This window comes from Ceratotherium simum, chromosome 22, assembly GCF_057802395.1.
Source record: "Ceratotherium simum simum isolate JZ-2026a chromosome 22, ASM5780239v1, whole genome shotgun sequence".
NCBI lineage: Eukaryota > Metazoa > Chordata > Mammalia > Perissodactyla > Rhinocerotidae > Ceratotherium > Ceratotherium simum.
Genome location: NC_141921.1, coordinates 14,324,036 through 14,610,210, shown reverse-complemented (window position 1 = coordinate 14,610,210; position 286,175 = coordinate 14,324,036). Strand labels below are relative to the sequence as shown.

At 46.9% G+C, this 286,175-nt stretch overlaps 2 protein-coding genes, 1 long non-coding RNA gene and 1 pseudogene across 6 annotated transcripts; 1 reads left to right on the top strand and 3 right to left on the bottom strand.

Annotated features, from left to right (window-relative positions):
* Positions 1 to 45,572: 45,572 nt before the first annotated feature.
* On the top strand, positions 45,573 to 266,157 carry RNF220 (ring finger protein 220). Of its 3 annotated transcripts, none has more exons than XM_014796427.2 (15): positions 45,573 to 45,710; positions 52,077 to 52,818; positions 230,359 to 230,491; positions 238,427 to 238,472; positions 241,916 to 242,017; positions 247,289 to 247,331; positions 250,428 to 250,471; positions 250,916 to 251,048; positions 259,178 to 259,274; positions 259,481 to 259,567; positions 259,706 to 259,761; positions 259,900 to 259,978; positions 264,088 to 264,196; positions 264,340 to 264,414; positions 265,153 to 266,157. In XM_014796427.2, exons 2-15 carry the CDS (start codon positions 52,194 to 52,196, stop codon positions 265,222 to 265,224), a joined length of 1,701 nt encoding a protein of 566 aa, XP_014651913.1. In that variant the 5' UTR covers positions 45,573 to 45,710; positions 52,077 to 52,193; the 3' UTR covers positions 265,225 to 266,157. The 3 variants fall into 3 exon arrangements, with proteins under 3 accessions (XP_014651913.1, XP_014651911.1, XP_087302191.1); XM_014796425.2 differs by having other exon boundaries at positions 250,428 to 250,549; XM_087446065.1 differs by lacking the exons at positions 45,573 to 45,710; positions 52,077 to 52,818; positions 230,359 to 230,491; positions 238,427 to 238,472; positions 241,916 to 242,017 and adding an exon at positions 246,983 to 247,154 and having other exon boundaries at positions 250,428 to 250,549.
* Positions 79,574 to 84,544, bottom strand: LOC106803781 (large ribosomal subunit protein eL31 pseudogene; annotated as a pseudogene).
* LOC147914068 (uncharacterized) lies at positions 229,849 to 233,391 on the bottom strand. The gene is made up of 4 exons (XR_015555763.1): positions 233,279 to 233,391; positions 232,820 to 232,873; positions 230,639 to 232,283; positions 229,849 to 230,187 (listed from the first exon to the last, which is right to left on the bottom strand). It is a non-coding gene; the product is annotated as an uncharacterized LOC147914068 (long non-coding RNA).
* Positions 266,158 to 267,696: 1,539 nt separating the features above from the next.
* On the bottom strand, positions 267,697 to 285,312 carry TMEM53 (transmembrane protein 53). Of its 2 annotated transcripts, none has more exons than XM_004441999.3 (3): positions 285,164 to 285,312; positions 274,113 to 274,234; positions 267,697 to 269,258 (listed from the first exon to the last, which is right to left on the bottom strand). In XM_004441999.3, exons 1-3 carry the CDS (start codon positions 285,222 to 285,224, stop codon positions 268,605 to 268,607), a joined length of 837 nt encoding a protein of 278 aa, XP_004442056.1. In that variant the 5' UTR covers positions 285,225 to 285,312; the 3' UTR covers positions 267,697 to 268,604. The 2 variants fall into 2 exon arrangements, with proteins under 2 accessions (XP_004442056.1, XP_087302192.1); XM_087446066.1 differs by lacking the exon at positions 285,164 to 285,312 and adding an exon at positions 276,947 to 277,832.
* Between the last annotated feature and the right edge of the window lie 863 nt (positions 285,313 to 286,175).

The following is a 286,175-nucleotide window of genomic DNA, read 5'->3' as shown; positions in this document are numbered from 1 at the left end:
GTTCAAGTGAATCTACTCTGCACCTACAGAATTTATTGCATTGTTTTGTAATTGTCGTCTCCCCCCAGGGCTGTAAACTCCTTTGAGGAAGGCATTATTTCCATATTGCTCATGCTGTATCAGTAATACCTAGCACAGTGGCAGGCATCAAGAAAGCATGCAGTAAATGTTTGTGGACAAATGAGGGAATAAACATCAGCAGGGACAGATGTCGCTTAAGCAAGGTCAGTAAAGTAGAGGCACATCTGCCTATCCCCCGATTCTTGGAGCTGGAATTGAGTCTTCCTCCTCCCATTAATGTCATCTAGAAATTAATCTCAGTTGTTCAGTCAGTCAACATATATTTATAATGCCTCTGCTAAGTGTCAGGCACTGTTTCTGTTGCTGAGGATTAATTGGTGAATAACATGTACAAAACCTATATCCTCAAGGAGCTTTTATACTTTGGAGGGGAAGGGGGAGGAGGAACAGACAATAAACAAGTAAATAAATAGATAAATAAAATTAGACAAATAAGAGGCCCCTAGATGGCCTCTCCTGTCTCTGGCTTGGTTATATCGTGAGTCTGGCCTGAGGATAGGGCACAGCCAACATTCTTTGCTGTAAGAATGAAGTAAACCTACACTATCTGGCTTTCTTTAGGGCCCAGCCCGAGTATCCTCCATGGAGCCTTCCATGTTCCCTTGACTTCCCCAGAATGTGCTCTTTCCTCATTGGTGCTCTAGACCTCAACTTTACAGCTTCCAGGATCTCACCAGACTGTAAGCTCTTTTTGGACGAAGACCAAGCAAAATACATTCAAATAATAGAACAATTTAAGAGCTCAGTATACTCTTCGTGCCTTACACTGCCACCTAGCCCACCATTTGGCTCCCTCAAGCCTCTGGCTCTTTTGTGATTCCCTCTGTTTTCTGGTTCCCTAGAAAACAGCCTGAGACAAAGCTTATGTGGTAGGACTTCATTGGGAAGGATAATCCCAGGACAGCAAGAGTGGGGGGCGGGGGGAAGGAAAGTGAGGCAGGGAAGGAGGCAAAGAAAATATAAAGTAGTATGTTATAAAGTTGACCAGAGCGTCAAAGAAAACACAGCTAGTTGCTCTGTCATACAGGCCATGTAGGACCATGACTTCTCAGGGAGAAGTGGAGGGTTGTGTTATCTTACCACCTCTGTAGTCACAGGGGGCACCAGATCCCATGCCCTAAAGCACAGTGGTTCATCTGAGACTAGAAATGGTGAGAGGAGTCATAGCCTCTGGTTTGGTCAAATTAGGCCCACTGAGTCTTACCACAGTGGGCATGTTGGAGGCTCTGTGAAAACCTAACCCTCTTCCCAGAGGAGGCTAAGACAACCAGATGTGTTTGTAAATAAAGTGATAGCAGTGGCAGCTGGGCTGTCCAAAAAACAAGTGGTCAAGCCCCAGGATGGGAGGTACAGATGGGGAAGTGAATTTTTGCAGGCAGATGAACTGAGTCCAACACACAGACACAGATATACCCTGGGCAACCTCCTGGCTGCCAGATTAAGTGACTGAGCTGAAGTGAACGCTGAGAGCAGGAACCTAAGAGAGGACCAAGTTGGTTATGCTGCTGCCTGTTAAACCACCAGGAAAAACAGCAAGATAGCCATCAAAGCTGCGACCTTAACCAGCAACCAAAGGGCAGAGAACCCAAGGACAGTGCATGGCAGCCCCCAAACCTGGCACAGCTGAGAGGACCCAGACTGGGTCTGAAACTGTCTTATGTGAGAGCTGGAAAAACTGCTTCTGCCATTCACTGTCCCTGTAAGCTACATAAGACAGCGTAGTGCAGTTACCAGGAGCGTGAGCTCTAGAGAGAGCCTGTTCAGAGGTGAGTCCTGGCTCCCTCTGTGACCTTAAGCAAGTCACATACCTCTCTGAGGCTCAATTTCTTCCTGTCTAGAGTGGAGATACTACTAGTACCTACTTGTTATTAGAATTAAATACAAACACGCTTAGTGCAATATCCAGCATAAAGAGTTCAGTAAATATTGGCTATTATTACTTTTATTCCCACCCTCTCCCCCACCCCTCCTTGCCCCCCACTCTACCCTCCACAGTCTTCTCTCTCCAGGAGCAGTTGGGGCTGGGCCTGGCCATGCCTTCTTCGCTCTGCTCTCCCCAGGGCTGTTCCCTATGAGCCTGAGCCATTCATCTCCCTGGTGACCTGAATCTGAACTAAGAGACGGATGTGGGGTGGCTGAGGCCAGGGTGGTAATGTGCTCCCTTATCTCCATGCCCCTCACTGGGGCCTAGTTAATTTACCCTTTGATTTTAATATAGATTTATTGAAAGTTTCAGTTATCAAAACAAACTACAGCAGCAAATTGGTGTTCTTTGCAGGCCTACAAGTGCCTATAAAGCTGCCATGCTGGGGGACGAATGGCGCTCTCCGGGAGGTCAGTCATGGCAACAGGAACTCCCTGGGGACACACACACTGCACTGTAATATTTTTCTTATTAGCCTTTTTCTTCTTGGCTATCTAAGCCTCCCCTTTAAATCGGAAATCAGATGGAGCCTCCTGCCCAGGGAGGCTCTCTTCCCCAAGCTGCTCCACTCACTGCCTTTTCTCTATCCTCTCTCTAGTCCTAGGCCCCCTGCCTCTAATCCTCTGACTTCTCCCTGCCTTGCCCTCTGTTCCAGAGAGAGTTGTGATTCACATGCCCCAAAGGTGTGCCTCACAGCCCTGTCCCAGCTGTGGAAGGTTGGCTTGGGCTATCCAGCCACTAGTCAGAGGCAAAGCATCCCTAGAAAAGATTGGGGCCCCAGGCCTCTTCCAGATCTGGTGCTCAGAAGGCAGGAAAAAGCAAAGTCTTTAAAACAAAAGGGTTGTTTTCAAAAAGGCAGACAATCCTGTCAGGATCTATGGAACTCACAGAGGCAAAAAGATGATAATCCTAGAGATTGGACAAGTTTTCCTTCCAGCCCAAGAATTGTCTGATTTTATTCTTATATCCCCACTGCCACTCCCAATATGGCCTCTCCTCTCAGTCCCAACTAGATTTTTGAGACGCTCCATTCTCTTGTCCTGGTCTGCCTCTCTAAGAACCAGCCTGGTTTCTTGCCTTCAGTGGCTCCCACAGCTGGAACCACTCACTGCCACCTCTAGGCTCTAGAATCAGTGCTGTCCCAGGGGAGGATCTCCATGACCTGGTAACCCTGAGGGCACCATCATCTCCTCTTCTGAGCCCGAGGTGCTGCTGGGTCACCTGTGCATGCCATATCTCAATTCCCAGTGTCCTCTCCTTGCTCTTAAAAATTCCCTGCCAGCAGCAGGGGCTACCACCCTTCCTCAGAACTCAGACTGTGACTGAGGGTCCTGATGACTATAGCTGTGTAGCTAGAGTGGTGGAAGGTGCTAAGGTTTGGATCCAGACAGTCTAGGAATTGAATGCTGGCTCTGACACTGACTCTGTGACTTGGAGAACCTCTTTGTGGTCTCATTGCACCTTGTGCTTATGTCTACTCTTGTCTAAGAACCACTCTGTAATAAAATGATTTGCCTTTGTATCACTCACCTACAATATTCTGAGATCCTCAAGGAAGAGGAATGTGTCTTAACCATCTTTATATTCCAAGTGCATATGTATGATGAATAAGTAAAGTCACCTTATCTGGGCCTGTTTCCTCCACTGTAAAAATGGAAGACAATATCTGCATAACCAGTACAGTGAAGAAAGTACCTGGGGGCCGGCCCCTGGCTTAGTGGTTAAGTGCGCACTCTACTGCTGGCGGCCCAGGTTCGGATCCCGGGCGCACACTGACGCACCGCTTGTCCAGCCATGCTGAGGCTGCGTCCCACATACAGCAACTAGAAGGATGTGGAACTATGACATACAACTATCTACTGGGGTCTTGGGGAGAAAAAGGGAAAAAAAGGAGGAGGATGGGCAATAGATGTTAGCTCAGAGCTGATCTTCCTCACAAAAAAAAAATAAAAGTACCTACCACAGTGCCCACCCAACATAAGGTAGGCTCAGTGAGTAAAGTTTCCTTCATTGGTTTTCCCTTGAGGTTGGTCATCAGCCACCAGCACTCCCACCTTTTGCCTGTTTCCATCTCAGCTTCAAGTTCAGCTCTCTCCTGTTGACTTCTGGAGTTTTCCCATCACTGGTGAGACAGCCCAGCATTCACCCAGGGCCCTTTGGAGTGATGCTGACTTCTCCTCTCCTCCAGGCCAGGCTCCCTCCATTTTTCCAAACCCATTCACGAACTGCTGCCTTCTGGTGGCTCTGTTTCTATTCCTTGGACTGCCTTGTAGTTTGTCTGCAGCGATGCAGGTGTTCCCTACCATCTCTACCAGCTGGCAGTACCAATGAGTTTACGTTAACATTAATACACCAGTCTTGGTAATTCTAGGCCCCCACCTGCTCCTATAGAAATACCAGTTTCCAGCAATGTCCCTTAAAAAAGCCTCAATTGTGCACATTGATCAATCCAAGCTACTATGCTCCACTGGCTTCTGTTGCTAAGTGCACCGTGGGTGCTGGCCTTGAATCCTCTGCTTAATGTGCTCAATTCTCATGGTACCATGACAATGTGAGAGCATGGCACTCTCTCACAGAGTAAAGAAAACTCCCTCTATCTTACATTGAGTTAGGGGGATGTGAAGTCCCACAGCAGGGTTGTTTGAGCTCTTAAGTGTTTCAAAGACAGCTCTTTCTACTTATTCAATCAGTCCTTTTTCTTCTCATTGTGCACACCTACTACCACCAGAATAGCCAAGATAGGATGAGTTGCTATAAGAGTCATACTGAACCGGAGCCATGATCCCTCTTCAGCCTTTAGTCCTATTGTGGAAACTGGCTCATGTGCCAGACTCCTCACTCCTCTATCATCAGGTCTCTCTCTGGAGTCCTGCTGGCCCTTCCAGCAATATGGTGCCCATTGGGTTGTCCACACCCTTACTCTAATCATGCTAGTATGTACCTAATCAAGTTATAGGCTTGGTTCACATTTATTTGTTTTTCTCCAAGAGGCTTTTCAGCCTTCCTGTAAAACAGTGGATTCAAATATATATTTAGGGAGTGTTGCCAAACTCCCTGCACTGGATGTAGCTGTGTATCAGCCCCAGCCCACTAGTACCCTCATTGCACTGCATATTTTCGCCAGGATTTAGTGAATAAACTTCTTTTACTGCCTGCCACCTTCCCCTGCCTTCCCAGATTAGTAGGGCCTTGTCCTCACACTGGACCCTTGTGGTTTCATAGCTCCTCCTTCCTGAGCTTGAGTTGACATTCAAGTCCTCTACACTTGGGCTCCAGCCTACGCCTCCAGCCTTATTTCCTACTAGTTAACTTCCCTTCTCTTCTAGGCCAAAGGGACTAATTATTACTCATCAAGGTGCTTTGCACTTTTCTGCCTCCAAGACTTTGCTGGTGGTGTTCTCTCAGCTAGGAGTGCCTTCCCCATTCCCATCTCTACCATTGAACTCCTGGAGAAATGTGCCCACTCCAGGAAGCATTTCCTGATCCCCAAGTGGCTGTTCCTCTCCCTCCTCTGAGCCCCCAAGCCCTATCTGCATGTCCTGCCCTGCACAGCATTCACTAATCCATGGGGCAAGGTCTTGCTCAGCATTCTTAATCTCTAGGCAGTGCCTGACCAGAGCTCCCAGGACCTGAGAATGCTGTTGGGCTTTTAGGAGGGCATCCAAAACCTTCAGGGGATCTCCTCCAGGAACTGAGCTGAGCTAAGAGCTTGAGCCCATCCTTCTCCAAGTGTATACTTTTTCAAGATTCAACAAACATTCTTTGAATACCTACTTTGTGCTAGGCTCCTTGAAAGCGCAGGAACATGCACAATAGACACAGTCCCTGCCCTCACAGAGCTTACACTCCAATGAGGGAGACACACTGGTAAAGAAGTAAGCGTCGCTCAGTGATAACTGGGATCATAGAGGCCACTTGCAATGAAGGTCTGAAGATGAGGTGTCTTTCACAGCTGGAAAGGTTCCCCAGAGCAAGTGACATTTAAGTCAAGTCTTAAAGGTTGAGTAGGAATTTCCCAGGCCAAGAAGGGGAGAAGAAAAGAGTGAAGAGGAGAGGTCATTGCAGGCAGAGAGAATAACATGAGCAAAGGCAGTAGGCAAAGAAACGGCCCATGTGTGGATGGGAAGAAACTCAGTGCTGTTGGAGCAGAAAGTGTGGAAAAGCAGGTGGTAAAAGAGGAGTTTGAAGAAGTAGGCAAGAGTTAACTCCTGTGTAGTGTTATAAGCCAGACTTCTGAATGTGTTGGGACTTGATCTTGAGAGTAACAGAGAGCCCCAAAGGGTTTAAAGCAGGGCGGTGACTTGGTCAGTTCTGTGCTAGAGCAGTGCGACTCAAACTTCAACGTGCATTCCAGTCACCTGGGGATCTTGGTAAAATGCACATTGTGATTATGTGGGTCTGGGAAAGGCCTCAGATTCTGCATTTCCAACAAGTTCCCTGGTGATGCTGCTGCTGCTGGTGCTTAGCTGCCTGGAGTAGCCAGGTTTTAGATGGTGCAATCTCTCCGGCGCACCTTCCTGCCTTTCCCGAATGCATCCACCCACGTCTTCAGGCACAGAGCATTTTTCTTTCCACTGAAAATGGTTCAGGGCTGCTGTGGCTCTTCACTTTTATTTAGCATCTGTATTTTAGAAGCTGTTTATTGAATATTTACTGCATGCCCAGCAAAGTGCAGGTGCAGGGGGTGGGGGGTTAAGGAGGAAGACAAAAAACAAGACATTTTCCTGCCCAAAGTGTTCAGCATCATCTGTGAAGTGGCGGCTTTCCCTGAGCTGTCCTCTGCCAGACCTGTCATAAACATGGTAAACGAGCCCTGTCTCAGCCATGCTCCCTGGGGCCCCACCGCCTATGCAGCCCCAGCCCGAGATGAGCCTGTTTATCCCTAACAGTTGTCTCTGACCTCTAAATCAATTCCCTATCTGACACAAAAAAACCTAGTCCTCCCCGACCCTCCTCCCAATTCCCCGCTATGTCAGTTTGTAAAACTGGAGGCAGCGTATGATGACAGTGGTTACCAGCAGGGGCTCCGAAGTCAGACCGCCTGGGTTCGTACGTAGCCCAGCTCCACTACTGACCAGCTGGGTGACCTTGAGCAAGTGGCTCAACTTCTCTAAGCTTCAGTTTTCTCATCTGTCATTGGGGGATAATAATTCTTCTTGTATCATGAGGCCGTGGTGAGTCAGATGTGACAATGCATATAAAGCACAGCCCCTGAAACATGCAGAGAACACCCAGTCACTGTTAGCTAGTGTTTTTGTAAATACGAAAACCTATGTGTATGGAAGCTTATCAAAGCCCTTTTGAAGCCTGTATAAGCGAAAGTCCCTATTGTCTCTTATCCAACTATGATGGCTTTTCCTGCTTGCATGGCCCCTCGCTGTGCCATGGAGACGACACAGAGAAGCCCTCCTGGATGAGGCAGCCTTTGGGGAGCACTTGTGGGGCAGGAGGGTTCAGCCTACCGAAGCTGAGGCTCCACGTTGGGGGGGGATGCTTTGTGGATCCCCTCCTACCTCAACCCCATCCCCACAGTGTCACCTCTGTTCAGGGTCACCCAGGCTGCCCCTCCTTCCGGCTGCAGGGAAAGAGGCAGCTTCAATCATTCATCTTAATGTCTCTATTAAGCAGGGTTATGACCAGGATGAGACAAGAAACAAGGTCTTTTAGTGTAAAAACACGGCTCCCAGGGCTTGGCCCCAGGGGACTCCTCCCTACCACTGCTGCTGCTCCCAGCTTCTGCTGCTGGAGGGCGGCAGAGGCTCCAGATCCCCCGGAATGATTCTTTGCTGAGTTCTCTCTCTCTCTCCCCTCCCTTCCCTTGATCCTTCTAAGGGCCTGCCAGAGCTCTCTTTTCCAAAGAGAAGAGCAATGACTTGGTATTTGGTGGTAGCTATGGGGGCCTCGAGGCTGTCTGTGTTAGGTCTGCACCCTGACTTGGGATCACTATTCTCATCACCACCTCATCACTCACCAGCAATGTGGAGGCAGCTACAGCCTTAGCTACTGGGCCTGGGGCATGATAGGGCCTCACCTGAAGTCTAGGCTCAGAGCCTAGGGGATAACAAGAGTATTCCTGATTATGGAAAGATTAAGGAGGATCCTAACAAGACAATACCACAAGGCCCCATCACTTGTATTAGAGAAGATTTAGGAGCCATTGGCAGAGTCAGCATATGCTCAGACCCAGGCCTAGGCTCTAGGGTGGTAGCTGTTGGCCCAAGGAGCCCAGAGCTTACTGACTCTTATCCACACCCATGCATGGGCAGAGGTTTGTGGGCAGCAGTAAGGCCAACCCCCTCACCTGGAGAGAAGGGCTGAGGCTCCTGGAGAACCAGAATCAAAAATCAACCCAGAACACATTTGGAAGGGCTCAAAGACCCACCCTTCAGAGGCATGGAAAGGGTCCCCAGATAATAACTGCTCCCACATGTTAGTAACGTCACCATTAGAACATGAGGACTTTAGCTACCTGGCATGAGAGGATAAGAAAGTGGAACACAAAGAGGTCAAGGTTCAGAAGGGAGAGACAGGTCACCTAGCACAGTTTGCTGACCACAGCCCTGCTAATTCTTGGAGCACTGGCTTCTGTTTCCCACTGTGCTGTTGCCTTCTCACTGGTCCCGATATTTCCCTCTGTATCAAGCCTTATCTTACACATGACCTTTCTACACGGGCTTCCCTGAGGTGGGCTGGTATGGAGGAAAACTCAAGCCGTGGAGCCAGGTAACACTGGGTTCACATCCTGGCTCTATGCCTTCTAAGCAAAGTGACCTTGGGCAAGTCATTGTTGCTCCCTGAGCTTCATTGTCATCTTTTGTTCCCAAAGGTCTTGAGTCAATGAGACAGCAAGTGTTCAGCTTAGTGTAGGACCTGGAACAGTGGAAGGAGAGAAGGGTTGGAGGAGAGAACTGAGAGTCTCAGACCTCTTCTGCATAGGAAGGAAGCTTCTATGCCTAGAACGCAGGGGGTGTTCCCTACTTTCCTCCCTGCAGGCTGTGGGCAAAGGGGCCCTGACCAAGGAGGGCTGCGAGAGCAGGGGGCTGTGGAGGGAATGCCAGAGCAGCCGAGGGCAGCACAAAGTCAGAGTGAGTTAGCACTGGTCCCAGAGGCTGCGTGAGCCAGGCAGGCTTTTACAGAGATATCCAGGGAACAAGAAATACCAGAAAGGAAGTTGCCCCATTAATAAATAAGAAGGCGGGAAATTAATGATGGTCTGAAAATGGCTGAGCTACTGAACTCGTTCTTTAAATCTGTCTTTAACAAGAAAAATAAAGAGAAGAGATTTGGCCAATGAGGAGGTAATGAAGACATTGTAGCAATAGCACCCGACAAAAACACACATTGGAGGGGGTGGGGGATGCGAAGTGATCATTCAATGGCCTTGACCCCCCCCAACCTGGCAGAAGAAGGGTACCAATGGGGTCGGGAGCGGACAGAGATCATTACAGGGCCTGGAAAGGGATAGCAAAGGAACTAGGATGGGGAGATTCCAATTTGGGCTTAATTGATGCTTCCCATGCACCTATTGTGAGCAAGGCAGGATGCTCCACCTTCTCCAACATTATCTCCTGTGAAGGCTGAAATCAAGGTGAGAATGAGAGGATAAAAGGGGAGACAGAATGAGGGTAGATGGAGGTGATGGAAAGGGGCCCAGAGAGAAGAGATCTCTAAGAGCAGGGATAAAGCAGAGGGACCCTGACTGGAACAGCAAAATGGCTAGGGTTATTTGGGGTGGTCCCTTCTAGGGAGTCTATGCTTATAAGTAGGAGAAGGGGACAGGAGATGAGTCATGGGAGGGGTGGAGAGAGAAGTCAAGAGGAGAGACCTGGGGCCTAAGGGAGAGAAAGCAAGGCACTGATACGGGGGAAGGAAAATTACAGATGGTATTTGTGTAGGGCTTAGAGATGGAGCCGGCAGGGAGGGTGGGAAGAAAAAGCGCCCTTCTGCTAAGTTGGGAAAAACCATACTGCTTGCCTGCTCTAGCGCTCCACTGAGGCCCAAGTGACCCACGCATCCAGTGAGCAGGATGGAAGCCTCGGTGACAGGTGGTATTAGGGTAGAGGGGTCACGGTTTGAGGCTAAGCAGAGGAACTTAGAGAAATAAGAGAAGAGTGAGCTAGAAAGATGAGGGTGAGAAAGAAGCCCCTGGCGCAGCCTTGCTACCCCAGGGTAAGCTACAGGGGGAGGAGTCCATATGCTGCTCTGTATAACCCACCACCCAGGGTCACTGGTACAGCAATATTCATCCCACCCGCTCTCTGTGAGGAGCTTGGGACAGGGTGGGTGCCTGTAAGGCTAGCAGGGTCACAGAGGAGATTTAAAGGAAGGCTCTTGGGAAGATCTAGGCAGGGAAGGAGGGGACAGTTTTGAGGAAGAAAGTCAGGGAGTGAGAACACAGGTCCACTCTAGCCCTTGCCTGCACCCCCTCTATGCACAAATGAACACGGTCCTATGGCTAGGAAGGGAGCCCTGTGCTCCACTAACCCTTCCCATCCTTTCCCAGGCCAGGGTCCACCCTCCCCTGCAGCCCCTGGGTGCAGCCGTTGCCCTAACCTCACTACCTAGGGAAGCCAAAGGCCACAGCCCCTCAGGGACAGAGGTAGTCCGGCCCAGGAAGCTCACCAGCTCCAGAGTTTGTCCCGAAATCTGGTTCCAGGATTCAATCCTAAGTGGCCAGGCTATAATAACACCGACACCGTCTGTGTGGGGCGTGGGGAGTACGGGCAATGAAACTGCAGGAGAAAGAGAGGGCAGTCAGTGATGAATAGGGGCAGCCAGAGCCTCGTTAGAGGGGGCTGTGCAGAGGACGGCCACTGCAGGGATGAGCCCTGGACCTGATTTATCATCTTCAGAGCTGATCTGAGCGAGAGGGGTTAAGTAGAGAGTTAATGAAATCCACAGATGCTGCTAAACGGGAAGAGCTGGGAGCATCAGGCTAGAGGGGATACCGGGAGGAGGCAGGCAGGCTGGCCACTGAAGAAAGAGTCATCCGGAGGGGAGAAAAGATAGACATATTCCAGTGGAGCGGAATCCTGTCCCAGTCCCTGAAATCCTGTTTTGGCCAGCCAGGGAGAAAGAGGTTAGACAGACAGCAGAGAGGCAGGGAGAACCCAGGTCCCATCCCAGGGACGTCCCCAGCCAAGTTTCACAGCTCCCTGCCCCAATCCCAGGGGGCTACAGCAAACACATACTGGGCGGCGCCTGAGCCCGTGAGACAAGGAGGTGAATCAGAGTGGGCCTCTGCCTTCTCTTCTCCCAGGCTGAGTGGCGAAACAAGTAACTACAGTTCGCTGTGATAAGTGCTGTTGAGCCACACAAAGGAGGGAGCAATTAATTCTGACAGGGGAGAGCAGGGAGGTCAGCATGACATTGAAGCAAGGCTTGAAAAATAAGGATTTACTGGGTGGAAAAGGGAAAAGAGGGGTTCTGGACAGAGGGAACAGCATGAGTCAAGGCCAGGAAAAGCACAAGGGAAGCCAAGGGCAAGGGAGCTGACCTGGCACAGCAGCCCACTCAGGGAAGGGAATGGGCAGAGGACACCAGCCCGAAGCCCCATGAGCTACACCACTGGGCTCAGCTGGGGGCCTTGGCGTTGGGTGAGGTCAGAGCCCAGGCCCAGGTCCTACAGTGGTCAGCATGCGCGGGACAGGCCAGAGGGCAGCAGAATCTTGGCCCGAAGAGGTGCTCTTGCATGCTGACTGCATGCTCTACCGCTAATCGTAGACCAGGACCTCCGTTATGGGGCTGACACAGGATTAAATAAAATCATCTGCATAGCTTTTGGCACTAGGCCTGGCACACAGTAAGTGCTTACTAAATATGTTATTATTATTTTGGTCGTTAATATTTCCAGGCTGAACGAAAAAAACTGGACCAGGAGTATGACTGCAGCTCCAAAATGTACCCTGGAGCGAGCAGACAAGTGGCTACTTAATAAGTAGAAACTTGAGCCCACGAGGCAGAAAGTAATCAATCAGTAGCTCTAATGATGAGGTGGGATGGGTGCTGCTGAGACATCAGGGACCGGAGATCCCTGAGAAGGGGAAGACTGACACATAGGCCATATCAAAAGGAACTTTGAGGACCAGACTGTCAACACCTCTGCCCAGACCCCACAGGGACAGCTCTTGGAAGCAGAGAAGGAGAGCAGTTTACATCTTAGGGCCAAAGAGCCAAGCCACCTTATGCTTCCTCCAGCCCTCAGAGCTGTCCTGGGCAGATGAGCACAGCCTTTCCTCCAGAGGCCCTCCCTTCTCTTCTCTTGTCCTGAGCAGCAACCCTCCCCTTGTAGGAGACCCTCCCTAAGGGAAGTGACAAGGGTAGAGTGGCAAGACATCTGATTCACTCCTTTTTATTCTATATTAACTAGGTGTTTAGTGAACATTTGTTGGATAAAGGACTGAATAAACTGGTAAAAAGCATGAAACTGTTCAGCATAGCACAGCACAGCCATAGCTAGAACAGTCCCCAGCATACCCCACACGCCCGCCAGAGACGCACATCCCTCTTTTCTTCTTCTATCTCATGGCTAATAGTGTGGCTATTTAAAGAATAGGCTTTGGAGTCAGACAGTCCTGGAATTCAGACTTGGCTCTGCTACTCACCGACTCTGCTCCTTAGGAAGTTACTTAATCTCCCTAAGTCTCAGTTTCCTCCTCTGTAAAATGGGTATAATAATACCTACCTCATAGGTTGTGTGGATTAAATTAATAATTCATAATAGTTCATTTAAAGAGCTTAGTACAGTGCCTGGCACACAGAAAGTGACTGTTATACAGATGGAGTAGGATTCAATAAAATTAAAATAGTAGAGAAAATTCAAACAGTAGTAGAGAAATCTTAATTCTCCCTTCACCTCCGCTTTGTGTCCCTTCAGAGCTTCTCTGGGGACCTGTTCTTTCCCTGCTGCTGCATGGTTTTTTAGGCAGATCCTATAACTTTATTCTTTAGTAAAAACTAGATTCTGAAACCCACAAGTCATGAGGTTGGGCAGGCCCAATAACAATCCATCCTGGGATGGAAGAGATACATGTGAGATTGAGCGTGAGCAGGACTGCAGGGCACAAGCAAACTGCAGAGCAGGTGTCACAGACTCTCGTGTCATCTACCGCTGGTACCCCAGTGCCTCTCCTCTGCTCACACCTAGCTTGCATGGAAGAATTCCTTATGACCAGGGAATAGGATGGAAAAGCCCTACCTTAGTTCCTGGATGGGTTGACTCAGTATGTGGGTACAAGCTGAAAATGGACAGTAGCTGCACTGAAAGATAGTGGTGAAGGAAAATCCTCCCAATAGGCAGAGCACTGGTCATCCACTTTGTGTGGAAAGAAAAGTGACTCAAGGACAGAATATATATGGACTCATGGGCAATGGCTAATGACTAGGCTTACTGGTCAGGGGCCTAGAAGGAGCAAGATTGGAAGATCACAGACAAGGAGGTAGTGGCCAGTGAATGGACATATGAGAATGGGCACAAAATGTGAAGATTTTTGTATCACATGTTAATGCTCACGAGAGAGTATCTACCATGGAAGTGGCACTAAACCATCAAGTAAACAAAATGGCATCAGCCAGCCTCTGTCTTTGACTACCCTGATGTCAGCACAATGAATGCATGGATAAAGTAGCTATGATGGCAGGGATGGACAGAAGTTATGCACTGGCCCAACAGCGGGGGCTCCTACTTAACAAGGCTGATCTAGCTACTGCCACTGTGGAATGTCCAACCTACCAGTAAGAGAGACCAATGTAAGTCCCCGGTATGATCACAAGCCGGCCCTGGTAGTCTAGTGGTTAAGATTTGGAGCTGTCACCACCACAGCCCGGGTTCGTTTCCTGGTCAGGGAACTACACCACCCAGCTGTAGGTTGTCATGCTGTGGCGGCTGTGTGGCTGTGATGCTGAAAGCTGTGCCACCGGGATTTCAAATACCGGCAGGGTCACCCGTGGTGGACAGTTTTCAGTGGAGCTTCCAGACTAGGACAGAAGGAACTGGCCATTTGCTTCTGAAAAAATTGACCATAAAAACCCTATGAATAGCAGTGGAGCATTGTCTGATGTAGCGCCAGAACGTAAGAGGATGGAGTAAAAAGACCAGGCAGGGTTCCGCTCTGCTGTACACAGGGTCACTAGGAGTCCAAAGGACTCCATGACACTAACAACAAATGGCACCGTCCATTGAGGAGCTCAATCGGTCAGTTGGTGGTAAGTTGACTATTTTGGGCCCTTTCCATTCTGGAAAGAGCAGAAATTCACTTTGACAGGAATAGACACATATTCCAGCTATGAGTTTGCCTTTCCTGTCTACAAGACTTTAGCCAGCACCAAATGAAGGCTTACAGAGTGTTTGATCCATCAACATAGGCTCCCATGTAACATCTACCATGTGAGACTAAGGGACGCACTTTACAGCAAAGGAGGTGCAAGAGCGGGCCCATAGCATGGGATCCATTGGTTGTTTCAAAGGCTCCAGCACCCAGAAGCTGCCAACCTGATGAGGCAATGGAATGCCTGTTGAAGGCATAGCTAAAACACCAGCTAGGAGATGATATTTTGTGAGAATGGGCACCGTCTTCTTGGATACTGGCTCTTAACTAGGGGCAGTTTTGCCCCCCGGAGGACATTGGAAATATCTGGAGATATTTTTTATTTTCATGACTGGGCGATGGGGTGGAGAGGGAGAGGTGGTGCTACCTAGCAGGTAGAAGCCAGGGGTGAGCATTCTACAATGCACTGAACAGCTCACACACACACACAAACACACACACACAAGTAAAGAATTATCCAGTCCAAATATTAATAGTGCCAAGATTGAGAAACTTTGTTCTGGGACACTGTATACATTTTAAATCAAAGACCTTTATATGGAGATGTGTCCCTAAGTAGGTCCAGAAACCAAGGGGTAGAAGCAGGAATGGCCCCACTTACCATTACTGCCAGGGATCCACTTGTGGAGTTTGTACAACTCTGGGTTCTGCAAATTTAAAGGAGCTGATTCCCAAGGGGGCAACACTTCTGTTAGGAGACACAGCAAGAGTCCATTGAACTATGTGCTATGGCCACTGCCTGGGTTCTTCAGGTTGTTCACGCCAAGGAACCAATAGGCCAGAAGAAAAGCCACCATATCTTGGCAAAGGTAATTGACTCTGATTATCAGGAGGCAATAGGGCTGCTGTTACACAACAGGGGCGCCCAGGTGATCCACTTGATACTTGGGCATCTACCAGTACTCTGTTCCCTATTTTGACGGTATAAGGACAAGTGCAACAACCCCAGCCTGAGAAGGGCATGGAGACCAGTCTGAGATCTGTCAGGGATGAGAGTCTGGGTCATGCCACCAGGTAAGCTACCAAGACCAACAGATGTGTTAGCTGAGAGTAAAAGGAATCTGGAATTGTGAGTAGGGGAGGAATATAACGGATATAAATTGTGACCCTGAGACAAATTGCAACAGTGGGGTCTGTAGTTCGTTCTACAAACGTTCCTCTTCTAAGTTTTCCCTAGAAAGAGATGCCCACTGAAATCCTGGAGGAGAAGCTCTCAGAACCTATATGAAGTGAATCCAAGTGGTAACCAGGGGGAGATTGCAGTGGATGCTAGGATCTGTTGCCTAGATCCCCTTTCAAGAATGAAGGACTTATTCCTCCAGTTGCCGGGAGTGCTGCTAGCAGATAGCCCTCCACTGTGAGCCTTGCTGGGGGATGGCCGCAGCTGAAGAAGTCTTCTTTGCCCAAGGTCCCACCTCCCTCCAGGGGCAATTCACATCAATGACTGATCAACACTGGGTTATAGAGATCCAGCCCATTGTCCCAATTCTGGACAACTTTGAAGAGCATCCCAGCTCCAGAGCTTCCTATAGGATTGGCTGAGGCCTTTATAGGGACTGCATCACAGCTCAACTTCTCCCTCTGCCTAATCCTCTTTCCTCTGTTGATGTTGATCCCAACTCCTTCCATTGGTGTTGATCCCAAGAGCACTCTCTAATAAATATCCTGCATGCTACTCTTTGTTTCAGAATCTGCTTTCTGGGGAACACAACCTGTGTCAGTCAATAAACAAAATAAGATCTCTATCCATGTTGAGCTTACATTCTAGTGGAGGATGCAGGCAAAAAATAGTAAACATAATAAATAAGTAAATCATGGAGTATGTTGGAAGATGATAAGTATGATAAGTTCTAAATAAAGAAAAGGTAGAGCAGAGTAAGGAGATCAGTAGTGCCTGGGTATAGGAGGTGGCAAACAGGATACAGTATTAAATCAGGTGTCAAGGTAGGCCTCATTGAGAAGATGAGATTTGAGCAAAGTTTAAAGGAGGTGAGAGAGTTGAACAGGTGGGTATCTGGAGACATTCCAGGTAAAGAGCAAAGACCCTAAGGCAGGAGCCAGTGTGTTTCAGGAGCGCCGGAGGCCAGAGGCCAGTGAGGGTAGAATAGAGTAAGCAAAAGGGGAACAGAGTGACAGGAATAGAAATTGGAGAGGTAATGTGGGGATAGGAGAGTCCGATTCTGTAGCACACTGTGGCCATTTTAAGGATGATGGCTTTTGCTTTAAGTAAAATGGACACTGTATTTTATTCATCTTCCTCCAGGAAGCCCTTCCTGACTCTCTGGCTAGATTAGGTGCCTCCTCTGTGCTCTCACAGCCTCCTGGGCTTCCCCCATGGTTGCATTTATTACACTCTATTGTAATTGCCTCGTTGTCTATCTGTGTTACTTAACCATGAGCTCCGCGAGGACATGCTGAGATTGTGTTGGTAATAGGGGATCATTGTAGGGATATAGATGGAAGTAAGGAAGTCAAGACATATAGCCACACAGTGAGACTTCACAGAGACCATAAAAACTTTGAGAACTGGAAGGTTGTTCAGGATACAGTGTAGTTCTAGAAATTAGGTGTTTTAATTGCTGCCTCTCAATTGGGCAATTGATCTCTATTCTTGTGTTTCACCATTATAGTCACTTAGTACTCTGTCCTTGCTTCTACAGTACCTAACACTTCCAACAAACATGAGTTTATATTTTCCAAGAAAAAGGATTGAATTGGTTTGGCCATACCCCAGTCAATAACTCTGTTGAGCAGAGCTTTCTTGCTGCGCCCCTTCATGGACTCCTGGCCAGCCAATAGATTGGCTGCCTTTGGGTCAAATGTCCATCCCCGATCCAGTTAGCTGTGGTCAGAGTAGTAAAGTAGTTTGATATAAAACATGGTCATCTATGCATAAGGAAGCACGCAGAGCAACCTTCTCCTGGCAAGGAGCTATAGATGTGGCAGTTATTCACTCTCAAGTACAGATTCCTTTCCAGTACAGCTTAGCACAGTGGCTGGCACATGGCAAACACTAATCAATCAATCAATCAATCAATCATTCTTCTATAAAGTCCACCAATCACCGCCCCCCCCCCCAACAAGGGCCCAGCACAGTGCCAGGCACAGAATAGACAACAATAATTATTTTGGAATGGAAGGCCAGTGTATCCAGACAGCACAGCACAGAAGGAAGCCATATAGAGTAGTGTTTTTTCATGTGGATTCTTGCCATAGACTCCTTGAGTTCAGATCCCAGTTCTGCCACCCAGCAATCATATGACTTTAAGCAAGCTACTTAACCTCTCTGAGACTTAGTTCTTACACCTGTAAAACAAAGCCACAAATGGCCCCCATGACATAGGAACATTGGGTGCATTAAATGAGACTGTACTTTTCTACAGTCCCTGGCACATGGTGATGCCTCAATAATAGTAGTGTTGTTCTTTTCCTTTATGAGACTCATGCTAATGGGAATGGAGCTCTGAGCTAAATAGTGGTCTGGAAGGCAAGAGTCATGTCCCAGCCTCAACTGAGTGAGGCAGGGTCCTGCCACACAGAGAGCTTCCTAAGCGCACACTGATTCTGAGACTGGCAGGGCTGTGGTCAACTGGCTGGATCCACTGTCTTCCCTGTGCCCCCACCCACCAGATTACAAGTAACCTGGAGTTTATGAGTCATCCAGGCAACTATTGCTGACTTTAGCAAAGAAAGCCACTATGAAGGGTATACCCCCAAAACCTTTCTGGGTCAGTAGTAAATATATTAGTTACTGGGTAAGCAGGCTGCTATACTCTCAATCTCCTTAAGTGACGGGTATCCAGCAGAGAGTAGGGGAGGGGAGAGAGAGAGAGATAGAAAGAAAGAGACAGACAGAGACAGAGACAGAGACAGAGAGAGGGCATTGACCATAGTCAAGCATTCTATAAATTATAACTCAATATCTAGCCAAGCCAATCTTAATATATCCAGCATGGAGAACCCTTCTGGTCACTACCTCCAGGCACACAGGGATCAATAACAAGGTCAAGATGGAGATAGCTGTCTGTGCATGTATATGAATGAAGACGAGTTTGAGACTGGGGGCTCATTCAGGGCAGGGCAAGGCCTAGCCATACACCCTCTTGAGCCTCACTCCAGGTTGGCATACAGACTGGGACTGAGAGCTGATTAAAGGTGAGGTTCTTCTTTGGAACCTACTTAAGCAGGAAGGGCTCTGCATGGAAGAGATTATGAGGTTTTGAGAAAAGAATGCGTAGTTGGGGTGTGTTGAAGAGGCAGAGGGGTAATAAGCAGGGGGAAGGAATACAGAGAGCAGAAGGAAGATGGAGTCACTGCTCCAAACTGGGCCCTCAGTAGACTGGGCAAGGAACAAGGAGAGCTCCCCTTTACACATGAGCACCATAGTGACCTGCGCTGTGGGCAGGAGCCTGAACAGCCTCCCTTCGGGGCTTTCTGGGGGAATATGGCCAGGCCTCTTGGTTCCCTCCAGGTGCTCCAACTGCTACAAAGGCTTCTGCTCCACTGGCCACCCAAGGAGCAACACACAGCAACGCCAACTCCCCTTTTACTGTGCATGGCACCTGGTAGCTTTGAGGTACACTTGTCAAAGGAGAAGTTTCTATTAGGAGACCAGTTTTCTCTTTTCCCCACCAATTCAGCTATGAATTTCCTTTGAGGAAATGGTGGTGCCCCAGGCACCACCAGGGGGCACTAGGGCCTCTAGGCACCAGGGGCCAAGGGAAAGGAAATCCTCTAAGCATGGAGGCCCCAGGTCCAGGTGCTGAGCTCCCTGCAGCAGCCCCCTCCAGCAGGACCTTGACACAGCAGGTCAGGAAGACTGTGGTGCTGGCTTATCTAACGAGAAATGAGAGGACTGGGCCAAAGAGCCCTATTTCTGTCCAGCCTTACACTACCTGCCATAAAATTAAATGATCACAATGAGTACATTAATTACCTGACACGAATGCTTTAGCATAACAAAATTATTAGCCATTCTAGATTTAGTGTTTGTACAGCACTTTGTATTTGCAAGGGCGTTGCAATAACTTACCCTGCCGAGGGTGCCTTTCGGGCCCTGAATGACATCCTAAAGGGTTTCTTCTGGCCAGCCAGCTGTCTGGCCTTGCCACAGCTGGTCCTCTGCCGTTCTTGCCTTAACTGACTGCTTTTCTTCTTCTCCAGCTGCCACCTGGCATCTCCCTCCTGGCAGCCCCCTCATCTGTTCACTGAATCCCTCCTACTTCAGAGAGCCATCAGACAGTTTATTATTCACTTGTACCCAGGTTACCTACCTGATCCTGCATTAGAGACAGTGCTCAAGGGAGGCAGCGCTGGGCAGGGCTGGCCTTGGTGTCCAGCAAATCTCTCTCCTGTGCTGGCTGTGGCTGCAAGTATGGATACGTGATGGGCTCTGCACATAGTAGGAACTCTGAGTTCGGGGCCTGATACTGCTCAGTCTCTACAGGAATTGACAGTGTGTCCTGTCATATCGTTTGCAGAGGGTTCACTTCATCCACACCAGAGCAAGCCCTGGGCCCTCATGGGGCATGGTGTTGAGGGGACTCCCCACTGTGCAGATTCATTTACAGACTGGATGGGATATCCCAGGAAACTTCACTAGTAAAACTTGTTGCAGTTGGCTTGGGTGTGAAATCTGCTTCCTGGGCAAAAAGATCAAAAGGCCCCTTGATGGATGTCTGTGTACCCAGCTCTCCTTGCTTGCTTTCATCTTCCTTCCAGAAAGTGGAGTAAACATTCAGCTAGTGAGCACTGCAGGTGTTCCCTTGAGGAGTGGAAAGGAACATCATTGAAAGCAGACAGGACCACCAATGAAGGTGTCCACAGGGATATCAAGGGTCTCCAGGAGGAGCAAAATGAAGGGCATTTGCAGTAGCAGTTCCAGAATTTCTACGTAGGAAAGTCTTTGGGGCAGCAGCAATTTGGCTGGAAGGCAGCTGGGGGACTTACCTTAAAGCTGCATTTGTACAGCTTGTGTGATACAGGTCAATAACCTGTCTTAATATGGTTTTAGTTAACCTTACAGAAGTTGAGAAAATATCCATTTTTTATATAAAGTTTATCTTTGTGCATAGTATAGTGGTTAAGAGTAGAACTCTAGAGCTGGATTGCTGGCGTTCAAATTCCAGCTTTACCTTTAACCAGCGGGGTGACCTCAGGCAAGGGCTTTTGCTTCTCTGTGATTCAGTTTCCTCATCTATAAAATGTAGAAAAGTATAGTATCTACCTCACAGACTTGCTGTGAGGATTAAATGAGTTAATCTATATGAACTATTTAGCATAGAGTAAATGCTCATTGAGGGTTAGCTGCTATTACTCCTTGGGAGGAGACTTGGAGAGCCTGGGGGTGCCTGTACCACCCAAATCAGGCATTTGGAAATAAATTTCTAAGTCATTCAAAGTGAAGGGGAGGTGAAGAGAGAGATTCAAGACATAGGCTAGGAGTGGTGTGTATGGTGGGGTGCTGAGGAGACTCCTGGTAAAGTCCAGAGAATTCGACCTCCAAAGGGGTCATGGAAAGCAAATGGCTGAGTTCCAGGTGATTGAAGACCCTCAGCCTTTTGGTGTGCATTAAATGGTGGGAGCTGCCTGACACCCCCTTTGACTGGACTAAATGTTACACCTAAGAGAAATGGGGAGAATGGTATTTTCTCTTGCCTTTCCAAGCACATTTTGGGGCACCTGTGGAAGGGGATGTGGAGTGGAGGAGTAGGAGGGAGGAAGGTGTGGGAGAGCTATGGAGGCAGGGTGGGTGGGTGGCAGGGCATCTGGTGTGGCTGGCGGCCCTACACCCCTGCCCTGCTTCTACTGTACGCTGCCCTATGGGCTAATCAGTGAGCCTCTGCCTCTGGGCTCTGGGCCTCCTAGAGACTCGAGGAGGATGGGGGAAGCAGTGACTACTCTAGGAGATGGGGACAACTGGGTTCCTGGCCCTGACCCACAGCAGTTAGAGTGGAGATGAGCCCGGGAGGCGAGGAAACCTGGGCCCTGGCTGGGTCCCAGAAAGCTCCAGGCCTTGGGGGGCTTTGGGCATCTCACCCCACATGTCTCTCTTCAGTGAAACAAGCAGCTCTGAGATCAGTCTCCTAAAGCCTCTTCCATCAACAAGCCCATTTAAGATTCTGTGGTCTAAGATTCTTGTGGTCGCGACCAGGAAAATGAGGGAGCAGAGCTGAGCTCTAGGGTTTTGCCATGACTCTTCTAGGCCCTGGAACCTTAAAATTGAGATGACCAGGCCAAGCCCCCATGCCTCCCCATGCTCCAGGTGCAGAGCAGGCTCACCCACCATGCAAGTGAACAGAAAGACGCAGATGTACATGTTTCTTCTTAGGAATAGCATTTTCAGGAAGACTCTGGATTAAGAATTAGAAAGCCAACTAGAAAACTTCTGACCTTGTTACTTGAGGCAATCCTCTAGTCTAGGGGTCTTCAAAGATGATTCCTCATGTCAGGAAGAAAATATTAGAACTACAATGTACATGTATACTTTTTTTTTTTTTTGAGGAAGATTGGCCCTGCACTAAATTCTGTTGCCAATCTTTCTCTTTCTTTCTTCTCCCCAAAGCCCCAGTACATAGTTGTGTGTCATAGTTGTAGAGTTGTAGCTCTTCTATGTGGGACACCGCCTCAGCACGGCTTGATGAGCGCTGAATAGGTCTGCGCCCAGAATCTGAACCTGCAAACCCCGGACTGCCAAAGTGGAATGCGCAAACTCAACCACTACACCACCAGGCTGGCCTTACGTATACTTTTTTTTTTTTTTTTGTGAGGAAGATCAGCCCTGAGCTAACATCCATGCCAATCCTCCTCTTTTTGCTGAGGAAGACCGGCCCTGAGCTAACATCTATTGCCGATCCTCCTCCCTTTTATTTCCTTTTTTCTCCCCAAAGCCCAGTAGATAGCCGTAGGTCATAGTTGCACATCCTTCTAGTTGCTGTATGTGGGACGCAGCCTCAGCATGGCTGGACAAGCGGTGCGTCGGTGCGTGCCTGGGATCCGAACCCAGGCCGCCAGTAGCGGAAAGCATGCACTTAACCGCCAAACCATGGGGCCGGCCCCCTACATATACTTTTAATGTAAAAAAAGAAAAAGAAACTGGGTTTTGCTGATATTTGACATACACACTGAGACAGGCACCCTCACTTGATAAGTCATTTGGTCACCTGTCACCTAGGGGACATGATGTATCCTGAGGAGAGGCGGGGTTGACAGTGGTGCTTATGACATATTGCAGTTAACATGTGCCCAGTTAAGGGATTTACTGATTATATTAACTAGTTTTAGCTAAACATCTTCACAGAATTGACAGATGGTTTATAAAGGTTCCTGGAAAGAAAACATGACTTTTAGATAATACCAAAAAATGCAAGCACAAGCAATCACTTCTACTCCAAGTAGGAGCTCTTAGTCAGCTTATCAGGTAAAAACAGTTATAAGCTAATCTGACAAGAAGTCAGCAAAAACTTTTTGAAATTATTAGGAAGAGTATTTGAAATATGGATTTACATACATGATAATGAATTCTGCCCTACGCATGTATTGTACCTTGAGAAATTAGCCAATGGCAGTAATTTAGAGATAAATATACGTGTATTACGGGAGTGTGTGCTTTTTTAGTGATAAGTATGCATGATCAAGAAATTTGGAGACCACTAGTTTAGCTTATCTGTTGCTCAGGTTTTGTCAAAAATAATTATTGTTTTTCAGAAAAATGATAAGATAAAACTTCACTTCTCTTAATGTGTGATGTTATTTAGTGTCTGGGCTATTAATTTCTATCTATGAAACCTTGTACAAGTATCTTAATACTCTCTGAACCTTGCTTTTCTTATCTGTAAATCTTTATAGCATTGTTATAAGGATTATATAAAAATGTATAAATGTCTGCCACATTGTGGGCCCTTGATAAATAGTTGATATTATTACAAAGAAAAATATTGCTAAGCCAAATTAAGCGGATTAATCAATTAATAGGATAAACAATGTTTTGGTACAACATTTTTTTAAAGTACCTGAAAGTTCCAATTTACTTTGGGCTAAGTGCTGAGGATACAGAGATGAATTTGGCGTAGACCTTGTAGTCTAGAATTTGGAGCTGGCCTTGTCTACATTACTTCAAGAGCTCCCGGACTAGTCTCCCTGCCTTTGTTGTCCCCACTGTTCCCTGGCTCCAGCTTCCACCTTCATGTGACTGAAAACTAGTCCTCCTCATCACTTTCATCACTTATTTCCGTGTCTAAAAACCTTCAATAACGCTCTTGTACTATACAATTCTCTATCTGCTATATACTGGTTTGTATTGTTCAGTAATTTTTCTTCAAGTTAGACTTCTCTTCCCAGATAAAACTGTTGTCGTTAGTGCTTAGAACTTACAAATAAGGAAAATAAGGTTGCCCTTCCTAGAATTTAACTTAATCAGCTGGTGATGAAAGGAACCCAATGTCTCCTAGGCCCTTGGGAACAGTTACTTGGCTAGTAATCAGTGGTATTAACACATGTAAGGAAAGAAAGCTTCAGTGTGGTCTGCAATGCAACTCGAAATAGAGGAAAGCCAGAGAGATGAACTTTAGCTGACTGCATCCAGCACTGTTCAGGGGAGAAAGATATTGGAAACAAGAGAACTTGAGCATTTCAATCATTAGCCTTCAGGGCTATTATTTCCTCTGGCCAGGAGAGGTCCTGCTCCATTGTGTATTGTACTTCTCAGTTAAGATACTCAGCATTCTTCTCATCTTTGATATCCTGGATGAAATATTCCCCTTTTTAAATTACTAGCTCTGGGGCCGACCCCGTGGCTTAGCGGTTAAGTGCGCCCGCTCTGCTACTGGCGGCTGGGGTTTGGATCCCAGGTGCGCACCGACGCACCGCTTGTCCGGCCATGCTGAGGCCGCGTCCCACATACAGCAACTAGAAGGATGTGCAACTATGACATACAACTATCTACTGGGGCTTGGGGAGAAAAAGGGAAAAAAAGGAGGAGGATTGGCAATAGATGTTAGCTCAGGGCTAATCTTCCTCACACACACACAAAAATTACTAGTTCTGGGAATACTGTCAGGGTACTGGTTTACTAATTCTGCTTCCCAGGTACCTACAGACTGAGATGAGGTGCCTCTGATAGGGTCTCAACATTCTGGTCAATGGAAAATTGTATCTCTATTGTTTATGTGAGTCTGATAATCAAAGTCTGCTAATCTTGGTTTATGCAAATCTGATAATTAAGTAAAGATCTAAGTGAAAAAGATGAAACTTATGGACCAGGAGAAAATATAGCAGAATATTTTTTGAATCTTGTGGTTGAAATTCTCCTTTTAAGTAAGACATAATATCTAGAAGCTGTAAAGGAAAAAATTAACGAAGTAAAACATTTGAACTCCTATACAAAAAAAACTCTTTAAACAAATTTGAAAGACAAATAGACTGCGATAGCATATTTGCAACATATATAATAAAAAAAAGGATTACTGGGGCCGGCCCTGTGGTGTAGTGGTTAAGTTCACGCGCTTTGCTTTGGTGGCCCTGGGTTCACAGCTTTGAATCCCAGGTGTGGACCTATGCACTGCTCATCAAGCCATGCTGTGATGGCATCCCACATACAAAAAATAGAGGAGGATGGGCGTGGATGTTAGCAAAAAATAGAGGAGGATGGGCGTGGATGTTAGCTCAGGGCCAATCTTCCTCAGCAGAAAGAAGAAGATTGGCAACAGATGTTAGCTCAGGGCAAATCTTCCTCACTGAAAAAAAAAAAAGAGAGAGAGATTACTATCTACAATATACGAAGAGAACCTAACAATGAATAAGGAAACAACAACCCAATAGAAAAATGGGCAAAGACTATGAATCAGGAAAGCCATAAAAAATATGTCCAATCTTAATATGTCTCACAAACATTTGGGAATGGTTCAAGTTCACTTTTAACTAAGGAAATGAAATTAAAATAGCAGTGATATACTCCTTCCATAAGATTGATATAATTTTAAAAAGATACATGAGAGGAGTATATCAGTGCTATTTAATTGAAAAAATTGATAGTGTCTTTAATACAATTGATGAGGGTGTGGGAAACATATTCTCAAATACTGTAAACAGATATATGTTGGTACAGCTTCTTTTGGAGGATCATGTGGAAGTATCTATCAAAATGTGCCTCTTGCTATTATGCTTGAAAGACAACTTGGCTAAGAATAAAATTCATGGATTGCATATTCTTCCCCTCAGAATCTTGAAGTCGTTGCTCCATTGTTTTTCTGATGTTGAGTGTTGCTTTAGTTCTTTTATCCCAACATTTTCATTCATCTGTTAGTTGGTTTGATTTCATCTTAAGATGTTTTTTTTCAGGAAGGGACCATATGTTCTTTATTCTACAAATTCTTGCTTGTTTGAGAATGTCTGTCTTTGGCTTTTTTACTTAAATGACAGCTTGACCAGATAATAATATTCTTGTGCTCACTTTATTTCTCTAGAAACTTTGGAGCCACTGAATGCTGCTGTGGAGAAGTCTGAGACCAGACTGATTCTTCCTTCTTTTAAGTGACCTGCTTTTTCTGCCTGGATGACTGAGGAATTACTTCTTCATCCTTAAAGCTGAATAACTTAATCAGGATATAGCTTGGTTTCAATTGTTCATTATCGGTTTTTCTTGGAACACAGTAGGTCTTTTTTTTTTTTTTGAGGAAGATTGGCCCTGAGCTAACATCTGTTGCCAGTCTTCCTCTTTTTCTCCCCAAAGCCCCAGTACGTAGTTGTATATCCTCGTTGTAGGTCCTTCTAGTTCTATGTGTAATGCTGCCTCAACGTGGCTTGATGAGCGGTGAGTAGGTCCACGCCCAGGATCTGAAATGGCAAACCCCAGGCCACTGAAGCGGAGTGCGCAAACTTAACTGCTACGCCAGTGGGCCGGCCCCCACAGTATGTCTTTTTAATGTGTAGATTCAATTCTCCATAGTTCTTCATATCAGGAAAAATTTCTCCTGTTATATATTAAAACACCTTTTCTTTTTAATTTATTGCATTCTTCGAGGACACCAATTTTCCTTTAGCTGTATCATCTTTATGTGTCTTCCATATTTTTTAAAATCCTCTCTCAAATTTTTTAGAACATGGACTTTTTTCTCTGATTCACTATAATTAAACCAAGTATCATTTTGTTCCTTGTTGTTTTACTTTATGTATAAGTTATGCAATAGGGTTGATTGATTCCCTAATTCATTTTCTCTGCTCTACAATCTTTTTCTTCTGTTTTATCATGTGGTCTTTGAGGTTTTCTTTTAATGCATGTTTTAAAAAAATTATTCTAAAGCATAAACAATTCACGGACAGTTTTCTTTTCCTCTGGTTATATTTTCCTCAACAGTGCATTCTTTATTTTTTGCATGCCATGTTCCTTTCTGTCTGTTTCTTGTTCTTTTCGGTTTGCTGTGTTATATTTACACATTTATCACACTTATGTTGTGGAAGACTTTCTTCATGATACCTAGCCAACCTTATTTAGTTCAAGGAGTGGGCATGTACACAAATAAGGCCAATCAGAGTTCCGAGACAATTGGTAAACGAATGCCTCTTGTTTCTTTTTTACATTTTATTGCCTTGGTTTAGAATCACCAGAAAAGTGTTTTATAAAATCCTGGGGTTAGCAGCCACAGCAGCTGAGCTTTCCTCACCCTCACCGTGTGTCCTCAGGCTACAGCTGTGCAGATAGTGCACTGTGGCCACCCTCAAACTGGAGCTCTTAGGGAAAAACAAACAAACCCCAGTTTTAGTGTCACCTCCTCAGAGGGGCTTCCTCTGACTATCCTTTCTAAGGGTATCCACTCTCTAGTTACTTTTCTTTCTTTTTTTTCCTGTGAGGAAGATCAGCCCTGAGCTAACATCCATGCCAATCTTCCTCTTTTTGCTGAGGAAGACTGGCCCTGGGCTAACATCCGTGCCCACGTTCCTCCACTTTATGTGGGACGCGGCCTCAGCATGGCCGGAGAAGCGGTGTGTTGGTGCGCGCCCGGGATCCGAACCCGGGCCACCAGCAGCGGGGCACGCGCACTTAACCGCTAAGCCACGGGGCCGGCTCCTCCAGTTACTTATTCAAGCAGCTGGTTTTATGTCTTCAAAGCGTTTGTCAGTATTTGAGAGTATCTTATTTATTTATTTATGAGTTTAATGCCTTTCTGATTCTTGGAATTTAAACTCCATGAGAGAAAGGAGCTTATCCCTCTTATAATTTCTGTATCCTCAGCATTAAAAACAGGGCCAAAGAAGACCACTGCTGTTTTGATAAATATTTATTTCCAGTTTTATAAATTATGCGGTGAACATTCAGAGCATACATCTTTTTGAACCATTTAAATAATCTCTTTAGAGTAAATTTCTGAAAGTGAGATTAGTATATCAAGAGGTACACACATTTTATATTATGTTACCCATTGCCAAACTGTTTATAGAAAGGTTGTGCAAATTTATACTCCCACCAAAAGTGTAGGTGAGTGCCCATTTTCCCTACTTTCAGTGAGTTTAATCAATCTTCCTAATCTTTGCCAATCTATAGGTACAATATAATAGCTCATTGTTTATTTGTATTTCCTTTAGGCTATTAGCCATTTTTAGTTCTTACTTTGTGAATTGTGTCTTCACACAGTTGACCTTTTTATATTGGGTTGTTAATATTTTCTCGTTGGTTTATAAGAGCTAGCTAGATATTTGTTATTATCTCTTTTTAATTAAGTATTATGAATATTTTCTCTTTTGGTTATTTGTCTTTCAGTCTTATTTATGGCCTTTCTTGCTATGCAGAATGTTTACATTTGTTTGTGGTTAATCTCTTCCCTTTATGGCTTTTGGCTTTGGGGACATATTTTGAAAGGCCTTCTTCACCTCCAAGATTTACAAATATTTACTCATGTTTTCTTCCAGTATTTTTATGGTTTCATTTTTTTTCCTATTGGGTCTAAGGAGTGAGGTAGGGATAGAGCTTTATTTTTTGTAAATGGCTTGCTAGCTATTCCAAAATCATTTACTGAATTATTCAACCTATTTCCACTGACTAGCATTTATTGACTATTTCTCATGTGCCAGACACTTACTAAGTCCTTTACATACGTAATCTAGTTTAATCCTTACATCAAGAGATGACAAAATCAGGTTTGCATTAAAAAACACACACACACAGTCTGTCTTCAATGTGGAAAATAGATTGGAGTGGGAAAGAATGATTACAAGGAAACCAGTTATTTAAGTGATCCAGGCAAGAAGCTCCTTTGAAGCTCTATGTTCTAGCACTTACAAGTCATGGCACATAGTAGATATTGAGTAAATGCTTGTTGAATGAAAAATGATAGTGACTTCGACCAGGGAGGTGGCAGCAAAGATGGAGAAAAGTGGACAAATTTTGAGAAATAGTTTGGAGATAGAATTAACAGGTCTTAGTGATGATTTAAATATGGGGAGATATGAGAGAGGGAGATGTCAAAGATGACTCAGATTTCTGGAAGGAATAGATTTAATGGGAAAGTGATGAGTTTACTTTTGAACATGCTGATTTGGAAGTATCTGGGAGATATCCATTTGAAGATGGCAGGTAAACAGTTAGATACATCCATCTGGAGCTTAAACAACAATTCTGAACTCAAGGTATGAATCTGAGGAGCATAAGCATACTGATAATAATTGAAGCCACGAGAAGAGTTGAGATTACTTAAGGAAAGGGTATTGAATGAAAAGAGAAGAGTTCCTGGGACAGATCCCTGAAGCACTCTGATATTTAAAGGCTTAGTAGCAGAGGAGGGAAGAGCCAGTAAAAATGTCTGTGACAGGCTGCCAGACAAGTAAGAGAAACTGGGCAAGTGTGGTGTCTTAGAAGACAAGGAAAGAGTGTATTCAAGGAGCGAGTTCAGGGTAATTGTAAGAGAGTGAATGAAATGATGGACCATGAACATCAGCTAAATAAATAGAGAGGTGAAGACAGGAAGAGGGAATAGAAAGAAAGTGAAGGGATCAATAATCTGATTTTCAAACAAAGGGAAGAACGATTGCAGTCAGGCTAGTTTAATAAATGAGCTGGAAAGATAGGTGATTGTGGTCAGAAAGTGGACTATTAGAATTAGTGATTTTAGAAATAAAGGAAGTGGAGGAGTTTCAGATGATGACAACAAGGTCCAGGGAGTGACTGTGGACGTAGGTGGTCAAGAAGCATTGTAGGAGGACTTGGGAAATTAGGAGGATCTTTCATGAGGACTCTGAAGTCCCTCAGGATGATAGCAGGACGTGTGGTACAAGAGAAGAGAGTAAGCTAAGTGCCAGTGTCTTCTGTGAATGATGAGCACACAGGAGGTAGGTAGATTACAATGACCAATCAGGGAGAGGGTAGCAGGGGTTTTTACAAAAGGCTGGGGAAGCAGTGGACTGTGAGTAGCACTAGGGGGTATCCTCATCTCTTGACACTACATAGGTCAGAGAATATGAGCAGACTTCACTGGAGGGAGCTGCAGGGAAAGTGGCATACAGAGATCCAGGTTTAGATAAGGAAAGAAATGGAAGGAACATTCAGGGAAGTGATTGAAGGCGTAGAGGAGTTGGAATTCCAGAGGGCAAATGCAAGATTTTGGCAGGGACAGAAGAAGGGGATTGGAGCAGGCATAAGGAAATATAGAACATTTTAGGAATGACAGTTTCATAGAGGACAAATTTGGGAAGGGAACAGGTACTTATATTTGGGGCTTTGACCTATGAAAATAGAACGAAACTTGACAAATTTAGTCACAACTGACCCTTGGAGAACAGTGGACACAGGGCTTAATAAAAATCATCTGTGTTATGGAAGATCCTGCAAATATTTATTTTCATGCAGGGGTATGATTAGTCACAGTAGATGCAGCAGAGGACAGCAGTGGGAGTAAAGAAGCTTGAAGTTCAAGGTCCTTTGAGGGGAGGGATGAACAGTGGTCCTAAGATTAGATTCTTAGGCACAGCATCCACTGGTGTCCTGTTCAACCAGGGGATGGAGGTCTTGGTGTTTGTAGTTTGGGGTGGGGTGTGTGGGAGGAGGGACTTAACAGTGGCCCAGGAATCGAGTCTAGATCTACAGGTGCAGACATAGTTTAGAACTTCCACTGGAGCACAATTTTTGTTTTCCCTCTCCAAGTATAGAAATGATGCCTAAACTATTAGTTCAAAATATTTTCACTTGCTTCTGCAGGCTCAAATTTTAAATGATTCAGGCCACTTCCCCCACATTTCATTATTATTTTAGCATATTATGTATTTGCTTAATTTTTAACTTACGTAATTGTTTTTGTTAAGTTAAATTTTCCAACATAAGAGAAATCATGGTTTCCAGTTGGTATAATGATAGAATTCAGAAGTCTTAACAAAACTTAAAGTTGTCACATTTGAGGAGGGAAAGTATAAAGCTTAGTTTTTAATTTGTTCTTTTCTTGCCAATGCCTTATAGAATCAATAGAAAATCCATTAGCAGAAGTAGGCCAGTATCATACACAGTGCACTTCCCTCACCACCCTCAGCTCCTTGTGACTTCTTGCTCCACCGAGCTTCTGAGATCCTTTTTGTCTCTAACACTTGGAGCTTTTTATGAATATATTCCATTATTCTCTCACTGTGGAGGCTCTTTGTTTTTTACCCAAGTATAGTCACTTCTAAGAAGCATATTTTTCCACATTTTAACAGCTCTGAAGTTGAGATGCTTCTTATAATCCAAACTGTCTTTGATTTAATGAAGTATAGTATTTTGTATCATTCCCCCAAACAACCTAATTCCTGGCACACAGTAAGCACTGAACAAATTTTGTTTATTGATTGACTAATATGTAAATTAAGAAGAGGCCATATAATTTGAATTATTTCTTAAGGACAAACTTCAACTTGACCTCCAGCTTTTCTTCATGCTTAAGGTTCCTACGTCTTTATTCAATAAAAGGTTAGAGTGTTACAGAAAAGAGGAAAGGAACAAGGAAAGTGTAATTATTTATCTGATTTTAAAATGATTTAAGATGGATTTAATATTTAAAAGGCATTCCTTAATAATATCTACCTGACTTTTCTGTAGAATTTGTCACCAAAAAAACTCCTGTAATATAGGTAGAAAAAAAAAATGACAATAAGAATAACAGAGGGGCTGGCCTCTTGGCATAGCTGTTAAGTTCGCACGCTCCGCTTTGGCCGCCTGGGGTTCGGGGGTTCGGCGGTTCGGATCCTGGACGCGGACCTACTCACTGCTCAACAAGCCATGCTGAGGCGGCGTCCCACATAGAGCAACTAGAAGGATGTACAACTACGACATACAACTATCTACGGGGGCTTTGGGGAGAAAAAAGGAAAAAAAGGCGGAAGATTGGCAACAGATGTTAGCTCAGGGCCAATCTTCCTCAAACAAACAAACAAAAAAGAATAACAGAGAAAGTATATGATTTACCTAAGTTCCACAACTAGTCAGTATCTTGGTTTCTGGTTTACATTACTTGTTCTTTTTACTGGGCTGTGTTGTCCCATGGAAATGCAGATGGACCAAAAGCATTCTTAAATGCAGCCTGTTTTTTAAAAGTGCTTCTTAAAACTGATTGCCTTGAAGTGAAATTCTAACTGCATATGTGTTGTCACATTCATCTCTTTCTAGTCTTCAAAAGAAAGGGAAAAGGGGAAAGGGAAAAGACGCAGGAGGGCTGAGGTGTAATTGCTTATTAGGCGTCGTTCAATGAGCGAGGCAGTAAAAAGTGAAACTACTATTATTGCATAGTAAAGAGCACCATATTTAGCTCTTGGGAAAGGTTGAAGGATATTTACTGCTAAAATGCAATTTTCACTCACTTTGAAGGCATCATCACAAAAGTCAACTCGTTTTCCAACTTAGAACCTTGAAGTCATTCTCATGAAATGTTTGTATTCCCTTGTCTTGCGTGGTTCCTTCTCTGCATGTTCCTCCATTGTGTCACTCCCATGCTTGGCTCCTATTCGACTTTTGGAGTAACTTTCACTTCTACACATAAATTTCAGGGCTGTCCTGAGGTGATCCTTCTCCTGCTTTTGCTCTCATTGCAAGGATATCTTATCTGACATCCATTTTCACCAAGATTAACTTCCTTTCGCCCCTAAATATTTGATTTTTGTCTACCTACAAGCTTGTTTTGAAGCCAGGTGTGTGCCGGTGTGGAAGTGTCTATTTTCCATTTCATGGAAGTTACTTCCCAGAATTACTTCTCTCTTGGGAAAACAAGGGTAGTTTACAATGAGGCTCATTACTCCAAAAAATAGTGGGCACTGATTTTATGAGTTACAGTGAAGGATGTTGATAGTAGCGGCTGCCTTCCGTTATGGAGAAGGATCATGTCAATGCCTGATGTCTCCTTTCCTCCTCAAAATGCTTGCAGGTTATCAAAGAAGAGACCTCTAGTGACTTCCAGATATTTCCCTTTTTGGCTTCTTTTTTCAGTTATTTATATTTAGTTAGTGATTTTTACTTTCTAGCTATGTTTTACTTTTTAGCTGTGTTTTAGCTAACTTTTTGAGCAGGTTACTTAATCTGAGCTTTGATTATTTTATCTGTAAAATATGGATGAATATGCCTACTTATCAGGGTTTTTGTGAGAATTAAGTGACATTGCTTATTTAAAAGTGGCTAGTTGTTTCGTTTCATAGTTAGCACTTCATAAAATGTTATTCAGTTTGGTACATTCCTTCACGATTTGCAACTTGAACTCCCTCTAACTTGCTGCCATGCTATTGTCCTAAATGTTCTTGCCCTTAACTTGCTCAACTTTTGCAAATTCATGTGGTCTTCTAGTAGGCTGACCTTATAATTTATTTGGACACTTTTGAGCCTGTAAGGGAGCAGGCACCATCAATTATTAGCTAGGACAAGAGGTGTAAACTGGGACCATCCTAGGCAAATTAGAATGTATCATGCCCATTAGCCCTCTCCTGGCTACAGCAGACTGCTTCCTAGCCTGGGAATTACCTTCATGTTGCCCTGTTAAGACTCTGTTGCTTTACTGACCTCCTCACTCAGTATAAATTCTCCCTTCTGTCACCACCACTATCAATACCTATGCTGAGAACTGCATAAATTTATTTTCTAAACCACCTTCCTCTACCAACTTCTCCATTTGTTAAAGGCTACACCACACTTCAGAGTTTATCTTTGACTTTCCATCTTCCTTCGGATCTCATATCCAGCCAGTTGGCAGAGTTTGTCCATTCACTTCTATAAACACTTCTTGGGCATTTACTTTGTTCCAGACACCAAGTGAAGTACAAGAGATAAAAAGATAAATAAGTTACAATCCTGATATACAAGAAGCTCACATTTTAGAAGGGGAGTTAAATGTGTAAATAAATAAACATTAAATAAATAATTGCAATACAGAGTGTTAAATGCAAAAATAGAGCTAATGTCTTTGGTATAGTGGTGATGTTAACATGGAAGTTATCAACTCTGCTTGGGTGGTTTGAGGAAGGCTTTGCAGAAATAAACATGAGTCAACCTGTAGCTTATTATATCAATTAATGAATGTTTTATTACCTATTATTTTATTTGCTAGACATTATGCAATGCACTAGGAATACGTTGATAAGCAAGACGGTAGGGCCCCTGTCCTCTTGGAGTTTATGGACTATTAGGGAAGGCAGACAGTGTAAAAGCGAGGAGTGTTAGAAAGGAGAAGAATGGGGCATCATGTGAATATGTAACAGGAGAACTAGCCGACTCTGCTTCCAAGTTGAGAACAGGTAAGCTGAAGCCTGAAAAGATGAATAGGAGTAGTTAGCTGAAGGGCAGAGATTGATAGAAGAGGGAAAGAGGGCAAGGTCTTGAGGAGGAGAAAGTAGGATATATTGAAACACTGAGTGAAGCTCAATATGGCTGAAGAGGAGAGAGATGTGGGGAAAGGGACATAGAATGAAGCTGGAATTGTAGGCAGCGGTCAAAACATATAAGACCTTGTAGAATATGTTAAGGATTTTGGACTTTATCCCAAGGTCAATGGGCAGCCATAATATAAGCTTTAAAGCAATATAGATGGAATTGCCCATTTTAAAAGGTGACTGTTGCAGTAGCTTAGACAAGAGATGGTGGTGTTAAAAACGGAGAAAAGTATGGTTTTAAAAAATATCTAGGCAGCATCATGACAAAATTAGTAATTGATTTTTTATCAGTGGTGAAGAAGGAATGGTCGAGGATGACACTCATAGCAGCCTGGACTGTTATTCATTGAGTTAAGGAACATCAGAGGAGAGCCAGGTTTGGGAATGAAGATGATGAGTCCAGGTTTGGATATGCTGAGTTTGAGGTGCCAGTGAAATATTCAGGTGGAGAGCTTATGTAGGCAGTTGGATACATGGCTCTGGAGCTATAGATTTGAGAGTTTTAGGTACATCAAAGTTAATAAAGCCATTTAAGTGAATGCATTTACTTTAGGAAAAAATCAAAATGGGAAGAGACGTGTGCATTAGAACATTCGATGGGCGCATAAAGGAAGATCTGTCAAAGATAGTCAAGAAGGAGCAGCTAGAATTAAGAAAACAATCCCATTTACAATTACATCAAGAAGAATTAAATACCCAGGAATAAATTTAACCAAGGAGGTGAAAGACCTATAACCTGAAAACTATAAGATATTGATGAAAGAAGTTGAAAATGACACAAATAAATGGAAAGATATACTGTGCTCGTGGATTGGAAGAATTAATATTGTTAAAATGTCCATACTACCCAAAGCAATCTACAGATTCAATGCAATCCTTATTAAAATACCAATGACATTCTTCACAGAACTAGAACGAATAACCCTAAAATTTGTATGGAATCACAAAGACTCTGAATAGCCAAAACAGTCTTGAGAAAGAAGGACAAAGCTGGAGGTTGCATGCTCCCTGATTTCAAGCTATACTACAAAGCTTTGTTAATCAAAACAGTTACGGTACCGGCACAAAAACAGACATATAGATCACTGGAACAGAATAGAGAGCCCAGAAATAAACCCATGCCTAAATGGTCAGTTAATCTATGACAAAAGAGGCAAGAATATAATGGAGAAAAGACAGTCTCTTCAATACATGGTGTTGGGAAAACTGAACAGATACATGCAGAAGAATAAAACTGGACCACTTTCCTATACCATATACAAAAATAAACTCAAACTCAAGTCTTAAATGTAAGACCTGAAACCATAAAACTTCTAGAAGAAAGCATAGATAGTAAACTCTTTGACATCAGTCTTAGCAATATTTTTTGGGTCTGTCTCTTTAGGCAAGGGCAACAAAAGCAAAAATAAACAAATGGGACTAATCAGACTAGAAAGATTTTGCACAGCAAAGGAAACCATCAACAAACTGAAAAGGCAACTTACTGAGTGAGAGAAGACATTTGCAAATGACATATCCAATAAGAGGTTACTATCCAAAATATCTAAAGAACTCCTACAACTCAATATCAAAAGAAACAAACAATTCGATTAAAAAATGGGCAGAGGACCTGAATAGACATTTTTCAAAAGAAGACATATAGATGGCCAACAGACACATGAAAAGATGTTCAACATCACTAATCATCAGAGAAATGCAAATCAAAGCCACAATGAGACATCATCTCACACCTGTTAGAATGGCTATCATCAAAAAGACAACAAATAACAAGTGTTGGCGAGGATGTGCAGAAAAGGGAACCCTCATGCACTGTTGGTGGGAATGTAAATTGGTGCAACCACTATGGAAAACAGTATGGAGGTTCCTCAAAAAATTAAAAATAGAACTACCATATGATCCGGCAATTCCACTTTTGGGTATTTATCCAAAGAAAGCAAAGTCACTAATTTGAAAAGATATATGCACCCCTATGTTCATTGCAGCATTATTTATAATAGCCAAGATATGGAAGCAACCTAAGTGTCCATCAGTAGATGAATGGATAAATAAAATGTGGTATATATATATATTTATATGTATATATACACAATGGAATATTACTCAGCCATTAAAAGAACGAGATTCTGCTATTTGCAACAACATGGATGTATCTAAAGGGTATTATGCTAAGTGAAATAAGACAGAGAAAGACAAATACCTTACAATTTCACTTATATGTGGAATCTAAAAAAAACAAAAACAAATGAACACACAAAACAAAACAGAAATAGACTCATAGATACAGTGAACAAATTGGTGGTTGCCAGAGGGGAGAGGGGTGGGGGGAAGGACAAAATAGGTGAAGAGGATTAAGAGGTACAAACTTCCAGTTATAAAATACATAAGTCACGGGGGTGTAAAATACAGCATAGGGAATATAGCCAATAATATTGTAATAACTGTATGATGTCAGATGGTTACTAGTCTTAGGGTGATCAATTCGTAATGTATATAAATGTCACATCACTCTGTTGTACACCTGAAACTTATGTCAACTATACTTCAATTAAAAAAAAAAAAGAAGGGGCAGCTAGAGCAGAAAGAAAATCAGAAACAATTCTGTTGTGATGTAACAGAAGTCGAAGGAATAAAGCATTTCAAAGAGGGAACGGTCAAGTAAAATGAGAAATAAAAATTGATAATCTTAAGGAGAGCAGTTTTTAAGGAATGGCAGGCACAAAATCCAGATTGATGGGGCTGATGAGTAAGTGGGAGGTGAGAAAATAGAGGCAGGGTTTGTAGGCAACACTTTCCATAGTCTAGCTGCGAAGGAGAGAGGGGAGAGACAGCGTGAGAGCTGGTGAAGGATGTGGATAAAGGACTAAGGAGGATTTTTTTTTTATGAGAGACACTGGAGCATGTGTAAATGCTGAATAGAAAAGAACCAGTAAAGAGGAAGCAGCTGGAAACAGGAAAGAGAGTATACTAGTGCAAAGGCCCCCAAAGAGGGCCAGAGCTCTAAAGCACAGGTGGAGGGTCCAGCCTTTAACGGGAGGGCCTCTTCTTTCCTCTCTGCAACAGGAGAGAACAAGGAAACAGAGATCCAGGTGCCAGAAGGAGGTGGGAAGTGAAGTAGTATCCACTTGAGGGCTTTTCATCTTTCAAAAATAGGTGCTCAATAAATATTTATTAAATCAGTGAATGAAGAAATGCAAGTAACACAAATCTGAAATTTGCACAGTTCCTTATTTTCCTCCAGAAGCGTTCTATTGTCTAGGAAAGCATGGGGATGATAGTGGAAGTGAGCGGGATTCAGAGTACTTTTAGGAAGGGATGTTTCAAAATTAAACAATAAGGATGCCAAAGTCTTGCTCCAAATGGAAATCAGCAGGGAAAAGGCTTCTACATTGGATGGAGTGAAAGCAAAAGGGCCAGCTATCTGTTCTACACAAGTCTGTTTTGTTGCATACTTTTTTTTTTTTTTTTTTTTTTTTGTGAGGAGATCAGCCCTGTGCTAACATCCGCCAATCCTCCTCTATTTTTGCTGAGGAAGACGGCCCTGGGCTAACATCTGTGCCCATCTTCCTCCACTTTATATGGGACGCCGCCACAGCATGGCTTGCCAAGCAGTGCGTCGGTGCGCGCCCGGGATCCGAACCAGCGAACCCCGGGCCGCCGCAGCGGAGCGCGCGCACTTAACCGCTTGCGCCACCGGGCCGGCCCCTGCATACTTTTTTTTAAATTAAAAAAGTTATTTTTCAATCCCTAGAAGTTTCAGGCCACAAACTTAGACTTTGAGAGGAAAGCATGGAACTATCACCTGTTGAGCACTTATTATTTGCCAAGATTGTGGTGAGTACCTTTCATTTAATCTTCATATCAACTTTATGAGGTAGGTGTAATTAAGACCATCTCCATTTTAAGGTTGTGGAAACTGAGCTTCAGAGAGTATAAATGTGACAAGGTCATTCAGCCAATAAGTGGATTCAAACCCAGGATTCAAACCCAGATCTGTCTTCAGTCATTTTTAACTGCAGTACTATATTTCATCTGAAATTTTACTGACTCTCACCATTGCGAATACTCTTCATGGTGCAATCATGAGTAAATTGTTCCCTGACATGCCATGGGCATTATTCTTGTGATAGTTTCCATTCTTCAATATTCAAATCTTATCTCCTTTAACGACCTATTTAAATCCAAACTTCTCCCAAAGTACTTTGGGACCCCTCGAACCCGATGGTCTCTTTGGCCGTTGAAATCCTACAACAGTTTGCCTGTGTTACTCATTTGATGAATTGTATCTGCATTATAATTGAGTTGGATATTATTTAACTTTTCTTTCGATTATGACTTAACACCACAAATCCACAAGCTTCTTAGAGGATAGGAAGTACATCTTATGTCTTTTTTTTTTGGACATCTTTTAAAACTCCTTCCTAATGCCTTGTCCATAGTATGCAGTCAGCAAATATTTGTTGCTAGATTGCTGGGTCAATCTCAGCATCAATATTGGTTGAGTGTCTCTGAGAGCTGTCTGCAACTACTTCAGAGAGTTTCTTTTTTTGTGTGTGAGGAGGACTAGCCCTGAGCTAACATCCGTTGCCTATCCTCCCCTTTTCTCTTGAGGAAGACTGGCCCTGGGCTAACATCCGCGCCCATCTTCCTCTACTTTATATGGGACGCCGCCACAGCATGGCTTAACAAGCGGTGTGTTGGTGCATGCCCGGGATCTGAACCTGCGAACCCCGGGCCGCAGCAGCAGAGCTCGTGCACTTAACTGCTGCGCCACCAGGCGGCCCCCCAGAAAGTTTCTTGTTGATGTCAATCTGAGAAATGGAGAATTTATTATTTCTGCTGTGGATTTATTTTTTTCTTTTTTGGTTATAAAACAGGTTCTCAAAAAGACTTGGTTTGTGTGCATTGGGGGGAGTTCATTTTTAAAGGGAGTGTGGAAAAGCAGACTTTTTATTTTGTAAAGGTTTTTTGAAGCTTACAATGTTCTCATTAAAAAAAGTCCAAACTGGTCAAACTTGAAGTTCCCCTCCTCCTTTCTCCTCCTTCAGAGCCTTTTTCTAAACCTACTTCCCTTAAAATGACTTTTATTGATTTTCACTCAATGAGAGTTATTCTTCAGAATGAGGATGGAGGGGTCAGAAAGAGAAATTTACCCTGTGTTACCTGTGGAATAGGTGTACCTCCGTATCCAGTCTTGCTTTATTTGTTCTGTTTCCTGTATCCAGAAACCTACACACTGGGGATCATTAGGTCCTCTGTGTCTTGGTCAAGCCTGAGTACAGTATACTAATAGATCAATTTATGTGTTCATTCATTCAGCAAACATTTATTGAGCAGGCATGTCCTAGGCATTGGAGATACTAAGATGAATAAGACGTAGTCGCTGCCCTCCATGACCTCCAGATGTACATGAAGGCACCAGCTTGGTGGGGGTTGGGGTCACGGAAGGCTTCTGGAACGAGGTAACTGAATATCCTCCGTTAGGGAATCCTAAGAGAATAAAGAGATCAGCCTTGTAAAATAAATATAAACATCTAATCAGATTAGCCAATTAGAAAGACATTTATTAAGAAAAGACTGTCTTTTACCTGTCTGTCCTATGTTTCTTTTGCAATTTTTCCCCTAATTTCTTTGTTTCCAGTCTTATCACTCTCTAGTCTACATTTAAAATGGCCTCCAAAGTTATTTTTCTAGACTCTGATCTGATCGTGTCATCCCTGTCTTGAGAATTTTTAATGGCTACTCATTCATTCATTCTACATAGTCATCAATCACCTACTGTGCTGATTCAGGCAAGGGTTAAGTGTTTGGGATGTAATGATGAGCAAACAATCCCTCCCTTCAAGAGGCTTGTAGTCTAGACCGAGAGACAGCCAAGTAAGCAGACAGTTTCAGTATATGTAGGTTAATACTAGCCTTGACAGAGTAAGCACATGATTGTCGGGGAGTATAGAGTAGCACCTGTCTTGTCTTGGGAAGTCAGATAGTGCTTCCTGAATCTTGTCCTCAGATTTAAATCAATTCAGTCCAACAGATACCAGTATCTATTGTGCTAAGTACTACGCAAAACAACTGCTTTTAAGCAGATCAAAGTCTAGTGGAGGAGCCTGAGTACTTAATGGATAATTGCAGCACAATGTGGTAAGTGGATAGATAAATACATAGGATGCTACGATAGCTGGGATTGAGGAGATGAGAGGACTGGTGGGCAGCACAGCTTCCTGGAAGAGACCATGCCTGAGCAGACTCTTGCAGTATGAATAGGAGTTAACTAGACATTGGAACATCCAGTTCCTTAACATGACAAACATTACCCTTCACAATCCCTTGATCTACTCTTCCAATGCACCCTTATATCTTCTATACCTTTGTTTTTCAAAATAGGAACAAGAACCCCTGAATTATTTAGTGTTACACATGGGATTGAGAAAGTGCTGGATAAATGTGCTGCGTCTTTCTGGAGCATCAGTTTTACCAGATGGTAAATAATTTAAAACATTGTTTTATATTAAAGCATAATATATTTGTGGAGTTGAAGGCAAAATTTCCATTGATTTTTTTCGAGATTAAAAAAGGGTACATAAATCCCAAGCTAGTGGCAAGTCCTTTCAGGCTTGCCCTTAGACACCACCATCCACCACCACCCTTTTCTTGCGGAAAAGTTTGAAATGCACTATCTGAATGTGCCAAGAACCTCCACGTCTCTGTGCCTTAGCATATGCTCTTCCCTCATCCTGGGGTGCTCGTCCCTTTGTCTCCCTAGGTAAACTCGACTTATCCTGCGAAGTCCAACTTGAGTGTCAGCCCACAATAGTCATTTTTAACAGAGTTTAAATGTCATCCCATGTAATGGTTACTTCTCCAACACTCGCTTGTGTCTCTGCCTCCTTTCCTGACAGCCCTGGGCAGGGTTAGCCCCTCCCTCTTTTGCGTTTCCGCTTCCTTTACTCAGAATTTCCGTTGCAGCGCTGCTCACAGGGTACAGCGCTGCTCACTGTTTCCTTATCCGTCTCTGCTGGTGGACTGTAAGCTTCTCTAGGGCAGGGACTATTGTTAAATTTATCTTTGTGTCCTTAGTGACTGGCACTTGGTAGACACTCCTTAAATGTTTGTTAAATGTTGAATTTATGGACCATTCCTTACTCTGCGTCATCTCGGCTCTTACATAAAGTAATATCTCCTTTACTTCTCATCTTCAGGGAATGAGGTGTTCCACCAAAGTATATCTTCCAGACAACTGCAATTTATTTCCCAAAGTATCAAAATCTGCTTTTGGTGGGAATTTATTTCTCTAAGTTGTTACACACTTGCTTGCTCTCGTAAGTAAGCCATACGGAGCATAACGTGTCCCTCGATGACTGAGCCCTGAAAGCATCAGGGTTATGCTGGTTTGGAATTCGTGACGTCCTCTGGGGCCACTGATGGGATCGGGCTTTTTGCCGCCACACCAAATAACTCCATTTTCTCCTGGTTTTTGAGTTTTTGTGCTCATTTCTTGTATTTTGGTCACCACTTCTCGCTGCCAGCGTGCTTGCTCTCCCAACACTGGCCTTTGCTCCTTTTATATGCTTTTTCATGGATATTAAAATTGCAAAACTAATATATGTTCACTGAAACACAAACAAACAGAAGCATTTGAAGTAAAAGTCAAAGTCCTCCCTTCCTTCCTGGCTCCCAACCCACTCACTCACCCACATCCACACTCCCACTCTCTAGGCATAACCATTGTTAGCAGTTTAATGTGCGTCCCCGCAGGCCATGTTCTGTCGATGTGTGTGTACACTCGTGTATATACAAATATCAAAGCACATTATGCAGACTGTGACATGACTTGCTTTTCTTCCCACTCAACAATACACAATAGGCATCCTTGCATGTCAGTACCTCCAAGTCTATCTCATTCTTTTTAATGGCTGCCCCTTTTTAATTTGACAATCTTAATCAGCTGTGAATGGGAAAGCCAAATAATCAAGCTTATTAGAATTGTACCTAAGAAAGAGTAAATCAGCTCTGAGTGAAGGCTTGAGGAACTCTCCTAGGAGTAAAATGTGTTAACTTTAGTGCACAGCCTTTGTAATGTTTGTTTTGGCCATTCTGGGACCCTTTTTGCTTATTTCCTGTTCATTGTGTTTTGGATAGCTGAGGTTGCTGGACACATGACCTGTGAATTAGTGAGGTATGACATATTCAGTTTTGCATTACATAATTTTGCTATGGTTTTGTGCATTTAATTGTTTCATTTAGATTGTCTTTATAGACAGTGATTCTTCTAATTCCTCAGTACTTGCATCATAGTGCAGACCATTGCATATGGTAGCAGTTAAAATTGTGTGGCTCGATGATTGATATGGGGCTTCTTATCTATATCATCTACTTGTAAGAATGTGCCCTGGATTGGTGGGAACTCTATACGTTGATCTGAGGAAGACTTTTACTACTAATGAACTTTTACAGACAGCATCTTGTCCTATAAATTAAAAAATCCTATTTAGGATTTATATAGGGTCTTCCTTCTGCTTTCATCTACCGTAGGAAGTGGCTCAATCCTGTCGATTTCCCCTTTTGGATCTCACTGTCATGTGTCTCCTCTTCTCCATTCCCTCTGCCCCAGTAGCTTGGCTCAGGCCTTACTATATCCCATCTGAATTTTCCATAATAGACTTCTTAATTGGTCTCTCTGCCTCCTGTCTAACCTCCACCCTGCTCACCCAGTTACTAATGCTCTTTTGAAAACAGAAATCCTATCACATCACACCCCTGAAAAATCTTCTAGTAGTTTCTCATCATCTATAGGATAAAGCCACTTTCCTTAGCTTGTATACATAGCCTTTTGTGATCTGCCCATCTTCTCCTGACTATGTCTTGCTACTCAATACCTCATACTTCAATTTCTAGGGAAATCAAATGGTTTGTAGTTCCTTCAACACACCACACAGAGAGTTCTCAATAAATGCTTGTTAAATGAATGAATGAAACACCTTATGTAGCTGGAGTGACCATTCAACCTGCTTGGCTCAGGATGGTCCCTGTTCACACCTGCCATCCCAGTGTAATTATCAGTAGTGCTCCTTTTCACTATGAAACCTGTCTCAGACCAGGAAATTCCATACATGGTCACCCTAATTATAGCAGTCATCAAATTGTGTTCTAATTCTAGTTTCCTCTACTAGATGGTGAGCTCTTTAGGGGCAGAAATTTTGTTTGTTCATTTTACTTTTAAATCTTCGTGTTATAAACCAATGTTACTGCAATAAACAAAAAATTAAAAAAAAAATCTTCATTTATTCATTCATCTAAGAGATTGACACAGCTAGATGCTGAAGAATAATGCTGGATAAAACAAACATGCTTCTTGCCTTCATGAAGCTTACAATCCAGCAGGAAAGAATAAGCTGGTGGGAAGAATAGTGCCTAATACAATAAATGCTGCTGTGTGAATGAATGACTACACGTGGATAAAGACTTAGAGGTTCCTAAATAGACAACCTGAATCCCATGAATTACAGAGACAGAAACAGTCATAAATATAGAACTCTAGGTTGATCAAATTAACCATTTACTTAAAGGGCTGCTAGCTAAAAATTTTAAATACAAACAATACATGTACACCTAAACATACATAATATTTATATGCTACCTTAACGTTAAATATAAGTAAAAAAGATCATGAAATTATAGCAAGAATGAGACTTTGGGGGCTCTGTGTTTTTTGTTTTTTGTTTTTTTTTTATAATTTTATTTATTTATTTTTTTCTCCCAAAGCCCCAGTAGATAGTTGCATGTCATGGCTGCACATCCTTCTAGTTGCTGTATGTGGGACGCAGCCTCAGCATGGCCAGAGAAGCGGTGCGTCTGTGTGCACCCGGGATCCGAACCCGGCCGCTAGCAGCAGAGCGCGCGCTCTTAACCGCTAAGCCACGAGGCCGTGGCTGGCCCAAGGGCTCTGTGTTTTTAGATGACAATTTGTAAACCCATGTGGTTCTTTGCAGGGTGGATTATCAGTATGTAATTCCCCTCCCCCTCCACTCCCCAGTCCATTTCTTTTCCAGATGAGAAATCTGTGGTTTTAGAACCTGGGCCACAAAAGAAAAGAATGACTTCTTAAGCCAGCATTAGATGTTTAGATTTTGGTTGGGCTTTGCTTTGAGACCTAGGACTACCTGCTTGTCCTAGACTTGTTAACCATGTTGCCATGGGCAAATTACAAAACCCTTTCAACCTCAGTTTCTTCTTCTATATATAAAATAGTGATAATATTATCTCCAGAATTAATCTAAGGATTAAATGAGATTATGTAAAGGCATTTAGTCCAGAAAACCAGCTCCTAGAAGGCACTCAGGGAATGTTAGGTCTCCATCCATTTCCCCTATTTATCTTTCTGTATGTGGTGTATTAAAGGATGACATAAAATGACTTCAAAAGAAATGACTGTAAATATAAATACCAATAATTTTTTTTTTTTTGGTGAGGAAGATTAGCCCTGAGCTAACATCTGTTGCCAATCCTCCTCTTTTTGCTGAGGAAGATTGGCCCTGGGCTAACATCTGTGCCCATCTTCCTCTACTTTATATGTGGGACACCGCCACCGCATGGCTTCATAAGCGTGCACCGGGAACTGAACCTACTAACCCTGGGTGCTGAAGTGGAGCACGCGAACTTAACCACTATGCCACCGTGCCTGCCCCGCAATAGAGTTTTTTCTTCTGAAATCTGCGTACTAAGCTAGGCCCTCTCCATTCCCTCTAAAAGTTACAGTTTTATTTATATTCATTTATTATCTTATTATTATGGGCAAAGACCCGGAGAAGCATTCCAGGAGCAAAGCAGTAGGTAAGATTTTTCTGGAAAAAGCAGAGTTGATGAGGGAGCGAGGATATGGGAGTCATTTAGCTGCAGTTGGTATCAGTCTTAAAGATTTACCCATTTACTCTCGGTCACTTTTGGTTCAAGGAAGGAAGAAGGAAACCAAACCATTCATTGAGATCTCTGTGGGAGGAGGGGGCATGTGAACAAAAGCAAGAGCTCTCTTCAGTTCCCACAATGTCTCTCGACCCCAAGACTTTCAAGCTCTTTGGCGAGGGCCAGCAGGTCTGTTCTCCAGGAGTGCCCTGGGTCTGGACTCCATTTCCCAGAGTCCCTTAGTGCCCTAATGTATTCAGTGCTCAGAGTGCCTGTATGTGTGTGAGTGTGAGAGAATGTGTGCGTGTGTGTGCGTGCGCCCGTGTGTGTGTCTCCGAGTCCCGGGGAGAGTGGAGGCTCATTCACTGATTAGAGCCAGCGCTGAGAGGCAGCACTGCTCCTTCTCTCACACCAACCGAGTCTCTTGATCTGTACATGCAATCCCAGGCAGCTCGCGAGCACAAACCCGGGGCCAGCCGCCTGCTGCCGCTGCCGCTGCCGCCGCCGCCGCCGCCGCCGCCTCCGCCGGCTCTGCGCGCCCGGGACTTTTCATGCACTGCACTCACCGCCTTCTTCCCTCCGTGTCCTGAAAAGTGCGACCGTTCTCCCCAGGAATTTCCACGGCAAGTATGGAGACCAGACAGGGGTGTGGATGTGTGCGGATACACAACAGGGGTGGGTGCGAGGGCCGCCGGGTTGCTCAGGAACCTGGCTAACTTTCCGGCTCCGTTTCCTAGGGATTCGGGCGCTCCCCCCCGACAGGGGCGGGGGCTGGGACCTGGACTGGCACGTCTCGGATCTTCGCGACGGTGCCTCCCCGCATCGGTGCCCTGCGCACTCCGTGCGCTGCCTCACTCAAACTTTCCGTCTTGAGTTTTCCTTAAGGTGTTTTATTTGGAGGGGGGGGGTGCGAGGAGGAGGGACCAGACGCGGGAATTGGACAAGTAGGGAGGGTGAGGGGACAGTCAGGGAAGGGAGGACTTCTTTTCTCCATCTTTTAATAAGCCCCGTTCTCACTTTGTTTGGGTCGATGGCGAGAATGCCCTCTCGCCGGGCTCCCCTGTGTGTCCCGCGGTGATTTCCGGCGGGGCCGGGACCCGGTCGTACTCAGCGGGGAGCCCGAGGCGGCGGGCGGGATGGGAAAGGGGCGATCCGAATGAGAAAGGACCCCGACCGCCCCCACACAACACGCGACCGGCCCGGTGGGGTACCCGAGGCGAGGCAGGGAGCCTTGGGCCCCCGGGTGCGCGGCTTACTCTTTCCCGGCCGGGGCGGGTGTGAAGGGCGTGGAGGGGGTGGGGGTGGGGTGAGGGGAGCCGCAGTGGGGAGGAAGGAGGCAGGTGCTGGCCCAGAGGTGGACTGAGATAAATGCAAACGGTAAACTCCCCGCTCCGCTCGGCTGGACCCGCCTGGCCTTAGAGCAGCCCGACCCATGGGGGGGTCTCCCGGGATTTTCGGGGTCGGGACTCTCTCAGCCGCTTCTACGGAGCCGGGTGGGAGGACCACCGTATAGACAGCGGCGAGTTCTTCTTTTTGTAGTTTTATTTTTATCTTAGACCTGCCTTAAACTGAGTAACAATTTCTCTTTCTCCGACTTGAGAACAAAACTTTTCAGCGAGCACGCCGGTCGCTGCAGTCCTGCCGCCCCCGGCGCCGCGCTCGTCAGCCCGGGCCGAGCGACCTTCTCTGCCCGGAGCCCGGCCCCGCTACCGCGCTCCCGAGCCTCCGGCCGCCCCCCCTCCCCAACCCCGGGCTTTTCAGGGCTTGGCCTGGGCGTTTCGCCTTTGTGCTTTGTTAGGGAAAAGCCTTTTCTTCCAGGGCACAACAAACTTGGGCGGAGAGTTTCCGTGTGGCCCCTCGGGCGAGGCCGCCCACCGTGGTGAGGCCATCGGAGGGGGATGCCCGGTCCGTCCTCGGCTCCAGGAACCCCTCCAAGAGCTCGAGGCCCGGGTGGACCCCGGCCGGCAAGGGCGCGCGGGAGCCCTGAGGTAGCAGGGGTTCGGGCTACCTGGAGGCAGAGGAAGCGCTCTCGCTTCCCGTTAAGAACGCGCTGCTTTCTCGGGCCCTGGCGCGGGCGGCTCCAGCGGAGGGCCAGGGCCAGGGCCCGGGCCCGAGCCGGGCGCGCATCGCACCGGGTGAGTGCATGGGGCGGGGCGCTCGGTGTGGGGCTCAGCCGGGCCGGGCCGGGCCGGGCTGTCCGGGGTCTCCGGCCTGCGGCCCCTCCCTGCCCCAGGAGCAGCTGAGAGGGAAGACTCGCGCTCCGTTCCCACGATGCCAACCAGCCACGTCCAGCCTCTCGCCTCCGCTCCAGACTCGGCTTGAGGGGCAAATGGGAAAGAAAGGAAAAATAAAGAGAAAAAAGGGCGGGCAGTGAGGAAGAGCGGGTCAGACTGTAGGGAGAAGAGCGGGCAGGGGAGCCTGGCCTCCTCCTCTGCCGGTCCTCGGGGGTTCTTCCCGCAAATAGAAAACGAGCCGAGGGGGGAAAGGCAGCAAGATCGTCGAGGAAAAGCGATGCGGGCGTCTTCCGTCCCCATCCCTCCTGGCCCTCGGAAACCCGGCAGAGGTGGCTTGCGTTGGCTGCGCTCCGGGGCGAGGTGGGGGAAGGCCGAGGACAGGGCGGCGCCGCGCCGCCGGTGACCGACGGGGCCCGGGCCGGGCGCGGAGCGAGCGGGGACACACACCTGTTCTGCGAGCCGCGTCGTGGGCGGCGGCGCGAGAGGCAGAACCCTCCCTCCCGCACCCCAGGCCCGCTATCTTGGATCGAGGAGGGCCCGGCCATCCCGCGCCGGCCCGCCTTTGCGGGAGAGCTGGAATCCAGGAGTCCGGTGGCGCGCGGCGGCGGGACCGGGGTGACCCGCGGGGCGGGGCTGTCCCGGGGCACGAGGTCCTTGGACTTTCTTTGATCGAAGGCAGCCTCCTCCGAGCCCCTGCCCCGCGGGCCCTGCCTGGCTGCGGACCAGGGCCCCTCGCACGTGTCCGTTCCTCCCTGGCCGGCGCCCCCGTTCCCCAAAGTTACAAGAGATTGTTTCGTGAGGAGGTTGTTGGGGCCGAAAGTATTCTTTGTGCAAAGGCAACCGAGAACTGGAGAGAGAGATCAGGCCAAGGATTGGTGGGCTCGGCTCTGCGTTGGCCCCAAGTTTACGTAGGTTTCGCCTTTTCCTCTGCCTCCTCCGTTTTCCCTAAAAGAGTTGGTTTTTCCCGGTTAAGACTCTTACCGGCTGAATTCCGCACCCGCTCGCTGAGCCGGCGGCCCCGCAGCCCCGCACTCGGACAGGCCGGGCTGTCTCAGATTCGTCCCCGTTGGCCAAGCCCGGCCTGGGTCGGGGTCCAAATCTGGGACCCATACCCGGCCAGGTCTGAACCGCGGGCGTTGGCCCCAGCCCTTGAACCGTGTTAGCCTTATGCTTCCGGAGCTCTTGCATACGGTGGTAAAAATTTCTCTTAGAGCGGTGTTTCCAAATACCCCCTGGGCATTTGGTGTGCGGGAATTCTCTTCAAGCGAAGAAGTTTGTGAACTTAAAAAAAAAATCTTTCCTGAATTCTTCACAACCCCCCACTCCCCCTGGCCCCATTTCCCATTGTTCTTTGCTTTTTAAGTTGCCTGTTAATTTTTTAAAAGTTTATTTATGCAAAGGAAAAATATCGTTTAATTTGTTCTATTATTTTAATTCCTGGCTTTTGGAAACGGTTCAAAGACCACAAAAATGTCACCTGTTGTAATAAGCAGAGGAGTGTTGTGTGTGCGTTTTAATTGCCAGCAGAGTCGTAGTTTGGTGGGCGTTCAGAGCTCGGGCTCCGGGAAAGAGGCTCTGCAGCTTTCTTTGTGGCAGTCGTTTGCAAGTGGGTTTGGCTCCCAGCAGCAGCAGCAACAGCAGCGCCGCTTCCTTCTACGCCGATCCCCGGCGCGGGTCAGGAAGCTCAGACCCCGGACAGGGATGGTCAGAGGCTGGGCTGGGAGGTTGCCCACTCTCTGGGACTTGCTCTCTGGCTTTCAGTTTTTCAATGCGAAAGTGGCTAGTTCGCGCCAGAGAGCGGGGAGCGCTGCGCATCAGCCCAGCCTCAGACATTTTCACGTTCCAAACGGCAGCTTCTTCGTTTCATTTGTCTTGGTTCTGGCATGTTTAACCACGCAATTAGTAATCTCACTAATTATTCAGTTAGCTGGCGTTTTGTAATCACTCTGAACCAGGGGCGAGTGTGTCATTTAACAAACTCTCACACATACAGACCTGACCCAAACCCATCACGTCAAGGATTTGAAATTTTAAAAACTCAATATTTGTTGGTCCCTCCGTCCAACCTCGCTGCCTGCCAGACAATTTATTTAGCTTCGTGGATTGATCCCTCCTCCTTGTTTAGTTAATTCAACAAAGACTTTTTGCAATCTGTTTGGAGTTTGTCTGATGCCGTGGAAAAGTAGCTGATGATTTATTTGGTTGCTTTTCGATTTCTGTCTTCAGCCCTTCTTTCTCCTCCTTTCAGCGGGGATGTCAGCTGTTATTACTTCCTATTGATCCCTTTGCAAAGTGAGAAGTGAACTAAAATTAATGTCAATTCCACTGCTCGGATCAATAGCTGGAGTTATTTTAATCTGGATTTGCACGAAGTGCTAAATTAAAAAAAATCAGCATAGAGGCAGAAAAGTAACAGTTACTTTCTCTTTGCCCCGTTCTTTACAGTCACCCAAAAGCTCCATCAAGCTGATTATCTTACAATCTATATTTTTTTAATTAAGAGGGTCAGTTAGTTTTCTTATTTTGGGTTCTGTGTTTAAACCCATGACATTTTGACATTGGGAGTGTATTAACTATAGATTTTCATAATGACTGTGGTCTGCTGAAGCCTCATCTATACAAGTTGTTAATGTGAAGAGGGGGTAAGAAAGAAAAGGGAAAAGAGAAAAAGCATTCCCCCTTTCCCCCACAGAGACCAATGCCCACACTGTGGAGTAAAAGATGTGGCTTGGAAAAATATTGTTGATTTATTTTCAGTATAATGAAGTTTCAGAGGAATAACCAGATTTGAATGATTCACCGTGTTCTGTTGGAGTGTCCCGTCCTGTCGCCAGATTACTAATTTATGAAACTCATTTAACGTAATGAGGTGGTCTAGGAAGTAAAAGTAGAAAGTGAATCCTCTGGGTAATGTTATTTTGAGGGGAAAACATTTCTCCCTGGCCCCCCGGTGTATTATGTTTGGTCTTTTTTCCAGCTTACTTCCTATAATATTGCTTGTTGGTAGACAAGCAGTTAGTTATTTCTGTTGCAAAGAGCTGCTTAGAACCCTTGGAACAGCCGTGGACCCACTTTCAGAGTGTCCATGTTGTGTGACCATTAATCTGATTTGAAAACAGCCAAGAACAGGATTCCCAGACTTGTCAGGCTAACTGGCTGTCCTTGGCAGATCATTCCCTGCACTGCTATAACTTGACAGGAAAGTTATTTAAAATTTGGAAGAGAGAAAAATCCGTTAATGTGAGATACATAATCTGGTAATTTAGCAATGATGTCTATAAGGAAAGATGCCAAATGAGGAAACAGTCTGATGATGTGCACTCATCTTCCCAATTCATAACCGTCATTGACACGTCTGCCACAGGATGGGAGAAGGAAGTACTCTCTTTGCGCTGCATTAAGCCAGGAGGATTCATCTACTGTTTAAGGTTTCTCTATTTGAGGGAGTATCAAAGATGCTCCATTATCTAGGTAGGTTTTTTTAAGGGAGGGAGTAAATTTTGTTTGAGACGTAACTCTCAATTTAAAGGATAAAATTTGTAGAATATGGTGATTTTTGGTTACACTTGGAGTTTCGTCGTTTCTATTTAGTGTATATTTTTGAAGCTAATGAGTCCTAGTATTCATCTTTCGTTATCCTGACTTGAGGTATAGTCCTTCTCCCACCCCCCACCCCCAGTCAGAATAAATTTTGAAACGGAATTACTGGCTATGAAAATGTACAACCTAAATTTAAAAGGGAAATTGAAAGAAGTCTCTCCGAACTCCAGTTTGTTCCAGGGGCCTTTATCAGACATCAACTCTGACTGGGCCAATGAGCAGAGCAAAATAAGTCAGAAATTTTGTTAACATTTTGCTCTAAATGTTAATGGCAAATTCGAGGCTGTTTACAAATCTATTTAACAGTGAGTACATTAGTAACTAAAATTACCAATCCGTTCTTTGCTGCCCCTGGAAGACAGACGCTTCTAGAGAACATATGCCAAAGGCACCCATTATGTTTTTAAATATTGTCAGAGACGCCAGGCATTTTATTGATGAAGGTTTTGTTCCTTCACAGAAGAGAGAGCCTGCATGATTAGAGAGGAGAGTGCATCAAAAATAATGCTACTGTTGTTTCTTCACATAGCACTTCTTTCTGTAAACAGTCTTAGATGATACATGAAGATGTGTTTATGTATGTGTCAATGTGTGTGATTTATCCATACGTACAATTTGTACCAACTAACATGTACAGATGTTCGTGGTCTAGATGTGCTTGATTTAGGGATTTTTCAGTATCAGGGCGTTGTTAGGGGAGATGAAGAAAGGATGTGTAAGTGGGGGGTCGCTTAGGTAGGACCTGGTCTCTGTTTGAACATCAGGCCTGCCATGAGTGGTGTATGCAAGTGGAAGCCCTTTAAAATATAGACCCCACCTAATCTACTGGATAACTTGGCTTTCCAAAGCTCATTTGCTCAGGGAATATTGTATTTGGAGGTTTTATGATTTTTTTTCCTTTGCTGGGCTCAGGCACATTTCACCCGGAACGTGTAGGGACCAAAGTCAGCTACCCGTACATCACAGTAAGTTGTCTATTGATTTTCCTGAATGAAAATGGTCTGATGCTGCTGCCCACTGGCTCCTAAAGCCTATGGTGTCTCTTGCTCGAGCATCTGTAAGCCAGAAGGATGGTGTTTCGATCACTTGGGGTTTCCCTTTTTTCTTCCTCCTGACCTCCCTCTCCTCTCTTTTTTTCTCTTTGCTGTTTTGCAGGTCTTAGAAGGGGATGATTCCCCAGTAATATTCCCTGCCCTGATCCCAGGTGCCGCTTGGCCTCCCTCCCGGGGAAGACTGCTTCTCGTGTGACACCGACCATAGAAAGACACTCCAATGGACTTACACCGGGCAGCCTTCAAGATGGAGAACTCGTCCTACCTCCCCAACCCGCTGGCATCCCCGGCACTGATGGTCCTGGCGTCCACGGCTGAGGCCAGCCGTGATGCTTCCATCCCTTGTCAACAGCCACGACCCTTTGGCGTACCTGTCTCAGTAGACAAGGATGTGCATATTCCCTTCACCAACGGTTCCTACACCTTTGCCTCTATGTACCATCGGCAAGGTGGGGTGCCAGGCACTTTTGCCAATCGTGATTTTCCCCCTTCTTTACTACACCTCCACCCTCAGTTCGCTCCCCCAAATCTAGATTGCACCCCAATCAGTATGCTGAATCATAGTGGAGTGGGGGCTTTCCGTCCCTTTGCTTCCGCTGAGGACCGGGAGAGTTATCAGTCAGCCTTTACGCCGGCCAAGCGACTTAAGAACTGCCATGACACAGAGTCTCCCCACTTGCGCTTCTCAGATGCAGATGGCAAGGAATATGACTTTGGGACACAGCTGCCATCTAGCTCCCCCGGTTCACTTAAGGTTGATGACACTGGGAAGAAGATTTTTGCCGTCTCTGGCCTCATTTCGGATCGGGAAACCTCATCTAGCCCAGAGGATCGGAATGACAGATGTAAGTACTTTGGTGCGAGCCCTCCCCAGCCCCCACCGAGCCCTGCCTTACAGTAGTGTAACAGGTCGGTGGCATTTTTCGTGCTCCTAGTAACGGGAAGGGCCAACTACTTCCCGTTCAATAGCTGTGGAGTGCTAACGTTTCCTTGTCTCTTGTCAACGAGGATTGATAGTTTTGGTAGGAAATGTGTTTCTGAAGGTAGCCACAGGCAAGTTGGCCTCTGCACCGCCTCTCTCCAGGGTGCCATTGGCTTATTCTCTGGGCACACTCTGGAGTGAAGAGGGGTGCCATATATGTAGTGGCATGAATGTCATTTCATTAGACAGTGTAGGTTCCTAGGGAATTTGGGGGCCTGAAGGAACTCCTCCAACCCTCTTCTCTGTGCTATCCCCATGATGTTTCTCTAATCCCGGCGTTATTTTTTAGCTTTTCCATTGTATCACATCCAGCGAACTCCACATGATTTTATTTTCACAACTCTCAGCCCCTGTCCACATCAGGCTATTTTTCAGAGAAGGACAAAGGTGTCGTCAATCACCATAAAACATTTCAAACAGCTGTGTTTTCCTTGCGATTGCAAGGCTAGAGAGCCGACTTCTCTTGGGATTTCCCAGGTTTGCTGGATGCTTATCCTGGGGCTCACTTTTAGGACCAGACACGGTTGACCTGTGTGACTGCTCCATATTTGATGTTCACAACTATTATTAATTTCTGCTTACAGAACAGCCTTCTCATGTTCTCCAAGTGCCTTCTTGGGCCCTGGCTAGACTCACTAATAGTTGGAACTAAACCTTTATGCGGAACTTGTAGACTGGGTGTGCTGAACTCTGCAATCTTCTCCTCTAATATAATCAGAAAATCATTGTGTTTTGAAGCTTTTGGGCTGTGGGTAGACAGAGCAGTTTTCTTCAAGCCTGGTGAGAATTTATGAACTGACGGTGTTTTTCCACCTAACCCTTTGTTCTAAAATTTGCTTCCTTTTATTTTCTTAAGAAAACTACATCCGAGGTTTGCTTTCCCCTCTTCTCTATTTTTTGTGCTCCTGTCCTCTCTATAACCACCAACACGAATGCCATTTTCTTCTCTTTTCTTTATGATGCCGAGGAGAGTAATAGAGACATTGCAGCTCTCTCCCCTGTCGGCACTGCTTCCTCAGGCTGTCTCCTTGAATTAGGCACTGTGTTAACTTTCCTGCGCTAAAAGGCATCTGCCTAAACCCAGCGTACCTTTTCAATAAAAGTCATCATAAAATCAACCTGCCTTGTAAATCCATCGCTCTTTGGTTTTGAAATATGTTGCGAGTGTGTCTTTTATGTCAGCGTCTGTAAGCTGGAGACCTCCCCACTTAAGGGAGAAGGCTGCTCTGTGACAGCACAGCTGCCCGTGTGGGCTCTCTCACTTGGCTTTGCCATCTCCCTTTCTGTACAGCTGACGTGTGTGTATGTTATGATCCTGCTTTTTGGATGTACCTGCAGAACATGGATTGGTGTTGTGTTGGTCTGTTTTATTTTAGTTTAGTTTAGTTTTCATTTGTCAGTGTGTAAGTGATCAGGGCTGGCTGTAATCTGACCTCTGGCTAAAACTGCCCTGGGTTAGAGTGTGACAGATCCTGCCCCCTTTTTCTCCAAATACAAGTTGAAAATGAATCCTCTCAAAATTAATATGCCACAAAGTAACATCTGGAGATCAAGATTCCTTTCTTCTCTCCTAACAAATTCAGCTTGTCTCCATTTTTCTGTCTTTTTAGCCCAAACCTGTCTCAGACCTGCAGAGCAGGAGGAAGCTTGTTAGTCAAGTCAGAACCCATAGATGTGGATCTCCATTCCCTTCCGAGTGTCAGAGCCATAACTCTTCTGTTTGCCTGGGTTGCATTGTGTGGTGGTGCCATCCCCTGTGGAGATGGATCCCTCATACAGGAATACGCCTGGGTGGAGAAAAATTAAATGAGTCTGTCTCCCAAAGTGAAATGGAATTCTGACCTTGAAATTAATGAGATTCTGATCAGAAGGGTGGGGAAACTTCTTCATTTGAAACTGTAGTGTTATATAAATTAGAGCCCTTTCCCCTTTTATTTGCTTAAAATATTCTCCCTTTAGAGAATACTTTGTTGTCTCTTTTTTCTCTTACACAAACATTAAACCTAAAGGCATGTCTGTGAGTGTAGGATGTTTGTACACCCACATTCTTATCTAGAATTGCATTTGTGACTAATCTTTAACAAGAAACAAAGGTGCAAAGTGAAGAGGAGACAGTTAGCCTGTGATAACCATGGATCTGTGCTCCTTTCTCCTTTCCTTTCCTTAGGTGGGGCAGCAGCCTTCACAGTGTGGTGCCAGGTAGCGTTTGTGCTTTTGACTTTGAGTTTTTGGAAGGCAGGAGAAACATTTTTCTGTAGGGAAGGGTTGAAGAGGCACTGTGACAAAGTCTGCAGCAGCTTTCTTGGCTCCTGTCATATACTGACGTGTGTCGGAATATTTATGGTCTGTTTTATGTAAATACATATTTAAGGGCCGTTAGAAGGCCTGATTATTCCCACTAGATGCCTTTCAGGTCCTCCCTACAGAACCGTTTTGAAATGAGTAATATTTCTCAGATAATCGAGTGACAGTATACAAGACTGCTTCCAATGAGAGAGCTTGAGGGGCAGATGGGGCAGTGAGGGGGGTGGGGAGACTAAAACAGAGAGGATAGGAAGTGTTCAAAGGGGCTAATAGGATCCAGAGGCTTTTGCCCAGATTGCCAAAATTAACCATGTATATTTTAGGTTTTTATTCTTAAAATGTAGAGTTAATTTCTGATAGGGTTGTCTCATTTTTCAGTTCTCTTCATATAAATAAAATATTTTTTTCATAAAATGTAAAAGAAAATGTTTTAATTATATACAACAGTAAAACTCTTAAATAACCATTTAGCTTTAGGGTTTTGTTTGGAGTGGGGGTGGGTGAGTATGGGTATGTGTGTGTCCCTTATTTAGTGCAGAAGTTTTATGACTGAGTTTTAGGTCAATGAAAAATCAGTTTTACAGTGGAAACACTGACAGTTTTTACTGTCGCAGCCACCCCCTGCTCACACACTGCATCCATATGCAGATATGTCCACATCTGAGAGCGTTTGAAAGAGGGGCCTGCAGACGTGGTGTAATGCACACATGTTCTTTCCTTAAATCTGGGTACTGATAGGCAGGATTGCTTTTGTGATTAAATATGCATTTTTGTAGAAAGAAATGTAGCTACTTGGGTAAAGTATTATCTCTTCTAGTCGATGATTCCGGTTTAATTGCCTGTTCATCTACCTGGCATCACAGGTGGTTCCTAAGGTAGGTGTTGGGCTCTATGGAAAAAAAGAAGCCTTTACTCGACAGGACTGACTTATTTGGAAAAAGGGAGAAGTGTTTTGTGAGAAGCTGTTCGTGGAGGATGCATAATTCCCCAGGAAGGGGACTGAGGTAACTCCTGTTTATTGTCACTCCCTGAACCCGTCTCCAAGGCTCCTTGTCCAGGGAAATGATGCTAAAATTTATGGACCAATTACAAATAGTCCACGTGTGTCTTACATATGGAGTGTCTACAGATATGTTTCCCCGGGCTTTTAAAATAAACATCTCCTCATTAAGGAAACTTTACCACAAAAGGGAAGATAAGTATTGTCTGCTGCCTTATGCTAAAATCTATACATTTATTACCTCCTTAGCATTCTGGCTCTGATCATATGCGTTTCCTGCTTGTTCTGTGGGCCACCCCTGTGCCCAGATTCCTGCCTGGGTGACACAGTCTTTGGCCAGCCCAAACTGGAGTTGGGTAGTGTGCATGCTCACCCGAGAGCTGAGAGAGACCACAGCTGCCCACGTGGAGGGATGACTGGCCCTGCCTTCTGGCTCACCTCAGGGATGGGCTCTGGGCACTGACCACAAGTGGCCCTCTTTCCTTGGCCCTTCTCTGTGGTGGGGCAGATTCCCAGGTAGGCAGGAAGCCAGGTTGCTCACAGCAGCTCCTGGATGTTCTGCTTTGCTCTCATCTTTGATATATTTGAAAAATCATTCTGAGTCCCCAAAGCCCTGAGTAGGAGATGGTATTTTGTAATTTGAGATGCGTCTTTATAAAGGAATGTATCATTGAAAACCCTATGTCCTAAGAATCAAATCAACTGAGCCCACATAGACCCAGGGCAGCCCAGAATGAGGAGGGCCAGCTACATCATGATGGGGGGAGGGGTTAGGAGGGACACTTCCCAAGGGTTCTGGGACTGGAGTGGGCAGGGACCCTAATCTGGGTTTTTATGAGAATTGCTCTTGCTGGGGAGAATGTTTGGGGCAGTTCTCAGGTCACCAGGCTGAACTCCTGGATTGTAGCTGCAGCAGATGACCACTGTGAAAGGGTTAGCAAATCGCCAGAGCGAGATGGGTCAGATTGTTTCCTCTGTACTGACTGTCCAGACCTAGCCTGATTTGGCTCAGCTGCTCCCCGGGTGCTCGGGGTGGGGGGTGGGGGTGGGGGGGCGAGAACTCCTGTGATGTGTGTGGTTGTTTCTGGTTGTTCACTCCCAACGCAGTCCTGGAGACTCCTTTTCATGTTGCTGGGTTTAATTGTCTTGTTGGGATAAAGAAATGTTTGCACAGCTAAAGTGGGGCCGGGCTGGACGGGAGCAGTCCCTGATGGCTGCAGAGCCATCTGGCCTGGTTTGGCTCGGCTCGGCGCGCCGCCCGCCCGCCCGGCGGCTGGGCTCGCTCCCGCGCCCGCTCTCGCTCTCTGCCTCCGTCCTCGCTCCACGCCGCGCCGCTCTGGTCGGCGGCTGCCTGCTCGCACGGCCAGAATGCCTAATCACCATGGTGAGAAAACGGACACCGCAGCCGTCCTCCCTCCGCGCCTCGCGCCCTCCCTCCCATCAATTGTCATGCAGAAGTGATCCGGGCTGCCGTTTCCTCGCGGCCGCCAGCCAGCCCCTCGCCGCTCCCGGCAGAAGGGTGGCTGGTAATTGATCGTTTGGGGGAGGGGGCGCGGAGAGGCGCGAGGCCGGGCCGGGGGAGGAAGGACCAGAGAGTGCGCACCGTTGGCTCACTTGAAAAGGACCCCTCAGCCTTCGCCACCGAGATGGCGTTCAAGTGGTTTCAGAAATGCCGGCGACCTCGCCGTCGCTCGGCCGGCCTTGGAGGCGGCGGGAGAACTCGGGCGCTGCCCCCGGGCCAGGGAGCCCCGCGCGGCCGCGGGGACCGAGCGCCCGCCTCGCCCCCCACCCGGCCCCGCCCCGCCCTCCACGTCCCGCGCCCCCAGGTCGCACTAAGAACCGAGCCCGGGTCGGTTTCCTGTACGTCGTCTGAGCCGCAGGGAGAGCGTGGGGACGGGGCGAGGGGTAGGGAGGAGTGTGACCCGGGAGGGGCACGCCCACGCGGATGTCGGGTGACGGGGGACCGGGCAGGTGGGCGGGTGGCGGAACGAGCGGGCGAGAGGGACACTGCGCGTGGAGGGGGCGTGGGGGCCGAGGCTGGGGGAGGCGGTGGTGGGAGGAGGGAGTAGGGCGGGCGCCAGGGCGCGTTGATGAGGGAGGATGGACGTGTGTCCACGCGCATCTGGATCTAGCATTTCCCTGGGCGCCCGAGGACTTTGAGGTTTCTCCTGTAGATTCGAAACGTTTTCCCCCTCCTGCAGTTCAAATCTGCAAAACGTTCCGGGGAATGTTTCCCAAGTCCGGGGGTTCGGGAATAGGCAGGGTGGCTGGTATTCGAGCGAGGCGAGTCGTGGTCGCCTCTGACGGTCTGAGGCTCGCAGCCAGCACAGCGGAGCTCGTCAAAGTCCGGGCAATTTCTGGAACTCTTCCCACGGGAAGTTTTCCGGGGCTGCCTTCCGGTCAGCGGCCCCAGGTTGATTATTTGGTAGCCCTTTTTGCTTTGAAAACAAAAAACACACATTGTATCCAAATAACAAAAGTTGCTCTCCCTCCCCACCCCCTTTCCTCATGAGGCAGGGAAGAGGAAACTGAAAAATAGAATTATATTTTTATATTGGTTTTTCTTATTTTTAACCCTTATTAGCTACATCCATCTGGTTAATAAATAGCACACGTTGAAATGTATTCTTTGTAAATACTCGGGATTGGGAATGACAGTACGTTTAATAGAGTTATATTTTTGTAATGGTTTTTCATATTTTTAACTTTTATTACGTCCCTCTGTTCAATTAGATATCAGAGCACATGTTGGAATGTAATCTTTATAAATTACTTGGGATTTGGAATGATGATACATTTTATTGTATAATCCACACGATTTTAACACCAAAATAGTAATACTTTTTGGATTTGAATATTCTCTTCCTACAGTTTAACAGCATTTCTCAGTGCCATTTTCCCCCATTAAAGAGAGATGAACTGCAGACTTAAAAATAACTTATTGCTGTATAGTAGCTAAAATGCCTTAAAATTTTTTTTAAAATACCATTTAAATCGTGGCATTTCTATTGGTCACATTTTAGTTTTAGTGTTAAAAACTTTTTTTTTTTGCATTGGTGCCAATCACATCGAAGGGTTCAGTATACGTTAGCTGAGTATTGAATACATTGATGGTGATGATTATAATCTAATTTTTACTTTACATTTTCATCAATTTGCCACTCTTCTGCATTGCACTGGATAGTATGTGCTATAAAACTGTGCTATCACGAAAGTGTAGAGGTTTGAGGAAAGAAAGGAAGAATTTATTTATGCCCTGACGTTTGATAATGACAAAGACATGTAGGGAGTTTTTCAAGACATATGTGCAATTACCTTTCTCAAATATAGACTTATTGTGTTGATTATTTTGGGTACTAAAAAGTCTTCCATGACTTAAAAAATAATATAAAATTTGCTTTTCTCTCCTAACTCTCTAGAAACCTAAGATTGGAATCTTCCCCTTCTCAGATGTTTTCCCACAGCATTATAATCCGCTGTCGTGGAGTCCACAAATACAGATCTGCTTTTGGTGTGTATTTGAGAAAAAAAGTTCCTACCTAGAGCCTAGTCAAAGCTGGGAACACACAAGCGATGTGGGGGTTTTGTAGACGCATATAACCATCTGGCAATTCAGACATTTGACCGTCAGTTTTCTCTGTGGAATGTGTCTGATTGAAGATGACCTAGAGGAAATGAAAGTTGTGTTTTGGGGGAGACATAGTGCCGCGTCCAGGACATTCTGTTCAGCAGACATGGAGCTTTAGGAACGTCGAGAGCCGCGTGTGTGAAGAAGGAACCTTTTGGTATAGTCTCATGAGAAATCAAGCCGAGTAAGCCTGAATGTGACTCACTAGACGAGGGTTGTCTTTTTCCACTGAAATTCATTTGCAGGCTGAGACTTATGGCTTTGCATCCATCTTAGAGCAGCAGACAGTCAGAAAGCTGTCGCGAGGGGGTGAGGGCCAGCCCTGGAGAGACCTTTGCTTCATTTTCAGGTATATGATTCCCATTTAGGTGCCAGCTAATCCTATATTACTCTCATTTGACCTTGCTTTTTGAGGTTTGATTTAAACCAAGTCAGAGTGGCCTAGCATAATAAATACCTGTTAGAGGAATAAATGCTGTATTTGCTTCTTTGAGCCTCAACTTGAAGGTGTTTCAGATCACAGGTGGGGGGCAATATCACATAGTAGTTATGAGTTCAGCATCTGGAGTAAAATTCTGACCCTTCAGCTTACTTTCTCTGTGACCCTGGGCAAACTACTTAACCTCTCTGGGCCTCAGTATTCTCACCTGTATAGTGGGAATTATACAACCTTAAAGGGTTGTTGTGAAAGACTGAATGAGATTAAATACACAGATAATGCTTAGAATAGTTCCTCACTCAAACTAAGTGTTAAATGCATAATGGCTATTACTATTTCAAGGACAGTCCAGTGGTATAGTCTTCATCGTTAGAAGCACTGATATAGCCAAACACAGGGTCATTAACAACTAGCGTGTGTGTAGGATCCTTTCACACACTCATGCTTTATGGCAATGTGGAAAGAGGGAGGGAGAAAGGCTCAGAGCCCTTTTCTGTGTTAGCCAGCTGCTTCACCTCCCTCCATTATTATCCACCCACCAGGATTAGCCCTGGTGTCCCTCTGACCTCTTTTCCCCCTTTGTTTTATTTAGAAGCAAGGCAATATTAGAGTTAAAGAAACTGAGTCTTTGGGTCAGAAAGGGACTTGGCTAGGGTTAGATGTCTGGGCAGTGGCCCAGGTCAGAGAATCCAAATCTCATCATCTTTTCTTATTCTGGAATTTTGTGTTGTCAGATATTGTTTGAAATAAAGGGGCCATTAGAATTTGTGTGTGATAGAGATTTGGGCTCTGTATAATGAGATCTGCTATAATGGTATTTGACTGGTATTAGAACTCAAAGTCCCAGAGTTTCTAGTATGTCCTTAGATTTTAAGTTACACGGGCACTTTTACCCTCTTGCCTGTGTGAGAGAAATCTGTGAACCTTCCCCCATCTGTGTGTGTCACGGTCCCCCAGCATGATGGATTGTCTCTGCTTGGGGGAGGCTTAGAACGGGGCTTGAAGGGGCCTTGTAGGTCAGGAGAGAAATACAGCGGCAGGACTGCTCTGGGGGGGGGCTGCTGGGGAGGGATTAGCTGGGGAAGGGGAGGGCATGTCTGGGTGGGGATGGGCCTCTTCCACAGTGTGTGTGTGCGTTCTCCTAGGAGTAAAAGAGGGCTGTCTGTTACCCCGAGCGCACAGATAAACTCAGTGTTTTTCTCTTTGTAGAAGGAAAGCCCCGTGGGGCTTGGGAGTACTCGAGAATGACCCTGCAGTCAGTGGGAAAGGTGGGGAGGAGGAGAATGGGAATAAAGACTGACCCTTTGCCTGAAGACTTTGGATTTGAGTCTGTTATTTAAATATAGTACCTCATATTTGAAAAGTCTTCTGTTCACATATGTGTGTGGCAGAAATAGCCATTGGAGGCCAAATGTCCGATACCTCAATCTCTATCAGTTCCTTCATGGCTCTGTTTAAGAGAAGGGGTTCAGGTCACTGTTAGGGGCGAAATGTCTCTGTAGATCATAGAGCACCCACTTCTCCTCTCTCCCTATCCCCAGTCCTTTCCACAGACAGCCACAAAGGTGCATGGGAGATGGGAAGAGAAATGCCGAACATGCTTAACTTTCAGTTTTTAAAGAAGGGGGGGAAGTCTGGGATTTAGGCCCAAATGCCAAAGTCATGGTTTCAAAGGAATTCTAGAAAAGGAAAGAGTTGGGTCTCAGAGGTAGAGAGAGGTAAAGACAGTAGCGCCTGCTAGGTAAGAAGTAGTCAGCAGGACTGCAGTGAGGGCCTAGGCTTTGGTTTCCTTCCTGAGCAGTAAAATTAAAAAAAAAAAAAAAAAAAAAAAATCCTTAGAACAACAAAAGTCTGGATGCATGGGCTTCCTTCCTGACAGGCCAACCTGGTGGGGCTTCATTCAGACCCAGCAGCAGTCAAGGCTGATTTACGGGTAAGAGATCCCAGACAGACAGACGTGTGGGCTTAACCCTTTCCTAACCATAGAGATGCCCCATTGCGCATGCTGCCCTCTTCTTCCAACCACCCGTCATGGTGTGGGTAGCTTTTTATTGTCATTTTTTCTTTACCCAAAGAGAGTACCTGCAGCTGAAGGACCTAATTACCCTCTTCATGAAAAAGCTGGGTCTGTGAGAAGTTGATGATTTGAAAGAGATCTTACCATCAAGTCTATGACAGAGCTGGAATGGTGGCTTATGGCTAGTATAACTCTCAGGCTCTTGGTGACATTATATTGACTTTGGAATGTTGTGTCCATCTTTGATCATGGGAGGTGCCTCCTGGAGTCTGTATGGGGGTGACCCCTTAGCCTCAGTTATAAAATACTGGTACTGCAGAAAGAATAGTACAGCTTCATCTTAGGTGTTTCTTAGGGACATTGTGGGTAAAACTGTGGCAGAGTACATGAGGCATGATTCAGTTTCCATCTTGATAGAGAGTATGATGCACTCGTTAATTCATTTAATCATTCAACCAGTATTTACTGAGTACCTGCATTGTTCCAGGCACCATGTTAGGTGCTGGGGATACAATGATGAGCAAGATAGATCATGGTCCCTGCCTTACTGGACCGATTGCAGGATGTTATGAAAAGTGCTATAAGAGGGGAAGTATAAAATGCCACGGAATCAGAAGCAGGAACACCTAATCTTGTCTATGAGTCAGGGATAGCTTTTTGGAGCGAGTGATCTTTAAGCTGATATCTGAAAAGCAAGAAGGAGTTACTTATTCAAAGGGGCTGGGTGTGGTGGTTTGCTTTTCTGGACAAAGTATAGCATCTGAGAATGGAAGAAAGAACTCCAGAGCTGCCAAGAATTGCTTACGATAAAGTAAGAATAGAATTTCTCTCTGCCAGGGCCTGAGACCTGACTTTGGATCTCTGTAGTACTTCATCTTAGGCCAGGCATTCTTGAGAATGTCCATTTGGTGCTTATATGGTTCCAAGGCCCCACATCATATAGGGTCTTGCTTTTAAATTCACTTTCTAAAGATAAGTCACTATAAAATACTTTCTGATGACATATGATATCTTAAGACCCGTGAGCACCTGGAACCATGCTTGGTATGGAGAAGACACTCAGGAAATATTTTTTGAATGAAGGAGGACCGTTACCCTGCTGATGTCCTCAGTTAAGGAGGAGCTGATCTTCCTTCTTAGTTGAGAAAGATCAAGTGCCCTGGTCTTTTTACTGAAGTTCATATTCAGCTCTATACTTTGCCCTGCACAGAGACTTGATAGGTCTCAAGACCTAGAGTACTCTCTGGCTGTTAAACTAAGCCACAGAGCACCCACGATTCTTGGCAGGATTTCTTGGCAAAGTTTCCTATGGGAGGTGCATTGCTCAGGCTTGACTTTCGGGAGGGAGGTTAGGCATGTAGTGCCAAGACTATTGAAGAAGGAAAAAAAGAAGGCGAAGCAAACCAGCCTGGTTGTTCCAGCCTGGCACACGTAGGCCTACTAAAAACAGTTCCCTCCGGCTGGGGCCTCATGCTCTGCCCTCTCTGTTGTGGTTTTCCTTCCCCTGGCCCCTTATCGTCATCATCGCTCTACATCCACAGCATTTCCTGAGCTCCTGTGTGTAGAGCACTGTGCTCAGTGCTGTTTGCGGGAGAGTCAAAGGAGTCAGAGACGATACTTCCTCTTCTCGAGGGGCCATGGTTAAGGTGAGTAGTTAGGATGTATATATGAAAAAGAAACGATAATATAAAATAACAGATAATAAAGGCTCTGGGAGTTCAGGAGAAGGAGTAATTTCTAAGGCTGTGTTTCTCAAAATATGATCTAAGGACTGCTTGCTTCCCATCACTTGTGATAGTGGTGGAGGAGGGGCAGGTTGGCAGTGGGGTGGAGAATGTATTTATAATACAGATTCCAGGGCCCACACCAGACCTCAGGGAATGTGGCCTGGAAATCTGTATATTTAGCAAGCAGGTGATTCCTGTGCTCCTTAAAGTTTGTGAATCACTCATCTAGGGTAAGAGTCTCAGATAGAAGCTTTCACAGAGGAGTTTGGCCTTGGAGGAGGCGAGTTAGGATTAGGAGAGTAGAGAGGAAGAGGCTGGGATTCCACTAAGGAGCCCAGGAATGATAAGAGTGAAGACACTTGGTCTGCTAACAGTACCTTCTTCTCAGTCTCCTGTCGTGGGAGGATCTGTCCAACTACCTCTAGTTCCCCCCTTGGCCTTTGCTCCTCCTCGGGCTGTTTCCCTTTTCCTTCCTTGTTGCTGATCAGCTGAGTGTATATGCTCAGACCACCCCTTTCTCGGTGCAGTATTGTGATCATGAGGTGGCCCAGCGGAGGGCTTCGCGGTGCTTAGCCAGATGTGAGGGAAGCCAGTGCACACTTTGTGCTCCTTGGGCTCCGGCCAGCTTGTCTTTTCACTGCTATTATACTGCCCAGAAGGGGCTGCCAGCCTCCTCTCTCTTCTTCCCCAGCCTGTAAGCTTTCTTCTTATGCTAAAATGCTCGTTTGTAAAGATGTAAGGGTTGGAGGGTTAGAGGAATCTCTCTGTGGCAGAATTAGTCACCCACACCTGCAGACTGGCTCTCTGCTTCAATATTTAACCCTTCTGAGGACAGCTGCCAGAGGGTGGAGGTTAAATGAACCATGAAGAGGGGTGTGGTCCGAGTTCAGGTGGCTTCAGACGCTAGAGGATGCTCTCATCAGCTTTGCTGCCGGACTTGGGGGTGGTGTCCTTTTCCCAACATACTCCCCTTTTGTAAACACTCATCACATTGTGTTGTCATTATTTGCCTAATTATCCCTCCTCCATGGGCCTGTATCTGTCTCCTTGTGTGACTCCAGGTCACCTTCTCCTCAGGTAGCACGTGGTTTAATAAATATTTGTTGTGAGAATAAGTGAACCCAGGATCGCTATTTCCTCTGCCAAGCTGTGCTGAGCAATGCCAGCTGGCTCTACCCACTTTGACATAGTCTGAAGGACCACACAGGGTCCACCACAGGGGTGGGCACCTCCTGGCACATTTACAAGTAGGAAGTGATGACTAGAAATAGAGGCGTTGGGAACAGCTCAGTGGTAGGGCAGGAGCACAGAGCCAGACTCTCTGGCTTGTCATTCACTAGCTGTGTAACTTTGGGTAAGTCACTTCGTTTCTCTGAGCCCCAGCAACTCATATATAAAATGGGAGACGGTGAATAGTCCTTGCCCTGCCTTACAGGGTTGTTGAACAGAAAAGATAACACAGATGTGTTTTATAATCTAAAAATAACCATATAAATGCCCCCCCACACACCATAGATAATACACACACACACACACACACACACACACTATATATATATATCTATCCCCTTCCAAGAACTTCTGTCTAAAGAGCAGAAAGGCCTTAGGAGACTCACGTAGTTTATGAAATACCTGAGTGTTCAACCTAGAGGGAGCCCTCCCACATGCCGTTTCATCCTTGGAGTTGGGCTCTAGAAGAGTCTGCATTCCCTGACACTGGCTGCAGCATTATTTTCCCAGGTGGTTTGGGACAAAAGTTTTGTAGACTTTTGTGGATGTAAGTTGGCAGGCCACTTTCTGTACAGATCTGTGATATCTCAGCTGAAATTTTATTTTGCCAGATTCCCACTGAAAGGAATTTACCCTCTGCCTTTCTTCTCTGCAAAGTTCAGAGCGCCTTTATTTTTCAGTTTCCAGGGCCAGTGACTCTATTCCTGCTCTGTGGAGGGAAGTGTCTTGGCTCCAAGGCATAATGCCTCAGCCTAAGGAAAGATACGCAGAATCAAGATGAAGAGGGCTTTCTGCCCCAGAGACATTTCCTCGGCTGCAAGAATAGCCAGGCTCGACAGGCGGGCATGACAAGATGAAGAGGGCCATGTCCGACTTGGAAGGATTTGGAAGGGCTTGCCCTTAGGCGAGATCTTTAGATGGCAGAGCTAGACCAGGAGGATTGGAAACAGCAAGCATTTGAGAAAGCCTTTACTTGTGCGGTAAACTTCATTGTGTGATTATTTAATAGACCATTAACAAGCAGATTCATTAACAAGATCTTAATTAACAAGTTCCAGGGTTATTCCTCCAACTTCCCAGGGGAACTGTTCTCCTCTTGTTTAGTCCCCGAGACTTCCTATCCTCCTTAAACTAACAGCACCAGATGCATTTAAATTCAGCCTTTTTATTGCAAGTGAAACGACTGTGGGCAAAGGCAGGAGCTGAGCTACCACCTTCTGAGCGCTTTCTGTGTGTCAGGCGCTGTTCTGAGTGCTTTACAGGTAGTCGTTTATTTAATCCTCATAAAATTCCTACAAGATAAGTATTGTTATTATCTCCATTTTACAGCTGAGGAAACTGAGGCACAGAGTGTTTAAGCAATGTGCCCATGGCCACAAAAGCCAGAAATAGCAGAGATGTGATTCACACCCAGGTAATCTGGCTCCAGAATCAAGGGGAAGGAGGAAAACCCCACAGGAGAGAGGATATGGGTCAGATTCAGGAGACAATAAGAATAAGAATAAGACTATCTGCTCACTGTGTGCCTGACCCTGATCTCAGCACCTCACGTGTGTGTGTCAGGCTGCGTCCATACTCGGAGAAACTGTGGGAGTCTTTTGTAGTCAGGCAGCCCTTAGGCATCATCTGTTTTGGCCTACTCACAAGCCTTTGTCACCCTACCTACACTGTAAATTTCTTGAGATAGGGACTGTGTCTTATTCAGCTCTGTTCCCAGTACCCAATGCATTGCCTGGAACTCACTAGTTATGGGGAAAAAAAAAAAAAAACCAGTTTGTGAAACGTCCCTCTTGATGGGAGGGGGAAGGTGGTGTAGCACCTGCTAACTGCTACTGCTCTTCCTGGTGAGGTGCCTGCCTTCGGGATGCTCAGCACGTTATGGATATAGCAGTTCAAGAAGAGCTAACTCTGGGCCGGCCCCGTGGCTTAGCGGTTAAGTGCGTGTGCTCCGCTACTAGCTGCCCTGGGTTCGGATCCCGGGCGCACACCAACGAACCGCTTCTCCGGCCATGCTGAGGCCGCGTCCCACATATAGCAACTAGAAGGATGTGCAACTATGACATACAACTATCTCCTGGGGCTTTGGGGGAAAAAAGGAGGATTGGCAATAGATGTTAGCTCAGAGCCAGTCTTCCTCAGCAAAAAAAGAGGAGGATTAGCATGGATGTTAGCTCAGGGCTGATCTTCCTCACAAAAAAAAAAAAAAGAAGAGCTAACTCTGTGAGACAGGATAGATGCTTCTGGTCTTTCTATGCCTCAGTTTCCTCAGGGTCAAGTGGGACAAACACTAGTACCAATCTCCTAGGGTTGTTATAAGGATTAAGTGAGTTGTGTCAAATACAAATAAAATCCTAAGAACAGTGTGTGGCACAAAGTGAGCCTTCAATACGTGTTAGCTATAATCCCCATTACCAGGGCTTGGGCACAGATTTGAAGTCTCTTGAACCAGGCTCTTCCCCCAGCCCACTCTCGATTATGTCACAGGAACAGTGACTCCGGCGAGCCCTGATCTCTTATGAGTTTGTGCTGTTTGTGACAGGTCTTTCTATAGCCAAAAAAATTCCCAGTTGATGTAAAGGAGCTGACACCTATAATGTCTTTGCCTCTTGGCTCCAGTTCAGGGGGCCCTGGAATAAGGACGACTGGAGCTCCTCTGAGGGTCCCCCTTTTTAACTACCCTCAAAGGCAAAGAGTGGCAGTAACTGGAATTCCACACGATACTCCTACCTGGGGAAGGACAGTGAGCCATCAGGACTTTATTTGGGGATAAAGAGCTTGGTTAGGCTTGTTCTGGGCCTCTGCCTTGCCAGCCACTCAGACAACAAGCCTGTGGACTACTTACTCTTTGCCAGCTATGTTGGGGAGAGGATAACGAAGTGGCAGAATGCCAGAATCATCGGGAAACTTGAGCTAGGAAGGAACTGTTGCATGTTGCTTTATTTTTCTTATTTCTAATTTTTTTTGTATTTTCTGATTACTTACATGTGTTTCTCCCTTTATCCTAAGAAAAAAATTACTTTTTCCCTATTCAGATTCTCCTCCTGTTTGTACATTCTATACATACTCTTCTCAATCTCAACTTGAAGACTTACAAGAGTGCGGGTTTTCACTGGCTGCTTTTGCTCCCCCTCCAGTATCCACCCCGTGCCCCATCATCTTTAGTTAACGATAGATGCTCATAAACCTCCAAACTGGCCTCTCTCTTCCCAATAGCATCCTTAGGTTCTTTCTAAGTAGCTTGGCCATAATATCACTTTCTTTAGCAGCATTCTAACTTCTAAGAAGCTTAATAGGCAAGGAGATTGTGGGGTCTTTGACTTCTCTGAGCCTCAGCCCTAAGTGGTTTATTCTATTAAGCTGATTCTTGGTGGTGGATAGAGCTTTGCTGGATAAGAAGTTGGGGGTGGGGCTGGGGGGTTGCAGTTAGAGGAACAGGATACTTTCACTCCCTCTTCCCACCACTCCCACCCTCCAACCCATTCCTGCCCTAGGATTCTGTTTTTAGAGCTCCAGAATGGAGGGAGTGGTGCTGGAGCTAAAGAACTTTTCTTAGAGAACTTAAGAAGTTGGCTTGTTTTTGTCGGAGCTGCGCTTTGCTCCTCACCTCTGCCCTTCCTGCCCCTTTGTTCCTGCTCTTCAATCAGTCACTTTAAGGTTTTTCCTTTCTGTCCTTCCACCCCTAGTTTTGCCTCCACTCCAATTCTAGCTACAAAAAAAAAAGGAGTAATGAATAAAAATTATGAACTATTGATTCAAAGAGAGGAAATCCAGGTGTAGAATGTAGAAAAAAAATAACAGATTCAATTCTAATAAAGGAAACAAGGCAGAGTTCTTCTCCATGGTTTTTTCTTTAGCGTTATGCCACGATGAATTTATTCCTTCTGGAATTTTGACCCAGATTAAAGATTTTCAGGTTTCCCTATTAGCATTCTCTCTTGGTTCAGGAGGGCCAGCAGGTTGGGACAGCAGAGGAAGAGTGTCTGGTTTTTACTGAATCGTGTTGAGCTGCAGAGAAACTATAAGAGAAGTCTGTGAGCAGGAAAAATGAGATGGTTGGAGAAGTAAGGGAAGGGAGTCAAGAGTGTGAGTGTGGGAAAAAAGAAGTACAGGGCAATCTTTGCAGAGAAGGCAGGAAGAAAACCAAAAGGGACCAGAAAGCTAAAAGGAAGGGAAGAAAACTTGAAGATGGAGGCGGGAAGCCAACGGAAATTTGAAGCATTTCAAGGAATTATGGATAATTTGTTTGATGACATACTCATTGTTGATGAAGGTATGGGGCGACAGAGCCCTGTACACATGGTTGGTGGGAGCGTCAAGTGGTATGGTTTCTTTGGAGGGTAATTTGGCAGTATCTATCTATGAAAATTTTAAATGCAAATATCCTTTGATGGGATTCAACTATAGGGATTTTTCCTACATATATTTGATCAAGAACATAAAGATGTATGTACTTTATGGTGTTGTTAGTAATTTGAAAAAACAGAAGCAACCTAAAAGTACATTGATAGGGAATTGGTAAAATGAATTATGATATATATTCTATTCTATATAATAGAATACTATGTAGTGGTTTTATTTTATTTTATTTTATTTTTTTTTTAGATTTTTTATTTATTTATTTTTTCCCCCCAAAGCCCCAGTAGATAGCTGTGTGTCATAGCTGCACATCCTTCTAGTTGCTGTATGTGGGACGCGGCCTCAGCATGGCCGGAGAAGCAGCGCGTCGGTGCGCGCCCGGGATCCGAACCCGGGTCGCCAGCAGTGGAGCGCGCTCACTCAACCACCAAGCCACGGGGCCGGCCCTATGTAGTGGTTTTAAATGAGTTAGAGCCATATGTGCTTACGTGGAAAACAAGGTACAGAGAAGCATACGACCACTTTGTATAGAAAAGAAGATATATGCGTATATATCTTTATATATGCATATAAAACTTCTGGAGGGTTACAAAAGAAATTGTTAAGGTAGAGTCCTTTGGGGAGTATGACTAGTATGGAAAGTAGGAGTGATACTTTTTATTTTATGTTCTTCTGCAGTATTTGAAGAGTTAACATGTGCATGTACTATTTTTATAATTTAAAAAATCCATGGGGCCGGCCCCGTGGCTTAGCGGTTAAGTGCGCGCGCTCGGCTGCTGGTGGCCCGGGTTCGGGTCCCGGGCGCGCACCGACGCACCGCTTCTCCGGCCGTGCTGGGGCTGCGTCCCACATGCAGCGGCTGGAAGGATGTGCAGCTATGACATACAACTATCAACTGGGGCTTAGGGGGAAAAAAATAAATAAATAAAATTAAAAAAAAAATCCAGTTTATTATTTTGAAAAGATTGTTTGGAGGTGCTGGAACAGGAAAAGGACATAACGTAAAAACTAAGGAAATCTGAATAAAGTATAGACTTTAGTTGATAATAGGGTATCAATATTGGTTCATTAGTTATGACAAATGCACCATACTAGTAGATGTTAATAACAGGGAGTGAGGAATATGGGAATTCTCTGTACTATCCTTGCAATTTTTCTGTAAATCTAAAACTATCCTAAAATAATATTTTACAAAATATTTTAAAAATAATTTGGAAGACTATATTATGGGAAAGGGCCATAACCTCGCATTTAAAGATTGAGTCTTGGAGAGATGAACTGATAGAATTGAATGATTCCTCTAGGTCTAGAACCAATTACTAGTTGGTTCTGTTTCTTCAAAATGCCAAGTGGGATGGGATATATAGTCACAATTGCTGGGAAAGTGTTTGATTTTTTTGTTTGTTTCTTTATAAAGTTAGTGTTCCTCTGAATTAGTTTGTAAAAAGGTTAACTAATGGTTATTTCAATTTCACTATCCAAAAAATACAGACCGGTCTGGGAGCTATATAGTGAAGGGAGTTTAAAAATGAAAGAGACTTAAAGGTAGTCAAATTCTTGCTACTTTCTTCAAGTGAGCAAGATGGGGTGGACAGAGAGCAGATGTGAGGGGTAAGTGGAATCCCATTTAACCAGCTCTGTTTGTGGCCATTTCTATGAGACTTTTCCCTCCAGTTAGCACTACCACCAAATAGGAGCAGGCCAGAAGACTTCATCCCTACCATCCTCTCAGTGGGATCTCTTTCCTCCTCGTGCACTGTCAGGGCTGGTGGTGACCATTGGCTGAGTTCTTTGCAGCATTAGGGCCTAGAGAACACAGACCTGCAGTTGGTTCAATATGGTATGTGCTGATCTATCTTTCTGCCTCTGATAGTAAGAAATGGTTAAGAACAAATATAAGAAATTTTCCCTTTGAATTATATATGCTCCAGGCAGAGGAAGGCAGACTTGGTTTTACCTTCCCATCTCTAGGCCCTGTTCCCTATTGGCCCTGGCACTCAGTTCAGAAGAGAGATCTCTGCAGTATTGGATACAACTGAGGACTTCATCCTTCTTGGAATTCCCCCTCCTTTGGCTTCTGGGACATTATACTCCCATTGTTTTTCTCCTGCTGCTGCTTCTTTGTGCCCATAATACCCTGTGTTTCCCCGTATCACAGCACTTAAAATTTTTTTATTGTGATAGAGAGTGAGGTGTGTGTTGGTAAGAGGAGCAAGGTGCTATGTTACTCTGTAGAGGAATTTTAAAACAATCAACTAAAAATTGCTCTATTTTTTAATACCATCATGTGCTGGCAAATTTAAACAATGTCAGTTATAAAATATTTATTCTCAAAAATACCTTTTTTTTTCTTTTTTTAAATAGTGTGACTTCTTTTTTTTTTATAATTTTATTTATTTATTTATTTTTCCCCCAAAGCCCCAGTAGATAGTTGTATGTCATAGCTGTGCATCCTTCTAGTTGCTGTATGTGGGACGCGGCCCCAGCATGGCCGGAGAAGCAGTCTGTCGGTGTGCGCCCGGGATCTGAACCCAGGCCGCCAGCAGCAGAGCGCGTGCACTTAACCGCTAAGCCACGGGGCCGGCCCTCAAAAATATCTGTTGTTGGTCTAAGTTCTAATAAATTGTTATGGTTACTCTTGAGTTTTAATATTGTATATCTAAGTTTCAAGTTAGCACATTTATTATTATTTATTCTTGAATAAACATTGTATTCTGTAAGGAAGGATTGGGACAACTTCCAGTTACACTGTGGACTGACGTCTGCAGACTCTATTCACTTCTCGAGTAAGTGCCCAGCAGTTCAGAAGCACTTGAGCTCACTTAGGCTGCAGTTTTTATCTCCAGCTCCTGTGATATCGCATATTCCTGCTTGTGAACAGTAGATTCAAAATAATGAGAACACATTAATTGTAAAGGTGAAGAAACAACTTGAGTTGAGTTATTGAGTTATTTCAATTCTGCCATTCTGTGTGACCACTTGGAATTCTTATTTGTGTTTAAATTTTGAAACACTGAAACAAACTGTGAACTTCGGGGTGTGACATTTTTGTTTGATATGTGCAAATTTTAGTTCATCTAGTAAATTGTTTACTAAATTAGAGTATCTTTAAAAATAAAACATTCTTTTTAAATTGTTAATCACTTATGTTAAAACTAAAGAATTAATCAAGAAAATAATTATTATGACTGATTATGATATGATTATTTACTTGTCAGAAAAAAAATGATCCACTGTGTCAAATATGCCTGGTACGCCCCTAGAGATGATGTTTGCATTGAAATATGAATGAGGAGTGGGTGACAACCATGTAAGGGTTTGGGAGAACGGTGTCTTGGCACATTTGAGGAGCAAAGAGAAGGTCTGAGGTTGGGATGGTGTGAATTTAGGGAATGTGGCAGTGGGTGAAATGGAGAGAGGCCAGACCCCTGTGAATCTTTTAAACCAGAGAGTTTGGATTTTGTTCTAGGTGCAACAGGAAGCCACAGAGTGTTTTCAACAGGGAGAAGTACTATGTTGCAATTTATAATTTGAAATGATTACTCTGGCTGCTGCATGGATAAGAGATTGAAGTAAGGAGAGAGTTAGTAAAAGAAGACCATTGTAAAAAGGCCATTGCAGAAGTCACAGTGAGAGATGAGGAAGGAATAGTGTCATGTACTTTTTGAAATATCCACAATGCCTTTCCCATAGTAGATAATAAATACTAAATAAATACATTTATAAAATACTAAGTGCCTAAAAAAAAACCCCAAACTGCAGTAGAGCAGCTGCTGAACAACATGGTGTTGATGATCTTGGAGTTCAACAGATTGGGCTTTAGCTGCAGCTCTTGTGCTTATTAGCTGTGCTGCTTTGGGGAAGGTGGCTTAAACTCTCTGAGCCTCGGTCTCCTTGTCTTCAAAATGGGAATGAGCTGATGCACTTTTTTGTTTTATTGAACAAATTAAATGAGATACTGTGTTTCTAGCATGGTGCCTGATCCACCGGAGCCACTCGATAAATGGTGACTGTTTCAGTCAGCAGGACATGAGATAGTGGTCCGTGAAGCTTTGATGTGGTTACACCCATGGGGAACAGGCATCCGGTGTTCCCTAGGATGTCAGGAACATTTTGGACCTTTTCACGATTGAGATTCTGTCTCCTGAATCCAAACTTTTGCTGGCCTTTGAGTAAGTGGATTTTTGACTCTAAAAAAGAGGAAATATAAGAAGAGAGCTTTGGAAAGAGAAAGAGTTCGAGTATTCTCTCTCAGCTCAGTTCTTCCTCCTGATTTTAGAAGGAGTAAAACCTCCTGTGTCTTAGTTTCCAAGTTGAACAGTGAAGTCCTAAGGCATATGTTTCCTTCACATACAAAGTAGCTACTCCCCGAAGCAAGTTTCCAGGTTTTCTCTGCAAAAGCTCCACGGGGCACAGGGAGCTCTATCTAGTCTCTGTTCCTAGTTAAATGCCTTGATTAAGGATGCGATCATAGCTGTTCGGCTCTGTAAATCGTTTGACCCTCACCTAGAGCAGTCCCGGCCTCTGGGGCCCCAACAATGACCATTCTGAATCTGTGACGACGGGGTGGAGCTGGAGACAGCTTTTATTTTTCAGTGGGGAAATAGCTCCTTCTTTGGAGGTGATATATTTTTCTGTTTCTTAAGGTTTTCTTGCCAAGATGTGTATGTGTGTGTGAGTGAAAGAGAGAGAATAAAAAGAAAGAGGAAAAAAGGCCCAACAGTGTACAAAAACTGTTGGCACAAAGGCCAGGGGAGGGCCTTGCAGGGGAAGACAAGGAAGTGATTTGCCCAGTTTAAATCCCACTTGAACTGTGTGGTTTCTGAGTCCTGAACCTTTTGAGGTTCAAGTTGAGTGCACTTTCGACAATACGTGATTTTCTGGTTCGCATCAAAAAGGCTTTAAAAGACTTCGAAATCTTTTCCTTGGGACATCAAACAGTCCTCAACAAAGCGGGGTGCTGATGAGATGCGTGCAAATGACCAGATTAAATTCTCCCGTGAGGATTAGCTTCTCCTTAAGAAGCAGGCAAAGTTGGGAACACGGGAGACGTGGCTATGCCAAAACATCCTCACACCGGGGACCCCGGAGTGCCCTGGCGCCTGGTTACGCGTTTATCCGCAGTACCTCCCTGGCCTCGAGGCTGACCTTATTTCTTACAAAGATCACACAGCAGCACCCAGGGAATTAGAAACTGAAAACAAACTCTTCTGTATTCTCTATCTTGCCTAAGGCAACACTGATGTCCCCCAATAAAAGGTGTAAATTAACTTAGGAAAGATAGGTCATTCCTTTGAAAAATTGTCAGTTGTCTTGGTGTCTTAGAGCAGAATTTTGCTTATTGAACCAGCCTCAATCTTTAGAGAAATAAGGACTTAAATGCCCACTGCCTTGTGGTAAATGGACTAGCTGACTTTGGGATGTGTGTAGTTAACCAACCAATGCAGTAGAATTTCTGTTACCGGGTGAGCAGCTGAAGCTCAAGTCAGCTGGGTGGGTTGACTGCATGAGCACAGTTTCTGAGCTGAGCAACTAAAATATTAATGATTAACTTTAAGGAGGAGCAACTCTGAGGCCACTCTCCTGAAGAAACCATAATTAGCAATTGAAATATATTTAAAAAACTGTTCCAACCAGCAGCTTCTAAATAAGTAATTGTCATTGCTGATTGAACTCGTTTTATTTCTCTGTGTTTTTTTCTTATCTTTCTTTCCCCCTGCATAACTTACAACCCTGTAAATGCTCAGTAGCTGTTAATATGATTCTGTCAATACGTTTACCATGGTGACTTGGGCTGTATTTGGCGAGCATTTGAAGAAATCAGTCACTGGTTGGAGGGAGGAAAGACAAGCTGTCGATATCCAGGGAGAAATGCTAATAACCCTGGTGACAAATCGTCCTCTGGATTCTCCAAGGGTTAAGAAAAAGCACCTCTTAGACATGGGAACTCAGGGCTAAGTGGCAGTGACTTGTTAGGAAGCGCAGACATTAGCTGTCAGGGACCTGCAATGTCCTTTTCATTGTCTTACTTTGCACCTCTCAAAGCCACAGATGAGTTTGGGAGACAAATGGGCCTGGATTTGGATCCTGATTCCCCTGCTTTTTAACTGCGTGAGCTTGAGCAACCGCCAAACCTTCCATTTCTCGTCTGGGAGTTAGAGACTGTAATACCTAGCCTCATAAGGGCGTGGGAAAGGCCTTACACAAAGGCATTATTCCCTGCTTCTCAAACTCTTCTGGGAAGATACACAAATGATAGAAGAAAATAAACTTCTGGCCCCAGCACTCTAATGGTATATAGAAAGTATAACATATTTGGGAGTCTTGTATTATATTAAATTTTTTGGATTTTGCATTCTGCGTTTAATTTATCAAAATAAGGTTTAAATATGCTTATCATTAAGTAAAATTGGTGCTCTGTACGATTCATTAATTCATCACATATTTATTGAATGCCTACTATGTGCGAGGCAATTCATCAGGGATACAGCGGTGAATAAGATAGGTAGGGTCTGGGCTCCCAGTGAGCTTACAGCTGCATCAGCCAGGAAACCTAGAATTGGATATTTCTCAGGTCCCTTATGACCCATTTGAGGGAACACCAAACCCTAGACCAGAGAATCCTGGGGAGGACCTCCCACTGGCTTTCTGCCATGATTTTAATTGGAAAAAGACAGTGAAACATCTACATAGAAAGAACCATTAATATTTTGGCATATATCCTTCCAGATTCTTTTTTATGAGTAGATAGATAAGTTGACAAGTAGTTTTATGTAAGTAGGATCGTACTAACATGCTGGCCTGTGCCTTTCTTTTTCCCTTATTCCCTTGCTCCATGTCAATACATATAGATCTATATCACCACTCTTAATAACTACTTAGTATTCCATTGCAGGAATGTATCATATTTTATTTAACCAATCTGTGGTTGTCTAATTAGGTTGTTTCCAGCTTTTCAGTATTATAAACAACACTGCAGAGAACATCTTTGTAAATTTGTGGTTGTCAAGTGTCTCATCATTTTCTTAGGATATATTCCTAAAAGTAGAATTGTTGGATAAAAAGTATACATATTTAAATTTTTATGCTTATTGCCAGATTACCTATTTCTTTATGCTCTATGAACACATTATGATAAAACTTTTTAATCTTTGCCAATTTAATAGGCAAAAGCTGGTGTTTTGTTTATTTAATCTGCATTTCTTTAGTTACTAGTGAAGTTAAACATTTTTTAATGTTTACTGAGGTTAGTTTATCTTCTTTTTTGAATTGCCTATTTATGTCCTTTATCCATGGGTGTCCATCTTTCTCTTATTGATGTTAAGAGCTCCTTTTATAAGAAGGATATTAATCCTTTTTTATCTATAATATATTGTACATTTTTCCCCCTAGTTTATCTTTTCTTGATATATTAAGATGGCAGGGTTTTGTTATTGTTTATTTTACATACAGAATTTTTAAATTTTTAATGAGGCATTTTATTGTTCCTTTCCTTTTTAATTCCTGACTTTTGGCTTATCCTCAGAGAGGTGTAAGGCCACTCCTAATCAATCCTCAAAGCTATTTAAATGTACAGTAATTATCCCAAAGATAACAGTCCCCAACTTGGAAAAAGACTAAACCCAAGCTCCTGTGGATGTCCACTCAAAGGGAAGATAAGAGGCAGCCAGACCTGAGGGAGGAAGTCCATAGGGCTCCAAAGTAACCAATGAAGTTTACAACCTAATGGAAAAATACAGGCAGACAGTAATTGAAATAAAATGTGATGAGTAATGTCATAGGAGAAATGTACAGGACGCTATGGATGGTAACAAAGGGGAAACCTAACTGAGTCCAGGGTCTCAGAATATGCATCCTGGAAGAATAGATGTTCAAGTTGAGATTTTTAAGACTGAGTAGATGTTAGCTAGGTGAGGGGTGGGGAGATACATTTCGTGCAGGAAAATGGCAAATCCAAAGACCTACAGTCTAGAACTGTAAGTTGTGGTAGGCACTAGCCAAATGGGGCTATTTAAATTTAAGTTAATTAAAATTAAATAAGATTAAAATTTTATTTCCTCAGTCCCACTAGCTATAATTCAAGTGCTGACTACTCACATGTGACTGGTGGCTATTATAGTGGACAGCTCAGGTATGGAAGTTTTTTATCATTGCAGAAAGTTCTGTTGGACAGTTTCTCTGTAGAAAGAGCTTCATGTATTTAGGGAACTGAAAAGGGTTCGCTCCAGCAGGTACATAATGTGCAAGAGGGGAGCAGTGAAAGACGAAGAGGACATAGCAAAGAATGGAGGGACGTAGTCAAAGCTGACCCTGATATTGGGGCTGATGTTCTTAGCCTGTTACAGAGGATGCGGAGGGGAAACAGGGAAATCAACTTAAAATTTATTATACAACAACTCTTCAAGTAGGTATTATCTTCATTTTATAAATAATGCAGCCAAGACACAGAGAATTGAAGACATTTGACCAACACACAGCTAGTTAGCGGCAGAGCTGGGATTCAAAGCCAGACCTGTCTGGTGCCAAAAAACTGTGCTCTTTCCCTGTATGACTGCAACAGATGGCAGGAATTTCTACCGAATGATCTCTTCAATCAGGATGGAAAGGATTCTGACTTAGAATAGACTCCTTCTCAACTTGGTACTTCTTCTGTTGAGGGAGTATTAATTATGGCTGAGCTTAGGACCCAGCCTGGAAGTAAAAGAGAGAGTTTAGAGGCAGACCTTTCTTTGGAGCCTTAGGCCTCCTGTTCCCTGAATCGCAAAGAGAAACTCCTTCAGTTGCCGTAGAGAGCTTGCCATTAGCCAATTCAAGGGGGAGCTCTACCCAGGGGCTGACCCTCAGAACCAGGACTGCGTTGCCAGGGAGAGCAGCTGGCTTGAAGGACCCCATGTGAAACCTGTCAGGGGCACTCTTAGGTCTCAGACTATCTGACTTGATTCATCCCCTGACCTAGAACCTATTGTGGTGGCCACTTTGGAAAGAAAGAGTGCTGATCCCCAGTTACAGGGGGAAGTCCTTGCCCTAGTGCAATCCCATCTTGTCCGGCAGTTGAGAGAAGAGTATGTCAGGCCATGCCTGCCCTAGCCCTAAGCATCCATAGGGACTGAGGCTTTTAATTTGCTGTCACAGCTCCAGGCATTTTCTAAACCTGTGAAAGTCATGCCTGGAAGGGTGTTAAAGAGAACATTACCATCAGAATATGAATTCTGGATTAGTCTGTTTCCCTAAGTCCAATATCCAGTATTTTCTAGGGAGAATATGGTACCTTCACATTCTCTGAGCTGGTATGAATGAATGAAGGGAATGATAAAATGTGTGATTATCCAGAACAGGAATAATGAAGGATGCATATCAGAGGAAGTATAAGAGATACAGTCAAGGTGATAGATAAAAGTATTAGCCTTGGAGATGAGCAGAAATTCTAAGAAGAATGAAAGAAGAGAAATTTTTTAATTGATGGGGAGGAAGATGCTAGTGGCCTCTACCTTTAAAGTAGGAAGCAAGATACTTTGTGGAGGAAATGATGGATCTGGAAACTTTGTATGTGGAGAAGGTTTGTGATCTCCATTGAGCATAGTACAGAGAATACTAAAGACATGACAATAAGAGGAGTGAGCAGCATTTCATCATCCATTCATTCATTCATTCCACAAATTTATTGAGTACCTACTATATGCTATGAACCATTAGGTCATAAGAATCCCATGTAATCAAGACCCAGCTTCCTCCTTCAAGCAGCTTACAGTTGTGAAGAACACATATTTGTAAACAGCCAAATACATTACATTGAGGTAAGTATTTTAAGATGGATAAGTACATGATGTAGTTCACAGGAGTAGCACCCAAGCTAGAATTAGGCCAGGGAATCCTTTTTTTTCCCCTTCAGTTTTATAACTTTATTTGGCAATCAGCCTTTAGTTCTCACTCACATTGACTATCTGTGATGTTTGAAAGTGGTAACGGGTACATAGGTAACTGATGTGTAGAGCTTGTTTGGTGAATCTTCATCCTCATTACGTTTTCTGGACAACCATACATGAATGGATGCAGTCTGGGACATTGCTTATTCCTTTGGCCTAAACAGCTTTGTTGAGCCCAGTGTCAGTGCACACATCTGGAGTTCCTATCTCCTTCATGGCAAATTTCCGCATCTCTTTGAGTGCCCAAGGGGCACACTTCTTGAAGCCCACTGCATGAATGGGCATGTAAGTGTTGATAGTGTATTCTCTGGTCACTACCTCATTGATGGCAGAATGGTCCTCTTCTTCTTGCCACCCTTCTTGGTGGGAGCCCTTCTGCCAGACCCAGGTTGGAAAACAGGGAATCCTTAAAATACTGTCATTATATTAATGGAACCCAAAATTATAACTCCAAACATGACCTTGTCCTCCAAGCTGCACACTGGTATACACGGTTGGATGTCTAAAAGACATTTCAAGCATAATGTCTAAAAAAGAGTCTAAAAGAGAGCCCTTGATTCTCCTTCCCTCTTTAAAAACAAACGCAATTAAAAATAATCTCACTTCTTCACTAGTTTTTTCCATCTCAGGTAATGGCATCACCATTTACCCAGTTGCTTTGGCCAAAAAGTTAGGAATCATCCCTGTTTCCTCTCTCACCCTCACACCCAAGTACCCTCTTACTCTACTCTTGTGCCCAGGGAAAGTGAGACATCTCAAATTGGTGGTGGTTCAAATCACATTGAATTATTTAACAATTTTAAGACCTAGATTTATTATGATTCAGACCAAATATCTCTGCTGCTGAGCCTTATGCAGGTATATCTAGCTGCCTTCTAGACATTTGGACTTGGATGTTGTAAAGGCACTTCCAACTCCATAAGACCAAAAATGAACTTACTACCTTCTCCCACCAAACCCACTTCTCCCCCTGTATTATCTATTTTGATTTATCACGCTGATAGGTACTCAAACTAGACACTTAGGACCCCTCCAACACCTCACGCTTCATAGCTAATTACTTTCCATGGCCTAACAATTCTACTTATTAAATACCTCCCTCTGTCCTTCTTCTTTCTCCCTAGTTCATGCTCGCATGATATCTTACCAAACTATGCCAATAGGCTTTCAACATCCTCTGGCTGTAGTGTTATCTCTCTTCCAATTCATTCCATACACTGCTGGTAAGGATCTCTCTAAGAAGCAAACCTGTTCATATCCTTCTCCTACCTAATACTCGTTATTCCTGTCACAAGATATCCAAGACTTTTCAGCCTCCCTTTCCAGGCTCTTTTCTCACCATTCTCCTTCTCTTAGCTTCTATCTCAGTCAGACTAAATTAATTGCCATTTCCCTTGTTATGCTTTGTTCTCTCATACTTTTGTGAATTTGGACATACTGTTTTCCCTTACATAGAATTCTCTTTTTCCTGTATTGGCCAGGCAAATTCCAACCAATCCTTTATGTTTCAACTCACATATATCTCCTATGTGGAGCCTTTTCTTATTTTTTATTTTCAACAAAAATAGTTTTTCATTTATAAAGGTACACAAAACATATGTGTACAGTAAACAAATAATTATATGGTGAACACTCGTGAAACCACACACAGCTCAAGAAACAGAACATTTCCAGCATCCTAGAAGCAAGTCCCTTGTACACTTCTCCTTGATCACAGTCCATCCCTCTCTTACTTGGGTAATCAATATCTTGACTTTTCTGACCATTATTTTCCTACTTTTCTTTATAATTTTATCACCTATGTATGCATCTCTAAACAATATAGTTTAGTTTAGCATTTTTGGATATTTATATGGGTAAAATTATGTTTTCTGTACTGTTTGTGTCTTGCTGCTTCTGTTCATCCCTAAGTTTGTAAGATTCATCCATATTATTGCATGTAGCTAGAGTTCATTCATTTTTATTGCTGTGTAATTGTCCACTGTATGAATACACCCTGATTCATATATCTATTCTAATGGCGATACATATTTAGGTTATTTCCAAATTTTGGTTCTTATGAAAAATGCTACCATAGACATTTTAAAATATGTATGCTAGTGTACAGGGCATGAGTTTCTTTAGGGTAGAGATCCGGGAGTAGTATTGCCAGGTCCCAGGGTAAGTGGTTCTTCAACATGATTGGCTAAATTGTTTTCCAAATAGCTTCTACCAATTTGTTCTACTGGCCGCAGTGTATGAGAATTTTTGTTGCTTCACATTCTCACCAACACTTGGTATTTAGTTTTCCAGCTTTGAGGATATCCAATGAATTCTCAGCTGTATATTTTATATTTCCCTGGTTACTGATAAGGTAGAACACCTTTTCATATGTTTACAGCCATTGAATTTTCTCTTTTGTGAGGTATCTGTTTAGGGTTTGCTCATTTTTCTATTGGGTTGTCTCTTCCCTGATTTCTTCAAGTAGGCTTAGTATTTCTCCTTCTATTCAACCATTGCTCATTTTTTTTTTTTTTTGAGGAAGATTGGGCCTGAGTTAACATCTGCCACTCCTCCTCTTTTTGCTGAGGAAGACTGGCCCTGGGCTAACATCCATGCCCATCTTCCTCCACTTTATATGGGATGCCGCCACAGCATGGCCTGACAAGCGGTGCATCGGTGCGCGCCTGGGATCCGAACCGGCGAACCCCGGGCTGCAGCGGAGCATGCGCACTTAACCGCTTGCACCACCGGGCCGGCCCCAACAACTAGGTTTCTAATATCTGCTATTAATCTATTCTATATGATCTAACTGATCTCCTTATCTCTAAACTCAAGCCCTTTTATTCCATCTTCTTCATAGCTACCAGAGTTGTGTTTCTAAGACAAACCCTCTCCTTATAATTCCCAAGCCTAGAACCCTTCAGTGGCTCCCATGACCTCCTAAACAACACAGCATGTAAGGCCCTTCATCATCTGCCCTCTGCCTAATAGTCCTCAGCTCTTGCTGGAACCTCTCAGTCCCCTCCTTCCTCTTTATTTCTTGCTGGAACCTCTCAGTCCCCTCCTTCCTCTGTATTTACTGTAACCTCCATCTCTACCAACCTGCTAGCAGTTCTTTGAACAATAAAACTGTTTTATACCTGCCTTTGCCAAAGTTACCCTGTTTCTTCTCTTTGCCCTTAATTTGGAGAAAACCTACTTGTATTTTTTAAACTCAATTCACAGTTCACTTCCTCGGTGAAACCTTTCCAACTCTCCTTCTCATCCCTCATTAACCTCTCCATCTTTTGTGCTTCTACTAAACATGCTATTATTATTTCTAGCAGGGCACCTGTTTACTCTATTGTGTGTATTGGTTAATATATCTGCCTCTCCCATCAGGCTGTACATAAGCCCTCTGAAGGCTTGGGAAGCCCCTTGAAGGTAGGGAAATTTCTTATTCCTCTCTTTATTCTCAGGGCCTAGCACAGTGTCTGGCACAGAGCAGGCAGTGGTAAAGGGAAGAAATTGTTATTAATGTTATTACTATTATTGTCAGTACATGTCTGTTTTCCTTATTAGATTGTGAATTCCTTGAGGGCCTGGTACTTGTCTAATGAATGAATAACTTATGAAAACTTCCAAAAACAACAATTGCTTTAAAGCAGTATTTAGAGTAGGAATATAGAAGCCATGTGTATTAAATTTGCGGAGAAAGAAAACTGATTTACATCCATCTTATGAGGATGAAATGTTAGGCTCAAACTAATTCAAGGCAAAATTTTATAAGAACAAATGTAAAAGTTTATGCTTGGGTTAAAAATTTAAGCTGTAAAAGTAAAAGTGAGAAAAGCCTAACTTGTCAGTTCATGTGGTAAAGGAGCTCAAATCTGTTACCTGATGTTGTCCTTCACTGAAAAAATTAAGTTTTTGCAGTAGATTGTAATTTGTACGTGAGTGTGACTGCAAAGATGAAAATCTAAGGATCACAGTGCTAGGAGATTATCCTTTGGTTAGTACCTGTGCTTGCTATCTGAAGAGCTTGTCACTGTTACACTGAAATCTTGTATATGGTCCAGCCGAGACTTTCTTTGCTCAAGAAGAGTGCCTGTTCCTTGGAGTAACCATTCTGAAACTGTTTTCAACTCGTTACAATGGATGAAGTTCACATGCATGGTACTCTGTCATAGACAGACTTGCAGTGAAGTATAACTTCTGGTCCACTACCTCCGCCTCCTCCTCTTTGTCTCCCCGTCAAGAAAGCATATCATAATGGAAGTGAGCAATAGTGACATTATTTATTATAGTGCTAACCTTGATCTGCTCCAAGCTATATTTTCTAAAAACTCAATTGTTTCTCTAAACTTCAACACTTTAATTATTGGTGGTAAGAAATTACTATATTCCTCACAATTGACATCTTGGTTGAGAACCAAGATATGTACAGTGGTATATTTGTAGAAAGGAGAGAGATTTTGGAGTTGCACCAATTGTGATCCATACTGCAGTTCAGTTACTGCCGTGTGATCCTGAGCTAGTTGCTTAATGTCTCTGACTTTCATCTGAAAAATGGGCTACTATATAAATTGCTGTCAGGACTATAAATAATTATGTAAAACACCCAGAAGAGTGCCTACCTCCTAAATATCTTTCAAATCTGTATATAGGCGCCAGCCCAGTGACATAGCGGTTAAGTTCGCACACTGTGTTTTGGCAGTCTGGGGTTTGCGGGTTCAGATCCCAGGCTGGGACCTACGCACAGCTTATCAAGCCATGCTGTGGCAGGCGTCCCACGTATAAAGTAGAGGAAGATGGGCACAGATGTTAGCCCAGGGCCAATCTTCCTCAGCAAAAAAAGGAGGATCGGCAATGGATGTTAGCTCAGGGCTAATCTTCCTCATCAAAACAAAGAGAAAAATCTGTAAACGTATCTCTCCCTGCCCCCCCCACTCCGGCTGCACCCCTGTTTTAAGCCACTAACAGCTATGTTCTGGCTTACTGCATCCGCCTTCTAACTGGTCTTTTACCCCCAGTCTTGTTGCCCTGTTTTGTTCAGAGCAAAGGATCTTCTGAAAGGCTGACTTGAACCCTTAACAGGTGTGTCCCTGGTATGGAGACGGATATGTAGCTGCCATTTATTGAGTACCTATCACGTGATGGGGGCTGGTTTAGCGTTTTATGCATTATCTCATTTAATCCTCACAGTAAGCCTGTGAAGTAGGTATCATTATTCACCATTTAAAAACTGGAGGTTGGAGAGATTGAGTGACTTGCCCACGGCCATTCTGCTAGGAAGTGAGGCGCTCTGTGTGTGTCCAGGTTTATCTTGTTGCAAAGTCTATGCTCTGTTCCTGTATTGTGCTGCCTCTGCATCAGGTTATCAGAGCCTGGTGCTGTTAAACATCCTAATCCTATCACTAACTCCCTGATTCTGGGGTTACCGTACCATCTCCTAATAATTTGACTTTGCACGTCACTTGGCTGCAGGGAGATGATGGTAGATGCAAATATCTGGTTGTATATTAATAAACTGACGCTCTGGTTTTATACTTTAGTTTTTTATGACTTAGTGAACATGCATAAGCCCCCCGGGTTCTCTCAACTCTGACAGGATTGAGTTTCTGAACTAGCAAGGCTGAGGGCCAGATTCTAGACTTTGATAAATTTGCCAAGAAAAATACCACCTGGTCAGAGTCTTCTGGCAGCCAGCCTGCTGCTTCAAGCTACAACTTTCTGATGCCTACAATTAACCTTGATGACATTGATGAAAAATCTTTTATTTGGTTTGAAAACTGACTGCTTTTATGGACTTTTAGATAGTAACAGAGATGAAGACTCTGTCTACACTTGGTTTCCTAAGACTTAGGCTATCCTTTGTGAATGGCTGGTCATTTCTTAATATTTCCTCAAGTATTCAATCAACAAACATGTTATGAGCCTTATAGCAAGGGGAATACAAAGACGTTTAGTATTTTAAAATACTTACAGTGTAATTGGGAGCATTAGACATGAAAAAAGAAACGACCAACTATTAAAAATACCAGATCACAGTACTTTCACATACTAAGCATTCTATGAATCCAATGTGTTTGAAGAGAACGTTTGATATAATATGTGCCTGGAGCTTATTTTGGAGCTGAATAAATACTTGTTGAATGATTATTGAATGTTGATCTCCCAGATACCACTCTCTCATAGTCGATTTCCAGTCCATATCTCAGCTCTGACCTCTCTAAGAAGCTGCAGACTTATGATTTCCGGCTACTCACTGGATAGCTCCACCTCAATGAGTGACGCATCGGCATCTCAGTCACAACGTATCAAAATTGATTTTATTAACTTTCCATTTTGGAAACCTCAGGGTTAAGGGTGTGGAGTCTGGGATGTTGGTTTGAATCGCAGCTCCTGTACTTAATGGCTGAATCACCTTGGGAAAGTCTCTTAACTCTTTTTTCCTTGTGTGAGAGAATAGAAGGTTGTTCTTAGGATGAGATAATGGAGGCAACGCATTGAACAGAGTACTTTCACATAGTAATCATTAAATGTTAGCTATTGTCATAATTTCCCCCAAACATCCTATTTTCCTTATTTGGTAATTATGCCATTATCTGCTCCAACCCTCTCCTTCACCCTGTTTCATCTAATTAGTTACCAAAAACTGTGTTCTTCCTTTTTATTATCTTTCAGATTATGATTCATTCAACATACACTTATTCAACATCTGCTGAATCCTAACACGTTGCTAGGCACCGAAGACACAGAGATGAATAGTTACCAGTCTCTGTGTTTATGGAGGCCGTTACATACACAGTTGCATCCTTCCTATGGTCCACATGATGGAAATGCACAAAGTGTGTTAAAAAGAGCCTGGAAGAGATTCCCCTTCCTCCTTTCAAAACCAATGCCCTTGCTTAAGCCTGCATCACCTTTTACTATAGATATTGCAGGAGGTTTTTTTTCTTCTTCTTTTTATTGAATTTGAAAATGTAAGGTAAAACAAAAATACATGCTCATTGTAAAAAAAGAATAAATTACAGAATAATTACAAACTAAAAGTCTCTTTTACTCCACTTCTTTAATCTTGCTCCCCATCGCAAAGGTAAATACTATTTACAGTTTAGTATGTACCCTTCCAGACCTTTTCCTATTTATACATGTGTACATTTATGTACATAAAAATATAGTTTTTTACACAAATGGGATCATACCATGAACATACTTCTTGCTTTTTTCACTTAATATATCTTTAAAATTTTTCCTTGTCAATACATAATAAAAGTACATTATTCTTTTGACCTCTAAATGCTATTCCATATTTTGTAACTATCATAATTTATTTAGTTATTTCCCTAGTGAAAACCTTTTAGTTGCTTTTCTAGTTTTTGACTATTAGGAGCAATGCTGCAGTGAACTTTTTGCACATATGTTTTTATGGACATATGCAATTATTTTTGCAAGTAAGTTTCTAGTAGTGGGAGTGCTGGGTTAAAAGATGTCAGAATTTAAATTTTTGTTAGAGTGTACTCAATTACCTTCCATAAAGACTGTATCCATTTACACTCCCATCCAACAGTGAATGAGAATGCTCATTTCCTCACATCTCACCAACACTGGATATCATCAGTCCTTCAATTTTTGCAAATCTAATGAGTACAAAAAAGCTACATTAATCTTTTATAGATTTGTATTTCTGTGGTTACCAGTAAATTTGAGCATGCTTTAATATATTTATTGATCATTTGTATTTCTCCTGTGAATTCCCTGTCTGTATTATTTGCCTATTTCTCTGTTAGATTGTTGTCTTTTTCTTATTGATTTGAAGGCTTTCATCATTACATTATGGTATTAATTCTGTCTCTGTTATATATGTTACAAATATTTTTTCCGGAGTCTATTGCTTGTCTTTATTTACATTGTCTTACATCATACAAAAGGTTTTCTTATGTAGTAAAATCTGTCAGTCTTTTCTATTATGGCTTCTGGGGTTTGTGTTTTGCTTAGAAGGCTATTCCTACTCCCAGAAGATTCTATATATATATATTTTTTTTTCTTTCAACATTTTCATAGTTTTATTGTCCAAGTTATATCTTTAATACCATTAAAATTAATTTTTATCAATAGTGTGAATTAGGATTATAACTAGTTTCTTTCCTAAGATGATTTCCAGTTGTCCCAACACGATTAATTAAACAGTCTACCTTTTTCCTACTGATTTAAAATGCCAGATTGTACATGGGTCTCCTTCTGGATTCCATTCTGCTCCCTTGATTTTTTTGGTCCATTTTTGTGCCAACACCTTGCTGTTTCAATTATGGTAGCATTATAGGATGTTTTTATACTGTATGGGACCCAAAATTGCATATTCTACCATTTATTATCTTTCTTTTTTCTTTGTCACATTGTTTTTCTTTCTCATAATTTTCTTGACTGCTTTTGTACATTTCCTCTCCCAGGTGAACTTTAGAATAAATTTGCCCTGTTCCATAAAATATCCTATCAGTATTTTGATTGGAATTTCATTAAATTTCTAGTTTAATTTGAGTCTCATCCAAGAACTTGATGTATTGTTTATTTATTTTTGTCTTGTCTTAATGTCTTCCAATAAAGTTTACAGTTTCTTCATATAAATCTTGGACACATTGATGAGTTCAGTCACATGTATGTTACAATTTGCTTGCTATTATAAACAAGATATTTTCCATTACATTTTTCTATTTGCTTATATTGGTGTATAGGAAAAGGAATGATTATTGGTGATCTTTTATCAAGCTTTTACTAAAATCTAATATTAGTTTTGAATTTTTACAGTTAATTCTTAGATTTTCTAGGTTGAGAATTAAATCACTTGTAAATTGTGACAGTTTTATGTTTGCTTATGTAATACTTCCATTTCTTTTTCTTGTCTTATTGCACCAGCTAGTACCTCCAGTGCCATGTTTAGTAGTTGCAGTGATAGCAATGAAAGCAAGCATCTTTGTCTTGTTCCTGACTTTAGTGGGAATAGTCTATGCCCTTTATCAAATTAAAGAAATTTTCTTCTATTACTAAGAGTTTTTAAATTTTCATTTTTTAAATTTGTTTGCTTGCTTTCTTCTTAAAATCAAGAATGGACATTAAAACATATCACTTTGTCGAGTATCTTTTTGTGTGGCTATCATGAAGTTTTTCTTCTTTAATCTGTTAACGTAATGGATTGTGTTAATAGATTTCCTAATGTATAACCATCCCTTACACTTCTGGATAAAGCTTATCTAATTGTGAAAATTGCTCTTAAACAGTTTAGTTTAAGATATTTGCATTGATGTTCTTAAGTAAGCTGATAGTTTTCTTCTTTGTCTGTCTTTCATGTTGGAGTAATATTAGTTTAACACAATGGTTCTCAAACTTTTTGGTCTCAGGATCCATGTGCAAATCTTTAAGAGTGCAATCTTAAAAATTATTGAGAATCCTCAAAGAACTTTTTGTTTATGGGGGTTTCTTGTCAATTTTAGACATTAAAATGGACAAAATTTTAAAACATAAGAATGTATAAGCACACATTTCATTAATTGCCAGAGCAATGACATCATCACATGGCATTCCATTAGTCTCTAGAAAACTCCACCATACACTTGTCTGAAAGAATGAGAGTGAAAAAGTCAAAACATCCTAGTATTGTTATCAAAATGGTTTTGACTTTATGGACTCCCAGAAAGGGCCCCAGGGATCTTCAAGCATCCCTAGACCACACTTTGAGAATTGCTGGTCTAGCAGAATGAGTTGTAAGTTTTCCATTTTTTTCTGTACTAATATAAATAACGTAGAAATTATTTATGTTGTGAAGGTTAAACTCATCTGTAAAGTATTTGGAACTGACAGTTTGGGGAATAGTATATCTTTGCCTACTCTTTCAATTTCCCCCATGGTTATTGGCCTACTCAGGTTTTATATCTCTTCTTGAGTCAATTTGTACATTTATATTTACCTAGAAAATCATGCAATTTCATGTAGATTTTAATTTTTTAAGTATAAAGTTATGCTTAAATTATAATTTTCAGATTTTCATGTCAAAAATTAAATCTCCTTTTCATTTTCAATATTTTTTACCTGTGTGTTTTCTCTTTTATTCTCATTTGGCTTTGCTAAAGATTTATCTGTTTTATTGCTGTGTGTTAGTGTGTTTTAAAGAACAAGTTTTTTGTATGATTAATCAAGTTTATTGTTTTTTGTTTGTCTCTGCATCTATATTAATTCCTTTCTTTTATTTTCATGGGTTTATTTTTTTAAGTTGGATTTATTGAGCTATAATTTTGCATATAGAAAAAGTCACCCTTTATAGTGTATAGTTCTATGAGTTTTGACAAATGCATACAATCCTGTAACCACCAGCACAATCAGGATATAGAGGAGTTCTACCATCCTTGGGAATTCCCTCATTCCGCTTTGTAGTCAGCCTTTCCTTTGATCCTCAGTTCCTGCCATCTTGTTTCCTGTTTCATAGTTTATTCCTTTTTATTACTGAGTAGTATTCCATTATATGGACATACCACAGTTTGTTTAACCATTCACCAGTTGAAGGATATTTGAGTTGTTTCCAGTTTAGGGTGATTATGAATAAAGCCACTATAAACATTTGTGAATGGGTTTCTGTGTGAACATAAGCTTTCATTTTTCTTGAGTAAATACCTAGGAGTGGAATTTCTAGGTCATATGGTTAGTGTATGTTTGACTTTATAAGAAATTGCCAAATCGTTTTCCTATCATTCTCTGTTTACTGGATTTCTATTTGTTTTGTTCTTTCCTTTGCTTCTGTCAAATCTCTTTTTGTAGAATATGAGTTTGGTCCCCTCATGTGGATTCATCTTACCAAGGGCATAGGGCACACCACAGTGCCTCAAGCATAAAATGCCAGGGAGGACACCTCAGTGACAAGACTTGGGAAGAGGTTGAGCAAGATGATATTAAGTTTTCCAAAATGAGACCCCCATGGGAGTCATAGGAGGGAGAGGAAGAAAAGGAAAGACAGAAAGAGAGAGCAAAAGAAGGGGAAGAAAGAAATGAAAACAAAATGATACATAAAAGGGGAGTGGGGAGTGCTACCCTATAATAGTGTAATGTACCGTTATGATGTCATGGCGGCCTATAGAGACCCCTGGCCTTGAAGGCAATAGGGTAGGGGAGGTGATCCAGGAACCATTAATGCAGATCCTGAAACCCTATGGTTCCAAGGTTCAATTTGAGTAGAGAAGTAAGCCATTGTGTGCTTTGGAAAAAGGGAATGATCGGATCCCGGTGATTGTTGTGATAGGATTGGGGTTTGGGAAAAGGAGGGAGGCTGGAGATGGGGCCAGCAGTGAGGCTGCTGTAAGAGTCTGGGGGCTCATGATGCTATCAAAGGAAAGAGAAATTTGTGGGATGGAAAATGTGGTAGGTATTCAATGAATGCTTTTTTAATTAATTAATTAAAGAGCATGATATTTTAAGTTGGTTGCAAGAAATAGAGGTTTGTCAGAACTGCAAATGAATGAACTGGAGATGGTGAAAACAATGTGGAAAGATGAATAAGTTGAGAGGCAAAAAGAATCCTGAAAACTAATTTAAAGTTCTGGGGTAAGGGGAGGAGTTGGCAATGGACACAGAGAATTAGCCAATCAGAAAGCTGTGAATATAACACCAACTTTTTGGAATAAACAAGGAAACCTAGTAAAGATCAAGGATGAGTTCTGAGTTCTCTAGCTCCAGCACTTGCCATCTGTCCCTGGTTGACACTTAAGCGAGCTTGTCTAGGGACACCCTGAGGCCAGACAGCCCAGTGATGAGCAAGGAGTGTTACTGAGGGGGTTTAAGCTTTGGGGTGGGGGTGGGGGTAGATTAAATGACCCTGAAGAACCTTTTTAGCCTTGGGATCTTCTGATTCTAGTGAAAATATTGCTCAAGTGTCATGTTCCCAGAATAAGAATAAAGAAACTCTTGATTTGGAGAAAGGCCCTAAGACCTCAGTGGGAAAGAATAAGTAAAGGCTATTGGGTAATCCAGGCCAAGACAATTACCGTTAGTCTCTGGAGGTGTTTCGTTTAGGAGAGAATGAAGCTCCTTTGCACTGCAGAATTTGTTGTCCAATGCTCCTATAATGAGGTACAGTTACTACATGTTGTAGGAGAAGGAAAAAACCAGGTGGCAGGACAAATGTCTTCTCGCTCAGATTGTATGATCTTTATTCACAGCTTTAACATTGCATTAAGTAGGACTTTGGTTCCCCCTTTACAAGAAAGATCCTTTACCTCTCAGACCACTGGAAAGCCCGTGGAGCTGAGATTCTACATAAGAAAATAATTACAGTGTAGTGTGAGAAATAGCATAATAAAGTTGTACTATTTAAGTTATGTGAAATTAAGAACCTATAAGTGCTGGCTGCTGTTTTAGGCACTGGGGATACAGCAGTGAACAAAACAGACCATGGTCCTGCCCTGAGGAAGCTGCCTTAATTTTGGTGGGAGCATGTGGGAGAAAGCATTGACTCCGCGGGGGACCGAGACAGCCTTAAGAGAGGAGTGACACTTGCCGCACTTCCAACCTGTTCTCCACATGGCAGCCAGGATTTTTTAAAATCACAAACCTGGAAACATTATTCCCTTGCTTAGGCTCACCAGTGGCTTCTCTTTGCTTCTCTGAGGAAGATCCAAGTCATATCAGCATGGCCTGTAGCGCCCCGCGGAATATGGCCCGTCTTCCTCTCCAGCCTCATCCCCCTCCGTCTCCTTCATGCTCTGCGATCCTGCCACCCTGGCCTTCTTTCAGTTTCTCAAACATGTCACCCCTCCTTCTGCCTCAGGGTCTTGGCACCTGCTATTCCCTTGATCTGGAACACACGTCCTCCCACCCCATCTCTGCCCCTACCCACCCTGGCCTCCAGCCCACTTTGCCAGTTAATCCCACTTTTCAGACCCCAGCTCTAAAGTTAATTCCTCAGAGTTTTCCCGACCATTTCCCTTTTCGTGCAAACCACATGTACCTTCATAACAACCTGTGCCTTCCCTATTTTCCCCCTTTCTCTTCTCCTCTCCTCCTTCCCTCCAATATTAAACAAATGAACACAAAAGTAAATAGCAAATGGTACATTGTGATAAATGCTTTGAAGGAAAAGAACAGCTTATAACATTTCAATAAGGATATATAATTATATATTATGTGTATTAGTTCATTATTCAAACAAATAGATGTCCAGAATTATTTGTTGAATAAATGAATGAAGAATAATTATGAGTAAGATCTCTCCAATCGGAGGAGGTAGTAACGAGAATTCCAGGCAAAGAAAATGACACATGCAAAGACACAGAAACATGAATGGGCGTGAAGTAATTGGCAAATGACTAGGAATGTGAGTAAGTGGACTGGCTGAAAATGAGACTGTAAAGGTAAGCAGGATCCTGTTTGTAACTTTGGATTTTTTCTCAGTTGGGATGGGGGGAAGGTGATGGAAATCAAAGGTTTTAAGCAGCAGAGTGTTATATTCAGGTCTGTGTTTTAGAAAGATAACTGAGTCTTCACCTATTCCTAGTCCATCTCCGAAATTTTAAATTCTAAAACAGAGAAGTCCTGCTCATTCAGCATGGCTACTAGGTTGATTAATCAAAATCAGTTAAGTGGGAAGTCATAAAAAGTGCCACATATATATTTTCAAAATTTTATTCTAATTTAGAACAAATAAATACACAACTACTTGTTAATCTTCGGGTGGAGGGTCAAGGCCGTTCTGGAAGCGTAGAGTCCTTGAGAGAGCGCACCTATATTGAACTGTCTGTGGACTTCAGCTTCAGCTCCTTTAAAGTAGAACAAGAAACTTAAATATTTTTGTAAAATAACCTTAGTGCAGACTCCATTATTATGATTTTTTCAGGTTTTTTTACATGATAGCGTAATGGTTCAGAGCACAATCTCTCAAGTCAGGCTGCCTGGGTTCAAATCCTGCCCGCACCACTTCCTAACTCGGGCAAGATGCTCAGCTTCTTTGTGCCTCAGTTTCCTTAATACCCACTGCAGAGAGTTATTGTGAGATCAAATAGATATTTTCTATAAAGACTTACTGTAGTGCCTGACATAGTAAACATTCAATGGATGCTATTTTCCAGTTGTCTCACCCACTCCCAATTCAACAACATTTTAAAAAGAGATTGACCTTTATTGAGACTTTCCAAGGCATTTGGTTTAGTGTCCTTAGAAACAATAATCTTCTTTCTTTTTGTACCATTGGTTTACATAATATTTAATTAAATTATGTAAATACAGTAACTACTGCCATTGGCATAAACAAATTTTGGAACACTTACAGTGACTTACACTCAACTGGCAGAAGTAGATGTGGGCATGCCAGAGAGTAACCTGTGAGCCAGGAGCATTCAGGATGCTGTGGCCATTAACTAGTGTGTGTTACAGTGGAAATGGAAAGTTCTAGTGAACTCAGTAGGTCAGTAAAGAAGAAGTCAGTTAAGAGAGCGTCTACTCTTGGATGACAACCTCTATCCTTCCAGCATCCTCTCTCCCTTGCTCCTATCATAGCTGTGTTTTAATCTCATCAACTTCCTAGACTCAGGCCAGACCTTTAATCTTCCTAAGCACCAAAAAAGCAAATGCTACCCTATGGAATTTAAAATAAAAACAAGACTGGGCCAGCCTGGTGGCGCAAGTGGTTAAGTGTGCGCTCCACTGCAGCAGCCTGGAGTTCGCCAGTTCGGATCCTGGGCGCACACTGACACACTGCTCATCGGGCAATGCTGTGGCGGCGTCCCATATAAAGTGGAGGAAGATGGGCATGGATGTTAGCCCAGGGCCAGTCTTTCTCAGCAAAAAGAGGAGGATTGGCAGATGTTAGCTCAGGGCCAATCTTCCTCACAAAAAAATAAATAAGTAAAAAATAAAAACAAGATTAACTTGTAAAATAAGTGTAAGGAAGTCCAAAAAAGTTCTGACTTTTCCCATGGTGATTATTTCAGTGCTTTTTTTTTTTTTTAATTTGAAATTCTTTCCCCCAAAATGTTGTAGGAGTTCCCTTTGCCTTGCTGGTACTCTGAGAATGTGTTTATCTATTGGGTAACCCAGCCCTGCCTTTTACTCTTCCATTTTTTCCCCCAAACTCCCAGCCTCCTCTTGGAATCACTTCCCTCCCTATTGAGCCTAGATTCCATGATCCATCGCTTTTAACTGCTCTCTTGCCAGTATCTTCTACCTCACTTCCTTACATACTTGTCCTTACACACAAGCCATCCAGTAACCCCCTAAACATTGGATATATTGAATTTGAGGTGACTTTGCAGCTTCCAGGTAGAAATGTCAATAAGCAGTTGAACATAAAAGTCTAGAACCCAGGGGGCCGGCCCTGTGACCTAGTGGTTAAGTTCGGCACACTCTGCTTTGGCAGTCCGGGTTTGGTTCCCGGGCATGGACTTACACCGCTTATCAGCAGCCATGCTGTGGTGGCAATCCACGTACAAAATAGAGGAAGATTGGCGCAGATGTTAGCTCAGGGTGCATCTTCCTCAGCAAAATAAATAAATTAAAATTAAAATTTTAAAAAGGCCTGGAACCCTTTAGAGAGTAAAAGTAGATAAAGAGATTTGGAAATCAACAAATAAGTGGGATTTGACCCCATGCAATAGGTCACGTTACCAAAAAAGGGCGTGTCAAGTGGGGTCTCAGACATGAGAACTGAGAACTCTGGGGAATATCACTCTGTAAGGGGCAGATGGAGCAGGAGCTGCCAATGAAAGAGGGGATCTCCACATGCGGGGAAGCCTGAATCCAAGGAAAGGGGGCTTCAAGAGGGAGTGGTTACCAGTATCAAATGTAACAAAGAGGTGAGGTAAGACTAGACAGTGCCTGACACCTAGTAGGTACTCAATGCATATTTGTTAACTGACTAATTAATTAGGACTGAAATAATTAGGATGTCATTGGTGATCTTGGTGCTAAGTGGGAGTGTCCCTAGAAGCAAAGCCTGAGACAAGGATTAGTTTATTTGGAAGATGAAGGAACACTGGAAGGTTAGAGAGAGTGAAACAGGGCTGGGGAGTAGCTAATAAAGGATGAGTTATCAAACCAGCAACCACTGTGGGCAATTAGAACTTAATCCCAGTGGGAAAGCTCTGGAAGTCAGTGCAGAACACTCAGCTCATAGTTACCCCTCTCAAGGGATGAGGGAGCTGGGGTATTTATATACCAGCTCCTGCAGGTCATTGGTCAAGGGCTGCTCTTAAGGGGCATTAATTCACTGATATTTGTAGCCTGCTGCTTGGGCAGCAAAGCAGACCCTGCTTGCACAAGAAAGCAAATGAATGCAGGTACTGGTAGTGGAAGTCTGGTGTGCACTCAAGTAATAAGGGCAGGAATATGGACAGGGCAGCAATAGCATCTGTAACTCTTGGTATCTGCAGTTTCAGTGGTAGAAGCTAGACTTCTGTGGATTGGTAGTAAATTGGAGGTGAGAAGTGGAGATAATGAGTGTAGATAACTATTTCAAGATGCTTGGCTGAAAAAAGAAGATAAAATATATGTCGATAGGCTGACTCTGTGGGGGGTAGGAAAGAAGGGCAGGATATAATGGGAGATGAGAACCTCCTGGTGATGGTCACTGAGGAAATTCACAACGTTTTCCCATTATTACTTAGGGCGAGAAGAAGTTAGCTGCACTAATTGCTTCCCACTTCAGGGTCCTTCTTCAGCTTCTTCGGACCAGCATCCAGGGTTTCCTCTGCTGGGCTTTGGGACAGGGGGTCCCCCCGCTGAAGAAGCCCTGCTGAGCTAGCCTTTTCCAGCCTCAAGGTCCCAGCGATTCTAAGCCTGAAGAGCCAGAGGAATAGACTGACTGGACGTGCCGAGCTGATTGGGGCAGCTGTGGAGCCAAGTGGCCAGACTCTGAGCCCAAGGAGAACCACTTCAGAGGAGAGCTGCTCCTGAGAGGTCTTCCCCTAAGCAGCTCCTTGCTTTCCTGGCCTTCCCTCCTGCCAGTAAATTGCAATAATCGGTTTGGTTGGGGGATAACAGGCATACATAACATCGAAAGAAACATTCTTGTGACATTCATCTAAAGTATGGCTCTTTATTTAATTGATGTCTATCTCTTAGCTAAAGCATAAGCTCATGAGGGCAGAGACTGTATTCATTTTAGCTCCATCGTATCTCAAGCACCTGGCACATGGTCAGTGTTAATACATATTTGCTTAATGGGGAAAAAACAAGTAATGCTGTCTATTGGTGGTGCCCAGACCAAGAAAAAGCTGAGATTTTTATCCTCCCAAAAGTGGATTTTCTATGAAGCCAATGAAATTTAAACTTAAGGGCCCCTTACTTGCATGGACTCCTTCAAGACCCTGGGAGGGGCCTTAGCAATATTTTTACATGGTCACATTTTTAAAATTTGCAAAAATAAAATACTTTAATCAAAGTTGAATAAGACCACTGTTTCCACTGTAACTTCACACTTCCCTTCCTGTGGAATGGCTTTGGAGTGGCTGTGGGTATTTTGGGGACCTGGTTAAGGGGAAGTTGAGTTGGGAATATATTTATTTGGGTTTGGTGGGATCTATTTATGTGGTTTGCAGTCTCTTCTGTGCAGAGTTAACTTAGTACTGGCTGTCCTGGTGTAGAAATGGCTCTCAGGAGTACTGCTACTGCCCCTATGCTAACTCACTGGGTATCAAGACATGAAGGTGTGTGACCAGAGCTTGTAGAGGACATGAATGTGCCCCATTGTGCCCTGCAATGGAAGAGAAACAAGGCTTACAATGTATGGATCCAGAAACTAGTCATCACATATGTTCAATTGTAAGTAGAAATTTTGGCTCTTATTGATACCTGGTCAAGACAGAACCTCTCACCTATCGGGAATGTACTTCTTAATGCAGTACATACAATGATAAATGTATCACATATTTTTTTTTCTTTTTTTAAATGGGAATCAATCACATGAGATAGAGTTTATTAAAATTCCTCTGTTTATAGGGCATCAATGATACCAATAATGAGTGCATTCTTATGTGAAGTCATATATTTTACACATCTCCAAAATATTGACATAGCCAAAGATAACGTAAAACTCCTAATATGCCACTATAACTAGGACATCAATAATAAACAGGTAAAAGAGTGTCAATCAAGTCCAAGAGTATTCAGGAAAATTTGAAATGCCCTAAAATCTTACAACTCCCACATGAAAGAAACTTGATAGATGTTTCCCCAAATTTCACAATAATACTAAAAAAGTTACATAACAATACTAATAGGGAGTTTTGAAGCTGAAAGAAACTTCTCTAAATTATCAATAAAGAAAGTTTGATCAATGATGGTAGAAGAAAGACTGAATTATATTTCTATTTTCTTTATAGAAAATGATACTTAAAAATTATTCATATGAAGAGTCAATCAAAGAGTCTACAGCTTAAAAATTGTAGGAAATATAAACTTTGTGGTGTATCAGACAATTAATTTAAAAATGTTATTAAATTTTTGTGATGTTTATGGTTTTCCTCAACTTTTAAAATTTTGTAATTTGTTGTGCTATTATTTGTCATTCTAAATAAATACTCACTTTTGAACCTAATTTTGTATTTGTAATTTTGTTTCTTTTTTTTTAAGAGGCCCTCAAAGTTGTGTATGCCAAGCTCCAGATGCCACAAAACATGGATCTGCCCCTATACCCTCCTGTATTTTCCTGGCTTTAGGTGGTTTTGGATGGAAAGCAGTACCATATTTGAGCCCCAGTTATAGATGATTGGTGTCTGACTAGTTTCCATGTAGACATTTTAGGTGGCTCCTGACCTTCTGTTTTGGTTTATAGAATAAATTGAATTTCTAGAATTAACCAGGAGCTGAGGACCACTCCCTTCTGATTCACTCACAGAGCCTGAGTTTTAATCTTACTGAGCCTCTTAATTCTAGGGTCTCTCTGAGCTCAGGCCTCAGGGACAGATTCCTTCTTCCTTTGCCATTTGGCTGGCTCTAGAATGGAGGCAGAGTTGAAGAGAAGATGGGGAAGAGGGCCACGTGCATGCAGAATTCTAATGTAATGACTATTTTGGGAAGTGCCTCCTAATTGGTCCCAGTTGGTATATCTTGCTAAGAAATCCAGCAGAAATGAGAAAGAAGAAGGCGTTATGATGACCAGTTGAAGGAAGTGGGGATATTTAGCCTAGAGAAGAGATATCTCTGTTGGAGACCTGTATTAGCAGCTCTTGCCAGGACAACATTGTATAACAAACCTACTCAAAACACAGTGCTGTAAGGTAGTGAGTATTGAATATACAGATATATGGATTAGCTGAGGTTTAACTGATCTAGGCTGGGCTCAGCCGGGCTTGGCTCCAAGCTGTGGGTTAGGTCCAGGTCTGCTCCATATGTCTTTTTTCTTCCTTGAACCGGCAGCTACCAGAGGTATGTTCTTCTTGTGGTGACAGGCAGGAGCCCAATGACCAAGGCCAGCTTTGCAAGCACGTTTCAAGCCTCTGCTTGCATGATGTCTGCTAACATTCCATTGGATGAAGCACGTGAATAACCAAGCCCAAATTCAAGGGTTGGAAAATCATTCCACCCTGCTTTGAGGACAAAGCAAGCAATGTGGGCAAGGCAGCATCAGTGGGGCAGGGAAGATGGAGGCGGAGGAGTGGAGGGAGTGAATTTTTTCTGAACAATCATCTAATTGAGCTGTCATATCAAAGAAAGAGCAGATTTCCTCACCTCTTAGTCCTCAACCCACTACAGTCTATCCTCATTTCCTACTTTTACCAGAATCACTGTCTTACTTATTTTGCCTCGTTATATCTAGAATCTGACTCTTCTTTATTCTCACTGAATTGCTTGCCTAGATTGCTGCTACAGCCTGCTAACTGCTCTCCTTGTCTCTGGTCTTGTCCTTTCCCAATTCATCATCCACTGAACAGCCAGCTATTATCAGTATCTCATCAGCATCAGCATCATCATTATTGTTATCTATTTTGCATCACACTTACTGGTTTATGTGCCTCGCTCCTTCATTATGCTGAGAGCTTCTGGATGGCAAGAACTATGTTTTATTTATCTTTGAATCTCCAGCATCCTGCTCTGGGCCTGACACATAGTAAAACTTCCATAGTGAATATGGAAAGAAGGAAGATGAGATTTCAATTTAAGTCTGAATGACCTTAAAGCCTAAACTCTTTCTATTCGACCATAATTTAGCCTTAGTTACAGATGTGTTGCAGATAAAAATAAGGATAAAGCTCAAACCCTCCCACTGCTAAACCAGTGGAAAAGCAGGCTACTAGATCTAGATTAACTAAAGATTCTTTCTCCCATGATCACAATAATCCTTCCTAATCCTAATTCTTCAAAAATGGAAAGATCTAGAAGCCATAAAAATTTTTAAATGGCCATAAGCACTTTAAATATATGAAAAGATGCTCAACTTCACTCTTAGAGAAATGCATATACCATTTTTTACCTATCATGTTGAGAGAGATCAAAAAAGGTTTTAACATTGTACAGGTGAAGGGTGTGGAAAAAGACATGCACATATATTGCTGATGGGAGTGTGAATTGGTTCAACCTCTATAGAGGGCGATTTGACAGTATCTATCAGCTCTTAATGTACTGATATGGGAAGGTCTCCAATATATCCTGTGTTGTGAGTGAAAAGGCAAGATGCAGAACACGGAATACACTGTTACCTTTTGTGTGTGCTGGGGGAAGAAAAACAGATATACATATGTGGAGTTATTCCTCAGGAGAGCTCTGGAAAGATATATAAGAAACCGCTAATAGCATTTGCCTTTGGGAGGGGAGTTGAGCTGGAGAACAAGGATGAGAGGAAGATTTCTTTGTCATTGTGTATTCTTTTGTGTCTTTTAAGTTTTGTTCCACATAGGATAGAATTGTTTAGATGACAGAAACAATATCAGAAGTTCAACAAACTGGAAAACATATTTGCAACTTAATATGGCAAGGGGCTAATTTCCTTAATCTACAGAGTTTATAAATCAGTTAAATTAAGACAGAGGGAGAAGTAGGTCAGGGATGTAAGCACTAGTTTTAGAAAGAACTAGAAATGGCCTATAATTATATGAAAAAGATGTTTAATTCATACATTATTAAAGAAAAGAAAAGAAAAATCAGAAGAAATGCTTCAGAGAAGAATTTTTTTTTTTTTTTGAGGAAGATCAGCTCTGAGCTAACATCTGCCAATCCTCCTCCTTTTGCTGAGGAAGACTGGCCCTGGGCTAACATCCATGCCCATCTTCCTCCACTTTATACGGGATGCCGCCACAGCATGGCCTGACAAGCGGTGAGGCGGTGAGCGCCCGGGAACCGGCGAACCCCAGGCCGCCGCAGCGGAGCACGCGCACTTAACCGGTGCTTGCGCCACCGGGCCGGCCCCTCAGAGAAGAGAAGAATTAAGTTCTGTTAGTAGGTGTGTTTAAGTAGAGACTGACTGATATTAAGGTTTTTGTTGAGGGGTTTCTTTCAAGCATCTGACAAAGGAAAGATTTCTAGCATCTGAAGGAAGTAATTCTTTCCAATTTTTAGGGTCTTTAATTCCTTATGGTACCCAATGGAGGGGTGTTGACACGGCCTAGGGAAAGAAAGGGAAGGAAAATAATGAAAGTTCACCTAGAAAGCACAAAATCTCAGAAATGGAAGGGATCTTGGAGCTCATCTTTCAGACCTCCCACCTAATACCTCATCTCTTGGGACACAGTCCCAGATTTGCCACTTAATAACATTGAGCAAGTTTTATTATTATTATCATTCATTCATTCAATAAATATTTACTGAGTTCCTTCTATGTGTCAGGCATAGCCCCTGTCCTCATGGAGACAGACATTAATCAAATATTTATTCAAACAAATGTAAAATTGCAACCATGGCAGGCTATGAAAGGCTAAGGGTATGATACGACCCAGACAGGGATTTTAGGAAAGTCGAGCTGATTAGGATGAATAAGAGTTTAACCAGGAAATAAGGAGAGGTAAAACATGCTAGGCAGAGCATGTGCAAAGACCCTATCAGGAGGGCTCATGACAAGGCCTAGGATAGGAAAACTGGAAATGGTGATGAACCTGTGGTATGAGATGAGGCTGAGGAGATAGGAGTCTGACATTACGGAGTTCAGTCATAGCCCTAAGAGCAATGGAAAGCCGTCAGAGGGTTTGGGGATGGAGAGGAAGGGGACCAGTGCCTTGATCAGATTCACATTTTGAGACTGGTGATCTGGCTACAGAGTAGAGAATGGTTTGGAGGGAGGCAAGAGCAGATGTGCACAGGTGAGTTAGGAAGCAGATGTAATAGATGAGAGAAGATGGTTGCTTAGATTTGAGTGTTGGAGGTAGTCAGGACAAATGTGAAAGAGGTTTAGGAAGTAAAATTGACAAGATTTGATGATGGATTAGGTCTGAAGAGTGACAGATTGGAAGAAATATGTCAATAATATTTCTTAACTGGATAGACGATGGTACCATTCACCAGCCCAGAAAACAATGGAAGAGAACTAACTTTAGGAGGAACTATCCGAGTTCAGTTTAGAAATTGCCGAATACGAGATGCTTTTAAGAGGACACATCAGTCAGTTAGTAACATTTATTTATGGCGTATCTGCTATGCAGCTGGCAGCAGAATATACAGGTTTGTTTATTTGTAATGAAGGGGGAAATAAAGGATAAACACGATTCCCCCTTCTTTGAGGCCCTTGGTCTTCCACTATTCTATTGTCTATTCCTTCTTACCTCTGTCATTTATCTGTTTCTGACTCTCTCCACTCCTTCTCATTTGTTGGATGAAATGATCCAGTACCTTACATCTGTAGTTTCTTGGCCTATAAAATTTCTAAAGACCTTTATCACCACTCCACTTCACTGTCTGGTCCCATGGCCATACCATGAACCTTATCACTCAGAACTCATCAACCTTAAACTTCTCTCACTTTCTAACTACACCCTCTTATCCTTCCAGTGCTCCTATTTTTTTCCTCCGTGTCATGCATCCTCCTCTGTTTACTATCCTTTTCTTTCCTTCCAATTGTTTCCAAACCTCCTTATCGTAGCCCAACACATAGCAGATGTTCAATAAATGTTTGTTGAGAGAATGATTTTCTCCCCCGCCTTACCTCCCATCATTCTCCACCCTTTGTATTCTAGTGTCAACCTCCATCACTGCACCTTTATGCCAATAAGGCTTCCTAACTGCCAAATCCAATGGACACTTGTCAGCCTTTGTTTTACCTCACCTCTCCTCAGTGTTGCTGACATTGTTGCCTCCTTTTCAAACTCTATATTTCCTTGAACTCTGCATTTCTGCCTCTCTGACTTTTTCTTTGTCTCTTTTGAGGGGTCCCAACTCTCAAGGATTGTCTTCAGTCTTCTTCACTTCTCCTCTACACATTTTCCCTAAAGAATCCTATCTACTCTCTATGTTTAGATGAGTGTTATGTTAATCCCAAGATATCTATGTCCATATTAGAACTGTCTACCAAACTCCAAAAATGTGTCTTCAACTGCCTACTGGATATTCCCACCAGGCACCTAGTATGTAATAGTTAAATATTGGTTTAATGAATGAGGCACCTATAAGATCCTGTAAGCACCTCATAGTTATCATGTCTAGGAAAGAACTTATCCTTTCCTTCTAATCCACTCCTCTTCCTTTTATGTTCCCTATTCTGGTTAATGGTGGCATTGCCCATCGAGTCATCCACCTCACATTAAAAACCAAGATTTGATTATTTTTACCCCTAAATATGTTTAAATCTGCATCTTCCTCTCTGTCCCTGCTGCTACTGTCCTATTCAGGCCCTCATCAGATCTTTACTGGTTTCCTTTCTCACTCTTATCATAGCTCACCTAGATTATTCCAGTGTTTTTTGTGTATGTGTGTGTGAGGAAGATCAGCCCTGAGCTAACATCCATGCTAATCCTCCTCTTTTTGCTGAGGAAGACCGGCTCTGAGCTAACATCTATTGCCAATCCTCCTCGTTTTTCCCCCACAAAGCCCCAGTAGATAGTTGTATGTCATAGTTGCATATCCTTCTAGTTGCTGTATGTGGGACGCAGCCTCAGCATGGCCGGAGAAGCGGTGCATCGGTGTGCGCCCGGGATCCGAACCCCGGGCCGCCAGTAGTGGACTTAACCACTAAGCCATGGGGCCGGCCCTCCAATGGTTTTTTAAACTAGTCTCTCTGGCCTTGATCTTGCTCCTCTCCAGTATTTTTTTTTAATTGAGATAAAATTCACATAGCATAAAGTTCATCATTTAAATCATTTTGAAGTATACAACTCAGTGGTTTTTAGTATATTCACAGCATTGTATAACCGTCACCACTATTTAATTCCAGAACATTTCTATCACTCCAAAAAGAAATCCTGTACTTCCCAACTTCCCCCTCCCCCATCTCTTGGCAACCACTAATCTACTTTCTGTCTTTATGGATTTGCCTATTCTGGATATTGCACATAAATGGAATCATATAACATGTGGCCTTTTGTGTCTGGTTGCTTTCACTTAGCATTGTTTTTTTGAGGTTCATCTACATTGTAGCATATATCAGTACTTCGTTCCTTTTTGTGGCTGAATAATATTCCATCATGTGGATATATCACATATTGCTTATCCATTCATCAGTTGGTGAACATTTGGATTATTCCCACTTTATGGCTATTATGAATAATGCTGCTATGAACAGTAGCGTACAGGTTTTTGTGTGGACATATATTTTCAGTTCTCTTGGGTATATACCTAGGAGTGGAAGTGCTGGGTCATGTGGTAATTCTGTGTTTAACATTTTGAGGAACTGCCAAACAATTTTCCGTAGTGGCTGCACCATTTGCAGCCACCACTCCCATGAGCCGTATATGAGAATTCCAATTTCTCCACATCCTGGCCAACACTTGCTATTTTCTGTTTTTGTTTTTGTTTTAATAGCCATCCTAGTGGATGTGAAATGGTATGTCCTTGTGGTTTTGATTTGCATTTCTCTAATGACTAATGATGTTGAGCATCTTTTCATTTGTGTATCTTCTTTGGATACAGATTGCTTTATAAAAAGCAATCTCATCATATTCCTTCAGTACTCAAAATTAGATTCTCTATTGCCTAAATAATAAAATTAAAATTTCTTAGTGGGGCATACAAGGTCGTTCTGGATCTGGCCTCAGACTTTCTGTTCAACTTCTTCTGTTACTCTCCTCCTCACACATTATGTTTTAGCCATATTGAACTAAGGAGAGGCACGGGGGATTTTACTTTTGTCTCTTTTTTGTCAACCCAGTCTCTAACAAAGAGGATGCTCAACCACAGTTAAGGAAGAGAGTCCTCTGACCAGTGGAGTGATGGAGTGGGATCAGCATACCTGTAGATCTCTGCTGGTTTTTCCTTTGTGACTCTTATTCAGCTTGCCTTGCTTCTTGGCAGCACTCACTTTGCCCTGACTAGGCCACATAAGTCCTGGACAAGACTATATTCATGTCTCTAGACCTTACTGGAAGGTTCTAGCATTTAGGTCTTCCTGGGCTGTGAGGTGTGTGTTTCCTCGTGTCCCTCCACTTTCTTGAGACTGTACAACCCAGGAGGAGGCAGGTGGGCAGAGGAATAGCTGGCGGTTTGTTCTGTAGGCCCCTTCCCTCTCTTGTCTTGACTGCAAAGGCCTGGAAAGTCAGCTTCTATTGTGATTAAGTTATAATTTAAGGCAGCAAACATGTGCTCTGCTGGCGGCTATAAAGATTCAAATCATAAAGTTTTACAGTGGAACGGTTTCTGTAAAAGCATCGTTAGGAAGTGGGAACCATGCCTTTAATTCTTATGACATATGGGACTGCCTGGTTTGTTTTGGTTTCAGTGGAGTTTAGTAGGATGATGGTCTGACTAATTAAAGTCAGACCTTCTTCCTCGCCACAGTGCTGTGCCCTGTCAGAGGACAATGTAGAAAGGTGGAAATTTTCTCTCCACTTCGGTTCCTAGCTCAGCTTATTAAGGACAAGGAACTCTTAGAAATGAAGAGTAACCCTTTAATAGCTTAATATTTTAAAATCTCCTCCAACCTTTTAGGCTTCATTCCTTGAGGAGTCCATGTCTTCCGCTGTACCCTACTGGCCAAGGGGCAAACCTAGACAATGAATGAAGCCTAACTGGGAGATGATTGCCTTCAGGGGTTCAGCTGAGGAGAGAGGTGGGCCCTGTAACCAGGTCAAGGGTAGAAACAAAGAGAATAATATAGTAGCTCTCTTAACCAACTTCTACTTAACTTACTTGCCAGGTTAACCAGCACTCTCTATGCCCTGTGGGAGACATACCAACTGATGCCTACAACACGCTCTCAGCTGATGGCTCCTCTTGATTATACAGGATGGCCTCTCACTGCTCCTCCCACCAGCTGACACGTGTACTCACTAAGACTCAGCTGTGCTTGTTCCTAAACCTGTTTATGCCCGTGGTAGTTGTTATTGTAATTGCCTAATTTCATTGACTACTTTGTAAACTCAACAATATAAAATTGGAAAGAGAGGTGTTCTTGTTGTTGTTTTATGAAAGCCAAGTCAAAAACTAAAGTGAGTTTTTAAAATAATTGCTATTGAAAGAGGCGTGAATAAGACTGAGGAAAGACATTACAATAATCTAAGAGTCTGCACTCTAATTTTTTTAAGTTCTTGTTCCACTATAAAACACTAAAACCAAGAATTGTAGACAATGTATTATGAATGTGATTTATGCAGGAAAGATCTGGAAACCCAGTCAGCAGACACATGCCTTGGCCTTACATCAAAAAATTGGAGAATGAATCTACATTTATGTAGTTTAAGTTAAAATAAAATATTCAAAGTATATATCTTTTTAAAATGATATTCTGCTTTACAGGACTTTTTGGATAATCAACCAGTGCACTGGATGAGAGGGTTTCTCTGTAATAGGATTTATCATTTATTGGTGCCATTATTGAGTGTGTTAAATCTTTACAGAGGAAGGCATTACTGTCCCCATTTTACAAGGGAAGAAACTGAGGCTGAGAGTGGTTAAATTTGTCCTAGTCCACACAGAGCAGTGACCATCCCAGGACTGTAGACCCAAGAAGAAGAAAACGAAAACCTAATGTGGAATACATGAGCAAATGGAACAAGGGAAGAGGTGTGGTGTTTGATTAAAAAGGTAATAATAAGCAGGACCTGATAGGCTGCTGGGAATATAAATTAGTATCATCACTTTGGAAAAACATAGCATTATCTTCATTTACTTAATCAATAACTATTGAGACACCTACTCTGTGCCAAGCACTGTTCTAGATTTTAGGGAAATGGCAATGAACAAATAGACAAAAATCTCTGATCTCATACATTATAGCTTATATTCTTATAGAGCTGCACATGTATGTCTCCTACACCTTAGCAGTTTCATCCCTAGGTATATTCCCTAGAGAAACTCTAGCTCATTTACTCCGAGAGATGTGATTACAAGAATATGCGCTGCAGAACTGTTTGTAATAGCAACAAAACAAAGCCTGCAAATAACCCATATGTCCACTAACAAGAGAGTGGATAAACAGATTGTGGTATATTCGTATAATTGAATGCTATAAAGGGCGAAAATGAAAGCACTATAACCCTATGAATCCATACAGGGAACTCTTAGAAATATAATGTTGAGTAAAAAAAAAAAAAAAAACAGTTGCAGAATACATACAGTGTGATACACTTTTATAAAGTTCCAAAACAAGCAATATATTGCTTAAGGACATACATCTTTGGTAAACCATAGAGAAAAGTAAGGTCTGAGGGGGAAGAAAGTCTTGAATGTAGTTATGTGGGTGAGATGGGGAGGTAGGAAGATGGGATCCAGACGGCACACATAACTGTTAGTGGTTATGTTCTGTTTCTTAAGTTGGATGGTGGTTCATTTTATTATTATGCTTCATATCTTCATATGATGTCTTCATATCATATAACTCATATGATGTTTAATAAAATTTTAATGCCTTGAAGAAGGAAAAGAAAGTAGAAAAGTATAGAGATTCAAGTCAAATATCTTGACTTGGAGAAGTTTGGAGTTAGAAAAGCCAGAAAGGCAGACCTCCAGAAACAATCTGCTTAGCTTGGTAGCTTGTACCAGGATCAAGGCCATGGGTTTTTTTCCACCTCTCCCTTAGGGGAGGGTCTCCACGTTCTGGAACTCCTCTTTTTTTCACAGTGGGTGGTCTATGGCTTCAGAAACGTTGCAGAGACTGACATTGGTACCTTGCAGCAGGGGCAGCAAATGCTACAGGGAGGAAGCTAGAGGTAGCTGGGGGAAGTGTACGTTCGAGTCACTAGGCTGTAGGCTTGGAGCCATAAGGCTGAAGATATCCTTGGGCTTCAGTTTTCTGCCATGGCCTTGAACCCAGCTCCTTGTGTCTGCATGTGTTTTTGTGGGTATGCTTATGTTTTTGGAGTGGATAGAACACACCAACCAAACTTTGTGAAAAAATTTGCTCTGGCCTTAGCAGAAACAGCAGATGGCCTGACCTGCATCTTTGACTTCGAGTCATAATATTTGTCCAGCAGCAATCAGACATAGTGTAAGCAAGGAGCACATCAGTTGTGTATTCTGGCTAGTTTGGTTGGTTTAGTTACCAAGAAAGCAACCTAATTCCTCAGGAAGCACAGCACATTAGGAAGGGAACAAAATAGTTGTTGTTAAAAATAAGAAGAAGATTGGGTCCAGCCCCATAGCGTAGCGGTTAAGCGCGCGCGCTCTGCTGCTGGCATCCCGGGTTCGGACCCCGGGCGTGCACCAACGCACCGCTTGTCAGGCCATGCTGTGTTGGCGTCCCACATAAAGTGGAGGAACATTGGCACGGATGTTAGCCCAGGGCCAGTCTTCCTCAGCAAGAAAAGAGGAGGATTGGCATGGATGTTAGCTCAGGGCTGATCTTCCTCACAAAAAAAAAAAAAAAGAAGAAGAAAAAGATTGGAAATAAATTGAGTTTAGAATTTTCTAAAACTGCTTTCTGGATAGCCCAAAGAGTATTCCAAGTGTTTCCCAACATATCTGGGTTCGTTCATTCACTTTAAAAATTCCTTTATTCAACAAATATTTACTGATAACCTACTATGCACCAACCTTAATCCTAAACTTTGAGAATGCACTAGTGAATAAATAGATATGGTCCCTCCCCTTATAAGGTTTATAGTCCACTGGGGAAAACAAACAAATAAACAAGTAAACATAAATATTTATTGTTACAAATGTGGATGAGTGCTATGAAATAAATGGCACAACAATATAGAATAAGTGGGTGATCTACTAAGGGTGATCTCTGAAGAAATGTATTTAAATAAAGGTCTGAAGTTAAGACTTGCATTGAGCAAGGGTGTGTTCAAAAGGAAGGGACAGGTTATTTTAGCAGCCTGGAGGCAGGAAAGTGCTTGTTGCATTTGAAGAATGAGAAAGAACCAGTGGCACCAGTGGTTTGAAGAATGAGAAAGAACCAGATAACTATTGCTGTAAAATAAACGACAAAAATCTCAATTGCATACAACAGTAGCACTTATTTCTCATGCATCTGTAAGTCTCCTGATCTAGGTTCAGCTTCAGCTTGGTCAGGCATCTCTGCTCCTTGCAATAAGTTGAGCTCTAGTCTGATCCATGAATGTTCATTCTGCAGTTTGGGCTGAAGAGACAGCAGCTACCTGGGGAGAACCCTTCTTCTCAAGAGGCTCAACCACACAAGCACATTTCAAGCCCATGCTTGGATCATATTTGACCCACTGTACCAGTAGCCAAAACAATCACATAATTGAGCCAAAAGTCAAGGATCAGGGAAGAAAAGTCCTCCATGGAGGTAGCAGGGGAGTAAAGATTTTTGGACAATAATCTGATCTGTCACAGTCCACCTCTTGTTCATGAATATTTACATTCCTCTCACTTGCAAAATATACTCACGCACAATCCCAAGACTCTCCTAAATTTTATTTAAATCATGGCAACTAGCTTAAAGTCCAGGATCTTGTAATCTCTATATTGGGCTTAAATATGGTTTCTCTTGATCTGAAGATCTAAGAACCAAAAAATAAAATAAACCATTACTCCCCCCTCCCACTTAATATACAGTGGTGGAATAGGTACAGAGAACAGCAATAAATTATTCCGTTCAAAAAAGAGAAGAACTAGTTGCACATGGAAATCACTGGTCCATAGCAGTTCTGAAATTCTACTGGGCAAAGGTTGACAGGTCCCACCATCCTGGGCGTTGAGAATATTCTCTGATTAGGCTCTGGTTCTGCTTCCTGGGAGTGGATCTCCAGTCCAGTGTTCTCGATGGCTCTTTGTTCTGTCCTCCTGAAGTCCGTCCTTTTCCATTATCCTTGGACACTTCTGAAGAGGGCATTAAATAAATGCTTTTTGGTGAGTGAGCAGCTTTTTCCACCTACTGCCTGCCTGTAGAAATTTGGTGACTCAGAGATCTTTTTACAGTTGAACAGTCTTAGTCTCTTTTTGTTGGAGCTGGCAGTACTTTTCCCAATACAACTCTCTCACAAGCTTTGTGGGTTTTCTATATATTTGATACTAGTCAACTCTAAGTGCCACAAGCTGTGCCCACAATTTTTACAAGACGTGATCTATCTGGACTTAATTATTGATACTCTGGTCGTGTCAGGCTGCTGTAGAACCAAGCTTATAAGCTTTCTAGGAGAAAGCTTTTCCAGCTGAATTAGCCTACTAGATGCCACCTTATTTCCCTCAGAGCTTAATGAAGACCCTTGGTTTTGACTTCACCTTGGAACTATCTTCTGGCAGCACCCTGAATTTGATCTTTAGCCCCAGGATGGATCTTTTTTTGTTTCCCCCTGAGGAAATTGGCGGTGTGCTAACATCTGTTGCCAATCTTCCTGTTTTTTTTTTCTTTTTTCTTCCCAGAGCCCCAGTACATAGTTGTGTATCACAGTTGTCGAGTTGTAGCTCTTCTACATGGGATGCCACCTCAGCATGGCTTGATGAGCAGTGAGTAGGTCCACGCCCAGGATCCAAACCGGTGAACCCCGGGCCGCTGAGGCGGACCGCACGAACTTAACTGCTGTGCCACCTGGCCGGCCCCACCCAGGGTGGATCTTAATTGGAAAATCTTTTACTGGAGAGGCTGGAGATGAGAAAGTTTAATTTTTCAACCTAGTAAGTTCTGAGTTCTCTATATTCCCACTGAATTCTGCTTGCAAACTAGCCAGCTCTTTTCTGAGTTTCTGTCTTTCTTATTAGTGCCTCATCAAATGTAGCTAAAAGCAACCAGCTCATGACTTCAATATTTTGCCATAATATCTCCTCCTCCAACTCTACTAGTTCATTAGATACATTTTCTGCCTTCAAGATTATTATTTAGCCAAATGTTTACCACTACATAGTACAAGTTGCTGTTTTTCTAGTCTTCTATATCAGCTTCCTTGCTGTCCACTGCTTTGTTCCAAAGCCAATGTCATATATTTTAGATGTTTTGTTGTTTTTGTTATAACAGCCACTCAATAATTAAACCGATTGGAAAAGATGAAATCACCAAAGAAAATAATGTAAAAAGGAGAAAATAAAAAGGCACAGATCCAACCCCTGGAGAATGCTAACATTTAAAGATTTAGCAGATGGAAAGAAGAAAGGAGTCTGAGGAGTGGACAGAGAAATGGTAAAACCAAGGAGCAGAAGGGGAGTGTTTAAGAAAGAGCAGATGGTGAGCTATGTCACTGCTACTGAGAGATCAAGTAAAGAGACGTGTCTATAGGACTAGGCAATATGGAGCGCAGTTGGCAACCTTGAGAGCCATTTTAGTGGAGTGACAGGCAAATTCAAATGGACATGAATTGAAGAATTAATGGGAGGTGAGAAAAGGTATACAGCAGATGTAGACAACACTTTGGAGATTCTTGGCTACAAAGAAGAGTGTAAAAATATGATGGACGTGGGGTTAATTGAGGGATTTTTTTTGATAGAGGACACTAGTACGTATGTGTATGCTGATGGAAATGATCCAGACAAAGAAAAAGACTGATCATGCAAGAAAGAGAGATGATGATTAATGAAGCAGTTTTTAGAAGGCAAGAGGGGATGGGATCCAGAGCACATGTGGAGGACAAGACCTTATTAGGAAGAGGGTCATTGTCTCAGTTGTAACAAGAGGGAACAAGGAGAAGATGGGTGTTAATTCAGAGATAAGAAACCAAAACAATGACAGCAAACATTTCCTGGGTGCCTATTATTTGTCAAGCATTGTGCCAAGTGTTTTGCATGCAATACTTTAGTCCTGTGAACTTTGTTTTGTTTCATCCCCATTTTACAGATAAAAAAACAGAGGCTTTAAGAGGTTAATTAATTTTCCTAAGATTTCTCAACTTCTAAGTAGCAGAGCTGGGATTTGGGCCCAGTCTGACCCTGAACCCACACTTTTAACTTCTATTCCAAACTGACTTAATTCATTTTTCCATAGAAAAATAATATTTTAAAAAGAGATAAAAACCAAGCGGGCAATTCAAGCCAGAGCAGAACTGGTCTAGTCTGGATCTCTGTAGGTTCCCTTCTCAAGTGGGCAGGAGGGATGGGGAGAGACTGCTGCAGGGGAGACGTTTGACAGAAGGAGGGAGAGCAAGCTAATGCTAATACCGATCTATTCCCCTTGTATATACTGCATATTTTTCAAAGCATTTTTGCATTCCTTCTCTCAGTGAGTAATGAATAGCTTAAATGGAGCTAGAAGTCTTTCTGTACGAAGAAAAGGAGCTGTTTTCAGATAGCCACGAGGTACTTAAGTACTAGGGGATCTGAAATGGAATTCTTCACATTTCACATTGCTAGCCCTTGGCATAGCCTATGGCTAATTCAAGCATAGTGTTAATATGTATCTTTAAGAGGATGAGTTCCATCTCCTTGTGGGTCAGTTAGCTCTGCTCTTCCCTGCTCAATGCCAGAAGCCCTGCTTTCAAATACTGCTCTTGAGCAGAAAGAAGGCTGAATGGAGGTATGTGGAGGAACTATCTCCAGTTTTACAGCACTACTTTCGAAAGCATCGCAATGTATAGAGTAAGGAGACGGAGGAGTACCATGCCTGTATCAGGAAATATACTCCTCATATTAACATGTACAATGCTTTGTGCCAATTCATTTAGCAGCTAGTGAGTAGTACTGGGTTCCAGGCCCTCAGCTGGCTGAAGTGGTATAGAGATGAATGAGGCTCTTCTCCTGACCTTGAAGAACTCCCAAGCTAGTGGGCAAGCAGATTACCCTGAAAAGATGTTCGATGAAGGTATGTCCAAGACGCTGTGAGAACAGGCAGTGCCAGGGTAGACAAGAAACCAGATCAGAGAAGGCCAGAGAGTATAAGCAGTGGTGCAACTTGATCTGAGTAGAGATTGTGATTTATAGTTTGCCTTCATACACATGTTTATTACTCTGTTTGAATCAGATTTTCATGGACTTCCCCCTTATTATCTTTTCTCCTTTGAGCCTTGCAAAGCCTATAGAATGAAACTTGTCAGGTAGGTGAGGGACCAAGGAATCCCCAAAGCTGTGAACTCGCTTTCCAGGTCAAGATTGTGGGCCCACAGCTGGCCTTAGCTGTCCTAAGCCCCTTATCCTATACAAGCACTGAAATGTCTCCAAAATCTGCTTTCCCGGCCTTGGACTCCAGGTTCTGCATCCTTCCTTGCTGTTCACAAGCTGTAGAGCCTCCTGAGGAAGGGGCCGGGTCATCTTAATTTCAGGGTTTATTAGTCAGGGTAGGGCAATTACTACATCAAGTAAACTCTGTTTAGAAGGCACCTTCACTGTGGTGATTTTGGAACTCAGGTTCGTCAACCCCTAGGGTTCAGAATCCTCTGCTGAGTGTTCTAGTTGGTATATGAGAAAAGAAAGAGAGCATGGAGGAACAAGTAGGAGATTTTTATTGGCCCGGGGAAATGGCATTCCTCACCATCACCATCACCTCCACCTACAATCCAATGACCAGAATACATATCTAACTGTAAGGGAAGCTGGGAAAGGCAGTCTAGCTGTGTGCCCAAGAAGAAGAGGAAATAGTTTTCAGTGGGCACACAGTGGAATCTGCTGCATAGTGAGTAGAACTGATGAGAGAGCAGACTATTGAGCTCTGATGACGATGGCGACAATAACACGACCCTCCAGCATCCATGTCTGGAGACCTAGCATATTCTACTTCAGGTTTTAGGTGGGAGGGCTGGGAGAGGCACCATCCACCCCGTTAATGAAAGAAGCCCATGCATGAGGGGATGAGTGAGAACTGCTTTGATAGGATGGGAGCTGACTCATGTGGTCTGAAAGAGGGTTCTCTGCTGGGCTCTCTGAATGATGCCGTAACCGAGTCAATCTGATTGTCTCTCTTCAGACTTTTTTAACCAGAGTAAGCATGAATGCCCTAAGACATCACTTCAATATAATGAATTAACTTCTCTGCATCTAGAATGTACCATCTAGATGTACTAATTGTACCATTTTTGGGAGAACTAAGAAAATAGTTAATCAAGTAATTTTTCTGTCTCGGTGGTTCAGTTGAGAAACACTGCCTGAGGAGACACAAACATTTTATATTTGAGGCAAATGCTCTGGGCTATTTCCCCCACCCCCCAATCTCCTGCCCCCTGAAAGGAAGCAAACTGATGTCACGAGAAATTCCTTTCTAATAATAAAAACAAATGGGAGTCTCAGGGGATTGTTCTGACGGAGAGACAGTGATCGTTTAAGAATGAGAAAATGGTGACTCCTGCTCAGAGTTCTGGTTAAGTATCAGGTGGAATTTTTCCGATATCATTTTGAGTCAAGAGAGGCAGTGAAATCACTTTAGTAAAATCTTCGAGTGGGAAAAACGTAAAGAAAACAAAATCCAACTACAGCTGCTTTTCCCCAGGAAAGGCGTTAGTCAGGCAGCCGCTAGAGCCAGCCGCCTCTCGAGAGCCTGTTTCCAGTGTCACTACGGTGGCTCTCCATGCACTGGGTTTTAATTCCAGCCTCTAATCTCAGTTGCTTCTGTGATAAATTAATTGTAATGATAGAGGCCCCAGTTACGAGGTCTGCGCCGTTTGCTTGTAATGTGAGCGACAGGTTTAGGGCCTGCTTTATTTAAGATGCTGGGGTAATTACATGGGAGTTAGCATATGCAGGCAGAGATATGATTCATTCTTCCAGCCACAAGCATGACACAGCTGTTTGCGGGATAAAATAGGGGAACCGTGTTGTTACAAAATGTTCCCCTTATTATACCTCATTAAAAACAAGGCTGTGATAAGTCAGGACTGGCAATGAAGAAAATCTATTGCCCCTCTGTAAAGCCTGATAGGAGTGGGCTCAGAGCTGTGTTCTGTCATTTTATTTTTTTTTTATTTTTATTTTTTTATTTTTTTGCCCTTTCTCTGACTCTCTTCTTCCTGTTATTCAGCCACTCACTGAATACTTGGGGAAGGAACAGTCTCCCAGACCCTCTCCCTTTCTTCTTATGAAATAGGGTCAGCCTTTCCCTTTCTTAGATAAAGCTGAGAATTTTCAGAAAGAGAGAGCATTCACTCAGAACAAAGGAAAGGAGGTCTTTTTGGTGACCTGTCCCAATTTTGTCCTTATCACCTTCAACAGGAGCAGAGGGGCTGAGAGAGCGCCCAGAGCAGAGAACTCAGAGGCTCCAGCAGGGAGCAGAGCTTCAAAGTCAGAGAAAATCATAGACAAGAGACAGAGGCTCATTCTTTTCAAGAGACAGACATATGCTGTCTTCCTCTATCATCTTGCTTTTTAAAAATAACTTTAAAAATTGAAATGAATTTTGGCCTCATTTTCCTCCTCCTCTTTCTCTCTGCAAGGGAACTAGTGAGAGTTTAAACCAACCTGCAGATTAACATTGAACTATAGACCCAGGGCCAAATAAATTAGGCTGTTTTTTAATCAAAATGGATGATTAAGAAAGATAGGAGCCACGATGTAGAGAATGTTCTTTAGGCAGGAGCTACTCAAGGCCATTCCAGCAGAGCTGTTCCATGAGACATACATGCGTCTGTTCCACAGTGAGGCCCACTGGGGAAGCAATAGACCTTAGTGGTTAAAAACATGGGCTGGGAAGCTAGACTGCATAGGTTCAAATCTTAGCTCCATCACCTCCTAGCTGTGTGACCTTGGGGAAGTTGAGTCAATATCTCCATGCTTCAGTCTCCCTAATCTATAAAATGAAACCAGCAATAATATTCCCTACCTCTAGGGTTGTTTTAAGGAATAAGTGAGATAATCCATGTAAAGAGCTTAGAACAATGCCTGGCAAACAGCAAGTACTCAAAAGTGTTAACTAATGTTATAAGTAACAGAGTCAACAGTAGCAAACTGCTATGAGCCAGGCTGTGCGTTAGATTTGAAAGGACAGTTTTTTTTAAATTGTGGTTGTTGCAACAGAAGTAAGGACTATAACCTGATTTGTGACCCTGCTCCAGAGTATGGGTTTGGGGACAAAGTCTCAAATTTTAGGTTGGAGATAGTTGTTTGAGTTATAAACCAAGGATCTACTCATCTTGGTAATAGGGATGTCTTACAGTAGTGGCCTTCAGACTTTTTTCACTGTGATCTACAGTAAGAAATATGTTTTGCAATGTGACTCAGCACACATCCGCCAACTGAAACAAAAGTTTCACAAAGATAGTACTTATCCTTGCTTTATGCAATACACACTGCCATTTTCTATCTTAGCTCTTTCTACTGTATTTCATTAAAAAGTGCTGATCATCACTTTTAAGTTGATATCACCTTCTACTAATGGATCACACTTTGCAAGTGATGGCCACTTGGTTAGTTCTCAGTAAGTGCTTGTTGAATTGAATTGAAGTATTCTGGAGCAGGGGGTAGAATGTGGAAAGGACAGAGACAGGAGTGCATGGCATGTTCAGGGTATAGCAAGTTTTAAAATACTGCTGGAGTGATAAAAGTTGATGCTGAAGAGGTAGGCAAGGGGCGAGATAATATGAAATCTCATATATAAAACAAGTAAGTAGGATGAGCAGAGCATTAGATCCTAAGAGAAGAGATAATGTACATTTATAGATAGCTATACTATGAACTAGAAGGTGGTAAACACCATAAGAATTCTGAGAAGTTGTTGTGGGAGTTCAGAGGAAGATGAAATGGCTTTCATTTTGGAGTTCCTGATATTCCTCGGGATTCTGTTCTACACGTTGTTCATTCATTCATTTATTCAATGAATATTTATTGAGTTCCCACTATGTGCCAGGCACTCTCCATTGGCTGTCATCCATCTCCCTGGTTTCAACTACATGAGAATGACTTGGATTTTCAGCTGCCTGTTGGGCATTTTCCAGCATGAAAAAGCAGAAGTCTTTTTTTCTCAAAATCCCAGTTAAAGTCCTAGTGCATCCTTTTGGTTTGACTTGTGCCCATTCCTGAACCACTCACTGTGGCCACAGCAACATAATGCTCTAATTTTCTTATGCCTGGGTCACATCCATTACCCTGGAATGAGTGGCAGGATTTGTTTCACCAGAATCTCATGGACTGAAGATGAGGGAAAAGGTGGTCTTGAATACCACATTTTGCTTCATAACTCTAAGTCTGTATACGTATTATTTCCACTGCCTGGGAAATGGTCTTTCATCATCATTTTTTTTTGTAAGGAAGATCAGCCCTGAGCTAACATCCGTTGCCAATCCTCCTCTTTTTGCTGAGGAAGACTGGCCCTGGGCTAACATCTGTGCCCATCTTCCTCCACTTTATGTGGGAGGCCGCCACAGCATGGCCTGACAAGTGGTGCATCAGTGCGCGCCCAGGATCTGAACCTGGGCCGCCAGCAGCGGAGCACGCGCACTTAACCGCTACGCCATGGGGCTGGCCCCTCTTTCATCATTTTGCCTAACTAATGAGTTACTATTTGTCCTTAGAAACCCTGCTCAGTAATTATCTCCATTGTGAAATCTACTCTGCTAGACAGAGCTAATTACTTTCTTTTCTATATTCTTTTGTACTTTAAACATAAGTCTGTCATTGAAAGTATCAACCTATATTATAATTGTCTGTTTCAGGGTCATCTCTCCCACTGTACTGTGAATTACTTCAGTGCAGGAACTGTCTTAAATATTTTTGTATTTCAAGCACTCAGCTTGAACACAGTAGGTACTCAAAAAATGTTTATTAAACTAAACTGTTCTTCATAAGACTAGTTGGGCAGCAAAATGTAATATCAACTAGAAAGGGAAATACTGGATATGTTTCTTAGGGACAGTTTAAGATAAAAACAAGAGATCAAAGAAGAAATAAAAAGGGAAATTGAAAATTGAGATGAATGAAAATGATAATACACTATACCAAAAACTTATGGGATACAGCTAAAGCAGTGCTCTGAGGGAAATTTATAGCTATAAACATCCATATTTAAAAAAGCAATATCTCAAATCAATAACCCAAACTTCCAACTTAAGAAACTAGAAAAAAGAAAAGCAAACTAAAACTCAAAGCAAGCAGAAGGAAGGAAATATAATAAAGACTAAAGAAAAAATAAATGAAATATGGAATGGAGAAAATCAACAAAACCAAAAGTTGGTTCTTTGGAAAGATCAACAAATGGGCAAACCTTTAGCTAGAGGGAAGAAGAAAAAAAGAAAGAAGACTCAAATTACCAAAATCAGGAATGAAAGAGGAGACATCACTACCAGCCTTACAGAAATAAAAAAGCATTATACAGGAATACTATAAACAACTGAATGCCAAAAAAATTAGATAACTTAGATAAAATGGAAAAAATTCTAGAAAAATACAAACTACCAAAACTGACTGAAGAAGAAAGAAAATATGAATAGACCTATAATAGGTAAAGAAATTGAATTAGTAATTTTGAAACTTCCCACAAAGAAAAGACCAAGCCCAGATGGCTTCACTGGAATTCTACCAAACTTTTAAAGAACCATTAATACCAATCCTTCACAAACTCTTCCAAAACACAGAAGAGGAGGGAACCCTTCCCAAAGCATTCTGTGAGGCCAGTATTACTCTGATACCAAAACCAGGCAAATACATCATAAGAAAATAAAACTATAGATCCCTTATGAATAATGCGCAAAAATCCGCAATAAAATTCTAGCCAACCAAATCCAGCAACATCTAAAAAGGATTATGCATCATTACCAAATGGAATTTACCCCAGGAATGCAAATTTAGTTTAACATATGAAATAAATCAATGTAATACACCATATCAATAGAGTACAGAACAAAAGCCATAGATTGTCTCAATAGATACAAAAAAAAAAAAAGCATTTGACAAAATTAGGCAGCCCTTTATGACAAAAACACTCAACAAACTAGGAATAGAAGAGAACTTCCTCAGTGGTGAAAGACTGGATGCTTTCCCCCTAAGATCAGGAACAAGAGGTCCACTCTCACCACTTCTGTTCAACATTGTACTGGAGGTTCTAGCCAGAGCCATTAGGCAAGAAAATGAAATAAAAGGCATTCAGATTGGCAAGAAAGAAGTAAACTCAATAATAAAAAGAATAACCCAGTTTTAAAATGGGCAAAGGGTTTGAATAGATATTTCCCTAAAGAAGATATAGGAAGGCTTAAAAAACACTTGAAAAGATGCTCAACATCATTAGTCAACAGGAAATGCAAATCAAAACCACAATGAGATTCTACTCGCACCCACAAGGATAACTGTAATCAAAACGTCAGGTAATAACAAGTATTGGTGAGGATGTGGAGAAACTGGAACACTTATACACTCCTGGTGGGAATGTAAAATGGTGCAACCACTTTGGAAAACAGTTTGGCAGTTCCCCAAAAAGTTACATAGAGTTACCATTTGACCTAGCAATTCTACTCCTAGATATATACCCAAGAGAACTGAAAACATATCTCCACACAAAAACTTATACACTAATATTCATAGAAGGATTATTCATAATAGCCAGAAGGTGAAAACAACCCAAATATCCATCAACTAATGAATGGATAAACAAAATGTGATTTATCCATACAATGGAATATTATTCAGCCATAAAAAGGAATGAAGTACCAAACACTTAAAGAAGAATTAATTGCAATCCTTCCCAAACTCTTCAAAAGAATTGAAGAGGAGGGAACACTCTCAAACTCCTTTTACCAGGCCAGCATTACCCTTATACCAAAGCCATGGTAATAAGGACACTACAAGGAAAGAAAATGACATATCAGTATCCCTGATGAATATAGATGCAAAATTCTCAACAAAATATTAGCAAATTGAATTCAAGAGCACATTAAAAGGATCATGCACCATAATCAAGTGCGATTTATCCCTAGGGTGCAAAGATGGTTCAACATAAGCAAATCAACAAATGTGATACACTACATTAATAGAATGAAAGATAAAAATCATATGATTATCTCAATAGATGCAGAAAAAGCATTTGACAAAATACAACACCATTTCATGATAAAAACTCTTGACAAATTGGGTGTAGAAGGAACTTACCTCAACATGGGAAAGGCCGTATATGACAAATCCACAGTTAACATCATACTCAACAGTGAAAGGTTAAAGCTTTTCCTCTAAGATTAGGAATAAGACAATGGTGTCCATTCTCACCACTCCTATGTTACATAGTACTGGAAGTCCTAGGCTTAGCAGTTAGGCAAGAAAAAGAAATAAAAGGCATCCAAATCAGAAAGGAAGAAGTAAAATTGTCTTGTTTGCAGATGACATGATCTTACATATAGAAAATCCTAAAGACTCCACCAAAAAATCATTAGAACTAATCAACAAATTCAATAAAGTTGCAGGATACAAAATCAACATACAGAAATCAGTTGCATTTCTATACAATAACAATGAAATATCTGAAAAAGAAATAAAACAATCCCATTCACAATAACATCAAAAACAATAAAATACTTAGGAATAAATTTAACCAAGGAGATGAAAGACCTGTACACTGAAAACTATAAGACTGATGAAAGAAACTGAAGAAGACACAAATAAATGGAAAAATATCTCATGTTCATGGATCAGAAGAATTAATGTTGTTAAAATGTCCATACTACTCAAAACTGTCTATAGAGTCAATGCAATCCCTATCAAAATTCCAACGGCATTTTTCACAGAAATAGGAAAAACAATCCTAAAATTTGTATGAAACCACAAAAGACCCCAAATAGACAAAGCATTCCTGAGAAAGAAGAATGAAGCTGGAGGCATCACACTGCCTAATTTCAAACTATACTACTATGCTATAGTAATCAAAACATATGGTACTGGCATAAAAATAGACACAGAGCAATGGGACAGAATTGAGAGCCCAGAAATAAACCCTTGCAAATGCAGTCAACTAATATTTAACAAAGGAGCCAAGAATATTTAATGGAGAAATATAGTCCCTTCAATAAATGGTGCTGGGAAAACTGGATAATCACATGCAGAAGAATGAAACTGGACCCCTATCTTACACCACTCACGAAAATTAACTCTAAATGGATTAAAGGCTTAAACATAAGATCTGAAACCATAAAATTCTCAGAAGAAAACTTAGAGAAAATGTTCCTTGACATTGGTCTTGGCAACAATTTTTTGGATATGACACCAAAAGCACAAGCAACAAAAGCAAAAAGAAATAAATAGGTCTACATCAAACTAAAAATTTTCTGCAAAGCAAAAGAAACAATCAACAAAATGAAAAGGCCACCTACTGAATGGGAGAAAATATTTGCAAATCGTATACTGGAGAAGGGGTTAATATCCAAAATATATAAGGAACTCATACAACTCAATAGCAAAAAACCCCCAAACAATCCAATTAAAAAATGAGCGGAGGGACTGAATAGACATTTTTCCAAAAAAGACATACAAATGGCCACTAAGTATGTGAAAAGGTGCTCAACATCAGTAATTATCAGTGAAATACAAATCAAAACTACAATGGGATATCACCTCACACCTGTTAGAAAGACTATCATCACAAAGACCTGAGATAACAAGTGTTAATGAGGACATGGAGAAAAGGGAACCCTTATGCACTGTTCGTGGGAATGTAAATTGGTGCAGCGACTATGGAAAACAGTATGGAAGTTTCTCAAAAAATTAAACATAGAACTACCATATGATCCAGCAATTCTACTTCTGGGTATGTATGCAAACGAAATGAAATCAGAATCTCGAAGAGATATCTGCACTCCTATTTTCATTGCAGCATTATTCACAATAGCCAAGACATGGAAACAACCTAATTGTCCATCAACGGATGAATGGATAAAGAAAATGTGGTATGTATATATATAATGCAATATTATTCAGCCATAAAAAAGAAGGATATCCTGCCATTTGTGACAACACAACACGGATGGACCTTGAGAGTGTTATGCTAAGTGAAACAAGTCAGATAGAGAAAGACAAATACTATATGATATCACTTATATGTGGAATCTAAAAAAAACCAAACTCATAGAAACAGAGAGTAGAATGGTGGTTGCCAGGGGCTGGTGGGTGGGAGAAGTGGAGAGATGTTCATCAAAGGGTATAAACTTCCAGTTATAAGATGAATAAGTTCTGGGGAATCTCATGTACAATGTGGTGATTATAGTTAACACCATATTATATACTTGAAAGTTGCTAAGAGAATAGACCTTGAATGTTTTCACTACAAAAAAAGAAATGGTAATTATGTGAGGTGATGGAAGTGTTAACTAACCCTACTGTGGTAATCATTTTGCAATATATGTGTATCAAATCAACACATTGTACACCTTAAATTTACACAATTTTAGATGTTAATTATGTCAATAAAGCTGAAAAAAAAAAACAGGAATGAAGTACGAATATATGCTATAACACGGATGAACCTTGAATACATCATGCTAAGTAAAAGAAACCAGACACAAAAGGCCATATATTCTTTGATTCTATTTGTATGAAATGTTCAGAATAGGCAAATCTATAGAGACAGAAAGTAGATTAGTAGTTGCCTAGGGCTGAGGGGAATAGGAGGATAGGGAGGGGTGACGAAAATGTTCTAAAATTCATTGTGGTGGTGATGGCTGCACAACTCTCTGACTATACCAAAACCACTGAATTTTACACTTTAAATCGGTCTATTGTATGGTACGTAAATTATATCTCAATAAAGATATATCAAAAAAAAGAAAAGAAATCATGAGAACTTGAACTGGAACAGTAATAGTGAGGATGGAGAAGAAGGGGTAAAATAAAGAGAGATTACAGAGCTAGAGAACCTACTGGACTTAGCTAAAATTTTGATTTATGGACAAGTGAGAAGAAGAATCAATTCATGATAAAATTTCTAAGTTAGGTGCCTGAGAGTAATGGGTAACACCGTTAACAGAAACAGGAAATACAAAGTAAGAAAATTAGGTATGCGTGGCAAGATAAATATTTTCAGACTTCCACAGTGCTTGGTACCAAGCAGGTGATAATTAAATATCTAATTAATTCAACAGTGCTAGGCACTAAGGATACAACAAGATGATGTCAAAGATTGCCTTCAAAGAACGTATACTCTAATGGGAATACAGACAACTTAAAAAGTAGTTACAATAAAGTGTGTTGAGGGTTTTGATGGGGCCAGTACAAGTTGCTTTGGTAGCATGTAGTTAGTGGGAGAACCTAGCCTGGCCTGGAGAGCGAGGGAGACCTAAATGGTGAGTAGGTGTTAGCTAGGCAAGGGGCAACTGGAGTAGGAAGAGATTTCGGTAGAAGGAGGACAATGAGCTTTCTAAGCAGAATAAACTTTGCATATATTGGCCCAAAGGTGAGAGGGGAACAGAAAGTAGACCAGGATGGCTAGAGCTCCAGGAAGGCAGAGGTCCGTTTTGTTCACTGCTGCATCCCAGCTTTTAGAATAGTGTCTGGTGCGTAGTAAGTACTCAATACATGTTTACTGAATGAATGAATGAAACAGAGGCAAGAGATGATGCTGGACAGGTAGGCAAGGGCCGGTCAGGTGGGGCTTTTATAAGCCTTCTTAAGGAGCACAGACTGAATCCTAAAGACAGTGAGAAGCCAGTGAAGAGTTTTAAGTCGGGCAGAAACACAACGGATTTGTATTTTAGAAGGAGCAGTGTGGCTGTTGAGTGGAGAGGAAAGAGTAGCTCCAGGACAGATTGGATGACGGGGTGAAAGGAGGGACCATCCACTGAGATGGTAGGACAAACCGATGTGAAGGGGAGAGAGAATGAATTCAGCTTTTGACACATTGGATGTAGGTGCCTGTGGGAAATCCTGGTGAGGTTGGGGATACGGGCGGTTTTATCTGGGTGGGACGCGGAAGAGGGGTCTGGGCTGGTGATGGAGTCACTAACGTTTATGTGATAACTAAAGCTGTGGAGGTAAATGAGATATTCCCGGGAGAGGGACGTAGAGGCATGAGAATGAATGAGTGAATGAATGAATGAAATGCAAAATCCTGCTCTGAATAGCTTTGGCTAGAAACCTACAGGATTAGGAATGCTGTGGAAAGAAGGGAAAGCTTAAATTAATGAACCACTGCTCCCTCCCAGCCCCAGGCTGCAGAGCGGGGGGGAAGGGAAGGAAGCTGTGTGCCCTGGAGCAGGCAAGGGTGACTTGCCACATCAGCAGCTCCTGCTTTTCACCCTTGCCCTTTGCCACCTGGCCGGTAGCATGGCTTTCTAGTCCAGTGTGGTGCTGCTGTGTGATAGATTTTGTGATGTGGGCCGATCGTCCAGAGACAAGCTCTTATTCTAGCTTTTCCCTTCCCTCCAACAATGAAACAGCCTCCTCTGTGCACCTAGCAACTTGCTAAAATTAAAACTTAATCAAGCATATTCACTTGAGGATGCTGAATAATTTTGCAGCCCGCCCCAGAGAGCAGGGAACTGCTGGGGCAGACAGTTACAGTGTGGGAGCTTTCTTGTGGTCCCTCTCCAAACTCCCGATGGACAGAAAGACAGAGTTGCCTGCCCCCTGCCCACCTGCCTATTGCCTCAAAGGTGAAGAATCGTGGCCTGTAAAGTCTCCTCTGCAACACTGGCCCGAGAATGGGACAGGACCTCCGGGATAATTTCTTCTCTGGCCAGTTCTGCCCTTTCCCTGGATGCAGAGCAAGGGTTACACTAGTGTCACTTTTCAAATAAATTCTGAGTCTTAGAGCCTAGACTTCCTGAGGCATCTCTAGAGGTTCCTTTAAAACAATGCTGTTTTGACAGACATATTTGATGTGTCTGTCTCATCCTTTCCAATTGTGTCCACCTTATCCACAGTCCAGATACTTTCTTAAGGGTCTTGGTTCTGGGCATGTATGTATATGACAATTCCTCGCCACCACCACCAGTATTCCACCCTATGCTTAGAGACCAAGCTCCTCCTCTATAAAATCACCTGCCCTTTATGCCCTTGGACCCTTTTCCACCTGTGTAGGATAATCTCCAAGAATCTTGAGTGAACACCAGGTCTCAGAGTGTGATCAGACGCTAGTGTATGGCACTTCCTCTCATCCACCTGTGCATGATAATCCCTCATCACCCCATCACTACCATATAATAAGCCTTCTCTTTGACCTTAGTGTTGTTTTATTGTATGAGATAATCTCTCCAATCAAGTCTTCCTGCATAAAGGCCAAACTTCATGAACGTAGGATCACCCCTACTCCGTTTCTCCAGTGCATAATAATCACCCCCTTCCCCCAAGCTCAACAGTTCCCCTCGTTCCTGGCTTCATCTACTATCCACATTTATTGAGCACATGTTAACTGCTCTCAAGACCCGTTTTCTCATGTCGCCCTTCCTTCTGCTAGAAGTTGCCTCCTAAACTCTTAGGATGAATCTTTCTCCAAAGCTAATGATGTCCCTTCTCATCTGAACTCCCGAGGCATCTGGACTGGACCCGGAGGCCAAAATGCCTGATACGTGAAAAGCTGCTTGTGCTTCCACAAAAACAGAAACCAGCTGGGAAAAAGGTGGCCTGGCCAAGGAGTTTGCTGGCTGGAAGCAATGGATCAGCAGTGGCCTGGCCCTCACTTTGCTCTGATATTGGCTGCTTCCCTAGACGTGGGCATGCCAGAAAAAAGCCAACATTTACTATGGAGTGTATTTGGTGGATGGTGAACATCCCTATTTCTTTCATTTATAGATCTGTCCTCCCAAACTACATTTCTTGTGGGTTCCCAGAAGAGAAAAACGCATTGGCAGGTGTGTAGTGACCACCCCAGAGGTCCACATTTCCTGATAATACCATCGTACTTCAGCTCTAGTACACACAAGCCTCACCACCAAGTTCTGCCCCAGGTCTATCAGGACCAATGTCATCATGCTCTCTGTTTACTTCACTCACCACAAAAGCTCCCTGACTCCCAGGAAGCCTTCATCACCTGGACTGTCACTCCTTAGGGCTCTGTATATCCCATAGTCTAGTGGTTCTCAACCTTGCCTGCATATTGGAATCACCGGACAAACTTTTAAAAATACCAATATCCTTAAGGTTCCCCTTGCTGACAGATTATGATTTCACTGATTCTGGAGTGCAGCCTCGGCACGCAGATTTTTAAAGCTCTCTTGGTGATGTTGTGCAGCCAAGGTTGAGAACCACTGCCCTAATCTGACCCCACTCTCACCCCTCCTAAACTCCCATGATCCATTAAATCCACTAGTAATTCTCAAACTTGAACCTCATCAAATCATCCAGGAGGGCTGGATTGCTGAGCCCTCCTACCAGAGTTTCTGACCTGTAGGTCTAGAGTGCAGCCCAAAGATTTGCATTTCTAACAAGTTCCCAAGTGTTGCTGGTGCTGCTGGTCCAAGGACCCCACTTTGAGAACCATTTCCAAATTCCTGCTCTCTTGGTTCTTTGACTTTCTCTCCTCCAGTTATGTTGTCCTCCACCCTATCTCAGTCAGGAACTCCAAAGTTCATCCCCGAAACCTTGTCATTACCAATAATTGTACCCCTTCGTAATATCCATATTAAGCATCCTTTCCCCCAGCGACCAATTCACTCCTTGTAGTGCCCCAATTCCAACCTCAGTGGGACGACACTCCACTGATCCCACCAGTTTTTCAATGTCCCTCACCCCATCATGCCCTAACTTCTCTCCTAACCTAGCTTAGATTCCATGGCCCACTATTATTTTTGTTCCCTTGCATGCTCTCTCAACCAATTCCCTTACCCCTCTTTCTTTCATTATACTCTCCTAGCAAAACTCCAATCCTAGTTAAGTCCACCTCTTGCCTTCTCTCTGCTTAATTCTTGCTTCTCATTTAATTGAGAAAATGGAGCCATCAGACGATAACTTCTGCCTGCTCCCACCATCTCATGTACCAACCCATTTGTGTCTGTACGCTCTTCAGCTTTCTCTTCTGTTGCTGTGGGTGACTTGTCATGCTCCTCCTCTAGAAGAGAACCCCTCCACTTATGCTCTGGATCTCAGTCCCTCTCATTTCATTAAGGACATTGTCAGCAATCATCTCCCCTGCATCTCATCATCAGATTTTCTCTCTCTACTGGATCATTCCTGTCAACATACAAACATATGATAATATTTACCACCTTTTAAAAAACCTTCCATTGGTCCCATTCCCCTTTATGTCTATACTTGTCACCCTTCTCTCCTTTTGTTCTCATTTGAACCTTCTCTAGTCAGGTTTTTCCCCATCCTTCCTTTGAAATGGCTTTGTCAAGATCACTAGTGACTTCCCCTATTGCCAAATTCAATGGCCAATCCTCAGTCCACATCATACTTAACCTATCATTCCCTCCTCCCAGACTTTCTTCACTTGGGTTCTGGGTCACTGCTCTCTCTTTGTTCTTCTACCTCATGGCTTGCTCCTCTTTCGCTGGTTCCTCCTCCTCTCTCTGACCTCTAAACTTTGGAGTACCCTTGGACTTAGTTCACAGATTTCTTCTCTTTTCTATCTACACTCCCATCCTAGGTATTCTCATGCAGTCTCATGGCTTTAATACCAGTTATATGCTGGTGACTCCCAGATTTATATCTCTAGCCCCAACCTCTCCCTTGAACTTCAAATTGAACTTCACATACCCAATTGCTTACTGGACATCTCCAGTAGGATGTCTAATATGCAGCTCAAATTTATAACCCAGAACTGAACTCCTAATTCTTCTAACTGCACAGGCCCAAATAGTTATCCCCTTTATCTCTGCCCTATCAGTAAATGGCTACTTCAGTCTTCCATCTGGATCAGGCCCCAAACCTTGAAGTCATCCTTAATTCCTTTCTCTCACCTTCCATACAACCTATCAGCAAATCCTGTTGGCTCTTCCATCAGGATATATCCAAAATCTGACCGCTTCTCTCCATCTCTACCGCAGTACCCTGGTCCACGCCACCATCATCTCTCACCTAGATAATTGCAACAGTGTCCTAAAGTCTCCCCACTTCAACCCTTGCCATGGGACCTTTTATAACATAAATCAAGTTCTGCGATGCCCCTGGCTTCCCTCTCATTCAGAGTAAATCCAAACCCCTTATCAAGATTTAAGAGACCCGACGTTATCTGGCCTCCCTGCTCCTCTCTGATGTCGTGCTGTACGGTCTTCCCTTTGATCTCTCTGCTTCAGCCTTTCTGTTCCTTAATCAAGAATTTAAGGCCTTTACTCTTGCTGTGCCCTCAGGCTGGAATCTCCTCTCCCAGACACCCCCTCCCTGTGGATCTCTGTCTAGAGTCTGACTGTATCAGGAGGCCTTCATGACATGCCTACCATCACCCTGCCGTATAACATAATCCCCACCTGCCACCCCTTTTCTTGGTTTATTTTTCTATATAGACTTATCCTTGAAATATTATACATTGATACAATGATTTGTTGACTGTCCGTCTCTCCCACTAGAATGTAAGCTCTGTGAGGAGAGACTTATGTTGTTCACTGCTGTGTCCCCAGTGAGCATATGGTAGGTGCTCAATAAATACTTGTTGAATTAATTAATTAATTGCACATTGTTTAGGTCTTTCCTCCCCAGTGGCTGCAGTCCTTCGGGGAGGTGTCCCCAGGCTGCCTATCTCCATTCTCTAATAGCCTCCTGGCCACCACCTGGGCCCCATCCCCTCCCCAGAGCCTGCCAGACCATTCTAATTGCTCCTGCTGCAAAGGGAGGGAGTTGGTCTCTAAAAAGAGAGGAGGGAGGGAGGAGCTCCATCTGGTGTCCAGGCAATTAAGAGAGCAAGCTTGAGTCGGCTGTTCTAGGTCCACCCTCGAGTCCATCGTGAGGCTAGGGAGCCATGGGGCCAGGCCCCTTTTCAGCCTAGACTTGCTCTTGGCTCTTTTCCTCTGCTGTCGGAGGGTGGGCCTTGAGCCCCCATAGACACCCCAACTTCTCTTGGTTTGGCCAGCTAAGCTGGGCCCAGCATTAGGCCTCCAAGCTGCAGAAGGCAGTGGGGGTGGGGGTGGCTGGGAGACAATGGAGAGCCCAGAGCCAGCTCTCCTTTTCCACCAGCCTGAAATGATACAATGATACAAAGGGAGAGTCTTGTGCTTGGGGGAAGGGGGGTGGGAGAGCCCTTTGTCCCGTTATTTTATGCATTGCTTGGGGGTGAGGGGTTGGAAGGTTGGGGGTGAGGGGTTGGAAGGTTGGGGGTGGTAAGCGGCTGTCAATATGGGGAGGAGTAGAGAGTGGTGCAGAGGCCCTGGAAAGTTTTTGAATTTCAATCAGATTGGCTTTGAAAGAGTTTGGCTTTTGTTGAAAGAGAGAAAGGTTAACGCTAAAGTTGAGGGGGAGGGGGTGGGTTCTGAAGATAGAGTCCTGTTTGCCGGCCAGTCAGCTGTGGGACCCCCAGGCTGGCAGAAAGGCTGGGATGGGAGAGCAGAGAAGTAGCCGGGGTCCCGTCTCCCTTCACAGGACCAGACTGAGGATTGCCCGTCAGAGAAGCATCAGGGTTATTGGGAATGAGCAGTACCAGGCAGAGCAGGGCAACTTCTTTCTTCCTTTTTACGAGTCTTACAGAGCTTTTGACTTTTTAAGCCAGCAAAGAATGAAGTTCCCTCCCTCTCTGCCCCCTCTTCCCGTCCCACCCAATTACGGCTGCACATTTGCCTGGACTGACTCTGTGACAAGTGCAGGCTTAGGTTTGTGGGGAGAGGAGGCAAGGGTGGCTTCAGACCTCCTGGTGGTCAGGAATCAGCTGTGTCCCTGCTCTTGGCCTCTACCAGCCCTCCTCTGCACCCTAACTCCTCCAACAATCAAACATAAAAACGTGGAGCTGTTGTAGTCTTTGAAACAGGAGAAAAAGAGAAAGGATCAAGGGAGCTAGCCGTGAACCAGCCAGAGATCTGCAATTCTAAGTCAGGGTGTGGGGACCTGGCATGCCTCAGCTCAGCACCACTGACATTATAAATATGCAAAGTCCTTGGGTCTGTCTCTTCCCCAAATTTGTGACAGATACGCCCTACCACACACACACACCCCCCACACACTTTATAAGGCTCCTGACTAAGGCTGAAGCATGATCTGGTGTTCTGGAAATCCTTGTGGAGAAATCTGCTGGGGTGGTCCGTTCTCCAAATGGTACCATGTTCTCAGCTCCATGGGCTGAGAACCTGCCGGTGATGCCCCCAGACTAATCCCTGAACCCCAGCCTGAAAATATTTGAGAGAAAAAGGGTCTGAGGAAGAGAGAAAGAGAATTGGTCAATGGGATTATTCTTATTTTTACACTTAATAAACATCTACACAGTGTTAGGCCTTGTCCCCATGGAGCAAATATTTGTTCATCAAATATCGATTAAGCATTTCTTGTGTTAAACATTGTGCCAGGCCTCAGAGGGAGAGGAGACACAGACGGAGTAATAACTGTCCCTCCCCTCAAGGAGCTCATAGTCTAGAATAGAAAAACAAACCACACACAAATAATTATAATCAAATGAGATAATAATAATGTCACCACACCACATAATACATTGTAACATCAATCACATCTAATTTCATTTGACAAGAGAATACTACAGAAATATGTGTGAATTATTTTTTTAAGAATACATTCACATTTTTGTCTTTAATTTTGGTACATTTGAAGTCTTTACAAAGGGAAAGCATTACAGAGGTGAAAACTTGCCCCACCAAGCAAGAAGAGGCTTGGACTCCAAATCAAGGCTAAGGCCAAAAAGAAGAGTGTGTCTATCTTATCTAATTTGGGCACACAAATTAATGTGCTAGAAGATGTCTATAACCGTGCTGCCCTTCATCCAATGCCACCCTGAAAGTATTTTTCTGATTTTGTTCTCCACCCGGTTTGCAGCCAAAAATAATCCCAGACCCCCCACCCCCAAACCCCCGCCACCACCTCCACCAGGAGGTCTTGCAGTTCATCTTTCAGGGCCAGATCTGACGTGAAGAGAGGGCTCTGGGAAAGTTAACCAGAGGAAGATTTCTAGTCCAGTGTTCACAAAGCCTGGGCCCTGGACCAGCAGCATCAGCATCACCTGGAAATTTAGACATGCAAATACTCAGGCCCCACCCCAGACCTATTGAACCAGAAACTCTGGGGTAGGCCCAGCAATTTGTGTTTTAACAAGCTCTCCAGCTGATTCTGATGCTCCCTGAAGTTCTAAGCATGCTGATCACATTGCTACTCTTGGTTAGATAATCCTGATGCTCTTCAAAAATAACTTGATCTGGATAGAAGCCAAGCCAGTGGGCCAATCCAGCCCAGCACCTGTCTTTTGGTTAGTTCGTGGGCTCATCTGCCCAAGGGGGTGAACACAAATGGCTGACACACAGAAGCTTTAAGGACCACGTTATCCTGGAAACCTGGGGTCCAGACCCTTCTGATCCCCCCTGGCCTCCTGTGCTCACATTCAGAGAATAGGGCCTGGCAGAGGAAGGAGAGGCTGATGGAAGTACAAAGTGACCATGCAGTATGGCTGGTCCCTTTGAGAGTCCTCTCAGGAATCCAGGCTTGTAATAACACATAATGCAGTTTGATTCTCTAGGGTTTCTGGATGGGCGTGAATTATGAAGGCTTGGTTAAAGGGAGAGAGCAAAGCCCTCTCTTCCAAATTTGATTTTTCAGATGGTATCTGATACCTCAGGGACAAGGCTCAAGAGAGCCTGGCACCTGTATCTCCTTGGTATTGGTATCTTTCTTGGCATATATTGACAGTTTCTTTTTGGAAAAGTCCCTTTGCCAAAGCCATGTAGCCATTTCCATCTCGAGAAGTTGGCATCTATCCTTTTTTCAAATTTGTCTCTGCAGCCTCTCTTACCCCCTCCCAATTTTCCCTTTCACCTTGAACTAGGAGCTTCAGTGTCCTCAGGTTCATTTCAGATTGCCGGAATCAAATGACTACTTTTGATCTATAAAAGTGAGGCTCAGAATTCCTTTCAGAGGGAAAGAAAAATCAGCATGAAGTAGATATTAAGTGCCAAGCACTGTGCTCCCTGCTTTACATAATTCATTTCGTTTATCCTCATAGCAACCCCATAAACTATTTGTTATTTCCTCCTTTTATTAATAAAGAAACTGGAGTTTGGAGAGTTTGTCACTTGTGCAGATTTGCATAGCTTTTAAGTAGCAGCAGGATAGGAACCCAGATCTGACTGACTTCAGAGGGCATGTCCCTCATCTTTACCACACCTTCTCAGGAGAGTTCCTCTAGGTCCTGGCTCCCTCCCAGGCAACACCAAGGAAACAGGACTCTGGCCAAGTCCATGGGCTGTGTCGGTCCTGGCTGGATTCCCTCTTGGTTAGGCTCAGGGTCAGGCCCCACCTAATTTCTGTCTTTCCCTTCTCCTGGCTGGCTGGGCTCTGTGCCCTCTTGGCTCCGCATGGGCTCCCCAGGGGAGAGGGCAGAGTGAAGCCTGGACAGGTTGCTGTGGATGTCCCTTCCCATCCAGTGTTAACCCCTGCGGCTGGCCCACAGCAGGGAAGCCCTCTCGCCTAGCTCTGCACAGACTGCTCGCCTGCCTGAGTTTGCATTATTTATTTAATGTCTTGTACCGTAAATAATGGTAACTTTATGGTTATTAGGAACGGGTTAAGGTACGTGCGGCTAGCACCAGGCTGCCTTCAAAAGGAACAGTCCTGGCATAAAATGTTGCGATAATTGCTTTACTGCTGAGTGTTGGTCTTTATTTTGTGTCTGATTTGTCCCTTAAGCCAGCGTAACATTCTCCCCACGGCAGGAGAATGCAGAGAGCAAATTGAAGGGCTGAGCATGAACAATGCGACATGGCGCACTGCTGGGTTTTTCTTTTTTCCTCTTTCTTCGTTTCTCCCTTGACCTCCCTCCAATCCTCTGCGCTCCCCCTCCCCCCATGCCCTGCCCAGTCTCTGCCCTACTCTGGTTGGTAGCCTGATCTCCCCCACACTTGACACCTCAGGAAGGTATCCCATCTTACCCCCTTATTTTGAAAATGAGGTTAACAGAGCACTCCTGTTCTTTACCTCTTCTCTGGGCAGCAAACAAGATAAAACAAAAGAATAAACACAAACAAGGAGCCTTCCTTTGCCTGGACCCAGTACCAAGCAATGCCCAGCCATCCCAGCCCAGAGGTTTTTGTCCCTTCATTTCCTACAAGTAGGCTAGGTCCTGGCACCAGCTAGGACACTAATCTCCTTAGGATTCACCTTACCAACGTGACAGCACCCCCAGCACTGCGGTGGTCAGAGGGGGCCGGGTATGCAGGAGGACTGGGTCTGCCAGAACTTCTTGATAGTGGGACAGGGAAATGGCCTCCAGTGCCCACTGGGACTCTTTGTCTCCTCTTTATGCTATCATACCAAGGCAGGAAGACTGCTGGCACTGCCTGCCATGTGTCCTACCCATATTTCCCTGGTCTGCGGAGGCAGGCTGTCATCACAGGCTGTGGAATGGAGCAGAGGGCAGGGTGCTTTCTGCTTTCCCAGAGATGGGTACTCCTGGACTCATCCGTTTGCTCCAAGGGTCCTCTCTCAGCCTCTGGCAATGTCCCAGTAGGCCCCTGCCCCCTCTGTGAGAGAGCAGCCCACAACCACCGGAAAGGGCACTCTGGCTTACCTTTGGCCTCTTTGACACAAAGGGAGTTTGGCAGAGGGGAGGACACTGAAGTAGGAGTCTGGAGCCCTGGGCTCTTGTCTTAGTTTTCCCACCGACTTGCCAAGTGTTGGTAAACTTGTGGAAATGGAAGTCCCTTGGAATCCTTCCATCTTGGTTTCATCTGTAAAGTGAAAGCAAAAATACCTGCCTTCTGCGATGATTATGAAGATCAAAAAGAGATAATGGGTGAATACAAAGTCTAGAACCACATGTAGTAGGTTTGTCATGAGGCTCAGGTATCCCCTCATGTTCTCCAGCCGAACGCAAGCGGCAATTCTGGATAAAGAAGAGAAGGGGGTGGGGTGGGAGAGAGTTGGTGTGGTTCAAAGAGCAGGGTGGTGGGTAGCAGAGCTCCCCTGGCCCCCATGGCTCTCCTTGGAGAAGGAAATCGCTGCTGCTCTTCTCCACATAGAGGGACATCAAGGCAGACCACAGGCTGTGCCCTGACTTAGTGGGACACCATCCAGCTAGCAGCCGGGTCTCCTCGTCCTCCAGCCCCATCCCTGCTCCCTTTTTGGCTCTCTTGCCTCCTGCTCCTTTTCTTCTCCCTCTAGGGTTTCTCCTTCTTGGTTACAGCAGAGGGGACAACACAGTCCAAGCATGTTGACAGCCAGTGGCTTTAAGCTCTAGGAGGCTGAGGGGATCGGTACTTCTCTCCACTCACCCCACCTCTCCAGAGCCTGGTAACTCATCAATAGCGGAAATGTGAACAAAGTGGAGAACCTGGGATGAAAGGAGAAATGCTGTAGTGATTGGGGTGGGTGGGGGGCAGGGGGCAGGGGGGATGGCTTTAATTAGGGCTTCTTGGCCTCTTTAGTCCTAGGGCTGGTTGGGGTAATCCAGTTAGAGTCCTAGCCTTTCATCTCAGCTGGCTGGCCTCTCTGGGGCCCTGTCAGAGCCTTTAGGGGCAACAAGTAGCGGGCAGGCTCCGAGTGGGGTGGGGGTGGGTAGGCACTCATTTCCAGCTGGGCCCAGAGGGGGGTGCGGAATGAGGCCCAAGCAGCACCGCAGTTGGTGGTGGGCAGTGAAGTGGCCGGTGCGGGCGGCTTGGGCGCTGGGCGGCTGTCTCCTGACACCAGAAACTCTCTTTATGAAAGGATCAAGTCGGGAGCATTGTTCTCCGGGCCAGGGAACCAAGGGCTCAGAATGCTCTTTTGTGTGGAGGTGCCCCCCACACACACACTCCCCCTTCTTTCTTCTCCCTTTGAGCCACTGCTGGCTGTGCCTCTGCCCCCATGCTTGGGGGGTGGGGGGAGCGATGGAGTGGTGGAGATGGGCCCGGGACAGACAGTCCTGGGGGAGCCATCTGTGCTGGGGTAGGATCCACTGGAGCTGAAAAATTAAACAGTATTTTCAATTAACTTTTCCTCTCTTGTGTGGGGGTGGGCGTGAGGGGGGTGGTGGAGCAGGCTGGTTGAATTTAACCTTTGAAAAGCTGCTGTGGAGACGAGGGGGAGGGAATGACCTTTCTTCCTGAGGCAGGCTTGGGCGGGGGTAGGGAGCAGTGGGATTGTTTCCTCAGACCAGGCAGGGGACCCTCTCTTCTGGTAAATGTTCCAGAAGCTCTTGGTGTCCTTGGCCCGAGGGCCACCCTGTGTAGATGGGGTTTGCGCATGCATCCTCAGAGTGCACACCCTGAGGAGAGATGGGGCGAGCTGCACAGAGTCCGCAGGTGGAGTGAAGACTCGCTTCTGCGCAATAAGAGCCTTTTTACCCCTTATTAACCCCCCTTAAAGGCTATCCCCGTTTCTCCACACATCTTCCCTTCTCTTCCTCAAGAAGTCCTGCTTTTCAGTTTCAGCTCTTGGGATGGGTGCCCCAGAACATGGAAGAACACTTGTGAAAGGGATTCTGCTTCTGGTGGTCTTAGACCTAGAGGTGCTCAAAGGCCTTTCCAACCCTGTTCCGTTGGCAATGTAGAATATAACATGGCCGGAAATCTGAATCCAGGAGTCCGGGTGGTACCCTTCTCACATCCCTGATGCTGCGTGGCCCATGGCCTTCTCCATCTTCCTGGGATCTGGGAGCAAATTTTCCTCAAGCTTCGCTGGTCTCTTCCTCACTCCAGGCCACAAAGCAACTACAGGGTCTTCACCTCTTCCTGAGTCCCCAGTGGTGAAGACTTCTCTCACCATAATGACTATTCATACCTGAAGAACGCTCTGTAGTTTTCAAAGGATTCATGTGAGTCTTCTCTTAATCTGTGGGGATAGATGGATAGGATTAATCCCTTTTTTATAATAAGGAAACTGAGACTCAAGAGAGGTTAATTTTGAAAAATGGGGCATCCCTAGGATGGCACATCAGCATCACCGAGGGGCCTCTTTCAGATTGCCCCTCCCTACCCAAAGATCCCAAATTCTTACCTCTCCTACCCCTACCTCCACTCCAGAGTAGAATTTTTGACTGAAATTGTATCTTTTGCATTTTCCTTTAGCTAAGTACAGAGTCCCATTTATAGGTGAGAAAATCAGGAAGGCCACTCGAGTTAGCTAAGGCAAAAGAGGGAATAAATCCAGTGGTTTCATTTGATTTTTCAGCCCTGGTTTTCATCAAAGCAGCAGGGGAGGATGATATTGGAAAATAGACGTGGAAATGAATTGTCCCTCAACTCTTCTAGGGCACAGTGGAGCATGATCCTCCTTCCCACGCCTGTTCTTTGTCTTGTGTTTCATGCTCAGTTAACAACACTGCTCTCCAGCCTCAGCTCGAGGCTCTTCCCATCCCTACCTATGCTCAGTCAAACTGCTTTTCTTTGAGGTTCATCAAATGCACAAGCTTTCCTTTGCATATATTTCACCATCTAACTCTTACCCATCCTTCCTGTCTGCATGAATTTTACTGCTCAAAGAAGCCTTTTCTGTCCTCCCAGTGTAAATTTTGTCCTCCGGTTATGCTTTCTCATAGCACTGTGTACCTTCTCAATACAATATATCATGCTTTGTAGGTCTCCACTGAGTTGGCAAGGATTTAATGTCCCTCCTCCACTAGACCTTAGGCACTGTGAGAGCAGGTATCCTGCCATTTTGTCCACTACTCTATCCCCAGTGCTCGTGGTAGGCACTCAGAGACTTAATACATGTTAATGAATGAATGAAAGAAAGGAGAAGGGGAAAGGTAGCAACTCACAGAGAAAATAAGCAGAATGAAAACCAAGTTTTCCCTGAGGTAGAGGTGAGGACTGACTATCGCCGTGAGATCTTTTTTTTTTAAAGATTTTATTTATTTATTTTTTCCCCCCAAAGCCCCAGTAGATTGTTGTATGTCATAGCTGCACATCCTTCTAGTTGCTGTATGTGGGACGCGGCCTCAGCATGGTCAGAGAAGCGGTGCGTCGGTGTGTGCCCGGGATCCGAACCCAGGCTGCCAGCAGCGGAGCACGTGCACTTAACCACTAAGCCACGGGGCCGGCCCTGGAAAATTTCTTAGAACTCCATAATGGAAGCCAGTAGGCTGAACGGTGCAGAGAACACTTTCAGGGGGGGCCATGGGAGAGAACAGGGATGACGGCTGAGGTGTATCAGGTGAGGCACGGAAAGCAGGCAGCCAACTGCAGTTTTTCCCCTATATTTCAAAGATAGCAGTCCATTTTTGGAGCCTGGAGGAAGAAAAGACTAGAACAAGAATACTAAAAACTACAGCCAGTTCTGATGAAGAATCAGAGAAAAGAAAAGGCTTTGCCTGCTAGAATAGCTTTGGGTGAGGTCTAGTTTTCTGCAAAATAAAGGGACTGGCTTGAGGAGCCAGCAAAGGATAGATCCTGGGGCCTGTGGGCAAGAGGATGCACCAGAGGAAATGGAGAGAAACTTGAACGAGTGAAGGGTTAAAGGGAACAAACATGTTCAGCAATATATTGAGGGTGAGGTGAAGGAAGGTGGGAGAAAGACCTGTGAGCATATAGACTGCTAATAAATGAAGAGAAGTAGGAGATGCATCTTACCTCCTACAGGGCAGAGATGCTTAGCTCATTTTTTAGATCAATCTTTAAGAAGAAAAATGACAAAAAGGAATTTGGATAATTAGGAAGTAAATGCAGACTGTGCAAAAATCATCACTGACAGAAAGCAGGTAGGAGAATACTCAGAAAATGTAAAGGTTTCACAAATCAGCAAGCCAGGATGACATCCATCATGAGGTATTAAGGCTAGTGTTCTGGGAACATGCTAAGCGAGGAGCTGATGGAACCACTTATAATTATGTCTGGAAAATCATAGAAAGCAAAAGGGGCCATCAGGAGCCTGGGGGAATGAAACGGATGTGACTCCTATCTTCTCAAAAATAGTACAACAGTCCTAAAAAATGTTCATCTAGTCCGTTTGCAGCTGGATACAATGAAAGGGGGGAAAAAATCTGTCATCTTCAAGAGAAAAATAGAGTTGAGAGCTCTGTATGTGTGTGTGTGTGTGTGCGCGCGCGCCTAAAGGCCAAGCCACACCAAACTGAGTAACACTAAGTGATCAAATTGGAAACAGAAAAACAGATGTGTTGTAATGGGTGTGCCACAAGTGGCTGTTGTTAAAACAGGTTCAGGTTCTCGCCAGTGGTGTAGATGTGTAAATGAAAACTGCACAGAAAAGAAAAATCAGTGGGAGGGACTCCATTCAGGGAGCGGGATACTCGCCCAATGAACAGATCCTGAGCCTAGTTAACGAGGTCTCATTTCGGATTGGGAGAAAAACGAGTGACTGAAGAAGCTGATAGGTAGGTGTGGCTGAGGAATAACACGGGAACCTGAAGAAGTCATGATGTGAGCACCTATTTATGTGTGTGTGGCAGGGACAGGTTGGAACCAATGAATATGTTTTGGGGGAGGCCTCCCCCTGCTCTTCCAAGAGAGCCATAGGAAGGCCCTGGAAGCTGCCTTGTTTTGGGGGCTGCGTGCACAAAATTTGGGTGTGGAGCTCTTGGGCCTAGAAGGGAGGTGACACTCTGGAGTGGTTTCAAAAAGAGTGGGAAGGCCCCTAAGGAGGCTGGCTGAGAGGGAGTGGCTTCTCATGGTAATGATCCTAACTGACTCCACAGCCCCAGCGCCCTGCACGCTTTTACAAGGTTAAAGCAACAGCTTGAACCTGTATGGGGTGAGCATTTGTTTCCTTTCCAGATTGCCAGCTAATGAGGAAAGATTAAAGGAGCTAAATCTGTTTAGCTTGGCTAAGTGACGACTGAGGCGGCGGGAGTAGAGAGGCATGCTGGGCCTGCCCAGCCAAGCTGAGGGGTGTGATAACTGTCTGCAGATTTTAGAAAGGTGTAACTCCACCGCAGGAAGAGCGGCCGACTCAGGCGGTGCAAGGGGCCTCAGCCTCCATCAGTGGGAGGAAACCAAAGGAGGGCTTCCCAGCAGTGAGCTGGACACCCGTGGAGTAGTCAGTCTACTGGAGGAGAAGAGAGCAAGGGTTGGGAGCATCTCAGCTGAGCTAAGGGAGGGACCCAGCCAACCCACCTTCCTAGCAGGCACTGTCCCAACCAACCAGCTTTCATTTTGCCTTCTGCTCACAGGGTCTTCAGCGTTCCTGAAGGCCTTCTCTGGCCCATTGCCCCCACCACAGCCAGTGCCTTCATGGGTTTGGAGTCCAAAAAGATTACCCCAACTTTTGGTCTGTGATGTTCTCAGTAGCTGGTTTGGCAATTCATAGCCAGGCTGCTCTTTGATAATGTCTGCAGATGTAGTCTTCCAAAGGTGTGGATCGGAACCTGTGAGAAGAGCTCCTCTAGGAGCAGAAAGAACTTCTCCAAAAAGAGGGAACAAGTAGCAAGGCCCAGGGTCTGGTGTCCAAAGGGTCCCCACGCTTGGACCCTTGGGAGAGCTGGGCTGCTTCTCATCATGCTTCCTGTTGGCAATCTCATGGTTAACCACTTAAACAATCTTTCTTTCTCCTCTTTTCTCTCTCCCCCTCTCTCTCTTTCTCTCTCTTCTTTTCAGAGTTGACAGGGGCCAAATAAAGGCCCTTTTAAAAAAAACACACAAAACAATTTTGTTCCTTCTGAAAGTGATGGAGTGAAAGTGAGTGCAGATTATAGGCCTGTGAGGCGAGGGCCTTCCTGACGGGGAAAGGCGGTGACATGATGGGAACCTAATGGCAATAATTGGCCCTGGCTTTGACAGGGCCCATATCACAGCTCAGGAAAAGAGAGATGTTTAAAGTAAAAATTTACACAAAATTATATGTTTTCGGGGTGAAAAAGACTGTTTGGATTTCATTTTTTTCCTTCTTCTTCTTCCGCCTGGGGCATGTTTCATGGGTCTTCCTTTGCTGGGTGTGTGTGTGTACGTGTGTACACATGTATGCCCACATGGCCATGCATCTGTCCCTCCAGGTATATGTGCATTTTATACCTGCATTGTCAATGCCTTCTATTTTCTCCTTTGCTCAAATGGAGGCATTAGTCTGCTTTGGAAGTTTCTCTTTCAGAAGTAGGAAGAGCCTAAGAGAAGGAAGAAAGGACCATTCGAGTAATATATTAGACCACCCTTCACAATTTCGCCATAGCAGTGCCTGTTCAGACTCAATATATAGTCGGCTAGCATCTTGTATTTATCCTTGTAGCACTTAGTCCTACATATTAATGGGTGATAGATTGGGTAATTATATTTGTTCAGTGTCTGACTCCCACTCCAGACTGTGAGCACTTTGAGAGCAGGCCTCTGTTTATCTTGCTGCATGCCATAGTCCCAGCCTAGCACAGAGCCGAGCACATGGCAGGCTTTCAGTGTTTGTTACATGGGTGGCCCAGAATAAAGGAATTATGTCGAGACAGTAGCTGTATTGGAAGACCATACCTTCCTGAATGTAAAATGCTGACAAATCAGACTTTTGTCTTGGGTACTAGAATCTTCAGATAATTGATTCTTCATTGCTTATTGGAAATGTGGCCTGACAGGAAGACTTCAGAGGTGGCAGTGAAACTAGACTATTAGATGTTCATCCCTCGGTCAGGATGGTTAAGATTTCTCCATTGTGAACTGTACTCGAAGCTCTACAGCCAAACTCCAATCAACTCATTAATGCTAATGACCCTTTCCAGTGTAGACCGGTCTAGCTGGGGCCTGCAAGATGTACTGCAGCTCTCTGTCTTACCTGGGATTTAGGCACAATGTATGCGCTAAGCTGAGAACTAGTCAGCTATCAGTCCAGCTTTTAGATTTTTTAAAAAGATATACTCTTTGACTAACACAATAACAAGATGCATGAATGAAACTAAATGGAATATTTTATTCACGTGAGCTCAAGGTGAAGTACCAGAATCACAGAATCTCAGATGGGGAGTTGCTTAGAGGTTCATCCTGTACCAGTTACATGCATAACCTCTACAATAACCTCTCAAGCTCCAGTTGCAAAAACTGGCATGTTTGGCAAGAGTCAAGAAATGAAGAGACTAGGAACTGGGCTGGGCAAGAGCCTGTCCTTGGGAATGGGTCAGTCATGCGGGGGACAAACAGAGTTAGAAAGGGAAGACCTTGCATGGACTGTGCCAGGGAGTTGCTGTGGAGGTGGGACTCACTTCTGTAAAGAGAGTCCAGGAGGAATAGTGTAGAATGGGGATGTATAGGGCCTGGCAACAGGGACCAGGCAACATTCCATGTCCATTTTACCACTTACTTTTCCATTTTACCTCAATGTTTGAAGAAAATTTCAGCCTAGGCAAACCAGGAGTTTCCAAGACCACCATGGGAATCCAGAACACTGGAGGGACATTACTGGGGGTGGGAGAAGGGCAGCAGTGTCTAGAATCAAATGGAACTGATGCTTCTAGAGCTGTGGCAGTCACTGAGATCAACTGATGGTGAGTCAATCCAATTCAGTGGATGGGTCTCAAATAATAGAGGGTGTGGCCCGTGTGCTCAGTACTGAATTAGGTACAGTAATAGCAGGTGACATTATAAATGACTCATAGGATTGACGTGCTCCGGGAGTAGAGAAGATAAAGTGATCAGTTATGGTCAGAGTACAGGTTCTTAAAGAAAAAGTGAGGCATTGGGGTTTTAGAACCAGTTATTTGTACCAAAATTTATGGAATGCCTACTCTATTCCAGGCATCATGTTTGGTCAAAGCCCTTCAGGCCTACTATTTAATTTGAGTCACTTCCCTATTATTTTCCCTTCATATGCTAAACTGAGATTGTGAGTAAAGAAAAAAATGGCTGGCCTTCCATCCAGGAAGATCACAAATTATGAGAAGGCTCTCTTGGCAACCTCAGAGTTCTCCAAGAGTCTAGGGGAACAGCTACAGCTTACAGAATTTTCCTCCTTTGGCATTTAGCACAGAGACGGTAACCTTCTCCTCCTATATTACCTCTGTGTAGGAATATTAAAATTGTAAATTACACGCATTTTCCTAAAATACAGTCCTTTCACTGGGATCTAGAATAACAACTCAGCTGCAGGTGCCTCTGGGTACCACTTGGCTTGCCAGTCAATGCAGCACGTTGATCTGAAGACGAGATGCTAAAACCTTCCGGTCTGACTCCCTTGGACGTGATCTTAGCTGTTACACCACACCCTCCTACAAGGATACCAAAGGAGCTGTGGGTGGGGTTTGCTTTCTTTACTCATCTAAACTTTTTGCTCAAAAGTATGGAATCTGGGCCGGCCCCATGGCTTAGTGGTTAAGTGCACGCGCTCCGCTGCTGGTGGCCCAGGTTCGGATCCCGGGCACGCACCGACGCACCGACGCACCGACGCACCGCTTCTCCGGCCATGCTGAGGCCGCGTCCCACATACAGCAACTAGAAGGCTGTGCAGCTATGACATACAACTATCTACTGGTGCTTTGGGGGAAAATAAATAAAAATTTATTTTAAAAAACTGTTTTAAAAGTATGGAATCTCAGCGCCTTGAAGGTCTGACATTTTTTATTTTATTTATTTATTTATTTATTTATTTATTTATTTATTTATTTATTTATTTATTTATGTGAGGAAGATCAGCCCTGAGCTAACATCCATGCCAATCCTCCTCTTTTTTTGCTGAGGAAGACTGGCCCTGGACTAACATCCGTGCCCATCTTCCTCCACTTCATATGGGACGCCGCCACAGCATGGCCTGACAAGCGGTGCATTGGTGCTCGCCCAGGATCTGAACCGGAGAACCCCGGGCTGCCATAGCGGAGTGCGCGCACTCAACCGCTTGCACCACCGGGCCGGCCCCCTGACATTTTTAAATAGACTGCCTAGTCTAAGTTAAAAGCTGGAGATATAGAGGTAGAAAAAACAGTTCCTGATTAAAAGAATTCTTAGTCCACTGAGGAGACAGCCCAGCCAAAGAGATCATTTCAATATACTGTAAGTGCTAAGATAGATGTATGAGCAAGTTGCAGCACCACCTAGAAGAAGCAAGCACCTAAATCAGCTAGAGACCTCAGGGAAGGCTTCACCGAGTTGGCAAAGCTTGAAATGATTCTTTAGGGAGGAATAGAAGTTTGCTAACAGAAGTGAAAATGTAAAGGGAAGAGTGTTCCAAGCAGAAGGAATAGCATAATTGTTGAAAGCGTGAATTTTAAGTCAACTAATCCTGGCCCTTTGTTCCTTAGCAGTTTCTAAGAAGTTCACTCTCCTCATTTCTGTGACAATTGTGTGCAGTGCATAGGGATAGTGAGAAAGGGAAGGGGCTTGAAGAGCCACTAAGAGAAAGAAAGATGGGAATAAAATAGAGGGAAGGAGGAAGAGAAAGGAAAGGAAACCAATATTTATTGTGTGCCTATTATGGGTCATGTGGTTTTACATGATCTCATTTCATCTTACTGTTCCCATTTTATAAATTAAGAAAACGTGGTTCAGAGAGACGAACGAATTCCTTCACCCTCCCTTCACTTGCAGTCGTCTCCCGTCCTCCATTCCCGCTCTACCTCTACCTCAGACCTCGGATGCTGTTCACCACCACCACGTGCATCCCTAACAGACGCTCTGACTCAGCTGTCCAAAATGCTGCTGATAGTTGCCCCCACCAAACCCACTCCTTCTCACTCTTCCCGTGGCACCTCCCCATCCACTTGCTCAAACCAGAAACCCAGGAATCATTCTTTGACCTTCCCTCTTCCTCAGCCCATGTTTGATGCGTCACTCAGTCCCGACCCTTGTGTCTCTGCGTTTCCCAAATGCCTCCACTGCTACCACCCTCAGTCAGGCCATCCCCACCCATCATCACCCGTCATGGCTGGAATAGTCTTATTTGACTTCCCTCTTCCATTCTTGTCACTTCTCAATCCAGCCTCTCTACCTGGCAACCCAGGAATCTTTTTAAGATGCGTGGCGCCTAGAGTCAAGCCCATATTTGCACCATGTCTGCCCTGACCCTCCCCTCCCCTCAGGGTCTTTGCATCCCGCCCAGCTCACTGTCCCCACCCCTTCGCGTGGTTGGGAGCTTCTCATCCTTCAGATCTTGGCTTTACCATTTCCTCAGAGAACTCTTCCCAGTCTAATAAAGATTTCCCCTATTTTTCTATTTATTTTGTCTTTAAGTGTTTATGATAAACTGTAGTGATATATTTATTTGTGTGTTTGTTTAATGTCTGTCTCCTCCACTGAACATAAGCTCTGAGGACAGCACTGTCTCTTTTGTTCACCACTGAATCATCCACACCTTGCACAGCACAGAGCATAGAGTAGGCTTTCAATGTGTTATAGTTTAGAATATTATATATTTTTGGTCAAAAAGAAATATCAGATGAAACTGGTTCAGGATAAAGAACTTAGATTTAAACCCACCTCTTCCTGATGCCAAAGCCCATGCACTTTCCTCTTCGTCCTGCTGCCTTTCTACGGGTGAGACCCAGCACAGGCAGCCAGGTGGCCTGCGGTCTTCCTGGAGCTTGTTTCAGAGGCGGGATAGAGAGCCTTCAGAAACTTCATCCTGATTGGATGGTGAACTCTGTGAAGGTAAGGACCATGTCCTCACTGTTTAGTAAAGTGCCTGGCACAGGGTAGGTGCTCAATAAATGATGAATGAATGGACAGATAATCCATGAGAAACCCTCATACGAGCCAATGGGCAGAGGTACCATTTACTGAGGTGAAGAGGGGAGAGGAGGAGCAGATTTACTGGTGGGTGGGGAGGAGTGGGGAGAAATGATGAGTTTAGTTTTGGAATGACATGCAGAGGAAGGCACAGTCGTCAATAAGTATGTGTTTCAGGAACAATGAAAAGTTTATTTATTCACTTATTTAATCATTCATTTAATCCGCACTTTATTAAAAGCTTAGGATATGTCAAGCACTATGCTAGGTGCTGAACGCTCGACAATAAATCAGATAAAGGCAAGTGAGTGCAATACAGGAGAAAACAGGTATTAAAATGCAGTGATTAGTACACCCCTAATGCTGTGGGATTTCAGAAGTGGAGGCAGAAAGACTTCCTGGAGAAAGGAACACCTTGATCACATCCCGAAGAATGGAGGAAGTAGGTGCCAGCTTGACTAAAAGCCAGAGAAAGGGTGTTCCAAGCAGAGGAAGTAGCATGTGCAAAAGGCCAGCGGTAAAAGAAGAGCATTCAAAGAACTATAAATGGTTCAGTGGGTGGAAATCGTGCTGTTGGGAGCAGGGTGCTCCAGGGTGCTCCATCCCTCCTCTCTCTCTCTCCATTTAGCAAGAATAAATAGAGCTGAAAGTCTAGCACAGATGTTAGTAAGTCACTGTGGCTCACAATAATATGTGTGAGGGGCAAGGGAGGAGAGAGAAAGCGGGGTGGGAATCACAACATTGGACCAAATTGATAAGAGCCTTGTTTGCCATAATAGAGAGCATGATTTCTAGGGGCAATTGGTAACCATTGAAAGTTCTAATTGGGAAGGGTAGTGGTGGTGGCATATGACGAAATCACGTATGTTAGAAAGACAACTCATGGCTAGTGTGAAAAATGGGTTTGCAGAGACATGACCAGAAGCTACCATATTTTCTGTCAAGAAGACGTTCTTCAGATTGAAAAAAATGGAATGGTAAGAAAATACTGAAATCCAAGATAATGTGTGTGTGTGTGTGTGTGTGTGTGTGTGTGTTCATAAGAAGCTATCTACGTGAATCCCAATTCTGACCTCCATGAGTCAACTGAACTGCTTGCCCTTTGCCTCCATGTCCTGTGCTGTGTCTGTGCCCGGACACATTTTGCCTCCTCTACTTGAAATGTCCTCCCTGACTCTTGTCCATCTTACATGAAACTTTAGGTCCCAGTTCAAGCCTTCTCTACCCCTCTGTTTCCAGACAGATTTAACGGTTCCGTTCTCTGGGCTAGAGTATCACTTTGGACAGAACAACTGCTTTAGAACTACTGTTTTTCTCATCTGTCTCCCAAACCACATTATAAGCTCCTCAAGGGCTAAGACTATGCAAGTTTCTGTGTATCCCCAACATCAGGTATTGTTCGTGGTAAACAGTAGGTACTCTATAAATATTAGATGGATTGAAACTTATTGGAATACTAATAAACTGGGATGATCTAATAATGTGAATTTTAATAAATGTAAGTTCCTGCACTTGGGTCCAAAACTTCAGCTGCACCAATGCAGGATGGGAAAGCAAGATCACTCATTCAGCAAACATCTATTGACTATCAAGTACATGCCAGGTACTGTGCCTGACACTGGACATAAATCAGGCAACAAGGGAGACGCATTCTTTGCCCTCATGGAGTTTATAGTCAACTGGGATGACAGATTTTAAACAAGTAATAAATGTAAATGAAATGCTATAGAGAAGAATATGGAGTGCTGTGGAGAGCTCACCTGGTCTGGAGGGTGAAGGAAGACTCTCTGAGGAAGTAATACACAAGCTGCCTGGGAGACTGCTGGAGTTTCCTAGGCAAAGTCAAGGGTTGGGGGGCCTGGGGGTGGGAGATGTGGTTCTCAGCAGATCTCAGCCCCATTGTTACTTCCTCAGGTAAGCCTTCCCTGACTCTCCTGACAAGGTCACATCTCCTAGGGCAACATGAATCGCTCTTGCAGAACTTAGGTCTGTTGCAGATTCACGCTGATATTTGTCATGACTTGATGAATGCCCATCACCCCACTAGACTGTGTGTACAGTGAGGAGACCTGTCTCTTTTTGCTCACCAGTGTGTTCCCAGGGCCTGGTACAGCACCTGGCATATGCAGCAAAGGTAGGCTCTCAACTGATGTTTACTGAATGAATGAATGAATGAATGAATTAGTGAGTAGTGAAGGAGTGAATGAGGAGGTGGGCATTCCAGGCCAACAGGGACAAGCACCAAAGACCAAAGTGTCTGGGAACACAATGAGAAGGAGACTCTGTGTCTGAGGAAATCTGAGGGTTTGGTTGACTGTCACTATGACAGTCATACGAAAGGACACAATCAGGTGGCTGCAAACTGAGACTTCATTACGAAAAATTTTCTCTCTACTCTGCCCTGGCTAGATGAAACCTAGGGTATTGTTTTCTTTCCTGGGGGCCACACTTTGGAAAGGACTGTGACAAATACTTGCAAAACGTTTCCATGTGGGAGGCTCCATCACATGAGGGAAAGATCATGGGTTTCCTGACTCAAACAGACCTGAATTTGAATTCCAGCTCTGCCACTTGCTAGCTGAATTGGACGAATCACTTAACTTCTGAGCCTGTTTTCCTGTCTATAAAATAGAAATAATAATATCCACAGTTCTAAAAGCTAAATAAAATGACATGTAAAGTGCCTAACACAGTGCCTGGCACACGTAGGCACCCGTGAATGTGAGCCCCACATCTATTAGAAGAAAAAGAATGCTGAGCTGTTTGAGTTAAGGAAGGCTTCTTGAAGGGGCAAGATTTGAGCTGGTCACTTAAGGACCGGGGGATTCTATTTTATTGAAGAAAAAAAAGAGACCCTAGTTGAGGGAGTGGGTGATATCTGAGCATAGCACTGTGCTGGGCCCTGTGCATAGAGAGAGAAGCAAGTAGAGCCCAGTCCGAGCTCCAGCCAAGAATTTCTCTCCTGGGCAGGGACCTTCTCTCCCTGATCTCACCTTCCCAACAAGAATGTGATGCTCAGGAACCACCTCTGACTAGTGTGCCTATTTTGGAAAGTAGGGAACCTACACCCTGGTTCAGGATTTGCTCACAAACTTAGGCAACCTCTGAGAGCCTGCTGTCTTTCAGCTTATGTAGGACACGTACTCCACTAATGGAGGTTTGAGCAAGCAGGGGTGTGTGTGCGCATGTGTGTGCATGCATGTGCACACGTTTAAGCATGCAGCAAAGCCAAAACAAAGTATGCTACACACACTGGCCTTGGAGCTTGGCAGTAACAACCAACAGCAGGCCATCCAGAGGGTAGCTTTGGGTATGGAAGGACTAGTAAGGGAGAGAGGAGGCGAGTGATGGGAAAGAACATATGTTCAAAAATAAACACTGCCTCCTGCTAAATGGTCTAGAAAGCATCTGTAAGAGGGGCTCAGGGCTGTGGGGTTTCTGAGGATGGTTAGTGCGGGAATGTTTTGTCTGTCGAGTTGGGTTGGGGACTTCCACATCCTGCCCCACTGCCACATCTGGGGAAGTCATCTGTGCTGGGCTGATGGCTCCCTGAGCACTCCTGTTTTAATGGCTCGTGGTGCCGCAAGAAGTGGCCCTGTAATGGCCATTCCAGGCCACACTGGGGAAGGGTTTGGGGCAGGCCCCAGGCAGCCTGTTTGCTTTTCTCCCATCCCAGGCCATCCACCACCTTGCAGCCCCTCTGCCTAGGTGAGCTGGCCTGCATCCTGGTTGGGAGCCTCAGACTGCCTGCGGGGGCGACCGTGGGACTAGCGGACTTGGGCATTCAAAGTGGTCAAAGGACTTGGTCCTACTCTTCTGGACTGCCATCCCCTTGATAAGGCACTAGCTCCTATGTCCATCATGGTTTTCTATCTTCTTTTGATGCAGCTCTGTCTCATCTCTTTGCAAAAAAGAGAGGTTCAGAGTTATGGGGTCACTTCCAAGACCAAGTGGTGCAGAAAGGGCAGGCACAGCACCTTCTGAAAGAGCTGCTTCTCCCTGTGAAGCGTGGTAGTGAGGGAGAGAGATGGAAGCGGCAAAGCAGAGAGATGTGCTGAAGGGACTCCGAGGGCCCCTGCCTCTGCTATCCCCCAAGGTCTAAGGGGACCCACTAGTAAATTCTGCCCTAATGCTCCAGTGAGGCCCATCCTAGAGAGAGTCCCTCGGGCTGAGACAGATCACTGCAGGTGCAGACAAACCTGCTCACCAGTGAACTCTGGGGTGGGGTATTTTAATGGCATGGTCTCCTGGCTTTGCTGACAGCCCTGAAGAATTACCTGGAGGACCCAAGAGGAGCACTGCCTGTAGAGATTCCTGCAGGTTGCAAGGATTGAATAACGGGCCATGGCTTCAGCCAGTGTGAGACCCCCGCCCCCCACTTGGGTGCCCCCGTGGCAGCCTGGCTGGAATGAGGGCCCACAAGTGCACGGGGAGAAGCTGGAGGGGGCAGAGGAGAGGGGAGGGCTCGTAAAGCTGCAGGTGTGAGATGTTGTTATTTAGTCTAGAGCCTGGTATGTGACAGCCTGGGCCCTCTCTGCTGTGACTGCCGCCACTGCCTCTGCTGGCCAGATAATTAGTCCATTACGACTCTCCCACCTCGGGTAGGTGGGGGCAGGGTGAGAGCCCACCCTCAGACTCCTTGTAATTCAACTTCCTGTGTTTTATGGAAGCAGGCTGTTGGGGGCAGAGAGTGAAAGGGCTCCCTAGGTTTGGCCAGCCCCTTGCTCAGCTCCCAGCCACCACCTCCCTCCTTCCACCCAAACCCTGTTGCTGTGGCGACCAAATGTTATTTCCCGGCCTCACGTTCAAACTAATTTGTAAAAGTTTTTTGTCTCTTACCTGCCTAAAGAATGAATATGAGACGGGTCTATCTCTTGCCGAGTCTTGCTCTGCCTGTCTCTCTTCTGCATCTCTCCTCTGTCTCTCTCTATTTTTATTACACGCTTATCGCCTTTTTCCCTCCTGCTTTTGAAATTGATTTCCTTTCCTTTCTCCCCCTATTCAGGACCTAAACGCTGAATGTTCGATATTTCATTTGAGACCGCTAATCGCATTACTGCCCTTGACGTTTTACAGATATCATATTATGGGCGCAAATTTGGCAAATTATTAGCGCTGTAATGTATAGCTTGTCAGAGGTATTTAAGACGCTAAGAGCCCAAGGCTTATCGGGGTTAGCAGAGAGCTCTCGTTGAGCTTTTGAAATGCAGAGAGCCAGTTATAAAACACACTGTGACTCTCTCTTCAGCTGGTGAAAAAAAGGAAAAGAGAAAAAGAGAAAGAAAAAGAAAAAAAATGTCACCCGTCTATCAGAGGCTTCCAGGGCTGATAACAAGCAAAATTCTTCTCTGTGGGTTTCACTGGAAATGTGAGAAGCTTTTAAAACATTTCTCAAGCTGTCTGGAAAAGAAAAAAAATCTTTATTGAAAAGATGTAGCAATCTTTTTTACTGTGGCCTATTTATCTCTGGGGAAAAAGCTGTAACAAGAAGATCCCCTACCGGCCATCAGCTGTGTCAGGGCCTGCCTGGCTTTGGTGGCAGGACTTTGGTGTGCCCGGCTTGCTGAGAGAGAGTGGGGCCACCTTTGGCAAAAAGGGGAAAGGCTGTTGGCTCTAGTGCATTCCTCTGGAAGAGGCAGCCTGAGCACAACACCCAGCCCAGTGCTCAGGGCTCATCAGACACATCTCGTCAAATCCTTTTTGAGTGAATGGATGATTGAACCAACCAACAAACAAAATAACGGGAGCCTTGAAGACACTGCCCCATTTTCGCTGGCTTAACTGTGCCCGGGACCTGCTGATCCCCCTGGTTTGTGAGCAGTGACACCTCTGTGTCCACATGAGTGTTCTTGCACTCTCCCACCATCGTCCCTGCTCTCTGAGGCTGTGCCATCCTCTCTACCTTCTTGTCACTGTCATCTGCTGATGACATCTCCCCTCTATTCAGTGTGAACTGTGGCCCCTGGCTCAGTATCTCCCTACTCACCTCTATTCCTGCCGTCATCCTGGGAATTTCAACACCCGCGTGGACACTCCAAATCCTGGAAATCTCTACTCCAGTCTCCTTCATTCCAGCAGCAGAAGTCTATAGGAACATGGCCCCACTCTCTGTCTGACCATCTCCCAGAATTTTTTCACCTCAGAAATCATGAACTCAAAAATCCCACTTTCTAACCAGAACCTTCTATCCTTATATCTGTTCTATCTCCTCACTCCCAGTGACTCTGTTTTTTGACCTTATTTAGACCTTCAATCCTTAGGCCATTCCTAATTTAACAAGCCCATCATTCCCCTCCTAGCTTCACTTCCCTTCTTACCCAGGCTTGACCCTTTGATCAATCTCTTTAAAGAATTTCTTGGGTCACTGCCTTTACTCCTTAGCCTTTCTGTCCCACCTGTCTGCTTATCTCAGATCCAAATCCATATAAGCAGTTGCTCTCTCCTCTATCTCTGGCCTGCGATGCTTGACTGAGAAAATCACATAGCCGGTCTGCCTGGTATCCACTTTAGACGGGACGTGAATGCTTCTCACCAGTCCTTTGGCTGGTCCCATAATCAATTCTCTTTTCCATTTCCCACAGCAGTTGTTTTAAGCCTTTCCGTCTCTCAAAAAATTTTCTTCCTTGCCTCTGTTTACCTCATTCTTCATAGATGACTTCATTTCCTGGTTTACAGAGAGAATAGAGGCCAACAGGCTCAACTTTCTCCCCTTGGCACCTAGCTTACCCTTGGCCCCAGCAGTAGCCTTCACTGCTTTCCATCCTGACCCCGTGCTAATCCTTCCACCTGCACTCTGGTGCCCATCACTCTTGCTTCTTGAGACATTGCACCTCCATCTCTTCTCTTGTATTCCCTCCACCTTCAAACACCCTCACACGGCCCCTGTAAACCTTCTTTTAATATTACCTTCCAAGCACGTTACTGCCCCATCTTCCCCTTTCTCTTTACTGATAAACTTGTTCAAAAGCAGTCTTACTCGATAGTAAGACTTATCTCCACTTCCCCATCTCCAATTCACTCAGCCCGTTGCAGACTATGTTCTATGTTGCTACTTGACTGATATTTTGATCACCTCTTCCTTCTTCAAATTCTCTTTTTCCTTAGCTTCTCCAACTCATTCTTGTCTACTCCTCATTCTCATTCCCTAGTTCTCCTCCTTTCCATGCCCCCTCTGTATGGTTGCTGCCCAGAGTACCATGCTTTGCTTCTTCTCTTCTTACTTACACATCTGCCCTGGGGGAGCTCACCCAGGTCTGTGGTGTCATTTGCCATCTAAATAGTGATGACTCCCATGTCTACGAGTTCAGCCTCAACCTCTCTCCTGAGCTTCATGCCCATATTCCACCTGCCAACTCACTGTCTCCCCTTGATCCTTGCAGAGCACCTCGGACTCATTGTGTTCAAACTGATGTCATATTTTTTCAAGCCTGCAACTTAAGTGATCCATAAGCACCATCCAACCAAACATACAAACAGAAACCTGGTTCAAACTAGATTATTCCCTCTTTATCTGCCCTTTATCTGTCTTCTTTTACCTAAAAAGAAAAAAAAATCTTACGAGGTGGGGAAGGAGTGAGTCCCTTGCCTTGTACCTCATATCAAAATAAATTCCAGATGAATTAAAAAGTTAAATGCAAAGGATAGAGCCATAGCTAGATCTGTGTCAGATATGAATATGTATCTAGTTAGGGAAGGAACTTCTTAGCATAAACATAGTGGAAGAAGTCACCAAAATATTTAAATTTCTATACAACAACAACTAAAGTCCCACCATAAACAAAAATAAAAGACAAATGCCAAGATAACACCTGAGAAACAAAGATTTGCAATAAACATAGCAGAACATTTGATATCTTTAATATGTAAAGAGCTCTTACAAATCAATAAAAGCACTAATAGTTCAATATAAAATGAACTAAGGCACCAAAACCCAGTACAAATAAGAAATATGAAAATCTCCAAATTAATACAGCTAATATAAATTAAATAAATGATATGACATTTTGCCTATACAAACTTGTACTTAAAATTATAAAGTTCAGCGCTAATAAGGGTGGAGTTAGACAAGCATTCTTATATACTATTACTAAAAACCTATATTTGTGTAGCCTTTCTGGGAGCAATTTTGTAATGTGTAGCAAAAGCTTTAAAATATTCATGTTCTTTATTTTAGTACTTCCCATTCTGAAATCTATTCTAAGAAAATAATTGGAAATGTGGTCAAAGATTTATGTAGAAGGATAATCATTTCAGTATTATTCATAGCAGGGAAAAATCTGAAAACAACCGTAATGTTCAATAACAACGGAATGGTTACATAAATTATAGTACAATCGTATGATGGACTATTGTGCAGCCATTAAAAAATCATATTTTTGAGGACTATTTCAGCAGAGATCATAAAATAATGTTAAATTAAAAATATGCGTAAAAAATAAAAGGAATTACACCAACATATTACAGTGGGTGGTGGATAATAGTCACTTAGTTTCCTTCTTTAGAGTTCTCTTGATTTTCTAAATTATCTACAATGGGTATATACTACGTTTATAATCAGAAAAAAATATTATTAAAAAAATTCTGGTTATCTAGTCACCAATCACCCTCCAGTGCTTACGCTTCCACTGTCTATAGCTCCTTCCTCCTCAAGCCTTTCTTACAACCCCTGGCAGTGACCATTTTAAAACACAGGTGTGACTGTGTCCCTCTTCTCAGATTCCTCCCATGCTTCCTATAACCCTCAAGGTCGATTCCAGCTCCTCAGTGAGTTGCACCTAGTGCTTCACACTCCAGCCCCAACCTAGTTCTTCAGTCGCACTTCCCGTATACCTCATCTTCTCCTGAGCATACCAGCTTTTGCACGATTCCATGGCTTTGCACATCTCGTCCCTTCTACATGCTGTACTCTCCCTTCCCTTTTCCATCTAGTAAGAGTATTTCTTCACACCTCAGCTCAAGAGCTCTCCGTGTTCTTCCAAGCGCTTAGTTATTCTCTCTGTTGTGCACCCAAAGCGTTTTGCCAGACCTGCATCATAGCAGCTAACCCCATGAGACTGTAAGAGCTCAGAGGCCAAAGTCTTTTCCTTATGGTTGCTTATTTTCTCAGCTCCTAGCACAATGTCTGGCATGTGGAAGATGTTTAATGAACATTGGACGAGTGATTACAGTAAGGATCTCTGACTCTGCCCTGCCCCTTTGGTGACAGAGACCAGGAGGGAGAGAGCCCCTCTAGCCATGACATTTCAGGGTAAGAAGAGCTCTTAAAGATGATCTGGTCCCAACTTCCATGTTTGAATTCCCTCTATTAGGACCAATTATCATCATCCAATCTTTACTTGAATACCTTTTATGAAGGGGAGCTCATTACTTTTCAAAGCAGTCCTTATTTGGACATCTCTGATGGTTCGAAAACACTTTTCTTAAAATGAACCCAAATCTTATAATGAGCCTAAATTAGCTTTAACTTTCCCCCACTGTTCTTGGTTTTCCTCACGGAGACATACAAGAATCAAGTCCCTCTGCCCTTATCGGCCCTTTATAAGGCTCTCTTTTACAAACTGATGATTCCCCCTTTCTTTCCATGGTGCTAAGTCTCCCGCCCTCCCTCAAAGTACTGTTTCCTCCCCTCCAAAGTCAGTACACGTTATCTCTACCTCAGTTATTATTTGCACTGCTGATGATTCATAATAGTGCTTTACAGATGGGAAAGCTCTATGGTTTACCACAGCCTTCACAGGTATGATTATTTTGGGCTCTCAAAGAATGGTGCCCAGACCTGCCCTACCCAGGGCAGAGCAAGGCGAGCCTGTCATGGCATTGTGACTGTAGCTGAATATCATCTTAGCTGCTGATGCATATCAAGCTTGTTATCAACGAAAACCCCAAAATCTTTCACTATTGAGTCATGTCTCTTTCATCTTGTTCTTACACTGTTGGGTTTTTAGATCCAAATTCAGACCTTTACACTTATTGTTATTACTATTATTATGTTCTACTATTTATTGAGTCTCTACTATATACCAGGGGTAGACTCTTCAGATAAATGCATATATGGGTATGTTTTATCAAATATTTTATTCCTTATTAAAATTATAGATGGGTATTATTATTTCCATTTTACAGGTAGGAAAACTGAAGCTAAGAAAGGTAAGCAATTTTCCCAAGGTTGAATAGTTTATAAGAGCCAGAATTGTTTTCTAACTTCAAAGCCTATGTTCTTTTCTTTTTAAAATTACAACAATGTGCCTTTCAGTGGGGAAGAAGGAATAGGCTTCTTGGAATTCCTTCTTGGAAGAAGGAATATGACTCGAGTGCTTGTTGTGACTGACACAGTGTTAGAAGCACTGCATCACTTATCTCAGTTAGCCCCCACGACAACCCTGTGAAAGGCATCAGTAGCCTACTTGCTGTCCATTTAAGTCTCCTGCAATGGGAACAGCCCAAAGCAGAGGGGGCCACTGAAGCTTTCTGTTGATCAGCCCCTGAAGATCCACCAACCACATGGGAAGAAGAAGGAGCTCCAGTGTCCCTGGGGAATGGGAGCGGGGGCCTGTCCAGCTCGGTAGGACTGAGCCACACTGGAGCTGTCCCTGTACTTGCACTTTTAAGGACTAAACTCAAAGGAACGAGAGAGTAGATGACAATAAAGTAGAGGGCTTTCAATGTCACAGAAACTGGGGTTTGCCGCTTCTTTCTGGTTTCGGCGGGGATTGCTTGGCTTTGAGTGCCTAATGTGTGCTGAAGTAGTAGTTGTTGCCTGGATAGTAAACGAAAGTCCACTGAAGGCTCTGGTTAGGTGTACAGTCATGTGTTGCTTAATGATGGGGCTATGTCCTGAGAAATGCGTCGTTAGGTGGTTTCGTCATTGTGCAAAAATCATAGAGTGTACTTACACAAACCTGGGTGGTATAGCCTACTACACACCTAAGCCATATGGTACTAACCTTACGGGACCACTGTCACATATGTGGTCCGTTGTCGATCGAAACATTGTTATGTGGCACATGACTGTATTGGTATGAGTTTAAAGTTTCACTGCAAGTTAGTTCTCTCAAACTGTGCAATGAGCAAAAACACGTATTAAGTGCTTGGTCTGGGCCAGGCTCTCTACCAGGTGCTGGGACTGCAAAGAATAAGACACCTGCCCTGAAGACGTTCAAAAGCTACTGATTGACACTGAGGCAGAGGTAGGCACAGGCACCTAGACCAGACTAGGGGTAGAGTGTCAGAAAAGGCTTCCACAGGAAATAATGCCTGACCCAAGTTATGAAGAGTTGGCAATGGAAAAAGTGGATGGGCATTCCAGGCAGAGGGATCAGAACAAGCAAAAGCAGAGAGGTACAAGACGGCATCCTTTGTTAGGGGGAACTAGACCCAATTCAGCATTGCAGGGGCATTGGGTGAGGGGCAGAGCACAGATGAGGCTGAAGAGGGAGGTGGGTACCAGTTCACGGAAGATCTTATAGGCTCTGCTGAAGAGCTTGAACTGCATTCTTTAGTCAATTCACATAACAATTGCAACTAAATCCCAAACACTATGTATTCGCTGTTGGACTCTGCCAGAGCACTGGTATTTAGTCTGGTTTAGAGACATGAATTCCCGTTTGGATCACCATTTTCTCCTTAGATTTGGGGATTATCAAGTATCAGAATGAGGTGGTCATTCCTTTATCATCATTCCCATCATCATCATCATGATTATCATCATAATAACCAAACAGTAAAACTTGGAATGGCATACAGGAGAGAATTGTGATCCTCCATTTCATCAACCCAAAGTCTGTGATACATCAAAGCATACTTCTGGCACTAGAAAATAGCCAAATGGTCACTTCTCTAGCCATTTGTAGTCTGATTCGGACAGACATTTAAAGGGTGTAGAGAATTAAGCAACAAAGAACATATCTAGAACAGCAAGTTGTGACATATTATTAAGCTCTTCAAGTGGAGATGTCATTCAAAGGGGGAAAGGTGAGCTATTGAGTTGTCCAGATTGTATGTGACTAGAGGATATTTACAGCATCCCTTCTTGTTAGGAGTAAAGCTTTCTGGCTTCATGGGGGTGGTGGTGGTATAAAGGGAATAGCTTCATTCCATTTCCTTCCTTCCATGTGGGCGGGGTTTCTGATATGCCCTTCCTTCAGGAGGCTCCTGATTCTGAGAAATGTATGGAGCTCCTACTGGTATTGCCTTGCCTTGTTTACCATTAGGTTTCTTTGGAAGGAGCCCAGAGTCCTAGGACAGATGTGTTCAAAGTTTGAATTTAATTTGTGAATTACCAACCCACTACTGATCACTAACGGAAGTATGGCTATTTAGGGTACATCCCCAGCCTTTGAAGTTAACATCCATTTCCTGATACCCACATGCATCCTCTGGTATACCAAGACAGCACAGAGCAAGAACTGACTCACTGTCCTGCCACAGCTCCTGGGGAACTACTAAAGTTGATGTCCCCTTACAGGTCCGGGAGGGTGTATGGGGTCTAGTTAAGGCTTCTGGACAGAGAGCTCGCTTTTAAGATTTGGCTTCTTTGACCCTGTGGCCCATTCCTGGCAGTGAGGCTGTCGGGCGCTGGCTCTGTGCTGTGGGTATCGGCAGTTCAAAAGAGATCTTACTAGGAGAATATGGTGAGAACTCTGCAAGTTCTTCTTGAGCTGGGGAGGAGGGAGAAGGAGTGAAGTCTGACAGAGCCCTGAAGCCTCTTCCTGCTTCATTACTAAATAATGGGCTCTTAAAATCTAACATAGAAGAACTGAGAAGGGAGCCTTCTGTTTCCCATCTCAGCACTGTGATGAGCCTTTCCTGTGTTTGCTGGTGATGATGGAGTAGAGCAACCTTAAGAGATGTGGCTTGGGCCCAGTAGACTGGCCAGAAAAGTTGGGGCCTTCCTCACTTATTCTCAGTTTCTCCGGGGGGCACTGAATGGGGGGCCGGGTTGTACCTTGAGGGCACAGAAGCAGAAAGGAACTTTTTGCAAGAGCCACTGATCTCCAGAACATCTTCCCAGAACAAGGATGCCTTCACTCAACTCATTCAATAAGCACTCTTGGGATAAGGCAGTGGGGGTGAAGTGTTGCTTTGAGCTGGGTTTCTTGAGCAGCCACTCTGAAAGTTTGGAGGGCAAGTGGCACAGATTTAGAAGATCTCATTAAACGGCCCGTGGGATTGATACAGGCCTCTATGCTTGGAGGTTCTGGGCTGTCCAAAGGGCTGCAGACCCTGTGTCTCCTCGTGCCGGAACCGTAGGCCTGCAGCCTTCCTCAGCTCTCACTGTCCTTGTGTTCCTCCTGAGCTGTGGAGATGGGGAAGGATGGGATCTCATTGCTTCGCTCTAGTGAAATGGCGCATCGGTAAGTGCTACTTAAGAAAACACATGGTCTGCCCCTCGAAAAGGCCCCCCTCTGCTGCTGCCGCCACCAACACCTTTCTTTATTCCGCCCAAACCTCACCAAGGGGAATTCGAAACAACTGTGGTGATAAATCCGCCTGCAGATAATTGGCAAGAAAACAACACTTGTGCAGTATATAACGTTTTATGGTTGTTTCATGTACTTTATTATAATACTAATGAGCAGTTATATATCAGGAGCTAACTGCACGCCGGATTAGCTTGTTAGCATGATATGAAATGGCAGAGCAAACAGTCCAGGCCCCTCGCTCCCTGCATGCCTCCCCCACCTTCCCTCCCTACCCCTTGGTCCCATTTGCACTCAGTAATTAGTATGCAAATTAGGCCCCGGGACCACACAAGTTCTAGTATATTACAAGGGCTTTATTATGCTCTTGTGACTACATGATGGAAACGGCCCATGACAGTGTTTATCTCACTACCTTGGTCTTGCCTTCTCCTTTCTCTCTCTCTCTTTCTCTACCCTTTGCACAGACACACACATACATATACACACACACACACCTTCCTTAGCATGGTCTACAACCAACCTCTTCCTGAATCAGACCTCCAAACTTGATAGAGGTTTAACTGGGTCTTTCTGCCTCTATTTGAATATATCCAGTAATGGGAAGCTTGCTCCTTCTGGAAGCCATAGTTCCATTCCAATTGCCATAACTGAAAGAAAATTCTTCTTTTTTCTGTGGTTGTTAATGTGTGTGTGTGTGTGTGTCACAGACCCCTTTAAGAATTTGTTGAAAGTCATGGACTGCATACATATTCACATGTACACAATATTTATATTCAGTTTTAGGAATCCTAAAACTCAAGCACAGACTGGGATCCATAGACTTTTTACCGCATAGTGACCCAAAATTTGCCTTTATTTAATTCTCACCCTGGGATTAAAGTTCTGCCCTTTGAATCTCTTCAGAGGAAATCTGTTCTCTTTACTCTATGATAAACTGGCAAATATTCAAGAATTCCTATCGCATTTCTCAAATTATTCTTTCCCCAGCTTCCCCAACCAATGATCTAAAGTCATGGTTTCAAGACACCTTTCCATCCTGACCAAATCTGCCCTAGTCGTCAATGTCCCTTGAACAGTATGAAGAGCCCAAATGAGACCAGAATGTTCCCACTGTGCTTGTGGTGTGACCAGCCCTCCTTTGTGCCATACACTGTACCTCTGCTAATGCGGCCAAAGTCTTTGGAAGTCTTTTGGCAAACATAAGTTCACCCAGAACTTCCGGTCTTCTTCTCATGAATTCTTCTCAAGACATAACTCCTCCAACGTACACTCTCAGAATTTATATTTTTTTAGCCTACATGTAGAACACTTACGTTTTTCTGTTAAATTTCACTTGGGTTCCAACTCATGGAAGCGCTTTTTGAATCCTGATTCTGTGCTGCATCTTCTTGGCTGTCCCTAGCCTTATTTCACTGTAAATTTGTTAGCCATATGCTTTCTGGCTTAAAGTTGTTGATAAAAATACTGAAGAGGGCAAAGGACAAAATCCTGTCGTATGTCACTGGAGACTTCTTTTTCAAACACTGATCAATATTCTTTGGGTATAGTTACCCAGCGAGCACTGATCTACCTAACTCCCTCTCTTCTGTGTCTTATCTCTCATCTTCTCTTTTCTGTCTGATTTACCCTATAAACATTTTTTAAACCCTCCTTCTTCCTTTAAACCCTTCCTCCTTCCTCCTCCTTCCTTGGTCCTGTATTTCTCCTGAAGCCACCCCTATTTTTCTCAATCCCTTCTCAGCTACATTTCTTAAAAGCCTGGTCTACACTTTCTCACTTCCCATCCAGAAGTGAACTGGCTGGTCTGGCTTCTGCCCTCACCACTCCAATTAAACGGCTCACACAGAGATCAGGAACAACCTCTGAATTGCCAAATCCTGTGGACACTTTTCTGTCTCTGTCTTATTTAATACCACTTTTGCATTTGGCACCAAAAATCATTGCCCTGTTCTTGAAAAGCTGTATTCCCATGACTTGCCAAAGATCTCCTAGCTCTTTTCTAACCCTGAGCATTCCCTCAGTTTCCCTGTGTGGCTCCGGGGCTTGCGCCTGCCCCTAGGTCCCCCAGCTTCCACCTAGAGTTCTGTCTTCCCTGTTCCTTTTATTTGTTCATTTGTTTGTTTGCTTATTCAAAATAAGTACCACTGAGCAATTCCATGTGCTGTGCACTGTACTGGATGGTAAGATACAAAGATTCAGGTGGCACAGTCCCTCCCTTCAAGGAGCTCAGGCTAATAGTCATGACACAGTGCGATGAGTGTTTGAAGGGAGGAGAGGTATGAAAAAGATCTTATAGGAGCCAAGAGGAGTGAGTGAGCCAACCTGGAGAGAGTGGAAATGATTTCACAGAAAGGGGAATACTAAAATCAGTCTTAAAGGATGAGTAGGGGTTTATTTACTAAGCTCTCCTAAAAATCTCTCATTTCTGAATCCACCACCTTATCATTTGTCATCTGAATCACTGCAACACTCTTCCAAAATTTTCTGATTCCGTCTCACTCCTTGCTCCCTTCAACACGCACCCCTCCCCCATCTATTATCCACACTGATCATGCAGAAGAGTCTAAAATACAAATCTGATGCTTTGTAAAATACTTTATTGACTCCCTTTGCCTATAGGATAAACTCCACACTCTTCAGCATGGTGTATGCAATCTTTCTTACGAATCTTGTTTCTGTTTAGCTGCCAGTTCTCTTTGGGGGCTTTTTGCTTGGCAAGTGGTCTTCCCCACTGTGATAGGATCCACCACAGTTGGCCATAAGAAATCCAGCCTATAAAAGGCATTCTCCCACATTGGCTTCAGTTGAACTTGAAAGAATACTCCCCCTACCCACTCAAGATCAAAGACTACACCTGCAGACCTCCCAAGGCTACCTCTGGGCTGCCTTCCTCTCCCACTGCCCGCATTGCTTTCCCAGTCTGCAGCAAAGACCCACAGTATAGGCGGACAGAAGAGAGAGCAGGGCGGTTGCTGCCCAAAGGAGAGAGATCAGAAAGGAAGAATCTGTAAAGCATGAGCACAGAATAATGGGCTTCATGAATACTTAGCATAAGGAAGAGAGGAAAAAAATCTGTGTAGCAGGCAGTTTTTGTAAAGCGTTGAACTGTACCACACATCACCCCCTGACAGGCCCTGATGTTAGCTCCTGGAATGGATCACAAGAGACTCATTAGAAAAAACAAATATTATCGCACGCTGAAATGATTTATGGAGAAAAATGAAAAATTTTGTGTTGTTGCGTCCCCTCTCACTCACTCCCCCTTGCCTCTGCCTTCTTATGGGGAAGTTATTTATGGCTCCAGACCCTTAACAAGAGAACAGCAAAGCTCTGAGCTGATCACTCCTGCAAACTGCCTACATTTGATTTTTATTAGTGACTTAAAGCTTCCTTTTTTTTCTTTATTGTCCTGGGTGAACCAAAATGCATTTTAATGCCCGCTATTCAGGCCAGATAAGAAATGCGTATATGCCCCCCACACAAACCAGCCACTGCAATGTCTCTGTTGAGAACAGAGGGTGATGCAGAAGTGGGGAAGGAGAAAGACCAAACCCTTTGAGAGGGCAAGCCAGGTGCCATGAATAGGGGCACTTAACACATCTCCCCCTTGTGTGTGGCCGCTAGGTACAACAAATCGGGTTTCCTTGTTGAGGCAGAGACTAAACCAAGTGAGTTTCAGACAAGGAAAGGAGACAGTAATTAACATTTATTATGGTGTTTGCTATACCCCGGGCATTATTCTAGGCGTCTTCACTTAGATTATTTCACTTAATCTTCCTAACAACTGGGAGTTAGGTATCCTCTGCTCATTTTACGGAACAGGAAACTGAAGCTCAGAAAAGTCAAGTAACTTATGCAAACTCACATAGCTGGTAATCGACTGCGCTGGGATTCAAATCCAGGTCTGTCTCACACCATTGTCTGGATTTTTTCCTCTGTACACATCGTCTCCTAGATTGAATCATGATGTCTCTAGACTTATGACTTTTGAGCACTAATTAGAAGGTTCTTCAGAGACATTTCATAGTTCCATCTTCTGCCCATCAAAGAAGCTTCCCCTTTTCTGTCCTGGACAGGTGATCACCAAGCTCCTGCTGGAAAGTGATGTTTTTCAAGGGAGCCCAGGGCACTGTGGAACAGTTCTAGATAGTCCCAAGTGCTTCTCACACTGAACAGTGATCTCAGCATCTCCAGTTTGGTCAGATGCTTTCCCATTCTAGTCACCTCGCTCTGGAACATAGCAACTGTTAGCATCCCTCTTACCATGCATCTCCCAGATAGGAGTAATTTTACAAAATGAAACATCGAGAAATTCCTCTTGAGAAAAATTTTAGCTTTTGAAGTCCCTGGATGGAAGGTGGTCCTTGCTTCCCTTGCTGTGGCAACCAGGACCCACGTTACAGGCAAGTCTGGGCTTGACCTAACTAACCCTGGTCTGCCATTTCTGCCTGATCTCCATGATCTTTGACCTCTGTCTCTGCACTCTGGACCTCTAGTTCCTATAGTCTCTCTAGCTGCTTCTCATATAAATGATGGCAGCACTGGGCCAAGAACAGAGTGGGTACCAATGCAGACCCCCATGGTCCCTTGAGCAACACTACAGTAACCATCATTTTTCCTTTTTCTAGTTATTTCCACTCTGATTCAGCAAACAGTGAGCTCCGCCTGTGAAGCAGACAGTTAACAAAGATGCACAAGAAATCTCGGTGGGCAGGAGCTGACCAAATCTTTCATGTGTGTCCAGGTGGCACTAGTCCAAGGTTGAGGCCTCACTGAGGACACAGTCGGGGGTGGGCTACAAACTGAGCCTGGGTGACTAGCCTTGGAAAATGCCCTGCCAATGCCTCTGTACTTTAGATTGTCCCGAGGGCTGGGGAGGATGTTGGGAGTAGAGGAGTTGTCACCAGGAAGTAGGGAACCACTGCAGATATGGCCGGGGTGGGCAATCCCAGCTAATCCTACTCTGTGCTCTGCCCCGACAGCTTGTCCCGGGGTAGCTGGGGTCCCAGAAAGAGAAGATGGTGTTATTGACAACATGGGGCAGGGAGCCTCAGATGAAAGGCCATGGGGGCTGCACTTCAGTGTGATCGGTAACTCACTCTGACATCTGAACAGAAGGAAGGGCCGAAGACTAAAGAGCAGCCTATCCCCTACCCCCCACCTCTCATTTAATCCCCAGGAGAACCAGGAACACGGCCTGCGGCATTGCTAGCTGTTCCTCCTGAGCACGGTTCTCCTCCAAACTGGGCTGGGCCAAAGAAGCCTGGAGAAGGGAGCAAGGGAGTGCTAGAGAAAGTAGGGGTACCCTGATTGGCCTGGAGTCTGGAGGGTCTGAGCCTCCTCGCCCTGCCCCAGCCCCTCCCAGGCCTGCTCTGGGCCAGCCGCACTGGGCCTCATTCCTGGAGGGCCCCGTCTCTCAGCAGCGTTGCTAGGTGCGGTGAGGCGGGGTGCCTGCCACCCGCTGGCCAAGGCTCTGCCTGGAGACCACTGGGGAGGCTGGGAAGAAGGAGCTGCATTATTTGGTTGATCCCTCCCTCCCTCCCCCAGCCTCAGCACAGTGAGCTTTCCGGAGGGATGGTTATGAGCCAGCCCATCCCCAGGCCTTCGTCTTTGTGCAGAGACCTCCCCGTCAGACCCCCCACCTTTGCTCACTACCCCCTCCCCCTTCCCTCCGGTTCAGCTGAGCCAGAGTTAAGCCCGGGGTTAATGCCCAGTGACACCTGCAGGTTGGCTAGTGTTGTTGACAAGGGGGTAGGGGGAGGGGAGGGGTGATGGGGGAGATCGTTGGTGGCTTTATTATGGAGAACTCAGCAGGCCTGGGGCCTTCTATTGTCCAAGTGGCAAATAAATAAATAGGAGAAAGTAAGTCTTCCCCATGGCTTACCGACGGGAGGTTAACAGCTGGACATGACATGACAAATTGGGCATTTTTCTTTGGGGACTGATCCTTACTGCAGCTAGCAGGGAGAATGAGAGAGCGAGGGAGGGGGAGCTGAGAGGGAGAGAGAAAGCAAGCCAGAGCACAGACTGAGCTAGTCACCGAAGTCAACGCTGGAGCTGCCTGGGCATGGACATGGGTGCGTGACTGGGCTGTGCAGGGAACATGACATCGTATTTTGGACATTTGGAAAAAAAAAACAAGCGTTTTGCATGACTTACTCAGAGTAAATCCCAGAGCCCCGGAAGCTGGGTATCTGACTGTGGGGGGAGATACCAGGATCCTCTCCTTGGACCCCCTCCCGCCTCCTGCCAAATGGAAAACCAAAAGGTCAACATTGGCTCCGATCCTCAAAGATCTCCTCCCTCCAGATGGGTGGGATTACTAGGCAGTTTCCAGTGGTGGAGCAAGCAGCCTCTCTCGAGCCTGAGACTGGAGACGGGGCTCTCGAAAGTGTGCCCCGTTGGCTGGAACTGGCCCAGCTGGGTAGCAGAGCATCCCACTTGCATCTGTAGCTGGGGTCAGGGAACAGCAGCTCTCACCTGGCCCCATCCCACCGCCTTTCTCTTCCCCAGGGAGTGCCCAGCAGGCGGTCTAGAGACCCAGGCGATAACCTCTCCCAAACAATCTCAGTTGCCCACTATAAATGGGGGTGGGGGGGCGGGCAGCAGGACAGAGAAGGAGCAGATGGAGAATGCTTGATCTCTGCCAGGGCCCCAGAACCATCCAAGCTGACGGCTCTCCATCACCTTTTTCTGAGGCAGCAGAGTGTAGTGGTTAATGGCTCGTGCTCTTGAGTCAGGCAGACCTGGGATCCCATCCTGTTCCTCTTCTTCTTGGCCCTGTGATCTTGGCATGTTATTTAACCTCTCTAAGCCTCAGTTTCCTTATAGGTAAAATGGAGATAATACTAGTACCTTCCTCACAGGCCAATGTGAGGTTTAAATGAGCTAATGCATGAAGTGCTGAGTGCAGAGTCTGGCATGTGATAAATCTTTTATAAATGGTACTTAGTATTGCTCTGAGCTAGCCAACCTTTTTCTCCCTTTTGCCCTGTGTTTTAAGATTGATGAGGGGGGCTCTGTGGAACTATCCTCTGAAGTGGAAGGGGAGTGCATGTCCAGTTCACGTTCACAGAAGTTAGATCTCCACTATCTCCAGAGGCTGGGCACAGATTAGCCTGGAGCCTTCATACAACCTTGCCTGAAGAATCACCCCCTTCCCCTCATCCTTCCAAAAGTCACGTTTCTAGCAGTGAGTCACAAGGAGAATCCTTGCTTGCACTGATTCTGCTCCATACCCGCTCCATGAAGGGAAGCCTTGCCAACATTCCAAGGACATTTAGAGGGAAGAGAGGATTCCTGACTTTCAGGAGGGTTTGTGGTTTGTTTTTCTGAAAGGCAAACTCTCCGTTCTCTCTCTAGGACCAGAGGAAAACCACAGGAAAGTGGTGAGAGAAGCTGAAGTAATTAATTCATTCAGGAAATACTTACTGAACACTTACCCAGTGTCAAGCGCTGCTCTAGACACTGGGAATAGAGCCACGAACAATGAAGGCGAAAAGCCTGCCCTCGTGAAGCTTACATTCCAGTCTCTAAGAGAGCACCTCAGTGTTGGGACACCTCAGAGTTTCCTCACCCCTCACATGGGCTTTTCAGTGTGGCCTTGGCCTATTGTGATCTTTGATGGTCTTCCTGTTGGATTCAGATCAGGCCCGCACAGGAAAGCCAATCACCAAGGGAGCCTGGGAGATGAGCAGGACATGAGAGAAGAGCTGATGGAACATCTGGTGCCTTTGGTGGGAGGGAGGGCAGTTTCTGATGATTCACAGAAGCTTTGTTGAAGGGAGGTTTGAGAGGAGGAGGAGAAACAGGAAGAAGGAAGCTAGCACGTATTGCGTGCTTATTCCATGCAGAACCACAGGCATTTTACATACATTGTCCAATTTCATCCTCACAAGCACTCTGCAAGGCATTTAATAACTATTCTCCCCATACAGACAAGGATGCTGAGATTCAGAGGTGTATGTGACTTACCCAAGATCCATAGCTGGTAAATGACAAGAACTGGACTTGAATCCAGAGCCTTTGTTCTTTCCTCTGCCCCCTAATGCACCATATTGGTTTGCTGGAGAAAGACTGGCAGAGAGTCCGAAGGCAACACGTGTGGAGGAGGCAGAGGCTGGGAGACCTGGCCAGAGTATAGAAGTATTAAAATGCATAGGAGAGGAGAAATCTAGGTGGGCCTAAAGAGTGGATGAGACCTCTGAGCCTCCCTAAAACAGCATGCTGTGACCTCCTCATCAGAAAACCTTTCCAAGTTATAGTCCTTGTCCTCACCCCTACCATGGCACATCTTTCTGCACTAGGTGAGGGCAATCTGAACCAAAGAAGGGGAGAGGGACTAGTTCTCTGAAGATCATTGCCAGACCACAGAACCAAAGGGGGGAAGGGTTATAGAAAGGAGATTTGAAAGCCAGAGGGCCTTCACACGTGACAAAGATAGTGAGCACACATGACGGCTCACCTGCACCACCAGAAGTGCATCTCAGGCAGGCTGTGAGAGGAACAGGGGAGCTTACTCTCAGCCTTGGTTCTTCTGACCCCTCAACCTTGTCACAGCCAGAACCAAAGGCTGCATCCCGTGTCCTCCTCCCCAAGCTGAGCCTTGGCTCAGTGGCCCAGGCCCAGACTATGAGTTCCCACAGCCAGGACGTCTACCCGGAGAATCACTTGCACTGCAAGGATCTGAGAGCAGGAGCCAGACAGGAGCTTTCATCTTCCAGGAAGTCCCTTCCCCCAGCCCCCTGCTACTCACTCCCCTATATAATATTCCACGTTAGAGCTCATAAATGCTGCTGCGGGTCCCCAGCCTGATTGAATTTGGAAGCCGTTGTTTACAGACGTCTGGCTGTACAGGGGGATTTATTGAATTTTCCATGAAATGTTGCTCCCCTAATGCTGTAAAAGGCAAGCAGCCCACATCAGAGAAGCCCTGCGTTACAGGATCATGTTACCCCAAGATGGAGTGCTTGCCTCAGAATCGTTGACGCACCCAGCTCTGGCTATGAGCAGGGAGGAGGGGCATCAGGGATCACTCCTGACCCCTCACTGGCACCCCAAAGCTGGAACTCCTAAGGCAGCCTCTGCTCCTTCATTACCCTCGGCCCACTTCCAGTCAGTCTCAAAGCCCTGGAGTCTCCATCTCAACATCTCTCTCAAATCCACACTCCTCACCCCACCTGATCCTGCCGGGTTCACACGACTGCACTGTGGCTAGCCTCCCAGTCTCCCCACTGCAGTCCTTCCTCACCTGTGCTAATCCCGACACTGGACCACCTCATGCAGATGACACATAATAGGTGTTCAATAAATGTTTGTTTTAGAAAGGAAGAGAAGGAGTCAGGGCAGAGAGAAGGCAGGAAAGAATCAGGGTGTTCATGTGCGTCACAGGTTGAAGAGAGTCCATCCTCAAGGGTCACCAGCACACTGGCCCTGGGGGCCTATGAACACAAGAGGCCCCAGGACAAGAGGAGGGCATCGGCAATAGCCGTGTGAGACAGCTGAAAGAGGTGTGTCCTTGTGTGTATCACAAAAATGCAACTGGACCAGGTTTTCCCCGTTTAAAAAATCACATAAACCCTCATCACTGCTTGAGCTTCTGTCCCCTTCACTGCCTCACTGCTCAAAGGTTTATTTATATTTAACCACCTCCACTTCTCACCACTGGTTCATTTCTACCATCATCCCTACATCCCTACCTCTTTATTGAATCTGTTTTCTTTCTTTCTTTTTTTTTTTTGTGAGGAAGATCAGTCCTGAGCTAACATCTGTCACCAATCCTCCTCTTTTTGCTGAGGAAGACTGGCCCTGGGCTTACATCCATGTCTATCTCCCTCTACTTTATATGGGACGCCGCAACAGCATGGCCTGACAAGCGGTGCGTGGGTGCACGCCCGGGATCCGAACCTGCGAACCGTGGGCCGCCACAGTGGAGCGCGCGCATTTAACAGCTACACCACCGGGCCGGCCCCCTGAATCTGTTTCCTTGAAGGTCATTAATCTGAACCCTCAGGTCCATCTTAGTCCTCACCCTTCTCAGCATCTCTTCAGCTAAGCTGCTGGCCACCTTGTAGAAACCCTCTTCTCTCTCTGGTACCATGCTCCTGGTTCTCCTTGCAGACAGCTCCTTCTCTGGCTTTTTGCCCTCCTCCCACCCTAAATAAAAGTAGGTGTTCTCCAGTGTTCTGTCTTTGACCCTCTTCTCTCAGTGTACACTTTAATCTGATGATCTCATCCGTTCCTGCTGCTGCAGCCATCGTCTTTATTTAGAGGACTCTTGAATATAAAGCTCCAAATCTGACCTCTTGCTGCTCTGATCCCATTTCTCCAACTGCCTGGTGAATATCTTCAGTGCTGTGTCCCGTAGACATGACAAAATCGAATCCATCATCTAGCCCTCAGCCCCATCATAATTCACCTTCAGTGGTCCTTGTTGCTGTTGATGACATTAGCATCCTTTCAGTTCCCCAGTCATGAAATCTTGGAGTGATCTTTGGTATAGATGCTCTAGACCCACATACCCACTGCATACTGAATATCCTCCACCAGGGCCAAGCCTCAATCTTAACACAGCCATTATTACACCTCGACACACATATACCTACACACACCACTTGTTCTCCTTCCTTTCTTTCTTTCTCAGCGTGAACAGCACTTCTCTCCTCCTGGGCACCTAAGCCAGAAACCTAGGCATCCTCACTCTCTTCTATCTTGGCCTCACATCCCCCATGTCCCATCAGTCACCAAATCCTATGGATCCCTTATCATCCCTTATATATGCGCCCTTATCTCCAGCCCCTGCTACTGACTTAGTTCAGGTCCTCAATATGTCTCACTTGTGATATCTAAAAATCCTCCTGACTGATGTTCACCATCCAGTCTTTCTCTCTACCATCCATCCTCCACCCTGCTGTGAGCATGATCTCAACAAAATGCCACTCTAATACCTGCCTAAAACCCTCCAATGGCCCCTCATTGCCCCCAGGATAATATCCAAACTCTCTAACGCCTCCAACATTTACACACACTCTTCCCTTTAGCTGGCATGTTCTCGTCCACCCAAGATCCCCACCCTGACCCCTTCATTCACCTCTATTTGGTACACTTCCGATCATCCTTTAAGATCCAGCTCAGAGGTCCTCTCCTCTGGGAAGTCTTCCCCTGCCCCTCCGGGCATAAATGAGCCCTTCTTTCCACTAAGCCCGTTGTTCATGCCACTATCAGAACAGACATGATGTAGCCTTGTAATGCTTCGTACACATGGCCATCTTCCCCAGCTAGGCGGTGTCTTATCTGTTTCACGAGCCCCAGCACCTAGCATGGTGCCTTACGTCTAGGAGGCTGTCTGTGAATGGTTGCTAAACGCAGGTCAAATTTAAGTAAAGGAGGCACAGCATACCAAGGACACTTCATCTACAGTGGGAGTTTTCTCTCTCCACCTTTTCTGCCTTTCTCAAAAAGGGCAGATTCTAAGAGTGATAATCTTTTTTTTGCATCACATGGTTCCTAGACCGATCCTGGTGTGTCCAGTGGTAGGAGGTGTTCACCAGCCATGGGTTCCTGAAGTCTTGGACTCCCTCTCTCTCCCTCAGCCTTGACCAGCCTGAACTGTTGTCCTCCCAAGTCCTGCCTCCCCAATCTAGCAACCCCTTCCCCTTCCTCTCTCTGCCTCTTAGCTGGGGGACTCCTGGCCTCTCCCATGCGCCCCCCTCCAGTGTGACTGAGGGCTTCAGAGGGAAAACAATGATCCTCCAGAGACAGCATGTGTTCACCACATTAGGAAAACACGCCAAGCTGCAGGGGCCAGCCTGAGGAAGGGAGTCATCGGCCAGGGAAAGGAGAGTCCCCACACCAGCCTCTTAGCTCGCAGACAGACCCACTCTCACCGAGTGGCGGGTGGGCAGTGGCTCTGGAGAGAAGTAGCAGGATGTTGTTTTCTCAGATTTAATTGGTTTATTTATCCTGTGCCTGGGCTCCATCTGTCCAAACTCCAAAAAGAGAAGCAGCAAGGACTCCAAGCCACCATAGGAGCCCTGTCCTCAGCCTGCAGCTCTGCAGGGACCTGGAGCCAGCTGAGAGGTTTGCTCCCCTGTAGGGTGAAAGCTGGGAGATCCTCAGACCCTAAGGCTCAATTGTCCAGAGAGATAGAAAGAGCAAATCGAGGGCCAGCCCAGTGGCTTAGTGGTTAAGTGCACGTGCTCTGCTTCGGTGACCCAGGGTTGGCAGGTTCAGATCCTGGGCGCGGACCTACGCAGCACTTATTAAGCCGTGCTGTGGTGGCGTCCCATATATAAAGTAGAGGAAGATGGGCACAGATGTTAGCCCAGGGCCAAATCTTCCTCAACAAAAAGAGGAGGATTGGCAACAGATGTTAGCTCAGGGCTGATCTTCCTAAAAAAAGAAAGAGCAAATCCAACAAGAAGGAGCGTCAGTGCAGTCCCGAGCCCTCCTGACTGCTGACTGGTGTCCCTCCACAGTCCTCTTGGCAAGGCCAGGAGCTCTAAGGTTTTGGAGAGGTAGCCCAAGGCTGCTCCAGAGAAGAAACCTGGTGGGCCCAGGTCTGGCCTTTCCTACTGCAGCCAAGTGAGGCAGGCTTAAGGATGGGGCAGGTGGAGATATTTGGGGTTAGGGAGACATCCCCCAGAGGGAGCCTACTATGTGCCAGTCTTGATGCACATCGGCTGGGAAAGCCACCGGGTGCCGGGCAGCTGCCCTTGGTTTCACGGCATTCTGGACAGCGTTCAGTTCCCTGAACTCAGGGCAGAGCTCCTCCCCTGGGTGCACAGGGAGAATCTGAGGGCTTGTCATCAATGATGAGCTGAGGGGAAGAAGAAAAAATGGGGAGATCAAGAGAGCCAGAGATTCCGAGTAGATGCAGAAAGGTTGCTTTTCCACCCTTAGGAGTAGGCACCTTGCTAGAGAGCAAAATTGTGCCTGCTTGGGCCTTGCCCCAGATTCGAGTTCCACTGTGTCCCAGTCCCAAGGTTAAGCCTCAGGAGCTGAACTGAAGTATATCACAGCTCAGCTATGAATGAACGTTCCGGCCAAGCCTTCTAGTCCTGAGCCTGAGTGGCTTCAGCGGCAACTCAGCAGAGAAGCTCAGGGAGTCCTTGGGCCTATCCTACTACCTGTGATGCCTCCCCCGGTCATGTCATCCCCACTTTCCACCCCTGAATGTCTGCGTTCTCCTAGTGTCACATGGCGAACTGGAGCCGTGGTTCCCAGAACCATGGGGACTCTGAGGCAGGCCCAGACGCATCATTCAGGCTGTTCATGGAACATGGGATATCCACTAGCACCTCCAGCTCAGCAGAGCGGAAGCTAAAGGCGTTGTCTTCCCCTAGCCAACCCCCCCGCCCCCCAAATAGGCCCCCTCTCCTCTCCTCTGTGTTTCTGGAAGTAGCACCAAAGTTTACTGTCATCTTCAATTCTTGTCTTTATTTATCTAAAAATATCTAATCAGACCTAAGTCTTATCCATTCTTTCCTATATCCTTTCCCTTCCCACAACCACCCCCAATGGGTAAAAAAACCAACATGATCCCACCTCCCAGAGATAACCACTATTAACCCTTTGTTTTTGTGTGTGTGTGTGTAAGGAAGATCAGCCCTGAGCTAACATCCATGCCAATCCTCCTCTTTTTGCTGAGGAAGACCGGCCCTAAGCTAACATCTATTGCCAATCCTCCTCCTTTCTTTCCTTTTTTCTCCCCAAAGCCCCAGTAGATAGTTGTATGTCATAGTTGCACATCCTTCTAGTTGCTGTATGTGGGACGTGGCCTCAGCATGGCCGGACAAGTGGTGCGTCGGTGTGCGCCTGGGGCCCGAACCGGGGCTGCCAGTAGCAGAGCGCACACACTTAACCCATAAGCCACGGGGCCAGCCCCTCACTATTAACCATTTGATATTGTATTTCTTTTTTCAGTGAAGAATTGAAAAAGCACAGACCTTAGAATCAGGAATATCTGAATTTGAATCCTGGCTCTACGACTTAAAAACTGTATGCCTTTGAGCCTCAGTTTCCTCATCTGTAAAATGGGCTATCATAGTATGTACTTCATAAGATAGTGAGGATTAAATGAAATATTATAAGGAAAGTGCTTAACACAATGCCTGACATGTAGTAAGGCTCAAGAAATGTTAGCTACGGATTTACAGAAAAATTACAAAGACAGTACAGACAGTTCCTGTCTACCCCTCCCCCAGCTTCCCCTAATGTTAACATCTTAGATCACCATAACACCAAAACTGAGAAATTAACATTGGTACCATGTTATTATTTAACTAAACTGTTAAAGTACTATTAACTAAACTACAGACTGTACAGATGTCCCTCAGTATCCGTGGGGGATTGGTTCCAGTACGCCTGGGGTACCAAAATCTGCGGATGCTCAAGTCCCTTATATAAAATGGCATAGTGTTTGCATATAACCTATGCACATTCTCTCTTATACTTTAAATCATCTCTAGATTGCTTATAATAGCTAATACAGTGTAAATGCTATGTAAATAGTTGTTATACTGTGTTGTTTAGGGAATAATGACGAGGAAAAAAAGTCTGTCCTGTTCGGTACAAACTGGATCCGCGGATGCAGAGTCCGCGGATATGGAGCCCCGAACAGGATTTCCCGTTTTTCCACTGAAGTCCATTTTCCGTTCCAGGATTCAGTCCCAGATACTACATTCCATTTGTATCATGATTTTTCTACTTATGATTATATCGTGAGCATTTTCTAATTCCATTAAATATGCTTCCAAAACTCTTTTTCCAGTGATGTTAAAATATTTCATTGTTTAGTGTATTTTAATATATTTCAGTATTCTCCCTTAGATAGTTTCTTCTTTCTTTCTTTTTTTGCTATTATTAATAACACACTGATGAGTATTTTTGAACATACATATTTTTGAGAATTTCTGATAATTCCCTTAGGTTACATTCCTAGAAATCAAATGCTATGAACTTTTAAAAAGTTGTTGATACATATTGATAGATCGCTTTCCAGAAAGGTTATACCAATTCACAATCTCATCAGCAGTGAATGATTATACCCTTTTTCTTAAACCATTATCCACATTATCAGTTTTTAAATCTTTGCTAATTTGATTAGCAAAAGAAAAAAAACCCAAACAACAAACAGAAAGCCACTTTGTGCATTATTGTAGCAACCTCCTCATTGGTGATTGGTCTCCTACCTCCAATTCACCTTGCCTCATCACCAGGTTACATATCCTAAGGTTACAGTTTCACCATGTTCCTTCCCTGCTCAGAATCCTCAGTCCTGCTCCCCGACTTGCCTCCTGCATAAACTAGAGCTCCTCAGGCTGACATTCCACAAACTAAGCCTTATGTTGTATCTCCTCCTGACGTGCACCTCCATCTTCTCTCCTGTGGGAGATGGACGGGAGCCACTCCCTCCAAGGGCCTGACCCAGAGTTGGAACTGGTTTGATGTGGGCCAATGAAAGCCATTGCGCTCCAGTGCCTGGGAGGTATTATCAAAGGACAGCCTATTGAAACAGGAAGTATGGAGGCTGCTTGACAGCTCTGATAAACCTGATCCAAGATGATCTCAGGGTGCTAGAAGGGAGCTCAGTAGCAGGCTCAGGACTTGTGAATGTGGAAACTCCAGATCCCTGTAACTGGCTTCCTTTAGGCTGTCCTAGACATGCCCATCTCAACATCTCCTCAAGAATGGAAATGAAACTCCTCCTCTCTGACCTCCTGCCAGACCTGCTCCTCCCCCTCTTCTTTTGCTTCCCATCTCCCCAGTCACCTAGGTTGGAAATAGGAGCAGTCCTTGACTCCTGGGTCTTCCTCACTCTCCCCAACATCTCACACTCACCACCCCACATTCCGTCAAGTCTCACTGTCGCTGTCCACGCTGCTGTTCCAGCCTCTGATGTGGCTCCCTGCTCTCTTGCCTCTTCCAACCCATGCACCACCCTGCAGCCAGTTACTCCAATACAGACCCGGCCATATCGCTTCCCTGCTGAAAAACCACCAGTGGCTCCCCGTTGCTCTCAGAACAAAGTCTAACCTCCTTAATACCTCTAGAAGGCTGTAGGATCTGGTCCCTACCACTTTTCCAGTCTAATCTCTCTCCATTCTCCCCCTTGATCCGCAAACTCCAGCCATACTGAGTTACTTTCTGTTTTCCAAGGCACTGAGTTCCAACTCCTAGTCTTTGCACATGCTGTTCTCTCCTCCTCCCTACTTCTCCCTCCCCTTCTCCCCAACCCCCTACTGTAGTCAACTCCGAGATTTCTTTCAGATCTTAGCTTAGACTCACTTCCTCTGGGAAGCCTTCTCTACCCCACCCCCCAAGATTAGGATAGGTGCCACTTTTGTGTGTCTGCACATCACCCCATACTCACCCCTCTAATAAGGTTATCTTATTATAATTGCCTGATTACTCATCTGTCTCTCCAACAAAATTGTGTGCTCGGTGAGACCAGGATTATATTTTGTTCACTGTTTGTTGTATCCACGGTGCCTAGCATAGTATCTAGAACATGGTAAGTGCTCCACAAATATTTGCTGAATATAAGAAGGAATGAATTAATGCTCCAAGCCATACAGCTCCCCAGTTCTGACATTATCTGTGTTTCAATTTAACTTCTTTTTAGCCATTGTACTCTCTGCAAAGCTGTAGGAATGAACATCTAAGTAGAGCTATGAGAAGCTGCCCAGGCCGAGGGCATGGAATTAAATTTCTGTTTGGTTTCTCTACAGTCTGCCCATCAACTCAGGAGGAGAGGCACTTATTAATATAGCCCATGGTAGACAAAGTACGATGGGACCAAAGAGAACTTGTTAAAACAAATATATGTCCAGATAGTGTCATATCTCTGAGGATGCCTGCTGTACTAGCCAAGGTTCTAACAAGAAACAGAGGTCCACAAATGGAGTAACTGAGGAAGGTTTGTGAAGGGACTATTTGCAAAGAGAAGGGCAAGCATAGCAGGGAAGCTGTTACTACCCCCAGGCCTGAGGGAGCACGTTCCAGCTCCCAGAAAGAGCTGTGGCTATGACTGTGCTTAGGAGCTATGACCTCCAGTAGAGGCAGAAGGAGCCGGGATAATATTTATCACAACTGCTTCACTCCTCCTGTCCTCCAGTGTCCTCCATGTGTCGAACCCAATAGGAATCCTGAAAGCGAGAGAGCTTGGTTGAGGCAGTCCATAGAAATCAGCGTCTGGAGCACAGAACAGGATGGAGAAGGGTGGTGTGTGGAATGCAGGGGCAAACAGGTATCTAGCCAGCCCCTGCCCCTGAGAATGGAGGCAGAACGGAGATGGGGAGGGCTGGGTCTCCTTGTCCACTCAGGTTTCACCCAGCACAAAGAGCAAGAGCCTCTGAAGAGGAAAAGCCTAGAATTTGGGGCCCTGCTAGCCAGGTGGGCACTGAGGAGAGACGTGGGCCAAAAATCTAGGAACTCATTGCTGCGTAGAGAGTGACCTTCTCACCTGCCCTTACTCCTCTGTTACCTCTCTCCTCAAGCATAGCGCCAGGTCCCAAGCTAAGACTGAGTAGGAATCCTGGCAGGTGTCTCAAATTACATTTCCTGATCTAGTCAAACTCAACAAAGCTCCCTGTTTTCAAGAATGGAGAGCCTGCCAATAGCTTCTTCAGTGTGCTTGGAGTGAAGGCCTCCAATGTTAGACCCAAGAATCGGAAATAGTTGGGCTGAGGGCAGGGGGCATTGATCTGGTGCTTGGAACCAGCTGACAAGAGAATGGAGAGACAGAAAGATCTATCTGAGGCAAACCTGTGGGCCAGGGGACCCAATGCCCCATAACGGAGCAGCTCCTTTCTTGCAGCCAGGTGGGGAGCCAGTCTAGGTCCCAGCTGGAATTTCATAGCAACAGGTAGAAGGCACTGGCCTTCCTAGCTCACCCTCCCCACCCACCTCTTCACTGTTTCGGTGTTTTCCTCTTTATCTCCACTGCTTCCATTGTGCTAGCTCAGACCTGTCTCCATCGTTTCCCCTAGATTTCTACAATAGCTCCTTAACTAGTCTCCCTGCCAACAGTTCTGATTCCTTAATTCCTCCTCCACACTGTTTCGAGAGTGGTGTTTCTAAACTGCAAATCCAACATGTCTCACTCCTTCCTTAGCTCGTTTCAATGGCTCCTTTTTGCCTATAAGACCAAGTCCAGACTCCTTTGTACAGCGTTCAAAGCCCTTATGATCTGCCCCGCCTACCCCCACTAGTCTCAGCCCCTGTGGCTCCTCTACGTATCCCCCGAATTCCAGCTATACTGAAGTACTTCCTTGGCAAATACCAATTTATTTTTACCTCTGTGACTGCACATACCCTGCCCTCTGCCTAGAATGCCCTCTGCCCTTCATCCACCAATTGAACTCCCACTCATCTTCCAAGACCCAGTTCAAGTGACACATCCTCCTTAAAGCCTTCCTTGATGTTGCTGATCATTCTGTCCTTTGTGCCTCTACCTAGAACTTATTTCTGTCACCACACCATTTTCTTTGTGTATGTGTGTGTGTGTGAGGAAGATCAGCCCTGAGCTAACATCTGCCAATCATCCTCTTTTTTTTTTTTTTTTTGCTGAGGAAGACTGGCCCTGAGCTAACATCCGTGCCCATCTTCCTCCACTTTATATAGGATGCCGCCACAGCATGGCTTGACCAGCAGTGCGTTGGTACATGCCTGGGATCCAAACCCGGGCCGCCAGCAGCAGAGTGCACACACTTAACCACTACGCCACGGGGCCGGCCCCGCCACACCATTTTCTAATGATCTGTCCACATGTTTTTCTCCCCTGCCAGACTATGAGCTTCTCAAAGACACATACTTTATTCCCTCAGATCTAGCACAGTGCCTGGCACGTAAAACATGCTCAATTAATAGCCAGTTAGTGATGACCTGAAGGAACAAATGACTCCCTCCTCAATCTAAGCTGCGCCCTTTTTAATGCAGCTCCCTCAGACTGGCTGGACCTATTTAGGATATCTCCTTCCCTCTCTTATCTCTTCCTGGCTGCTCCTCAGGTCATTTTTAACCGAAGTTCCCCTCTGCGCAAATGTTGCTGGACAGGGAGGGAGTACCCAGGGAGCTCACAGCGTGACTGAACTGAATGTCCCTTGCCCACTGAGAACCCCAGGAGGCCAGAAAAGGCAAAGACAATCCCTGTGCTAATGGGGAACCATGAGGCCTCATTCTGCATCTCTCTAGGAGCTGAGCTGAAGGAGCTTCTTTCTGCTCGGCTCTGAAATGTACCAGTTATTCAGAGTCTGAAATTTGAGAGCTACCGGAAGCCCTGTCTGCTCCTTTCCAGCTCAGGGGCTCATTGTCATAGGATCGTGAGGGTCTTGCCTTAAGAATTGTCACTCTGCTTCTACTCTCCATAGGGTGGCCTAGATATTTCTTTGCTCTTCACCTGACACTACTCTATTCTCTTCCACGTGTCTCTCCTCTCTTCCTTTCCACTCCCCGCCATCACTGTACTATTATTTGTACCTAGACATGTCCTTTATTTTTCCAACCCCAAATCTTGGGACTGACTTGTCATTCCCTCTCTCTGGGATACCCTTATTTCCTTCTCCACGAAATCTGTTGTGATCCCTATTCCAAGCCTTACAGAATCTCTCCCTTCTGTGAGTGCCCATAGTCTCCTGCAGTTTTCTTACAGCACTCCTTATGTCCACCCTGTGTTGACAGTGTTCTTTCTAATCCTCTTAGAAAACTGTAAGCTTCCGGATGGAAACTGTTCAGGTTTACATCCCACACAATGCTTTGTCATAGTAGGCACCGCATGAATATTTATTGCGTTGAGTTGAAATACCTTGAAAACCAGGATCATCCATATTCATTCGTTCATTCAATGAACTAACCCTGATTAAGGGACATACATGACTCTGTCTTTCATAAATTTGTCCAAATACTTTTTAATTCATTCATGTTTTCTGGTAGACCCACCACTTGGGATAATGAATTTCTTAAGTTTATTGGCCACTGTGTAAAATAGCAATCACCTTTGTTCATCCCAAATGTGCTCAGGTTTCAAAGCAAAGCCACTCTGCTGAGGGTTTCAGGATTTGTGAATAAGTCTCTAGTCACCTTCTGTACACCATTTGTGATTTCCTGCACGTCCCCCAGCAGCCTTCACATTGGCAGACTTGGGCGTGAGTCATTCAGCTTTCCCACTAAGGAGGTTTCGCACTCCCGGGTCTTCTCCAGGACAGGACAGAACAGCACGGTGGAGTCCCGCAGGTAGGACTGCTCCAGCTGGACACCTTAAGGCATGTGTTCTCCATCTTTCATATCTTATTCACAGTTCTCTTAGTCTTTTGGCCAACAGCCTCTGGGAATTGTCTAAATGAAGAAGGATTTCTAGGTCCTTTGCCAGAACTGTGGCTGACCATGCAGAGTTGAACACTGGAGAGGGGGTTTTGATGTGTTTATCACAAAAGGCATTGCCTCGCACTTGCCCACAGTTAATTGAGTCTGTACCCTTTTGCCCTGAAGTCTTCCTGCCAACTAGATCCAGAAGGATCCTGGAAAACAGCATCCCCTGGCCCATCCCCTGCCACACATACATCCACACTCCAGGAGTCATACTTTTGGCTGGATGCCTGGGGCTCTTTTCTGGGAGAGTCCTTGCACCGTGTGAAATAGCAATCTCTTCCATTTCTCTCTGTCTAATCAAACACAAAATATATAAGACTTTGTCTAAGCCTCCGAGGACCTCCTCATAGGCTTGGGGGGAAAAATAGACACACACGATAGCACTCTTAGTAGCATCTACTGCTTATGGAGCGTGTCCTGCATGCCAGGTCCTTTGTATACATTCTTTATAATGAGGATCAAGTTTAATCCATACAACAGCCTGGCAAGGTGGGTATTTTAACCCCATTTTCAGATGAAGACGCCAAGGCACAGAGAGGTAAAATAACTTCCCCAAGGGCCAGCCCCGTGGCTTAGCGGTTAAGTGCACGCGCTCCGCTACTGGCGGCCTGGGTTCGGATCCCGGGCGCGCACCAACACACCGCTTCTCCGGCCATGCTGAGGCCCTGTCCCACATACAGCAACTAGAAGGATGTGCGGCTATGACATACAGCTATCTACCGGGGCTTTGGGGGAAAAAAAAATGAGGAGGATTGGCAATAGATGTTAGCTCAGAGCCGGTCTTCCTCAGCAAAAAGAGGAGGATTAGCATGGATGTTAGCTCAGGGCTGATCTTCCTCACAAAAAATAAATAAATAAATAACTTCCCCAAGATCACATGGCTAATAAGTTCACAGCTAGAATTTGTTCCTAGGTTTGTTTTATTCCAAAGTCTGTGTCCTTCGCTACATCACATGGTCTCAACACATAACAATTACATGACATGTCATCGCCCTGGTGAAAGTGATCAGTCATTGGACTCTTCTGGTCTCTCCCAAGTTATCTGTCACCTGTCTCAAGCTAATCTTCTCAGACCTTAGCTTAAACCTCGTTTCCCAAGGGAAGCTTCCCCGCGGCCCCCATTATTCATTCCCAAAACACCCGTGCCTGTCCCTCGCAGCTGAATTTAGGCAATTGTTTGTTTTATGTTTTCCTTTCCTATTGAAAAGCAAGCCCATGAGGGCAGAGCCTATGACATTTTGATCACTGTTTTGTCCCTAGCACTGAGCACAGAGCATAGCATATAGTAGACGTTCATTAAACTTACCTTTCTCAGAATATCTCCCTCATGGAGCTTCGCCGGGTTTCCACCCCTCCCCTCCTCCCCGGCTCACAGCAGGACACCCCAGGCCAGCCCTCCCCTGCAGCCTCCACTCGCCTCTAGAACTTCCTTCAGTGGTGATGCTCCCACATCCCCTAGCCTCAGTCCTCAGCCTGCCCACCTCTGGGCTCTCTGGAAGTTTTATTCGTACTTCCGTGCTATTCTGTGGAAGCAGGGTATCCCCCCCGCCCCAGCAGGGCAGGGTGCTGACAGGAGCAGCCAATAGCCAGGATACCAGGTTTCCCTTTGCTAAGCTTTTTCCTGGGAATGATTTAAGGCCCCGAACAGATAAGTGAAGAGCAAACCCGCAATGAAGTCAGCACTCTGCTTATTAAGTGGAAAAAGCTGTGCTCGGCTTATTGAAATGTTCATTAGACAGATATATAGAGATGAGCAGGAGGAAGGGAGGGCAGCAACAGCACAGGAGCAGACCGAGCTCAAGCAGGCGAGGCAGGGGGCGTCTCAGGGGAGACCTCGGTCCAGCCCAGAAGGAACAGGAGTGGGGGCTGGAGCAGGTGGGGGTGCCTGTGAGGAAGAGAGTCGCAGCTCTGACTCACGGGAAGGAGAGTAGAAGGAGGGAGCTGTGCCAGCTGAAGCTGCTGTCAGTGTGGGGCAGAGGGTGGAGGGGACTTGGCCCTTGGGGGTCAAGGCATCTTGGCCCACTTTTGAGAATGCTCACTTCTCTGTATCAAATGTCGCTCCCTTTGCCCTGGGCACTTCATTTCTGAAGAGCGCTGATCCTAGTCATCGGCCTACTGCAAAGGCAAGAGGGCGGCCTGTGCTTTGTCAGGAAGAATGAACAGGCACAGAGAAGCGTGCTGAAGCTGCCCCAGGACGGCACCTCTGAGGGACTTCTCTCTGGCAGAGCCCCCACTCCCCTGCCTACAGCTCCATCAGCCCTGAGCTCCCTCCAGGAAGGGCTATTCCTGGGGTGGGGGCTGAGGCTTGCTGGACCGGGTAGCCCCAGAGAGCTCAGAGCTCTGGAGTGGGGTGGCCTTAAAAAGGCTGTAGCATCACCTCCTGAGACACGGTGAGAACTCGTGGTGAGCAGGAACGCGTCTGATCACTCTGTGTCCCGGGACTAGCACACAGCCTGACCCAAAAAAGAGCTTCTTATGTATAAGATTGAGTTGGTGGCTGGCTGAGTGAGTGAACATCCTGCACCCGCCCTCCCACCCCACGCTTTCAGATACTGGAAGGGGGAAGAATCATGATGTGACTTGAGGAGCAGACACTGTTTCCAAACAGAAAAAGCACCCTCAAGATTTTCCACTATCTTCAGATTTCATTCTTGTCTTCATCAGTTTGGCTCCTGGAGAGTAGTGGTGATGGTGACCAAATTGATAAGAAAAAGGACACTGACAGGAAGCATATCAGAACAGAATAATAAAAATCATATCTTTAGAGTTTCAGGGCGTTTTCACACACATAATCTCATTTAATCCTCATTCACTTGTTCGGCAAATAACTGTTGAACCTGTTACCTGCTCGGCACTGTCCAAGCACTGGGGTCACTGCTGTCAATGAGACCCTCGCTGTCACTACCCTCGTGTAGCGTATGGCCTCATGGAGAGCAAACTTCATAACAATTCTGCACTATTTCTTTCGTTCCACAGACAATGATGCCAAGCCAGACTCCTGGGGATGGAGAAATGAATCCTGCCCTAGAGAAGTGTACAGTCTAGGAAGCACATGGACAAGGAAACAGATAATTATCAGTGTGATAGATGCATTGCAAGGTTAGGAAAGCCTTCCTGAAGATGTTTGAGCTTTGTCCTTAAAAAAGAGCATATGTTTACCAAGCATTCAGAAAGAAGGAATTTCTAGGCAGACAGAACATGGATTTGAGGGGAAATTCAAGTCATTCAGCCATGGAGGGAAATAGTGGGAAATGGTGTTATAAGAACGAGGCGGGGCCCAAATCCCGAAGGAATTTCCATGCTATGTCAAGGAGTTAGACCCATTCTGAGGGCGACTGGAGGTCACTAAAGAGGAAAGACCATTTGGGCAGCAGTGGAGGAAGTGGTCTAGAGGGGCCAACCAAATGTAGGGCCCATGTGGGGGCCGTCTTCGTGGGCTAAGTGAGAGATGGTACCATCTGACCAGGGCAGTGGCACTCAGAAGGAGGGGCCGGAATGGATCAGATGGCTCAGAGGCCTGCTAGAGGTGAGGAATGAAGGAGGTGTTTTGTTTCCATTTCACAAGGGAGGAGAGCGCACAGCAGTGCCCCATCCAGGTGGACCCAGAGCAGTGTGGGGAGTCGAGGGTGCCGCAGGAAGCTGGGGCTGTTCCAACCCACATGGCAGTCCCTGCCTCTGACGCTGAGGCAGCTGACACCTGCTCCCAGGCCTTGATGACTCCATTTGCCACCTCCCTCCCTCTGCCTCGCTGACTTTGGAGGTGATTAGTAATAAAACTTTAACAAGCATCCATAGGTGCGTCTCCCTGTCACTTTTATGAGGCCATTTCCTGAGCAAAGATATAGGAGCGCCTTCAGCCTCTCCTAGCCATGTCGTTGCCGCCACTGTTTTAGTCTCTGCCACAGCCTCAGCAGGTTCCTGGCAACCGCAGGGGCTAAGAGGGGGTGCCTATAGGAGACTGGAACATGCTTAGCTCTAGGAAGCCCAAAAAAGCCAGGCGCAGTCTCCCTTTTTGCCCCAAGGGTTCTTCCTAAGGACTGGAAATTGTTGCTGGAAAGCCTGAGGCCATTATAAATGAATAGGGGCCTCAATTCTCCTACCTTCTCTTCCTCCACCCCACATGTCCCCTTCCAGGCTTGTCCTAGAGTTTCACTTTCTTGATTCACTCCATCAATATGTATTTATCCAATGCCACCACAGAAGGATGCCAGGGATCCAGTCAAGAATCATACTTGCTCCCTGCCCTTGGGCAGCTGGTGACCTGATTGGAGCTGGGAATGACAGACACCTACCAAGTAACCAGCATCCATGGTGATCACAGTTCTCATAGGCACAATGAAGTGCTGTGGGAGGAATGCAGAGAACAGAGCACTTCATGAGGCCAAGCTGTGGGGAGAAGCTGGGGAATATTTCACCGAGAAGCGGGCGGTGGGCCTGGACCTGGCTGGATAAGAAGGACTTTGTGAGCTGAGACAGAGGCAAAGCAGCCTCTTCTTTCCTGGCAAGGTCCTAAGTCCGCAAGGGCAAGGCCAGGCTGGGCTCCTCCGAGCTGAGCCTGCTCGAACTGGGCTGAGCTGAGGCTGAGCAGGGCCACAGGGCTGTGGGGCCCCGGCTGCAGGAGGTGGCTGAAGTGGCACAGTGACTGGAGAAGGGGGCTCTACCCAACATAGCTGAGGACTGGAGGGCTGCAGGGCTTTCCTCCCCGTCCCTGAGGGTGCCTGTCCCACGGCCATCCAAGGACGTGGGGCCAGGTGACCAGGAGGACGGGAAGCTTCTGCATTTGACGTGATTGACTCCTCCCTCATCCTTGAAATTCCCCGTCACTGGGTTCTGTGACCCTGTTGTTTCCTGTAGTAGGACATAGTGCAAAGATGCCTTCGAGTTGGACAGACGTGGTTTCAAATCTTAGCTCCTGAATTTGAATCCCCTAATAACACCTGAGGCAAGTTAGGCTCCCTGAACCTGTGTCTCCATCTGTGAAATAGAAACAGAGCACCCACTTCAAAAGGCTGTCGTGAGGTTCAGATGAGATGACAACTGTCAGGCGCCCAGGGCAGCGCTGCCAGAACGCTGACTTCTGGGTTTCCCTTCTCCGCCACCACCTTTCCCCGCCTCTCTGCCTGTCCCTTCAGTCTTGTGCCTGCGTTCCTTTTCTTCCACAAGCCTCTCTCTGTTCCCCAGGGCTGGTGTGCCCTGAATCTGCATCTTCTCCTCCTATCTCCCTCCTGAGTTGGGGACCCACATTTCTAGGTGCCCACTAGATTCAGTTCAATTCAACATTTATTAGGTACCTGTCCTGTGAGAACTCTACTGGCCCCTGTGGGTTCAGAGCTGGTCCCTGCCCTCGAGGACTTATAATCCTGCAGAGTTTTACCCAATGGCCTCACTGTCTTCTGTGAGAAGTCATCAGCTAAGAGTGGTGGGAGTAGGGGAGGAAGAGGGGGCCAGAGAGCGTTAACAGTTAAAAAATAGCTGTGAGAGAAATAGTTCTCAAACTTCCTCTCCCTTCCACCCTTGTTATTGCTCTCTCTGTTCAGATCACTGTCATTTCTCTCACAGTAGCCTTCTAACTCAGTGGTTATTAGCTGGACGTTGGAATCCCCCAATGGGATAGGGCTTTTTACAAAAATCTGATGCTTGGATCTCCCCAGAGATTCCGATTTAATTGATGTCGGTGTGGCCTGGGCATCAGCATTTTTAAAGCTCCCCAGTTAATTCTCTTGTGCAGCCAATGTTGAGAACCACTATTCTGTTTTTCTGCCTCTGTTCTCATCCCCACTAATCTGTTCTCCACGCCTCGTGTGGTCAGGGTGATCCTTATAAAACACAAGTCTGGTCAGGCTGTTCCCTTGCTTACCTGCCTTTCGATTTTAAGTTCCTCCAGAACAGGGACTATCTGTAAATCAGCTCTGTATCCCCAGTCCCTCACCTAGGGCCCTCTGTAGAGAGTGCTCAGTCAGCACTCAGTGAATGAATGAGTGAATGAACTAATGAATTAGTAATCAACAAACTGACAAATAGCTGTTGGATCTGTGCCTAGGAATATGCTGGTGAATTGTAGCAGTTTACCACTGAGCCAAGAGAATAAGGCCAGTGTGGTACAGATCTGGAAGCCTGGGGAGAAAGCCAAGCAGGAGGGAGGGTGGGCGGGAGGCAGGTCAGAAAGGCAGAGTTTCCTGAGAGGTGAATTATCAGAGGGACCACCATGGGTCGGGCAAGCACCTCAGCCAGGGAGTAATGGAGTTAGGGAGGAAGGCCCAGGCAGAGCCAGAGAGAGCGATGGGAGCAGCTTAATCTGCCCCCAGGAAGTGCAGGCTGGGGACAAGCAGGCAGGAGGCAGCAGGCCATTCCTCAGCAGCTAATGCCCCCAGCCTAACACAATTACCCCTTACTTCTCCCTCAGCCCAGGCAAGGGGGAGGTTGCATGGAGGGCAAGCATGCCCCGCAGCTGGGGAGGGTGGGGGACATGGCTAGAAATCCAATCAGGAGTTCCACTTCAGTATTAGCCTGAGCTACCCATTTTAGCTAGAGGGGCTGGCAAAGAGTCTGGGTTAGGACTGGGACAGAGATGCTGCTGGGAGATCTGTGAAGGCCCCTATTCCCTGCCTCTTCCTGGGCGCCAATGAGACTTGATCCAGAGACTCTCATCCCCACCATGTGACCCAGTCCACCTGGCCAGCAGCCTTACCTGTTCTCTGAAGCCAGTATGCCACCTCGGGCTGGCCCCCACTGCTGCTCCTCACTCCCCACCTCACAGCCTCTCACCCTCCCTCTCTGCTCCACATTGATATAAATGGAGGCTTCGGCTGCCTTTAAATAGTCCGATCTATCAGAGGGGCACACGCTGCCCATAAATCTGCCGGGGCTGATGGCTCTCTAAGTGGACTGATAGGAGCTATTTCCGGCAAGGTGTTCAGTTACTGTGCCCCTCCTCTCCCTCCCCCCAGCTTGCCCTTCCCCAGGGGCAGGGACCCTTTTTGTCATCTGGTAATTGGCATTTTTTCACTTGCACTTGGTCCTACAGAGGGAGTGCAGCGCCCAGCCTGGCCCCTAACTAGATTAGCATTGGCTTTCAGAGAAGGCCTCTCTGGAGTCGACCTTCCCGTTCAAGAGATCAAGATCGAGCTGTTGGTTCAACAAGGAAGGGGGCCGAGGAGGGAGGAGGGTGCCCAGGGGAACCAACACTAAGTGTGTGTTGGGGGGTGAAGTCCCAGCCCCTCTCTGGCTAAGCCTGCCTGTTTCCAAGTCCCCAGCCTATGGGGCATGGAACCGACCAGAAGATAGGCTCTGGAGTTGGGAGTCTCCATCCTGACTGTCAGACTCATCTCCCCCTCCCCTTCTGGGCTAGCCTTGAGCTTTCCTTGTCTAGAAATGACCTCATATTGAATAGAGGGTGAGGTCTCTCCAGCTGAGCGGTATGGATTTGAGACAGAAGCTGGAGAAGCCCCAGGGCTGGCTGTTATACAGTAGGGGGTCTGTGCAGGAGCACATACATTACCCTAATTTGGAGGGCAACTGCTAATGGATAGATTTCCCTGAGGGAGGAAAAAAAGACCTCTGGAGCTCTGCCCAGCCTTCTGGCCCCAGGGCCCTGCTTGGAGAGACATAGAGATGCCCTTGGAGGTCACTGCAGTGACCTCTGGTCAAGAGGTCACTGTGGCCACTCAGAGAACATCGCTAACCTAGCTCTATTTCCCATCCTATCCTCCTATTGTTTTGCGAGGGCAGAAAGCCGAGCCAGCCTGGCTATGTAGGCCCAGGCCTTTGGTAAGAACTCCTAGAATATTCCTGCTAAGACTCTTGCGTCTAAAGAGGAGGAAAGACCAGACATGGTGAAGGCACGGAAGAGCTACTGGGGAATTATCCTGGAGTGGTCCATAAGGCACTTGTCAGGCTTCTCTCCTGAAATCTGGGTCCTCCGGAATGGGGTCCAGGGGGTGGGTCAGTGTTCCTCATCAGGGTGCAAGAGGTGGGATGTTCCTGCTATGGACTCTGGTTAGGCAACCAGGAAGAATCCAAACAGAAGTCTGGAAGAGGGTTATTTTGAACAAAACAAGATTTGCATGTTGCCATGACTCCATTTCTGACCAGCTGTTGGGGATGAGGACATAGCAAGGAGGTGAGGGGAAGAGCACGTGGTGAGATTCCCGGCTGTGTGGGATCCTGGGCCAGGGACACGAGTCAGCTGTATAGCCCCCAGCCACAGTCTTAGACTTGAAGGGGACCTTTTCTCCTGCTCCAGAGAAGGGCCAAGCTCTCATAGCAGTGACAGACTGAGCTCTGTGAATGACATCAAGAACGCCCAATATGGCGGTTGCTAAGGTCATCGATAGCACTTCTCACCTGATCTTTCAGGAGACTTGGAGAGAGCCTATCCTTTCTGGATTTGTGGGGGTGGAGGAGGGCCGGGGGCGTGTGGCAATAGCCTTTGTTTAGGAGCAATCCAGAGAGATTCTGAGTGGCCCCCAAGACCCCAAGGGGAGCCTCCCAGAGCATAATGTTGCTCTACCTCCCTCGCTCCCTTCATTCATTTGCTCATTCAGTGTACTCTTGCTGTCATCAACTGTGTAACCTGCCTTGTGCTGGTGACTGATGGCAGGGAAATTAACCAGGCCCAGTTCTTGCCCCCAAGGAGCTCAAGTCTAGTAGGGAGAAACAGATTTGTAAAGAGATGATGAAATCCAGTGTGCGAGGCACTGTGCAAGCCCAGAGGTACCTGGCTAAAACCAGCCTGAAGAGCCAACCTCTCACCCTGCAGACCCACCTGGACTCCTGGACATTCCCACTTGTTTGACCCTCACACTCTTCAGATTCAACTTGTCCCAAATTGAACTTGTCATCTTGTCCCCAAGTCTGCTCCCGCTCAGTGTCCCTAACTCAGGGAATGGTACCACAGTGAACTGGCACTGAGTTACCACAGCCAAAATTCCGGTTCACCTTAGATTCCCTCTTCACCCTCCACCTCCACATCCAACTAGTGATCCATCAGAGTGTCCCTTTTAACCATGTAGGTAACACCATGCCACTCCTCTGCTGAAAATCCTCCAGTGACCATTCCTCTCACTTAGGGTAACACCCTTCCTGTGGCCACAAGGTCCTGCAGGATCTCCCTCTCCCGCCCTTACTCTGCTCCAGCCACACTGGCCACCTGGCAGTTCCTCAGACATTCCAATAATAAACAGGCACATATTAATTACATGTATTATTTCACATAGGCATTTGTATACCTGTCCTTGTCTTTCCCACCTGTGATGTGAGAACACTGAATTTATCTTAATTCTTGTTGGATAAATTCATCTTTGTAATCCTGGTGCCCAGCACAGTGCCTGGCACATGATAGATGTTTGTTTAATGTCTGCTGAGTAAATGAAAGGGCAAATGCCAAATGGGATATCTTGAATGGAGAAAGACCCTGTAGAAATGCAATAGTCTAACCCTCTGCACAATTTGGAAGGTGTTTCTCTGCGGCCTTTGCACTCCTGGAGCTCTGTCCAGACCTATGACCATCCTAGATGGACAGAAGTCAAGGCCATGTGACTAAGACTGATGAGCAATGCACCCACTACTTGTAGGTGCTCCACCATTTGAGCTGGGTCTTGACAATGAGGAGGATGCCCAGGCTGGGAACCAGTGAGGACAGAGTTGTAGAGGCAGGAGAGGAGAGGCATGGAGGCTGCCCACCTGCAGAGGTATGTGGAAGGTGCCTTGGGCTGAGTCCCATCTCTCCCGAAGACACACTGTGTGGCTTAGAATAACTCATCCCCCATCTTCGCCCTTTTTTCCTCTCATTTATGGAGTGGGATGAGGGGATCAGATGGAAAGATTTCTGATGGCCGTTCCTTCTTCAATATTCTAGGATGCTACAAAAACAGTTTGGGTCCAGACTGACTGGGTCTGGAGGCTCAGTGGAGAGGCCTTGTTTTGGTCTTGTTGGCAGAACAGTTTCTAGGCAGAAAAGTTTGGCTTCAGAACTTGATCTGTTTCAGGACTAGAGGCACAACTTCCTCCGTGCACTCCAAACAGACCTTGAGGTTTTTGGAATATTGAAGAACAAAGACTATACTTGCGGGCGGTCTGGGGTGTGTGGAGCTAAAGAGAGGTGACCGTGGCAAAGGCGTCATCTCCCCAAGGGAGACTTTGGAAGGGGGCTTTGTCTGTTTTGAGACTAGACTCTCTCCCCACCCCACTCTCCCCAAAAATTATTATAAAGAATTATTGCCATTAGTACGTCTTTCCTACTGAAAGGAGAAAATCGCCTCATTCATAATTTATACCCTCAATTACTATTAATAAAGAAATATTTCAGCAGAAAATCGCCTGGGAAAATTACACGTAACATTGCATTAACATTCTATTTGAACATTTTCATCACATTTGTTATAGAGTTAATAAGAGGGATACGGTCCCCTGACTTCTTCATGAAATTATGGGCTGACGATGATAGTTTAATCTTTTAGACTTTATATAATATATTCACTTTACTAATTGAGCTATCCAAGGAGCAGTTAGAGATGTTCTTAAACGTGGAGACAGAGGAATCAGGGCCATGACTTTGCTGCCAGAGGCACCGCCTGTCAGCGTGGGGCTGTGGGTGAAGGCTACCGACTTAGGCACTGGATAGCCTAGACTCCACCCTGGCAGAGCCCAGGATCTTTGCACTACCTCCAGAGGCAGCAGCTGCCCAGGACTGGTGGGAAGGTGTGGGGGCTGCTGAGAGGAACAGAGAAAAAGAGAGAAGGGAGGCCATGGGGAGAGGAGAGGAGAGAGAAACAGAGATGGAAGGGGCATTCCTTTCTAGACCATTCTTTCAATAGTCATTTACTTAGATGCCTTCTGCCTTCGTTGTCCTGGGCCCCAGGGAGAGCTCAGACCCATGATGGTTTGTGGGATGGCACTTGGTGGTGGTTCTAGATACCAGGAGTTCCTGGAAGGTCTGGCACCCTCGGGATAATCCAGTGAAGGCCCCTAGAGACGTGCTAGGTGCTGGGGAAGGTGGTGCCCCTAAGGGCCATCCTAGCACAAAGGAAGGAGTTGTGTTTTGTTTTTTTTCCAGATCTTAACAGAAATGAGGGGTGTATATTTTGGGTAATGAGGAGGAGAGCTGAGCCAAGTTAAGATAATCATTTGTAACTGCTTTAGTCAATAAGCTTTTCCATCCATTGTCTCAATGAACACCAGCAGAGCTGGGAGGCAGACCGAGCGAGAGGTACAATTCCCGCTTCTGACTCAGCTCAAATGTCACCTCCACGGGGGCTTTTCTTACACATCCCATCCAGCACTACCCCTTTCCTTCTCACTTTCTGTGACAGTACCCTGATTGATTTTTTTCCATAACATTTATCACTTCTTAAAATTGCTTGTTTTTTCTCCTACCAGAATTTAAGCTGTCTGTCCCATTCAATGTTGAACGCCCAGCACCTAGAACAGGTCCTGCATACAGTAGGCTCTCCATACATGTTTGTTGGATGAATGGAAGTGAAGTATAGAATGGTCAGATAATGTACCTGAGACCACATAGTTATATCAGAGCAGAGACTAAAACTGAAGTCTCCTCCTTTCTAATTCACCTAGGATTCTTAGCACCTCTTTTTGTCTTACTTACCCGATGTGTCAGGCAGTGGGAGGGTGTTCAGACTACTCACCACCTTCACTGCTTATATAGTAATGCAGGCCACTGGCATCTCACCTGTACCGCCACAATAGTCTCCCTGCTTTCTTTCTTGCCCTCCTACAATCTGTTCTGCACACAGCAGCCAGAGTCATCCTTTACAACATAAATCACATTATATGAATCCCCTGCTCCAAATTTTCCCAGGCCTTCCTATCACACATAGAATAAAATCCAGTGTCCTTATCCTTACAGGACCCCATGGTCTGGCCCCTGGCTTTCTCTTCACCCCCATTTCCTGCCACTTTCCCATATGCTCCCTCCACTCCAGCCACATCAGCCTTGCTGCTCCTTAATACACCAAGTACATTCCCCATCAGGGTCTTTGAACTTGTTTCCTCTGCCTGAAACACTCTTCCCACAGATTCCCATGATTCTCTTCCTCACTGCTTTCAGACATTTGCTCGGATGTCACCTCTTCAGAGGTGTCTTCCCTGACCTCCTACCGTGACTCTCAGCATCTCCTTACCCTGCTTTATTTCTCTTCATCGCACTTGACCCTTTCTGAACTCCTATTGTATTTTTATTTGTTGGTTGTCTACCTCCACCAGGAAAAGGTAAGTTCCGTGCTCACTGGTATATTTCCAGCACCTGGAACAGTACCTGGAACATGGTAAGTGCTCAATAAATTTATTGAATGAATGAGTGAATTCTTGTTCCACTTTTCTTTGCACACACTCTGGTCTGGGTGATCTCATCCACTCCTGTGTAAATGCTGTTCCAATATGCCAATGGCTTCCAAATCTTAATTTCAATCCAAATCAATCTCCTGAGCTTCCAACTCACTTTCCAACCACCTACTGGACATCTCTCCATAAAGACATCTAAAGCGTAATACATCCAAAATTGAACATATTGTTTTTCTCCCTCCTTTAGTTCTCATTTCATTAAATGGCACCACAATCTCAGATATCCAATCCAAAACTTGGGATCATTTTTGACTCCTCCTTCTTTCTCACTCCATCCATTCCATTTCCAAATTCTGTTACTCTTACTCTTAAATAGCTCTCAGATCTATTCACTTCTCTCCATCTCCAAGGCTCCTAGCCTAATCCAGGCCACCGTCATCATCTCTGCCCTGAATTACTGCATCAGCCTCCAGCTGGTCTCCCTGCCTCCAGTCTCCTTTCCCTCCAATCCATCCTCTAGACATGTTTTATGTTTTATCTAAAACATAAATCTTGGAGTCAGAGATAATGTCTAGGCTTCTAGCTTGAGGAATTAGATGATAATGACTCCTATCACATTAAATGGAAGAGGAGGTAGTCTGGGGACATGTGACATTTGACCGCCTGTGTGGCATTTTTTAGCTTGGCTGTCTCCTCCCACTAGGTGGCAGAGGTCGTCTCATTCATCTTTGTATCCTCTGTGTCCTCGGCACCCAGCACAGTGCATGGCACAGAGCAGCAGCTCATGAATGTTTACTACATGTGATTGTCACCCTGAAATCATTAGGGAAGGGACTCTTTTTTAAATCCGTGCCTCAAGGGCACCCCAGCACTGCTATTATAATATTTATCATATTGTGCTATAATTCCTGTTTATTTGTCTGATTCCTCACTACACGATGAGCCCTTCTTTCTCAGCTAAATCATCGCACAAAGTGTGTGCTCAGTGATGTCTGTTAACTAAACGGCAGACTGAATCTCTCCCTGGTACATTGCAATATCCTATTTGCTGGTCGTTCTACTCCTCCTGACCAGCTGGCCTCCGCAGCAGCAAAGCCAGCCATTCTGCCTGGCTGATCTCTGGCCCAGCCACTTCTCAGTTCTCTTGATATCTGTGACTTACTGCCTCGGGGTAACTTTTGATTTCTACCAACAGCTACTGCCACTAAGGATACGCGTCCTTCTCACCTCTCTTCTCTACAGTGCCAAGTAACCATTGCTGTCTAAGAGAAATGTTTGTCTGTAGAATTTTGCTCTGTTGCTCTGCTTGGGGAGAGATGCTCATGAGGAGTGATGACGGAGAGTTCCCCAAGTAAACAATAAAGAAGTAAAGGGGCACATATGTATGGTGACAGATAAAAACTAGACTATTAGTGGTGAACATGACACAGTCTATACAGAAGCTGAAATATAATAATGTACACCTAAAATTTACACAATGTTATAAACCAATATGACCTCAATAAAATAATTTAAAAAGAAAAACAATAAAGGGAAGGGTCCTCCAGGTGGAAATCACATTGGATGAAATGGACGAGGACATAGAGGCTCGAAAGAGGAGTTCTCTAGGACATCATGGAAGAAAGCATGTAGGAGAACCACATCAAAGGAAACTGAACAGAAAGACAGGCACCAGAACACAGGTTGTGGGGGAGCTTATAATATAATATGATATAATAAATTATATAATTCTTAAATTATTATAACAGTAATAATAGCTATTATTAATTGAATGCCTAAAATGCCCAGGTAGTGTGCCAAGTGCTTTCCATGCATGATCTCATCTACCCTTCACTAGAATTTTATGAGTTAGGTGCTGAGGCATTTGAACTTCGTCTTGTTTATCTTGAGGGCATGGGAATCCATTGACGGCTTCGAAGGAGGAGAGTTGCATGGTCAGATTTGTCTAGGGCCTGCACATGGAGTGCGGCATACAATAAAGGCAGATGTCAGGATCAGGACAACCGTGAGGTCATTACTGAGCTACCAGTCCATGGGGCCACCAGGCCAGAGAGAAGAGAAGGGACCAGAATCCATGGAAGGAAGTTAAGGTGGCCATCATGGGAAGCAGACCTGAATCAGGACAGAGGCCTGAACTAGGATCAGGAGCAAGTTTGGGAGATCAGGAGGAGTTCATACTGGATAGTTTGAGTTTAAAGAGTTTACATCCACTGAAGTTGGATATAAGAGGCTGATACTCCCAAAACAGCTCAAGGGTAAAGATAAAAATTTAGAATCAACAGAATATAGATGGCAGTTGATTCCATGGGAACGTATCCCCATTCGGGACAAAGAACTGGGCTTACTAGGCCCTTCCTCAGCTAACCCTTGCTTACCTCTCGGGAATCATCTCTCAGTGCCGCGCAGAGTTGTTCTCCCCTCCGGCCATTCTGTAATCCTTGGATTTCCCCGGCTGGACCATGCTTTTCCACCTGCAGGCCATTTCCTGGGCTCTCCCCTCTGCTTAGAACTACCTCTTCCCTATCCACTTTCACTTGCCTAACTCCTACTTGTCCTCCAGATCGTATTTAAAAATCAAGCTTTAAATTGCTTGCCATTGAGAAGGTTGATGCTCTAAGTCCAGGAGAACATATGTTTATCCTGTGCTTCCTACACCATCTCACGCCCCTTCATGCTCCAGTTTAAGATTGGGTAGCATAGACAAAAGTCTGCCAAGGCTTCACATGATTCCTCAATAAATGTACTTAGAGAAGCCAGATCTAGACAATTTACTGGCCCCAAGAGCCTAAGTCCTGGCCCTTCAGTACTATTTTGGGAGGACAAGTGAATAAGAGAGATCATCCAGGTCCACCTGCCCTGGCACCGCCATTAGGTGCCAAGTTCCTTCTTCCTTCATTTAATAAGCACATTGTTCACTGTATCTTAGATGCTATTGCCTCGGAGGAGCCTTCCCTGCCCTCCAGGCCAGGGGAGCTGCCTCCTCTGTGCGCATCCCTGTCCTATCATTGCTCTCACTGTGTTTTTATTACCTGTCTCTCCCACTGGTCTGGGAGCTTCTTAATAAATACTTGTTTAATAAATGAAATAATTGGCTCCCTCTGTGTGTCATGCTCCATGATGGGCCCTGGGGCCACCAAGTTGACTAGGACAAGGGCCCCGACAATCTAGGGGCTCTGATCCTCTTCCCTGGAGACCAGCTGTTTCACTTCAATAAATTACCATAAATCACTTCATCCTAGTAACAAATGCTTTTCACGTCTTTGCATACACATAATTTCCCTTGATCCTCACAGCAGTTTGAGGGGGGTGGTAGATAAGGCAGAGATTAGTTCTCAGACTTAGCTACCAGGAGGAATGGGAGGAGAAAGGGGCTGCCATCTTTGTTGTCACAAGTTCACCACTTGAAAGAACAGAGATGGAGGCCATGGGATTCCAGCAGTTCTCCTTTCTGGGGGATCATAAGGGTAGAATTTTGGCTGTGGGAGCAAGTCTGACTCCATTTTCACTCCATCTTGAGGCCAGAGCCTTCCGTGGCCCTTGGGCATATAGGATCCCCCCAGCCCTATTGCTTCTCAGCCTGAGACTGAGATTGAGGAGCTCTGGGCTGGGAGAGGCCACTGGCTGGGCTCTGACTTGAGCTCCCAGCCCAGCCAGGACAGGATGGGCCCCAGTGTAAACCGGATTCGCCTTGTAAACAGCTGAGCAGCTGGCCTCCATCTTGGCAGGGGAGCCCCAGCAACAACCCAGCAGGACAGCCCCAGCCCAGCAGGGCATTGTCCAAAGAAAAAGGAGGGAAAAAAGCTGAGTAAACAAAAAGGGCCAGCCAGTTTTTTAGTCTGTGACTTGTTATTTCAGCCGGATAGTTGCTGTGCTGAGTGCCAGGCTGGGTTGGGCTGGGCCAGGCTAGCTTGGTAGAACTGGGCCAAGCTAAAGTCTCAGTAATCTTCCTTACCTCATATCTCTCCTCTCCCCTCGCCTCAACTCACTCTGCCTTCTCGACTCTAGGCTCACTTCTGGGAAAGGGGCCAAAGATGGGGACAGGCTCCAGGAGCTGATGGGAGGGTAAGGAATTGGGTATTTGCCAACGTTCTGTGCATACATGGAGGTGTATCCAAGGTACTGTGAGAACATCAAGCAGAGATCCAAATAGTCAAGACAGCTTGAACAACATTGTCTCAGACACCCCCACTCTGGCTCTGCAAGGCGAGGTCACTCTAACCTTGCAATGATCTTGATCCCAAAGTTCCATTTGGAACCCTAGGACTGTCATTCCTATGTGGCTTCACATCCCAGTCATCCCCAGTCACTGCCCAAGTACAAGCCCCTGCAGCCTTCTCCCCAGTATTTTCATCTCCAAACTACTGTGCCCTCCCTCCCCTTACCCACTGCCACCTCCGCTCCCAGCTTTTCCCCTCTGCCACAAATAAATTCCCCTACAATCTCAGCTTCTTTACTTAATATTCCCTCTACTTCCCAACGTAACTGAAATTCAACTCTCTGCAAAGGCCTCTGCTTCATCTACAGCTCTCTTCAGCAGAGGCCACTCATTCTCCCAAGATCCCAGCTGTGTTCTCTTCTCTGCACCACTTCAGGCTGTCGCTAGTCTACTCCCATATAAAGAGAGAACCCCTTTTCCCTCCAAGCTCTTGACATTTGGTTAGACCATTCATCCCTTTCTATCTTTGTCATCTACCAGCTTCTTTGTTGTTCTCCAACATGCATACCTGTCAGTCTTCTCTACCCCATTTCCTTCCCTCATCTTAGGGGGTATCAGGACCCATGAAATGATGAGCCATCCAGTTTCTCAGTTCTCGTGCCCTGACCACCTCAACTTCAGTGGCCTTTACCACCGCTTTGTTTGTCCATGCCTGGTCCCATGTCATTTATTCATTTAACATGTATTTATTAAGCACCTACTCTGTTCTCAGCACTGGAGATAGATTGGTGAACCAAACCCTGTTATCAAAGAGCTTTTGCTTTAGAGGTGGGAAACAGACAATGAAAAAATATAAGATAATTAAGAGAGTGATCGGTGCTATGAAGGAAGTTAACAGCCTGATAAGATAGAGAGTGGTGGGAGGGACTACTTTCTATAGGATGATCAGAGTAAGGACCCTCCACATTACGTTTGAGCTGAGAACTGATCGATGAAATGGAGTCAGACGTGCAAGGAAGGGTCCTAAGAAAGGAAAGAATTGAGGGTGATCAAGGACCTGACACAGAGACCAGAGTAGCTAGAATGTAGTAAGAGGAAAGTAGTACAAGAAGTCAGAGAGGCAGGAAAGGGCCAGAAGATGTAGGGCCTTACAGCCTATGGCAAGAAGGTTGGATGTATCCTAAGTACAATGGGAAGCTATTTAAAGGTTTTCAAGTCATTAGATAAAACTCCATTACCTCTGAAAATGGCACTCCAGCATCCTGTGCTTTCCTCTTTCTCACACACATACCCCGACTCCAGTTCCCACCTACCTCCCACCAGAGGGGCAAAGACAGCCTCCATCAGGTTTTACCCCTGTGTCCCTGGCACCTGACTGGTTTCCAGTAAATCTTGTTTGCATGAGGGAATGAATAATCAAATAAATTAATAGACAGCTGAACACCTCCTCTTTGACCTCATCAAGACCTCCAGCACCCAATTCTAACATTTTCTCCCAGGGATAAGTCAGCACACCCTGCTCGCTTCTTTCTTCACCCAGACTCAATCCCTAAATTGTTTTCTCACCACTAATCCTCAAGTCCTCTGCAGCTGTCCTACAATACTACTTAGCAAAGCCCAAACTCTGCATCATTGCTATGGTCTACCTCTACTCCCATAGCTGAAGGCTGCTGAACAAAATCACACAGCTCTGCAGACCTGTCCCCCAAATCGTCTGTGTCTCAGTGTTGGCCCTCTTCTATCCCTCCATCACTCTCGCTTCCTACTTTATCTAGAAAACTGGGACACATGACATCCCTCAACTTTGAGCCTCTTCCCTTCAACTCCGTTTAAACCCTTCGTCCCCTCTTCTCTCTTTCCCAGAGGCCTCCCTCCTCTTGTTCAGGACCAAGCTTCTCTGCCTGCATACAAGTCCCCCATGGCCTGATCTCTACCTTGCCCTCTGCATCTCTCTTCATTCTCTGTCTTTTCCTTTAACACCAAACTATGCTGTACCCAATAGCCAACACAGCTAACATTTGTTGAGACCTTATCAGGTACCTGTCTCTGTTCTAAGCACTTTACATATGTTAACTCATTTCATCATCACCATGATCCATACTACAACATTACTCTATTCTCTAATATACTATACTATACACACTATGCTATAATTCTCCCCATTTTACAGAGGAAGAAACTGAGGCACAGAGAGCTTAAGTAATTTACCACACAGCTAGTGAATGGTAGAGTTAGGGTTCAAATCTTGGCAGTCTGACTACAGAGCTCATGCTTTTTGCTCTGCTGTTTCTCCGCTGAAAGCACATTTTGCCTCCACTTTTTTGCCTAATTTCTACTTATCCATAAAGCCTGAGCTCAAGAATCATTCACTCCAGGGTACATTTCCTTACCACTCTTCCCCAGGCTCCCTCCCAGCCCCCCAGCCCTACTGCTACCAATGTCTAGGATGTAGAAGATGCCTGATAAAAATTTTTAAACAGCATTATTGAGATATAATTCACATACCATACAATTTAAAGTGTATAAATTTAATGTGTGTGGGTTTTTTGAGTATATTCACAGGGCTGTGCAACCATCACCATAATCTAATTTTAGAACATTTGTCCCTCCTAAAAGAAACCCCATTAACAGTCAATCCCCCTCTTCCCCCTCCCCAGCCCCAAGCAACACTAAACTACTGTCTCTATAAATCTGCCTGTTCATATCAATGGAATTCTACAATATGTGTTTTTTTGTGGCTGGCTTCTTTCATGTAGCCTGTTTTCAAGGTTTATTCATGCTGTAACGTGTCAGTACCTCCTTCCTTTTTATGACCCAATAATATTCCATTGTGTGGATATATCACATTTTATTTATCTTTTCATCAGTTGAAGGGCATTTGGATTGTATCTTCTTTTTGCCCATGATGAATAATGCTGCTATGAACATTCACATACACATTTTTGTGTGGAAATATGTTTTCCATTCTCTTGGATATATGCCTAGGAGTGGAATTGCTGAGTCATACGGTAATTCTATATTTAATACTTTTAGGAACTGCCAAACTGTTTTCTAAAGTAGTTGCACCATTTTACATTCTCACCAGCAAATAATGAGGGTTCCAGTTTCTCTACATCCTCATCAACACTTGTTATTGTCTTTTCAATTATAGCCTTCCTAGTGGGTATAAAGTGTTCTGACAAATGTTTTTTAAGCTAAATATTAATCCAGGGCTTCTCAAAGAAGATTGACATTGGAAATAGGTCTTGAAGGGTGAGAATGAATTTATTGGGTGAAGAAGGAGGACCTGAGACAGCCGGCTGCCACGCAAGAGGGTACGTTTTCTCTCTGCTGGCTCTGAACTACAGAGGTTCACAAAGGGCCTAGCACCATGTTGAGGAGATCTGCAGAAGACACAATTCTGGGAAGAAAAATGACTGAATCAGAATATCAGATGATCTTTATTGGCTCAAATAATGAGTAGAATCTTCCAGCCAGATGAAATGCAACTGGGATAAATATTTTAATTTGAGTACATGCAGAGGGAAGGGAGACAAAGCTAGAGAAGCTCTGGGGAATTTTTGATAGTAAATTCAGAAGAATCCAGCAAGTGCTATGGCTACCCTCAAGTATCTGGTATCATTTGGATCTCATGATAATTGAGGGGACAGGTAGTTCTGCTCCACTTCGCCCTGGTCAGACCAACCTGGAGGCTTATGTCCAACGTGGGAGAATGGGCACAAATCAGCAACTCCAGTCAACCCCACAGAACACAGAGTTTGATGGTTTGCCAAGAATGACACGTTCCTGTTATTTAGCATCCATGACCTTCACAACTGTCCTGGGAGTGGGATAATAATAATAGCTAATATTTATTGAATGGTTACTGTGTGCCCAACATTCTTTGTTCTAAGTGTTTTACAGGTATAAAGTCACGTAATCCTTGTAACTGAGGTAGGTAAATTATCTGCATATTTCAAATGAAGAAAGAGGCATGGAGGGTTAAATAACTTGGGCAAGGTCACACAATCAGTGAGCTGTTAGACCAAGCTTGAAACCCAGAGTACTGAAGAGTCTGAGCAAGCCAAAGATATGGAGGCTTTATGGAAATCAGCACTAGCTGCTTTGGCAGAAAGTACAAGGTTGGATCTTAATCTCTCCCTAGACTTGGGGACACTTGAGTTCTGGTGCTGTGGGGTCTGCGAAGGGAGTGGCTTCATCACTGAGACAAGCAGCCTTTTACACGTGGGCTTGTTTGTTTGAGTACGAAGGGCAAGCATGGGGACAAACTGCACGCTTGAAGCTATTTACTAGGACTTTGCAGCAGTTAGTTCTGGGCACTCGCTGGGACAAGCAGCTATTTGTGGATATTGTTTACTCTTTCAGCCCTTCTCCTCATCCTATGAACTCGGATGACCTCCTCTGCTTGGGTAGGTCTCCATTGAGGTCCTGGCCTGTCCTTGCTTAGACCACATCCTGAGGAAGCTGTTCCGATGAGGAAGTTGTTCCTTCATCTAGTATTATGATAAAGAATCTCAAAAAGGTGAAGTAACTCAACTTCATATCGCCATTAAATAGTGAGGCTGGGATTTTGAGCCCTGCGTTCTGACTCTGGATGCTTGCTTTTTCCCCTTTATCATACAGACTTCCTTTTTCCATCATGACAATAGAAAATGGGCATGACGTTCTCAGTGGAACAGAACTGGAGTGCCTATGAGTCATGATACTGGAAGTTGGGTCATATTGGGAATCATCGAATGGACTAGAAATGCTTGACAGAGAAAAGAAGACTCCAGAGGACATTATTAGTGTTTTCAGATTCCCCAAAGGCTATTGTGTGAGACAGAGATCATATCTTTTCTGTCTGAGCCCAAGGGGTTAAACACAGACCAGTGGGTGGAACTTGCAGGGAAATAGATGTTAGCTCAAGCTGTGTGTAAACTCTCTAAACAGCCAAAGCTCTCCAGAGCAAAAATGCTGCCTGGGGATATCTGGAGCCTCGTGGCTCTGGAGGTGTTAGGCAGGTCACCTGTCAGGAATATTGTGGAGCTAGGGTGGACCATAAGACCTCTTAAGGCTTTAAACCGAATAATCAGGGGTTCTTGGCTTTAAGTCCAGCCTCTCCTGGCCTTCAGAGCTCTGGAAGCCTCTGACCGCCACACTTGCCACCCAGCCTGCTCTCTCCGGTTGTGTGTCCTTCCTTCCTGAAGTGTCCTCTGGCTTCTCTAGAAGACTGAGGAGAGGAGAACAGTATGCCTGGGGCCTGTGTCTAGAAGGGCCCCAACTTTCTGGATGATTGCCCCTCCAGGTCTTGCTTTTCCTCTGATGTTGGGTAGAACTTCCTTGACCTGGAAGTGGAGCCAAGGCCAGGCTCAGAGCCAGGGTCTGGGCCAGGGGAACTTAATGGGAGAAAGGCTTATCCCTGCTCAAGAGTTAAGGTCTAGGGCCAAACCCTGGCTGAGAGAGGGAGTGGCCTGAAGGACTGCTTGTCTGGTACTGAGGAGAGAAGGCTCATTTGATGACATCTTCATTAGGATTTTCCTCTCGTCATACAGACTCTGCACCACACTCACACACATATATAACTATTGGAAAAACGATTTTAATACCCATGGCACATTGTCCTTGTGTGATATAAAATCCAATGACATGTGGCATTTGGAAAAGGTCACTTCTCCCATCAGGATTCATTAGCCTGTTTCAGCCTCTACGCCTGCAGGACAGCTCCCAGCTGCCTGTCCCCTGCAGTGGGGCCAGCTGGACAGGTAGAGCCCACAGGGACCCTCCCCGGAGAGCAAAGGACTCCCCAGGGTCCTAGTCAGGGAATCCTTGCTTCGGCCAAGATCTTTCCCACACACGCCTGAGGAGTAGGGAGGCGGGGTCTCCAGACAAAATGAAGCCTCCAGCCAGGCAACCATGGCTTTCAGGTCTGGAGTGCATGGGAAGGGGAAAGACAGAACCAAAACCTCAGTGTTTTCCTAAGAGTATCATCTTTTGGGCAGAGGGAAGGAGATTTGAGGGACTTTGGAGAGAGAGCTGAGGTACAGAGTGGATGCTATGAAGAGGTAAAGGATGTGGGAGAAGAAAGAGGCCTTGGAGGCGACAGTGGGCAGGATCCTGGGCCTTCTTTTGGGGAACCTGGATAGAACCTGGGATCTCCTAGTATTTTATTCATTCCTCTTTGGCAAAGCTGAGGCCCAAGCCTGGTCTTCTTATTCTACTCTTGTAGTCTTTACACTCTTGGATTTCATGTCTAGGTATGAAGCAGCTGTGCCCACTAGTCAGGTACATGGGAACGGGCATTATCTGTCAGTGCTGCGTTAGTGTGGCCAAGGGATAAGCCAGCCAGCACCAGCCTCCATGCCTCCTCCACTTCCTGTATGCGACCTGTGCTGATCCTGGGGCTGCATGAAACACCCAGCACTCACCTTGGGAGGCAATTTCCTTACCAACTAAATGGGAGCTGCCTGATCCCTGGGCTCTTGGTTTGTTTGTTGGGAGTTACCAATAGATCCCAGAGGAACTCTAGTTTCAGAGTAGAAGAATGAGGACAGTCCGAGTAAGAGAGATGACTTTGAAAACACTACAACTGGGGGTCAGCGAGTTAGGATGAGGGGAACAGGGAAGAGATCCTCCCTGAGGAAAAGCCTGAGAAACCAGCACCCCAGCACAAGCAGAGAGGGCCCTGGATCCTGAACTGCAGCGTCGGTCCACCTTCTGATGTATCTGTTCTTGCACTCCAGTGTTCAGAGGATGGGAGAAGGAGGGGCCTCCAGCAAGAAGACTAAGAAGGAGCGTCCAGTGAAGCAAGAAGAAAACAGGAGGGTGTGTTGTAATGGCAGCCAAGTAAAATAAGTGTTCAAGGAGGAAGTGATCTGTGCTCAAGTTGCTGCTGCTGAATAAGAAGCAAGTTACTGAGACTTCACCATTGGAGCTGGCAGACTGGACGTCACTAACAATCCTAGCAAGAGCACTTTCTAGAGAGGATGGGAGGGAAGGAAGAGAAAATGATGAATACTATATTGACATCTCTTTTGAAGAGTTTTGCTCCCAGGAGGAGATAGTATACAATTATACAAAGATTCATTTACTTATCTGAGAAACATTTATTGAGGCCCTAAACCCTGTGAGGTTTTGTACTAGGCACTAGATACCCAGAAGTAAGCAGCACAGCCCTTGACCTTGGCAGCCCTGAAAAGTAATCCGTGAATGAATGAGATGAAGCCTCAGTTCTCCCACTGACGATTTTAGCTTCATTTTCCTGTGTGAATAGAGATACTAGAAATGCCTGCTCTCTCTGTTTACGGAACTCAGCACATCCCAGATTTTCTAAACTGCCCCAATTCCAAATGTTTTGACCTGTTGTTGCACCAGGTGGTCACACTGGGTTCTAATTTTTTATTTAGAAAATGTGATCATTATGGGATTGTTGTGAGAATCAAAAGAATTAATCACATGAAAGTGTCATGTGACCTGCCAAGTGCCGTATCAGTAGAAGGCGATGTTCAGAGTGGCTTAGAGCAGAGATGCGGGCTGAGCCCCTCCTTTCTCTGTGCTTCCGGAGTAACTTGTACGTTCCTCCTTCCCAGCACTGGTCTCCCTTTATTTTTAATGTGTTTTAGGTGTATGCCTCTCACACCAAATTGCGTCTGACGCAAGGCCTGGCATACAGGGTAATTTCTTAATAAAGATTTATTGGATTTCTCGGGCCAGCCCCCTGGCTTAGTGGTTAAGTGCACGCACTCCGCTACTGGTGGCCCAGGTTCGGATCCCAGGCGCACACCGACACATCGCTTCTCCGGCCGTGCTGGCCGCATCCCACATACAGCAACTAGAAGGATGTGCAACTATGACATACAACTATCTACTGGGGCTTTGGGGGACAGAAAAAAGGAGGAGGATTGGCAATAGATGTTAGCTTAGGGCCGGTCTTCCTCAGCACAAAGAGGAGGATTAGCATGGATGTTAGCTCAGGGCTGATCTTCCTCACAAAAAAAATATATATATATTATTGGATTTCTGAATGAATGGCGAAATGGTGAAGGACATAAAGAAGTAAACAGCAAATGACAACGTAAGACTGAATGAAATGATAATGACTACAGCTAACATTTATTGAGGACTAATGCTAATTTCTTTACATGCCTTACCTCACATCATTTTCACCGCTATACTATGAGGTAGATGGTATCATCCTTCTCTTACAGATGAGGCTCAGAGAGGTTAAGTGACTGGACCGAGACACAAAGGGCCTCAGGGCCCCAGCTCACTGCAGCCCACCAGAGAGTTACAGAAAGGCCCTCGGATTGTCCCTCCTTTGGTCCACTCAATTCAGACAGTTGGCCATGAACCCACCACGTAAATCTCCCCTCCTTCACCCGGGTGGGCCAAGCTAGGCTAGTCTAACCCTAAGCAGCTGCTAGGGAAGGAGCTGCCCAGAGCTTCATTCCTCTTTTACAGCCCTTGTCAAATTCCAAAACAAGTCATAAATTCATTAACCTCGAATGGATTAAGCTGTACAGCTTACTTAGCACCATAAACAAGATCATTGGGATGTTGATTTTCCCCTTTTATTGCTTCACTCAAGGAAAGCCTAGCTGGCTCCAGCTCTGGAAATAGGGGTTGGCTCCCTGGTCAGGGTGTAGGATGCTGGGGAAATCCTAGCTGGCTGCCCTTTAGTAGCTGCTGGTACCAGCAAGCCTGGGGCTTGGGGCTCAGATATTTGTAGCCTCAGAGTTGCCCACCCCACCCCTGTCCCGTCCCTAGCTTGTCTTGGGACAGCCAGATGTAGTCATTTCTAATCCAGCCACCTGAGCCCCTCTTTCTGGAGCTAGCACTAGGCATCCTGGGGAAAAGCAGAGGAACGAAGCTTGAACGCCTACCCTCCAGGTCACCCGGCTCTCCTGGCAAAGATGGTATTAAGGTAGTATCTCCCTTCTCCTGATTAACCCATCTCCCTCTCCAACAGATGAATGTCCCTCATGGGCAGGAATTATTCCCTCTCCTGGTACTTGGGAACCCATTTCCTCATGTCCTCTATGAGGCCTGGCACCAGCAGTGGTGCTCTCTCCTGGAGCTCCAAGGCTCTTCCATAAACTAAAAAGAAACACACAGTAGTCATTATCCAGACCCTGTACCCCTCTGGCTCCTCGCTTCAAGTTCTTGAATGGGTCGTCCACACTTGACACCATCTATCCTCCTTCCCTCCCATTCCTTCCTTACACCGCTGCAGCTTCACCTGTGGCCCCATCGCTCCCTTGACCCTGCTTTTGCCAAGGTCAGCAACTACTCAATCTATCAAAGCCAATAGGGGGCCGGCCCCGTGGCTTGGCGGTTAAGCGCGCACGCTCTGCTACTGGTAGCCCGGGTTTGGATCCCGGGAGCGCACCGACACACCGCTTGTCCAGCCATGCTGAGGCAGCATCCCACATACAGCAACTAGAAGGATGTGCAGCTATGACATACAACTATCTACTGGGGCTTTGGGGGAAAAAAAGGAGGAGGACTGGCAATAAATGTTAGCTCAGGGCCAGTCTTCCTCAGCAAAGACGAGGAAGATTGGCATGGATCTTAGCTCAGGGCTGATCTTCCTCACAAAAAAAAAAAAACCCAGTAGGTACATTTTAGTCATTTATTTGTACTCTTTTACTCAACAGATATTTAATGGGTTCCTAGATACTAGTTGACACAATAGTAAGCAAAACAGAACAAAACTGAGACCCTGAGAGGGTCATAAGCACAGACTGCCAATCTGCCTGGGTTCATCTCTTGGCTCTGCCACTCACTAAGCTGTGTGACCTTGGGCAAGTTCCTTAACGTCTCTGCATCTGGTTGTCCAATCTCTAAAATGGAACAATCATAGTGTTGTGAAGATGGTTGTGACGATGAAGTGAATTATAAAGGTAAGGCTGTTAGGTCAGTGTGTGGCACATAGCAAGTCCCCTGTCCACGCTCACTTCAAGTAACTCGCCTAATATCACAGAGCTCGCAAGTGGTGAGGCCAGGCTGTGGACCCAAATCTACCTGATTCCAGAGCCCTCACTCTCAGTGGCATCATGCTATCTCCTTGTTCTTCCTGCCTCCCACCGCCACCCCCACTGCTCTTGGCTATTTGGGCTTTGCACATGGTAGTTACCTGGAAAATATTTGCTCAATGCATTAATTTAGTCCGTGGCTCTGTGTTTGGGGAAGCTAGTTGACCAGAACAATAGTTATTTAATGATAGAAATGAGGTGGAGGGGGGCCGCCCAGTGGCACAGCGGTTAAGTGCGTGCACTCTGCTGCGGCGGCCTAGGCGTTCTCAGGTTTGGATCCCGGGTGCGCACCGAGGCACCGCTTGTCAACCCATGCTGTGGCAGCGTCCCACATAAAGTAAAGGAAGATGGGCACAGGTGTTAGCCCAGGGCCAGTCTACCTCGGCAAAAAGAGGAGGATTGGCAACAGAAGTTAGCTCAGGGCTAATCTTCCTCACAAAAAAAAAAGAAAGAAAGAAATGAGGTGGAGGAAAGGGAGCCATTTTGAAGAGAACATTATTATTTACAATTTCCGCATGTTTCACTTGGGAGGAGAGTAGAGCATCCAAATGGAAATGTCCTTTGGGCAGGTGACAGTCAGGATGGCAGGTCAGGAGTGACGTCAAATTGGAGGCAGTTTTGGGAATCATGCAGAAAGGGGAAGTTGACATCCTAGAGGGGAAGATCAGTTCTTCAGGAGCAAGAGCACAGGAGTGAGCCTTGAGTCAGGGGAACTGGGAAGAGGAGACAAGATCCTGGCATCAGGTGACCTGGAGAGGAGGGAGGGACAGGGAGAGGTAGACAGCCGTATGAGATGGCAGAGCAGGAGCACTGAGGAAAAGCCGCAGATGCCGTGAGAAGGAGGCCCCTTATTCCAGGGGGCAGACTAGAAGACAGAAGAAAATTAGGAGGGTGGTATAGGAATCAGCGAGGTCAAGGGAAGGGCTAGCCATTGTAAGAGAAGTTACACAGGAGAAGGAACTAATCTAGGGGCAGAGACGCCAGAGGGGGAGGAACAGCCGTGAGGGTGAATCCCTGCCGAGGATGGAGGGAACCGGCTGGCTCTAAAGGACTGTCGGCACTGGTTTTGGAGAAAAGGCAGAAATTCTGAGACGTGGTAAGATGGAAGGAACCAAGTTGAGGCAAATGATATTTGAGCTGAACATGTTCTTCTCAGAAACAGAATAAGAACGGCAACAATAATGACAATCGTAATAATAAAAACAGTTTATTGAATAGCTCACCTTGGGAGGTACAAATATCAGATCTTTTCCCCTTGGTCTTTACCTGCTATACCTTGGCAAATACTCTTTCTTGGATGGGTAATTGATCCCCTAACGACATGGGCAAATTCCCCTCAATTCCCAATTACTTCTGTTTTCTAAAAGTTTGTGCAGTTTGAATTCCAATCTCATGTCTGGTTTAAGGTGTTCCTCTCCTGGTTTTATCCCTGCTCCTCTCTATCACTTTGGGGGGTGGGGAGCAGGTCTGCCTCTGGAACTTTCCCTCTCCCTCTGAACCATTCTCCAGCTCCTCTGATGGGGAAGAGGGAAAGGGATGGGATGGCCCACTAACCCCCAGGCTGCCACAGCGCAGGCTGTCCAGTGCAGTTACTATTTCCCTGGCCAACAGTAGGGGCATGGGGTTCTCTGTAGAGCTGGTTCTCTCTTGTAGGGCACGTGTGCTCAAAAAACTTCACCTGCCTGAACCTTAGTTTGCTTCCTCTTCTATAAAATGAGAAACACTGATTTCGCCCCTACAGGATCAGCATTAAGGATTAGACAAATGCTTGTACAGCACCTTACACCCAGTACTGGCTCCACAAATGGAACTCCCATGACCGATGCGGGAGCAGGACAGCTCCTGGGCATGAATGTGCATTTGTGTCTCTGTCAAGATGTGTGTATAGGTACCTGTGTGTGCAAGAGAGAATTATGTGTGGGCTAGGAATGGGGCACCCTTGTGAGTCAGCTATTGTGTGTGTCATTGCCTACAGCTGACCCCAGGGCTGTAAATCCTGCCTCTATGCCCGCCGGAGTGAACACTTTATAGCCCAAGGTCAGGCCCATGAATCATAAGTGGGGCTGGCAGGAAGCAATCAGACTGGGCTGGGTGGGGCCAGGCCCGGGGTGGAGGGGGTGGGCTGGGCTGGAGGAGTTCCCAGGATTAGGACCACTTGGAGAGGAGCCCTGGGCATGTCCTGCAACCCCAGGTCTCCAGGAGCCTGCTGTTCTCAGCAGGGTGGCAGTTTCCCTGGAGCCTCCCCTGGCAGGCGGCCCTTCTCTGCTGACAGCACCACTCACACCAGGGCTGGGAGCCATGGGCCTGCCCTCCCAGGAAAGGCCTCTCCTGTGGTCTGGGCGCCAGCACTGCCCTTGGCTGAGCTGCACTTGAGGTCTTGGAGGATGTGGGTCCTGAGCACAGGGCTCTCAGCCTGGTGGATGTGGAGTGCCCGGCCCTTGGAGCCAGATGCTTTTATTTCTTCTTTTCCTTTCCAATCTGTCTTGGGGAAAGTGGCCCCAATAAGGCAGCCCTTTCACTCTGAAACCTTTTTATGACTCCAGCCATAATTAACTCGAGTAATAAAATTTTTCAAATCCAAATAGATATAATTAACATTTAATGCCCCTGGTTGGTGCTGGTGGCTGGACCCATTAAGAGTGCAGTATTGATTGAGAAGGTGAGCCAGCTGGGCCTGCTGCTGGACCAGGGGGCAGAGGTGGCTGGAGCCTAGGGCTGCCTATGGGCTGGGCCCCAGCCCAGGTGTGAGGAGGGTGGCAGATGGCCAATCCCTGCCCCTGCCTAGGGTACCAGGGTGTGCAGAGTACCAGGGCTGGGTGGACTCCCTCTGCCATCCGTCTCCAATGGCTCTCCCACCTTCAAGACCCTGTGATCTCAGGCCTCCCTTACCACCATGCACTTCTACACCAGCCCTCACGCTGCCCTTCCTGTGCCTGAGGCCACCTCCTCTTCCAGAATTCATCAGGTTTCCAGAGGACAAGGCCATGCCTTCTCCCTGAGGAGACCCCTAGCTTCAGCATGGCCCTTCCCACTATTTCTCCTTTCTGACTCACCTGCCTGGTTGCTGCGTGCTTCAGATTGAACTCCCAACTCTCAGCTGGTCGGATAAGAAGCCTTACCTGACTCCCCAACATGACTTGCACCTCCCTACCTCTAGCTGAACTTCACAGCCTCCAGGAAGCTGGGGAGTGGTACGGTGTGGGGAGCATTCATTTGAATCCCAGCCCCTCCATTTCCCTGCTGTGTGACCTTAGGCAAGTCACCAAGCCTCTCTGAGCCCCAATGTGCTCAGCTGTAAAATAGAGACAACAAGAATGTCCACCTCCTCAAGGTGGAGTAAGGTGAAGCTTAATCTCACTTACGCTTCCCAAGAGTCCCAGGTGATGGGAATTACTGTCTCCATTTTTACTTGTAACAAAACAGGCTTAAGGAAGGCAAAACCCTCATCCCTGTGTCTTTTACTTCTCTGTCTCTCCCAATAGTTAAATTTAACATGTGTTTATAAACAATACCTAGGCTGGGAACTACAAAGAACAAGATCATTCTAAGCCCAGGCCCCTGCACTCAGGGAGCTCCTGCTCTGGAGCGGGTGCGGTGCAGCAAAAGGGGTGCACACGATCCATCAGCTGGTTGAGCCAAGGCTGCGTGGAGAGGCCTGCAGGCTGTGAGCCCTGGTGCACGTTCAGATGCGAAGTGCTATAGCAGAAACGGGTGAGGGTCTTGGGCCCAAGGCAAAGCCGGATACGAGGACAGAGTTACTGCTGGGGATGCACAGGGCACACTGGGGCTGATATGTGTGGCTCTGTGACCGTGCGGGTGCTGGTCCTCAGAGAATGCATTTTCTGTGGTAAGCCTTGAGCTGGGGAGCAGGCATCTGGTGCCAGGATTCATAGGTGTGGTTTATGACATCCCAGCTCATCCACTGCGCATGTTGGGAAGGCCAGCCTCCTGGGCGATCACCCGCACGAGGCCCTGCTGGGCAAGGAGAGTCTAGGTAGGGGCTGAATTCCTTCCTGTCCATTTTTGCTCCTACTTGTCCCTCTGCTCCCAGGCTTTTAGTCCTCTGCTTTCCATGAAGCTCAGTACTGCTTATCCTTCAAGGGCCTTCCTCTCAGTGGCACCTTCTCAGCCTTTAGGAGCCCCATTCTTCCTCGGAGCTCTCCCAGCCCAAAGGGGCCTTCCGCTGGGGCCCTGAATACTTCCTGCTTTGGGCCAGGTTTTGCATTGAACTTGAACTTGAGTGAATCTTTGCTTTCTCCACTGCCCCCTCCTGAGTGTTTACTCCTGGCAGGCGCACAGCTGTTCCCAGCACCATCTCTGTTCTTTGAGCCCAGCCTCTCTCCCAGCTGCTTACTCAGGAGCTGATGGGGATTGGATGCTGCTAATACCAGAGCTAGCGAATAGGAAAGCTGGGGTGGGCATTAGCTCACCCTCCATCGTTCATTCATTTGATATCACTCACTGTGCCAGGCCCTCTTGAGAAAATAGACAAGTAAAGTGTGATGACAGTGTGACAGGTAAGGCTTGGGGGCTATGGGGACACATAGTCTAGCCTAAAGTTTCAAATAATACTGCTTCCTAGAAGAGTTCACCTTAAAGCTGAGATCTGAAAGGAGGTTTTCCAGGTAGAGGGAACAATCAATGTAGAGGCCCAAAGGTGAGAGAAAATGGCCCATCTGAGAAACTAAAAGAATTCGGTGTGACCAGAGCAATGGTGTGCACGGGGAGAAGTGGGAAGGCACAAGGCTGGCCTGGTAAGCAGTGGTCCACACGTGACGCCCCAGCCGGCCCTGCTAAGGAAGCCAGGCCCCTTCAAGTCCCAGCTGCGTTATGTGCTGCCGTGGTCTTCGGGTATCTTACCTGACTCCTCTGAGTCTCGGTTCCCTCGTCAGTAAAATGCGGATGATAATCCCAGCCACCTCTCCCATGCACAAGGAGCAAACTGCTGTGCCAGGGCCTGGCTTATCAGGGTGTGGTTATAGACACGGCCAAGACGTGTCCTGCAAAGGACTATTCTAGTCACAAGCCTCAATTCCCTGTCTAAAGATTGGGGGGGTCAATAACATGGTCTGTAAATCCTCCCAGCTCTGAATGCCAAGGCCATGTTATTCCCTGGCTCACAAAGCACCCTGGGCTCCAAATGCCTACAGAGCGAAGGCCCAGGGGAGCCCCCACCAACCTCTATTGCCCAGACCCCATTCCTCCCTTCATCCTCCTTCTACTCTAGCCACACTCGCCAGCCCTGCTGAGCTGTCTCTCTGCCTTTGTCTTGGTGGTTGCTCCACTATTCCTCCTCTTGCCATCCTACACTCCAGACTTCCTGCACACCCTCCTCCAGGAGGCCCTCTCCTCCTCTGAGCCCCAACCTCATTCTCCTTCTCACTTCAGCCTCACAGTGGTATCTTCTGTGCCCAGTCTGTGCGCTTCTGAGCCTGGGCCTCACTTCTCTCCACACCCCACAGTACTGGCCCCCAAACTGTGAGGGTGCTCCAGGACTAAGTTTGGAACTGCTCAGGATAAAAATGAAAAAGAGAGAAAGAGACAGACAGACCAAGGGACAGATGGAGAGAGGGCAGAGGGCAGACTTTCCCTTGAGCAGACCCAGCCTGAGCTGTGGTAGACTTCACCGGGATTCCTTCCCCCAGCCCCCTCTGGAATTTGAACTGAGAACTAGGACAAGGGAGCCTGGGCTGGTGACTTTCAGCTAGGGGGTGCTGGTGGTGGCAGGGCTTAGAGGCCCATGGTGCAGCTGGTAACAGGCTGTGCCTGGCCAGGCCTCCCAGCTGCCCCTGTCTCAGGCCCTCTTTGCACATAACCTTCAGCCCAACCCCCCATGCAGCTGCCTTCCTCATGACACTGGTCTGTGTTGTCCTGATGACCACTCTGCCTGGGGGACAGCCAGGCCTGTACAGAAGGAGGAACTCTAAAGCCTGTGGGCAAAGCCTCCCCAAGGCTCCCAGGTTGTCAGCCTGGTCCCCCTGCACTCCCAGGCCCACAGCTGCTCCCTGATTTCCCCAGAAGGCCAGGAAGGCATGCTGAGACCTACTCTGTGCAAATCTCTGTGCTTCAGCCTATGTACACTCATCTCATTCATTTGTTCAAGCAACCTGGGAGGCCGGTATTATTCTCCTCAGTCTCTAGGTATGAGGAAATGAAGACTCAGAGTAAGGCACTTGCCCAGAAGAAACATGGCTAGTAATGCTAAAGTGGGTTTCAAGACCAGGTCTGTCTGACTCCAGAACTCATGTTCCACCCTCGCAGGCTCCTTCCTAAATCCTGCTCCCTACCTTCAGCCCAGCCCTGGCCGTGGGATTCTGCCAATGACTGAGCCACCAGGGCAGAATGCAGGGAGTGCGGGTGGAGGGGTATACCAATGTGGGAAGAAAGGAGAAGGACGCAAGCTTGAGGGGAGAGGGAAACATTTCTGTTGGGGGATTGGGTCCAGAGCTGCCATGGTAAGTGTCTCCTCCAGCTGTCTCTCCGGGTCATGGAAGCCCAGGAGGCAGCCACAGAACAGACCCAGTAGCAGAGCCTACTGAGTCTCCTCCCCACACGTGGACCCCACAGGTTCCCACAATTCAACAATGGGAGGCAAGGCCCCCCTGCCTTTTCCCTCCCATGCCCTAGACCCAGCAAGGCGCTGGGGACCAGTGGACCGACTGTCCTGCCCAGTCAATCTTTGCTTCCTGATACGGATTACTTTGGCCAGATGTTTTCAGTGTAGTAGACAGAACACAGCATTGGCCCATAGAAGCCAAAAGTTTCCTTTTAAAACTTACTAGCAGCAGACTTCAGACAAGTGCTTTACCTTTCCCTATCTAAGGTGCTAAATATCCCAAGATATTAATAATAATAATAATAGCAAATACTTGACATAAAGGGCCTATATGTGCCAGGCACTATTTGAATGATTTTGTGCAAAAACCTGGGAAGTAGGTAATTTTATTCTTTCCATTTTACAGATGAGAAAATTGAGGCACAGAGAAGTTAAGTAACTTTTCCAAGGTATTCAAAAGGATCTTTTAATTTAAATGGTTGATGAGAAAGTGATTTGTAAAACTATAGAGATATTTTGTAAATGTGGACATGCTTTATAAAGGCAGAGGTAGTTTTCCTAAATAGAGCTATTTATAAACGGGGGGTGGGGGCTTCTTAAAGGCAGAAGTGTTTGGCACGTGCAGGAGTATTTTTTATGACACAACACCTCACAGTGTGAGAGAGGGTTTTTCTCTGTTTGGACCCATCTCCTGTACTCCAGACTTGGGGAGTAGGTCACAGTGCATAGCCAAATTGCTCCTATTTAGAATAGCATTCGTACTTAAAAATCACAAATGTCAGACTTGTCAGGGGTAAACTTTTACAGTCCAGCTCATATAACCCATCACCCCCACTCCTGCAAGAATCAGCTTCTGTAGTGCCCAGGAGGGCCAGACAGTGGACAGGGCTGGGAAAGAGGAGGTCCCCTTAGAGAAACCTTGATTTAGAAAGAAAAGTCGTGGAGGGTGCTTTGCCTGCAGACACACATGCACACATTCCACTTTACCTCCCACACTCACACACGCATACCCATAAACAGAGATACACGTATCCTCCCTTTCTACCTGCAATCAGGGCTGGGCTGATGCACACACTTCCTCCCTGCCTTCCCCACATCCCAGGAAATAGAGCCCTTAGGACAGAGGAGAACATGGGGCAAGGACAAGAGGCCCGTGTTCCCGACAGAAGGAGCTTTCCAGGAAGCGTGTGGGAATGCCTATTCTCAACGTGCCTGCCAAATGGCTTTTCCCCTCTGCCTGGGCTCCATTACTGAGGCCTGGACTCACTTGATGAGGCATATGTCCCAGATCCCACTGCCCCACTGTCATGGCTCAGGCTGGTATTGAGAAGAAAGTATGGCAGGGGACCAGGAAGGTTATGAGAGACACTAAGGGGGCATCCCTGTCCCCTTGGGATGGGACTCAAGCAAGGGATGTCCTTGCCCCATGTTCTTCTCTGTCCTAAGGGCTCCATTTCCTGGGAGAAATGGACTTAAGGGGGCACAAGAGTTGGGCTGAGTTTGGTATTGGGATATAGCTCTGAGGGTGGGAACTGGGGTTAATTTGGGGAATTAGGACTGAATTTGGGTTTAGATTTAAGTTCAGGATTTAAGCTAGGAGGTAGGGCTGGGTTGGCTCGGAGGACTGGGGTTAGGTTTTGCTTCAGAGCTTCCCTAAAAACTGCCTGCTTCATGCTGGTCTAGCTGAGCCTGTCTCCAAAAAGAGGGGATTCCTAATAGTTACCCATGGCCTCTGGTCTGGGAGCTTTATTGAGGAAATAGGAGTGAGGGTGAGGATTGGCTTTGGAAGGGATCAGAGTCAGTGTCCCGCCCACTAGGGAGCCGGCTAGGTTAGGACCTTGCTACTCAAAGGGTGGTCCACAGAGCAGCAGCATCGGCTGCCCCTCGGAGCTCTAGAAATGCGCAGTCTTGGGATCGGCTCCAGAGCTACCCAATCATAGTCTACATTTTAACACGAACCCTGAAGGGTTCCGCCTTACACTGAAAGTTTGAGAAGCACTGGGGAAGCTTTCCTGGCAGGAAGGCCTGAGGTGGGGGCAGGGGAGGCCAAGGGGCACCAGGCACCTGGGCCTGCTCCAGGGCCCCCTGCCTGACACCCCCTCCCAGTGCTGGAGCCACAGCGACACCTACTGGCCATGGGCACCTAGGCCACCCCCTCCAGGACATCTGGACCCTCTGGTCCTGCCCTGCCTGGCCTCCACTCCGAAGCTGGCCTTCCTGAGTTCTGGAGATCTGGCTTCACCAGCGAGGCTGGAGCAGGTGTAGGAGGGGCCAGGGCCTCAGGGCGGGTCAGGGCCGCGTGCAGGCTGGGGCTCCAGGGCCTCGATATGAAGAAGGCAGGATAGGTAAGCAGATGTCCTGTCAGGTCACATCCCTAGCCCGGAGTTCTCTCCACACCCAGCAGCACACAGCACATGGTTTTCTGCCCTCTTCACTTAAGCCTCAGCCAGAATGGACAGGGTACAGCTTCCTGTCCCAACCAGCATCCAGCTGATGCCCCAGGTGGAAGGTGGGATTTGAACCTGTCTAAATGACTCTTCCTGGAAGTGGACTTTTAGGAACTACAACTGAAAAGCAACTCGGGGAAGGGGAGCAGCTAAGACATTTCTGGTCCAGAGCAGTGGTTGCTGGTGACTCCCATGACAGAATTCTAAGTCCAAAGGGGAGACTGAAGCCAAACAGCAGAAAGTAAGACGATGGGGAAGGAAGCCAACCCACCTCCAAGGCAGGGCTCAGCTGACTTGCCCCAGGGAAACTGGCTGGTCCAGAGGGCCCCCTGGACTCCAGGCTGCTGGCCCAAGGCCACCAGGGAAGAGAGGAGTGCCTCTTTCCGGCAGCTGTAATCCCCCTCCCATCATTCCCAGATCCCAGTTATTGCTGGACCCCCTCTAGTCTGCTCTCAGCTATGAGAAGGCGTTTACCTGAGAACTAAATGACTGTGATTGCCCACCAGTGTCTGCCATTAGTGGTGATTAGTTAAAACATCAGAGTCTAAACAGTCAATTGGTTCTAATAATTAATACTATGGCTCAGCTGTGATTGAAAGAGGGCGAGAGAGAGCTGTAAGGGAGATGGAAAAAGAAGAGAGAAAGGGAGACGGGATTGGCAGAGGGGCCTAGCTCTCTAGCTACCATTTCATGACCCACATGCCAGCTGCACCTAGCTCCTAACACTGTGTGCTCAGTGGGCATTTTAATAACTTACACCACTGAGTTATCAGCACCACCCTGTTGGTCTCCATTTTAGAGGTAAGAAAAAGGAGGCATAGAAAGGAAAAGCTGGTAGATGCTCAGGACAGTTTGGTGAATGAATGGATAAATTACCCAAAACTGAAATTCAAACCCAGGTTAGCCTGACTTCAAAAACTTTGGGGACAAAATGAGTGTGGATGGGAGAATTTGCAGAAACAGAAAACGCACACCCACTCTTCTCTCTTGCACCATCTCCTTATATACACACTCCATGTCACACACATATTCTCTCTCTGTCTCTCTCTCTCTCCCTCTCTCTCTCTCACACACAAACCTCCATCGTACACCTCTCCCTCCCCTTTCCCCTCTCACCGTGTGCCGTTCTCTCCCATCTGCACCTTTCTCTCCCACTCTCTTCACACACAGTACCTCTCTGTCATACACCCCTTTCTCTCAGTCCCCATCTACACACCCACTCTCTCACACACACACACAAATCTCCGACGGCTCCCTTCCACCTGCCCTTCTCCCTCTCCCCTGCTCACACATACAGCCCTCTCTCTGTCTCTCATACAGCCTCTCCCTCACACTAGTAGATTCACACATTCTCTCTCTCTCTCTCAACCACTCTATTTTAGTTCTCTCCCACACACTTCTTTCTTTCTCACACGCTTGTTCGTACCTTTCTCTCACATACACGCCTCCTCTTTTTCAGGCCCTTGTCTGTCTTCTTCAGCACTGTATCTCCAGTTCTTAGAACATCACTTGGCCGGTACATAGTAAGCACTCAGAGTGTGGGAAATGAAATAAACATAGCCATACCTCTCTGCATCCTTCACACGCACACACACCGCTCTCTCGTACACACAGGCGTACACTTGGGACCTTATCCTAGACCGGCCCCTGTCCTGCACTCCTGCTTCCTTGCCCCTCCAGTAGTCAGGCCCCAGCCAGCTCTAGCTGGGCTGTCTCTGGCTAGGTTTGCTAATCTTTGAAGTGTCCCCAGATCTGGAAGTGCTGCAGGGACTTCCCTGCCCGGCAATGTGGCGGGGGCTCTAGCCCAGACTCCTTAGTTATCCTAGAGCGGGCTCAGCCACTCCCCACCCCCTCCCCAGGTCACACACAGCAGCAGAGCGGCCAGCGCACAGGATGGCTGTGTGTGCATTGCTATTAATCACCCCTCCTGGTCCGCTAACGAGGCTAATGCGGTAAGTGACAATAGCCCATCTTGGTTCCTGATTTAGGGGCTCAGGACGGAAGCTGGGCTCCTGGGAGTGAAGACGTGAATTCTCCACGACACTAAACCTTCAAATAAATCTCCTCCAGTCAGAGGAGCCCAGGGCACTAAATCCCACGCGCCGGTAATTGAAACCCTTAGAGCTTTCTGGGGTAGGGAAATTGCTGAGAGAGAGAGAGAGAGCAACCCAGAGGTTCCGGGTGGGGTGGTGGGCCAGCATAGAGGCCCACAGAGGGCTCTGTGATGGAGGAGGCTGCCGGGGAATCTCTGTGAGCACGTGGGTATCTATCTGTCCTGGTGGGTGTGTCTGTTTGTCGATGCTTCTAGGAATGGGATTTTACTGTCTGATTGTGTTCACTGCCTACCCCCTTCCCAGCAGGTCTATGAACACTTGGCATTTTTCTGGGACAGCAGTTATGGAGCTTCTGTGGTTTGAGAGTCTCTAACTTTTGAAATCCTTGGGGCCTCTGCCTCTCACTGACTGTGAAGCTAGGCTTCCTTTAAGCAAAAGGAATTTTCAACATTACCTCGATTGCGTTCCTACTCCCAGTCCCACCTCTCTCACCCACAACACCTCCGCCACCCACCCACCCCCATCTTCCCATTCTCTTTCCAGACATTCTCCTGCAGTCCCTTCGAGTCCTCCTCCTAGTAACTCCGCCACTGAATCATTCAATAGTCACTGATACCCACTCTGTGTCAGACCCTGTGTCAAGTCCTGAGTGTACCAGGATCAATCAGATAACTTCCCTGCCCTCAAGGAGCTCAGAGTCTACCAGGAGAGACAGAAGGTAAACAAATAATTGCAATATTATGTGATGTGTGCAATAATAGAGGTATAGACGTGTAAGAAACATAGCATGAAAAAGAGAGTAATTAACTGTCAGGGAAGGCTTCAAAGAGGAAACATTGTCTGAGTTTGGTCGTAGGAGTTACAAGCTGCCCATGGGGAGATGGATGGCGTGGGCATTATTGGCCGTGAGAATAATACACGAACAACCAGGTCTTATGCAGCGGTAGCACAAGGCATTGCTGGAGGGGATACGAGAGTGGAGAGGGGCTGTATGATAGGGAGTTCAGAATTTATGCTGTGGGCTTTGGGAGCCAAGGAAGGGTCTTAAGTAGCTGAATGATGGGATCCGATTTGTGTTTTAGGAAGATCCTTCCAGCTGTGGAGATAGCAATGGATTAGAGGGGAGAGAGATGTGTTAGGAGACAATAGTAAAGACTGGAGATGATGACGCCTGAACTAGGGCAGTGGAGAAAGGAAGATGGTTCTGAGGGTATTTAGGAGGTAAAAACAGCCAAAATGTTCATTTACTGGATATAGGGGCCTGAGTAAAGAGTAAGAGTCCAGATTGCCGATTTAGGGAAGTCTGTGGATGGCGGTGCCATTCACTGAAATAGAAAAAGCAGTGGAGGGCAGGCCTAGAGGAAGATAAGTCCTGTTTCAGGTACCTTGAGCTTGAAGAGCCTGTGGGACATCCAAGTAGAGAATCTGGTACACAGCCATACATATGGGTCAGGATTGGAGGTACAAATTGAAGAGACGAAACTGGAATAAAGATCCCATATAGAGCGTGCAGAGAGAGGAGTGGATGACGACAAGGATAATAGCCAACATCAGAGGGTGTAGAGTGGTTAAGACCATGGGTTCTGGTGTTGCACTGCCTGGGTTGAAAGACCAGAATCACCACTTACCGGTAACCATGGGAAAGTTACAGAACTTCTCTATGCCTCTGTTTCCTCCTTTATAAAATGGGGATAAAATAGTACAGTGGTTGGCACAAAATAAGCATTTGATCAATGTTATCACTTCCCTTCCTCCTCATCTATTCAACTCCTACTTATCCATCACATCTCAGCTTGTGTCTCGTCCCTAGGGAAGCCTTTCTGGATTACTCTGAGCAGGGCAAAGCTCCATTTTATGGACTCCCATAGCACTGTTCACCTCTCTTGAGCACAACTGCAATTTTACAATTGTTTGTATAATTATTTTATTGCATCTGTTTCCTCACTACTTTCTAAGCTCCACAAGGACAGAGATTTCGTTGTATCCTTAGTCCTTTGTGTAGTGCCTAGCACATGGAAGACCCTCAATAAATATTTATTAAATTAACAGAAAAATGAATATAGCTGGAGTGGCCATTATATTTGGCAAATGATGACCATCAAGGCTCTGATTGAGAACAGTTGGACTGAGAGTAGAGTTGGAGGGGATGAAAATCAGACTGCGATGAGTTACGAAGTGGTTAGGAGATAAAGGAGCATGGACAGCAAGCAAGACTCTTTGGAGCATCTTAGATGAAAGGGGAAGGAGAAGGAAAGGGCATTAGCTACAAGGTGCCATACAGAAGAGAGAGATGAGTTGTTTTAATCCCGGATGAGATGTAATGGCGGAGACTCACATGTATATGCTGGTGGAGGAAAGCATGAGGAGGGAAAGGCGAGGACACAGGAGAAGGGGGACCACAACAGCTTTCCCAGGGAACATAGGCAGGAATGGGATTCTAAGTCCAGGGGAAGGGATTAAGCTGAAACAGGAGGATGAATACCTCTTCCACTGAGACTGGAAGAGCAAAAAGGAAGGGAGTATGGATCTGGAAGTTGAGGGGATTCATGTCTCAGACTTCAAATTTCTGAGTGAAGTAGGAAGCAAGGCCACCTAGTAAGAGAGAGAGGGACAGAAGATGAGGAGGGGGACTCAAGATAATAAAATATTATTAGATTCTCTCTGTGGGAAAGAGGAGACAGAGCTGACCAACGGCATGTAAAAGGATTGCTTAGTAGTGCTGAGATTGGAAACTGTGAATGTTTATTGGCACATATTTGTGTGGTTTTGTGCTTTTCTCCAGCTGCTTTGAGCTGCCTGTGTGTCTAAGACACAAAGGAGAATGGTTGGGTTGTGGAGAAGGCTACAGAAGTAAAGAGGTTGAGTATGTTGGCAAGAGGGTGTAGAAAGGATGCTCCCTGGGGTCCAGGCTAGAATCCATGGGTAAGAGGTGCCTGGGGAGATGGGAGAAGGAGAGAGGGAGAAGCAAGGATGATGGATGCAAGGCCATGAGAGGGCTTGGGGGAGAGGGATTTCTTTCACAGAGCAATTCAGGTTGTTGACAAGGTGCTCCAGGAGGAAGCAGAGTCCAGGAAAAAATAACAGGAGCTGAGGAGGTCAGAGCAGTGACAGGGCTTGGGGGAGACAGGTGAGTGTCAAAGTCCTCGGTGAATGTGGAGAATGGGGGCTGACAGCAATGAGGGATGCAGGTGGTACTTGACCTCAGAGCCCCGTAGGGTGGAGAAGTAGCGGTCTGGAAGCAGCAGTGGGTACTGAGGGAGACTGACCCCCACACTGACCCCACCTCCTGGCCTGAGGAACCTGGAGTGGAGAGAATAAACAGCCTGCACTGGAGAGGACTACAAGGAGTAGTGTCTCCCGGGGGTATGCAGGTTTCCAGGAAAGTGAAGAGAGATAGGAAAGGAGCTTGCTAGGGACCGAGGATGGAGAGGAGGTTATAGGCATGGTACTCGGTCCCACAGGGCATGATGGGAAGATGGTCAAGAGACATCATTCAAGCTACCTCTGCCCCCTCCTTCCCCACCATCTCTCCTAAGACTGCCTGCATCTCTAGCCCACCTCCCCCAACTTGACATCTCTGCTCCTGCACCATCCACTCCCCACCCTACCTCCCACACGCGTGTTTCCCACTCCATCCACACGTCCCTCCCTTGTCTTCCCACACCTCCTCCCAGTTCTCCCCTCCCCAAACCCTCCCCCTGCCCTGCCCCACCCCAGCCGGCCTGAGTGAGCAGGAACCCCTGCACCTTCATTTCTCAGGTCACTGCTTGGCTAATGGGCTATTAATTTGCTCAATCGTCCCCTGTGAGGCAAACTCAATTTCTGCTAGCCAGTCGTCCCTCCCTGTCGACAGCGTGATTGATTGGAGGAACAGCTGTCACCGCCCGGCTGCCTGCTCCCTGCCTCCTTCCCTGCGAGTCCACATCACCCCTCCTCCTCGGGCCGCCGCCCCGCGCCCACAGAGGCAGCGCACCCCTGCCACCTGCCCAAGGATCTGTCGCCAGCAATGAAAAATGACAGAAATATTTAAGGACAAATAAGGTTTCCCAACGCAATTGAAAATGATTACAGGCAGCTACAGATGGGGCCAATCTGATGCACAGCAGCAAATCAAATCGAATTTCCTTATCGGCGTATTATTTTAGGCGTTATCTGGCACGTTGATGCAGTTATCAATTCAATTTCAGCCGCTGGTCTGGTGTTTACTGTCTCGCCTTTGCTGGGAAAAGGTAAACATGCTCAGCCCAGCAAATTAATTTCTGGCTGAAGCCAGAGGCTGCAAAGGACTGGTATGCAGGACCCGTGGCCCCCACCTCGGCCCTGGGCTACAGTGGGCCAGGCTGGCGGGGCCTAGGGCAGGACAGAGCTGGCCCAGGGAGCAGAAGCCCCACTAACTGCCTGCCCCAGGCCCAGGCAGGATTCAGGGCTCCTAGAAGGCTGAGGTGACCACTGTTGACTCCGCGGCTGCTGCCAGGGAGAGGTGAAGGTCTCCCATTAATTCCCAGCTAAAAATGACAAATTCATCTTGGACGACAATTAAATGAAGTCAGTAATTGATGCTAATTGATCTCCGGATGCGAGGGCTCCCCTCAGCCTTAGCAGCACGTGGCTGTCTTGCTCACTCTGGCCACCCCAGCCCTTCTCTTCCTCTACTCTCTGCTCCTCTCTTGGTCCTTGCTCACCCCCTAGGGCCCTGGGTCTCTTGGCCCTGCAGGTCTGGGGGAGAGAGCTGGCCTGGGCTGGGCTAGCAGGCAGTGCCTGAGGCCACACGGCTGGCCCCCTGCCCATCCAGCCCCACTGGCACTTGTAATCAGTGCCTCAGGTTCCACCCAGCAGCCCAGAAAGCAGGTAACACTGCTCTCCTTAGTGGTTCAGGATTTATTGCCCACAGCTGCGGAGGTTCCCACTTCATTTTTATAAGCCCATCGTCAGAGCCAGCAGGGGGTAAAGCACACTTGGATTTACTTTACTTGAAACAGTACAGTCCTAGCATTTTGGCTCCATGGCAAGGAAGTCACTAGGGGAGAGTAGAGGGTGTTGGCCTGCTGGTGAGAGTACACGTACAGGTAGACTCAGTCTACACTTGCACATATGCATAGGTGCTCAGGTGTGTTTATCTAAATGTGAAATAATACCCACACTTGCATGAGCACCTGTTTGCACAAATGTCTGCACGTGCTTGTGTGTGTCCAGACATTTGAGAGGATATGTGGGCATGTCCATATGTGGATATTTTCCTGAATTGGGCCCTTTTCTGCAGGTTTGTAAAGCCTAATCCCAGGGAACTCTGGGAGGTCCCACCTGCCCCATCCACCACAGGGCGCTGTCTGGAAATTACTAGCTCAGGGAAGAGGGGAACTGAATTGTAGCTCCAGAGGAGGAGAGAGGCTGCAGTTGTGTTTGGGACAGCCCCAGTCAGTGGTGTGAAATAGCTGTGACCCCTGAAGCCCCACTAGCCTCTAAACAGGTTGGCTGGTGCACTTGGCTGGAGTGAAGGCTCATGAGGCCAAGGGTTCAGGTTCCATGCCCAAGATTTGGTGAGTTTGGTTGCGCCTTGGCCCAGAGATCTTGGCTGCAGCTCGAGCCCAAGTCTGAGCCTCAACCTGAGGCTGACCTCCACCTGGCTGTCTTACAGATGTTTGCCATTGGCCACCAGGAGCCATGTCTGGCTCCATCCAGGCCCCCTCTACTGCCAGAGACAGTACATAGCATCCATCTCAATAGGGGTCAGGGCACCAGTCAGGATGTGGAAGGATGTGAAACCATCCTTGTTTCACAAGGACCTGGAGCTGGCAGGAAGCCATGTGGAGTGGACAGTGCCAATCGGAGCTTCTGCAGGTAGATAGAGGGAGAAGGGAAGATGGCAAGGACATGTGGGCATGAATGTGTCACCCCTGTGTATTATATCTGAGTATATATGTCGCATGGAAGGAACCTGGTGCTGTGCGAGGGGGTCTACACATGTCTTATGGATGGAAGAGGAGCAAGTGAAGAAAAGCATATATAGTAGGATAGATGATCAGACCAGACCAGGGTCGGGGGGGGCAAGGAATCAGAGAAATCCCCCACAATGTCTTCTAGCTAACATCTGTGTCTTTGAGGGGTCTAGCAAGGTCAGTGATCATTTATTCATTCATTCGAGGAATATTTATTGATTTCTACTATTACTATTAGTATTTTCTTACTTTGGGCTATGCCCTCTGCTAGATGCTGGGGCAATCACAGTGAACAAGTTCATTCTTGCCCTCAAGAAATTTATAGTCAGAAGAGGGTGATAGACACATAATAGGGAATCATAACACTGTGTGACTAGAGGTAGCACAAGAGACTGTGGGAACACAGAGGAGGCACCTAGTGCAATATGGGGGAGTCAGGGAAGGCTCCCTGGAAGAAGGAATTCTGAGTCCTAACAGATGAGTAAGAGTTAGCTAGCTTGTGCAAATGGCCCCTGCCATATCCTTTTTGGTTGCTTGGCAAGCCCAAAGCAGAGACAAATAGGCCTATGTTCCAAGAGACTCTGGAACTGCTAAAAATGTCATCTCTGCCCCTTGAGCACCACCCACTGCCCTGGGGTCTGGGCAGGAGGGTGCACAGCTGTTTTCAGGGCATCCCTGGGCACTGGCAGATAAGTATGGGCCAGAGCTAAACACATGTATCTCCTCTGCCCGCCCCACCCCCGCTCCTCGACCAAGGATGCCTATTAATCCTGACAAATGATGACTTACGAACATGTAATGCAAACTGATTCATCATACATTCAAATCCGCTGCCCCGCCCCAGCGGGAGGCCCCAGCCAGACAAGTGTATTACACGGATAATGTATTTGACGTATTAATAAAACCAGCTGCATTGCTCTGGCGCGGGGACTGGGGAATGCCAATATACGATGACAGATCACATATTGATGAAATCCAGATGTTTGGAATCATAGTCTTGGGGCCTTGTTCATATTGACTGAAGGTAAAAAATGCCGTCTGTCAGTGTGTTAACTCTTCTTGTCCCACACTCAGCAGAGGCGCCAATCATGGTTTTCTGGAAAGAAGAGAAGGAGGAAGGGGATGAGTGAAAGGGGAGAGTGGATGAGTAATTAGGTGGTTAGGATGGATGATGGAGATCGAGATGGGGAAAGATGGTTGTACTGTGGATGCAATGGGTGGGTGGGACACTTTCCATGCCTTATGTTCTTGATCTCTCAGTGGCGTGTGATCCTATCTATGACACTCCTCCTCCTGGAAACTCTTCCCTTCTTAGCTTCAATGGCATCACACTTGTTTTCTTCCTCCTCTTGGCTGTTCCTTCTTAGTCTTTGATGACTTAAACTTCCTCCACCTGTTGGAGCTATCAGGGTTCTGTTCCAGCCTCTTCGTACTGTACACTCTCTCCTTCGGTGATCTCACCTACTCTTAACTTCATTCATTTATTCACTCATTCAATAAATATTTATTGAGTATTTATCATATGCCAGCATTGTTCTAGGCACAGAGAATGCGGTGGTGGATTTCAGTTCTTCTTGATATGTCAATGTCTCCAGTTCTATGATTCTTGCTCTGGCTCACAAATAGTGCCTACTCAGCATTTTCACGAGGATGTGTTAACAATTCCTCAAACTAAGTACATCCAAAACTGAACTCATTTTCCTCCTTACCAAGCCTGCTGCTCCTCCTCCTATTCCACAGGTCAGTAAATGGTCTACCACCTAGCAGTTGCTCAAGCCAGAAGCCTTGGATTCGTCCTTGACTCCTTTCAGTCTCCTGACCCCCATATCCCATCCATCTGCTTCTGTTCATCTCCAACATCATCATTGCGCTAGAGCAAGTCACATCATCTCTCACCTGAGTTAGTGAGATAACCTAAACAGCCTTCCTGCATTTGCCTTTGTCCCCTTAGACCAGTCTCTACCTTGTAGTTAGAATGATCCTTTAAAAATGCAAGTCTGATATGTCACTCCCCTGCTTCAAACCCTTCAGTGGCTTCTCACTGTGTGTTTAAAAAAATAACCTAAATCATTAATATAGTTGAAAAGTCCTCCAGGATTCAGCCTCTCTGTCATCATATCTCAATGATGGCCCCTCACTCTCTCTGCTCTAGCCACACTGGACTCTTTTCCATTCTTCACTTAGGCTTTATCCTCCCTATACCTTCAAACATGCTGTGTTCTATCTAGAACACCACTTCTTCGCAATCATTGCCTGACTGGTTCCCACTCATCCTTCAAGGCTATGCTTAAATGTCACCTCCTTCATCTCCCAGATCAAATGATATACTCTCATAGTTCCACGTACTTCCCTTTTTCTAAGACCACTCTGGGGACATTTGTTTACTGTCTCTATGCAGAGTTAGGTCTTAAGCTCCCTGAGGGCAGAGAGTGTGTCTGTCTTGTTCATTATTTCATGGCATCCACACTATAGCAGACCCATCGTTGGTATCCAGTTAACATTTGTTGAATATTATTGAATCATTACCTAGGTGAGTGGGTGGGTAGGTAGGTAGCTGGGTATTGTGCAGTGGTTAAGAGCACTAACTTTGGAGTCAAACAGACCTGGATTTAAATCCCTGTCTGAACCTTCTAGTTCTGTCACTTCATTGTTCTGAGCCCCGTTTTTCTCATCAGTGTGATAGAAATAATAATACCTCCCTCACAGGACTATTGTAAGGATTAAATGAGATAAAATATGTGCAGCATTAAACCTACAGCCTAACATATAATAACACTCAATAAATAGTTATTATTATTAATGGACAGATAATGATTAAATGGATCAATGGTTGGATGGACAGATGGATATATTGACATACAAACCAATAAATAGATATATGGGTATGGATGCATAGGAAGAAGGAACTCCATGGAGGCCACAAGGGCCAGGGCCAGGGTACCTACTGAGTAGTAAACAATCTTGATCATAGCAGGGAAAAAGGCCAGATACGGGGCAAGGCCAGGCTGGTGCCAGAATGAGGTAGATACAGGCACAAACAACAAATTGTGCTAGTGTCCTACTAGAGATAACTAATGACTCATCACTTGTACATGGCCCTGACTTAATTGGATCCTGGGAATTAGATATTATCATCCCTGTTGCACACAAGAAGACACTGAAGCTCAGAAGTGTTAAGCGATTTGCCCAAGGTCTCACAGCTAGTAAGAGGCAACTCTGTTGAATTCTGCTTGAAGGCTCCTTTGTGTCTTGGTCACTAGGAAATGGAAGCCCTTCTACTGGGGGTGCAGGGAGGGGAAGAGCAGGACACACAAGTATGTACAAATAGGAATACACATGCGCATACTCTTCAAAATCCCAGCCTCCATTGCCATTTGTCATTAGAATTACCCTCACCTGGGGCCCGGCCTGGTGGCATAGCGGTTAAGTGCAAGCGCTCCTCTGCTGGCGGCCCGGGCCCGGATCCTGGGCGTGCACCGACACACCGCTTGTCAAGCCATGCTGTGGCAGCGTCCCATATAAAGTGGAGGAAGATGGGCACGGATGTTAGCCCAGGGCCAGTCTTCCTCAGCATAAAGAGGAGGATTGGCATGGATGTTAGCTCAGGGCTGATCTTCCTCACAAAAAAAAAAAAAGAATTACTCTCACCCTTATTTTAACCCTCCTCGTTCTTAAATCAGACACCAGGCAGTCAACCCCTGCCTTTTGTGGTCTGTAGAGAAGAGATCATGGAGATGGGATTTGAACAAACAGAGAGGCAAGGATGGAACCCACAGGCAACAGAACTGGGACAAAACCAAACAGGCCAAGCCAGAGAGGCAATCACACGGTGAGGAGTTGCAGAGCCAGATGGGGTTGGTAATCTGGGAAGGGAGGGCTTTCCCTTTGAATGAGACCCTCAGTCTCCATATGTTCAGTTCTGCACCAGGCTTCGCTATGGAAGAGGAGCAGCTGTGCCGGCCCTTGAGTTGCCTGCTTCCGCTGGTCAGCAGTTCCCAACAGAGGGGGGCAGCAGAGGGCTGATCTGGGACCCCAGGGTACCCGAGGCCTTGTTCTAAGGCTTGAGGGCAGCTGGACTGGCTGGAGCCTGGCTCAGACAAGGAAAAGTCTACCTGGCTTGACCTCCCCTCTCTCCTCAGCATGACTATCGCCCCTCACAGCCCACAGTCAGTCACTTCCTGTAGGAGCCTCCTGTTTTCTGGGGAGGAAGGTACTGTAGCAGCTCAGAAAGGGAAAGGGACCCTCCAGAGGTCACACAGCTAGGGAGCTTCCAGGCAGCACCTGACTCTGAGCCCTGACTCTGCCCTGTTCACCTCTTTGAGCTTGAGGTGCCCTACGTAAGGCTGAGGATAGGGTCAGGGCCCCTCCGCTCCCTGCTCTCCTCCTGCTTCAGGGGACACCTGCGGCAGGCGGAGAAGTGGAGGCGGCAGGCCGAGGTGGCGGGAGGGAGGTGTGGTAATGAATGTGGACGGGAGGCGGAATGAGCGATCCATCTTTGCATGGGAGGGGAGGGGGCCGCGGGCATTCTCCCCACACACTCACACACTCAATCAGGCGCTGTCAGACCTCCGGCCGCCTGGCATTTTGGTGAAGAATCTCTCAGCTAAAAATTGTTGTCAGTCCCATTTCCTCGTTATCAGTGCAAGGGCTGAGGCAGCGCCCGGGGATTAGCGGGAGCGGCGAGCGCCCGCAGCCGCCATCTACTGCCGACAACACTGGGCCTCCTGCCTCACCTCCCCCATTCATCATCTTTAGCACTGACAGCCCGTCCCAGTCCCTGTCCGCATCCCCTCATGCTTCCCACGTCTCCCCACTATGCTGCTCAGCCTGGCTCCTGACCTCCCTGGGGAGCTAGGCCTCCCAAAGAGAGACAGGATTCCACCTAGGCCCACATGACCTAGACCCACCTGTGGCAAAGGGCTTGGCCAGCTACGGGGTGGTGGGGTCAGGGCAGGAGTGAGGAATGCTCAAGGAGAAGATGCTTTCCCACAGCCTGCCCCTGCTGGGCCATCTGCCTACCTGTGACACTGGCAGCGCTGTTGGAGAAGGGATTCCTGCATCGGATGGGCAGCTGGGCTAAGGATTTCCGGATGCCTCTCCAGGCTGAGATGGGCTCCCAGATTCTGGGAACTGTGGAAGAAAAGAGCCAGAGGATGCCCCCTCCCAGGCCTAGGAAGAGTAGGGGGTTGAGGACTTCATTCCCGCCCCCGCAAGACCACAGCCCCCTCCTCTTGGCCATCCCCAGCAGTTTTATGGCCCATTTTATGGCCACTGTAATGGCCCAGGTCAAAAGCTTCAGGGAGCTGTATTCTGGGAATTATGCAAACGAGGAGCAGGCCCAGGGCCAGAGTATGGATTTTGTCATTAAACCTGGGCAGGCCATGTCGTTAGTGCAGTAAAACCCACGTCATGACCACAGGTCTCAATATAAAATTATAGGGAACACGGCGGGGGAGGGGAAGCAGGGGGCCCATGGCCATGCTGACACCTGCCACTCTGACCCCTGAGAAGATGGGGGTGGATGGAGGGCATAGGCTGCGGGGTCCCTCTGCTGATCCCTGTCAATGCTATTCCTGAAGCTGGGAGCCAGGAAGAGGGCCCATTGTCCCGATAGGGAAACTGAGGCCAGGCTCAGAAGAGTGGAAGATCCCTGTGGCAGCAAAACAGGCGAACTGAGAAGAGCTCTATGGGAATGCTGATGCCTGGTCCCAGGCTTGGCGGGAGGAATCTGGGCTCTAGGAAGCCTTGAGAGCCAGATTTGTGTCCCAGGCTGAAAGAGGCTGAAACCCTGATATTTCCACCTTGGCTCAGACCCCATGCCCTGGATCCTCCTCTTCCTTCAGACTCCTCTCTTACCCTTTCCCCCCTTATGCCCCAGGCCCTGCTGCAATGAACTGTTTCAACAGCCTTGTCGACTCTCCCTTACTGTCCTTCAAGCCTCCCATGAAGCATTGCCTCCCCCTTGATCCTCCCAACCCCACTGGTGCACCTGTTCATGCCTCCCTCAGCCCTGCCCGGGGCTGCATCGACTGGAGTCACTGCCTTTCCTCTTCGGCTTTCCCACTAGTTTGTGATCTCCTTGAGGCCAAGAATGTGTTTTATTTATCTCTGAACCCCAGTTTCTCCTAGAATAATACCTGATGGAGAATAATTGTTTAATAAATGTTTGCTGAATGAATAAATAAATCAAGCAATGAGATCAAGAGCCAAGTACCGGGGTCCCTCTCCAGTTCCAAGCCTCAGTTCCCCCATCTGTAAAATAGTGGCCTGGGGAAATTCTAGGGTCTCACTCATCTCTGAGATTCTCTGGCTGAGTGAAGTTAGAGGCAGAGCTGAGCCTAGAATCCTCACCTCCCAATTCCCAGACCCGGACCCCATCTACTGCTTTTACTCAGAGCTGCCTTCCAGCTGTCCCCTGAGCATCTGAGGCACAGCCTCCAAGGCATGTGATCAGTAGAGCCCCTTCCCCTCCTCAGAGACCTAGCCACACCTACCCCACCTGGCACACACACAGCCTCCACAGCTGACATCCCAGCTCTGTAAAGGTCATCTGGCTTCTAGGACAATCTGCTCTTCGTTCCTGCCTCTCCTCCTCCTCTCCCTCTGCTCCTCTCTCTTGCTTCATCATTGACCATCTAGTCTATGTCATGTCTGTTTTCAATTGTCTATAGACATAAAGATGGACAAGAAATGGCCCCTGCCCACAAGTATTCACAACTCATTCATTCATTCATTTGCTCCCATTCTCTGCCTGGAACACTTCTAAGGTATAAGTTAAATTTCATTTCTTTGGTTAAGCCTTGTCTTTTTTCCACTCCTCAAAACACACACCCAGAATGAATTATTCCCTCCTTTGAGAAATCAGATGACTCAGTCTGGGCATCCAGGAGTGCTGTGATCCTCCTCAGTCTTGTGTTAAAAGGAGGTGGGTTTTTGTGCTCAGCCTGAACTGGGAGCTCCCTCAGGCATAGAGTTGCTCGACTTAGCAAATAAAAATACATGACATCCAGGTAAATTTGAATTTTAGAAAAACAATGAATAACTTTTAGTATAAGTACGTCCCGTGCGATATTTGAGACTCACTTATACTAAAAAATTATTCATTATTTATCTGAAATTTGGATTTAACTGGGAATCTTGTATTTAATCTGCCAACCCTACTCAAGCAACCGTCTTGGTCATCAATGGCCTTTCTCCCTCTGAAAGCTGATTTTGACCCTCTCCGAGCACCAGTGGGAAGAAGAAGCAGGGAGAAAGATCTGCACTTAAGCTGAAGAAGTCCTTTCTACAGTCAGAGTTTACATGGGTAGGGAGGGATGCTTCTAGATGAAAAGGTCTCCCCAACCCTCTGCCTGTAAGCAGAAGCCAGGGGAGCATTGGTGGGGACAGTGGCAAGGGAGCAGGTTTAGGCATCACAGGCAGCCTTCAGCCTCCTTCCTAGCATGGGGTGCTCTGGTTACCATCAGTGACAGAGCTGGGAATGGAGTTCAGACTCCCAGCTGGCCGCCACTCCAGCAGAGCCAGCACTATACACACAGGTGCTTGTGTACTGGGGGCACACAATTTGAAGGGCATTTTGGAGGGGGAACACCCAGAATCTGTCAGATTTACAAGAGGCCAATGAGGTTATCCAAGTGAGAGGTGATGAGACCTGAACAGGGAGAAGATCGATTCCAGGAATGGACAGGACCTGGTGGTTAAATGACTGTGGGAGGGGTGGGAAGGCAAGGGAAGGGCCCAGGGTGCGGTGAGGGTACTGGCGTGGGTGCTGGGTGCACACAGGTGTCATTAGCTGTGGCGGGCACTGCTGAAGACACAGCAGGTTGGGAAGGGTGAAGAAGCTGAAGGACCTGAGCTTGGATTGCTGAGTTTCAGATTCTCACGGGACATCCAGCCACTGATGTCCACTAGATGCTTGGATATGGGGGTCTGGAGAAGGCGGGGGGAATCCGGGGTAGATACGGAGTCTGGAGTCGACAGGGCACAGGCAGGAGTTAGGGCCATCAGAAGGAACAAGATTGTCCAGCATGCAGAATGAGGAGTGAAGAGGCTGTGGAAAGAACCCTGGGGAAAAGTGAGGAACTAGGAGCCAGCACTGCCCTGGAAGTCACCTGGGTCCTTTCAGTCTTTCCGACTTGACCATGAGGGCCTTAAGGGCAGGACCTAACTCTGATTATGTTCTGTGTCCTGCTGCTCTGCTCTGGGCCTGGCTCAGAGTAGACAGCAGATGTTTGTTGAATGACTGCGGGAATGAGTCCCCTTTCTCCCTCTTTTCTTCCTTCTCCAGATTTGGGGAGTGTGAAAGCAGTAAGGAAAGGAGAGACAGAGGGGGCACTGGATATTCTGGGTGAGGTGTGATTAAACCAAGACCTTCTTCACTAACCTGTATGAAATGAAGTAATCAAGGTTTGATTCCACAGAGCATTGACTGTGTCCCGATAGATTTCCGAGAGGAGCAGCTGGCTGAGGAGGTGCTGTTCACGGCCACAGCCTCTGGAGCTACAAAGAGGAGTGATGCTTATGGGCTCTGAGACCCTCAGGCATAGCCCCCCTCTAGGCCAGGAAGCCCTAGGAGGCAGCAGCAGGCTTGGGTTGGAGGATTGGAACACTGGGTTTCGCTCCACAGACTAGCCCAGCTTATATGTCTGTCTCTTCTTCTTCCCTCACTAGGTAAGAAAAAGGCAGCAGCATTGTTTGACAGCCAGGCCCCTATTTGCCCCATCTGCCAGGTCCTGCTGAGGCCCAGCGAGTTGCAAGAACATATGGAGCAAGAACTGGAACAGCTGGCCCAACTGCCCGCCAGGTAAGCCACCGACCAGGGGGAGTCTGCTTGCCAGAGGATTCTACTCGGGGTTCCAGCCACCATGTCCCAGGAACAGCTGCCTGGCCCACACCCCAGCCTCTACGTAGAAGACAAGGCTCTGCTGCCATTCTCCTCCACCCTGCTTACAATTCTCAGGTCCTCCAGCTGAATGGTGCTGCCTTTCTCTTCGTGCTCTATTTTTGGAGATGGGAGGAGAGTAATCCCTCTTCAGGCCTCAACCTCAAAAGGGCACAAAAGGAGCTGGAAAGGGCATGACAAGCCACTGCCACAGGCCCTGCACTGCTATTCTGAGCCTCAGGGCAGAGTAACAGAAGCAGGGCCTGGGCCTGGCCGCCCTGTCAGAAGTGCAGCCTGGTGCTGCCATCCAGGGGAGGAAGCACAGTCTTCTCTATGAATCTCAGGGTCTGAAAGGTGACGATCTTGAGAATGTGCTCAGGCATGTCCCCAGCTGCTCCACCCCACCTGCCTTGTCCTTGCCTGAAGGACTGGGTAGAGCCTCCTGGACAGCCTTGTGGAGGAGCCAGATTATCAAAGGGAGCAGAGGAGGGGTATAACAAATGACCCCAAATCTTAGCAGTTTAAAGCCCTCATTTCATTATGCTCATGGTATCTGTGGGGTCAGGCATTCCGATGGAGCACAGAGAGCATGGCTTGTGTCTGCTCCAGGATGTCTGGGGCTCCGGCTGGGAAGACTCGATGGCTAGGAGCTGGGATCACCTGGAGGCTCCTTCACTCACATGTCTGGTGGCTGATGCTGGCTGTCAGCTGGGGCCTCAGCTGGCGCTGTGACCAAAGCACCTACACTTGGCTTCTCCATGTGGCCTGGGCTTTCTCGTAGCATAGCAGCCTCGGGATAGTTGGACTTCTCACATGGCAGCTTAGGGCTCTAAAGCAAACGTTTCTGACAACAAGATGGAAGCTGGATCACCTTTTACAATCTAGCCTCAGAAATCACTTGATGTCACTTCTGCTATACTCTATTGGTAGAGGCAGTGTTAGCCCAGCCAGATTCAAGGGCAGAGGACATACACCCCACCTTTTGACAGGAGAAGTGGCATATTCTTCATATTATAGAAGAGCGTGTGGGATGGGAGATATGATTGTAGCCATCGCTGGAAAATACAATCTGCCACAGGGGAACAGCCTACCCTACTACTCCCAATCCCACCTCAGCCTTCACTGACCCTCCTTCCTCCTACCCTCTCCTCTAACCCCCCGTGCAGGGAGGAGGGGATCCGGAGGGGAATGAGAAACGGCCCCACCCTCAGAAGCTGGTAATCTGAGAGTAAGGAGAGCAGGCAATAGAAACCCTGAGGGATAGAGACTGCTCTATGGGAAGAACTGGAGCTGTGGGAGCGTTGAGGAGGCACCTAACCCAGCAAAGAGCAGAGAAGGCCTCCTGAGGGAGGTGAGGCTGGAGCTGAACCCTGAAGGAAGAAGTATTAGTTATCTTCTGCTGTGTTACAAATTACCCCAAAACCTAGTGGCTTAAAACAACAAACATTTATTATCTCAGTCTCTGTGGGTCATCAGTTAGTTGGGTAGTTGGGTGGTTGTGGGTAGTTGTGGCTTCTGGCTCGGAGTCTGTAACGAGGCTGCAGTCATCTGAAGGTTTGACTGGGACTGCAGGACCCCTTCCCAAGATGGCGCCCTCACATGGCTGCTGGCAGGAGCCTCAGTCCTCAACACACAGCTGTCTCCATAGGGCCACTGGAGTTTCCCTGTGACATGGCAGCTGACTTCCCGCAGAGCAAGTGATCCAAGAGAGAGGCTAAGGAGGAAGCCACAATGTCTTTTATGATCTAGTCTCGGAAATCATATCCTATTGCTTCTCATATATTCTATTCTATTCATTAGAAGCAAGTCACCAAGTCCAGACCCCAATCAAGTGAGGAAAATAAAACTCTATAAGTGAAGAGCATCAAAGAATTTGTAGGAATACTTAAAATTACCACAGAAGACTACACTAATGATAATAACAATAATCCTGAACATTCACTGCGTGCCAAGTACTTTACATTGCATTAATTTATTTAATCTTCACAACAACCTTCTGGGGTAGGTAATAACTATTAACTCTATTTTACAAATGAGGAAACTGAGGTATAGAGGAGTTAAGTGACTTCTCTAAGGTTGTACAGCCTGTAAAGTGGTAAAGATAAGATTCAGACCCAAGCAATCTGACCCTAATGCCCATGCTCTTAACCACTGTCCCCCCCCACCCCCCAACACACACAGACACACCTGGGACTAGCCTAGGAGAGGCAGAGACTGAAAGAAACAACCTTCTGCAGTTGAGTTCCATACCTTGGCTGTCCAGAAGGGCTTCTGGGTAATTTGCTTCAATGGAGGACTTCCCCTCTATAGGAACAGAGAACAGACGCAGAAATGTGGAGGGACCTGCAGTGCTTTGGAAAAGCAGTGCACCTCAAGGGTCTGGAAAATGGGGGCTCTCTTTCTGCCTCCTCAGTGGGGGCCACACTGCAGCCTAGTCCCCGGGGCCCCACCGCTGCACTGTCCAGGGCATCCACTTCCGCCCACAGAAGTGTTCCACCCCCACCCATGACCCTGCACTCATCCCTCCTCCCCTACCTCCTCCCGGAGCATCCCCAACTTCCACTCCCTTACCCCCATGTCTATTTCCCCACCCAGAGCCCCGGCATCTGCGCCGCCCCTCACGGCTATGTCTTGCGTCCCCCACTTCTGTGCCCCTCACGTCCAGGCCCAGCCCAGCACCCCCTAACCCCTGGCACGCCCCCCTCCAACCGGTGTCTGACAGCCGGACAGCGGGATCTGCACAGCAAGTGAAATTCCCGTCGGATCGATAAAGCCGAAGCGCTGGCGGCGACGGGTCGATGGTTTTATCTGTCTCGGCCCCGCCGCGCCCGGCTCGCTGACAGTCCGGCCGGCCGGCAAAGGCGTTCAAGGGCAGCCGCGCCCGCCGCCCCTCCCCTCCCCTCCCCTCCCTGCGGACGCTGCGCCCACCGCCCACCGGACTGCAGGCTGGACCGGCCGCGCTGCCGCCCTCGTGATTTATCTGGATTTTTAATTGGAAAAAATTTGCGAATTAATTGATTTCAGGAACTTGCCAATTAACATTGTAATTGGGTGCGTGATAAATTCCCAAGGAGTGTGTCAGCTCCCTCCGGGCCAAGCGCCGCCTGGGTAGTGCAGGGAGGGCCCCAGCCTTGGCTGCCCTTGTCCCGCCCCTGCCCGGCTCTCTGGAAGGCAGGAGTAGAGCGAGGAGGTTGGGAAAAGATGTGGCAAGCGGGCTCCTGAAACCCCTCCCTCCTCCTGTCCCTGCCCTCAGCTCCCGGAGCTGAGAGCCATTTCACAGATGGGAAAACTGAGTCCTGCAAGAGGGCAGAGCTTGTGTGTGCATCACTCAGAGTGTTCTGGGCAGAGCCCAAATGAGGACATCTCCCATTCATGGCACGTGGCAGAGGCTTCCTCCCCCTCTCTCCAATAGTCCTCTTTCCCTTCCGCTCCATGCTCCCTTCTCTGGCTCCTCTCCCTTCTTCCTTCTCTTCTCTCCAGCTGTCCCCTTCCCTCTCTTACCCTGCCTTCGCCTCCCTTGTCCTCCCTCCTCTCCTCAGCCTAGTCAGCTCCTGAGTCTGTGGATGCTGCTGCCAGGGGTGCTTCTCCGGTCTTTCCCTCCCGCATGGGAAGAGTCAGCAAGAGCTCCCGGAGGGGCTGGTGTTGTGCTTCTGCTTGCCTCTGCCCACCAACACAGAGCAGGCCCACCAGAGCAGGCTGCTATTTCAGACACACCCAAGTGCTCACACAGAGAAGCAGGGATCTCCCAGCTCTCAAACTAGGGCTGGCTGGTTTTCGCAGAGACAGGCGCAAACATACATACACGACATCCAGACACACACACATCCACTTTCCAACACACACAGATGTGTGCACACACACACACACACACTCTGAAAGAACCCCTTCCCACAGATGCTCATTCCCCCAGGCACACGGGCACACAGACACCTACAGGAAGAAGAGTCAAAACTCCCGCTGGCAAAGCACTTATACTTCTCAAAGCACTTTTACATTCAAGATCAGAGGCTATGCCCACACACCTCCCTCACCCCATTCTCTATCTTTCCCCTTCTCAGAGTCCTGCACAGGGGCTCCAAATAGACCCCAGCACTGAGCTAGTTAGAACCAGGAGAGCAAAGTTAGATTGAGGACAGATAGTGGAGGACCTTCGATGCTGGAGGGTTGTTCTGGATGTAGAGGGGGAATTAGAACATTGACCAGAGAGCTTAGCTGTAGGAGAATTGCTCTGCAGACCAGGAGAAGCAGGGAGACAAGTGAAGAGGTTGGGCAAAGTCCGGGGGACAGGTGATGAAGCTGACCTAGGACAGTGGCAGTGGCGGTGGGAACAGAGAAGAGGGAATGATGAGAGACTGGTAGAGGAAAAGCAAGAGAACTTAGCTGATGACTTGTGGGGTACTTACTAGAAAGAGCTTTCTGACTTGGGTGGTGATGGCAGAGAAGCAAGTATCTGAGGGAAGGAGGAGACAACAGACAGGGCTCTGGGCATGCTAAGCTAAGCTGTTTCTGGGATGGTGATAGGGTAGAGACTGGAAGTGTGCAGACAGACAGGCAGGAACATAGATGGGGCTGAAGATTGAAGGACAGGTGGGGGGTCACCCCCAGACTTCTCTGTGGCCCTCAGACAGGAGTTTCCACCCAGAGAGAGGAAAGAGCCTTAGGTGTGGAGGGACTGCACAGAGCTGAAAGTGGGGCACGGCTTGGCAGGGCCTGAACTCAGAGACTTTTTCTGGGAGGCTTCCGGAGGTACTTCAAGGTCTGGCCTCTAGGCTGGGAAGCCAGCCGTCTAGTCAGTGCTTTAAAAGGACTAGAAGGAGCCAGAGGGAGGCTGGGTGACTCTAGAGGAGAGGCGGGGTGTGGAGATGGCAGCGCCCCCACCCCCACTTAAGCCTTATTTAAGGCCGGCCTCGGTGTTTGGTTGGCTAATGAACTAGATAAACAATTCCCCAAATAGATTAAAACGAAGTGTAACTTACAAAGGCGGCTGGTGATGATGGTTTATTCCCGGGCAGCGCACCATTTCTTTATTTCCAAAGATAATTCAGTGTAAATCACCTTAATTAAAAGTGTCAGCCCAGCCCATGAATATTGTACTTAGGAACGCGTTTCCTGGGTCCCAGTTATAATTTAAAACCCATGGATCACTAGGCAGCGAGTGACTGAGAAGGGAGGAAATCGTTGGGGGCAGGCTGTGGAAACAGGGAGGGCCGGAAGGCAGAGCGGATGAGCTGGGTGGGAGCCCGGCTGCCTGCAGCTCTGGGGCTCAGAGCTCTCCTCTCCAAGGCGGGCCCTTCCCCAGACTCCTGTCTCTAGGGGACCAAGGACACTTGGAGGTGATCAGGTTATTGGAGGAAAGGAAGGGTGGGGGGCGCTTGCTCAGAGAGAGGGAAGGAGTCTGGGGTAGTACCAGCCCAGCTCCGGGGAAAGGGAAGAGGATTGCCAGGAAGAGACTCAGAGGATTGGCAAAAAGAGAGGCTGGACATTCTGACCCTAAATGTCCCTGTTTCTGTTCACAAGCAGAGTAAACTAAAGCCCAGAGTCAGCAGGACCCTCCCCAAAAAAAGAACTCGGAGCTCTGCCCTCCATCCTGACCCCTGAGTATCTCGAGGGAGGCAGCAATGGAGAAGCAGTACTTCCGACTTGGTCAGAGGTGAACTCAAATCCCAAACCCTGCACGGACTGTGTGAGCAGAGGTGTCGCTTAACCTCTGCTCGTCAACTTAGTAAAGATTTTTGTGAAGATTAAAGAGATAACACATGTAAAGTACAAGCCCATGCCTGACACGTGGTGGGTGCGCAAGAATTGTTCATTCCTTCCCTTTCTGTTCCAACCTGATCCCGCTCAGATAACACTCAGACCTCAGTCTGTAACAGCATTATACAGCAGATGCCTTGTTTCTGTATCTGTCCATCCAGCATGGTGCCTGGCCCAGTGGTGACGTCAGTACTTGTGACTGAGTGAAGGAATGATAAAAGTAATGAACTCACAAACGAGTTGCTCCTCAAGAGCAGCTCAGTTTCCTCTCTGTATCCCCAATGCCTAGATCAGGGTCTGGCATGGAGCAGGAATCCAGGGACCATTTATGAACAAAATGTAATTGAAAGGAAACTGGTCTGGCTGTCCTTCCCAGTCTGTGATGCCCCCACTGTGTGATCGGACGGGCAGACAGCTCTGCTTTTACACTCAGACCTTAGCCTCACCCTGCTGCTGAGCCTGGTGGCCCCAGCACTGTGATGTCCATGTCTGCATGCGTGGGTGTGTGTCCACATGTGTCTGCATGTGTGTGTGAGTGCATGGGTGTGTACTGGTGCACATGGGTGTCTGTATCTATGCATGTGTTTATGTGGATGTTGGTACATGACTTCATCCAGGTCTGGGTGACTGTTATGAATGTGTCTTTATGGACATGTCTCTGGGAATAGGACTCTGTGCTTGTGTATCTGCTTGCCTGTCTGAGTGTCCAGGTGTGACCACATGTATCTATGTGATTGTTGACAGAATTATAGAGAGACATTGGATATGTGTGTATCTGCCTTTATACCAACGTTTCTCAACCTTGGCACTATTGACATTTGGGGCTGGATAATTCTTTGTGGTGAGGGGCTGTCCAGTACACTGTAGGATGGTTAATATCCTCTATCCACTAGATGCCAGTAACAAACTCTCTGCCCCCAGTTGTGACAATCAAAAATGTCTCCAGACATTGCCAAATGTCCCCTGGAGGGCAAAATGGCCCCAGGTGAGAATCACTGCTTTATCCGAATCTGCCTATGCCTCTGCTCACATATTGGGTGTGTCTGTGTCTGACCCTGTGGGTGTTCCCTGTGTATATGCCTCTTGAGTGGCTGTGTGTGCCGTGTATTCTGCCTTGGGTGTGTGTCTGTGTGTCTTTTGTGCTTTATGGATATCTGTGTGGGTGTGCTCTACCTGTATAGCTTGTTTGTGTGTCTGTGCGGGAACCCTAGGTGAATGGGCTGTGTCTGCTTCCTGCATGTATCAGCCAGCGCCTCCGCATGCATGTATTTGTGTGTGTGTGTGTAAGTGCATGTGCGTGAATGTGTGAGCACAGATGTGGTGAGCGTAGTGGGGGCAGCAGGGAGGGAGGGACAGGAACAGGGATATTAATGTTTCTGAAGTGGATCTGATTTGATACGTCTTGTTCCATTGTCAGCATCTGTTTAGCGAGGATTTGTAATACTTTGTGGCTCTGGATCACTCATGCTTAGCACAAGATGTGGCCTTGCATACCAATTTTGTTATTAAACACAGTCCTCACCTCCCCCACAGCCCATCCATCACCTCCCACCCCTGCCCCCGCCTGCTCCGAGCCGCCCACCATATTTCAGGGCCCAGCTCCCGCCCGCCTGCCGCGCCCGATGCCGGAGGGCCTGGGGCTGACAAATTGAATCAGGGGGAGATCATTCCTAACTGCCTAACGCAGTTTGCAGCATGTTGGAGGGAGAATTGACAAGAGCCGTGTCAGCTCCATCACCCCAATCCCATAGGAGCTAAGAGCAGGCTGGTGACGGGGGTGGAGGGAAGGGGGCATCCAGGACAGGCAGATTCCTCAGGGCTGATACCAAGAGTCAGGTAAAGCTCCTTTCCTCGGATCCACAGGGGAGCCTACCATGCCTGGTGTCTGTACCCCCCTCCCAGGGCCAGTTCTGGCCCTCGGCCCCTGGTGGAGGCTGAGGTAGGCAGGGCCAGCTGGGGTTGACTGAACCAGGTGGAGCTTGGCTGAGCTGGGCTGGGCTAGGCTGGCTATGCCTTCTCTCTTTGAGGTCGTCTTGCTAGTCCACTCTTGCATGCCCTGGGCAGTAAGTGGAATGGTCACCCTGTTCTCTTCTTTCTTGGCAGCAAGAATTCCCTTCTGAAGGATGCCATGGCTCCAGGCACCCCCAAGGTAGGTGGACAATTGTGTGTTTTCCTCCTACCCATCCGAACCTTGGCCCACCCAGAACTGGTTCCTCTTGAGAAAAAGGAGCTCTTCCTGGATCCCTAACTGTCTCCAGGGTTTGATAGTCAGCCTGAGACCTAGGCTGCCCTGTGTGCTTGAGTGTGTGTATGTGTATGTGTGTGTGTGTGCGTATGCGTGTAGCCTGGGTATGAGCCAGAGTGTGCTCATCTGACTTCCTTCTCTTCTAGTCAGGACAGGGCAAGAATGACCTGGGGGTGTGGGAGACCCCGACACTAAGGTTGGGGAGACTCAAAGGAGGAAGGTGACCTGTAGCAGGTAAAGAAAATTATATAGAAGTGCAGGTCAAGACAGATAGTGCAGGGCCTTAGAAGCCAGACCATGGGGGGGGGGGTGTGTGTGGGGGTGTGTGTACTTTGTCCTGAGGGCAGTAGGGAGCCAGGGAGGATGCTGGGCTCATTTAGGGAGACAGTCTGCCCCTTCTGAACAGACACCATGGGAGAGAGGCTTGAAAGCATCAGATGGAGAAAGGAGAAGTGAAGGGCAAGTAGCTGGCTCAAAAGAGGTGCCAGAGAGGCCTCAGCACAATGATATAATTTGTACCAAGATCTCCCATAGGTGGCCACAGAGGCATGTGGTACTGCTTCCCCAAAGGTGATGATTTTGAGGGAGTGGGGAAGTGGAGAGGAGAACTAAACCCTCACTCACTGAGTGTCCCCTTCCCCACCCCTCAGTAAGGAGGCATCCTTTCTTATAAGTTCTCACAATGACTCATAAGGGCAGGAATCCCTATCCCTTTCTATAGGAGTGAGGAGTGAGTGTTGAAGCTTTGGGAATGGATGAAATCCATCAGGGGGAGTGTATGGAGAGATCAGAGCAAAAGCCAAGAAGAAAATCTGGGGACTCCTGCACTGGGGTCAAGATAAGGTACCAGAGCTAGGAAAGGGGCAGAGGAGGAACAGTCACAAGTCAGGAGGGGTGCAGGAGAGCATGGTGTCCCAGACTTCTAAGGGAAAAAAGTTCCAGAATATATGGGGTGATCAGCAAATGGAGAAAGGCTGGAGAAGGAGGCCATTGTATTTATAAGTCTTAAAGGCACTGGTGACCTCTGAGAGGGCAGTTTTGGGAAAAGGAGCCAGAGTGACAATATTACCTCCAGGGATTGGCCCCACTCCCCTGCAGGCCTTTAAAAAGGGTGAGAGTGGACTTTGCCTTTCCTTCAGAAAATCCCTCAACACAGCAAGCTCGACAGAGGAAGGCCAGAGAACCTAGCCCAGCCTTCGACTGGTGCAGGCCCTGGCCAAAGAAGCAAAGCCCTCCCAGCCCTAGAGAGAAAAGGCGGGGGTGCCAGGCAGCTGTGGACCATAGTGGGGGCCACGCCCGCTGAGCTTGGCCAGCCCGCAGCATTCAACGGTGGTGGTGAGGAAGGCAGGTTGTGGACAAGCCACCAAGAGGGCCACCACAACCACGGACACCTGACACCTGAGCATGACCGGCAGGGCTGGGGACTGGACCCCAGCGAGGCCTGTGTTCTAAGGACAAACACAGACACAATCCATTTCCATACCTAGATCCCCATATACGCAGGTGCACACACCCAGGTCAGGATACGCACACAGGAAGTCTTAAACGTGTACAGATTCTTGCAACCACAGACACAGGCATGTTGATCATCAGACTCAGAGGCCAGCGCCACTGCTCACCAACTTCCAGACACGTGCCCACAGCCCCAGGCTGACCATTCCAGGGTCTATCCTCTGCCTTGACCGAGGCTTTAGGGAAGCAGGTCATGGGTGGAAGAGGCACGAGGTAGAAGGTTCAAGCAAGAGACTGAGAGGACAGGGAGAAGGAGGGGGGGAGGAGGCGGAGAGGGCGAGGGGGCCTTAGACAAGATTGATGGCGTCGTTGCCATTAAGAAAAAAATTAGCCGTTGGCGGCTATCATATTAAAGGGTGAAGAAGCCGTGAATTATTTTCTTAAAGATCTTATCGCTTACAATGATAATTTTACCTTCCAAAAGGCCACTTTTAATGAGGCGAAGAGCCAGGCAAAAAGTCATGATTTAATGCCGGGATTTTTTTTCAAAACACATTTTACTGCTTTTTGGTCCATGTTTAAAAAGCGCCAGTGACCTTTTTTTATTCCGCTTGCCCCAGGTGTAATGCTGAGGCCTCTCAGGGCTTCTAACCTAGAGAGAATGAGAGAAAGAGAGAGAAAGCGCACAAGCGTGAGCTTTTTCCTGATGGTGAGCGGGGGCCCCATGTTGTTTCCCCTCCCCAGCATCCTCCTCGGGACCAGAGACAGAGAAAGACATTGCTTGAAGCCCACCTCTTTTCTGAGCCTAGTCACCCATTAGGCCTCTTCCTGGGCCTGGGTGGGTGAGCAAGGGGCTCTAAGCTGCAGGGAAGCCCACCCCAGGTCCTTCCCCAGCCTCTTCTCTCCTCCAGCTCTTGGTGTGAGGCCAAGTCAGAGCACCCCGCCAGACCGGCGGCCGCCCCTCCCTCCCAGGGCCCTTGCCGGAGGATGTGCATGGCCCCTGCATGCGGATCACATCCTAAGGCTCAGTCGGAGATGAAGGATAAATGGCTGCTCCATCTTTCCCAAATTGCTTTCTTTGGGCTGTCACTGGCGATTTGGCATGGGTTTCTAGGCTGGGGAGGCCTCCTAGGGAATTGTATGCTTCCGGCTCAGAGCTGCGCAGGCTGGAGAAGGTGGGGGGTGGAAGTACGGATTGCTTTCAGGCCTCCAGGCCCCCAGTTTGCAGCTGAACAGGCCTTGGCGAGAGCCGGCATGAGCAGGCTGAACGTGCCATGTGGTATTTAGAATTGTGGTGCTTGCACACAATTTAAAGCAGACAGTTTATTAATCTAAACTGCAGGCGTATGTAGAAGAGGCCATACAGGATTGACATGGGGGGGATTAGTTTTGCTGGGGTTTTTGCTGGGGTCATTGCCGCAGCACAGGGATAAATGGACCCAGCGTACATCCCTAGCTGTACGCAGGAAACTCATACATGCTATTTAATTTACTGTCTCCATAGCAGGGCTGCCATCAGCCTGTATTAAGGGCAGGCAGGGCAGCAGATATGTGGCTTTACCCCCAACTCTTCTGGGGGGTCCAAGAGTCTCTGCTTGCTAAGGGAGAACAAAGCACGTATCGGCTCAGCCCACTGGGAGTGGGCTGGGAGTCCCGCCCCACTGGGGCAGAGATTAGCTGGGGTCTAAGAGGTTTGGACTCTCTCAGGGGGTCTCTACCCATCCCTAGAATCAAGTCATCCTCTCCCACAACCACACTCCCAGGGCCTGACCACGTGCCTTCAGAATCTCAAGAGGGTCCCTCTATGGCTCTGCCCTCGTCCTCTCTGCCCCAATCCCAAAAGCCCCACAGGACTGGGAACTCTAGGGGACTGACTGTCCTTTTTCTCCTTCCAGTCCCTTCTGTTGTCTACTTCCATCAAGAGGGAAGGCGAGTCGCCGACGGCATCACCCCACTCCTCCGCCACTGATGACCTGCACCATTCAGACAGATACCAGGTGAGGAGGGTGGGGGAGCGTGAGCAGGAAGCTCACTGGGATGAGAGCCCAGAGGGTGTGCCTGGTGCTAACTCCTCCCTCCTCAGGAGGTGAGAAGAGAGGCCTGAACCGTGTTTGTTTCCCTCTGTCTAACGCCCCTAACTGAACCCAGAAGGCACAGGTGTCAGGAAACAGGCCTTAAATAGATGGGTTTTAGGGAGTGATGCCCAAGTCACCTGGGCTCTGGTGGGCTCTGAGCGCCTCTGAAGCATCCCGCCCATCAGGAGGTATCCTATGGGGTTGGTCTTCATGAGGGGCCCAGAGACCTAGCCCAGAATCACCTGAAGACTTCAGACCTCAAAACTAGGATCCCTCAAACAAAAAACTATTCAATCCTGCCAAACCGTGGTATCAGACCAGAGAGAGAGAGGCAGACATTGCCTGTGAGGGCCTTGGGCACAGGAAAGGAGTAATCACACTGTCCTAAAAGATCACAGCAGAAGGTGGCCCATGGGTAACATCCTAGCTCTATATGGACCTTCTTTGTGGAGGAAGGAGAAAGAACTTCCCCCAGAAGCTTCTGTCTGAGGAGAGACAGAGCCCTGCCTTTGGGAGCCCGTCAGATGGAAGAAAACAGGGCCCTGCTCCAAGAAACATTTGTCTAAATGGCAACAGGGCTCCTCAGGGAGCCCCCATGTGAAAAGGGAAAAACAGTCCTGACTCAGTAGCCCTGATCTGATGAAGAAAAACAAGACAGCAGGGACCTATAACCTAGAGGAGAGAACCAGGGTCCCTCTGGCACACACAAAGCCTTTGTTGGAACTAGAGGTGTTCTCTTTGGGCACCCCTTCCTCTCAACTGACACAGCCTGGCATCAGGGTGCAGAGCGTGGAGAGTGGAGTGCCAAGGGTGGGCTGGGCACCAGCTTCCACTGGCACCTCTCTGCTGGATGCCTTTGTAGGGGACCCAAAGTGCCAGCCCTGGGGAGGGATCCCTGCTCTCATGAACCCTGGTTTGAGAGAGGCAGCTTAGTCCAGCCCCTGGGAGACACTGCCCTCACCCAGACAACCCTGGTTTAGGTGAAGAAATGACCCAACACTAGGGAATTCTGCTCTGATAGGGAGACAAGGCTCTGTACCAGAGAGTTCCACTCCAAAGGGATAGACAGAGCCCTGCCTTCGGAGGTCTTTCCTCTCTACTTCAGTCACAACATTCAGCCTCACTGTCTGCTGAACTAGAAAGTGTAACTGCCAGGCGTAGGCCAGGCGTGCTAGGCATAGCACCAAGGCCTTCTGTGATTTAGGTTCCACCTGGATTTCCAGCTTCCATTCCTAATACTGCCCTCCGTGAATCCTACAGGCTACCCTGTATCATGCTACCCACTCCCTGGCTGTGCCATTCCTTTCTTGCCTCTGCATTTTTACACATGTTGTTTCTTTTTTTTTTTTTTTTTTGTGAGGAAGATCAGCCCTGAGCTAACATCCATGCCAATCCTCCTCTTTTTGCTGAGGAAGACTGGCCCTGAGCTAACGTGTATTGCCAATCCTCCTCCTTTTTATCTCCTTTTTCCCCCAAAGCCCCAGTAGATAATTGTGTATCATAGTTGCACATCCTTCTAGTTGCTGTATGGGGGATGCCTCCTCAGCATGGCCGGACAAGCGGTGCGTTGGTGCGCGCCCAGGACCCAAACCCGGGCCGCCAGTAGCCCAGTGCGTGCACTTAACCGCTAAGCCACGGGGCCGGCCCCTCACATGTTGTTTCTTCTAATGGGACTATTTTACCCCACCCCATCAAATTTCTATTTATCCTTCAACATCCTGCCCAAATACCATCTCCTCCAGGAAACCTTTCTGGATTAGCTGTCTCTTCTCATGACCACTGTGTGTCCATGTTATTGTCCTTATCCTATTTTGTGATCACCTGTTTAGTTATGTTTCTGTTATCTACTGGTATATAACAAACCATCCCCAAACTTAGTGGCTTAACACAATTTATTATTTCTCATGATTCTGTCAGTTGACTGGGCCTTTCCTCACTCGTGCAGCTCATTCAGCTGGAGGACTGGCTGGGCTGGAAAGTCCAAAATGGCCTCACCACATGTCTGGGAGATGGGGGTGCCTTGATTCTCTTCCACATGGCCTCTCCTCCTCCAGTAGGTTAGATCGGCTTCCCTACTTGGCAGTCTCAGGGCAGTGTCACACCAAAAGGGCAAAGGCCAAAGCTGCAAGGCCTCTTGAGGCCTAAACTCTAGCACTCACAAGTCACTTAGCAAAGCAAGTCACAAAGCTAACCATAATCAAGGAAGGAGGAAATGCAGCTCTTGAGAGGAGGAGCTGCAAAGGATTGGGCCATATGTAATCTCTCACAATGAGCCTGACTCTTCGACTAGACTTGGAGTTCTTCCAAGGCAAGGACCCTGTCTTATCCTTCTTTACTCAAACATTTATCTAGTACTTACTCATGCTCAGCCCAGTGCCCTTGCCTTCAAGGGGTTAGATTTGCAATAGATAATTATAGCCCAGTGTTTTAAGTGCCATGACAGGAGTATAAATAAGTTTTTAGGATAGCATGTGGAAAGAGGGGAAAATCAGAGCAAGCGTCACAGAGGAGGTAATGATTGAACAGGGTTTCAGAGGACGAGTAGGAGTTCACTCTGGTGGGCAAGGAAGAAGGTATTCCAGGTCAAGGCAACAGTATGTGCAAAGGGTATAAAGGTATAATACAGAATGATGTATTCGGGCACCTGCTAGCAGCTTGGTTTTGTTAGAATGTAAAACACAAGGGGAACCGGTAGGAGGTGAAGCTGGAAAGTACCCCAGGGACTAGCTGTGTATCCCATCCTCTGATCTTTAGGCAATGCGTGACATGTGGTAGTTGCTCAACTATATTGGATTTTTTTCAAAAGTCATTGAACTAGGCCTTGAAAGCAGGGGTATTGGTTTCTGGTTTGGATTCCCATTTACTTAGCCCCTGCTGGGTTGCCTAACCCTCTTAACCATTACCTCACTTTACCCTCGTAGCAATTGTGCAGGCTAGGATTCACTGCCCCGAGTTTATAGCTAAGGAAACACGCCTAGACAGGGGAAGTGACTTTTCTAAGAACACATAAATTATGAGTCACAGAGTCAAGATTTGAACTGGAGTCTGTCTGGCCCTGAATCTTAAATTGTTTCCTAGCCCTGCACTGGGCTCAGGGGCTTCCCTCATAAGTATTCTCCTCCCCTTCCCACTGATATCTCCTGCATGGTAGACCTTGTGCTGGGTGACTTGACAGAGATGTCCCCCAAGTAGAAGGGACAGACATGTAAACAATCAAAATATACAAGATTGGGGGAAGCCAAGACACCATGAAAACTCAGAGGAGGCAACTAACCCAACTTTGGGGGAAAAATGAAGCCTTCCCAGAGTCTTGAAGGATGAATAAAAGTTAACCAAGCAGGGCATATGGGGGCATGGAAGATAATCTAGCCCAGAGTCCAGAGCATGGAGCGCTCAAAGAGCCGCTGGTAGCTCTACAAAGCTGTGTCAGGCTGGCAAAGGGAGAGAGCAGGAGTGGTAGAAGAATCTGGAGAACAGGTGGAGAAGGCCTGCATGCCATGTTGCAGATCTTCTAGGTGGAGAACCACTGAAGGATTTAAAGAAGGTGGGGGAGGGGGAGACAGGGTCAATTTTGCACAATACAAAGATCACACTGTATGTAGCGTGGAGGATGGGTTACACAGAGAGACACCAGAAACCAGGCCAGAAGGGAGACAGCTTCAAATTTAGAGAGCTCATAAAATTATGAACTAGAGCAGTGCCATTCAAGAAAGGTATAGCCATTGAGTAAACACTAGGGGATGACTTGCCTGTGCCAAGCCCTGTGCTGGGCTCTGGGTTCACCCATGACTCACAGATGGCCCCAACCCTGGAGTGGTCAGTCCACTGTTAAAAATTTGTATGAGCTGGTGCAGCGGTCAAGTGTGCGCGCTCTCCGCTTTGGTGGCCACCGGTTCGCAGAGTCAGATCCTGGGCGCCCACTAACGCACTGCTTGTCAAGCCATGCTGTGGCGGCGTCCCATATACAGTAGAGGAAGATGGGCACAGATCTTAGCCCAGGGCCAATCTTCCTCAGCAAAATGAGGAGGATTGGCACCCGATGTTAGCTCAGGGCTGATTTTCCTCACAAACAAAAAATTTGTATGAACTATACTGCGGGTAGAGCTGGAAGTCCTCTAACAGGAGGAAAAGATCTTTTTCGGTTAAGCCTGGAAGGATGAGTAAGAGATGCCCAGAGGTGGAGATGCGAAGATTTAAGAGACCTTTAAAGGTAGACTCCCTGGGATCTAGAGGACTGAGTGTGAGGAATGAAGGGGGTGAGGTCAAGGACGACTCTCAAGTTTTCGGTGTGTGCACACCTGAGTGGATGCTGGTATCCCCTTATGAACTGAGAACCCAGGAGAAGGCGCCTGTTTGAGGGATATCAAGCTCCACGTTGGCCACGTAGGTGTGCGGTGCCTGTGAGAGCTCCAGGGGATGTCCAGCAGACAGCTGAAACGTCAGGAGTCCTCTCACAACGGGGCTGCTGAACGGCTAAGGGCTGGGGGCGGGACAGTTGGGACACGCGGGGGATCACCCACGGGCGATCGGGAATTCCCAGCAAAGCGCCAGCCTCGGCGCCGCTGCCCTAGGACAGCGGGGCTCTGGGCCGGAAGGAGCCCTGCGCTGGCAGGGTGGGTGGAGCGGGGTGGGAGGACCCGGCAGCAGCTAAAACTCAGGCGGATAGGTTTTGCGGGCTGTGGGAGGGAGCCCAGGGCGGCCCCAGCCGGTTGCTACCAGAGTACGAGCAGCTGTTTCCTGGTCCCGGTCCGGCCGCGCACCCCCCACCCCACCGTGAACTTTCACCCCCGGCGCGCGACGGCGGCGGGTCACATGATCAGGGCCAACATGGCCGCCGCCGCCGCCGGGAGCTGAGGTGCCGCCGCCGCCGGGCAGCCGGGGGGAATCCGCCCGCATCGCCGCCCTCGCCAGCCGGGCGGCCGCGGGGCCCGGAGCGCCGGAGGCCGGGGCTGGGGCGGCACCGCGCCGCGGCAACGGGGTCCCGTTAGAGCATCCCCCGGCGGCTATGCCGAGGGCCCGGAGCGGCCGGCGGAGCAGGGGGGCCGGCGGGAGGGAGGAAGTAGGTTTGTTTACGGGCTGTGTGGGGCGGGGCAGGCCTGGACCGGGGTCCGGTGCTGGGGCGGGGGCCAGCACTCCAGGCCGCGCCTGACGCTCTCTCTTCTTTTTTTGCATCTGCTGGGCATCTTCTCCCAGACCTTCCTGCGAGTGCGAGCCAACCGGCAGACCCGACTGAATGGTGAGTCTCCCCGGCCCCTCCCTCCGCCCCACCCCCGGCCTCCTCCCTCCCTCGCCGCCCGCACCTGCTGGCTTGCCTAGGTCTCTTCGACTTTGGGGCCCATTGGCTCTGTCGCAGTCACAGCGCCTGAGAATGTGCTAACCGAGCCGGCTGCCCTCAGTTTTCCCGTCTGTCTAATGGAGGTTATGGTTCCTAGCTCTTGCCCAAGCCTCTCTAAAGGCCTTGAAGAACTTTGGGGGCCTATAAGTGCCAGAGAATGAGGAACAAGATACACAATTCCACTCGGGAGCTCAGCTTTGAATTTGCTAACTGCTGGGACCTCGCTGTACAAGCTGGCAGGGCGCTGAGAATGTTTTTCTTCCAGTTTTTAATCAGTGTGCCCAATACAGCCTCTCTGCTGAGACTTGACAATGCAGTGAGATCTGGAGTTCCCACGGCAACAAGAACTAACTCATCCCAGGGCTCTTTGAGTTATCAGTCGGCCCGCATTTCACAAAGGTGATCAGCGTGGGCTCGACAGCTCTCACAGGCCTTCTCTGAAAGCACGCCATGTATGCAGTACCTGGCGGCCCCCCTTTTGGATTCAAACCTCTGGAGCATTCCTATTTGCTGAACACAATTGAATGATCCTAGCTTTTTGTGCTGACTAGGGTGTGGTATATCTAGGGGTTGGCTGTAAGGGCCTTAGGGTCTCTGGGCCAGCTGGTGAGTGAGGCCATGAACATTCAAGATCCCCTGCTCCTGCCACTTGGTTTCTGCTGCCTGGCTGAGCCCCAGTCTGGGAAAGGAAGAGCATTCATTATGGCTGGCACCATGTTAAGCATCAGTATCATAACACCTCTGAGCACACATTTTGTAGATAAGGAAACTGAGGCAGGGAGAGGTGAAGGTGATTCCTTTAAAATCGCACAGCTGGGGTGTAACTGAGCCATGATGTAAACTGAGGTTTGTTTACTTGCCAAGACTGCTGCTCCAACCATGTCATGCTACCTCCTTGGCAAACACTTGGTTTTTTCCTACTCCGAGGTAGCTTTCCTACCTAGAGGTAGGGAGCAAAACTTTCCCTACTCCACACTTTAGTAAGTTTAGCTCAGGATTTAGAAGATGAGTGTCGAGGAAAAAAACAAACCTGCCTTGCTTGTCTGAGAATTTCCAGGCGATGCCCAGTCCCTCAGGGTGTCTTCCTGGGACTGGCAGGGATATTCTGTCCTGAGTGGCCCGAGCAAGGAGAGCATCCAGTATTGTGCCCTCCGTGGCAATTCTGTGAGATTCCTTTCTTGATTCAGTCATCCACAGTGTCTTTCCTAGGCCCCTTCTTACCAGGGAGGCACTCCCTCATGCTCTCAGCAGGGTGGATAAGGAAACTTTGTATTGGCACACTGTTCTATACAGGCTTCTAGAACTTTTTTCAGGGTCCCTTGCTCGTTGCCTTTCTAATGTCTAGCATCCCTTCTCCATCCCAGCCCTGGCTCTAGAATGTCCAGGTGGTTCAAGCTTGAGATTCCAAGGGTTAGGGCAATCAAGGTGAAGAGATTGAGATCTTTGTCCACAGAAGTGGTGCACCAGAACATAGTCACCTCTCCTATAGTGAGAGGACAGGAAATGGAAGAGATGGGCCTGGCTACAGACCAAGGCTTCTCAAACTCTATGCTCAGTCCTGGTGAGATGATGCCTTTCCTCTTGGTTCGGGTCTTTCTAGACCCACTCTGTTTTGGAGCTGGAGTAGCTTCCTGCCTCACACCCTTAACAGGCAGGAGTTGGGGCTCAAGTGTATATTCTTGACGCCTTAGCACACTCAAGGCGTCAGTCTTTGTTGATGCTCATCAGTTATGGGGGACTCCTAGGACAGGAGAGCATTTCAGGCTCGAGAGTCAGGTGTGGTTTCCTAGCCTGCCTTTGCCACTTTTTAGCTACTTGGAAAGGGCTTGATCTCTTTCAGCCTTGAGTTTCTTCATCTGTTAAAATGACTAATGCAGTGTAGCTTCAGGATATAGAATTCAGTGAGCTATCTTGTGTAAGGTACTTGACTCTGAGCCTGACACACAGTTGAAGGTCTAAATTGTATCAACTCTCACCTGTGTCACCCTCCCTAAACTGCATTTGTGAGCTTCCCACTAGGGTCAGTGTTGATGAGAAAGTTCTTCCTGGCCCTGCAGTGGGGAATGGTTCCCTCCCTGGCTGGCCCCCCCATCCCCCACTACATTGAGTGGCTAGCTCTGCTCCTGCTGTTGCATCCAGGGAGGGGCTAGAGGGAACAGAGTTCCTTGTTTTGACCCCTTCCTGCTTCGGTGACAGGAGGGCTGCAGAGAGGGATTAGTGAGCTAATTAGAAATGATTGCATCTCTCAGCATTAATTAGCAGTGCTGTGGGCTTGCAGTGTGCGCTTTGGAATTGAGCCCCTTGCGGGACAGCATGGCAGGCAACCCTCTGCACTGATTAGAAATGATGGAACAGGTTTGGGTAGGCACAATAAGGGCCACCCTCTCAAGGTACCCTGGGCTCTGACTCAGACCCTCTATACCATTATGACTGGGCCTCAGTCTCCTCTTCTGTAAAATGGGACCAGTGGATGTGAGAGAAATTCTTCCTGAGGCAATTCTAGATAGTACACTAAGGGCTGTACCTCAGGGCTCTTGGCCCAGGAACAAAAGGGGTTTTAGCTGATAAGTGAATAGCAGGCCAAATTAGGCCCCTGGAGGGACCCTGGGTCCTAGCCAAGAGATGTTCTCAGAAGTAATTCTTGACAGCAAAAGAGCCCATGGTCTTGGCCTTCTGGGGAGATACCTAGCACCATGGAGTCTTTGCTCTTTGGACTCGTTGAGCACTGCCGGTAGGGAGATGTAGGTTGAGCTTGAGCCAGCTGTGACCAAAGAGTGGACACTTTGCTGGCCTAGCACCAGTCTCCTCCCCAGGTGCTCTTGGCAAGGCTCAGTCCCCAAGGGAGCAGAAGGTGCTGCATAATGAGGGCCAGATCAGGCATTGAACAGAAGGGCTAATGGCTGGCAGGAGGTCAGGGTATGTCAACCCCACTGGGACCCTGAGAGCTACAGTGACTGTCTGCCTGTTCTGTGCTTTGTTTTCGGTTTCTTCATGCAGCGCGGATTGGGAAAATGAAACGGAGGAAGCAAGATGAAGGGCAGGTATGTCCCCTGTGCAACCGCCCCCTGGCAGGATCGGAGCAGGAGATGAGTAGGCATGTGGAGCATTGCCTTTCTAAGGTAGAGGGGCCATCACCACCTCCCTCCCCTCCTCTCCCTCCCTTCCCCTGACACTAGCTGCTGACTGCCCCCAGATATATGGGCTGTTCGGGTCTCCATGTGGTCTCAGCAGCTGCTGCTTCTCTGTTCTTTGCCCTCTTCCTTTACTTTCACTCTCCCACTCCTCCCCTGGGGCTCCAGTGGAAAACTATTGGGAGGAGGCCCAGATTCTTTGATCTCTAGATTGGTTTACTTCATAGGAGACCTAGAGCTGGGGGCATGTCTGGCACATCACAGCTGGGGGCTAGGGCTGTGCCTTCTTTGCAGGCCCTGGGGAGCAGATGGGGGTGGCCTGGGACCTGCATGATCCTGCTCTGCTCTTCACAGAGGGAAGGTTCCTGCATGGCTGAGGATGATGCCGTGGACATCGAGCATGAGAACAGCAACCGCTTCGAGGAGTATGAGTGGTGCGGGCAGAAGCGGATACGGGCCACCACTCTCCTGGAAGGTGGCTTCCGAGGTACAAGCAGCTGACGTGTAGGCAGTGGCACTCTGGTGGCAAAGCCTCTGCTAGGTATCCATATGTTGGGAGCCAAGAGTCCAGGGCTGATGGCTGGTCATCCGTTCCACCACGTGGGAACTGCTGCTGGCGGGCTCCTTTGTGACGGTGCCGCTGCCTGTGATGTGCATATTAAAACGGATTTATTTGGGTGGGGAAATGGAATTGTGAGCCTGCAAGCTAGGAGTGACGAGGGGGGCTCTCAGCCTCGGGTGATGCATTGAAGGTGACAGCCAAGCCGCGTTAGCACCTGCATAAAATATTAAAGGGACGGTTATGCATTTATCACTCCATCCCTCTTAAGGCTGATAAATGAGAATCCAGCAACCTGCTGTACACCTCCAGCACCGGGGCCCCTCAGGGCTTCCAGGCAAACACATTGGATTTTCCTCCTCCTCCTCAGCCCCATGTCAGGGAAATCAGTTACAGAGGAGAGAGTGAGTTATGGCAAAATTTGACCTCCCATGAGCTTCATTGGTGAATCTAATTTTAGCTCTGATCCCATCCCTTCTCCCTGGGCGCTCTTTGCCCTGAAGCAAGAGGGGCCTGGGCCCAGCTGCTCCCTGCTTCCCTTGGGCTCTCCCCAGTTGGCTGCAGAGGGGTTTGCAGGGCCCTGCCCAGCTCTGTTGCCCTCTCAGCTCCTTGCAGGGATATAGCTTGGCCCAATGGAGGTCCCCCACCCCCACCAGGTCACAGCAGACTAGTTGGGTGCCCAGGGTCAGCGTCCTCTTATCTAACTCCCCTGCCTTGGGCAGAAGAAAGGGGGAGCTGTCTGCTTCCTGGCCTCCAGCTCTTCTCTTGTCTGTGCACAAGCACAGCTGGCACTGCGGCTTGTGGTCATTAAGTGAGCCAATCTGCTTCCCATCTGCCTCCAGTTTTCTGGGCAACACCGTTGGGAGTACTGCTGTGTCTGGTCCCTGGGGAATCTCACAGCAGCTGACAAGAGGGTCTCTGCCTCACTGGGGCCGTGCTACTTGGGCTGGTGCTGAGGAATGGTCTCCACAGTGCCATCCAGTGCAGACTGGCAGCATGAAGGGGCTATGGACCCAGGTGGGGTATTATGCCTCTGGGCTTCTCTCACATTACCCAGCATTTGGGGGCAGGCCAAAGTAAACCAGGAAGGTTCATCAGACCAAGCTGTTCCCCAAGCCTAAGTACTAAGCTGGAGCACGTTCATTTGCCATCTCACTCTGGTCCTGTCCTGGAGTTTAGAGTGCCTGAGGCCCTGGGAGGATGAACAGCAAAGCCCAAGATCCCATGAGTTGTGCACACAGGTATCTGGTGGGAGCCCATGCAGGGTCAGTTCCAGGATGCTGCTCTGGGTTCACTCTGTTGGCAGCTGTAGATACTCACATCTTCCATTGCTGGGGCAACTTCTTAGGTTTCTTGGCACAGAACTGGTCCTCATGGCTTCTGGGCACCAGACAGGCCTTAAGGGGGTAAAGCTGCATAGGGCCTGCTGATCTAACAAAGTATTCCCCCTGTGCCAAGATGCACTTGCAGAGCAGGTGTGAGGGGCTCTTAGGCTCGGGGCGGGTGTCAGTTTCCCTGAGTGTTTACACTGTGAGGTTGTTCCTTTCAAGAATTCCTGAGGGGAGTTCAAAGGGTGGTTTTCTTTGAGCGATTCGGAGAGCAAGAATGAGAGTGAGACTTAAAGAGGGAACAGGGGCCGGAGGTGCCTTTATCTGCAGAGAATTGCTCCAGCTTTCCTGATAGAAGCTCCTGCCGCCTCTTAAACAGCTTAGTGCAGTCAAAAGACAGGCAGGCTTGAAAGCCTGTTTTACAGCGAGATCAGCAGGGGCCACGAGGCAGAGAGCGGGGCACAGTGGAGCGGAGGAGGCCGAGGCGCCTCAGTGGGGGAGGCTATCAAAGGGAGGCCCTGGCTGATCCTGACTGCCTCTGCCCCCAAAACTCTGTCTGCAGAAGCTGGCCATCTGTCAGTCTACCCACCCTGGCCAGGACTGATAGGCCCCAACTCTTGGGGGGTTGGGTGTGGCCCTGCCAGGGGGGCTGGTGTCAGTACAGCGCATTGATCGCCCGCCAGGCGGGCCAGGCCGCAAGCCGGGCAGCGCGTGCTTAATGTGATTGAAAGGCAGTTAAAATGGCGGTGACCTTTTCAGGAGGAATTAGATTGCCTGCCAAGACCGGTTAGAGGGAGTGATAACACCGGCTGAAGAAGCTGCCCAGCCGACTTCAGAGAGAGGGAGCGGAGGCAGGATGAGCAGGCGAGCGGTGAGGCCCATTTAAGCTGCACTGTGCGTGCTGACAGAACAGAGATTGCTGTCCTTGTTAGATATGAAAGAATTGAAGAATTGCAGATAAGTTCCTGCATCCGATCATCCCCTACCCGTCCTCCCAGACCAGGGCGCCTTCGTCATCCTCAGCAAAGCTCCCACCGGGCCCACTGGGAGCTGATCTGATGGAGCACATCAGTTACCTTGAATGTAATGGGCTGTGGAGCCAGTGAACGAGCAAGAGTTTTGGTGGAGACACTTGGCTGAGGGGCATGGGCCTTGGAGATGGGCCTGTGGTTCCTGACGGGAGGTCCAGATAGCTCAGGCCTGGGGTACTTGGAATGGGTATTTTAGGACAAAATGAAGGACCAGGTAAGCACCAAGATAGGTCCCGCTGGAAGGAGATCTTTAAGAGATTAAAGGAAATAGGTGTAGGTTGGAAGAAATGTTTGGTGTCTGGCAAACACTCTGGCCTTCCCAGTTCTGGGAGAAACCCTGGACTGTGTGCCTAGGCTGTTGATTGTCCTCTCAGAACCTCAGGTTTACCAACCTGCTGCTGCCATTTCTCCCCGGCCAGAGTTATAATCACATGAAGGGCAGCACACAGAGCCTAGTGTTTCCCCACATTCCCCTAAAAGAGCTCAGCAGTTAGGAAAAGACTCTCTTCTGGGGTACCATGCCAGGCCTGGGCAGAGCAAGGGGCCTCTAGGCTAGAGCACAGGGAGCCACCGGGAGAACCTAACTATACAACCCTTGGGGACAGACCTACTCCTACCTGTAGTCAAAGGAGACATGTGACAAATGAACCACACCTTTTCCTCATGTCCTATCTCCAGCTCCTGGCTCCTGGAGAACAGACTTATGGCGGTGAGCTTTGATCCTCTCCCTTTGGTTGCCAGTGACAGTTCACCCAGCTAGATTTGGGGAGCCTGGAGCTCATCATATCTGGAAGGGACAGGCTAGAGAGGACATGGGGATGGTTGGTTTCAGATAAGGTGACAATGATGTGATGGGGACAAGAGTTGCAAGATGTTAGAATTTCCCAGGAGACTTCACAGGAAATGGAAGGTGTCTGCAGCTGTATCTGTGAGCCTCTGTGAATCAAACAGGTAGAGGGCAGGGAAAAAGAGGGTACCAAGAGAAGCAGCTGTGCAGGGCCTCTCCTGCCCAGATCCTGGCCTAGGACTGCCACTTCCTCTAGTTTCTGTCTCAGATTTAGGCTGGTTCCAACTAGCCTGGGATGAGCTATCACAAAGGGAACAGGCGGGGCAGCTTTGGCACAGATCTTTAGATCATTTAACTGGCTGTTGCTTGATAAAACTTGAGTGCCCGATTATGGGTCAGGAGGGTGAGAGGTATTGTGAGTCCAGGGGCACAGAGAAATAGGCCTTGCCCTAGCTGCTGCCTCCTTTGGCATGTTGGTTCTCACAAGATGGGAGCCCCAGATGCTCAAAATGTCCCCCAGCGCGGCCCTGCTGCCTGGTCCAGTCAGTGACAGGTGTTGGAACAGCCAACTGCTGGAGGCAGTCTTGGAACGGAGAGGATTAGGGCTGCTGCCTTCTAACTCCTTACCACCTTCAGTTATAACCGTTGCCTGGTGGGAGGGGTGAGGAGAGGTGGCAAGGAGCAGGGTACCTTTTGTCCCCTGTGGCGACTGACGGGATTTAATCACCTTTTGGAATACAGTTGTTAAGCTGGGACAGAGGGAGCGCAGGCAGAAGGAGCAAGTATCAATGGTTTTAAACGGCGTCTGTCTCTATGCGTCTCTCCTGACGTGAGGCAGTGAAACGCGTTATCGAGGAGGCCCGGAAAGTGGCTAAGTGCGTTTGACACACGCCAACTCCCTGCCTCCACACTGGATAATTGCATTGTCAACTGTTCAGCGAGGTGGCAGGTGACACTGCAGGCCGATTGATTGTCCCGCATCGTAGCTCCCCAGACTGTCAGCTCCCCAATCGATGGCGTTTACACAAGACACCGTAACTGCATCTGTAACTAATTCCAGTGTAAAACTCTCCGGAAGCTGCTGCCCCTGCCCACCCCCCCAGCCCTTTGGAGAGGCCTCTGGAGGGCCCCAAGACTTTCCTTTCTCCCTGGACTCTGGTTTTGTTGGGAGTGGCAGGTGAGGAAATCAATGACTCCTTTTTTGTGATTTTGGTTCTAGGATATTACTGCCCCCAGTAAACAGGCATCTCCAGTTTCTCAATCGATCATCTAATCAATTGATTAAATTAACACTGATTTTTTTTTTTTCCCCCTTCTCGATGACCCAGGAAGAAATGAGTTTATGAGAGAGGAGTCGTTTTTATAAAATTTAGACTTGCTTATCATTTCTGCACTTAACCCTCTCCCTCTCTATTGCTGAGTATTCGCTTGGCGGGAAGGGATTTTTTGCACTGCCCACCCTCCCAGGACTGGGCACCCACTCTGCTGAGCATCATTGACTATCAGGCTTAGTTTGCCTATGAGCGGCAGCCCAGAGCTTTGTGCCACTTGAAGGTGGGGCTGAGCTGTAGCAAGGGGGCCTCCGTGGTGACTAAAGAGTACTCTGGGTCATTTTGGAGGTCCTGGGGGCTGAGTCCCTTCCCTGGATAGCAGCAGTAGGAGTGGCAGCTTGCCTGTTATCCCCTACACGGAACAGGAGCCAGAGGCTTGGAAAGAAGCTCTCTGTGTCATCTTGCCTCTGAGTACTGGCTTGGGATGTTCCAGCAGCTGCGAACATAAAACTGCTGTGGAGCCTTCCTCTCAAAGCAGGAGGTGGAGCAAGCTGGCGGGGGCGGTGTCTGCATAAAATGGCTTTATGGCCGTTTCTTTTTATTATGATTCTGCCAGAAGTCAGCAAGTGACATTTCATTAAGAAAATAAAGTTTAATGTGCTGGGAAGGAGGTTGGAGCAGGCTGAGGGAGCACAAGAGTGAAATTGGTGGTGGCGGCCTGTTCTGAACACCTGTGGGGGTAGGGAGAGGTTCCCAACATCTGTCTCCACTGGGGGATGGGGTCAGGGTCAGAGTAAACTGCTCAGACCAGAGACAGAGAGACCTTTTCCTTGGCAAACAAGATATGTCATGCTCTCTATCCTGCCTGACTGGTCAGGAGCAGAAGGTCACTGCCCAGGTGCGAACTGGGGGCCAATAGGGAAAGTTGTGTCCTGAGAGCTTTCTCTAGGCCACCAGCCTGTCAGGCCTTGGCCTTCCTTCTGCCACAGGGCTCCCAGGACCCAAGAGAACAGTGTTGTCAGCATTTAGTCGTTACTGCTAGGGTGTTGTATGGCACCTGTGGTGGGCCTGGCCAGCTCTATGCTGGATGATGCTAAGATCACAGCAGTGAGTCAGACTCGGGCTTTCAGTCTGGTGAGGGACAATGACAATACATGGTAATATGATTTTGGAGTTGCATGGGAGTCTGGGTGGACACCAAGGAAGGGACACCATTGTAGAAATACCTGGGGAAGTCTCATCCACACTCAGCACCTTGAGGGTAGGGATCAGATCTTGAAACTCTGTGTCCTCAATGCCGAGCCAGGCAGAGGATGAGCTCAATAAAGGTTGAAAGGATGTTGTTAAGGTGCGAGTTCATTCGGGAAGTATTCATAGAGCAGCTACTCTGTGTAGGCACTATGAGTTAATAGCAGAAAGCATGGCTGAGCTGAGTCAGACTTGCAGAATGAGCAGGCATTTGTTTTGTAGACTAGAAAGGAGAAGCTTCTAGGCAGATAACAGGAGGTACGAAGGCCTGGGGACATGAGAAAACATGCGGGATTTGGGAAGGCACTCCACTGGAGTGCGGGTCCCAGTCCAGGCCTGGCAGGCAGTAAGACTGCAGAGGAAAGGATTTCAGGCCTCAGGGCTGCTTTGTATGTTGAGAAGCTGGGACTTTTCCTGGCAGCTTTCTGCGGCCCTGTTTTCTCTGCCATGGGTTCTTTGCTTTCCTTCTTGCCCACCCGCAAGGCAGGGCTGGCAGGGCAGGCTGAGCTGAGGACGTGAGGCTGAGTGCTGAGCTACGTGTACCTGGGGGCGGGGGGGTTGGCAGGACTCGGGGGGCGCAGGCTGTAAGTGAACCTGATAGATACATTCTGATTGATGGCAGAGTTTGTCTCCCAAACTGTCAGAGGGTTTATAGAGGTGCCACTCACCCAGAAGGTGGGAATTGCTTGTCAGGACACCTGGCTGTGAGCAGGAGACAGAGCTGTAACTTGGTGTTTTCTCAGCTTAATGGCCCCGCTGCTGACCTGCCTGCTGCCTTAAGTTAGTTGGTGCCTCGGTGTGGAGGGCAAATGAGGAGTGTCAGGGAGAGGTGGAGCCCAGGCAGTGCTAGCCTCTCTCTTTCCCAGGTGCTGCTTACGTCTGGGATGGGTGGGCCCTTTGTGAGACCAGAGACCAGAGGCATAGAAGGAAGAAGAAGGATCAGGAAGAAAATGCTTTTGAAATGGGCTTGAAAGATGGAGAACATTCCAGATGGAGTAAATAGCATGAGCAAAGGTCTTAAAAGCAGGACATACAGGGTTGTGTCTGCGGTGCAGTAGGTAGTCTGTCCGTATGCATAGGGCTTATGGAGTGAAGTGAGGAAAAGAGTGAAGGTAGAGAAGTAAGTGCATCCAGATCTTAATGGATCTGGCCGAGGAGCCTAGACTTGATTGTGCAGGCAGTGGGAAGCCAAAGATGGTTTTGGAGAAGGGAAAAGAAGAGTCCACTATACGCTATGGGGGATGGGAAACAGACAAGAGGCTTGAGTCCCCTTTGCAAGACGGTTACCCTGATGAGAGTGTGTAGAAAGAATGGACAAGAAGAAATTTCTGAGATTATCAGAAATTCTGAGCTGCTTCCTCACCTCTTTAAGGATTTCTTTGCTGATTCTATTTGCCACAGATTCCATCGCTTTCATCTCTTTCTGTCCTAGCAGGGCTGCTGTGCTGGCTAGGGAGATATGGTCTGAGACCACTGGGAGAAGGCAGGGCCAGGGAGGGAGAAACAGCTTTGTGGCCCCTGACCCTGGGCTATCAGGAAGGGTTGTCCTGGGAGTCAGAGCACAGGCTGGTGAGGGGGCCTGCTGTAGCCTCAGCAGGTCACCCCTCCCGTGGGCCAAGAGTCTGCCTGTGGCTGGGCCAAATGCACCTTAGTGGGGTCAGCCGCCTGCCTGGCCCTTGGCCCTGCCTCTGCCCAGCCTGGTTGCCTTCATGGACTGCTTTGAGAAGCAGGTGTGCATGCCTGTCCTCCCTCATCTGTCCCTTCCTAATCCCTTTATAACTGTACTTGTCCAGGAATCTGGGCTGAGTGAGGTGGAGATGAATAATTAATGTCAGGCACTTCAGACACCAAATATTTGAACAGCTGCGTGGTGTTTTTGCTGGCAAGGACCTGGCAGCCAAAATCAGGACGTTGGCTGGGGGTCCTGCTGTACGGCTGTGACTGGCCTTAACCAGCCTACTCTCCCCTCTGATGGACTTCTCAGGCTGGACCTTGGGACACGGGATGCCCAGGTCCTGGGTGGGGGTGGCCTTGTAGACCTGAATTTCTCTGTCCTCTTCCTGCTCTTGCTAGACCTGGAAGACAGGTGGACAGCAGGCCTAGACTGGGTGTCTCATGAGGACCTGACATAGCGTGTGAATGGGCTAGTTTAGGAGCAGAGACCACTTGGAGCAGCAAGCTGTGGCAGAGAAGGATGAGGTATGCAGAGTGAAAGGGACTGAAATGTCTGAGTCAAGAGCACCTAAGTATCTTGCTGTCTATATTCCAGGCCCAAATTTCTGTCTGGGCTTTATCTGGCCCAAAACCTGACCTCTACCTAGAGGCAACAGAAGGGGAACCCTTGGCCTAGTCTTGTTGGCCCCTGGCCCTCCTCACATCCTGCTTCCCACAGGCTCTGGCTTCGTCATGTGCAGCGGCAAAGAGAATCCAGACAGTGATGCGGACTTGGATGTGGATGGGGATGACACTCTGGAGTATGGGAAGCCACAGTATCCTTGGGGCACTGTGGGACAAGGTTGGGCTGGTGGGACAGGCCAAAGGGAATAAGAAAAGTAGTTAGAACCTCTGGTACTCACCCACACCACCACCCACCTGGGGTCAGTGTCTCAGCTTTGGCCAGGGGAAGCCGTCCTGAGGATTTAGCCCTCATGGCCTACTGCAAACTAGTATCCACTGTCCTTGACCACCATGCCAGATACACGGAAGCTGACGTCATCCCCTGCACAGGCGAGGAGCCTGCTGAAGCCAAGGAGAGAGAGGCACTCCGGGGTGCAGTCCTAAAGCAAGTGTGGGCACAGGCTTGGGTGGGTGGGGTAAAGGGATGGGAAGCCCTGAGGCAGGGGTCACCCCAGTACCCACCCTCAGGGCTGTCCTGCCTGCCTTCAGGGCTCACTTTGTTCTTTCTCCTTCCTTTCCCTAGTGGCGGCCCTCCCAGCACACGCATCACACCTGAGTTCTCTAAATGGGCCAGTGACGGTAAGTCCTGAGCCAGCTTAGGAGTAATGGGGGAGAGGGGACATCCCTTGGGTTGTGGTGACTGACTGACTCAAACCCAACCCCTCACCTATGCTGCCCAGTCTGGCCAGAGTATGAGTTGCCTCTCTGTCCCAGCAGAGATGCCATCTACCAGCAACGGTGAGAGCAGCAAGCAGGAGGCCATGCAGAAGACCTGCAAGAACAGCGACATCGAGAAGTGAGTGTTTGGCCAGGAGGGGGGCCCTTTGCAAGCAGGACGGCCTGCTGCCAGAGCTCCTGGCCCTTTCAAGCACAGCTTAGTCCTGCAGCCCTGGGCACACAGCCGGCATTGGGGCCCAGCTGGTGCTAAGCGTGACTCTGTGAATTGATCACTGGGCCACGGCCCTGGGAGCCTTGGCGGAGGGAGGAGCAGTTCGCCTGCTTGCCTGCCTGCTGCGGCAGCCTCCGCCTGGGAAATGTGATGTATGGCCGCCCAGCCCAGCCGGCGCTCTTGATTCATCTCCAGTTTCTGTTTCTTAATCGGAAGCTAAATTGGTTTCATTTTTCTTGTCCTGGGTGGCGCTTGCAGTGGGTTTTAGGCAGGAGCATTGGGTCTCATCACTTCTGTAGGAATTTTTGGCCTGAGTTCTCTGGCAGGTGAAAAGGGGACCATGAGCACTTCACCCTGGGCTAGGCAGCCCCTGGCCTGGATCCCCAGGAGCCACAAGGACTTGAATCAGCTGGGCACCTTATTGCCTTTTCAAAAGCCCAAGCAAGGCCGGTTCTGGTCCCGGGAGGTGGCATTGTCCAGTTCTGCCTGTCTGGAGCTGCTGCCTTTGGCCATTGCTTAACTCCCCGCACCCACCCCTCCCTGCACTGGAGGCTCGGTTGCCTGGGGTTAAAAGGCAGCCTCTTCATTCCAGGGCCAGTGTTCCATCTTGCCTCCTGCCAGGAGAGTGGATTGCAGGCCAGTGCAGGGCCAGGTCGGTGGCCCAGGGTCACCTCCCATTTGTTTCCCTCCATTTTGTGTTGTCATAAATTCATTCCAGCCCGTTGTGGTTGATCAGTTTATCTCGGCCGGGGCTGCGAGTGCTGCTGGCATGATGTATGGGCCGCGGCGCGGGGCCCAGCTGCCCATGAATCACCGCAGCTGCTCTGTGTCAGCGCCGGAGTGGGCCGCACGGGTTCGGAGCAACCAGCTTGTGGGGGGTGGAATGACGTATGGATGTTTATTTAATAATTCTCTCCTACTCCAGCTGAGCGGGGCGGGCGGGGCCATAAGGGGCGCTCACCCTCGTCTGGAGGGGCTGCTCATAAATCAGAAAGACAAGATCATTAATCAGGGATGGCGCCCGAGCAGGAGGTGGGGGCCAGAGCCAGTGGCCCCATGAAGGCACTACCCACCCAAGGCTTGGGGACGTCAGGATTTCTGTCCCACCTGTGTGAGCACAAGCACCAATAGGCGGGGCTCTCTGGGACAAGTTGGGGACTGGCTCCGTCGTGTGCAGAGATCTCTCTTGGCTCTGGATCTGCCAAGATTGGGGACCCTTTGGTCCCCATGACTTCTCTCTTCCTTCTACACAATATAGGTTCCCACCCTAGATCTGTTTAACAACCCAGGGAAGGAGGAAGGCAGGATGCCAGGGCTTCTTCCAGGAAATTCTCCACCCTATGCCCTGGAGGGGCTTAGGAATAGGTCACAACCAACTTGGGTCAGGGGCTGGAGGATTGGGTATTTCACCAGAGCAACGAGTAGAGGCCAGGTATGTGCTGAGCAGATCCAGGATAGGGTGGGCTCTGGAGTTGAATGTGGCCTTGGAGCTTTTGGAGATGGAGTGGGAAATGGCTTCATTCTCTCCTGGCCCCATCCTTTTTGCCTTTCCAACTCTAGCTCATTTTCTGGTTTGGGGTTTGAGAGTTAGTTTTCTATTCTGGTGTAAGCTGCCCCCAGCTCAAGGCCTTCGTTTCCCCATCTTTGAAATAACCACATAGGACCAGGCAAATGCCCAGCCTGGCCCTTGGAGAGGAACGGAGCACAGCTACCCATCCTGGTCTTCTCCTCAGGAATTTACCAGCAATCTAGATAGGGATGGCCCATATGGCAATGGGCAAAATGCCAGAGGAGGAGCCAGCTGTGTAGGTTCTTGTCAGGAGGGGCAGGGGTGGTGAAAGCTTCCAGAGCTGGAAAGTTGAATGGACACTTCCAGGGAATCAGCCAGTACCAGAAAGACCTGGAGCCAGAGCCTTTCTCAGCTTCCCCTGGAGAGAGGCAAGGCAGAGAGAATCATGGACCCATGGAGTGATGGATTTAGAGCATTCTTGATGTAGGGATACAGCCATCAGGAAGTCACATTCTGTGTTGCTGCTAGTACCCTAAGAGAGAAAGAGATCAAAGTTTGTTGCTGCCCATAGAATGTTACCCACCATCCTCCCTGTGCCCTCCATTGCCATTTATGGCCCGCAGGGACAGACCACCTGTTAGCTTTCCAGTTTTCTAAGCTGATTATCTCCCCCAAGCTGGCAGAACAGGCCAGCCTAGGAGATAGTCCTTGCCCACACCACACCACACATCTTTGGAACCTCACTTTTATCCTGTCACAGCGCTCTTCCAGCATCCTCAACCACTTCCCATTGTCTGTAAGATAAGCTTTATTTTCTGATGGTGGCTTCTAAGGTCTTCCCGGATACGATCTCCTTTCCCACTTGAGCACCTTCTGCCTACCCACAGGTGAGCCTTCCAGCCAGGTGGGGCTCTTGGGCCTCTTAGCCTTTGTTCCTACTGTTGCCTGGGCCTGGAGACCTGTCTCCTCCTGGGTATAGCCGGTGTAGAGTAATGGTTAGTCACACAGGATCCATCTGCCAGGGTTGAATCCTGTCTCCCCTACTCTGGGAACCTTGGGCAAGCTACTTAATATGTCTGTGCTCTAGTTTCCTCGTATAAAATGGGAATATTAGAATCTTCTCATGGGGTTTTTGTGAGGTATAAATAAGATAGTAATTATCAATCCCTCAGTACAATCCCTGGCATTTAGTAAGTGCTTACTAAATTTTAGCTCTTTTATTTGTATTATCATCATCATTATTCCCTAAGTCCCCTCTCCAGTACCATCTTTTCTATTCCTCCAGGAAGGATTCTTCTCCCTCTGTGAGTTCCTCTGGGTTCTATTCACTTGTTTTAGGAGGAATCACTCCTTGAGATAGTCGTAGCTATTCCCTGTTTGGTACTGCAGCCCAAAGAGTCTCCAAGAAGTTGTAGGGACGTTCTTGTGCAGGACTTGGACAACAGGTGAGGGCTACATAGGCATCTGTTGGGCCTAGGAAGAAACAAGGAGCCTTTGAGGTATGCCAGGCCTATAGCCCAGAGACCTAGATATTGGGAGGCTCATCCAGTCCCCACATCTCTCACTCTCCCTAGGAGTTGGACTGGCTCTTTATTCAGCAAATGTTGACTCATACTCACGTGCCTAGTGTGGGGTTCATGTCCATAGTCAGTATTGGTGGAATGAGCAGCTTGCCCTCAGGGAACTGAGTCTAGCCAAGGAGACAGAGATTTGCCCTTACACTGCTGTGCTGGAGTCCAGTACGGGGTGCTGGAAGAGCACAGAAGGGGCAGCCGCCAATGGTGGTGCTGGGAGGAGGTGGGAACCAGGCCTGAATGATGAGATCAGTGGAGCTAGTGAGTTAGGAGGTGGGGGTGATCGGAGGAAGCAGAAAGTGCCAAGAGGCCAAGGAAATGAAAAACGGTGGTGTGTGGAGCAGCTTAGTAGTTTCATGGGGATGGAGCATAAAGTATGTGCTGAGGGATGCTGCTGACTGGGGCTGGACCAGGGAAGCCCTTGTAAGCCTTGTGAGGAGTTTGGTAGAGCTTCACTCTGGGGGAAACCTTGACATGTCAGAAGTAGAAATGGTCAAATTTCCAAAATTGTGGGTGCTGGAAGAATGGAATGGAGATTAGGGGACTGGAAGCATAGAGGCCATTCAGGTTAGTAGAATAATCCATAGACTAGATCATGAGAACCTGGACTAGTGGTGGTAGAAGTAGAGAGATTCCAGAGATATTAGGAGCTAGTGACTGATTTTGGATGTCGGGGTGACTGGGAAGGAATGGTTTGAGAATGGTTCTGAGGTATCTGGTTTAGAAATTCACCCGGATGGAGGTGGAGGAACTAGGAGGGTGAGGAGTTCAGTTCTAGAATGTGGAATGTGCAGATAAAGGATATGGGCAGGTTGGGGAGGCAAGGATGTCTAGGAGACATGTGGTTCTGGAAGTCAAAGGAGGTGTGGGCTGGAGGTTCAGATTAGGGATGCCAGCCTGCTGCTTGCCCACCTATGCCATCCTCTTTACAGAATCACCGAAGATTCAGCTGTGACCACGTTTGAGGCCCTGAAGGCTCGGGTCAGGGAACTTGAACGGCAGCTATCCCGTGGGGACCGTTACAAATGCCTCATCTGCATGGTGAGAGGAAGGGAACCTAAGGGTGCCCCTGCTCAACTTTAGTGCCCCCTGGGGGTTGGAGAGGGTCTCTGCACTGTCATCTGGGCTCTTTAGAGGGTGGGCCAGCCTCAGAGTGACCCCTTCTCTGCCCACCCCCTCCCTAGGACTCATACTCGATGCCCCTAACGTCCATCCAGTGTTGGCATGTGCACTGCGAGGAGTGCTGGCTACGGACCCTGGTGAGGTGGCATGGGGGTTAGGGAGTGGGTGACTGTTTTGGGTGACTGCCCGGATGTCCATGCTTATGCTTGAGCCTGCTTGGGGAGGTTGGAGCAAGGGGCAGGGGAGAGCAGGAGCATAGAGCACAGCCAGAAGCCAGGATATGCACCCCCCAAGCTCGCTACATTCTTTCCTCCCACCCTTCCCCTTCTGTGGGTTCACCGCCTGCTCCCTTCCCCCCGCCCCCACCCCCAGAAGGCCCACTGTATTACACACACTGGTGAGATCCCAGGTCAGGAGGAGGCTGGGTGTGGGTAAGCAGGACCAAGGCCTCGGCCCCTCCCCCTCCCCCTCCCATTACTAAGCTCCTGCTCCTGCCCCTGTTCTTCGCTCAGGAGCAGCCATTAAAATGTCGCCCGGAGACAGCAATAAAAGGCCCGGACGTGGGCTCTGTGTCCTGATCAAAGGCCGCATGTAATCTCGTTAGGGCCGCGGCAGCCACAGCTGGACCCAGCCTTGTTCTCATTACCGGGGCTCCCGCTGCGGGGCTAGCCAGGCGGTTTGATCCTGGCGTCCCCCCAACACAGGAGCGTGCCTGCCTGCTCACAGAGGCTGCCCATGCCTCCCCAGCCTGGGCTGACAGGACCGAGGTCCCAGCACACAACTGGTACAAGGCGACGGCTGCAGGCCCGGGTGCTCCCACAGGCAAACACGCGGTCCAGTGTGTATAACCAGAGCCCTCCCTGTTCTCCCTGCAGGGTGCCAAGAAGCTCTGCCCTCAGTGCAACACCATCACAGCGCCCGGAGACCTGCGGAGAATCTACTTGTGAGCTAGCCACCCCAGGCAGGCCTGGCCTCGAGCAGCCCTGCCTGCCGCGCCTCTGTGATGTGACCCTCCCCCTTGTACATACGTGCACACAGGTCCCCCATGTACATATGTGCACACATACGCACACACACGCACACACACAGGACTCTGGAGCAAGTGGAGGCCGAGGCCAAGGCCTAGGCCCTGCCTGCTGGCCCCCACCAAGATTGGGGACCATACCTGTTCCAGGCTCTGTTCCCAAGGTGGGGCAGGGAGGTGGGGCGGGGGGAGTAGCAGCAAGGCTCCTGAGATCCAGCCCCCAGACTGACAGACGGACAGACAGACATGCAAACACCAGACTGAAGCACATGTAAGATAGACCGTGTATGTTTACAATGTTGTGTATAAATGGGACAACTCCTTGCCCTCTACACCATACCTTCTCCTTTGGTTGTATGATTTTCTTCTTTTTTTAAGAACATCTGGAAGCAGTGTCTCCTTCAGGGCTGGCTGGGAGCTCGGCCCACCCACCTCTTGGGGTGCCTGCCTCACCCTCTCCCATGGTGTCCCTTCCCTCTCCCATGTGCTCAGTGTTCAGTGGTGTATATTTCTTCTCCCAGACATGGGGCACATGCCCCGAGGGACATGATCCTCTCCTTAGTCTTAGCTCCTGGGGCTCCTTATAAGGAGTTGGGGGAGGGGGGAGGCACAGGAAATGGGAACCGAGCTGATGCAGGGGCTGAAATTAGGGCTGGGTGAGGGTGCTCCTGGCTGCCCAGCCTTCTGCTGAGAACCTTTCCTGGGATTAGAGCTGCTGTTCCCAGGGAAAAGTGTCTTCTCTGCCCCTCCCGTGGGCCCCATGGTGTGATGCTGTGTCTGTATATTCTATACAAAGGTACTGGTCCTTTCCCTTTGTAAACTACATTTGACATGGATTAAACAAATATAAACAGTTGCTGCCTGTGTGTGTGTGTGTGTGTGTGTGTGTGTGTAGGGAGGAGTGGGTGATGGGGTGGTGTGGACAGAGGCAATTAAGGGGTTAATTCCTGGCAGCAGTGTGGGGGGAAGGACTTGGCTATGGGTGTGTAAAGGGGTGCAGAGTTGTCTGCTCAGGGGCCCTGGAGCACTCCTTCAGGGGTGGGGGTGGGGCTCAGGACCTGGACTCCTGACTATTGATGGGTAGGGGCTCCAGGTTAATTCCTTATTGATGCAGAATCGTCAGCTCATTAATCACAGAGGAGGTCAGAGCTGGGGGGTACAGAGGGGATGCAACTCTATCCCCCAGTCTAGGGCAGGAGCAGCTATAAGCTTCAGTGAAAACATAAGCCCCAAACCTCTACCCCTTTCTAGCCCCCTGAAATGTGAAATGAGCCAGGGACCAAAAATGGAACCCCCCATTTCAGCCCCCCATGGCTTTTTATGCTCCGTCTTAGTGACCAACAGCCTGGTATAGCTTCTGTGCAGCTCAAGTGGAAACAGTAGAAACCCGTTATCCAAGATGGACCCTCAAGTCGGGGAACTGACACTGGGCAGCTAGCACTGAAGAGGGTGCTTTGTCGGCTTATCATCCCCACAGCTGCCCACAGCCAGTGAGGAATCAGCACCCTGGGTGCTCGGGCAGGTGCCTGAAGCTGCAGATGAGGCCTCGCCCACCACAGAAAGCTGTTTTGAGAAAAGATTCTGCTAAAATTCAAGACCCCCGAGGATCTCCATGACTTCAGACTCCTATTCTGTACACATTCTCATCAGGCGCACCCTCTGTCTTCCCAAATCTTCTTAGACACACCCATCTCCTCTGGGATGCCCACAGTGAATACTCCAGAATCAGGTCCAGTTGGCAGCTCCTGCCTCCCTCTGCACCCAGATAACAAATCACCTGGGTGAAGGCCCTTCACAGCCCCATGCCCAGCTTGATGGCACCAAATTTCCTGAACACAAGGATCCTGGGGCCCAAGATTCTAGGGAATGTATGTGGTCTGTCAAGGTGCAATAGCCCCAGTGATGGCTGCGAGTTGGGAAAAGATGTGGGTAATGCCCAATTCCCATTAGGCTGGCTCCTTTCAGGTCTCAACTCTCCCCTCTCCCTGCCTTGGACTCAGTAGGTCCTTGATGGCTGGTTACTCCCACCCTGGGGACTATATGCTCTTTAATAGAGGACATTAACCCAGAGTGAGGGCATGAAGTGTGCCCTGCTGTGGGATCCTTGAGCTCTGTCTCATGGCATAGGCAGCACTGCCACCTGTTGGCCATGGCTAGGAACGCAGCCACACAGCACAGGAATGGGCTGCAACAGTAGTGGGGAGTCCCAGAGGGCAGAGGGCTGATGGGATCAAGATAGAGCTCAGCTCTGGTGACAGAGGGGGTCCATCAGCTCTTAAGAATATCAGGGGTCAGCTCCCACCCAGAGCTTTTCCAGCCGTCTTCTTCACTGCCTGTCAAACTTTCAAAGCCCACCCCTGCCTCCCCAAGTCCCTTGGTCACCACAGTAAGCTCATTCAATCAACAAATATTTATTGAATACCTACTATGTGCCAACATTGTGCAGCAGTGACTTGTAGAATGACAGATGATACAGAACTCAAGACTGAAGCCACCTCTCCTGCCTAGAGAAGATCCAAGTGGGTCTCATTCAAGGAAATGAAGGAGCTGTTTCAGCCAAAAGCCCTTGCCGTGGTTCTGGTCTTTAGGACTCCTGACTTAGCTTGTCGCACCTCCCATATGGCACTGCTGTCTTCCTGCTCCCCACTCCATCTGCCCATTACACACACACCTTGCAACTTTCCTAGATCCAGTGGCTTCCTGACAAAGCGTGGTGAACCAGGGCAGGCCCGCCACCCTCTGCATTCTCAGCTACCCATCTGGCTTCTACCTCAGACTCCCTGACAATGAGGTCAGAGAAGCCTCTCTGAGTGAACTGCCAAGTGTGATCTATGGGGATGGTGCTTCATGCTGTGGGGCTTTGCCCTTCCAGGGCCTTGAAGCAGAGATCATAGCCCCTGCCCCAGCCTGATCCTACCCTCTGGCACCTCCCCACAAAGCTCACCTTCCATCCAAGGAATCAAAGTTCAACCCTGGGGCTCATCCTCAAACTGCCCCCACTTTGTTAACCCTTTACAGCTTAAATACCACAAGAGTCAGCCTAACTGTTGCATTTGTCCACACAACCACTGCAAGGCTCCGGCAGAGACACGCCCAGGCACTCCCGCCCCCTGCTGGGATAAGCAGACTACCACATTCCCCCGGGGACAGAGGCCCATGGGAATTCTCTACTGGGGGACCCACAAAGTCCTAGAGGGCCGTAGGGAGTTGAATCAGAAGAGCATCCCACCCATGGGTGTGGGTTGTGAGGAGGTGTCAGGCATTTATTTTTGGAGCAGAGGTGAAGTGAGTGGGGCAAGGACCTCAGCAGTGGACACAGCTGCGCATGAAGTTGACACAGAGGTTCGTGTAGTAAGTAGGGCAGTCACGGAGGTGGCTGACGTGTGCAGATGACACAAAGTCCACAGAGCGCACCAGGACCCGGTGTGCCAGGCGGGCCTCCACCATGCGTTCCACGTCCCTGGCCAGGACCACTTCGTCGGCCCTTGAGTAGAGGTAGAGCTCGGGCCAGCGAGAGGGTGCCTCAAGGAGCCTGTCATAGAAGTGGGTGTGGAAGAGGGCAGTGAGTGGAGCGAGCAGGACGTGGAACAGGACTGCCACCAGGGCAAAGGCCACCAGGAGCAGTAGGCGCAGCACAGCAGGCCGGTGCTCCAGGATGGCTGCCAGGGCCCGCAGAGCCCCCACCAGGTTGCTATCACCAGGACCGCTGTCAAAGATGGTGCCTACCACACGCAGGTGGCAGAAGCGCCGATGGGTCTGCAGGAGCTCCAGCACATATCGGTACAGCATGGCACCAGCGTTGCTGAAGACATGGAACAGCAGGGGCTCCTTCTCAATCTCGTAATCAAAGAGGACCTCAAGCAGCTTCTGAGCCAAAACACGAAGCGAAGGGATGCCCAGGGACTCGGAGAAGAAGACCATGTGCCATGGGGCTGTGTATCGGATCACGATGCAGCCCTGGGGAGAGGAGAGAGGCCTGGTCGGTCCCAGGGATGGGGTGGGGGGTGGGTCCAAGCCAAGGTCAGAAGGGTCCAGCAGCTCCAACTTCCAGAGGCCCATAAGCCCAGCAGTGCTCCAGGCCCTGGGCACCAGCTCACCACTCACAGACACAGGCGCCTTCCCGAGTGGAAGGTACACTCCAGGCCCATTTGTGGAATAATCACTTCATGCTGGCCAAGCCCCCTCAGCCTGTGATGGTATGTGAGGCCTGGAGCCCAGAGCATGCTTTGGCGACATCTGGGCTGACCAGAAGGAAGTCTCTACACTCTGGTCCACGCCCTGTCTCCCTCCCACCCTCGACCTTGCAGCCTCATCTGCTCAACTCTGGCACATTTAAGGCCTCACTGCTTGGCTACACCGTGCTGCAGCGACTCTGCTCTGTGCTGTCTCTACCTCCCAAGCACAAGGAGGTATACCCATAAGACCCAACACCTGAGACAGCCTGCAGGCCCCAGCCTTGACCACCAGAGGCCACTCGTGAGCCAGCCCCGCATCATATCACTCTCTGGCCACTGCCACCTTCCCACAGGGCCCTGAGAGCAGAGTCCATACTCTCTGGCATCAGGGGCTTGGTACCCAAATGTCTGGTTCCAAGGCCTGGGATCACTCCTCCCACTTGCCATGAAATTCCAAATATAGTAAACACTGTTGTTTCTCAAATTCTAAAATCTGAGCTAAACTCTCTAGGCTTCTGTACCCCTCAATGCCTGGGTCAAGTACACCTCAAAGTCTCCAGCCAGATCCCCTTCTAGGCCAATTAGAACAGGCAGCCAAAGCCACCCTGTCTGAGTCCTAATCCCCTCTCATTACCCTGTTCCAGAGAAAAAAGGCCCTGTGTCAGGGGAATCAGAGTTAGGCAAGCTGTGGGGTCAGACAAGTCTGGGTTCCATTCCTGGTACCACCACTTGTTAATAGTATGGACGGGGCCAGCTTGGTGGCGTAGCGGTTAAGTGCACTCACTCCACTTTGGCGGCCCAGGGTTCCGAGTTCAGATCCCAGGCGCGCACCGACGCACTACCTGTCAAGCCGTGCTGTGGCGGCGTCCCATATAAAGTAGAGGAAGATGGGCGCGGATGTTAGCCCAGGGCCAATCTTCCTCAGCGAAAAGGGGGGGATTGGCATCGGATGTTAGCTCAGGGCTAGTCTTCCTCACACACAAACAAATTTTTTTAATTAAAAAAAAGACTATGGATGAAGAGCAATCGACTTCATCTTTCTGAGTCTGTCTCCATCTGTAAATTGGGATAACATCCATCCCGTGGGGTTATGGTGAAAATTAAATGAAAAAATGTATCTTAAGTGCACAAAACAGCACTTGCACAAACTAACCTCTCAACTCAGTAGCAGTAATTCGTGGTGGTAGGAGTAATAACAAGGAGAAAATTCTATGGGCACAGTACTTGAATGACCCATAGCCAAACAGGAGTGGTTAGCAGAGGTAACCCTGCCATTAGCCCCCTGACTTCGTCCCCTCCCACTGACCCCAATCTGACACCTGCCCCAACTCCCCCTGGCACTGCTCTTACCAAGGCCCTGGCGTGCCTAAGCACCCCTCCCCCAGACTGCAGAGGGGGGTCGCTGATGCCACCTGGCCCCTTAGCTCTGGGAAATTTCACAATGTGCTCTGCTCTAACTCCTCAGTGGGATGTGAAATGTCTTTCCATCCACCCCCAACCTACACACAGCATTGCCCACAAATGCAAACCTACTCCCACATCCCCACCACACACGTACGACTCCTGGGACTAAACAAAGCCATCCACCTCACATCCCACAGATGCAGACACCCACGGCGCCCACCACTCACTAGGGTGCACTCACTGCACTACCTATGAGTGCACAAAAAAGCACAGCCGCCAACACACACCCACAAGCACACATACCACTGGCGAGTACACACTTGCAGGCTGCACCACCTTCAAGAGTGCACACGCGTGCACGCACACACATGCACACAAACACACACTCCTCGCTAGGAGCATTCACATGCAGAACTACCTGTTGGTACAGACATAAACTCAGCAATTGCTGTGAACTTAGCATCTTGAGGGCACACACATCCCTGTGAAAGGCACACACACACCAAGCTTCCCTACGCCCATGGGTCTGGGCCTCCCCTGGAGGTTTCCCAGGTGCCTGGCATCTCTGCTGCCACCTCCCCCAGTCAGATGCTACTAGAAGTCCCTGCGCCAGGGACCTGGTTCTTGCTGCACGTCAGATTCCAGTCTCTTCTCTCTCCCCTGAAGCCAACCTTCGCCACCTCTGCACATGCTCGGTCCCAGGACTAGGCCCTGCTCCATCAGTCCTCACCTTGCTCCCCTCTGTTTCCAGTCTTTTCCTCTCTCTAGATTCCTGCTCAAACCAATCTCCTAAAACAAAAAAGCCTCTGCCTTTACATCATGTTCCCCTCTAAATCTATCCCACCCTCTCTTCACCTTCCTAGACAAACTTTGACACCCACCCTCTCCACCTCGTCCCCTCCCACTGACTCCAATCTGACGACTGCACTGCTCTTCCCAAGGTCACCCACAATCTCCCAAATGGTCAATTCCCATGATGCCTTTCAGTCCCCACCACTTCCCCTCCAGCTGCACTCAGATCACCCGCTCCTGGAAATACTCTCTGGTAGCCTGGGCTCTTCAGTAAGTCAGCGTCATGAAAATGGGGGACTGCTCTAGATTTAAAAGACGCTTAAGGAACAAAATAACTAGATGCAATAGGTGATCCTGAATTGGATCTTGGTTTGGACAAATCAGCTATAAAGGATACTTTGGGGACTATTAGAGAATCTGAATGTGGACTGGAAACTAGACAAGACGAAAATTTATTAACATGGGAAGGTAACGATCATGATCTGAAAAAAAGCAGGATGCAAAAGAGTATATTCAATAGATTTCATTGGGTAAAGAAAAGATGCACACAGAAAAAAAGCTGAAACTAATGTGTAAATAGAGGTAACCTCTAGGTGGTAGAATATGGTGTTTTAATTTTCCTTTAAATAATAAAGTATTCGGAGTCTGGGGTTGGAAACATTTCTTTCTCCACACCCATCCTGTCCTCCCAGCCAGAGGGTAAAGGCAGCCCCTCCCTTTCCCAAACAAGCCCCTGACCAGCCCTGCCACCTCAACCCGCTGCCTGCCCTGGGATCGCTTTCTCCTCCGCTCCCTCACTTTCTTCCCCGCGCCTTCCCCCCGGTAACACCCTTCCCTCTCCCTCCACAGCGGCCCAGTGCCCAGGGACTCTCCTTCCCTGGATCCTGTCACGCTTTCCCGGGTTTTCCCATCCATCTTTGGCCATTCCTCCTTTCCCGTGGGCCCTCTTCATCCTCCGCTCCTCTAAGTCTGGCTCCTCTGGGCTCCGTCCTTGGCCCTCCTCTCCTTGCCCTCTACACACTCCCTGCGGATCTCACCCACCCAGGGCCTGGCTCTTCTTCCAGCGTCCCTCGTCTTCAGAACACCCCCCCCACCCAGGATCTGCCGCAGCCGGAGACTTGGCATGACCCAGGCTCCCCTCCCGATGGCCACGCCCAGTCTCACATTCATCTACCATTCCACCTCCTCACAGGCTCCTTGATCCAGCAACCTCCCTCCCCCCCCCCCCCCCCCACCACCAGCCCCAAGGTCCCGGCACAGCAGGCACCCCAACAAACTCACTCCTCCGCTTCCAGTCCCGCCCTCCAATCCTCCCCCACTCTGCAGTGAGGGACCTGCAGAAGCACAAGTCTAACATCACACCCCTGCTTAAATCCCCCGAGAACCCTCCCCAGCCTCATCTCTTGACAGTTGCCCTTTCTTGCATTCTCTGTTCTAGCCACACTCACTATTCCTATTCCTCCGCCCGCCCTCAAGGATTTTAGTTTAACGGAGAAGCCAGATACACAGGCTGAAACCACTTGCTGAGTAAGGCAATCCGTATACGGCGACGCCAGAGGACCAGCCTTGTGGGTTGCAGGGAGGCCTCAGGCTCAGAATTACATTTTTCCCGCAACCCTTCTCCCATTCCACGGCCACCACACATCTCAGGCACGGTGCAGTCGTGGGTCAGTGGAGGGAGGCCGAGGCAGGGGGCGCGGGGCACCAGCTGGCCTTTCTCCCAGGAGACACCCACTCCTCCTCAGTCCAGGGCTTCCAGGTGGCGGCTGGGGCTGTCTAGACTGGCGTCTCCCTGCTTTGGGAGGTCTGGGCTGAGGAGGGCAGGGCCAGGCCAGAGGCCAAAGATGTGAAAGGGGCTTCCAAAATATAACCAGGCCCTCCTAAGGCTCTCTCTCCAATTACCACATCTAACTTTTGGTGCTGCCCGAGAAGAAGCAGGAAAACCTCAAGCCTGAATCTCTTTTCCAAGAGGCTCTTCTGATCTGGCAATGTGAACATGCCATGGTCGACCCTAAGACAGCAGCTCACCTGGTCAGAAAAGCAGCAAGTCTTGGGAGTGTAGACTATGCCCCACACACCTGGCCCAGGCTCCTGCTGCCCAGATAGGCAGCATCCAGCCAACAGAGACTCAAGGTCTGGGCCGACTCCACAGCTGGGAGCACCTCAGGGCTGCACTGCCCACTGTGGGGCTTGAGGAAGAAGGAAGGGGACAGACCAGGCCACAGAGCTGGCAGCAAAGTGGGGGTAATCCTGCCAAAGTCCCCATGACCCCTGTGTCTTCCTCACAGGCTTCTTGGTGCCATCCCCAGGCTTGCCACACTGGCGGTCAGCCTTCGCTGCAGCCCAAAGATGAGGGCAGCCAAGGCTCAGGATTCCCAACAGAGCGGCCCCAGATGACAGGGCCCAGCATGCTGGCTGTCCACATGCCTGCAGTACTCACCCTTTTGTGGTAGATGGCGCTGTACTTGGCAAGGTTCTTGTCGGAGCAGCCACCCCAGCCCAAGAGAATCACCAAAGGCTGGCGAGTCCCTGCCTCCTTCCCACCTTGGCTGGGGCTGTTTTCTGAAACACAGACACGGTATGACTGTCAGCACCAGAGCTGGGGCGCTAAAACATTAACCATTTAAAGATGTAAAAGCCATTTTTATTTTTAGCTCGCAGGTCATACAAAAACAGACCGTGGGCCAGATTTGGCCCATGGCTTGTGGTTTGCTGACTCCTAGATTAGAAGGTGAAATTGTGTGGAGAAAGCACTCACTTTTCTCACCTGGGCTATGTCTTTCAGTCTCGAAAGACAGGTGTCCTCCTGTGGGTTCTTCCAGTGACCCTCCTGAGAGGCCAAAAAGCCACTTGAGGCAGGACAGAGGAAGAAGCCCCTGGGAACCTGAGGTACACAGGGCTGGCAGGATGCCTGGGCCTGGCACCCATTGGTTCCCTGCCTGCAGCCAGAGTGGTGCTGGCTCTGGACTGGCCAGTCACCCCCACCCATCTGTCAGTTGCCATGCTGTGGCAGCAGCTCACACAGAAGAACTAGAAGGACTTACAACTAGGATATACAACCATGTTTGGGGCTTTGGAGAGAAGAAGGAAAAAAAAAAAAAAAAAAGGAAAGATTGGCAACAGATGTTAACTCAGGGTGAATCCATCCCCACAAAAAAATAATAATAATAATAGCTGATGTTTTTTGAGGCTTAACTCTCATAACAACACTTGAGGAATATTATTATAGATGAGGAAACTGAGGCACAGAGTGGTTAAGTTACTTGGCTAAGGTCACACAGGAAGTGTAGAGCCAGGAGTCTGGCCACTTCAGAGCTTCTATGCCGCTGGCCCTGTCCACAACCAAAAGCACGTCTCCTTGGGTGATGGACAGAGGCATAGCCAGCTGCCTCCTCCATGGTTGCTTTTAAAGAGGCCTCCCTGCAACCTTGGTGGTCAGACCTCACCACATTTCCCCTGCCCAGTAGTCCCCATCCCCTTGGGGGACTTCTGCACAGGGACTGTCTATTGCTAGTTATCTGCCCTCCCGAAAGGACCAAGTATACCCTTCTGAGGATCAAGCTACTTGGCTATGCTCAGCTGCCACCTTGAGATTTATGGATGCCAGTGGTGACCTGGCAACAGTAAATTTCAAGGCCAGTTAAGAGGATGGTAAATATAAATCACTAACCTTTGGACAAAAGGAAGACAACAATTTCCTGTGGAAATTAATGTGATTGAAAAGTTCAATGTTCCTGCTCTCCAGCAATGGTGACTCCGGCCTCGGAGATTAACTGCCTGCACCCCTGGGGATCCCAGGCTGGGCCGCAACTCAGCCTGGAGCAGGAGCTGTCAGCACCTCAGTCCCTTGCTGAGGCCTGCCAGTCCCCCCAGGGTCCCCTGGGGCTGCCGTGGCCTCTGATGAGGGAGGCCTTCCACAGCTCTAACTTGGGCCACTCCTAATATTCTCACCACCCTTCTCGGCCTGTGTCCCTGTCCTCCGCCAGGGCAGCTCTTTGCCTGCACTGGCCTTTCTGGTGAAGGGGCTGTATCTGGGCCTCACGGGGGCCCAGCCCGACCTTGCTGGGGATGACCACCTGTGAAGCTCAGGCTGCGGCAGCCCCCTGGGTAGTAATCAACAGCTGGTTTGGATCTACTTTTGAATCCTGAGATCCAGCAGTTGGACTTCTGAGCCTCCTCCAGGGAGGCTCCCTTACCTCTCCCAGTCCCCCGACACATTCTCCTCCCACAACTCGGAGCCTCATGTCATGACCTCCTCCCAGTGGAGCCACACCGCTAGCTCTGATTCTATACATGAGGGGCTATAACCAGAAAAGCCCAAGGTGCTCTGGGAACATGGCTGAGATAGCGATGGTGACCGGGAAAGGCCTCCCAAAGGAAGACACACTTGCTGCGCTGGCCTTGAAGGACCAGTAGGAGCATGCCAGGTGGAGCGGGGCATGAGCAGAGGCAGGGGGTTATGCAGATGTTATAGTTGGTCTGGGGCACAGCGAGCAGTCACGGGGGTCTAGACACCTAGGTGAGGGAGCGGCAGTAGTCAGGATTGCTGCCAAGAGCAGGACTGGGTCCTGACCCTGTAGGGCCTCCATGCCATGCTGAGGAGTCAGGATTTTATTCCATAGAAGTGGACAGCATATGAAGATTCTGGAATTGGGGAGCAGCATGATCCAATCTGTATTGATTAGTGACTTGCACAACTATCTATTTAATGTCTGTCTTGTCCCTTAGCCAGCAGGCTCCATGAAGGCAGGAACTGGGTCTGTCACATTTATCCCCACATCCCCTGTGCCCAGCACTGTAGCTGGCCCGTTCAGGCACTCAGTAGAATGTGCTGAATGAATGAACACGTGGCTGCAAAGTGAAGGATGGATCCAAGGAGAAAGAGCTGGCCTTCTTCTTGTTACCCATTGCCCTTTCCAGACTAATAAAAGTAACTGCTATGGCTATTGTTATTTATTGCCACATCCAGATCATGACTGCTCCACCCTCTTATAAAAGCGCCTTCCATTCCACTGGCCATATCGCCTTCTTCCCTCCTGCTGCTGACAGCTCCCAGCTCCCGGCCGGGCCAGGGAGGCTGCTGCCCCTCAGGCACTGGCTCAATCTCCCACTTATACTCCAAGACTTACCATGACCCTGCACAGGCCATCCTTGCAGGGTTGCCTTGTTCCGAAACCATCACAAACCTCTCTGAACTCCTCATCTCTTTCCAGCTCCTACCCTCCCCCTCTTTCCCATCACCAAGAAGAACAATAACAGCAAAAAGAACATTACATGTCGGGGCCGGCCCGGTGACGTAGTGGTTAAGTTCACATGCTCTGCTTCAGCAGCCCGGGGTTCGCAGGTTTGGATATTGGGCACAGACCGCTTGTCAGGCCATGCTGTGGCAGCGTCCCATATAAAGTAGAGGAAGATGGGCACGGATGTTAGCCCAGGGCCAGTCTTCCTCAGCAAAGAGAGGACTGGCAACAGATGTTAGTTCAGGGCTAATCTTCCTCACCAAAAAAAAAAAAAAAAGAGCATTATGTGTCAGGCACTATTCTAAGCACCTTACCTATCAACCCATTTAATCTTCACAGCAATTCTATAAACAAGGTACTGTTATTATTCTCACTTTACAGATAAAAGCTAAGCCACAGAGATAGTAAATAACTTGCTTAAGGTTACACAACTAGTAAGCAGTGGAGCTCGAATCCAAACCCGAGTGGTCTAGAGAGCAGCTCGTAACCACTATTCCAGCCGGCCCTGGGCAACAAAACCCAAGCCCCCAGTCTTCACCAAATCTCAACTGCCTCAGCTCCAAATCTATACACACAGCTGCCTCTGTACATCAGCAGATCCAATGCTGACCCTTCCACCTGCTCCTCCTCGGGGACTGGCCACCCCAGCCAGAAGCTCAGTATATGCGGCCTCATTTGGTCCTGCAACCAACCTAATAATAAAAGCTACCCAATATTGTTAGCTATTGTCCCCATTTCACAGATGAGAAAACTAAAACACAGAGAGGGTAAGTCCCTTTCCCCGAGAACAAGCAGCCAGAAAGTGGCAGAGCCAGCATCCGTCTCTGGACCACCATGCCACGCTGCCTCCCGCCAGGACCTCACACACGCTCTTTACTCCCCAGCCAGGATGCTGACGCTTCGTGTTTATGCTTTGCTAATGCACATTCCACCTGCTGAGTCAGCTCACTGCTCACATCCAGGAAGCCCCCCTTGATGCTGTCCCCAACCCCTTCTCATCTCCCCCAAATCACCAGGCTGGGTTAGATGCCCCTCCTCTGTACTGTTACAGCACCCACCATCACCATGCCACTAAGCTTATCACAACGCACTGACAGTGGCCATTAGGAACAGGTAGGAGGCCACTGTAACAGGTAAGGCAAGAGATGGCAAAGGCCTGAACCAGAGCAGTGGAAGACAGGGAGGAAGGGAGAGGGAAATGACAGGCAGAACACACAACAACTTCGGAACATGTATCAAAAGCCTCAAAAACATGCAATCTTTGACTGAGTAATTCCACTTCTATGAAAGAAAAATGTTTAATCATATGGAACTATTCAGTAATACATTAAGCAGATCATAGATATAAATGTGAGAGCTAAAACTATAAAACTCCGAGATGAAAACATAGGAGTAAATCTTTGTGACCTTGGATTAGGCAACGGTTTCTTAGATGTGACCAAAATACAAGGAATAAAAGAAAAAAAATACATAAATTAGGATTTCATCAAAATTGAAAACTTCTATACTTCAAAGGATACCATCAAAAAAGTGAAACCCACAGAATAGGAGAAAATATTTGTAAATCATATACCTGATAAGGGGCTTGTATCCGGGATATATAAAAAACTCTTACAATTCAACAATACAAAGACAAATAACCCAATTTTAAAATGGGCAAAGGATCTGAATAGACATTTCTCCAAAGAAGATACAAGAATGGCCAATAAGCACATGAAAAGATGCTCAACATCACCGTCATTAGGAAAATGAAAATCAAAACCACAATGAGATAACACATTATACCCGCTCGGATGGCTACAATCAAAAAGTCAGAATAATAACACGTGCTGATGAGGATATGGAGAATTCAGAACTCTCATACACTGCTGGTGAGAACGTAAAAAGACGCAGCCACTTTGGACAACAGTTTGGCAGTTCCTCAAAAAAATTAAACACAGGGCCGGCCCCGTGGCTTAGCGGCTAAGTGCGCGCGCTCCGCTGCTGGCGGCCCGGGTTCGGATCCCGGGCGCGCACTGACGCGCGGCTTGTCCGGCCATGCTGAGGCCGTGTCCCACATACAGCAACTAGAAGGATGTGCAGCTAAGACATACAACTATCTACTGGGGCTTTGGGGGGGAAATAAATAAATAAATTAATTAATTAATTAAAAAAATTAGGCAAATACTTAAAAAAAAAAAAAAAAAAAAATTAAACACAGACTTACCGTATGACCCAGCACTTCCACTCCTAGGTATATACTCAAGAGAAGTGAAAACATATGTCCACACAAAAACCTATACACAAATGTTCATAAAAGCTTTGTTCATAATAGCCAAAAAGCAGAAACAACCCAAATGCCTATCACCTGTAAACAGATAAACACAATGCGGTAAATCCATACAATGAAATACTTTTTGGTCATAAAAAGGAATGAAGTACTGATACAGGCTATAACACGGATGAACCTTGAAAACATATGCTAAGTGAAAGAAGCCAGCCACAAAAGACCACATATTGTATGATTCCATTTATATGAAAAGTCCAGAATAGGCAAATCCATAGGACAGAAAGTAGATTAGTGGCTGCCAGGAGCTGGAGGGAGGGGGGAATGGGGAGTTACTAATTATAATGGGTACAAGGTTTCTTTCTGAGGTGATGAAAATGTTCTGGAATTAGACAGCGATGATGGTTGCATAATTCTGTGATATACTAAAACCCAAAGAATTGTAAATTTTAAAGGTGAATTTTATGGTACGTGAATTATATCTCAATAATGCCATTATTTAAAAAAATTAATAAGAATATATTATATGAAAAAAGTTGAAAAGCATTATGTACAACAGAATACATATATATATTAATATGTGCATATATATGTATATATACACACACATATACATATATTTATACACAGAAAAAAATACATCAAATATTAATAGCAATTAACTCTGGGATTAAAGGCAATTGCTTTTTCGTGTTTTACTCATTTTCTAAAATCAATATGCGTCACTTTTGCAATGCGAGTTAAAATGTTATTTAAAAAAAAAGACAGGAGACTCAAAAAGCAGAATCAAAAGAAGTTGAGAAGTCAAAGAGGTCAAGGATACACAGGAGCCCCTTGGCAAGGCGGAAGTCTTCTTTTCAACCCTGGCACTTCCTGAGCACCCTATAAAACAATTTAATCTCTCAGGCTCCCTGTCCCCTAGAATTTCTCAACAAAACAACACTGACGCCGATAAAACAAGAATTACAGATACATATATTGTACAACAGTTCACGCAATAAAATTAAAGTGTAAATTCGATTGTGTATATCCCAGGGGCCTATGGAGGAAAGGGCTGACAAGACATAAGGGTTCGTGACACAACATGTGCTTCTCATCTGTAAGCCAGAATCAAAACACAAAGAATCTATGTTTTCTTCTTAAAATGCGAAGAATAAAAGGATCTTCAATTTCCTTGACTTCCCAGAAATACTTTCTAGATCCTCACAGTTCCTATATTTAAATTAAATTACTTTATCTTAAATTTACTTTTATTTTTTTACTTTTTGAAATAACAGCATAGGAGAGTGGCATAGTATCTAAGAGGATATACTGTATAAAACCGTATAGGGATTCACCTCTTTGGCTCTGCCACTAATACCTATGACACAGACCTTGAGCAAGTTCTCTAAGCTTCGATTTCCTTATCTGTGAAATGGGCATAATAATACAAAGGATTAAATAAAATAATGACTCTCGAGGACTTAGCATGGTACCCAGCACAAAGCAAAAGTTCAGTAAATCTAAGTTATTATTGTTACTTCATGAAGAAGGCATGTTCACTGCAGAAAAAATGGAAAATTAATATCTAATAAAATTGGAATCATACTGTTTTGTAATCTGCTTTCTTCCATTCGGCAATATATTGTGAACATCTCTCCCTGTCAGTTTATATGTTTCTACACCATTCTTTTTATTGGCTGCAGAGCAGTGATAGAATATTTCATAATTTATGGTGACCAATTTCCCATTATTGGACATGTTGTTTCCAATTTTTTGCTGCCATAAAAATACTTTAATGGACACCTCTTTCTTTGTGCACGTCCTTAATTGTTTCCTAGAAATGGGATTGTATTCAGGCAGCATTTCCTAATGGCAACTGCAATCTGCATGCACAAGTTTAGGAGTAAGGCTCCCAAGCTGAAATCTGGGGTAACCTGGGGCAACCTCCCCCGAGCTTCTGTTCCTCATCTGTAAAACGGAAAAAGAGTACTCCCTACTTCACGAGGCGCTCCTGAGGATTAACATCATGAGAGGAGCTCGTGGCAGGTCTGGCATGTGGGTAGGGCATGGTCAACAGTGTATGTGCAGCAGAAACCTCCGAGACCTCCGAGAAAGGAGGCCTGCAAAGGGTCCATGAGGTCTGGATCTCAAATCCAAGCCTAGCACAGCACCTGGTAGAAAGCAGACAAACTAGGAAGGGTTTTTATTAATACATGAAAGAAAAAGAGATCACAATTCAAAAAATAAACAAAACTCCTCTGTTTAAAAAAAAAAAGCGCCTTTAGGGTCTCCACAGACAAAAAGGGGATCTAGTCCCAACTCACCCTTCACCTGGCCTTTGAGGCCTCTCTGGTGTGACAGCTCCCTAGAGCACACACAGCCTCCGGCCAGGGCCTGGCTCCCTCAGGCGCTCTCAGTCCCCTGGGGCCTTTACTCCTTTCTGCTGCTCGCCATCTCCCCGTCAGCCCTCCCACAGCTCCGGGTACAGCCGGGGCCACTCTCCTCCAGGAAGCCACTTGGACCAGTGGGGCCCACCATGGTGGCCCAGCCCACTCCGGACTGCTTCACTGGTGCCACTGAAAGCTTCCTGAGCCTTAAGACGATGTCTACATTTCCCTGACCCAGGCCAGTGCTTAGCAGAAAAGCAGGCTCACAACAAAGCCAGGGTTCACAATAAACCTGTCACTTCCCCTCTCTGTGACCCCTGGAAGGCCTTCTTTGTACTCTAAGAGTGAGCCCTTTGTCCCTGTCCCATTAATTCTGTGAATCAATTATTCCTAAAAATGTTTACTGAACACAAGAGCAACATGGTGCCTTTAAGAAGGCCTGGAGGGGCCCTGGGGCGGGACCCGGCTGACCAGTCTCTGGCGGGGAGGAGGGGCAGCGCAGCCGGTCTGCCAGGACGTCAGAGCAGCTCTGGCTGGGGCCCACAGTGCTGCCAAGTGACTCTGTTCAGCTCACTTCGCGCCTCACCCTTGCCAGGCCCCAGCAACAGTGCGCAAAACTGTCAAAGGCACTAGGACAGGGATCCCCGCTGTGGGAGCCCCGAGAACAGAACCTTCCCCAAAGAAATGAGATGAAAGCCGTGTATTTAGGAGGGGGAGGGAATCAGTGGTCAGAGAAGAAGAGTGGGTGGGGTTGGGAGAGATGCCAGGTCAAGGGATCGGCTTCAGCAAAGAACCAGGCAGACCACCCTCAGCATGGCAGCCACCGATACTGGCTGGTGGGAACCCCAGCAGAAGGATCCTGGACTGCCCTGCCTGGGATCTGAATGACCCCAGGTCTGCAGCTGCCTTCCAGCTAACTGATGTGCCAGCAGCAGCTGCTCGCCTCTCTGTCAACTCACAGCAGTGCTGGGCTCTGAGGTTTTGATGTTCAAATATGGGGGAAAAGCAATTCCAGAAACTAAATATGACAGTCCTACACACTTCTTCACCATTAAACAGTAAATGCAAAAGAGAGACAATTTCCGGGGCGCCCAAAGACTGCCACTCTGTGAAGCCATGTCAGCCTGGCGGGGAGCTCGCTGCAGGTGGGAAGCAAACAGATTCAGGGGATCACAGTGCTGTGACCTTCTTCTGAGGGGGCCTACAGCCTCCAGTTCAGCTCCGGCATATGCACTTTGAGAAAGAACGGCAAGATGAACTAAAGCCAGTCCAGAGGAGCAATCAGGAGGAGGAGGTTATCAGAACCACATCAGAGGAGAGACAGCTGAAGGCCCTGGAGGCCTTTCTCTTGGAGAAGAGACATTTGAGGAAGAGAGGAAGCAAGATGACCTTGCTCTGTGTTGTACCCACCACGAGCCTCAAGCCCTGCAGTTACCACATCATTGTGAAACTACCTGCTGATAAACCCTCACCTCTACCCAAAACCACAGCTCCCTGCAGGGAGCCTGTGTGAGTCACTTCCGAGGTCCCAGCAACTAACCCATGGCCAGGACACAGCAAAGGCTGAAGTGAAAGCAGAAATGACAGGAAGGCCTAGTGTGGCTCAAGAAAGGGAAGTGCTTTCTAACAATCCCAGTTGCCTCCCACAGGCCAGGATGTTTGGGAGGAAGCATCCTGTCAGGGAAGGGTCTGGGAGCAACAGAACACCCTCATGCTAGGAAAGGATGCAGCACAAAATGGCCCCTTGAGATTTCTTCCAAGTCTAGGACCCGGACTCCTGAGGCAAGGAGGGAAGCCACAAGGGGAGGGAATACAGCCCCAGAGCACCTGCTCCACGCCAGGCACAAACACCCAGTCACTATCTTATTAACCGTCCCGATCCCATGCGGGAGGCACTCTTGTGATTCCATTTTACAGGGGAGGAATCTGAGGCTCAGGGAGGTTCAGTAACTTGCCAAAGTCCAGAACCAGGAGGAGGTGGAGCTGAAATGCAAAGCAAGACCACCAAGTCTGCCCACCTGGGCTGAGAAAGAACTTCTGCCCTCCTGGCCGTGCAGAAGGCACTCCAGCCCTTTGCAGCTGAAGGCTCTCCAAGGGCAATAATATTAATTGGCTTCATCTCCTGCAGCTACCAAAACTTTTCAAAAGCATTTTTTACATCTATAAACCCAAGAGCCCTAAGCCAGCAGATCCTGCTCTACGGAAATACAGCTGGTCTAGAGCCATCTATTCTGTGGGAGCCTAGGGGCTACCCTCCCTCCCCTTCTAGACCCCAACCAAGGACCACAAGATGCTATGGAAGGGTCTGGGAAAGCTCTCCTGAGAAGGCAACGTTAATGATGAGCCGGACAAGCAAGGGGGCGGTGTGGGGCAGCAGAGTGGAAAGGGCATTCCAGACAGAGGAAATGGCGAGAGCAAAGGCAGAGAAGCAAGAAGTGTGTGGAAAATCACAAGCAGTTTGGGGTGCCAGGACATAAAACCAAATTGAACAGTGACCAAACTCAAAGGACACAGTGACCAAAGAAGGAAGCAGGGGCTGCTAATCATGAAGGACTTTGTATGCCATGCTAAGGAATCTGAACTTGATTTATCCTGAGGACAATAAGGAGCCACTGAAGGGTTTTACACAGAGCAGTAATAAGATCAAACCTGTGCATTAGGAAGATCATTGTGGTGGCAATACAAGAGGCTGAGCTGCTGGCAGTGAGAGACTGGAGGCGTGAAGGTGATGAGGACCAATGCAGGCGAGACACAAGCCGCGCAGGCTGAGGGGTACTTCAAGGCTCCTCCACCATAATTCCCAACTGGGGCCAAACTTTCCATTCTCTGGGTCCCCCATCCTACTCTCACTGCCAGGGGCACAGGCCTGCTCTACAAGCTACTAATTTTGTGGAGCCTCCCACACACCTTTCTTTAATGATATGACTGCAGTGAGGAAAATAATGCTAATCACTAAACTCACTCCATGCCAAGCATTATGCTGAGTCCTTTACACAAATAATCTCAGCTGTGCAACCAACAACCCGGTGAGGGAGGTTACCAGTTTTTGCAGATGAGGAAACTGAAGTGCAGAGCGGGTAGCTTACCAAAGGTCGTCCAGCTACCAAAGGGAGGAGTCAGGATTTCAACCGACTTCTACCTGATGGCAGAGACTGCTCTGTTAACCACTGCCAAGGAGAGTGGAGAGGAGGGAGGAATACGGGTTCTGCGTCCCAAGCTACTGCAAGGACCCCCGGGAAAATAGTAGGTGGAAAATAATGGGTGGGACCCCTAGCCACAACCACCGAGAAGAGGCTAGAAGTGGGAAGGCCGACCCCAAACAAAGGAATCAGGAGACCCCTGCCCTCTGCAGCCTTAAGAAATGAGGACAAGGACCTGAGAACGCCGACTGAAAAGACAGAAAAAAGGGCCTCCACAGCGGAGGGCGCAAGGAAGGGGCGGGGCTCAGACAGGTAAAGCGCTCCGGGGGCGGGGCTTAAGAGGGGGCGGGGCTCTCAGGGCCCTACAACGTCTAGGACCCGCGGGACCCTGTGAGGGGCGGGGCCACAGCTGCGCTTGCGACCCACAGACTCGTTAGGTCACCTCCCCACGACTGGACCCAACCCTCGTGCCATACCCTGGCTCCGGCAAGGCTGATCCGGGATCTCGATGGTGTAGTCCAGCTCAGCCGAGGCCATGGTGAAGCCGCTGGCCCTCAGCACGAGCCTCCCGCCGGAACTCCCGCTGACGTGCCCGCGCCTCACCCGGGCGCCTCCTGGGCGCCGCCCAATCACCACCCACACTCCCCCGACGCTGCCCAATCCCTGAGCCGCGCTCTGTGACCTTCCACCCTAGCAACCACTGAGTTTCTCTCGGAGCCTCTCGCAGCACCCCTCTAGCTCGGCCCTAGCAACCGTGCCCCGCCCCGCTCTAGCTCTGGCCCGCAGCCATTGGCTGACTCGCTTGATCTGGATCGGGTATTGGACAGGCGGGACGCCGGTCACGAAGAGTACCCCCCCCACACACACACATACACCTCCTGTGTAGGTAAGAGGGTTTGCGGGAGAGTTGCGGTATTCTGGAGTTGGGGAGGGTCTCCCTTCCCAGCCGTGTTTTCTCCTACGGGGTGGACGGCAGTGCCCTTTGACTTAGATCATCTGATTTCTTCTGCCATCCTCTACCAGCCGCAGCTCCGAGGGCTGGAGGTAGAAAACCGTACAAGACGGTTTAGGGGGCGCGTGCCGGCCCATCCTCCACCCGGGAGGTAGAGGCATATTCTGCCTGGTGGGGTGAGTGGGAGGCATGGGGAAGTGTTGTCTTCAGGGGAGGACTTGAGAGAATGCTCTGTTCGTGGGGGACACAAAAGATCTTCCATTAAACAAATATTTACTGAGCACCTATTACGGAGGTGGGCTTTAGTGAGGATTAAGCTTTTGGCCCTGACTTCCATAAGTCTTAAACGGAGTGGCAGAGAAACTATGCATGAACCAACTCTAATTCCGTGCGAGGGATAAATACTACAGAAGAGTAGGCCGTAAGTATTTCAAGAGCTCAGAAAGTATTGAAGGGACATTTATGGCAGGGGGATGGCTCTTGAGCTGGGCTGTGAAATACTTGTAGAGATATGGAGGGAAAAGAACTCCTTGCAG

What these genes read in the sequence shown, in the direction of transcription:
- RNF220 (XM_014796425.2), top strand. Translation starts at nt 52,194, where the DNA reads ATGGACTTACACCGGGCAGCCTTCAAGATGGAGAACTCGTCCTACCTC. An exon ending in CCGGCAGACCCGACTGAATG is followed by an intron (nt 247,332 to 250,427) that starts GTGAGTCTCCCC and finishes TTCTTCATGCAG; the next exon opens with CGCGGATTGGGAAAATGAAA. An exon ending in CCTGGAAGGTGGCTTCCGAG is followed by an intron (nt 251,049 to 259,177) that starts GTACAAGCAGCT and finishes TGCTTCCCACAG; the next exon opens with GCTCTGGCTTCGTCATGTGC.
- TMEM53 (XM_004441999.3), bottom strand. Translation starts at nt 285,224, where the DNA reads ATGGCCTCGGCTGAGCTGGACTACACCATCGAGATCCCGGATCAGCCT. An exon ending in TCAGCCTTGCCGGAGCCAGG is followed by an intron (nt 274,235 to 285,163) that starts GTATGGCACGAG and finishes TCTGTGTTTCAG; the next exon opens with AAAACAGCCCCAGCCAAGGT. An exon ending in GCGCCATCTACCACAAAAGG is followed by an intron (nt 269,259 to 274,112) that starts GTGAGTACTGCA and finishes TCCTCTCCCCAG; the next exon opens with GGCTGCATCGTGATCCGATA.